The sequence below is a fragment of the Ranitomeya imitator genome, chromosome 2 (genome assembly GCF_032444005.1).
Source record: "Ranitomeya imitator isolate aRanImi1 chromosome 2, aRanImi1.pri, whole genome shotgun sequence".
NCBI classification, from domain to species: domain Eukaryota; kingdom Metazoa; phylum Chordata; class Amphibia; order Anura; family Dendrobatidae; genus Ranitomeya; species Ranitomeya imitator.
This window is the reverse complement of record NC_091283.1, coordinates 267,612,019-267,900,376: the sequence shown is the minus strand read 5'-3', so window position 1 is coordinate 267,900,376 and position 288,358 is coordinate 267,612,019. Positions and strand designations below refer to the sequence as shown.

At 45.1% G+C, this 288,358-nt stretch overlaps 4 protein-coding genes and 1 long non-coding RNA gene across 5 annotated transcripts; 2 read left to right on the top strand and 3 right to left on the bottom strand.

Annotated features, from left to right (window-relative positions):
• Positions 1 to 3,986: 3,986 nt before the first annotated feature.
• LOC138666384 (calphotin-like) lies at positions 3,987 to 12,726 on the bottom strand. Its single transcript, XM_069754611.1, has 3 exons — positions 12,694 to 12,726; positions 4,667 to 5,518; positions 3,987 to 4,607 (listed from the first exon to the last, which is right to left on the bottom strand). The coding sequence occupies exons 1-3, from the start codon at positions 12,724 to 12,726 to the stop codon at positions 3,987 to 3,989; spliced, it is 1,506 nt and encodes a 501-aa protein (XP_069610712.1).
• A 20,225-nt stretch (positions 12,727 to 32,951) lies between these two features.
• LOC138667379 (uncharacterized) lies at positions 32,952 to 42,584 on the top strand. The gene is made up of 2 exons (XR_011318731.1): positions 32,952 to 33,034; positions 42,376 to 42,584. It is a non-coding gene; the product is annotated as an uncharacterized lncRNA (long non-coding RNA).
• Positions 36,094 to 40,506, bottom strand: RCVRN (recoverin). The gene is made up of 3 exons (XM_069749130.1): positions 39,855 to 40,506; positions 38,543 to 38,654; positions 36,094 to 36,553 (listed from the first exon to the last, which is right to left on the bottom strand). The coding sequence occupies exons 1-3, from the start codon at positions 40,233 to 40,235 to the stop codon at positions 36,450 to 36,452; spliced, it is 597 nt and encodes a 198-aa protein (XP_069605231.1). The 5' UTR covers positions 40,236 to 40,506; the 3' UTR covers positions 36,094 to 36,449.
• Positions 42,585 to 59,673: 17,089 nt separating the features above from the next.
• GLP2R (glucagon like peptide 2 receptor) lies at positions 59,674 to 187,252 on the bottom strand. The gene is made up of 13 exons (XM_069749132.1): positions 186,962 to 187,252; positions 143,835 to 143,931; positions 98,609 to 98,713; positions 93,636 to 93,757; positions 91,167 to 91,273; positions 82,816 to 82,972; positions 82,552 to 82,711; positions 82,418 to 82,478; positions 78,530 to 78,599; positions 78,205 to 78,293; positions 75,331 to 75,469; positions 73,761 to 73,802; positions 59,674 to 64,836 (listed from the first exon to the last, which is right to left on the bottom strand). The coding sequence occupies exons 1-13, from the start codon at positions 187,049 to 187,051 to the stop codon at positions 64,504 to 64,506; spliced, it is 1,572 nt and encodes a 523-aa protein (XP_069605233.1). The 5' UTR covers positions 187,052 to 187,252; the 3' UTR covers positions 59,674 to 64,503.
• Positions 187,253 to 251,450: 64,198 nt separating this feature from the next.
• GSG1L2 (GSG1 like 2) lies at positions 251,451 to 281,404 on the top strand. The gene is made up of 5 exons (XM_069749129.1): positions 251,451 to 251,768; positions 266,612 to 266,659; positions 267,596 to 267,748; positions 269,088 to 269,199; positions 281,055 to 281,404. Exons 1-5 carry the CDS (start codon positions 251,477 to 251,479, stop codon positions 281,344 to 281,346), a joined length of 897 nt encoding a protein of 298 aa, XP_069605230.1. The 5' UTR covers positions 251,451 to 251,476; the 3' UTR covers positions 281,347 to 281,404.
• Positions 281,405 to 288,358: the final 6,954 nt, after the last annotated feature.

Genomic DNA, 288,358 nt, shown 5'->3' with positions numbered 1-288,358 from the left:
AATGACTCACGTGGAGGCTTCTCATTAGTGGCCAGTAATGACTCACGTGGAGGCTTCTCATTAGCGGCCAGTAATCACTCACGCGGAGGCTTCTCATTAGCGGCCAGTAATCACTCACGCGGAGGCTTCTCATTAGCGGCCAGTAATGACTCACGCGGAGGCTTCTCATTAGTGGCCAGTAATGACTCATGCGAAGGCTTCTCATTAGCGGCCAGTAATCACTCACGCGGAGGTTTCTCATTAGCGGCCAGTAATGACTCACGCGGAGGCTTCTCATTAGCGGCCAGTAATGACTCACGCGGAGGCTTCTCATTAGTGGCCAGTAATGACTCACGCGGAGGCTTCTCATTAGTGGCCAGTGATGACTCACGTGGAGGCTTCTCATTAGCGGCCAGTAATGACTCACGTGGAGGCTTCTCATTAGTGGCCAGTAATGACTCACGCGAAGGCTTCTCATTAGCGGCCAGTAATCACTCACGCGGAGGCTTCTCATTAGCGGCCAGTAATGACTCACGCGGAGGCTTCTCATTAGCGGCCAGCAATGACTCACGCGGAGGCTTCTCATTAGTGGCCAGTAGGGTTGAGCGAAACGGATCGTTCATTTTCAAAAGTCGCCGACTTTTGGCAAAGTCGGGTTTCATGAAACCCGACCCGATCCCTGTGTGGGGTCGGCCATGCGGTACGCGACTTTCGCGCCAAAGTCGCGTTTCGTATGACGCGCTTGGCGCCATTTTTTCAGCCAATGAAGGAGCGTGGGCAGAGTGATGACATAGGTCTTAGGGGCGTGGACGCCTATCGTCATCTTGTCGCTTGTGCGCAGAGAGAGAGAGAAAAGAAAAAAAATTCCCATTGACTTTGCATTGGGTTTCGTGTTTCGGTCGATCCCCGACTTTTCGCCATAATCGGCCGATTTCACTCGACTCGACTTTTGAGATAGTCGGGTTTCGCGAAACCCGACTCGACCCTAAAAAAGTAAAAGTCGCTCAACCCTAGTGGCCAGTAGTGACTCACCCGGAGGCTTCTCATTAGTGGCCAGTAATGACTCACGCGGAGGCTTCTCATTAGTGGCCAGTAATGACTCACATGGAGGCTTCTCATTAGTGGCCAGTAATGATTCACATGGAGGCTTCTCATTAGCGGCCAAACGATTTTTCATTGTCAGGAAGAAGAAAATTAATTAAATTATCCGGAAACTTCTGGAGATTTTTTTTCCGAGTGCAGTGACCCTTCTGTCCTCTAGATGTCACTGTTTACAGCTGAATCCTGCTGGAAACATTGATACATTGTTTTGTGCCACAGGGGAGGAGCTTGACAAAGGGCGTTACTCCCATCCCTATCCTGTTCTACCAATAAACCTTCGAAAAAAACCAAGATATGCAAATGGCATCACAAGCTAGCCCCACCCACTGTAACATCCAGTTTGGTAAAAAGTTTTGCTGAAATCAGAACTGCTAGAAAAGGGTTAAAAGGTGATGTTAAATCCTGGAAGATCCCTTTAATGTCACCTTATGTGACATGTCTGCATCCTCGCTGCAAAAATGGGGAGAATTTCCCTATATGGGGAGGGGTTAAGTAATATCCCAGAATTCCATACAGCATTCTACGCATTTGATAGGCTGTGGCACTTAAGCAGAGGCGGGACTCTCATATCCTGTCTAATCAAGTAACCAATATAAATAGATCATCTATGCAGACACTGAACAAGCAGTGCCAGAAGGAAATACACTGTTAAGTGCAGCTTTGGAGGTGATTGGAGTATAAATATATACGACCTGCCCACAGTAGGCTGGAGTGCTCCTTTAAATGAACTATTCCTCTAGTTACATACAAAGCAATTCTCAGAAGACAATGTCGCCTGCAAATATCAATGTCTACAAGGCAGGTGTCATCGAGCAGCGGTCACCGGAGCAGCGGTCACCGGAGCAGTGATCACCAGAGCAGCGATGACTGGAGCAGTGATCACCGGAGCAGCGATGACCGGAGCAGCGATCACCGGAGCAGTGATCACCGGAGCAGCGATCACCGGAGCAGCGATGACCGGAGCAGTGATGATCGGAGCAGCAATCACCAGAACAGTGATCACCGGAGCAGCGATCACCGGAGCAGCGATGACCGGGGCAGCGATCACCGGAGCAGTGATCACCGGAGCAGCGATCACCGGAGCAGTGATGACCGGAGCAGCGATCACCGGAGCAGCGATGACCGGAGCAGCGATCACCTGAGCAGCGATTACCGTAGCAGCAGTCACTGGAGCAGCGGTCACCAGAGCAGTGATCACCGAAGCAGCAGTTACTGGAGCAGCGATCACTGGAGCAGCGATCAGCTGAGCAGTGATCACCAGAGCAGCGATCACCGGAGCAGCGATCATGGGAGCAGCATTTACCGGAGCAGCGATCAGCGGAGCAGCAGTCACCGGAGCAGTGATCACCGGAGGAGTGATCACCGGAGCAGCGGTCGCCGGTCACCAGAGCAGTGATCACCGGAGCAGCGATGACCGGAGCAGCGATGACCGGAGCAGCGATCACCTGAGCAGCGGTCACCGGAGCAGTGATCACCGGAGCAGTGATCACCAGAGCAGCAATGACCGGAGCAGCGATCACCGGAGCAGCGATCACCGGAGCAGCGATCACCGGAGCAGCGGTCGCCGGTCACCAGAGCAGTGATCACTGGAGCAGCGGTCACCAGAGCAGTGATGACCGGAGCAGCAGTTACTGGAGCAGCGATCAGCTAAGCAGTGATCACCAGAGCAGCAATCACCGGAGCAGCGATCATGGGAGCAGCATTTACCGGAGCAGCGATCAGCAGAGCAGCGGTCACCAGAGCAGTAATCACCGGAGCAGCGATCACCGGAGCAGCAGTCACCAGAGTAGTTGCAGCGCCCCAGAGTCCTAGTTCGTTGCAGTAATGTTATTCTTCCACCAGGGGGAGTGATGTTACGTCTGAGGGCAATGAAGGAGATCTCCTGTCCAGGTATCATAGCCACACACACACTTCACACGCCGGCCACCAGGGGGAGCTAAGGGTTCTATCTATTAGGCCACTCCTCACATTAGGGTAAAACTGGGGGATTGGTGAGGAAGTTAGTTAGAGAGCCAGAACGATAAGTCTGAGGAGAGTTCCTGTCTGTGGACCGACGAGGAAAGGTCTCCCGGTCGAGCTGGCTAGGGTGATCTCTAGTCACATCCAGACTGAAGTCTGAGAACGGAGAAGGACACGGAGCTGCGCCTGCAACCCATGCGGCAGCACCCTAAGAAAGGACAAAAAAGGAAGTGTGCCATAGTGAGTGAGAAAAGAAGTCATAGCAACAGGAGTAAAACATCAGTGGGAGACCAGCTAGAAGCAGGCTGCCTCCATTTGAGCGCAGATCCGGTGGCCAGAATACCGAGGGAGTAAAGAGCTCTATGCCGTTACTTCAGAGACTAGCAGGGCAGTTGATTCCAAGTTGGCTGTCCGACCTTTATACCTAAGAAGACACGGTGGCAACTTGTGGGGGTCAGGGCGTCTCTAGGGTCCCTATAAACAAGCCTCAGGCCATCAGTCATATGTGTTTTGTCCTATCCGTACCATCTGGGGGACAGAGAGGAGTAACAACAGTGAGGACTTTGTGGTAGCTTATGCAAGTAGGGACATACTGAGTTACTGTGCGCTAGGGGAAGGCTATTGAATTCCTCCTGGATAAGGGGACTCTGGATATTGCCTTCAGACTGGCCGTACTCTGCCTGCCCTGTGATCCCTACCCTGGACTGTGGATGCTGAAGCCTCCAGTAAAGAGACTGCAACCTTGTGTCCTCGTTATTCACTGCGCTTTGCACCATCCACCATCTACACTACTGGGAAGCCCTGGGGACATACTTCACCTGTGGGAAGATATACCATCTAGCTGCCATAACATCACCCCAGCGGACCCCTAAGCAGCGTCGGTTACCCTGACCGAATACCACAGGTGGCGTCACGAACACTATCCATTTAAAGACCTTCCCCCCATTTCACCAACGGACCTCCGGAGGGCCACGGACTGGGTCAGCCACCGTGACATCCCTACTGAGAACAGAAGAGGGCCCGGTACCGAGTTCCCCACTGCGATCCACAGTGATCACCGGAGCAGCGATCACCAGAGCAGCGGTCACCGGAGCAGTGATCACTGGAGCAGTGATCACCGGAGCAGCAGTCACCGGAGCAGTGATCACCGGAGCAGCGATCACCAGAGCAGCGGTCACCGGAGCAGTGATCACTGGAGCAGTGATCACCAGAGCAGCAGTCACCGGAGCAGTGATCACCGGAGCAGCGGTCACCGGAGCAGTGATCACCGGAGCAGCGATCACCGGAGCAGCGGTCACCAGAGCAGTGATCACCGGAGCAGCAGTCACCGGAGCAGTGATCACCGGAGCAGTGTTCACCGGAGCAGCGGTCACCAGAGCATCGATCACCGGAGCAGCGGTCACCAGAGCAGTGATCACCGGAGCAGCAGTCACCGGAGCAGTGATCACCGGAGCAGCGATCACCGGAGCAGCGGTCACCGGAGCAGCGGTCACAAGAGCAGCGATCACCGGAGCAGCGATCACCGGAGCAGCGGTCACCAGAGCAGTGATCACCGGAGCAGCGATCACCTGAGCAGTGATCACCGGAGCAGCGGTCACCAGAGCAGTGATCACGGAGCAGCATTTACCGGGGCAGCGATCAGCGAAGCAGCAATCACCGGAGCAGCGATCAGCAGAGCAGCGATCACCGGAGCAGCAGTCACCGAAGCAGCGATCAACGGAGCAGCGATCACCGGAGCAGCAGTCACCGGAGCAGCAGTCACCGGAGCAGCATTTACCAGAGCAGCGATCACCGGAGCGGCGGTAACCAGAGCAGCATTTACTGGAGCAGCGATCACAGGAGCAGCGATCACCGCAGCAGCAGTCACCGGAGCAGCGATCACCGGAGCAGCAGTCACCAAAGCAGCATTTACCAGAGCAGCGATCACCGGAGCGGCGGTCACCAGAGCAGCATTTACTGGAGCAGCGATCACAGGGGCAGCGATCACCGGAGCAGCAGTCACCGGAGCAGCGATCACCGGAGCAGCAGTCACCGGAGCAGCGGTAACCGAAGCAGCATTTACGGGAGCAGCTATCACAAGAGCAGCAATCACGGGAGCAGCGATCACCGGAGCAGCGATCATCGGAGCAGCGGTCACTGGAGCAGCGATCACCAGAGCAGTGATCACTGGAGCAGCGGTCACCGGAGCAGCAGTCACCGGAGCAGTGATCACCGGAGCAGCGATAACCGGAGCAGCGATGACCGGAACAGCAGTCACCGGAGCAGCAGTCACCGGAGCAGTGATCACCGGAGCAGCGATGACCGGAACAGCAGTCACCGGAGTAGCGACCACTGGAGCAGCGGTCACAGGAGCAGCATTTACCGGAGCAGCGATCACGGGAGCAGTGATCACAGGCGCAGTGGTCACAGGGGCAGCGATCAACACAACAGCGGTCACAGGAGCAGTGGTCACCAGAGCTGCAGTCACAGGAGCAGGGATCTAAGGAGCAGCGATCACCAGAGCAGTGCACACATAACTGTACCATAGAGCTCTAATAATACCGCCATACAGTGCACACATGACTGTGCCAAACACTGCTCTAATAATGCTGCCATACAGTGCTCTAATAATACTGCCATACAGTGCTCTAATAATACCGCCATACAGTGCACACATACTGTAACTGTTCCATATAGTGCTCTAATAATTCTGCCATATAGTGTTCTAATAATACTACCACGTGTGCTCTGATTATACTGTCATAAAGTTCTCTAATAATACTGCCATACGGTACCCATATAACTATTCCATACAGAGCTCTAATAATACCGCCATACAGTGCACACATAACTGTACCACACAGAGCTCGAATAATACTGCCATACAGTGCATACATAAATAAACCATACAGGGCTCTAATAATACTGTCATAAAGTGCACACATAACTGTACCGTACAGTGCTTTAATAATACTGCCATACATTGCTCTAATAATACTGCCATACAGTGCACACACAACTGTACCATACAGTGCTCTAATAATACTGCTATACAGTACTCTAGTAATACTGCCATACAGTGCACATAACTGTGCCATACAGTGCTCTAATAATACTGCCATACATTGCTCTAATAATTCTGCCATACAGTGCACACATAAATAAACCATACAAAGGGCTCTAATAATACTGCCATAAAGTGCACATATAACTGTACCACACAGAGCTCTAATAATACTGCCATACGGTGCCCACATAACTATTCCATACAGTGCTGTAAAAATACCGCCATACAGTGCACACATTACTGTACTATAGAGCTTTAGTAATACTGCCATACAGTGCACACATTACTGTACTATAGAGCTTTAATAATACTGCCATACAGTGCTCTAATACCGCCATACAGTGCACACATTACTGTACTATAGAGCTATAATAATACTGCCATACAGTGCTATAATAATACCGCCATACAGTGCACACATAACTGTACCAGACACAAAGACAAAACGGGGATAACAGAAAACCGCGATTATACAAAAACACTAACCAACAATAGTGAGGAGGATAGGGACAGGGAGGAGGATAGAGACTGGAAGGAGAATAGGGACTAGATAGAGGGTAGGGACAGGGAAGATGATAGGGACAGAAATGAGCATAGAAATAGGGAGGAGCATAGGGACTGGGAGGAGGATAAGGACAGGGTGGAGGATAGGGAGGAGGATAAAGATAGGGAGGAGGATAGGGACTAGATAGAGGGTAGGGACAGGAAAGATGATAGGGACAGAAATGAGCATATAAATAGGGAGGATCATAGGGACTGGGAGGAGGATAGGGATAGGGAGGAGGATAATGACTGGGGGAGGATAGGGACAGGGAGGAAGATAGGGATAGGGAGGAGGATAGGGACTGGGAGGAGGATAGGGACTGGGAGGAGGATAATGACTGGGAGGAGGATAGGGACAGGGAGGAGGATAGGGACTGGGGGAGGATAGGGACAGGGAGGAGGATAGCGACTGGGAGGAATGGGAAGGATGATAGAGACAGGGTTGAGGATAAGGACACAGGGGAGGAAAGGGACAGGAGGAGGATAGGGACAGGAAGGATAATAAGGACAGGGAGGAGGATGGGAACAGGTAGGAGGATAGGGACAGGGAGCAGCATAGGTACAGGAAGGAGGATAGCGACTGGGAGGATTATAGGAACAGGGAGGAGGATAGGGACAGCGAGGAGGATTGGTGAAAGGGAGGAGGATACAGGAACAGGGAGGAGGAAAGGGACAGGAAGGAGGATAGGTACTGGGAGGAGGATAAGGACTGGGAGGAGAATAGGAACAGGGAAGATGATAGGGAGGAGGATGTGGACAAGGAGGATATTAGGGACAGGGAAGATGATAAGGACAGAGAGGAGGATAGGAAATGGAGGATGATAGGGACAGTGAGGGGGACATGGAGGAAAATAGAGACAGAGCAGAATAGGGACATGGCGGATGATGGGGGAAGGGAGAAGGACAGGGAGGAGGATATGGACAGGGTAGATGATAGAGACTGGGAGGAGGATTCGGACACGGATGAGGTTAGGGGCAGGGAGGAAGATAGGAACAGGAAGGAGGATAGGGACCGAGGGATGATATGGACTGGGAGGAGGATAGGAACAGGGAGGAAGATAGGGAGAAGGATAGGGACAGGGAAAAGGATATGGACTGGGGGGAGGATACCGACAGGGTGGATGATAGGGACAGGAAGAAGGATAGGGACGGGGAATTATAGGGAGTGTTCTGCCCATCTTAATGTGCAGAGAGTTAATTATCATGTTATTCAAGTTGTGGCCACTGGAGGTCATCAGTTGCCTACTTTTCATGTTGTTTACCAACCTTTCCCTCCTAAGAGCAATGTCTTATGGGTTAGTTCCGCCCACATTCTTCTTGTGAAGACAAGCTTCAGTAGCCATTTTTCCTCAGATCTGCAGAGAGGCACACGTGCTCCTATCTCGCTTACTTTCTTACCCCTGTCCTAACGGATCTCGGTACGTTTATAAAGGTTTAATGCATCTTATGTTTGTGTTAGTATTTAAGCCTTATGCAGCTCCTATAGTCAGATATAGTTAGGCAGATGTGCTTTGCAGCTTGCAGTTAGGTTCAGGTGTACTCTGCATGTAGATAGATGCATTCTTGTATAGAATAGGGCAGTGCTGTTAGAATTACTGTGTAATGCACTCTGTATAATTCTTGCTGTTATGTCCCAGTTATTTATGTGATTGCACCCTGTATGTGCATATACTGAAATGCTGTTATTCTTTACAGTTTTTCACCAGTCATCCACTATGATCAGTCATCCACTATGATTATTCACTGAACATCCACCTTGTACATCAACATCATTCACTATTCGATCATCTACTATGAATACTGTCCACCATTGTTGTTCAACGTTATAGTTTTGGTTATCATCACCCTAATAAATAAGACTTAAGCATCAACACAGTCTGTTTACTGGGATGTGGATGAAGGTTTAGCCGTATGTTGGAATCCACACAGCATCCTACGTGGAGGAAGACAGAACAGTGAAAAACGAGACCGCCAGTCGCAGGCGGTGATTGTAAAGTAAGAACAGATTAGCTGCCTTCAGTGAAACTGATAGCCGGTCGCAGGCTGTAGTTGTTCAGACTGTACGGAACCGCTAACACCCACACTGCTCCGCATTCGGGTATCACAGCAGCCGCCATACAGCCGCAGGACTATACTGCAGCCCGCCAAGAGGAGCTACATCATTCCCGCCACGCGGAAGCTCACCGCACCTAGACTCAGTTTCCCGCCAAAACACTCAGCAGTACGCAGCTAAGCGCACAATGTCTCGAAACAGCACATCCTCACTCAAGACGAGGTCACGAGCAAGCTCTAACAGGTCATCATTAGCAGAGCTAGCTGCTGTCGCTCGTGCTGAAGCTGAAGCAGCCAAAGCGAGGTCCTCCTTTGCCGAGAAAGAAATGCATCTAAAGCTGAGACAAGCAGAGCATGAAGCAGAAAATGCACGTTTGCAGGCTGAAACCGCACGTTTGCGGGCAGAGCAAGAAGCAGAAGGTGCGCGCCTGCAAGTGTCTCTAGAAAGACTTATGGTAGACAAAGAGGCAGCAGCTGCAATAGCTAAGGCAGAGTACTTGGAAGCCATGAAGGATCCTGATTATGAGGGACGCAACAACGTTCTTGGAACAGATCTAGAGCAGCAAGATCCAGCTCAGCGCGTCGCAGAGTACGTTCATCGACACTCCAGCATGGACAACACCCTCGACAGACTACAACGATCAGCCTACGCCGATTATCATCGATCTAACCCCGAACTTCGCTACTACAAACAAGAAGACGTCCAACACAGAGGAGTCGGCCACAGCTATCGTTCCACTGAGAAGAAGGTACAGCTCCCACCTCACCTTAAAGAGACATCTTCTTCACCAGAAAGGTACTATGCAGACTGTCCGAAGCCAAGAGCGTCTCACAGGTATGGTGATGCACCACACACTAGACATGGCTATAACATACCGGCTCGTACCAACACTGATCAAGCCACCATAGACTTGGCAAAGTTCTTTGCCCGCCGAGAACTGGTAACAAAAGGACTTGTAAAGTTCACTGACAAAGCCGAAAACTACAGGTCATGGCGAGCTTCGTTCCAGAACGCCATTCAGGGACTGGACCTTTCTAGTAGTGAGGAGTTAGATCTCCTGGTAAAGTGGCTTGGAACTGAATCGGTCGAGCATGCTAAAAGACTAAGAGACATTAACATAGACTACCCACACATAGGTTTACGTAAAGTGTGGGAAAGACTTGACGAATGCTATGGGTCCGTAGAAGTAATAGAGAATGCTTTATTCAAAAGAATTGATGATTTCCCTAAGATAGGGCCCAAGGGTTATCAAAGACTTAGAGAATTGAGTGATTTATTGATAGAGTTACAGGTCGCCCAGAAGGAAGGTCACTTGGCTGGATTGGCATTCTTAGACACTGCTAGGGGTGTCAATCCAATAGTACAAAAACTTCCTTACAATCTTCAAGAAAGGTGGATTATACATGGTTCACGGTATAAACAAATTCATAATGTACCATTCCCTCCTTTTACTGTATTTGTTGAGTTTGTCACCCAGCAAGCCAAGATCAGAAATGACCCTAGTTTTGATTTCACTCTGTCATGTTCCACTACCCCTGGTGTCAAACCCAGTAAGACACCCGTGGCAGTCCATAAAACTGATATTGATTCCACAGGTCCTCCACACAAGACAACTAAGCCCCCTACGGAAGAGAGCAAACCTCAGGATGTCAGTAAGCAGTGTCCTCTACACAGGAAGCCACATCCTCTACTAAAGTGCAGAGCCTTCAGGGAGAAGACTTTAGAGGATCGCAAAGGTTTCCTCAAGGAAAACAACATCTGCTTCAAATGCTGTGCTACGACCTCTCACTTCGCCAGGAACTGTGGAGCTAGCGTGAAATGTGCAGAATGCAGCAGCACGGATCACAATACAGCCTTGCATCCTGGACCACCTCCAGGAGTGTTGTCACAAGCAGAGGAGCACGATGAGAAACAGAAGAACACCGTCGAAGACACCCCTGCGGTCACCTCTCAATGTACGGAGATCTGTAAGGGACTCAAGGGAGGAAGATCCTGCTCAAAAATCTGCCTTGTCCGAGTCTATCCAACAGGCCACAGAGACAAAGCGCTCAAGATATATGCAATCCTAGATGACTAAAGTAATAGGTCTTTAGCCAGGTCCATCTTCTTTGACAACTTCAGCATTGTAGGCCCCAGTTCTCCCTACTCCCTTAGGACATGTTCAGGTACCGTCGAGACGGCGGGGAGGAAAGCAACCGGATACAAAGTGGAGTCCATGGATGGCCAGACCTGTCTGTCACTACCGACCATCCTGGAGTGCAACCAGATTCCTGACAACAGGTCTGAGATACCTTCACCAGAGGTGGCAACGTATCACCCCCACCTGAAGCGTATAGCCCACCTGATACCTAAGTTGGAACCAGAAGCGCCAATAGCTTTACTTCTGGGAAGAGATATACTACGAGTCCACAAGACTAGAGAATATATCAACGGCTCACTGAATGCTCCATACGCGCAGAGGCAAGACCTTGGATGGGTCATTGTAGGAGATGTCTGTCTAGGAGGAGCACACAAGCCGGTCTCAGTCAACAGTATGCTTACCAACACACTAGAAAATGGACGTCCATCTCTCTTCCAGCCGTGTCACAATAGTCTGCTGGTAAAGGAACTACCGAGCAGCACTCCCCTACCTTGCCCTTTCTCAGTTCCTATCAACGAAGACCACGCCTGTGAAGGTGAACAAGACCACATAGGATGTACAGTCTTCCACAGGACGAAGGAAGACAACAAGGTAGCGATGTCTATAGAAGACAAGATATTCCTGGACATCATGGACGAACAAATAGTCAAGGATACGGCGAATAGTTGGGTCGCACCTCTACCATTTTGACCTCAGAGGAGACGCCTACCCAACAACAAGGAATTGGTCTACAGCAGATTCATCTCCCTAAGACACAAGCTTCAGAAGTCACCTGAGACGAAGGAACATTTCTTAACCTTCATGGGAAAGATATTCCAGAACAACCACGCAGAGATTGCACCTGCACTTCGACACGGAGAGGAGTGTTGGTACCTGCCCATCTTCGGAGTGTACCATCCTAAGAAGCCAGGTCAAATTAGAGTGGTATTCGACTCAAGTGCCAAATGCGAAGACGTGTCATTGAATGATGTCTTACTGTCGGGCCCAGACCTCAACAACAGACTTCTGGAAGTATTACTCTGTTTCCGTAGAGATTCAGTGGCATTTATGGCCGACATACAACAGATGTTCCACTGTTTTCTCGTCAAAGAGGAACACAGAAACTACCTGAGGTTCTTCTGGTACCGTGACAACGACCCGGACGAAGACATCGCAGAGTACCGGATGAGGGTACACATCTTTGGGAACAGTCCATCCCCAGCGGTCGCAATCTACGGCCTCCGACATTCTGCCAAAAAGGGTGAAGAAGAGTATGGCTCGGACGTCAGGTCCTTTGTGGAAAAGGATTTTTACGTGGATGACTGTTTGAAGTCCACACCGACAAGTGAGGCCGCAATCAGTCTACTAAAGAGGACTTGTGACATGCTCGCTCAGTCTAACCTAAGGTTACACAAGATTTCTTCCAACAGCCGAGAGTTGATGGAAGCCTTTCCCTCTGAAGACTATTCCAGCGATCTAAAGGATTTAGACCTCAGCATCGACCCCCTTCCAATGCAGCGGAGCCTTGGATTGCTGTGGGACCTGAAGACAGATACCTTCACCTTTCAGATCAGCAAGGATGAGAAACCCTTCTCGCGCAGAGGAGTTCTTTCCTTCGTGAATAGTTTATACGACCCCTTGGGGTTCGTAGCTCCAGTAACCATCCAAGGAAAGCTGATGCTCAGGGACTTCACCCAAGACACTACTGATTGGGATGATCCACTTCCAGCGGGAAAGGCTGACCTGTGGGCAGAGTGGAGGAAGTCTCTTGAAGCCCTGACCAACCCTCGTGTGAAACGACCGTATGCTCCTGTGCCATCCACAGAGGTCAAAATGCAAACACTTTGTATTTTCTGTGATGCATCAGTCAAAGCGATTGCAGCAGTAGCGTACCTCAAATCCACAGACGTAAGCGGACAATGCCATATCGGGTTCGTTATGAGCCAGACAAAATTAGCGCCACTTCGTGAACACACGATACCCAGACTGGAACTCTGTGCTGCTGTCCTCGCAGTTGAGTTGGCCGAGCTGGTCTCGGATGCGATGGGCCTGAAGATCGGGGATGCAGAGTTCTACACCGATAGCAAGGTGGTACTGGGGTACATCTGTAACGAGACACGACGCTTCTACGTCTACGTCAGCAACCGGGTACTTCGGGTAAGAAGATCCACCGACCCTAATCAGTGGAACTACGTACCTACTCACCACAATCCTGCGGACCACGCGACTAGATCCGTTGCACCCAGTCATCTGAAGGACACTTCATGGTTCACAGGTCCTACCTCTTTGTACCGTTCGATGTCCCACATCAGCAGGCCTGAAACTTTCGAACTAGTGGGTCCAGACACAGATGAAGAGATCCGACCTCAAGTGTCTGCTCTACATACAGAGATTTCAAGCTGCCACCTTGAATCTCACCGGTTCAGCAGGTTCTCCACATGGAAGTCACTTGTTCGAGCTATAGCTTGTCTATTTCATGTAACCCAGTCCTACAAGACAGCACTTTCTAGTGATTCTGGAGATCCATCCATCCTTACTCCTGCAATGTTACTTACACAGAAAACCTGTGTCCCGAAAGCTCCACTCGGAGTATTCAATGACAAAGACCTCTACAGACGACAATGGAGGCAAGTACAAAGCGTGTCCAACGTCTTCTGGAATAGATGGAGGACACAGTATCTCTCCACTCTGCAAAGCAGGACAAAGTGGCAGAAAGACCGCACAAACATTCAATCTGGCGATGTTGTACTCGTCAAAGACAGTCAGTCACATCGGAACGAGTGGCCACTCGGCCTAGTCATTAAGACCCTGCCCAGTAAAGATGGGAAAGTGCGGAAAGTAGAGGTCAGAGTGTGCAAGCTTGGAGAAAACAAACTGTTCCTCAGACCCGTTACCGAGCTTGTATTATTATTTTCCCCAAAAGAACCTAATTGTGGCATCTGTTGACGCCAAGCGGGGAGTGTTCTGCCCATCTTAATGTGCAGAGAGTTAATTATCATGTTATTCAAGTTGTGGCCACTGGAGGTCATCAGTTGCCTACTTTTCATGTTGTTTACCAACCTTTCCCTCCTAAGAGCAATGCCTTATGGGTTAGTTCCGCCCACATTCTTCTTGTGAAGACAAGCTTCAGTAGCCATTTTTCCTGAGATCTGCAGAGAGGCACACGTGCTCCTATCTCGCTTACTTTCTTACCCCTGTCCTAACGGATCTCGGTACGTTTATAAAGGTTTAATGCATCTTATGTTTGTGTTAGTATTTAAGCCTTATGCAGCTCCTATAGTCAGATATAGTTAGGCAGATGTGCTTTGCAGCTTGCAGTTAGGTTCAGGTGTACTCTGCATGTAGATAGATGCATTCTTGTATAGAATAGGGCAGTGCTGTTAGAATTACTGTGTAATGCACTCTGTATAATTCTTGCTGTAATGTCCCAGTTATTTATGTGATTGCACCCTGTATGTGCATATACTGAAATGCTGTTATTCTTTACAGTTTTTCACCAGTCATCCACTATGATCAGTCATCCACTATGATTATTCACTGAACATCCACTTTGTACATCAACATCATTCACTATTCGATCATCTACTATGAATACTGTCCACCATTGTTGTTCAACGTTATAGTTTTGGTTATCATCACCCTAATAAATAAGACTTAAGCATCAACACAGTCTGTTTACTGGGATGTGGATGAAGGTTTAGCCGTATGTTGGAATCCACACAGCATCCTACGTGGAGGAAGACAGAACAGGGAGTGGAAGGAGAATAGTAACTAGGAGGATAATAGGGACTGGGGAGAGGACAGGGAGGAGGATTGGGACTGGGAGACAGATAGGGACAGGGACTGGAAGGATGATAGAGACAGAGAGGAGGATATGGACAAGGATGAGGATAGGGACAGGATAGTGGATATGGACAGGTTGGATGATAGGGACTGGGAGGAGGATAAGGCAGGGAGGATGATAGGGACAGGAAGGAGGACAGTGACAAGGATGATGATAGGGACAGGGATGAGGATAGAGGATAGGGACAGGGAGGAGGATAGGGACAGGGGGATGATAGGGAAAGGGAGGAGGATAGGATAGAGGATAGGGACAGGGAGGAGGATAGGGACAGGGGGATGATAGGGAAAGGGAGGAGGATAGGGACTGGGAGAAGGATAAGGGCAGGGAAGATGATAGGATTAGGGACAATGTTATGATAAGGTAATTCAGTACCACAATGGACATAGAGGTCAGAGCACATACAGTGACCTGACAATAACCCAAAAACAGAACGAGCTCTGAGACGTGGGAACTCTGCTGACCGCAATCCCTAATCCTCTCCAACAACACTAGAGGCAGCCGTGGATTGCGCCTAACGCTCCCTATGCAACTCGGCACAGCCTGAGAAACTAGCTAGCCTGAAGATAGAAAATAAGCCTACCTTGCCTCAGAGAAATACCCCAAAGGAAAAGGCAGCCCCCACATATAATGACTGTGAGTTAAGATGAAAAGACAAACGTAGAGATGAAATAGATTTAGCAAAGTGAGGCCCGACTTTCTGAACAGAGCGAGGATAGGAAAGGTAACTTTGCGGTCAACACAAAACCCTACAAAAACCACGCAAAGGGGGCAAAAAAACCCTCCGTACCGAACTAACGGCACGGAGGTACACCTTCTGCGTCCCAGAGCTTCCAGCAAACAAATAGACAAGCTGGACAGAAAAAACAGCAAACAAAATAGCAAAGCAGAACTTAGCTATGCAGAGCAGCAGGCCACAGGAACGATCCAGGAGGAAACAGGTCCAATACTAGAACATTGACTGGAGGCCAGGATCAAAGCACTAGGTGGAGTTAAATAGAGCAGCACCTAACGACTTCACCACATCACCTGAGGAAGGAAACTCAGAAGCCGCAGTACCACTCTCCTCCTCCAACGGAAGCTCACAGAGAGAATCAGCCGAAGTACCACTTGTGACCACAGGAGGGAGCTCTGCCACAGAATTCACAACTGGACAAGGATAGGGACAGGGAGGATTATAGGGACAGGAAGGAGGACAGGGACAGGGAGGATGATAGGGACAGGGAGGATGAAAGTGACAGGGAGGAGGATAGGATAAAGGATAGGGACAGGGGGATGATAGGGACAGGAAGGAGGATAGGGACTGGGAGAAGGATAAGGGCAGGGACGATGATAGGGTCAGGGACAATGATAGGGACAGGGAGGATTGTAGGGACAGGAAAGAGGCTAGAGACAGGTAGGAAGATAAGGACAGGGAGGAGGATAGGGACAGGGAGGAGGATAGAAACAGGGAGGAAGATAATGACTGGGAGGAAAATAGGGACAGGGAGAATGAGAGGGAGAGTGATGAGGATACGGACAGAGAGGAGGATAGGAACAGGGAGGAGGATAGGGACAGGAAGGAAGATAAGGACAATGAGGAGGATAGGGACTGGGAGGAGGATAGGTACAGGGAGGAGGTCAGGAACAGGGAGGATGATAGGGACAGGGATTAGATAGGGACAGGGAGGAGGTCAGGGACAGGGATTAGATAGGGACAGGGAGGAGGAAACGGACTAGAAGAAGGATAGGGTCAGAGAGGATGATTGGGACAGGGAGGAGGATAGGGACAGGGAGGAGGATAGGGACAGGGGAGATGATAGGGACAGGTGGATGGTGAGGATAGGGACTGGGAGGAGGATAGAGACAGGGAGGATGACAGGAACAAGGAGGAGGACAGGATAGAGGATAGGGATAGGGAAGAGGAAACGGACTGGGAGGAGGATAGGGTCAGAGAGGATGATAGGAACAGGGAGGAGGATAGGGACTGGGAGCAGGAGACAGGGAGGATGATAGGAACAGGGAGGAGGACAGGATAGAGGATAGGAAGGAGGATAGGGGCAGGGGGTGATAGGGACAAGGAGGAGGATAGGGTCAGGGAGGAGGAAACGGACTGGGAGGAGGATAGTGTCAGAGAGGATGATAGAAACATGGAGCAGGATAGGGACAGCTAGGAGGATAGGGACAGGTAGGAGGATAGGGACTGGGAGGAGGATAGAGACAGGGAGGATGATAGGAACAATGAGGAGGACAGGATAGAGGATATGGACAGGGATGAGGATACGGTGTGGGATTACGATAGGGACTGGGAGGCGGATAGGACAGAGAGGATGATAAGGACAGGGAGAAGAACAGGGTGGAGGATAGGGACTGGGGGATAGGGACTGGGAGGAGAATACAGACAGGGAGGATGATAGTTATATGGAGGAGGATAGGGACAGGGAGGAGGATAGGGACAAGGAGGATAGGGTGTGGGTACAGGATACTGGCACTGACACTCGGGGTAAAGGATAATGACACTGGCACTGGGGTACAGGGTAATGACACTGACACTCAGGGTAAAGGATAATGACACTGACACTGGGGTACAGGATAATGACACTGACACTCGGGGTACGGGATAATGACACTAACACTCGGGGTACAGGATAATGGCACTGACACTCGGGGTACAGGATAATGACACTGACACTGGGGTACAGGATAATGACGCTGACACTTGGGGTACAGGATAATGACACTGACACTGGGGTACAGGATAATGATGCTGACATTTGGGGTACAGGATATTGACGCTGACACTCGGGGTACAGGATAATGACGCTGACACTCGGGGTACAGGATAATGACGCTGACACTCGGGGTACATGATAATGACACTGACACTTGGGTGTCACGATATGGTATGAAATATCATATAAGTAGTTTCTCTTGCTAGCAGGCTGTGGGCCAAAAAAGCCCCCCTTCCCTTTCACTCAGCCAAGAACTACCTTGCCAATGTACTGGGGGGAGTTTTATTGAAGAAAAGAATTTACGATCGCTTTGGAAGGCTCCAACTCTTCTCCAGCTATAACTGGATTAGAAATTTCCAGAATCCATGAAAGTTCTTTGTTCTGTTTTTGTAAGATATTAGGCAAACCATTTAAGATAAGAACACAAAAATATATATTCTTAATCTCCCTCGGTGGATCTACCCATCACTCTAAACACGGGCTTCTACCTTCATCTGGTAAATAAGTAGGGATTTCTCTGTAAATATGTATCACAGATAGGACATATTTGATCTCATTAGAATGCCCACGTTAATCCGAGATGAATGCTGGGTTTGTTATAACTATGACATGTTTTGTAGCGGAGTTATAGAAATTAGATAAAAGTTAGGGTAAAATTAGTTAACTGAAGAGGTAGGAGGGACGAGGTGATCCAACCCCTTTCTGGGATGTCACAGGCTGCAGCTATAACTGTCTGCCCAGATCCCAGCAGTTTTTTCTTGTCTTTCCTGGAGAGCCCTGAGCACGTCCAATGAACTGGGACGTATGGAAACTTCACTAGCCTGGTTGCCTGCAATGCTTTGAAAACATGTGAGTGTTATCTTTTCTCCTGTAATCCCTTTATGTTATAATTACCTTGTACATATTTGCAATTGTCTCATTTGTAACATCTTTGTAAAATATTTTGAAAAAGCACTGCCTAAATTTTGAGGGGTATATTATTTAATACTAGTTCTTTCTCCATGCTCTAAAACGTACCCTAAGTCTCCTGAAGGGAATAACGCTACTGTGTTGGGTTAGCTTTGGACCCGTTTAATCGAAGCTGGTGGCAGCTTACCGTGTGCAGGCTTTTGGGTGTTGTTGTAGTGACTGCGGCATTAATAATTATTGTTCCTGCCTGAGTGGGAGTAGTTTATCGTGTTGCTGCAGCATGCCCAATAGCCAGTACATAGCAGGCAGCCTTTCTGGCGACTAATTGCCCCAGGTGTAATACCCAATCTGACCTGAGAATAAGGGGGGGCGCCAGAGAGCTGCAAGTTTTAAGTGGAACTGTAAGCGGGATATACATAAATCCCTGCAGTTCGTGGTATATTGAAGAGCCTTATGGGTATATTTATATTCAGTGTGGATAAATACAATATAACCTCCCTGGGGGGGCTGCTGCCCTTACAGGCATTTTACATGCCATATTGAGTTCGCATTGGTGGCAGTGCGCATTGCGCTGTGGACATCTGGCTCGGGTATGTGGGCGGGCGTCTCTGCAGCTAGGTTCGGTGGTTCCTGGATGTTTTCCCGGCACCTGTGCACTTGGTCTGACGCCCTGCCTCCATTCCCTGACCTGGCTGTCACAGTGCGCATGTGCCGTGTGCACCACCGCTATTGGCTTACTCTTCACATGTGACCGGGTTCACAGGGGATTATCTAGAGGTCCTGGTTGTGCCATACTCACACTCCCTTGAGAAAGCGGCGTTGTAGTGCCGCGAAACGTGCGTCGGGAGTCTCTCTTTCCGGCTGTGTCTCTCCTCTGCACCCCTCTGCACTGTCTGGTGAGTGTACACTGGTATTGCGCTATTATTTGACCATATGCATCTGCAGCCCACATGGGTGTTGCTTTTGAATAGCTAGATTGACTTTACTGCTCTACCTGATACTTACCTGTCTTGTATAGTGCTCCTGGTAAGCATATTGTGTGCTTTATCCATTATATGCGGGACTTTCCCTGTCATATGTTTAGGGGTATTTTGGAGGGACTGTCCTCTTTTGGCCCTTCATTGGAACTTATACGCTGTGACTTATTACTGATCGTGTTTTACGGCAAATAAGCCTCCTTACCTTGACAAGCCAGAGATGGTATGTCACTCTCCATAAGGAGAAACGATACCCCTTAGACCCCAGTCCAGAGCCTCTCACCTAGCCAAATTAGTTCTCATGCTTCGCACTGACGAGGGCCAACAGCCCGAAACACCGTGTCTGCGAATTGAGATACTAATTTGGCTTTTATCCTAAGTCATATTGCACGACTCGTTAAAGAGTTGATTGTGACTTGTAGGATCGCTACTTCCAAAAGGTGGCGCTATAGAGTTTAAGTCCTCTTTTTCTCAGAAGAGGCAATTTGCATATGATCGTGTTTTAATCATTTTTATGTATTAATAAAGATTTAATTATATATTGTCCATGATATGCTCCTTATTCTCCTCCTTTGATATGTATTGTGTGGAGCGGACTTGTTTGTCGGGGGGTGTACTATTCTAGTACTCCCATACCCAGACTGTCACAATGGTTTTGGGATTTTGCATAATATATATTGAAGAGCAGTGGGATACCTAGAAAAAGCCCCTGCTGTAAACTAAGAGGTCAATAGCCTTGTGTGTGTTTTTTCATCACATTGTGGAGTGGAGGGATAACTAAGATAAGCCCCCCTGCACATGTGATAGCCGTCTGTTGGCCTAAAGTCACCCAGATCCGTGACGTAGGGGTGACGGTCACGGTGTGAATCGTGACAAATTGGTGGCAGCGGTGGGATATTAGAGCATTAGTAATTTGGTTTGAGCAATCATTCCCCTCACTAAAAACTTTGCAGAACGTTCGTGCGAGGACTCTGCGCAAATAAGTTTGGAGAACGAACTCAGTGTTTATTAGTCTTGAGACAATTGTGTACTGGCAATTATCCCCTCCCTTTCTCCTCGTTTTTCTATCCTATCTTTTATTTGGCAACCATGGCTGCGAAAGGAGAAGCCTGGTAAATCCAGCAGAAGAGGGACGCTCTTGCTGGGATATGCACGTACCATGGCCTGAACTCCCAGGGCAAGACCAAGGTTCAAATGGTCGCTGAACTGGTGCAATTTGAAGCAGACCAAGCCAGGGCACAAAGCCCAGAGGCCGCAGAAGCCAGCACAAGTGAACATGGTGCTGCAGCAGAGGTCCAACCACTGAATGCCGGCCCGATTAGCAACCAGGGCGAATTGGACCCCCACCTGCAGGCGGCCTTGAAAGAATTCCCCACTGACGACCATGAGGGACGTCGGCAGCTGATCCAGCAAAACCAGGAGCGAGCCGAGCGAGAGGCCCAGGCCCAGCAAGCCGAACGAGAGGCCCAAGCAGAGCGGGAGTACCAGCTGCAGATGGCCCGACTGCAAATGCAGGGGTTGTCCCAGTCCAGCCGTGAGCCCAGCAGCGCTCAGATGCCGAAGCCCCGGCCCGATCACTTTCCTGTTATGGAGAAGCACGGGGACTTGGACACGTTTCTGCGGGCCTTAGAGAAAGCCTGCAGACAGTACCGGCTGCCTACAGATGAATGGGCACGATACCTGACACCAGGGCTGAGAGGCAAAGCTCTGGAGGCGTTTGCTGCCCTCCCTCAAGAACAAGATGGAGACTATGAGGCCATCAAGCAGGCCCTGATAGCCAAGTACCAGCTTACACCCGAGGTGTACCGTAGAAAGTTCCGGACCCTCCAACGTGGCCCACACGACAGTTACAGTGATGTGGTGCATGGACTGGGGACCCACTTTGACCAGTGGACCCAAGGACTGTCAGTGACCACCTTTGCACAGCTGCGAGACCTGATGATCAAAGACCAGTTCTTTCATCTTTGCCCAGCTGAGGTGCGACAGTTCGTGATGGACAGAGAACCCAAAGACGTGACGAAAGCAGCGCAGTTTGCCGATGCCTATGAGGCCAACCGTAGATCGGAAGCGCGGAAGCCAGTCACCATCAGCTGAAGAGGGGGTAAGCCTGCATCCAACGCCAGTACCCCTGCCAGCCAACACACCAGAGGTCCTTGCCCTGTGGCCAACAACACCAGACCTACCACCGAACCCCGCAAGTGTTACTTCTGCACTCGGCCCGGTCATATCAGTCCCAACTGTCCAGACAAGCAGAAGAACCCCTCATCCAAGGCCCCAGGGCATAATGCGGCAGTTCTTTTGGTGGGTGGTGTGGTTGGGAGGGTGTGTGACAACGTACAGCACGTCACTGTGGGAGGCCATGTTGCTACAGGCCTCAAGGACACCGGGGCTGAACGAACCCTCATCCGACCCGAACTGGCGGCCCCTGAAGAAATCATTCCGGGGAAAACCCTAACTGTCACTGGGATTGGGAGCATCAGCTGTCCCTTACCGATGGCCCGGGTTTATATTGATTGGGGTGCCGGGAGCGGGGTGAAGGAAGTGGGGCTGTCTGATAATTTGCCCACTGATGTTTTGTTGGGGACTGATTTGGGGAGGATGGTTGCATACTACGTCCCTGACACCCCTCCCCAATCTGCTAATAAGGGTAATGTTAACCCTGATGATGATGATGATGATGATGATGATGATGATGATGGGAAATCGCATGTGTTACCTGACCATGCTTTATCTTGTAATGATGCATCTAATAACCATTTTTTTTCCTAGGATTGATGGTGAAAATGTTGTACCTGTGCCAACTGAACCTGATAATGATTTTTCTGTGAAGGTTAATGTGTCCATAGGTACAGGCGTGCCCAGTCACATCGCTCTGTGGAGTGAGATGGCTGAGGAACCCCTAACAGGGGCAAGTGTCAGTGCTACAGGAAATGGGGAGATGCATGGGAACCGTGAGGAAGATGATGCCATGAAAGTGACCAGTGCCACCGAGGAAGGTAACTGGCCCATAAGTAGCACTGCCCCTTGAGTGTTGGGGGTGGATGGGGAGGTAGAGCCCATAGCAGCGCCGGCTGATGGGTCTGTAGAAACCCCCGGGGAGACAGCCTACGTAGCTGCTGTCACCCGCAGTCAGAGTGCCCGGAACGCAGATAACTGTCTGCCTTCCGGACCCTCCTCAGTCATCAGTGTGACTGAACCAGAGGTGGACCCAGAGCAGGTCCAAGAGGGTTCCCGTGGGGAAGGGACCCTGACGTCGCTTCTGGCTTCCCCTAGCCAGGAGTTTCAGGCCGCTCTGCACACAGATGCGAGCCTAGAGAGTTTGAGACAACTTGTCGGGACGCTCTTCTCCGAGACTGATAAGGAGAAGGTGTTCTGGGAACGAGGAAGGTTGTACCGGGAGACAGTACCCGGAGAATCACAAAAGGAGTGGTTGAGGGAAAAACAGCTGGTCGTCCCACAGCAATTCCGGGGTGAGTTGTTACGGATTGCCCATGAGATCCCGCTAGCTGGACACTTGGGGATCAGCAAAATTAAGGCCCGGCTGTCTCAACACTTCTATTGGCCTAAGATGGGGACAGATGTGTCAAACTACTGCCGCTCCTGTGTCACCTGTCAAAGAGTGGGGAAGGCGGGGCCTGCTCTTAAGGCTCCCCTGATCCCGTTGCCAGTGATAGAGGAGCCTTTCCAGAGAATCGCGGTGGACATTGTGGGCCCGCTGGCCGTCCCCAGCAGCTCTGGAAAGCGATATATTCTTACTGTGGTAGACTACGCTACCCGGTACCCAGAGGCAGTAGCTCTGTCGTCAACTAGGGCAGATAAGGTGGCGGATGCCCTGTTGGTTATCTTTGCACGGGTAGGATTTCCCAGAGAAATGCTTACTGATCAAGGGACCCAATTTATGTCTCGCCTAATGGAGGCTCTCTGTAAGAGAATGCAGGTGAAGCACCTGGTATCGAGTGCGTATCACCCACAGACCAATGGCTTGTGTGAACGCTTCAATGGTACCCTCAAACAGATGCTACACATGCTGGTTGAGACTCAAGGGCGCGACTGGGAGCGGTACCTCCCACACCTGCTATTCGCTTACCGAGAGGTCTCGCAGGCCTCGACGGGGTTCTCCCCCTTCGAGCTCCTGTACGGTAGGCGAGTCCGGGGACCCCTTGGGTTGGTAAGAGAATCCTGGGAAGAGGAGCCGAACCCTTCTGAAGTGTCCATAGTGGAGTATGTCATGCGCTTCCGTGACAAGATGCACCCTATCAAATCTCTGACCAGGTGCAGCAGATTATGCGCCAAGAGATCGATGAGATGTTACAGCTGGCGGTGATTTGACGGTCTGTCACGATATGGTATGAAATATCATAAGTAGTTCTCTTGCTAGCCTGCGTGGGCTAAGCCCCCCTTCTTGGAGTAACAGTTTGTAGCTGCCAATTCCTGGCTTTCCTTCTCAGAGAGTGTGGGGAGTTTTATGGCCGAACGGTATTTACGACCAGGTTAGAATCTTCCACTAGCTGGACAATGGAAAAGTGGCTCCAAAAATTCATGAAAGATTCTTTGTTTAGTTTTTGTTAAATATTAGGCAAACGATTTAAGCTAGAAATACGAAAATATATATTCTCATTCTCACTCGGTGTATCTACCCATCCCTTGAAACTCGGGCTTCTAACTCCATCTGGTAAAGAAGTAGGGATTTCTCTGTAAATATGTATCCCAGATAGGACATATTTGATCTCATTAGAATGCTCACGTTAATCCAAGATGAATTATGAGTTTGTTAGGACTCTGACATGTTTTGTAGTGAAGTTATAGAAATCAGAGAAAATAGTTTAAAGTTTACTCAGAAGGTAGAGAGAGGAGGGTCTGGATAAGCCAGCCCTTCTGTGATGTCAAAGCCTTAAGGTATTAAGTTGTGGCAGGCTCCCCAGCTCAGTCTCTCTGCTTGATTTCTTCTTCTGGACTTCTTGTCTTCTCCTGGAAGAGCCCTGCACACGTCCAAATGAGCTGGGACATATGGAAAACTCCACTAGCCTGGTTGCCTGCAATGTTTTGAACATGTGAGTGTTATCTTTTCTCATTTATTCCCTTTATGTTATAATTACCCTTGTACATATTTGCAATTGTCTCATTTGCAACATCTTTATAAAATATTTTTGATAAAGCACTGCCTAATTTTTTTAATGGGATATACTATTATGTTAGTTCATTCTCCATGCTCTAAAAACCGTACCCTGTCTCTTGAAGAGAATTACGCTACTGTGTTGGGTTAGCTTCGGACCCGTTTAATCGAAGCTGGTGGCAGCGAGAGTGCGCTGACTTTTGGGTTACGCTGAAGCGACTGCGGCATTGATAATTATTGATCCTGCCTAAGTGGGAGTAGTTATCGTGTCGCTGCAGCGTGCCCAATAGCCAGTACATAGCAGGCAGCCTTTCTGGCGACTAATTACCCAGGGTGCAGTACCTAATCTGACCTGAGAGTAAGGGGGGCGCCAGAGAGCTGCAAGTGTTAAGTGGAACTGTAAGCGGGATATGCATAAATCCCTGCAGTTCGTGGTATATAGAAAAGCAGTGGGATACCTAGAATAAGCCCCTGCTGTAAACTAAGAGGTCAATAGCCTTGTGTGTGGTTTTTCATCACATCGTGGAGTGGAGGGATAACTAAGATAAGCCCCCCTGCACATGTGATAGCCGTCTGTTGGCCTAAAGTCACCTCAATCCGTGACGTAGGGGTGACGGTCACGGTGGGAATCCTGACCAATTGGTGACAGCGGTCAGGGGAATCGTGACAATTGGTGGCAAGGCGGTGGGATATCTTAGAGCATTAGTGATTTGGTTTGAGTAATCATTCCTCTCACTAAAAACTTGCAGAAAGTTCTTGCAAGGACTCTGCGCAAATAAGTTTGGAGAACGAACTCAGTGTTTTATTAGTCTTGAGACAATTGCGTACTGGTAATTATCCCTTCCCTTTCTCTTCGTTTTTCTATCCTATCTTTTATTTGGCAACCATGGCTGCGAAAGGGGAAGCCTGGTACAACCAGCAGAAGAAGGACATTCTTGCTGGGATATGCACGTACCATGGCCTGAACCCCCAGGGTAAGACCAAGACTCAAATGGTCGCTGAACTGGTGCAATTTGAAGCGGACCAAGCCAGGTCACAGAGCCCAGAGGCCGCAGAAGCCAGCACAAGTGAATATGGTGCTGCAGCAGAGGTCCAACCCCTGAATACGGGCCCTACTGGCAACCAGGGGGGCGCAGACCTCCTCCTGCAGCTGGCTCTGCAGCAATGCTCCGCAGATGACCTAGAGAGACGTCTGCAGCTGATCCAGCAATACCAGGAGCAAGCCGAGAGAGAGGCCCGAGCTGAGAGAGAGGCCCAGGCCCAGCGAACCGAGCGGGAGGCTGAGAGAGCCGAGCGCCAAGCCCAGCGAGCACATGAACTGGAGATGCTCCGGCAGGGGGGGATGCCCTCCACCGCCCAGAGACGTGAGCCCAGCAGTGCTCAGATACCTAAGCCCCGGCCCGATCACTTTCCTGTTATGGAGAAGGACGGGGACTTGGACACTTTTCTGCGGGCCTTTGAGAAAGCCTGCAGACAGTACCGGCTGCCTACAGATGAATGGGCACGATACCTGACACCAGGGCTGAGAGGCAAAGCTCTGGAGGCGTTTGCTGCCCTCCCTCAAGAACAAGATGGTGACTATGAGGCCATCAAGCAGGCTCTGATAGCCAAGTACCAGCTTACACCTGAGGTGTACCGTAGAAAGTTCCGGACCCTCCAACGTGGCCCACACGACAGTTACAGTGATGTGGTGCATGGACTGGGGACCCACTTTGACCAGTGGACCCAAGGACTGTCAGTGACCACCTTTGTACAGCTGCGAGACCTGATGATCAAAGACCAGTTCTTTCATCTTTGCCCAGCTGAGGTGCGGCAGTTCGTGATGGACAGAGAACCCAAAGAGGTGACGAAAGCAGCGCAGATTGCCGATGCCTATGAGGCCAACCGTAGATCGGAAGTGCGGAAGCCAGTCACCACCAGCTGGAGAGGGGGTAAGCCTGCAACCAACGCCAGTACCCCTGCCAGCCAGCACACCAGAGGTCCTGTCCCCGTCGCCAACAGCACCAGACCTACCACCGAACCTCGCAAGTGTTTCACCTGCAATCAGACTGGTCATATCAGTCCCTCCTGTCCAGCCAAGCAGAAGAACACCCCAGCCAAGGCCCCAGGGCCTAATGCAGCAGTTCTTTTGGTGGGTGGTGTGGTTGGGAGGGGGTGTGACAACGTACAGCACGTCACTGTGGGAGGCCATGTTGCTACAGGCCTCAAGGACACCGGGGCTGAACGAACCCTCATCCGACCCGAACTGGCGGCCCCTGAAGAAATCATTCCGGGGAAAATCCTAACTGTCACTGGGATTGGGGGCATCAGCTGTCCCTTACAGATGGCCCGGGTTTTTATTGATTGGGGTGCCGGGAGCGGGGTGAAGGAAGTGGGGCTGTCTGGTAATTTGCCCACTGATGTTTTGTTGGGGACTGATTTGGGGAGGATGGTTGCATACTACGTCCCTGACACCCCTCCCCAATCTACTAATAAGGGTAACGTTAACCCTGATGATGATGATGATGATGGGAGATCGCATGTGTTACCTGACCATGCTTTATCTTGTAATGATGCATCTATTAACCATTTTTTTCCTAGGATTGATGGTGAAAATGTTGTACCTGTGCCAGCTGAACCTGATAATGATTTTTCTGTGAAGGTTAATGTGTCCATAGGTACAGGCGTGCCCAGCCACGTCGCTCTGCGGAGTGAGACGTCTGAGGAACCCCTAACAGGGGCAAGTGTCGGTGCTACAGGAAATGGGGAGATGCATGGGAACCGTGAGGAAGGTGATGTCATGAAAGTGACCAGTGCCACCGAGGAAGGTAACTGGCCCATAAGTAGCACTTCCCCTGGAGTGTTGGGGGTGGATGGGGAGGTCGAGCCCATAGCAGCATCGGCTGATGGGCCTGTAGAAACCCCCGGGGAGACAGCCTACGTAGCTGCTGTCACCCGCAGTCAGAGTGCCCGGAACGCAGATAACTGTCAGCCTTCCGGACCCTCCTCAGTCACCACTGTGACTGAACCAGAGGTGGACCCAGAGCAGGTCCAAGAGGGTTCCCGTGGGGAAGGGACCCTGACGTCGCTTTTGGCTTCCCCTAGCCAGGAGTTTCAGGCCGCTCTGCACACAGATGCGAGCCTAGAGAGTCTGAGACAACTCGCCGGGACGCGCTTCTCCGAGACTGATAAGGAGAAGGTGTTCTGGGAACAAGGAAGGTTGTACCGGGAGACAGTACCCGGAGAATCACAAAAGGAGTGGTTGAGGGAAAGACAGCTGGTCGTCCCACAGCAATTCCGGGGTGAGTTGTTGCGGATTGACCATGAGATCCCGCTAGCTGGACACTTGGGGATCAGCAAAACTAAGGCCCGGCTGTCTCAACACTTCTATTGGCCTAAGATGGGGACAGATGTGTCAAACTCCTGCCGCTCCTGTGTCACCTGTCAAAGGGTGGGGAAAGCGGGGCCTGCTATTAAGGCTCCCCTGATCCCTTTGCCAGTGATAGAGGAGCCTTTCCAGAGGATCGCGGTGGACATTGTGGGCCCGCTGGCCGTCCCCAGCAGCTCTGGAAAGCAATACATCCTTACTGTGGTAGACTATGCTACCCGGTACCCAGAGGCAGTAGCTCTGTCATCAACTAGGGCAGATAAGGTGGCGGATGCCCTGTTGGCCATCTTTTCACGTGTAGGGTTTCCCAGGGAAATGCTTACTGATCAAGGGACCCAATTTATGTCTCGCCTAATGGAGGCTCTCTGTAAGAGAATACAGGTGAAGCACCTGGTATCGAGTGCGTATCACCCACAGACCAATGGCTTGTGTGAACGCTTCAATGGTACCCTCAAACAGATGCTACGCATGCTGGTTGAGACTCAAGGGCGCGACTGGGAGCGGTACCTCCCACACCTGCTGTTCGCTTACCGAGAGGTTCCGTAGGCCTCGACGGGGTTCTCCCCCTTCGAGCTCCTGTACGGTAGGCGAGTCCGGGGACCCCTTGGGTTGGTAAGAGAATCTTGGGAAGAGAAGCCGAACCCTTCTGAAGTGTCCATAGTGGAGTATGTCATGCGCTTCCGTGACAAGATGCAGACCTTGACGCAGTTGGTGCATGACAACATGACGCAGGCTCAGGCTGATCAGAAGCACTGGTACGACCAGAACGCCCGGGAGCGGATCTACCACGTGGGTCAAAAGGTGTGGGTGCTGGTCCCCGTACCAACGGATAAGCTTCAGGCAGCCTGGGAGGGCCCGTACGTCGTCCACCAAAAGCTCAACCCGGTCACTTACGTGGTCACGCTTGACCACGCTCGGGGTAGGTGAAAGGCCTTTCACGTCAACATGATGAAGGCTCATCACGAACGTGAACCTTTCGTCCTACCGGTCTGCAGCTTGCCCGAAGACGGTGAGGAAGACACCCTCCTGGACTTGCTGGCCCAAGCCAAGGCCAATGGGTCCATCGAGGATATGGAGGTAAGCGCCTCGTTAACTGAACCCCAGCGGTTGCAGTTGCAAACCACACTGGAACCCTTCCGGGTCGTGTTCTCCAACCGACCTGGGAGGACTGAGTTAGCCGTCCACGAGGTGGACACCGGGAATCACGCCCCACTACGGCGAACACCCTATCTAATCTCTGACTAGGTGCAGCAGATTATGCGCCAAGAGATCAATGAGATGTTACAGCTGGGGGTGATTCGACGGTCAAAGAGTGCGTGGGCATCACCTGTAGTTCTCGCGCCAAAGAAGGACCGGACCACCCGGTTCTGCATGGACTACAGGGGGCTCAACGCCATCACAGCCTCGGATGCGCACCCAATGCCACGCATCGAGGAGCTGCTTGAGAAGTTAGCTGGCGCAAATTACCTAACAATAATGGATCTGAGTCGAGGATACTGGCAGATTCCCCTGAGCCCCGAGGCGCAGAAGTCTGCCTTTATCACAACCTTTGGACTGTATGAGTCCACGGTCATGCCCTTCGGCATGAAGAATGCCCCTGCCACTTTCCAGCGGATGGTCAACCTCCTGCTTCAGGGACTGGAGAAGTACGCCGTGGCGTACTTGGATGACATTGCCATCTTCAGTTCCTCCTGGGAGGAACACCTGCAGCATCTCGAGGAGGTGCTCAGGCGAATTCACCAAGCAGGCCTGACTATCAAGCCGGGAAGGTGCCAGATGGGCATGAGTGAGGTTCACTACCTGGGAAACCGGGTAGGCGAAGGCACCATGGAGCCAGAGCATGGCAATGGTGATGGGTTGGCCCACCAGGGTGAACCTGCTGAGGTGCGCATGGAGGAGAACCATCAGGTCCTGCCTCCCTAGCGCACACCAATAGGGGGAGGTGTCACGATATGGTATGAAATATCATAAGTAGTTCTCTTGCTAGCCTGCGTGGGCTAAGCCCCCCTTCTTGGAGTAACAGTTTGTAGCTGCCAAATCCTGGCTTTCCTTCTCAGAGAGTGTGGGGAGTTTTATGGCCCAACAGTATTTATGACCAGGTTAGAATCTTCCACTAGCTGGACAATGGAAAAGTGGCTCCAAAAATTCATGAAAGATTCTTTGTTTAGTTTTTGTTAGATATTAGGCAAACGATTTAAGCTAGAAATACGAAAATATATATTCTCATTCTCACTCGGTGTATCTACCCATCCCTTGAAACTCGGGCTTCTAACTCCATCTGGTAAAGAAGTAGGGATTTCTCTGTAAATATGTATCCCAGATAGGACATATTTGATCTCATTAGAATGCTCACGTTAATCCGAGATGAATTATGAGTTTGTTAGGACTCTGACATGTTTTGTAGTGAAGTTATATAAATCAGAGAAAATAGTTTAAAGTTTACTCAGAAGGTAGAGAGAGGAGGGTCTGGATAAGCCAGCCCTTCTGTGATGTCAAAGCCTTAAGGTATTAAGTTGTGGCAGGCTCCCCAGCTCAGTCTCTCTGCTTGATTTCTTCTTCTGGACTTCTTGTCTTCTCCTGGAAGAGCCCTGCACATGTCCAAATGAGCTGGGACATATGGAAAACTCCACTAGCCTGGTTGCCTGCAATGTTTTGAACATGTGAGTGTTATCTTTTCTCATTTATTCCCTTTATGTTATAATTACCCTTGTACATATTTGCAATTGTCTCATTTATAACATCTTTATAAAATATTTTTGATAAAGCACTGCCTAATTTTTTTAATGGGATATACTATTATGTTAGTTCATTCTCCATGCTCTAAAAACCGTACCCTGGCTCTTGAAGAGAATTACGCTACTGTGTTGGGTTAGCTTCGGACCCGTTTAATCGAAGCTGGTGGCAGCGGGAGTGCGCTGACTTTTGGGTTACGCTGAAGCAACTGCGGCATTGATAATTATTGATCCTGCCTAAGTGGGAGTAGTTATCGCGTCGCTGCAGCGTGCCCAATAGCCAGTACATAGCAGGCAGCCTTTCTGGCGACTAATTACCCAGGGTGCAGTACCTAATCTGACCTGAGAGTAAGGGGGGCGCCAGAGAGCTGCAAGTGTTAAGTGGAACTGTAAGCGGGATATGCATAAATCCCTGCAGTTCGTGGTATATAGAAAAGCAGTGGGATACCTAGAATAAGCCCCTGCTGTAAACTAAGAGGTCAATAGCATTGTGTGTGGTTTTTCATCACATCGTGGAGTGGAGGGATAACTAAGATAAGCCCCCCTGCACATGTGATAGCCGTCTGTTGGCCTAAAGTCACCTCAATCCGTGACGTAGGGGTGACGGTCACGGTGGGAATCCTGACCAATTGGTGACAGCGGTCAGGGGAATCGTGACACGGTCAAAGAGCGTGTGGGCCTCACCTGTAGTTCTCGTGCCAAAGAAAGACCGGACCACCCGGTTTTGCGTGGACTACAGGGGGCTCAACGCCATCACAGCCTCTGACGCGCACCCAATGCCGCGCATCGAGGAGCTGCTGGATAGGTTAGCTGGCGCAGATTACCTAACAATAATGGATCTGAGTAGAGGATACTGGCAGATTCCCCTGAGCCCCGAGGCGCAGGAGAAGTCCGCCTTTATCACGCCCTTTGGACTGTATGAGTCCACGGTCATGCCCTTCGGTATGAAGAATGCCCCTGCCACTTTCCAGCAGATGGTCAACCTCCTGCTTCAGGGACTGGAGAAGTATTCCGTGGCGTACTTGGATGAAATTGCCATCTTCAGTTCCTCCTGGGAGGAACACCTGCAGCATCTAGAGGAGGTGCTCAGGCGAATTCACCAAGCAGGACTGACTATCAAGCCGGGAAAGTGCCAGATGGGCATGAGGGTGGTCCACTACCTGGGGCACTGGGTAGGCGGAAACACCCTAAAGCCAGAGCCTGAGAAAGTGGGCGCGATCGTGAACTGGCCCACTCCCGTGACCAAGAAACAGGTGATGTCCTTCTTGGGCACTGCAGGGTACTATAGGCGCTTCGTACAGCACTATAGTAGCCTGGCAAAACCTTTGACGGACCTCACCAGGAAGAAGCTACCCCACATTGTCAACTGGACAGATGGCTGTGAGGGGGCCTTCCAGGCGTTGAAAACCGCACTGTGCAACACCCCTGTGTTGAAAGCAGTCAACAGCAGTCGACCGTTCTTGGTACAGACTGACGCCAGCGAGTTTGGTCTCGGTGCTGTGCTCAGCCAGGTTGACTCAGAGGACCAAGAGCACCCCGTGTTATATCTGAGCCGGAAACTTTTGCCAAGGGAAGTGGCCTACTCCACCATTGAGAAGGAGTGCCTGGCCATAGTCTGGGCTCTGCAGCGCTTGCAGCCCTACTTGTACGGTCGCACCTTCACTGTGGTGACTGACCACGACACTCTGCGCTGGCTAAACACCATGTGTGGAACCAACGGCAGGTTGCTACGCTGGAGCCTTGCCCTTCAGCAGTTTGACTTCACCATTGAACACAAAACGGGCAGGGAGCATGGGAATGCAGATGGACTGTCCTGCCAGGGTGAACCTACTGAGGTGCTCATTGAGGCATACCGTGGGGTTCTACCTCCCTAGCGCACACCAAAAGGGGGAGGTGTCACGATATGGTATGAAATATCATATAAGTAGTTTCTCTTGCTAGCAGGCTGTGGGCTAAAAAAGCCCCCCTTCCCTTTCACTCAGCCAAGAGCTGCCTTGCCAATGTACTGGGGGGAGTTTTATTGAAGAAAGGAATTTACGATCGCTTTGGAAGGCTCCAACTCTTCTCCAGCTATAACTGGATTAGAAATTTCCAGAATCCATGAAAGTTCTTTGTTCTGTTTTTGTAAGATATTAGGCAAACCATTTAAGATAAGAACACGAAAATATATATTCTTAATCTCCCTCGGTGGATCTACCCATCACTCTAAACACAGGCTTCTACCTCCATCTGGTAAAGAAGTGGGGATTTCTCTGTAAATATGTATCACAGATAGGACATATTTGATCTCATTAGAATGCCCACGTTAATCCGAGATGAATGCTGGGTTTGTTATGACTATGACATGTTTTGTAGCAGAGTTATAGAAATTAGATAAAAGTTAGGGTAAAATTAGTTAACTGAAGAGGTAGGAGGGATGAGGTGATCCAACCCCTTTCTGGGATGTCACAGGCTGCAGCTATAACTGTCTGCCCAGATCCCGGCAGTTTTTTCTTGTCTTTCCTGGAGAGCCCTGAGCACGTCCAATGAACTGGGACGTATGGAAACTTCACTAGCCTGGTTGCCTGCAATGCTTTGAAAACATGTGAGTGTTATCTTTTCTCCTGTAATCCCTTTATGTTATTATTACCTTGTACATATTTGCAATTGTCTCATTTGTAACATCTCTGTAAAATATTTTGATAAAGCACTGTCTAAATTTTGTGGGGTATATTATTTAATACTATTTCTTTCTCCATGCTCTAAAAACGTACTCTAAGTCTCCTGAAGGGAATTACGCTACTGTGTTGGGTTAGCTTCGGACCCGTTTAATCGAAGCTGGTGGCAGCTTACCGTGTGCAGGCTTTTGGGTGATGTTGTAGCGACTGCGGCTTTAATAATTATTGTTCCTGTCTGAGTGGGAGTAGTTTATCGCGTCGCTGCAGTGTGCCCAATAGCCAGTACATAGCAGGTAGCCTTTCTGGCGACTAATTGCCCCAGGTGCAATACCCAATCTGACCTGAGAATAAGGGGGGCGCCAGAGAGCTGCAAGTTTTAAGTGGAACTGTAAGCGGGATATACATAAATCCCTGCAGTTCGTGGTATATTGAAGAGCAGTGGGATACCTAGAATAAGCCCCTGCTGTAAACTAAGAGGTCAATAGCCTTGTGTGTGTTTTTTCATCACATTGTGGAGTGGAGGGATAACTAAGATAAGCCCCCCTGCACATGTGATAGCCGTCTGTTGGCCTAAAGTCACCCCGATCCGTGACGTAGGGGTGATGTCACGGTGTGAATCGTGACATTGGGGTACAGGATAATTACACTGACACTCGGGGTACAGGATAATGACACTGATACTCGGGGTACAGGATAATGACACTGACACTAGGGGTACAGGATAATGACGCTGACACTCGGGGTACAGGATAATGACGCTGACACTCGGGGTACAGGATAATGACGCTGACACTAGGGGTACAGGATAATGACGCTGACACTAGGGGTACAGGATAATGACGCTGATACTTGGGGTACAGGATAATGACGCTGACACTCGGGGTACAGGATAATGACGCTGACACTCGGGGTACAGGATAATGACACTGACTCTCGGGGTACAGGATAATGACACTGACACTCGGGGTACAGGATAATGACACTGACACTCAGGGTACAGGATAATGGCACTGACACTCGGGGTACAGGATAATGACACTGACACTCGGGGTACAGGATAATGACGCTGACACTCGGGGTACTGGATACTGGCATTGACCTTGCAGGTGACACATTGTATCATATTCTTGTAGCTTTTTCTATATTTGCAGTGTTCTAGAACGTTCTCCCCATGTGTCGGATATTGATGGGGCATCTTACATCGGGGGAGGAGATGATTAATGTTCTTTATCAATTGTCCCCAATCTGTCGGGAAACATCACACCATGATCCTGAGACGTCACATCGAATCTGCTTCTGTAACATTCAATACAGAAAAGCTACAAAGTCTATAGAGATTCTAAAGAAAGGGGTGAAGACTTAAATAGTGGGGTTGGTGCACGCACAGAGTATAATTATGGTGGGGGGCCGAGGTCATGGTGCAATACAAATACCATATAGTCAGTGTGTCATGTAGTGATATAATGTGTCCACAGGGTTCAGTTTTCTTCTGTCTTCTGGTCTGGTTCTTGTGGAGGCTCTGAGCTCAGCGAGCTGCAAGCGACTTTTTCACCCCCTTCTTATAAAATGATGATCATGGATCACGTGAGCCAACTGCAATTGAAAAAATGGTCATCATGGGTGTCCATTGTTGGGAAAAGCCAGAAGAGGCGTCCAAACCAGGCAAATCCAATTCAGAGTAATATATTAATACAGTATATGAGTTCTAAAAAGTCATGAGCCAAAGACAGGCAAAAAAACACAATGATTCACGGGGATGGAGACGTTCACGAGTTCCCAAATGTTTTCATTTTATCTGTATTCCTTAATGAGGAAATCTGTCAGGAAGTGGGACATGAAAACATAACTTGTCTAAGTTAGGAGATTGTATAGATGTTTGTTAAGAAAAAAAAGTAAGGAAAGCTATATGGTCTATTGGCATACACCCACAGGTTCAAAGGGAGCTTAGAGCAATAAATTTGAGGATTGCTCTAGAACAAGCAAAAATTATTGCTAAGTAAAGGCTGGGATTCTACAGGTTTGTTAGAAAGGGACAGGAAACAGTTACTGTAATAATACACCTGAAATAACGATCTCAGATCATGGGTGGAGCTTTTTCATTACATGTTTTAAAAGGTTACACCCCCAGGCTCTAAGGGAATTTAGAGCAGTAAATTTGAGGATTCCTCTATAACAAGCACAAATTAGTGATACATAAAAGCTTGAATTCCACGGTTTTGTTAGAAAGGGACAGGAAACAGTCACTGTAATAAAACACCTGAAATAACTCTCAGATCATGGATGGTGCTTTTTTTTAGCATTTTAAAAGCTTACACTCACAAGCTCTAAGGGGGTTTAGAGCAGCAACTTTGAGGATTCTTCTGTAACAAGAACAAATTAGTTCTAAGTAAAGGCTGGGATTCCACAGTTTTGTTAGAAAGGGACAAAAAACTGTAATAAGACACCTGAAATAAAGATCTCAGATCATGGGTGGTGGTTTTTTTTTTACATGTTTTAAAAGCTTACACCCACAGGCTCTAAGGGATTTTTGAGCAGTAACTTTGAGGATTCCTCTAGAACAAGCACAAATTAGTGATAACTAAAAGCTTGAATTCCACAGTTTTGTTAGAAAGGGACAGTAAACAGTCACTGTAATAATACACCTGAGATAACGATCTCAGATCATGGGTGGCAATTTTTTAAAAACATTTTAAAGGCTTACACCCACAGGCTCTAAGGGAGTTATGAGTAGAGCAGTAAAATACCATACTTCTTACATTTGGGGAAGCAAAATTTATTAGAGCTAAGAAAAGGCTGAAATTGATTATGACTTGGATAATATAGGTTTTTATATTAGAAATGGACATAAAATAATTAATGTTACAGGGTTAATTTTTAAAATTATTTTTATTCATTATATACCATAAAAATAAAATAATAATAATCTACAGCCCATGTGTTTTCATTTCTAAGCAGAAAAGAAAAAGACTTCAACAAAACAAAAAAGTATATTCCAAAAAATTATTTTAATTAGAGTAAAATGTTTTTGGAAATGTTTGAATTTGTATTTTTGCTCATGTCTCCAGTATCTTCCTTCTGTCCTGTTCCACATACAATAAGCTTATAGCGTGACCTTCAGAAAATAAGAAGACTACCGATACAATCCATGGATTATTCCTTGACCTAATTACATTCCAGTGATCTCAATGTCGTGGGACACACGTGGTATGGGAAGTTTAAGGAGGACCAGTGTGTCAGATGAGTCTGTGTCTTCTCGGGTTCAGTGGTGGTCATGATGACATGGTCATGATGGTGTAGACAGTCTTTGATATATGTAGAGGGACTCAGGGGTTACTATTTCTTTTATTTTCTTTTGTCCTTGACTTTTTGAGGTTCAAATTGGATCAGGCGCAGGATTTCTTTATTATTCATGATTCCCTGAATAAATTCTCCTTCTGTCAGTCTATCTGAAAATAGAAAATCCATAGGTGATCTGAATGGGTCATCTACAAAGTCGATAGAAGAACCAATGGTCAAACAACTGGTCTGGTAGTCTAAACTGTAAATTTACTTTAAATGGATGAAGAATGTAGATGAGCAAATTTTTCGTAGGTCCAGCAGCCTTGTCAATATTCTGTGGTCATCGGACGGCAGTGCTGCAAACTGTCAACATTCTTGGTGCCATTTCTGATTTGTAGGCCGGGCACACTTTTATGTTGGATCACTCTGTAACGATGAAGTCTCATCAGGCCTACAAATTAGAAGAGGCGTTGGGACTACATTAGGTAGGAAGTGATTTGTAGGCTCCTGTCCGGTGGCCACAGAATACTGATGGCTCCTGCGAATTTATTAGCTCATCTCTATTGTACAAACCATCATTGGAGACCACTAAAAGGGACAATTTCTTACACAGGAAGATGCAATTGGTGGACCTTGGGATTTCCAATAGAGAAGATATGGAAAGATAAGATCAGAATATAGGGAGGACACATGAGACAGGTCCTTGTAGCCTCCACCATCTTTGGTAAGTTTATCCATGCTTTTGGTGTCTATTCTGTGATCCTATGCGGCTGGCAAGACATGAAGGAACATGTATATCGCTGTCTCTTTTAACATTCAATGGGGTCACAGGATCTTCATAACTCCAGTAGACTTCAACAGAGGGGGCAACTACATGTATGCCCTCCTAAAGCCAAAATAAATGGGTCAGGTAGGATCCAGATCCCAGAGATGGCATGAGAACTTCCAACAATTTTTCTTACTGCATGGTAACCACAAACTGTAATATTACCGGTGAGATGAGATTGTCAATAACTGCTGCACTCTGCATAGGCAGCAACAGAAATGATAAAGGTAACTTAATTATACTAAAAGATTTGTCATCTTGCCAAACACTCACTGCGCTGCTCCACTAAGAATTGACCAAGTGCAGTTGAGTCCGAGCTCACTTGACAATGGGGGCAGATAAGGAGGTGGACATTTTGTACTACTGTTAAATTTGGCACCCTGGGCAACTGACCAGTGGCTTTCTCACCCACACTATGCTCCTGCCTCATGGGCTCTGTTAACCTTAGATTGGGTTCACATTGTCTACTGTCAGTAGCTCCTTCAAACGTTCCATGTGAAAGCCTGGAAAACTTTATTCAAATGTTTGAGCTGATCAGACCATTGACTGAATGATGCCAACAGTCACCATCTGCTCTGTCGGAAATCATTTTTGGCCACATCTACCTACTTGAGGTGGACTCCAAGACTCAATCATCTATGTATTGGAGCCCACCCCAATACCACAAATGTCCGAATCCTAGATTTTCATATATAAGCCCCAACAGAGCCACTGACCATAGACTAAAGCACAATGTGAACCACATTGTACAGAAGATCATCCACCAACACGTTAAGGCCCAATGTTCAAGGTTGAAATTCTTTGGATGATGCACAAAAGGTACCATTTTAGAGAAATATCCACTGTGTTAAGTCATCTCTTAGGGTAGCAGTACCAATGGTGGACATCACATTTTCTTGCCACAACTATTGATAATTCTTGTGGTCAACTATACTTCAGGAAGACCCAGCTAATCAGCCAATCAAGGAAAACAAAGATGTGATCTAATGGAAGTCTACTTTTCCATGGACCATTGACCTCTACAGTTGATGGTCAAGCCCAGGAAGCTTTGATGGCTCATACATTAAAGATGCCCATGGTTATGGGATGTTGTGGTTGTGTCTACCATCAGGAAACCCACCAGGCAGCCTCGTTCATTCATGACTGACCTCCTTAATGTAGGATGGGATGTTCTGAACATTTTGTGGACAACTGAAAACTTCTATTGACTCTATGGATTGTATCATAGATAAGTCAAGTGACTACAAGCTTAAAACAATGTTAGTTGTGTCCAGAGACTTCAAAAGTGAAACACTTCTACGGGATGTGACTACACATAGGTAAAAATTACCAGCATCTTTTTTGCCAAAGTAGTCCCATATTTTATTGGTCCTCCTGTCCGGAGTGTTTTCATCGTCCGGTAGATGTTTTTGGTCTTCACCAGTAATCATTTTGAATATTGCCTGAGAAGAAAAGTGAATTTTTTTTTATTTTCTCAAAACACGGCAATTCCAAAGTGTTTTCAAAAAGTTTGTGCTAAACTCTAAGATCTCTTCCAATCAAGAACTTGTTTGGTTATTTTTTAGAAGATAATTACGTGAAAAACAAAATGGAAATGTAATTTTTATTTTTAAAAAATAGCCTAAAATAAAAAATAGGATATGGAATAGAAATTATGTTTAACGTGAAACTAAAGAAGAAAAATATAATAAAAGGAAGAAATCAAAAACAAAAAATAACATAAGCAACATCAATAATATAAAAAAATGGCACAAAGCCGATAAACAAGCTCGGGCTATGTTACATTGATCGTCAATGTAATAGATATATTTGAACTTCAGAACAAAGTAACGAACATTTAATAAAACCTCAGAGTTGATTAATAATGCAAGAATTTTGTAATTTCTATACCATTTTAATTTCTAGAAATTGGATTTTTTTTTTAATTTCTATAAGTATTCATTAATATTTTATCTATTTTAATTAAGTCTGTCACACTGAGCAATGAACTTAAGGAACAATTAATGAGTGATAAATCTCTGCCGTCCAATCATTTTAAGAAAAAATAACCTCATAAAAAAGAAAAAGAAAATTCACCAAATTTACTGTATGTAAATAAAAATTCATTTTGAGTGTTTTTTTATTATCGATTAACCTTTAAAAAAATTAAAATTAACTGGTTTATATAAATTTATATTGAGTATTTTAAGAGTTTTTCATAAACAAATCTAAGTTAAAAAATGATGTAGAACTGTCAGAAAGAAAAAATATTTCCCGACATTTCTGCTTCCCCGTAATAGATTATGTAACTTGGCCCCTTAATAATTTCGTAACATTAACATTTATAAAAATTACATTTTTGTCATAAATTTGTGGTTAAATTTTTATTTTGCGATTTTGAAGATCTATTAATTTTTCAAAAATCTATTTACAATTCTAAAAATATTTTTTTTATCAAAATATTCGATTTGACCAAATTAGACAGAAATGCATTTTGGCTACTTTAACGCTAAACACATAAGATCTTAAAATACTATGAACACCAAATAGTGAGCAATTCTCATTCCAGGCCCTTTGTTTTCTTAATTTGACATTTTTGGGTCATAAGGGTCTACCGGACTGGTAGTGTTCTTATGGTACCAAGAGATGAATAAATACTGTACCGTGATGATTTCAAGAACTTCTTGCTTATTGATGGTCCCATTTCCGTCCACGTCATATAAAGAAAAAGCCCACTCTAATTTTTGGTTAGTCTTCCCAGAAGAGGTCATATGAAGAGCGATCATATATTCCTTAAAGTCCAAGGTGCCGTCGTTGTTGGCATCGAAGCTTCTGAAGACGTGTTGGGCATACGCTTTTGGATCAGCGTCCGGAAAGAACTTTGAGTAGATAGTTTCGAACTGAGTTTTGGAGATCCTTCCACTCGGACACTCCTTCAAGAAGGACTGATACCAAGTACACAACTCCTCCTCTGTAAATTTGGTGTTCAACTGAAGTTCCTCCAGAATCTCTTTTGATAGGGCACCACTTTTGCTATTCCCCATGATGAAGGAAGAAGGTTCTTGAACTTTACTAATGTCCTACAATGCTAAAACTCAAGGAGGTAATAAGTAGAAGATTTGCCTCCCGGTAAATCCAGATAAGACTTGTTAGGATTACTGCGGTTTAAGCGTCATGCAGACAATGGTGTGGCTTCAGAACTACAATTAATTTAATTGAAAAAGCGGGCTAACCTCATGATACGCGTCTTACCCACTAATGATACTATGAAGTCAATAAGGGAGATGCCTTGGCTGCAATGGTTTACAGAGTCTGAAGCCATTAAGAGGGAATCTGACTTTATGACAGGCTTTTCTTCCCTGGGAGAGGAGTAGTGCAATATTAACTGCTATAAACAACCTGTCTGGTGCCATATATTAAATAGGATGGATTAGGCGCCAACGGCAATGGCGGAGTGAACGCCACCAACTTCAACATTAAATGTATAGTTGTACGGTAGAGAAGCTGGTCACAGTTCGGTGGTATCAGCATCTTGTGAAGTCCATGAATTCATGACACAGTGGTTGTTGCCCTTGGTGGTCATTGATGTAATTAATTTAGGCAAAAATGTTCATGACATTTGTAACTGGCAGAGATGATTGAATCTAATCAAAGCAAATTGAATTAGCTATGAAGCACAGCTGTGAGGCCCGGAAAGCTTAAGGGAGCCTTTAAGGTTACTGGTTTTCATAGCTGCGTGAATACCTGGAGGCCATGAATTAAGGTACCCAGAGTACACAACCTCCAGATTTTCCAGCAGTTGAGAACTCTAGTAACCTTAAATTCTCCCTTAAAGGCTCCCTTAGGGTTATCTGGCTTCACAGTTGCTGCGTCATGCAGAGCACAGTCCGCATGACCCGGCGCAATCGCTGTAGTACTTCGGACAGCCAGTCTACACTCTGCGGCAGTCCGATTTACTACAGCGATTCCGCCAGGTCACGCGGACTGCAGGTCATGGTGCTCCATGAGACCCAGGCGTTGCGAACTGATGTAACCTTATTAACATCACTGAGGTTACATCAGTTCATAACTGGACGGTCTCGCGGACTAGCGTACCCGGCAGTGGCGGCTGCGAAAGCCTATGGAGTGTTATTATGACTCTTCAGACGATACATTGTGGACTATCGTGGAACACTTAAGAACTGCATAACATTAGATTTTTTTTAATAAATGGAAGAACAAGAGTATTTGTCTGGGAGTGTTTTTGTGACTAAATGATTTTTGTGTGTTTTTTTTTCCTTTTTCTTACTGGGCTAGTAATGGAGGTGTCTGACAGACACCGCTCAATTGCAAACACTAGAGGTTGTTGCAAGCTGTGATTTTTGAAAAATCACAGCTGTCACGCTGTGATGGTCTTCGGTAAAGAAGGGGGACTTCAACTGTCCCGGAGGTATTCTTGAAGATAGAGAGGCCAGAGTCTCTGACCTTACCATGCTCCTGTAAAACCATGATCTGTCTCCTCCCCCATGTCTGGGGTGGCTGCAGGCTGTTTTTTTTTATGGTGGGAAGGGGCCAATAACCATGGACCTTACCAGCCTGATAATATCAGCCCGCAGCTGTCTGCTTTTCCTTAGCTGGTTATTAAAAATAGGGGTGACGCCATATCATTTTTTTAAATTATTTATTTTTTGCTAAAACCTACAGGGAAATATGATTAGAGATGGCATTTTTTGTTTTGAAGTCAATGCTCAAGTTTCCCATTTACTTTCATTATTCTCGCTACTTGAAACGAGCACCCATGTATTACAATTTGCTTGATTCGAGTAACTAGGTCCTGAGAATTTTAGTGCTCGTCCATCATTAGTTATGATGTGTCCACCCCACATTCATGATGTTGAGGGGAGTCATATGTCATGATGTTGTGTGAGACCTAGTCAGCACCAAAGGTGCCAAAGACTGAAGACAGAAAGACCAGAATCAGAGCCAAAGCCAGCAGAGTACCGGACTGGTAGCTGTGGTGGCCAAACAAGTGAAAGGCCCGGATGAGTATACTATTTTTTATTTTTTAACCCTCCATTTATGACTAGGTGTCTATAGCGCCTTCTGAGCGTGATAAATGTTATTTTTACTCTTATTTGGGGCACATTTGATTTAATGATCTGTTGTAATTATATTCTACTTACAAATTTTTGTTTTACATTGTAGGATGACGAAAAAGTACCAGAAGAATTTATGAAAAGCTTGCCCAACTCATCATTGCTCCGGTAAGACCTCAGCAGAAGAGGAGATTGCTGGCCCGGATTCAAGAGCTTGCCCAATTTAAATTGCTGTGAGGCACAGCTGCGCTCCTCACCACAGCTGTGCTCCTCACCACTAAGCTGCCAGCCTAAAAATAAATCTGTATGAATAATAAATCCACTTACGTGTCCTTACCTTGACAGCCTCACTGGGTGCAGAGCTCAAGCATGAAGCTGATAAGCCTCATGTAGAAGATACGAGGTGATAGGTTCTATTCTCCACCATTGGACTCAAGATGAGTGTTTGGATGGCCTGAACTTGAGGATGAGAAGACCCATCCTCATATCCCCTAGGCTTTTTACGACCAGGAGGGAAAAATCTAGCAGTTCTTAAGCCCCTATTACTCCAGGTTCTTTAGTAGGCTTCATTAAGATGGTGGTCAGATAGACTAGTCAAGTGTAGACGATCATAGCCATAACATGTAAAGTTCTCTCCATTTGATTTTCCCCAGGATATTTATATGGGATGGTTTGGTAATTCTTTTAGGGTCTAGACCATGTTGACATCAACCCTAATGGTCTTAGAAAAGATCTTCGAAGATAATGAGTAGACATGAACAGATAGATTCAAGGTGGCTCAAACTTGCCTCGAATTTTATAAAAAATGTCAAGAAAAATATTTAGAATTGAGAGTCCTCACTGGTTGATACCTTTTAATGGCTAACTGAAAGATGGTAACAAATTACAAGCTTTTGAGACTACTCAGGTCTCTTCATCCGGCATAGACTAATAGAAATTCTGAAGAATCACATATTTATGCACAACACAGTACAGAAAAATGCCTTAGATAAGACAGGTGACGTGAAGCAGAATTACCATTATGTGAGTAATAAACAGTTATGTCCATAAATATTAGACCAGTTCTTAGATAAGGAATGTTTATTGTCCTCTGATCGGGGTCTGGTTCTGTTGTGATGACCCCACATGGTCTGAGGGGCAAATTCCTTAGTTCCTTAGATGATGTAGAAAGACTTAAATCCATGCGACACATTCATTCCTGCACTGAGAATGTCAAAGGTCGTCATCAGTTTATATTCCCAAATTCTTCTGTCTCTTTGAGATTTGAAGTTACCTTTTAACAAGTAATTTCATGTCCATAATGTTATGATTGGGGAGACAAAAGTGTATTGCCACAGGTAGATCCATTCTTTTTTCTCTTATCGTATGGCGATGGGAGTTAATTTTTGTTCTCAGTTTCTGCCCTGTCTCCCCCACATACAGACCCCCAGTTGGACATTTAGTACAAATAATTAGGTACACCACATTAGATGTGATGCAGCTGAAAGTACCTGGTATCTTGTAGTCCTGATGTGAATTGGGGATCTTTATCTTGTCCGTGGTCATTATAAATGGACAGGTTTTACATTTTTCTGGTTGTAAGGAAAGGTACCTGCAGCTGTTGGAGAGGACAGGGAGCTTCTGACAATTATGCTTCTTGCATTTGGGGGCTGCCTAAAACACAGTAGTGGGGGGTCTGGAAAAATGGATTGTAAGCTGCATCTTTTTGTAGTAAAGGTTGTAATTTCCATGCAGCTACCCTTAGCACCTCCAGATTTGGATTGTAGGTGACCACTAGAGGCTGTTTTCTTCTTTAGCTTTGTAATGTAGCAGGTGATTCCTTGATATTCTGGTGGCTCTTGTAATCTGGTTTTCAATTGTTCTTGGATGGTAGCCCTGATTCAAAAAGGTCTTTCTGAGGCAACCAAGGTGTTCATCTCTATCCATTGGGTTGGAACATATGCGATTGTATCTGATGGCTTGGCTGTAGACAATAGAGTTTTTTATGTATTTGAATGGAAACTGTCCCATTTAAGGTATGTTGGATGGTCGATTGGCTTCTGATACAGGGATGTCTCTATTTTATTATTCTGCAGCTTAATGATGGTGTCCAAAAAGTTAATTTCAGTACAGGAGTACTTGAGTGTTAAGTTGATGGTGGGATCAAATTGATTGAACTGTTCATGGAACGTCTTTAGCTGTGGCTCAGACTCCGTCCAAATGATTAAAATATCATCAATGTAGCGGCTGTAGGCCTGATGGGACATGAGGACAAAAAGTCACTTTCAAGCTTGACCGTGAAAAGATTTGCATACTGTGGGGCCATTTTACTTCCCATTGCTGTGCCAGTCTCCTGTAGATGTATCTTGTTGTCAAGTGGCTAACACGGTACCAAGATATATATATAAAAAATGTATAAAAATGTCAGGGTTTTTTGCAAGTCTATTAGAACAACTCTAAAAGGTGGCAAATCCTGAGCCCAACTCTCCTCGATCTCCTCAATTCTGCCCTTTTCCTCTGTTCACTATGAGACTGCATGAGCTACAATGGATGTCATTAACGTCAACACTTGGTCAAAAGTGGCCAAAAGAGAGAAGTAGGATATCAACCACTGAGGACTCTCAAATCCTAATATTTTTCCAAAAGATAGAAGACAGAAAAGCCAATTTGAGGACAGATACACAGAGGGGCGAGGAGAGTTTAAAAAGATTTTTTTTAAAACTCCTTTAAGGACAGATTCAACTGACATTGAATTTATTAGATGCAAAATGAATTGTCCACGTAAATTGAGCAAAAGTGCCAAAATTGAATATTGGATTTGCTCGACCTAATAATAAGGCTTCAAAAAAAATTCTAAGCCTAGGCATTGAAGAGAAAGGAAAATAACTGAATTACTTGAACCTTTGATATCAACAAAGGTGGCTTTACCTTGGACTTCAAACTTGAACTCCTTACTAGACATGTCCGGTGCTGGACTCCAAAACACGGACTTCTCCCGGAAGTCTATTTTAGTAATCGGAGAGAGAGATATTTCTGCAGCCCCAAAGCCCTTACTATGACCATTTTATAGCCTTCTATGGGGTTCGGGTTCAAGTTAGCTCGAACCCGAATATCAATGTGTCTGCTCATCCCTACTCCTTATCAAAATAGCCATTAAAAAATCTGATATCTCCTGTAGATTTTGGCACAAAAAAATGCAAATATTCCCCAATAATTCTTTCTGGAATGTTTCTCTTCTCCTTTGTGCTGAAATTCTTACAGCAGAACATGAACTAAAATGTCATCTGGACTTTCATAGAAGATCTTACTCCTTGCAGTAGAAAATTGGGCTCAGAGAGGTGGAGAAGCTTGATATTCCTCGATACCCAAGGACCTAAGATGTCTTCTTTCACTGAACGTGGAAAGACCAAGCTCGTTGGAGGAGGCTTATGTCTCAAGATCAGTTGGAACTCGATGGGTGAAGGCACCAAAATCATAAACATAAAATGACACGCCTGAAGAACAAGTGATGTGGTAACCCAAGAAAAAATGGTGGCCCTACTGACCGCAGAAGCTGCCTTACATACAGGAGATGGAGTCAATCTAGTCTGGTCTACCTCAAGTTTTGGTCATGAAGGAGTGAACATTGAAATGAAAATAAAGGACTAAGTGCGTCTCGCGAATAATGAATGGAGATTTCTGAGTAACGGAAAAGAAATAAAATTGTAACAATCATCGTCGCTCCGAAGCAAATCAAACCCTCTCCGGGAACGTTTGTTACCACGTCTGGAAACAATTGACTTGTTGATTGGTGCATACAAAGTCTCCATTAGAGCTATCCAAAATGGCGAGGCTACGGTAAGATCTCATTTTTTCTGTGATTGTCGCTCATCACAAAAACAAAAAGGACCACGAAAATGGAAACGGTAAAAATATCGAAACTTGTCAAAAGAGGATTCATGTGTATTCCGAGAACCTTGCAATTCAATGCTTCTTTCTCACAAAGGTTCCTCGAAGTGAGCAGCAGTTTGTGCTCCAGAGCAACTCTTCTTACAGAAAGTTACAGCCAAAGTAGACTAAATACCGTATAGCGAGGCTTTCAAAGAACGATGGGAATGGAAATTATTGCCTTAAAGGGATATTCTACAAAAAATACCATAAATGTCCCAGAAATGGGACCAACAGCTATCAAGAGAAGGTCATAAATGGTCAATGTCATAAACATTTACTAAAGCAAAACTTGTAATTAGTGATGAGCGAATATACTCGTTACTCGAGATTTCTCGAGCATGCTCGGGGTCCTCCGAGTATTTTTTAGTGCTCGGAGATTTACTTTTTCTTGCCGCAGCTGAATGATTTACATCTGTTAGCCAGCATAAGTACATGTGGGGATTCCCTAGCAACCAGGCAACCCCCACATGTACTTATGCTGGCTAACAGATGTAAATCATTCAGCTGCGGCAAGAAAAACTAAATCTCCGAGCACTAAAAAATACTCGGAGGACCCCCGAGCGTGCTCGAGAAATCTCGAGTAACGAGTATATTCGCTCATCACTACTGGTAATGTGTGTAATTAAGCTTTTCTCCACTAGGGGCAGACCAGTAAACACTGGCTCCAGTGTGTTACATTGTCTGTTGCAGTCTATGGTTGTCTGAATCCATCGGATTCTCAGCTTTCTGTCCCTCTCTTTGGAGATTGGCGTCTTCAGATTGGCTGTGGAGTAGAAGCACAAGCCCAGCAAGAGATAAGGACAAAGCAATAATTTACTTCTACACGGCCAATGCAATGCCAATATGGCCTACAGTGCCATTATTTATTCACCAGTATATGTGTGCATTGTAGTTTTTGTGTCTATGGAGGATGCTGATGAGGATATTACACAGAGATCCTCCGCCATCATCACCAAATGCAAAATGATGATCAGAATCACACACAAGAACCTGGAACATAATCAGATTACAACATCTTCCAGCGCACAAGTGATAAGCCGCAGGCTGGGAGGATTAACGTGCCATCTGCGCACCAGGTTTATTCGCTCAGACAAAGCTGAGGTGTCAAATGACCCATTTACCAATTGGTTCTGCCAAGAAGAAGCGGCAAATTATCGGATATCACTGCGATACCTGTATGAGGATGGGAGGAATATGTAAAAGGGAGTGACAATCAACACAAGTTCAGAAAGCTGAAACCTGCAACATGGTGCAAGTAAAATAATATAACTACTATAATACTGCCCCCTATGTATAAGAATATAACTACTATAATACTGCCCCTTATGTACAAGAATATAACTACTATAATACTGCCCCTATGTACAAGAATATAACTACTATATTACTGCCCCTATGTACAAGAATATAACTACTATAATACTGCCCCCTATGTACAAGAATATAACTACTATAATACTGCTCCTATATACAAGAATATAACTACTATAATACTGCCCCTATATACAAGAATATAACTACTATAATACTGCTCCTATGTACAAGAATATAACTACTATATTACTGTCCCTATGTACAAGAATATAACTACTATAATACTGCCCCTATGTATAAGAATATAACTACTATAATACTGCTCCTATGTACAAGAATATAACTACTATAATACTGCCCCTATGTACAAGAATATAACTACTATATTACTGCCCCTTATGTACAAGAATATAACTACTATAATACTGCCCCTATGTACAAGAATATAACTACTATATTACTGCCCCTTATGTACAAGAATATAACTACTATAATACTGCCCCTATGTACAAGAATATAACTACTATATTACTGCCCCTATGTACAAGAATATAACTACTATAATACTGCCCCCTATGTATAAGAATATAACTACTATAATACTGCCCCTATGTACAAGAATATAACTACTATAATACTGCCCCTATGTACAAGAATATAACTACTATAATACTGCCCCTATGTACAAGAATATAGCTACTATAATACTGCCCCATGTACAAGAATATAACTACTATATTACTGCCCCTATGTACAAGAATATAACTACTATAATACTGCCCCTATGTATAAGAATATAACTACTATAATACTGCTCCTATGTACAAGAATATAACTACTATAATACTGCCCCTATGTACGAGAATATAACTACTATAATACTGCTCCTATGTACAAGAATATAACTAATATAATACTGCCCCATGTACAAGAATATAACTACTATAATACTGCTCCTATGTAGAAGAATATAACTACAGTCATGGCCAGAAGTTTTGAGAATGACACCAAAATTATATTTTCACATGATCTGCTGCCCTCTGGTTTTTATTAGTGTTTGTCTGATGTTTATATCACATGCAGAAATATAATTGCAATCATACTATGAGTAATAATAGGTTATCTTGACAGTTAGAATGAGTTAATGCAGTCAATATTTGCAGTGTTGACCCTTCTTCTTCAAGACCTCTGCAAGTCTCCCTGGCATGCTCTCAATCAACTTCTGGACCAAATCCTGACTGAGAGCAGTCCATTCTTGCATAATCAATGCTTGCATTTTGCCAGAATTTGTTGGTTTTTGTTTGTCCACCCGTCTCTTGATGATTGACCACAAGTTCTCAATGGGATTAAAATCTGGGGAGTTTCCAGGCCATGGACCCAAAATCTCTATGTTTTGTTCCATGAGCCATTTAGTTATCACCTTTGCTTTATGGCAAGGTGCTCCATCATGCTGGAAAAGGCATTGTTAGGCGCCAAACTGCTCTTGGACGGTTGGGAGAAGTTGCTCTTGGAGGACATTCTGGTACCATTCTTTATTCATGGCTGTGTTTTTAGGCAAGACTGTGAGTGAGCCGATTCCCTTGGTCAGAAGCAACCCCACACATGAATGGTTTCAGGATGCTTTACAGTTGACATGAGACAAGACTGGTGGTAGCGCTCACCTCTTCTTCTCCGAATAAGCGGTTTTCCAGATGTCCCAAACAATCGAAAAGGGGATTCATCAGAGAAAATGACTTTGCCCCAGTCCTCAGCAGTCCACTCCCTGTACCTTTTGCAGAATATCAGTCGGTCCCTGATGTTTTTTCTGGAGAGACGTGGCTTCTTTGCTGCCCTCCTTGAAACCAGGCCTTGCTCAAAGAGTCTCCGCCTCACAGTGCATGCAGAAGCGCTCACACCAGCCTGCTGCCATTCCTGAGCAAGCTCGGCACTGCTGGTAGTCCGATCCCGCAGCTGAAACAGTTTTAAGATACGGTCCTGGCGCTTGCTGGTCTTTCTTCGGCGCCCTGGAGCCATTTTGACAACAATGGAAGCTCTCTCCTTGAAGTTCTTGATGATGCAATAGATTGTTGACTGAGGTGCAATCTTTGTAGCTGCGATAGTCTTCCCTGTTAGGCCATTTTTGTGCAGTGCAATGATGGCTGCACGTGTTTCTTTAGAGATAACCATGGTTAACTGAAGAGAAACAATGATACCAAGCACCAGCCTCCTTTTAAAGTGTCCAGTGATGTCATTCTTACTTAATCATGACTGATTGATCGCCAGCCCTGTCCTCATCAACACCCACACCTGTGTTAATGGATCAATCACTAAAACGATGTCAGCTGCTCCTTTTCAGGCAGGACTGCAATGATGTTGAAATGTGTTTTGGGAATAAAGTTCATTTTCTGGGCAAATATTGACTTTGCAAGTACAGTAATTGCTGTTAAGCTGATCACTCTGACATGCAGGAGTATATGCAAATTGCCATAAGAAAAAATGAAGCAGTAGACTTTGGAAAAATTAATATTTGTCTCATTCTCAAAACTTTTGGCCATGACTGTACTATAATACTGCTCCTATGTACAAGAATATAACTACTATATTACTGCCCCTATGTACAAGAATATAAATACTATAATACTGCCCCTATGTACAAGAATATAACTACTATATTACTGCCCCTATGTATAAGAATATAACTACTATAATACTGCTTCTATGTACAAGAATATAACTACTATAATACTGCTCCTATGTACAAGAATATAACTATAATACTGCCCCTATGTACAAGATTATAAATACTATAATACTGCCCCTATGTACAAGAATATAACTACTATAATACTGCCCCTATGTACAAGAATATAAATACTATAATACTGACCCTATGTACAAGAATATAACTACTATAATACTGCTCCTATGTACAAGAATATAACTACTGTAATACTGCTCCTATGTACAAGAATATAACTATAATACTGCCCCTATGTACAAGAATATAAATACTATAATACTGCTCCTATGTAGAAGAATATAACTACTATAATACTGCTCCTATGTACAAGAATATAACTATAATACTGCCTCTATGTACAAGAATATAAATACTTTAATACTGCCCCTATGTACAAGAATATAACTACTATATTACTGCCCCTATGTATAAGAATATAACTACTATAATACTGCTCCTATGTACAAGAATATAACTACTATAATACTGCCCCTATGTACAAGAATATAACTACTATAATACTGCTCCTATGTACAAGAATATAACTACTATAATACTGCTCCTATGTGCAAGAATATAACTACTATAATATACTACAATGCGGATGATGCTGCCACTCTATATAACACCACAATAGCTGCAGCTTTGGAATCTCTTGCCCCTCTCACACATACCAAAGCTCGCAAAATCAACAGACAACCCTGGCACACCAGCATGACAAAAGAACTGAGGCGAGCTTCCAGAGCTGCTGAGCGCAGATGGAAAAGATCCCACTCCATCGAGCACTTCATCGCATTCAAACAGTCCCTCACTGCTTTCAAAACCATGCTCGCCACAGCAAAACAAACCTACTTCTCATCTCTCATATCCTCCCTGTCTCACAACCCCAAACAGTTATTCAACACCTTCAACTCTCTCCTCCGTCCCCCAGCACCTCCTCCCTCCCCACTCATCTCAGCTGAAGACTTCGCCTCATTTTTCAAGCAGAAAATTGAGAACATCAGAGACAATTTTAGTAAACAACCCCCAGAACCCTTCCTCCCAACTACCCAGCCCTCCACCTCCAAAACCAACTTCTCCACCATTACAGAAGACGGACTCTCCACTCTACTCTCAAGATCGCATCTCACCACCTGTGCACTTGACCCACTCCCATCCCACTTCATCCCAAACCTCACCACAGTCTTCATCCCAACCCTAACCCATCTCTTTAACCTATCACTAACAACTGGCATTTTCCCCTCAAGCTTTAAACATGCCACAATCACACCTATCCTCAAAAAGCCCTCTCTTGACCCATCCTCTGTATCTAGCTATCGCCCTATATCACTTCTCCCCTTTGCCTCAAAACTACTGGAACAACATGTCCATATTGAACTGTCCTCCCATCTATCTTCCTGCTCCTTCTTCGACCGCTTTCAATCAGGCTTCCGGTCACACCACTCCACTGAAACTGCCCTAACTAAGGTCACCAATGACCTATTAACCGCCAAGAGCAAGCGACACTACTCTGTCCTCCTCCTCCTGGACCTGTCCTCTGCCTTTGACACAGTGGACCATTCCCTGCTGCTGCAGACCCTCTCATCCCTTGGCATCACAGAATTGGCCCTATCCTGGATCTCATCATAACTAACTGACCGTACATTCAGCGTCTCCCACTCACACACCACCTCCTCACCTCGCCCCCTATCTGTCGGAGTCCCGCAAGGTTCAGTTCTAGGACCCCTGCTCTTCTCCATCTACACCTTTGGCCTGGGACAGCTCATAGAATCTCACGGCTTTCAGTATCATCTCTATGCTGACGACACACAGATCTACATCTCTGGACCAGATATCACCTCCCTACTAACCAGAATCCCTCAATGTCTGTCTGCTATTTCATCCTTCTTCTCCACTAGATTTCTAAAACTTAACATGGACAAAACAGAATTCATCATCTTTCCCCCATCTCACGCGATCTCCCCAACGAACCTATCCATTACAGTAAACGGCTGCCCACTCTCCCCAGTCCCACAAGCCCGCTGTCTTGGGGTAATCCTTGACACTGATCTCTCCTTTAAACCACATATCCAAACCCTTTCCACTTCCTGCCGCCTCCAACTCAAAAATATTTCACGGATCCGCACATTCCTAAACCAAGAATCTGCAAAAACCCTAGTCCATGCCCTCATCATCTCTCGCCTTGACTACTGTAACCTCCTGCTCTGTGGCCTCCCCTCTAACACTCTTGCACCCCTTCAATCTATTCTAAACTCTGCTGCCCGACTAATCCACCTGTCCCCCCGCTATTCCCCGGCCTCTCCCCTCTGTCAATCCCTGCACTGGCTCCCCATCACCCAGAGACTCCAGTACAAAAGCCTAACCATGACATATAAAGCCATCCACAACCTGTCTCCTCCATACATCTGTGACCTCGTCTCCCGGTACTTTCCTGCACGCAACCTCCGATCCTCACAAGATCTCCTTCTCTACTCCCCTATTATCTCCTCTTCCCACAATCGCATACAAGATTTCTCTCGTGCATCCCCCCTACTCTGGAATGCTCTACCACAACATATCAGACTCTCGCCTACCATCGAAACCTTCAAAAAGAACCTGAAGACCCACCTCTTCCGACAAGCCTACAACCTGCAGTAACCACCGATTGACCAAACCGCTGCACGGCCAGCTCTACCCTCACCTACTGTATCCTCACCCATCCCTTGTAGATTGTGAGCCCTCGCGGGCAGGGTCCTCTCTCCTCCTGTACCAGTTGTGACTTGTATTTTTCAAGATTATTGTACTTGTTTTATTATGTATACCCCTCCTCACATGTAAAGCGCCATGGAATAAATGGCGCTATAATAATAAATAATAATAATAATAATAATACTGCTCCTATGTACAAGAATATAACTATAATACTGCCCCTATGTACAAGAATATAAATACTATAATACTGCTCCTATGTACAAGAATATAACTACTATAATACTGCCCCTATATACAAGAATATAACTACTATAATACTGCTCCTATGTACAAGAATATAACTATAATACTGCCCCTATGTACAAGAATATAAATACTATAATACTGCCCCTATGTACAAGAATATAACTACTATATTACTGCCCCTATGTATAAGAACATAACTACTATAATACTGCTCCTATGTACAAGAATATAACTACTATAATACTGCCCCTATGTACAAGAATATAACTACTATAATACTGCTCCTATGTACAAGAATATAACTACTATAATACTGCTCCTTTGTACAAGAATATAACTATAATACTGCCCCTATGTACAAGAATATAAATACTATAATACTGCTCCTATGTACAAGAATATAACTACTATAATACTGCCCCTGTGTACAAGAATATAACTACTATAATACTGCCCCTATGTACAAGAATATAAATATTATAATACTGCCCCTATGTACAAGAATATAAATACTATAATACTGCTCCTATGTACAAGAATATAACTACTATAATACTGCCCCTATGTACAAGAATTTAAATACTATAATACTGACCCTATGTACAAGAATATAACTACTATAATACTGCTCCTATGTACAAGAATATAACTACTATAATACTGCTCCTATGTACAAGAATATAACTATAATACTGCCCCTATGTACAAGAATATAAATACTATAATACTGCTCCTATGTAGAAGAATATAACTACTATAATACTGCTCCTATGTACAAGAATATAACTATAATACTGCCCCTATGTACAAGAATATAAATACTATAATACTGCCCCTATGTACAAGAATATAACTACTATATTACTGCCCCTATGTATAAGAATATAACTACTATAATACTGCTCCTATGTACAAGAATATAACTATAATACTGCCCCTATGTACAAGAATATAACTACTATATTACTGCCCCTATGTATAAGAATATAACTACTATAATACTGCTGCTATGTACAAGAATATAACTACTATAATACTGCTCCTATGTACAAGAATATAACTATAATACTGCCCCTATGTACAAGATTATAAATACTATAATACTGCTCCTATGTACAAGAATATAACTACTATAATACTGCCCCTATGTACAAGAATATAAATACTATAATACTGACCCTATGTACAAGAATATAACTACTATAATACTGCTCCTATGTACAAGAATATAACTACTGTAATACTGCTCCTATGTACAAGAATATAACTATAATACTGCCCCTATGTACAAGAATATAAATACTATAATACTGCTCCTATGTAGAAGAATATAACTACTATAATACTGCTCCTATGTACAAGAATATAACTATAATACTGCCTCTATGTACAAGAATATAAATACTTTAATACTGCCCCTATGTACAAGAATATAACTACTATATTACTGCCCCTATGTATAAGAATATAACTACTATAATACTGCTCCTATGTACAAGAATATAACTACTATAATACTGCCCCTATGTACAAGAATATAACTACTATAATACTGCTCCTATGTACAAGAATATAACTACTATAATACTGCTCCTATGTGCAAGAATATAACTACTATAATACTGCTCCTATGTACAAGAATATAACTATAATACTGCCCCTATGTACAAGAATATAAATACTATAATACTGCTCCTATGTACAAGAATATAACTACTATAATACTGCCCCTATATACAAGAATATAACTACTATAATACTGCTCCTATGTACAAGAATATAACTATAATACTGCCCCTATGTACAAGAATATAAATACTATAATACTGCCCCTATGTACAAGAATATAACTACTATATTACTGCCCCTATGTATAAGAACATAACTACTATAATACTGCTCCTATGTACAAGAATATAACTACTATAATACTGCCCCTATGTACAAGAATATAACTACTATAATACTGCTCCTATGTACAAGAATATAACTACTATAATACTGCTCCTTTGTACAAGAATATAACTATAATACTGCCCCTATGTACAAGAATATAAATACTATAATACTGCTCCTATGTACAAGAATATAACTACTATAATACTGCCCCTGTGTACAAGAATATAACTACTATAATACTGCCCCTATGTACAAGAATATAAATATTATAATACTGCCCCTATGTACAAGAATATAAATACTATAATACTGCTCCTATGTACAAGAATATAACTACTATAATACTGCCCCTATGTACAAGAATATAAATACTATAATACTGACCCTATGTACAAGAATATAACTACTATAATACTGCTCCTATGTACAAGAATATAACTACTATAATACTGCTCCTATGTACAAGAATATAACTATAATACTGCCCCTATGTACAAGAATATAAATACTATAATACTGCTCCTATGTAGAAGAATATAACTACTATAATACTGCTCCTATGTACAAGAATATAACTATAATACTGCCCCTATGTACAAGAATATAAATACTATAATACTGCCCCTATGTACAAGAATATAACTACTATATTACTGCCCCTATGTATAAGAATATAACTACTATAATACTGCTCCTATGTACAAGAATATAACTACTATAATACTGCCCCTATGTACAAGAATATAACTACTATAATACTGCTCCTATGTACAAGAATATAACTACTATAATACTGCTCCTATGTGCAAGAATATAACTACTATGATACTGCTCCTATGTACAAGAATATAACTACTATAATACTGCCCCTATATACAAGAATATAACTACTATAATACTGCTCCTATGTACAAGAATATAACTATAATACTGCCCCTATGTACAAGAATATAAATACTATAATACTTCCCCTATGTACAAGAATATAACTACTATATTACTGCCCCTATGTATAAGAACATAACTACTATAATACTGCTCCTATGTACAAGAATATAACTACTATAATGCTGCCCCTATGTACAAGAATATAACTACTATAATACTGCTATGTACAAGAATATAACTACTATAATACTGCTCCTATGTACAAGAATATAACTATAATACTGCCCCTATGTACAAGAATATAAATAATATAATACTGCCCCTATGTACAAGAATATAACTACTATATTACTGCCCCTATGTATAAGAACATAACTACTATAATACTGCTCCTATGTACAAGAATATAACTACTATAATACTGCTCCTATGTACAAGAATATAACTACTATAATACTGCTCCTATGTACAAGAATATAACTACTATAATACTGCTCCTATGTACAAGAATATAACTACTATAATACTGCTCCTATGTACAAGAATATAACTATAATACTGCCCCTATGTACAAGAATATAAATACTATAATACTGACCCTATGTACAAGAATATAACTACTATAATACTGCCCCTATGTACAACAACATAACTACTATAATACTGCCCCTATGTATAAGAATATAACTACTATAATACTGCTCCTATGTACAAGAATATAACTACTATAATACTGCTCCTATGTACAAGAATATAACTATAATACTGCTCCTATGTACAAGAATATAACTACTATAATACTGCTCCTATGTACAAGAATGTAAATACTAAAATACTGCCCCTATGTACAAGAATATAACTACTATATTACTGCCCCTATGTACAAGAATATAAATACTATAATACTGACCCTATGCACAAGAATATAACTACTATAATACTGACCCTATGTACAACAACATAACTACTATAATACTGCCCCTATGTACAAGAATATAAATACTATAATACTGCCCCTATGTACAAGAATATAACTACTATAATACTGCTCCTATGTACAAGAATATAACTACTATAATACTGCTCCTATGTACAAGAATATAACTATAATACTGCCCCTATGTACAAGAATATAAATACTATAATACTGCTCCTATGTACAAGAATATAACTACTATAATACTGACCCTATTATGTACAACAACATAACTGCTATAATACTGCCCCTATGTATAAGAATATAACTACTATAATAATGCTCCTATGTACAAGAATATAACTACTATAATACTGCCCCTATGTACAAGAATATAACTACTATATTACTGCCCCTATGTACAAGAATATAAATACTATAATACTGCCCCCTATGTACAAGAATATAACTACTATAATACTGCCCCTATGTACATGAATATAACTACTATAATACTGCTCCTATGTACAAGAATATAACTACTATAATACTGCCCCTATGTATAAGAATATAACTACTATAATACTGGAAAAGAAAAAGCAACGAAGATCAGCTCACCTCCTCTCAGGCCCAGCGCACGGATCATGCAGTGCAGCAAGTAGTTTGAAGAAAAAGCAGAAGTCCAGCGCGGGTGATGTCCATAAAAAATACCTTTTATTCCATATTCGTTAAAAGCACATAAATCCAAAGTCCATCTTCATATCCATAGACACAAAAACGGGTGATTCATACCAGTGACAGTCACAGGCTTAAAGTGCATTAAAATCATACGCGTTTCAACGGTCGTGCCGCCTTACTCATTGTGTAAGGCGGCACGACCGTTGAAACGCGTATGATTTTAATGCACTTTAAGCATGTGACTGATATGGAATAAAAGGTATTTTTTATGGACATCACCCGCGCTGGACTTCTGCTTTTTCTACTATAATACTGCTCCTATGTACAAGAATATAACTACTATAATACTGCCCCTATATACAAGAATATAACTACTTTAATACTGCACCTACGTATAAGAATATAACTACTATAATACTGACCCTATGTACAAGAATATAAATACTATAATACTGCCCCCTATTTACAAGATTATAACTAATATAATACTGCCCCTATGTACAAGAATATAACTACTATAATACTGCTCCTATGTACAAGAATATAACTACTATAATACTGCCCCTATGTATAAGAATATAACTACTATAATACTGCTCCTATGTACAAGAATATAACTACTATAATACTGCTCCTATATACAAGAATATAACTACTATAATACTGCCCCTATATACAAGAATATAACTACTATAATACTGCTCCTATATACAAGAATATAACTACTATAATACTGCCCCTATATACAAGAATATAACTACTATAATACTGCTCCTATGTACAAGAATATAACTACTATAATACTGCCCCTATGTATAAGAATATAACTACTATAATACTGCTCCTATGTACAAGAATATAACTACTATAATACTGCCCCTATATACAAGAATATAACTACTATAATACTGCCCCTATGTATAAGAATATAACTACTATAATACTGCCCCCTATGTACAAGAATATAACTACTATAATACTGCTCCTATGTACAAGAATATAACTACTATAATACTGCTCCTATGTACAAAATATAAATACTATAATACTGCTCCTATGTGCAATACTATAACTACTATAATACTGCTCCTATGTACAAGAATATAACTACTATAATACTGCTCCTATATACAAGAATATAACTACTATAATACTGCCCCTATATACAAGAATATAACTACTATAATACTGCTCCTATATACAAGAATATAACTACTATAATACTGCCCCTATATACAAGAATATAACTACTATAATACTGCTCCTATGTACAAGAATATAACTACTATAATACTGCTCCTATGTACAATAATATAACTACTATAATACTGCTCCTATGTACAAGAATATAACTACTATAATACTGCTCCTATGTACAATAATATAACTAGTATAATACTGCCCCCATGTACAAGAATATAACTACTATAATACTGCTCCTATGTACAAGTATATAACTACTATAATACTGCCCCCTATGTACAAGAATATAACTACTATAATAATGCCCCTATGTACAAGAATATAACTACTATAATACTGCTCCTATGTACAAGAATATAACTACTATAATACTGCCCCTTATGTACAAGAATATAACTACTATAATAACCGCTCCTATGTACAAGAATATAACCACTATAATACTGCTCCTATGTACAAGAATATAACTACTATAATAACCGCTCCTATGTACAAGAATATAACTACTATAATACTGCTCCCTATGTACAAGAATATAACTACTATAATACTGCCCCTATGTATAAGAATATAACTACTATAATACTGCCCCTATGTACAAGAATATAACTACTATAATACTGCCCCCTATGTACAAGAATATAACTACTATAATACTGCCCCTATGTACAAGTATGAAAGTAGTATGTTGGATGGACACAGTAGTAATTCTCTCCTGACGCCTTTCAGCTGGAGGCCACTGTTGGACCTGTGGTTGCTGTTGTCTTTTCTAACATTGGCTTCTGTGGGACAGACTGCTGGGGTCAGAGCTATTTCTATTAGTTACAGGAAGAACTCATCTATCCATTAATGTCGCCTCATTATTCCGCCAGGATGCCCCCATTATCTGCTGCTGCCGTCTGAAGGAACAGTGACAGGTGAAGTTTTCCAGTCGTGCTGTTATTTTGTAGAATTTACTTTTTATTTTTTTATGACAATAAAATCATTTTGTGGAATATTTACAAGCAACGTAGAAAAATAAAGCAAAATTATAACCAGATATTTATATATTAATGACATGAAGTCACACGGCGCTGAACCTGTACAGATATCGCTCCTGGGTGCCAAACTACAGCTGTCTAATATGTATAATACCGTAGTGTACCCACATCATACTGCCAGGTGCCTGCATAACAGTACCATACAGTATCCTCATTATATTGGGGTCTACATGCCAGTACCATACCGTGTCCTCAGTCTGCAATAGGCAAGCAGCTTGGTGTGACGAAATCAACTGTGGGGGCAATAATAAGAAAGTGGAAGACATACAAGACCACTGATAATCTCCCTCGATCTGGGGCTCAAAGCAAGATCTCACCCCGTGGGGTCAAAATGATCACAAGAACGGTGAGAAAAAATCCCAGAACCACATGGGGGACCTAGTGTATGACCTGCATAGAGCTGGGACCACTGTAAGAAAGGCTACCATCGGTAACACACTATGCCACCAGGGACTCAGATCCTGCAGTGCCAGACGTGTCCCCCTGATTAAGCCAGTACATGTCTGGGCCCATCTGTAGTTTGTTAGAGAACATTTGGATAATCCAGAAGAGTATTGGGAGAATGTCCTATGGTCTGATGAAACCAAAGTAGAACTGTTTGGTAGAAACAAAACTCGTCGTGTTTGGAGGAGACGGAATGCTGAGTTGCATCCAAAGAATCACCATACCTACTGTGAAGCATGGGGGTGGCAACATCATGCTTTGGGGTTGTTTCTCTGCAAAAGGACTAGGAAGACTGAGCCATGTACATGAAAGAATGAATGGGGCCATGTATCGTGAGACTGTGAGTGCAAACCTCCTTCCATCAACAAGGGCACTGAAGATGAAACATGGATGGGTCTTACAGCATGATAATGATCCCAAGCACACCGCCAGGGCAACAAAGGGGTGGCTTCGTAAGACGCATATGAGGGTCCAGGAGTGGCCCAGCCAGTCTCCAGATCTCAACCCCACAGAAGACCATTGGAGGGAGTTGAAAGTCGGTGTTGCCCAGCGACAGGCCCAAAACATCACTGCTCTAGAGGAGATCTGCATGGAGAAATGGGCCGACACACCACCAACAGTGTGTGCCAACCTTGTGAAGACTTACAGAAAACGTCTGACCTCTGTCATTGCCAACAAAGGAAATATTACAAAATATTGAGATGAACTTCTGTTAATGACCAAATACTTATTTTCCACCATAATTTGCAAAATAAATCTTGTCAATCAGACGAGGTGATTTTCTGGATTTGTTTTCTCTCTCATCTTTTTAAGTGACAGAACTTGCACAATTGGTGGCTGACTAGATACTTTTTTTCCCCACTGTAACAGTACCATACCGTTCCCTCATTACACTGATAGATGACGTCTATATAACAGTACCATACTGTATACTCATTACACTGATAGATGACGTCTATATAACAGTACCATACCGTACCCTCATTACACTGATAGATGACGTCTTTATAACAGTACCATATCGTATACTCATTACACTGATAGATGACGCCTATATAACAGTACCATACCGTACCCTCATTACACTGATAGATGACGTCTATATAACAGTACCATACTGTATACTCATTACACTGATAGATGACGTCTATATAACAGTACCATACCGTATCCTCATTACACTGATAGATGACGCCTATATAACAGTACCATACCGTATCCTCATAACACTGATAGATGACGTCTATATAACAGGACCATACATGCCCACATTACACTGATAGATGATGCCTATATAACAGTACCATACCGTATCCTCATTACACTGATAGATGACATCTATATAACAGTACCATACAGTACCCTCATTACACTGATAGATGACGTCTATAAAACAGTACCATACCATATCCTCATTACACTGATAGATGACGTCTATATAACAGTACCATACAGTACCCTCATTACACTGATAGATGACGTCTATATAACAGTACCATACCGTACCCTCATTACACTGATAGATGACGTCTATATAACAGTACCATACCGTATCCTCATTACACTGATAGATGACGTCTATTTAACAGTACCATACCGTATCCCCATTACACTGATAGATGACGTCTATATAAAAGTACCATACCGTACCCTCATTACACAGATAGATGACGTCTATATAACAGTACCATACCGTATCCTCATTACACTGATAGATGACGCCTATATAACAGTACCATACCGTACCCTCATTACACTTATAGATGACGCCTATATAACAGTACCATACCGTATCCTCATTACACTGATAGATGACGTCTATATAACAGTACCATACAGTACCCTCATTACACTGATAGATGACGTCTATATAACAGTACCATACTGTACCCTCATTACACTGATAGATGACGTCTATATAACAGTACCATACCGTACCCTCATTACACTGATAGATGATGTCTATATAACAGTACCATACCGTATCCTCATTACACTGATAGATGACATCTATATAACAGTACCATACCGTATCCTCATTACACTGATAGATGACGTCTATATAACAGTACCATACCGTATCCTCATTACACTGATAGATGACGTCTATATAAAAGTACCATACCGTACCCTCATTACACAGATAGATGACGTCTATATAACAGTACCATACCGTATCCTCATTACACTGATAGATGACGTCTATATAACAGTACCATACCGTATCCTCATTACCCTGATAGATGACGTCTATATAACAGTACCATACCGTATCCTCATTATCCTGATAGATGACGTCTATATAACAGTACCATACCGTATCCTCATTATACTGATAGATGATGCCTATATAACAGTACCATACAGTACCCTCATTACACTGATAGATGACGTCTATATAACAGTACCATACCATACCCTCATTACACTGATAGATGACGTCTATATAACAGTACCATACCGTATCCTCATTACACTGATAGATGACGTCTAAATAACAGTACCATACTGTATCCTCATTACCGTGATAGATGACATCTATATAACAGTACCATACAGTACCCTCATTACACTGATAGATGATGTCTATATAACAGTACCATACCATACCCTCATTACACTGATAGATGACGTCTATATAACAGTACCATACAGTATCCTCATTACACTGATAGATGACGTCTATATAACAGTACCATACAGTACCCTCATTACACTGATAGATGATGTCTATATAACAGTACCATACGTATCCTCATTACACTGATAGATGACGTCTATATAGCAGTACCATACCGTATTCTCATTACACTGATAGATGGCACCTATATAACAGTACCATACCGTATCCTCATTACACTGATAGATGACATCTATATAACAGTACCATACCGTACCCTCATTACCCTGATAGATGACACCTATATAACAGTACCATACCATAGCCTCATTACACTGATAGATGATGTCTATATAACAGTACCATACCGTATCCTCATTATACTGATATATGATGTCTATATAACAGTACCATACCGTATCCTCATTACACTGATAGATGATGTTTATATAACAGTACCATACCGTATCCTCATTACACTGATAGATGATGCCTATATAACAGTACCATACCGTATCCTCATTACACTGATAGATGACATCTATATAACAGTACCATACCGTATCCTCATTACACTGATATATGATGTCTATATAACAGTACCATCCATACCGTATCCTCATTACACTGATAGATGACATCTATATAACAGTACCATACCGTATCCTCATTACACTGATATATGATGTCTATATAACAGTACCATCCATACCGTATCCTCATTATACTGATATATGATGTCTATATAACAGTACCATACGTATCCTCATTACACTGACATATTATGTCTTGACCGTACTATACAGTATCGCACATGAGGTCATAGTTCTTCTGTGAAGAACAGTAGGGCTTTTTGTAGAACAAACAACTCTGAAAGTCCTGACTCTTCAAATATGGCGAAACAGACATATACAGTATCTATACACATTCTGCAAGTCAACCTTCACATTGATGGCAGAAATGATTCAATGCTGAACCCTAAAATATCTAAGCTCACAAATCTTGACCAGAAGGCAACAAGGAAGTCGCATGGTTTGGGAAAATTGACCCCCGACTGAATGGGTCATGTCTCCGTAGCCTCTTGTGGGACATGTTGTCTCATTTCTACCAATACATGGAGGCATCTCGGACATGTTACACGGTCATCATGTTGTAAAGGAGATCAAAAAGGCTCACTAAAAGTCTACATAAATGTAGGATCCTCCATAATTGAGAATTAGAAAAAACTTGATTTTCTGTAGACCTCAAAAGCGAACCCCTTGATGCTCTTGACGACGTGATGGCAGGATAGAGTGGTGGACCTCTCCATTATCGGGATATAATCATATATTTTACAGTACATTCATGACGTCACATGGCGAGATATCTGTCCATAAATATCAGGGACGGTCATTCTCCTGGTTGGTGGTCTTCTCCAGTAGAATGGAAGATGTTCTCCTCATTCTTCTCAGTAATGGTTCCTCACTCACATCTTTTATGTTTTCTCTTATTCTTTTTATTTTTCCTGGTGAAATGTTGTAAACTCTTTGAAAACATCCATGTGAAGATTGTCCTTGAAACGACCCGAGTGCAGATGACATTTCCAGGTCTTGAACCTGGTCATCCACTGATGGGTGAATAAGTGAATCCCAATCATTTCCATGATGAGTTTTTGACCTACAATAACAATCTTAGATTTCACTGTCTTCCACAGTCTCCTCTATTGTCTCCCCCAAGGTCAGTCCTCCATCGCTACTTTCCGAAACGCTCCTCCGGGCAAAATACTGCAGTGGGGCATTGTTATTGGGGCCGAGGTCAGAGGAGATGTTGACCGTGGCTTGTAGGAGCTGCACTCCACCATTCTTCTTCCCATTCTGGTAATTTTCACTTTCCAAGAACAATTGACCCTTCGGCTTTTTACCTCTTTGAGTTTTATATTTCACTTTATTACCAAGGATACAACTTTTACATGGAAAATACTGGAGAAGAAAGAGGTTCCATTGTTTCCGGAGTTCTGCTTTCACCTATCAATAGAAAATGAGGATGATCAATCTTCTGAGAACACACACACAGGACACACATAGCATAGGGGCAGTATTATAGTAGTTATATTCCTGTACATATGGGCAGTATTATAGTAGTTATATTCTTGTACATAGGAGCAGTATTATAATAGTTATATTTTTGTACATAGGGGCAGTATTATAGTAGATATATTCTTGTACATAGGAGCAGTATTATAGTAGTTATATTCTTGTACATAGGAGCAGTATTATAGTAGATATATTCTTGTACATAGGGGCAGTATTATAGTAGTTATATTCTTGTACATAGGGGCAGTATTATAGTAGTTATATTCCTGTACATAGGAGCAGTAATATAGTAGTTATATTCTTGTACATAGGCGCAGTATTATAGTAGTTATATTCATGTACATAGGGGCAGTATTATAGTAGTTATATTCCTGTACATAGGGGCAGTATTATAGTAGTTATATTATTGTACATAGGAGCAGTATTATAGTAGTTATATTCTTGTACATAGGGGCAGTATTATAGTAGTTATATTCTTGTACATAGGAGCAGTATTATAGTAGTTATATTCTTGTACATAGGAGCAGTATTATAGTAGATATATTCTTGTACATAGGGGCAGTATTATAGTAGTTATATTCTTGTACATAGGGGCAGTATTATAGTAGTTATATTCCTGTACATAGGAGCAGTAATATAGTAGTTATATTCTTGTACATAGGGGCAGTATTATAGTAGTTATATTCTTGTACATAGGGGCAGTATTATAGTAGTTATATTCCTGTACATAGGGGCAGTATTATAGTAGTTATATTCTTGTACATAGGAGCAGTATTATAGTAGTTATATTCTTGTACTTAGGGGCAGTATTATAGTAGTTATATTCTTGTACATAGGAGCAGTATTATAGTAGTTATATTCTTGTACATAGGAGCAGTATTATAGTAGTTATATTCTTGTACATAGGGGCAGTATTATAGTAGTTATATTCCTGTACATAGGAGCAGTATTATAGTAGTTATATTCTTGTACATAAAAATAAATACAAAAAATAAATACAAAAAATTAAATAAATTCTGTAAAAAGCAAATCAAGGCAGCAAAGATTGAGACAGAGAGACTCATTGCCAGAGAGAGTAAAAATAATCCTAAAATATTCTTTAACTACATAAATAGTAAGAAACTAAAAAATGATAGTGTTGGCCCCCTTAAAAATAGTCTGGGTGAGATGGTGGATGAGGATGAGGAAAAAGCCAATATGCTAAATGACTTTTTTTCATCAGTATTTACACAAGAAAATCCCATGGCAGACAAAATGACTAGTGATAAAAATTCCCAATTAAATGTCACCGGCTTAACCCAGCAGGAAGTGCGGCGGCGTCTGAAAATCACTAAAATTGACAAATCTCCGGGCCCGGATGGGATACACCCTCGAGTACTGCAGGAATTAAGTACAGTCATTGATAGACCATTATTTTTAATCTTTAAAGACTCCATAATAACAGGGTCTGTACCACAGGACTGGCGTATAGCAAATGTGGTGCCAATATTCAAAAAGGGGACAAAAACTGAACTCGGAAATTATAGGCCAGTAAGCTTAACCTCTACTGTGGGTAAAATCCTGGAGGGCATTCTAAAGGGATGCTATACTGGAGTATCTGAAGAGGAATAACCTCATGACCCAGTATCAGCACGGGTTTACTAGGGACCGTTCACGTCAGACTAATTTGATCAGCTTCTATGAAGAGGTAAGTTCCGGACTGGACCAAGGGAACCCAGTGGATGTAGTGTATATGGACTTTTCAAAAGCTTTTGATACGGTGCCACACAAAAGGTTGATACATAAAATGAGAATAATGGGGATAGGGGAAAATATGTGTAAGTGGGTTAAGAGCTGGCTCAGGGATAGGAAACAAAGGGCGGTTATTAATGGAGCACACTCGGACTGGGTAGCGGTTAGCAGTGGGGTACCACAGGGGTCAGTATTGGGCCCTCTTCTTTTTAACATATTTATTAATGACCTTGTAGGGGGCATTCAGAGCAGAATTTCAATACTTGCAGATGACACTAAACTCTGCAGGGTAATCAATACAGGGGAGGACAATTTTATATTACAGGATGATTTATGTAAAATAGAAGCTTGGGCTGATAAATGGCAAATGAGCTTTAATGGGGATAAATGTAAGGTCATGCACTTGGGTAGAAGTAATAAGATGTATAATTATGTGCTTAATTCTAAAACTCTGGGCAAAACCGTCAATGAAAAAGACCTGGGTGTATGGGTGGATAACAAACTCATATTCAGTGGCCAGTGTCAGGCAGCGGCTACAAAGGCAAATAAAATAATGGGATGCATTAAAAGAGGCATAGATGCACATGAGGAGAACATAATTTTACCTCTATACAAGTCACTAGTTCGACCACACTTAGAATACTGTGCACAGTTCTGGTCTCCGATGTATAAGAAAGACATAGCTGAACTAGAGCAGGTGCAGAGAAGAGCGACCAAGGTTATTAGAGGACTGGGGGGTCTGCAATACCAAGATAGGTTATTACACTTGGGGCTATTTAGTTTGGAAAAACGAAGACTAAGGGGTGATCTTATTTTAATGTATAAATATCTGAGGGGCCAGTACAAAGACCTTTCTGATGATCTTTTTAATCATAGACCTGAAACAGGGACAAGGGGGCATCCTCTGCGTTTGGAGGAAAAAAGGTTTAAGCATAATAACCGACGCGGATTCTTTACTGTAAGAGCAGTGAGACTATGGAACTCTCTGCCGTATGATGTTGTAATGAGTGATTCATTACTTAAATTTAAGAGGGGACTGGATACCTTTCTGGAAAAGTATAATGTTACAGGTTATATATACCAGATTCCTTGATAGGGCGTTGATCCAGGGAACTAGTCTGATTGCCGTATGTGGAGTTGGGAAGGAATTTTTTTCCCCAATGTGGAGCTTACTGTTTGCCACATGGTTTTCTTTTGCCTTCCTCTGGATCAACAGGTTAGGGCATGTTAGGTTAGGCTATGGGTTGAACTAGATGGACTTATAGTCTTCCTTCAACCTTAATAACTATGTACATAGGAGGCAATATTATAGTAATTATATTCATGTACATAGGAGGCAGTATTATAGTAGTTATATTCTTGTACATAGGGGGGCAGTATGATAGTAGTTATATTCTTGTACATAGGAGCAGTATTATAGTAGTTATATTCTTGTACATAAGGGCAGTATTATAGCAGTTATATTCTTGTACATAGGAGCAGTATTATAGTAGTTATATTCTTGTACATAGGAGCAGTATTATAGTAGTTATATTCTTGCACATAGGGGGCAGTATTATAGTAGTTATAGTAGTTATATTCCTGTACATAGGGGCAGTATTATAGTAGTTATATTCTTCTACATAGGGGCAGTATTATAGTAGTTATATTCTTGTACATAGGAACAGTATTATAGTAGTTATATTCTTGTACATAGGAGCAGTATTATAGTAGTTATATTTTTGTACATAGGGGCAGTATTATAGTAGTTATATTCTTGTACATAGGAACAGTATTATAGTAGTTATATTGTACATAGGAGCAGTATTATAGTAGTTATATTCTTGTACATAGGAGCAGTATTATAGTAGTTATATTCTTGTACATAGGGAGCATTATTATAGTAGTTATATTCTTGTACATAGGGGGCAGTATTATAGTAGTTATATTCTTGTGCATAGGGGCAGTATTATAGTAGTTATATTCCTGTACATAGGGGCAGTATTATAGTAGTTATATTCCTGTACATAGGGGCAGTATTATAGTAGTTATATTCTTGTACATAGGAGCAGTATTATAGTAGTTATATTCTTGTACATAGGGGCAGTATTATAGTAGTTATATTCCTGTACATAGGGGCAGTATTATAGTAGTTATATTCTTGTACATAGGGGCAGTATTATAGTAGTTATATTCTTGTACATAGGGAGCAGTATTATAGTAGTTATATTCTTGTACATAGTTGGCAGTATTATAGTAGTTATATTCTTGTACATAGGGGCAGTATTATAGTAGTTATATTCCTGTACATAGGGGCAGTATTATAGTAGTTATATTCTTGTACATACGAGCAGTATGTCACGGGTGTACTGGGTAGACTAAGGCTGGTTACCCGGGCCCCTGTGATATCCCTCAGGCTAGGAAAACCCTGTCTGACCCTCTCCCAGAAGTTACACTAAAGGTGTGCTTGTCTGGGCCGCCAGGCCTGACCCTGTCTCCTGTTTCAGCCCTATGCTGAAACCACCTCCCGCCACCCAGTGAAGAGACCACACACCAATCCCCACAGAAAGAACAGACAGGGAAAACTGAAAAACGCACCACGCCGCAGTCACACAGGAAAATACGAAAATGTGCACAGGGCAAAACAAATACAAATATAGGAAGGAGAAATATGACAAAGGATAATACATCACCAGATACGATATTACTTCTCCAAGACCACCACTCCAGACCGAGATCACCAGGCACAAGACACAAGCTATAATCGGCGACGCCCAAAGTTCAGCAGAACTATTTAAAGGCAGAGGGCATGACCCAGCCTCCAATCCGAGTACCAGCTAGATTAACCCCGGACAACCTAGATAAAATCTAGCCGGCGCCACTGAGCGCATAGTGGACGAATGCGGAATTACCGCTGTCTGTCGGATGCCCTAGTTTGAATAGCGTCCGACATGACACAGTATTATAGTACTTATATTCTTGTACATAGGAGCAGTATTATAGTAGATATATTCTTGTACATAGGGGCAGTATTATAGTAGTTATATTCTTGTACATAGGTGGCAGTATTATAGTAGTTATATTCTTGTACATAGGGAGCAGTATTATAGTAGTTATATTCTTGTACATAGGTGGCAGTATTATAGTAGTTATATTCTTGTATATAGGGGCAGTATTATAGTAGCTATATTCTTGTACATAGGAGCAGTATTATAGTAGTTATATTCTTGTACATAGGGGCAGTATTATAGTAGTTATATTCTTGTATATAGGGGCAGTATTATCTATATATATAATTGTCTAAAGGTACCGTCACACTTAGCGACGCTGCAGCGATACCGACAACGATCCGGATCGCTGCAGCGTCGCTGTTTGGTCGCTGGAGAGCTGTCACACAGACCGCTCTCCAGCGACCAACGATCCCGAGGTCCCCGGTAACCAGGGTAAACATCGGGTAACTAAGCGCAGGGCCGCGCTTAGTAACCCGATGTTTACCCTGGTTACCATCGTAAAAAAACAAACAGTACATACTTACATTCAGCTGTCTGTCCCTTGCCGTCTGTTTCCTGCACTGACTGCTGGCCGTAAAGTGAAAGCAGAGCACAGCCACAGCGGTGAGTCACCGCTGTGTGACTCACCGCTGTGCTGTGCTTTCACTTTCACTTTGCGGCCAGCAGTCAGTGCAGGAACCAGACGGTAAGGGACAGACAGCTGAATGTAAGTATGTACTGTTTGTTTTTTTATGATGGTAACCAGGGTAAACATCGGGTTACTAAGCGCGGCCCTGCGCTTAGTTACCCGATGTTTACCCTGGTTACCAGTGAAGACATCGCTGAATCGGTGTCACACACACCGATTCAGCGATGTCTGCGGGGAGTCCAGCGACGAAATAAAGTTCTGGACTTTCTTCCCCGACCAGCGACAGCACAGCAGGGGCCTGATCGCTGCTGCCTGTCACACTGGACGATATCGCTAGCGAGGACGCTGCAACGTCACGGATCGCTAGCGATATCGTCTAGTGTGACGGTACCTTAAGGGTTTTTCCGTCTGTCTCTCTGTCTGTCTGTCTGTCTGTCTGTCCTGGAAATCCCGCGTCTCTGATTGGTCGAGGCCACCAGGCCTCGACCAATCAGAGACCGGCACAGCATCGACGTAGAAATCCCGCGTCTCTAATTGGTCGAGGCCGCCAGGCCTCGACCAATCAGCAACGGGCACAGCGACGATGATGTCATAAAGGACGTAGACATCTCACGTTTCTGATTCAGCGATGGGCACAGTATCGACGTAGATGTCATAATGGTTGCCATGGCGACGATGATGTCATAAAGGTTGCCTCGACCAATCAGCGACGGGCACAGTCTGCCGCGAATTCTGGAATCATCATTGTCCATATACTACGGGAACATGCATATTCTAGAATACCCGATGCGTTAGAATCGGGCCACAATCTAGTAGTACTTATATTCTTGTACATAGGAGCAGTATTATAGTAGTTATATTCTTGTACATAGGAGCAGTATTATAGTAGATATATTCTTGTACATAGGGGCAGTATTATAGTAGTTATATTCTTGTACATAGGAGCAGTATTATAGTAGATATATTCTTGTACATAGGGGCTTTATTATAGTAGTTATATTCTTGTACATAGGAGCAGTATTATAGTAGATATATTCTTGTACATAGGGGCAGTATTATAGTAGTTATATTCTTGTATATAGGGGCAGTATTATAGTACTTATATTCTTGTACATAGGAGCAGTATTATAGTAGTTATATTCTTGTACATAGGGGCAGTATTATAGTAGTTATATTCTTGTACATAGGAGCAGTATTATAGTAGTTATAGTCTTGTACATAGGAGCAGTATTATAGTAGTTATATTCTTGTACATAGAAGCAGTATTAAAGTAGTTATATTCTTGTACATAGGGGCATTATTATAGTAGTTATATTCTTGTACATAGGGGCAGTATTATAGTAGTTATATTCTTGTATATAGGAGCAGTATTATAGTAGTTATATTCTTGTACATATGAGCAGTATTATAGTAGTTATATTCTTGTACATAGGAGCAGTATTATAGTAGTTATATTCTTGTACAGAGGATCAGTATTATAGTAGTTATATTCTTGTACATAGGGGCAGTATTATAGTAGTTATATTCCTGTACATAGGGGCAGTATTATAGTAGTTATATTCCTGTACATAGGAGCAGTATTATAGTAGATATATTCTTGTACATAGGGGCAGTATTATAGTAGTCATAAAATTTTGTACATAGGAGCAGTATTATAGTAGTTATATTCCTGTACATAGGAGCAGTATTATAGTAGTTATAGTCTTGTACATATGAGCAGTATTATAGTAGTTATATTCTTGTACATAGGAGCAGTATTTTAGTAGTTATATTCTTGTACAGAGGAGCAGTATTATAGTAGTTATATTCTTGTACATAGGGGCAGTATTATAGCAGTTATATTCCTGTACATAGGGGCAGTATTATAGTAGTTATATTCCTGTACATAGGAGCAGTATTATAGTAGATATATTCTTGTACATAGGGGCAGTATTATAGTAGTCATAAAATTTTGTACATAGGAGCAGTATTATAGTAGTTATATTCCTGTACATAGGAGCAGTATTATAGTAGTTATAGTCTTGTACATAGGGGCAGTATTATAGTAGTTATATTCCTGTACATAGAAGCAGTATTATAGTAGATATATTCTTGTACATAGGGGCAGTATTATAGTAGTTATATTCTTGTACATAGGAGCAGTATTATAGTAGTTATATTCTTGTACATAGGGGCAGTATTATAGTAGTTATATTCTTGTACATAGGGAGCAGTATTATAGTAGTTATATTCTTGTACATAGGAGCAGTATTATGGTAGTTATATTCTTGCACATAGGGGCAGTATTATAGTAGTTACATTCTTGTACATAGGGAGCAGTATTATAGTAGTTATATTCTTCTACATAGGAGCAGTATTATAGTAGTTATATTCTTGTACATAGGGGCAGTATTATAGTAGTTATAATCTTGTACATAGGGGCAGTATTATAGTAGTTACATTCTTGTACATAGGGGGCAGTATTATAGTAGTTATATTCTTGTATATAGGGGCAGTATTATATTACTTATATTCGTGTACAGAGGAACAGTATTATAGTAGTTATATTCTTGTACATAGGAGCAGTATTATAGTAGATATATTCTTGTACATAGGGGCAGTATTATAGTAGTTATAATCTTGTACATAAGGGCAGTATTATAGTAGTTATATTCTTGTACATAGGAGCAGTATTATAGTAGTTATATTCTTGTACATAGGGGCAGTATTATAGTAGTTATATTCTTGTACATAGGAGCAGTATTATAGTAGTTATATTCTTGTACATAGGGGCAGTATTATAGTAGTTATATTCTTGTACATAGGGGCAGTATTATAGTAGTTATATTCTTGTACATAGGGGCAGTATTATAGTAGTTATATTCTTGTACATAGGGAGCAGTATTATAGTAGTTATATTCTTGTACATAGGAGCAGTATTATAGCAGTTATATTCTTGTACATAGGGAGCAGTATTATAGTAGTTATAGTCTTGTACATAGGGGCAGTATTATAGTAGTTATATTCTTGTACACAGCAGTACATTAACCCCTCCATCACCATGTTGCGGTGCAGCAGTGATGTAACGGTTCAGTGTCTATTTGTCCTTGTGCCTCTCGGTGCAGGGATCAGACGTCCTTGAGTCTCCATTAGATTATACTCTACAGGACGCCATAATTAACATTTTTTCTGCTCCGTGAAGTAGACGACTAATTGACCTTTTCACTGATGGAGAATAAATCTACAGGCTATTTGCAGGAAGATATTTTCTCCTCCTGGTTTGTGCGTATGAAACCTTAAAAAGATCATATTTGAGATGATCATTCTTTGCGTTTCCAGACCTCACATATGTCATGAAGGTAGCAGGTGCAGGGACGGCGGTCACAACAGAGGTCTGGTGTGAGATGAGGCCTAAAATAACTGCTCCCAGATTTGAAGACACAAAAACGCTCCCACAATGCAATGTATGATGGTAAATAAAAATTTTGGATGCAAATACGGTACAAATAAGTGATATTCAGACTCACCTCCCCATTAGTGAAACAGTATAGATAAGCAACCACAAAACCCTGAAAAGAAAAGAGAATGCATGTTTAATGGAGATGTCCATACATTAATATAGTGAATGTCTCATTTCAAAAGAGTCTAGGGGTGGTGCTTCATGAGGGGTGGAGCTTCTAAAGAGTCCAGGGGTGGTGCTTTATGAGGGGTGGAACTTCTAAAGAGTCTCAGGTGGGTTTTTATGAGGGATGGAGCTTTTAAAGAGTCCAGGGGTGGTGCTTTATGTGGAGTAGAGCTTCTAAAGAGTCCAGGGGAGGTGCTTTATGAGAAGTGGAGCTTCTAAAGAGTCTAGGAGTGGTGCTTCATGAGGGGTGGAGCTTCTAAAGAGTCCAGGGGTGGTGCTTTATGAGGGGTGGAGCTTCTAAAGAGTCTCAAGTGGGGTTTTATGAGGGGAGAAGCTTCTAAAGAGTCCAGGGGTGGTGCTTTATGAGGAATTGAGCTTCTAAAGAGTCCAGGGGTGGTGCTTTATGAGGGGTGGAACTTCTAAAGAGTCTCAGGTGGGTTTTTATGAGGGATGAAGCTTTTAAAGAGTCCAGGGGTGGTGCTTTATGAGGAGTGGAGCTTCTAAAGAGTCCAGGGGAGGTGCTTTATGAGAAGTGGAGCTTCTAAAGAGTCTAGGGGTGGTGCTTTATGAGGGGTGGAGCTTCTAAAGAGTCAAGGCGTGGTGCTTTATGAGGGATGGAGCTTCTAAAGAGTTCAGAGGTGGTGCTTTATGAGGGGTGGAGCTTCTAAAGAGTTTAGTGGTGGTACTTTATGAGGGGTGGAGTTTTTAAAGAGTCCATGGATGGTGCTTTATGAAGGGTTGTAGTTCTAAAGAGTTTCAGGCTTTATAAGGGGCAAAGTTTCTAAAGAGTTCAGGGGTGGTGCTTTATGAAGGGTTGAGGTTCTAAAGAGTCTCAGGAGGGTTTTTTGAGGGATAGAGCTTACAAAACATCCAGGGGTGTTGCTTCATGAGGGCTGGCTTATAAATAGAGAAGTGGAGCATCTAAAGAGTCTGGGGTGGGGGTTTATGATGGTTGGAGCTTCTAAAGAGTCTATGGGTGGCGTTTTATGATGGGTGGAGCTCATAAGGAGTCTAGGTTGGGACTTTTTGAGGGGTGAAGCTAATAATGAGTCTATGGGTGGTATTATAGATGTGCAGAGTACTTAAAAAGTCATTGGGTTAAACTCTTTAATAGCTTCACTTGGGCCAATAGGTAAAGGGGAAAAACATCAAGATTTTTCTTTTTCAATTTTCTTGAAGCAGTTTAGTTTTCCAGATCTCCTGCAGCTTTTAACATCAGCAAACTTTTCCCAGCTAGAGATTCATTTAGGATCTTAAGAACTTGGGGTACAGAGGCAAAAGATCCCCCTGCCCCATATGAAGGCACTAAAATGGATGACTCCTAGGGCGCATGCTGAATGTAGAGTAAAATGTTTTTCACTCCTCCCACTTATTGGCTTATGTCATGGGATAGAAAAGTAGGCAGCACTAGTTATTTTCAGCATCGATTGGGGTTTTGTAGAATATTTTGATCCCTTTGCAGACTATGTCACCTGGAAGGAGCTCATGGTCAGTTGGATGAAGAGCAGGATGTGCTTGGTGAGACCCTTGATGTGCTCATCACTGACGAACGTGAACAGGACCTCGTGAGTCCCCAGGAGCGGGATGAGGATGAGCGTCGCTTTTGCAAACCTTATAAAACAAAAATATGAAGTTGCAGATGGGTGGAGAGGCCAAAATAGGGAACACAAAGTCTTCATAATGATAGAAGTCAACTTTTACAATATCCTACTATATATAGGAAGGAATATTGTGGCCCTATAGTGACCCATGGGGCCTCCCATTCAGACGTCTACAGATACTAGGGTCCATCAGTGGAAGATGCCAATAGGATGTAATTTTTTAGGCAAATTGATGCAGTGTCGAGCGTAGTGACATCACTAGAGTCCACCCAGGAGCAGACATAGGTCCCGTCCTGCTTAGCTGTACAGTTAAAAGATAGGCCCACATATCTATGTACATGTCATAGGTCCTTCGGCAAATTGGTACTTGATTTTGGGCTAATCTTACTCCAATATTTTGTTGGTGGTCGAGACTAAAATAGAAGATTTCCCATAAAGGTAGTATCTGTGTGGTATACTCTGATTTCACATTAGTGGAGGGGCTGATTGAGGAAGACCACAATGCACCCATTCATTTCCATGGGCCATGCTGTGTTTCAGTGGGAATCTGTTGGTGCCTGATTGGTCCTGTTGGGATCTTTTGAGTCTGGTGGGTCTCTGTTTGTGTCTAGCAATACAATGTTGGGTCTAGTGGGACTCTGTTGGTTCTAATGAGACTCTTGGTGGATGTCTGCTGCTTTCAGTGGCACTCTGGTGTATGCTTATTGAGCCCTGCTTGGGATCTGTGGGTCCAGTTGGAGATTATTGCTTCCAGGAGGGTTTAGTAGGACTCTTAGTGGGACTCTGTTAGCTTTAGTTGCTACCTATAAGATAGTGGGTCCCAGTTGGTTCTGATGCGACTCTCTTGGGTCTCGTTATAAACTATTGGTTCTAATGGGAGTCTATGGGTTATTGGATCCAGTTGGACTCTTAAGTCTAGTAAGCCCCTGTAGTGGGCTGCCAATGGTTCTAGTGTGCCTTGGATAATTCTGGTGAGATATTGATTGTTGGGTCCATTAATACTCTGCTTGATCTATTGGGACTCTATTTCGCCTAATAAGCCTGTCTTGCTTAAAGTTGGCCTCTGTTGCTTCTACTGAAACTCTACATTTCACGGGTCTCTGGTAGTTCTATGGTGTCTCAGTTAGTTCTGGTGGGAGACTGTTTAGTCTGTTAGTACTATGCTGGGTCTAGTAGGAGTCTGTTGGGTTTAGAAGATCTGGTCTTCTGGTCTTAGTCAGACACAGTTTCTGCCCGTTGAAGTCTGGGTCCAATTTCAGTTGGGTCTAGAAGATGGTCTGCTCATCGTAGTTGCATACAATTGCTTTCAGCCGGTGTCTTGGTCCAGTCCTAGTTGAGTCTAGAAGATGAAGGCCAGCTGGTCTTAGTCAGACACAGTTGATTCCAGTTGGAGTCTGAGTCCAGTATTAGTTGGGTCTAAAAGATGAAGGTCTGCTGGTCTTAGTCGGACATAGTTGCTTCCAGTTGGAGTCTGGGTCCAGTCTTGGTTGGCTCTAGAAAATGAAGGTCTGCTTGTCTTAGTCAAACACAGTTACTTCCAGTTGGAGTCTGGGTGCAGTCTTAGTTGGGTCTAGAAGATGAAGGTCTGCTGGTCTTAGTCAGACATAGTTGTTTCCAGTTGGAGTCTGGGTCCAGTCTTAGTTGGGTCTAGAAAATGAAGGTCTGCTTGTCTTAGTCAGACATAGTTGTTTCCAGTTGGAGTCTGGGTCCAGTCTTAGTTGGGTCTAGAAGATGAAGGTCTGCTGGTTTTAGTCGGACATAGTTGTTTCCAGTTGGAGTCTGGGTCCAGTCTTGGTTGGGTCTAGAAAATGAAGGTCTGCTTGTCTTAGTCAAACACAGTTACTTCCAGTTGGAGTCTGGATCCAGTCTTAGTTGGGTCTAGAAAATGAAGGTCTGTTTGTCTTAGTCAGACATAGTTGTTTCCAGTTGGAGTCTGGGTCCAGTCTTAGTTGGGTCTAGAAGATGAAGATCTGCTGGTTTTAGTCGGACATAGTTGTTTCCAGTTGTAGTCTGGGTCCAGTCTTAGTTGGGTCTAAAAGATGAAGGTGTGATGGACTTAGTCGGACACAGTTACTCCAAGCGGGGTCTGGGTTCAGACTTAGTTGGGTCTAGAAAATAAAGGTCTGATGCTCTTTGTCTGGCACAGTTGCTTCCAGTCGGAGTCTGGGCCCAGTCTTAGTTGGGTTTCAGAGATGAAGGTCTGCTGGCCTTGGCAAATTCAGTTTCTTCCAGCTGAACTCTGGGTCCAGTCCTAGCTGGGCCTATTAAATGCAGGTCTGCTGATCTTAGTCGGACTCAGTTGCTTTCAGTCGGAATCTGGGTCCAGTCTTAGTTGGGTCTCCGAGATGAAGGTCTGCTGGCTTTAAAAGGGCACACTTGCTTCTAGTCGGAGTCTGTTGGGTCAGTTGGGCCACAAGCAACTTTCATCTCCCTAATAAGACATAGGATGGACTATCTCCCTTATTGGGGTTCTCCATCATGTGGATCTGTTTAGGACCCGGTCTATTCATTTTCACTTCAAATGGCCACTTTCTTCCTAACCCAGCAGCACATCTGTCCACTGGTTATGTCCGGTAAATTGACTTTCTAAATGCATGACCAGCATGCAAGGATTAGATTACAAGCTCCTCGGGGGCGGGGACTAATGTGAATAACAATAGTAGTACTCTCCCATTCCACTAGATGGCGCTCAGCATGACATCACAGTCCCGATATTATGCTCTCTGGGGTCACTCTTTTCTTTACCTGTACTTGTAGTCTGTAAACTTCAGCTGCTGGGCCTTCAGCTTCAGATGGAGAAGGTTCAGGATCCTGATGTGTATGATGAAGTTTATCTACAGAAGTGATACAGACCATCTCATGTAAAAGACAGAAATGTGGCTCCTAATTAAAGGGTTTATGGACACTTTACTTTAGCCACATCCAAAGCAAAAGTCAAATCCTATTGGTTGATAATAGCCACACCCCTCTTAGCTTACTGGAGCTCCCATCATGCACTGCTCTCAGTAGATTTGTATTCTGGGAGCGTGGAGTAGTAATTTCCTGTATAAGGGAGGGTTTGGATACTTACAAATATGCAGATGAGCATCGGCCCCTTAATAATATACCAGATTGCCGTATTTTGATTTACTGCCCAGCACCTAAAAGAACAAACGGTAAAATATACAATCGGCCGCACTGAAAACTTTATTTAAATGTCCTTCATTAGCAAAAATCTGTATCGTGGGGAGAACTCCACCCAGATGTTACACTGATAACAGCGAGCAAAGGATCGGGGAGAGGAAGGGAGACAGCACTACATATCCCAGAATGCACCACATCGGAGCGAGACCACTGCTGATAACAAGTCAGCAAGAGGGGAGATCCTGAGAGCTAACAGGAAATCAGCAGCAGGGGTGCAGTGACTGACTGTTATGGGGGTGCAGTGACTGTTATGGGGGTGCAGTGACTGTGTTATGGGGGTGCGGTGACTGTCTATTATGGGGGTGCGGTGACTGTCTGTTATGGGGGTGCGGAGACTGTCTGTTATGGGGGTGCGGAGACTGTCTATTATGGGGGTGCGGTGACTGTCTGTTATGGGGGTGCGGTGACTGTCTGTTATGGGGGTGCGGAGACTGTCTGTTATGGGGGTGCGGAGACTGTCTATTATGGGGGTGCGGTGACTGTTATGGGGGTGCGGTGACTGTCTGTTATGGGGGTGCGGTGACTGTCTGTTATGGGGGTGCGGTGGCTGTCTGTTATGGGGGTGCTGTGACTGTTATGGGGGTGCGGTGGCTGTCTGTTATGGGGGTGCGGAGACTGTCTATTATGGGGGTGCGGTGACTGTTATGGGGGTGCGGTGACTGTCTGTTATGGGGGTGCGGTGGCTGTGTGTTATGGGGGTGCTGTGACTGTTATGGGGGTGCGGTGGCTGTCTGTTATGGGGGTGCGGAGACTGTCTGTTATGGGGGTGCGGTGGCTGTGTGTTATGGGGGTGCTGTGACTGTTATGGGGGTGCGGTGGCTGTTATGGGGGTGCGGTGGCTGTCTGTTATGGGGGTGCGGTGACTGTTATGGGGGTGCGGTGGCTGTTAGGGGGGTGCGGTGACTGTTATGGGGGTGTGCGGTGACAGTCTGTTATGGGGGTGCGGTGACTTATGGGAGTGCGGTGACTGTCTGTTATGGGGGTGCGGTGACTTATGGGAGTGCGGTGACTGTCTGTTATGGGGTGCGGTGGCTGTCTGTTATGGGGTGTGGTGACTGTTATGGGGTGCGGTGACTGTCTGTTATGGGTGTGCGGAGACTGGCTGTTATGGGGGGGCAGTGACTGTTATGGGGGTGCGGTGACTGTTATGGGGGTGCGGTGACTGTTATGGGTGTACAGAGACTGGCTGTTATTGGGGTGCAGTGACTGTTATGGGTTGCGGTGACTGTTATGGGGGTGCGGAGACTGTTATGGTGTTTCGGTGGCTGTGTGTTATGGGGGTGCGGTGACTGTTATGGGGGTGTGGTGGCTGTTATGGGGGTGCGGTGTCTGTTATTGGGGTGCGATGACTTATGGGGTGCGGTGACTGTTATGGGGATGCGGAGACTGTCTGTTATGGGGGTGCGGTGACTTATGGGAGTGCGGTGACTGTCTGTTATGGGGTGCGGTGGCTGTCTGTTATGGGGTGTGGTGACTGTTATGGGGTGCGGTGACTGTCTGTTATGGGTGTGCGGAGACTGGCTGTTATGGGGGGGCAGTGACTGTTATGGGGGTGCGGTGACTGTTATGGGGGTGCGGTGACTGTTATGGGGGTGCGGTGACTGTTATGGGTGTACAGAGACTGGCTGTTATTGGGGTGCAGTGACTGTTATGGGGTGCGGTGACTGTTATGGGGGTGCGGAGACTGTTATGGTGTTGCGGTGGCTGTGTGTTATGGGGGTGCGGTGACTGTTATGGGGGTGTGGTGGCTGTTATGGGGGTGCGGTGTCTGTTATTGGGGTGCGATGACTTATGGGGTGCGGTGACTGTTATGGGGATGCGGAGACTGTCTGTTATGGGGGTGCGGTGGCTGTTATGGGGGTGCGCTGACTGTTATGGGGTGCGGTGACTGCCATGGGGGTGCGGTGGCTGTCTTATTGGGGTGCGATGACTGTTATGGGGTGCGATGACTTATGGGAGTATGGTGACTGTTATGGGGTGTGGTGACTGTTATGGGGGTGCGGTGACTGTTATGGGTGTGCGGAGACTGGCTGTTATGGGGGGGCAGTGACTGTTATGGGGGTGCGGTGACTGTTATGGGGGTGCGGTGACTGTTATGGGTGTGCAGAGACTGGCTGTTATTGGGGTGCTGTGACTGTTATGGGGTGCGGTGACTGTTATGGGGGTGCGGAGACTGTCTTTTATGGGGGTGTGGTGGCTGTTATGGGGGTGCGGTGTCTGTTATTGGGGTGCGATGACTTATGGGGTGCGGTGACTGTTATGGGGATGCGGAGACTGTCTGTTATGGGGGTGCGGTGGCTGTTATGGGGGTGCGCTGACTGTTATGGGGTGCGGTGACTGCCATGGGGGTGCGGTGGCTGTCTGTTATTGGGGTGCGATGACTGTTATGGGGTGCGATGACTTATGGGAGTATGGTGACTGTCTGTTATGGGGTGTGGTGACTGTTATGGGGGTGCGGTGACTGTCTGTTATGGGTGTGCGGAGACTGGCTGTTATGGGGGGGCAGTGACTGTTATGGGGGTGCGGTGACTGTTATGGGGGTGCGGTGACTGTTATGGGTGTGCAGAGACTGGCTGTTATTGGGGTGCTGTGACTGTTATGGGGTGCGGTGACTGTTATGGGGGTGCGGAGACTGTCTGTTATGGGGGTGCGGTGGCTGTGTGTTATGGGGGTGCGGTGGCTGTTATGGGGGTGCAGTGGCTATCTGTTATTGGGGTGCGATGACTTATGGGGTGCGGTGACTGTTATGGGGATGCAGAGACTGTCTGTTATGGGGGTGCGGTGGCTGTTATGGGGTGCGGTGACTGCTATGGGGGTGCGGTATCTGTTATTGGGGTGCGATGACTGTTATGGGGTGCGGTGACTGTTATGGGGATGCGGAGACTGTCTGTTATGGGGGTGCGGTGACTGGTATGGGGGTGCGGTGACTGTCTTTTATGGGGGTGTGGTGACTGTCTGTTATGGGAGTGTGGTGACTGTCTGTTATGGGAGTGCGGTGACTGTCTGTTATGGGGATGCGGTGACTGTTATGGGGGTGCGGTGGCTGTGTGTTATGGGGGTGCGGTGGCTGTTATGGGGGTGCGGTGGCTGTTATTGGGGTGCGGTGACTGTTATGGGGATGCGGTGACTGTTATGGGGGTGCGGTGGCTGTCTGTTATTGGGGTGCGGTGACTGTTATGGGGATGCGGAGACTGTCTGTTATGGGGGTGCGGTGTCTGTTATGGGGGTGCGGTGTCTGTTATGGGAGGCGGTGGCTGTTATGGGGGTGCGGTGACTTATGGGGGTGCGGTGACTGGTATGGGGGTGTGGTGGCTGTTATGGGGGTGTGGTGGCTGTTATGGGGGTGTGGAGTCTGTTATGGAGGTTGGGTGGCGATGACTATTACGGGGTGCAGGGACAATGACAGTGACCCCGATGTCCTGTACTTTCCACCTTGATCCTTGAACTGTCTCTTCCCTGGAGCCGCCAGCACCGCTCCTCTCCACGTTTCCGCAGTTTCGTGCCTCGGGTGATTGATGCGCGCAGTCACCGGATCTATATCTACATGGCGTAGATGCTGTTTGGAGATCACACCGTGAATCTCGCTGCCGTTAGCGCAGTCAGACACATGACTGATCATCCCGCCACCTCAGGGTCCTCCCGTAATTAATGCCTGCCGGCGAGTGCTGCTCTCGAGGCTGAAACGCTGCTTAACTACTGGTGACACCTCCCTGACAGTAGTGTAGACTTGCTGAAATGCTCTGTGCTGCTGCACCGAACCGATGCCAGAACTCACCCCTCGTTCTCCAGGTAGGTTCTCGCGATCACCCAGGGTATGATGAACAGTAGGGGGCAAACTGCAAAACAAACAGGAGCCGGTGAAATAAAGCCCCCCAGGACCACAGCTGGACCCCAGGGGTGGCCACTTACACCAGCCGATGGCCACGTATCGCAGCAGCATCCGCCGCTCGCACAGGATCAGGGAGACGATGGTGGTGTGCAGGTAGATCCCCTCCACAAGCAGCCAGAAATAATTGGCGCCCACGAAGAAATGCAGCGAGATGTGAACGATGCGACAGGAGGTAGGAATCTGCAAAGAGAGGGGCAAATGTCACAGCCCCCCCTGGTGGCCACATTAGTCATCGCATGAAGACCTGTAGACCCCCATCCATATGACCGGGGGTGATGCGTTACCTGCGGCGTCAGTACAGACAGCCAGTCGTCCTCGTTGTTTGCCATTTTCGGGGCCAGGTCTGTTCTCTGCAGGTCCTTTATCAACACGGCCAAAGCCCTCAGAATGAACGAGCCAAAGAGATTCATGTGGATGTAATTCCGGGTGCAGTGAAGCTTCCTAAAAAGTGGGAGAAAGGTACAAGAATGAGCCTCAAAATACTGGTCGCGGTGTGCAGATCCACCACCGGGGGCAGCAGAGAGGAGATGACTATAGATGAGCCCCTAAGTACTGGCTGCAGTGTGCAGATCCACCACCAGGGGCAGCAGAGAGGAGATGACTATAGATGAGCGCCTAAGTGCTGTCTGCAGTGTGCAGATCCACCACCGGGGGGCGACAGAGAGGTCACAAGAATTAACCCCAAAATACTGGCTGCAGTGTACAAGATCCACCACCGGGGGGGGGGGGGGGGGCGACAGAGAGGTCACAAGAATGAATCCCAAAATACTGGCTGCAGTGTGCAGATCCACCACCGGGGGGCGACAGAGAGCTCACAAATATTAACCCCAAAATACTGGCTGCAGTGTACAGATCCACCACCGGGGGGCGACAGAGAGGTCACAAGAATTAACCCCAAAATACTGGCTGCAGTGTGCAGATCCACCACCGGGGGAGCGACAGAGAGGTCACAAGAATGAATCCCAAAATACTGGCTGCAGTGTGCAGATCCACCACCGGGGGGGGGGGGCGGGACAGAGAGCTCACAAGTATTAACCCCAAAATACTGGCTGCAGTGTACAGATCCACCACCGGGGGGCGACAGAGAGGTCCAAAGAAGTAACCCCAAAATACTGGCTGCAGTGTGCAGATCCACCACCGCGGGGGCGACAGAGAGGTCACAAGAATTAACCCCAAAATACTGGCTGCAGTGTGCAGATCCACTACCGGGGGCAGCAGAGAGGAGATGATTATAGATGAGCCCCTAGGCACTGGGTGCAGTGTGCAGATCCACCACCGGGGGCAGCAGAGAGGAGATGACTATATAGATGGGCCCCTAAGTACTGGCTGCAGTGTGCAGATCCACCACCGGGGAGCAGCAGAGAGGAGATGACTATAGATGAGCCCCCAAGTACTGGCCGCAGTGTGCAGATCCACCACCGGGGGGCAGCAGAGAGATGACTATAGATGAGCCCCTAAGTACTGGCTGCAGTGTGCAGATCCACCACCGGGGGGCAGCAGAGAGGAGGTGACTATAGATGAGCCCCTAAGTACTGGCTGGAGTGTGCAGATCAACCACCGGGGGGCAGCAGAGAGAAGATGACCATAGATGAGCCCCTACTGTATGCAGTGTGCAGATCCACCACCGGGGGGGCAGCAGAGAGAAGATGACTATAGATGAGCCCCTAAGTACTGGCCGCAGTGTGCAGATCCACCACCGGGGGACAGCAGAGAGAAGATGACTATAGATGAGCCCCTAAGTACTGGCCGCAGTGTGCAGATCCACCACCGGGGGGCAGCAGAGAGGAGATGACTCTAGATGAGCCCCTAAGTACCGGCCGCAGTGTGCAGATCCACCACCGGGGGACAGCAGAGAGATGACTATAGATGAGCCCCTAAGTACTGTCCGCAGTATGCAGATCCACCACCGGGTGGCAGCAGAGAGGAGATGACTATATAGATGAGCCCCTAAGTACTGTCCGCAGTGTGCAGATCCACCACCGGGAGACAGCAGAGAGGAGATGACTATAGATGAGCCCCTAAGTACTGGCTGCAGTGTACAGATCCACCACCGGGGGCAGCAGAGAGGAGATGACTATAGATGAGCCCCTAAGGCTACGTTCACATTTGCGTTGTGCGCCGCGTCGGCGACGCAACGCACAACGCAAATAAAAACGCACCAAAACGCACGCAAAAACGCTGCATTTTGCGACGCATGCGTCGTTTTTTGCCGAAATTTCGACGCAAAAAAATGCAACTTGTTGCATTTTCTTTGCCCGACGCTTGCGGCAAAAAAAACGCATGCATCGCACAACACAGCACAACGCATGTCCATGCGTCCCCCATGTTAAATATAGGGGCGCATGACGCATGCGTCGCCGCTGCGTTTCCCGACGCTGTGTCGGGAAACGCTAATGTGAACGTAGCCTAAGTACTGTCTGCAGTGTGCAGATCCACCACCGGGGGCAACAGAGAGGAGATGACTATAGATGAGCCCCTAAGTACTGTCTGCAGTGTGCAGATCCACCGCTGGGGGGCAGCAGAAAGGAGATGACTATAGATGAGCCCCTAAGTACTGGCCGCAGTGTGCAGATCCACCACCGGGGGCAGCAAAGGGGAGATGACTATAGATGAGCCCCTAAGTACTGGCCGCAGTGCACCGATCCACCACCGGGGGGCAGCAGAGAGGAGATGACTATAGATGAGCCCCTAAGTACTGTCTGCAGTGTGCAGATCCACCACCGGGAGGCAGCAGAGAGGAGATGACTATAGATGAGCCCCTAAGTACTGGCTGCAGTGTGCAGATCCACCACCGGGGGACAGCAGAGAGGAGATGATTATAGATGAGCCCCTAAGTACTAGCCGCAGTGTGCAGTTCCACCACCAGGGGCAGCAGAGAGGAGATGACTATAGATGAGCCCCTAAGTACTGGCCGCAGTGTGCAGATCCACCACTGGGGGGCAGCAGAGAGGAGATGACTATATAGATGAGTCCCTAAGTACTGGCTGCAGTGCACAGATCCACCAGCGGGGGCAGCAGAGAGATGACTATAGATGAGCCCCTAAGTACTGGCTGCAGTGTGCAGATCCACGACCAGGGGCAGCAGAGAGGAGATGACTATATAGATGGGCCCCTAAGTACTGTCTGCAGTGTGCAGATCCACCACCGGGGGCAGCAGAGAGGAGATGACTATAGATGAGCCCCTAAGTACTGGCCCCAGTGTGCAGATCCACCACCGGGAGGCAGCAGAGAGGAGATGACTATAGATGAGCCCCTAAGTACTGGCCGCAGTGTGCAGATCCACCACCGGGGGGCAGCAGAGGGGAGATGACTATAGCTGAGCCCCTAAGTACTGGCTGCAGTGTGCTGATCCACCACCGGGGGCAGCAGAGAGGAGATGACTATAGATGAGCCCCTAAGTACTGGCCGCAGTGTGCAGATCCATCATCGGGGGGCAGCAGAGGGGAGATGACTATAGCTGAGCCCCTAAGTACTATCTGCAGTGTGCAGATCCACCACCGGGAGGCAGCAGAGAGGAGATGACTATAGCTGAGCCCCTAAGTACTATCTGCAGTGTGCAGATCCACCACCGGGGGCAGCAGAGAGGAGATGACTATAGATGAGCCCCTAAGTACTGGCTGCAGTGTGCAGATCCACCACCGGGGGCAGCAGAGAAGAGATGACTATAGATGAGCCCCTAAGTACTGTCTGCAGTGTGCAGATCCACCACCGGGGACAGCAGAGAGGAGATGACTATAGATGAGCCCCTAAGTACTGTCCGCAGTGTGCAGATCCACCACCGGGGGCAGCAGAGAGGAGATGACTATATAGATGAGCCCCTAAGTACTGTCTGCAGTGTGCAGATCCACCACCGGGGGACAGCAGAGAGGAGATGATTATATAGATGAGCCCCTAAGTACTGTCTGTAGTGTGCAGATAAACCATCGGGGGCAGTAGAGAGGAGATGACTATATAGATGAGCCCCTAAGTACTGTCTGCAGTGTGCAGATCCACCACCGGGGGCAGCAGAGAGGAGATGACTATATAGATGAGCCCCTAAGTACTGGCCGCAGTGTGCAGATCCACCACCGGGGGACAGCAGAGAGGAGATGATTATAGATGAGCCCCTAAGTACTGGCCGCAGTGTGCAGATCCACCACCGGGGGCAGCAGAGGGGAGATGACTATAGATGAGCCCCTAAGTACTGGCCGCAGTGTGCAGATCCACCATCGGGGACAGCAGAGAGGAGATGACTATAGATGAGCCCCTAAGTACTGGCCGCAGCGTGCAGATCCACCATCGGGGACAGCAGAGAGGAGATGACTATAGATGAGCCCCTAAGTACTGTCTGTAGTGTGCAGATAAACCACCGGGGGCAGTAGAGAGATGACTATATAGATGAGCCCCTAAGTACTGGCCGCAGTGTGCAGATCCACCACCGGGGGACAGCAGAGAGGAGATGATTATAGATGAGCCCCTAAGTACTGGCCGCAGTGTGCAGATCCACCACAGGGGGCAGCAGAGGGGAGATGACTATAGATGAGCCCCTAAGTACTGGCCGCAGTGTGCAGATCCACCACTGGGGGGCAGCAGAGAGGAGATGACTATATAGATGAGCCCCTAAGGACTGTCTGCAGTGTGCAGATCCACCACCGGGGGCAGCAGAGAGGAGATGACTATAGATGAGCCCTCTAAGTACTGGCTGCAGTGTGCAGATCCACCACCGGGGGCAGCAGAGAGGAGATGACTATATAGATGAGCCCCTAAGTACTGTCTGCAGTGTGCAGATCCACCACCGGGGACAGCAGAGAGGAGATGACTATAGATGAGCCCCTAAATACTGGCTGCAGTGTGCAGATCCACCACCGGGGGCAGCAGAGAGGAGATGACTATAGATGAGCCCCTAAGTACTGGCCGCAGTGTGCAGATCCACCACCGTGGGCAGCAGAGAGGAGATGACTATAGATGAGCCCCTAAGTACTGGCCGCAGTGTGCAGATCCACCACTGGGGGGCAGCAGAGAGGAGATGACTATATAGATGAGTCCCTAAGTACTGGCTGCAGTGCACGGATCCACCAGTGGGGCCAGCAGAGAGGAGATGACTATAGATGAGCCCCTAAGTACTGGCCCCAGTGTGCAGATCCACCACCGGGAGGCAGCAGAGAGATGACTATAGATGAGCCCCTAAGTACTGGCCGCAGTGTGCAGATCCACCACCGGGGGGCAGCAGAGGGGAGATGACTATAGCTGAGCCCCTAAGTACTGGCTGCAGTGTGCAGATCCACCACCGGGGGCAGCAGAGAGGAGATGACTATATAGATGAGTCCCTAAGTACTGGCTGCAGTGCACGGATCCACCAGTGGGGGCAGCAGAGAGGAGATGACTATAGATGAGCCCCTAAGTACTGGCCCCAGTGTGCAGATCCACCACCGGGAGGCAGCAGAGAGATGACTATAGATGAGCCCCTAAGTACTGTCCGCAGTGTGCAGATCCACCACCAGGGGCAGCAGAGAGGAGATGACTATATAGATGAGCCCCTAAGTACTGGCCGCAGTGTGCAGATCCACCATCGGGGACAGCAGAGAGGAGATGACTATAGATGAGCCCCTAAGTACTGTCTGTAGTGTGCAGATAAACCACCGGGGGCAGTAGAGAGGAGATGACTATATAGATGAGCCCCTAAGTACTGGCCGCAGTGTGCAGATCCACCATCGGGGGCAGCAGAGAGGAGATGACTATATAGATGAGCCCCTAAGTACTGTCTGCAGTGTGCAGATCCACCACCGGGGGCAGCAGAGAGGAGATGACTATAGATGAGCCCTCTAAGTACTGTCTGCAGTGTGCAGATCCACCACCGGGGGCAGCAGAGAGGAGATGACTATATAGATGAGCCCCTAAGTACTGTCTGCAGTGTGCAGATCCACCACCGGGTGGCAGCAGAGAGGAGATGACTATATAGATGAGCCCCTAAGTACTGTCTGCAGTGTGCAGATCCACCTCCGGGGGCAGCAGAGAGGAGATGACTATATAGATGAGCCCCTAAGTACTGGCTGCAGTGTGCAGATCCACCACCGGGGGCAGCAGAGAGGAGATGACTATATAGATGAGCCCCTAAGTACTGTCCGCAGTGTGCAGATCCACCACCGGGGGCAGCAGAGAGGAGATGACTATAGATGAGCCCCTAAGTACTGGCTGCAGTGTGCAGATCCACCACCGGGGGGCAGCAGAGGGGAGATGACTATATAGATAAGCCCCTAAGTACTGTCTGCAGTGTGCAGATCCACCACCGGGGGCAGCAGAGAGGAGATGACTATATAGATGAGCCCCTAAGTACCGGCTGCAGTGTGCAGATCCACCACCGGGGGCAGCAGAGAGGAGATGACTATATAGATGAGCCCCTAAGTACTGTCTGCAGTGTGCAGATCCACCACCGGGGGCAGCAGAGAGGAGATGACTATAGATGAGCCCCTAAGTACTGTCTGCAGTGTGCAGATCCACCACCGGGGGGCAGCAGAGAGGAGATGGCTATATAGATGAGCCCCTAAGTACTGGCTGCAGTGTGCAGATCCACCACCGGGGGCAGCAGAGAGGAGATGACTATAGATGAGCCCCTAAGTACTGTCCGCAGTGTGCAGATCCACCACCGGGGGCAGCAGAGAGGAGATGACTATATAGATGAGCCCCTAAGTACTGGCTGCAGTGTGCAGATCCACCACCGGGGGACAGCAGAGAGGAGATGACTAAATAGATGAGCCCCTAAGTACTGGCTGCAGTGTGCAGATCCACCACCGGGGGCAGCAGAGGAGAGATGACTATAGATGAGCCCCTAAGTACTGGCTGCAGTGAGCAGATCCACCACCGGGGGCAGCAGAGAGGAGATGACTATATAGATGAGCCCCTAAGTACTGTCTGCAGTGTGGAGATCCACCACCGGGGGCAGCAGAGAGGAGATGACTATATAGATGGGCCCCTAAGTACTGGCTGCAGTGTGCAGATCCACCAGCGGGGGCAGCAGAGAGGAGATGACTATAGATGAGCCCCTAAGTACTGGCTGCAGTGTGCAGATCCACCACCGGGGGCAGCAGAGAGGAGATGACCATATAGATGAGCCCCTAAGTACTGTCTGCAGTGTGCAGATCCACCACCGGGGGGCAGCAGAGAGGAGATGGCTATATAGATGAGCCCCTAAGTACTGGCTGCAGTGTGCAGATCCACCACCGTGGGCAGCAGAGAGGAGATGACTATAGATGAGCCCCTAAGTACTGTCCGCAGTGTGCAGATCCACCACCGGGGGCAGCAGAGAGGAAATGACTATATAGATGAGCCCCTAAGTACTGGCTGCAGTGTGCAGATCCACCACCGGGGGACAGCAGAGAGGAGATGACTAAATAGATGAGCCCCTAAGTATTGGCTGCAGTGTGGTGCAGATCCACCACCGGGGGCAGCAGAGGAGAGATGACAATAGATGAGCCCCTAAGTACTGGCTGCAGTGAGCAGATCCACCACCGGGGGCAGCAGAGAGGAGATGACTATATAGATGAGCCCCTAAGTACTGTCTGCAGTGTGGAGATCCACCACCGGGGGCAGCAGAGAGGAGATGACTATATAGATGGGCCCCTAAGTACTGGCTGCAGTGTGCAGATCCACCAGCGGGGGCAGCAGAGAGGAGATGACTATAGATGAGCCCCTAAGTACTGGCTGCAGTGTGCAGATCCACCACCGGGGGCAGCAGAGAGGAGATGACTATATAGATGAGCCCCTAAGTACTGTCTGCAGTGTGCTGATCCACCACCGGGGGGCAGCAGAGAGGAGATAACTATAGATGAGCCCCTAAGTACTGTCCGCAGTGTGCAGATCCACCACCGGGGGCAGCAGAGAGGAGATGACTATAGATGAGCCCCTAAGTACTGTCCGCAGTGTGCAGATCCACCACCGGGGGCAGCAGAGAGGAGATGACTATATAGATGAGCCCCTAAGTACTGGCTGCAGTGTGCAGATCCACCACCGGGGGCAGCAGAGAGCAGATGACTATATAGATGAGCCCCTAAGTACTGTCTGCAGTGTACAGATCCACCACCGGGGGCAGCAGAGAGGAGATGACTATATAGATGAGCCCATAAGTACTGTCTGCAGTGTGCAGATCCACCACCGGGGGGCAGCAGAGAGGAGATAACTATAGATGAGCCCCTAAGTACTGTCCGCAGTGTGCAGATCCACCACCGGGGGCAGCAGAGAGGAGATGACTATAGATGAGCCCCTAAGTACTGTCCGCAGTGTGCAGATCCACCACCGGGGGCAGCAGAGAGGAGATGACTATATAGATGAGCCCCTAAGTACTGGCTGCAGTGTGCAGATCCACCACCGGGGGCAGCAGAGAGGAGATGACTATATAGATGAGCCCCTAAGTACTGTCTGCAGTGTACATATCCACCACCGGGGGCAGCAGAGAGGAGATGACTATATAGATGAGCCCCTAAGTACTGTCTGCAGTGTGCAGATCCACCACCGGGGGGCAGCAGAGAGGAGATGACTATATAGATGAGCCCCTAAGTACTGTCTACAGTGTGCAGATCCACCACTGGGGGGCAGCAGAGAGGAGGTGGCAATAGCTGAGCAGACAGTGTCAGATATGACAGGCTGAGATGCACGGACTCACCTGAATGTGAGGAGGATGCCCAGAGCGAGGACGAGGGTCCCGAGTGACACGGAGTAGCCCACGGTGTAGCAGATTTGCAGCAGTAGCTGCAGTGCGTGCTCCTCGTTCTGTAACACAGGGGGTTAATCCCGGCACCGCAGGGTTAATACAGGCAGAACCTTCCTACATGACATCCATTATCTTCCGATACAAGAATATATCCAATGTTTAGACACTGACGGGCGAGACGCCCAAAGCCAACAATTCACAGCAGCAGTTTCCATAGGTTTGTTTTTACGGAGCATTCCTGGGAGGCATTTGTCTGATGTAACACAAACAGCCGGGGGCCCTATGACAGCTCTGCTGGGGTCCGACCAATGTAGCTGAAGGTGGAGGTCAGCACATCACAGGGTGGGGATGTCTGTGTAGTCTCCTGCCCTCGCACTGTCTGGATAAAGATGGCTAGGCATCAAGGATGTGCTGTACGTTTTGTTATTGATGTAACCCTGCCTATCTAGTCTCCAGCAGCACAATTGGACCATCAATCTGTCATCGGCACCCAGGCTAAGGTGACCATGGAGGACACTTCTGATACATGATGAGCTCTGGGGTGTGAGATGTGTAATCCTGTCTATCTAGTCTCCAGCAGTGCCACATACAGTATAAATCTGTCAGAAGAACGGTGCATATATGAGATCTTCTCTGGTATTGTGAGTCTTGTCTTACTAGTCTCCAGCAGTGTAATAGGCATATCATTCAGTCTTTAATGACAGTGTAGATACATGCGCAGCTTTGAGTGTTCTAATCTTGCCTATCTTGTCCCCAGTAGACGAATAGGTTGGTCATTCGGCTGGTATGATGAGTGGTGTAAACCTGTCTATCTAGATTCCAGCAGTACAACCGGTCTGTGACTCAGTAAGCAGAACTCAGGCCTCAAGAGGTAATTAATAACAATTCTGATAACAATGAGTTATGCTATGGTATTGTGAGTTGTGTAATCCTGCGTATCTAGATTCCAGCAATGCAATAACAAGAGAACAAAGGCTTTTAGTTATAATAATCAATTACATTTTTGACATCTTTCTTTCATTAAAATACTTTATTCTTAATGTGTGTTTTTTTTAACCCATTATTAATATAGGATTAATAAGGGATAGGTATCTTATTGACACCTCTCCATTATTAACCAGGCTTACTGTCACCTTACAATAGCAAGGTGACATTAACCCTTCATTACCCCATATCCCACCCCTACACGGGAATGGGAAGAGAGTGGCCAAGTGCCAGAATAGGCGCATCTTCCAGATGTGCCTTTTCTGGGGTGGCTGGGGGCAGATGTTTTTAGCCAGGGGGGGGCAATAACCATGGACCCTCTCCAGGCTATTAATATCTGCCCTCAGTCACTGGCTTTACCATTCTGGAGGAGAAAATTACGTGGGAGCCATTTTTTTCCCGTGATTTAACCCTTTAGTTTAACACCTAGAGCTCCCAAATTTTACACACAAACTACTAACATTAGTGAGGAATATGTAAAAAAATAAGGGATATGAGATGGTTTACTGTATGTAAACCATGTCTCATATCCTGTTGTTTTTGATAAGGAGATAGGAAAAGACGGCAATTGAATTACCGGCTTTTCTGCTATCTAGCGCTGTATTAAATATAAATATATATATATGTATGTGTCTCACTGACATATATATATATATATATATATATATATATATATATACTGTATATATGTTTTCACAAATATTTGAGCCCATGGATCCATTCTATGTTCATTTTGCAAGCCATACGGATGACACGTGGATATTTTTGGGAGAAAAAAATCGCATCTTCGCATAGAATGCGGATCACTGTGTATACTTGGTTACGCTTTTATAAGTGATCATGCCTGTCTTGTCTCCAGCAGTAGAGTAGGTTGGTCTGTTAGTCAGTATAAGCTCAGCTTTTTGTGATAATTGGGCGAAACCTCTGATAACAATGTGTATACTTGGTTACGTTTTTATAAGTGATCATGCTTGTCTTGTCTCCAGCAGTAGAGTAGGTAGGTCTATTAGTCAGTTTAAGCTCAGCTTTTAGTGATAATTGGGTGAAACCACTGATAACAATGTGTATACGTGATTACTTTTGATATCGTGAGTGGTATGATCGTGCCTATCTTGTCTCCAGCAGTAGAGTAGGTTGGTCTATTAGTTAGTCACTATATGCCCAGTTTTTAGTGATAATTGGGTGATATCTCTGATAACAATGTGTATACATGATTACTTTTTGATATATAATCTTGCCTATCTTGTCTCCAGCAGTACCAGGCCCTCATCAATCAGTCAGTATAACATAATAACATTTCCATACTGGATTTTCACTGTCAGATTATTCCAGATGTCACTGCATTGTGTTCTGAATAAATCTGGTCCCATAAAAGCGGCAAATGGATGTAATCCGGGGGATTAGCAGCAAAACGTGGAATAAACAAGGCAGACTCACATTTTGTTTGAAGTGATTACTGGTGGAGCATTCTGTGTCGTCCCGCCAAATATCCGTAGAGTTCTCCTTGGTCTGCCAGACGCCGTCCTCAGTGCAGTACCTGTACGAAAAGCCGGTGCTGGCTGCAACGACACAGCCCATGAGCTCAGAACAGCGCCAGGCCCGAGACCCCTCTACTGGAATGGCCCCCATAGGTCCCACTAATTGTCATGTTCATCTCCGGCCAGGATCCTGATCCATTTCTGCAATTTTTAGAGCTCCTGTCCCCATTACATTGGCTATGATCAGATGCCATACAGTAGCATTAACTTAAAGGGACGGTTTCTTTAAATAAAGGAATCTGTTTCCTGACATTATTAGATAAAATCGAGGGTCCCGCACAGCCCCCAACATCTACATTTACACGGCACTTCGTGGGGGAGATTTGTCACATGTTCAAAAGTGACATTTATTCACTTTTACGTTGCACAGCCTGATAACCACCGCCATATAGTGTTGATAACCACCGCCACACAATGCATGATAACCAGTGCCATATAGTGCCTGATAACCACTGCCACACAGTGCATGATAACCACCGCCATACAACCACCGCCATACAGTGCCTGATAGCCAAAGCCACACAGTGCATGATAACCACCGCCATATAGTGCCTGATAACCACTGCCACAGAGTACATGATAACCACCGCCATCCCATTCAAGGACACCGTTCTCTCCTGGTTCTCCTCCTATCTCTCTGACCGATCCTTCACTGTATGTTTCGCTGGTTCCTCCTCCTCTCACCTTCCCCTTACTGTTGGGGTTCCTCAAGGATCAGTCCTAGGCCCCCTCCTCTTCTCTTTGTATACTGCCCCTATTGGACAAACAATCAGTAGATTTGGTTTCCAGTACCATCTCTATGCTGACGACACCCAACTATACACTTCTTCTCCTGATCTCACGCCTGCCTTATTAGAAAACACCAGTGATTGTCTTACCGCTGTCTCTAGCATCATGTCCTCCCTCTATCTGAAACTAAACCTGTCAAAAACTGAACTCCTCGTGTTTTCTCCCTCTACTAACCTACCTTTGCCTGACATTGCCATCTCCGTTTGCGGTTCCACCATTACTCCAAAGCAACATGCCCGCTGCCTTGGGGTCATCCTTGATTCTGACCTTTCATTCACCCCCCACATCCGATCACTGGCTCGCTCTTCTTACCTGCATCTCAAAAACATTTCTAGAATTCGCCCTTTTCTTACTTTCGACTCTGCAAAAACTCTTACTGTTTCACTTATTCATTCTCGTCTGGACTATTGTAACTCTCTACTAATCGGCCTCCCTCTTACCAAACTCTCCCCGCTCCAATCTGTCCTGAATGCTGCTGCCAGGATCATATTCCTCACCAACCGTTACACCGATGCCTCTACCCTGTGCCAGTCATTACACTGGCTACCCATCCACTCCAGAATCCAGTACAAAACTACTACCCTCATCCACAAAGCACTCCATGGCTCAGCACCACCCTACATCTCCTCTCTGGTCTCGGTCTACCACCCTACCCGTGCCCTCCGCTCCGCTGATGACCTCAGGTTAGCATCCTCAATAATCAGAACCTCCCACTCCCGTCTCCAAGACTTTACACGTGCTGCGCCGATTCTTTGGAATGCACTACCTAGGATAATACGATTAATCCCCAATCCCCACAGTTTTAAGCGTGCCCTAAAAACTCATTTGTTCAGACTGGCCTACCGCCTCAATGCATTAACCTAACGATCCCTGTGTGGCCTATATTAAAAAAAAAAAAAAATTAATTAACTGGTTCATGCAGCTTTACATGAACACCCAAGCCTTACACTATGGCTGGTCCGAATAACTATAGCAATTGTTACCATCCACCTCTCGTGTCTCCCCTTTTCCTCATAGTTTGTAAGCTTACGAGCAGGGCCCTCACTCCTCTTGGTATCTGTTTTGAACTGTATTTTTGTTATGCTGTAATGTCTATTGTATGTACAAGTCCCCTCTATAATTTGTAAAGCGCTGCGGAATATGTTGGCGCTATATAAATAAAAATTATTATTATTATTATTATTATCCCCCATACAGTGCCTGATAACCACCGCCACACAGTGCATGATAACCACCGCCATACAGCGCATGATAACCACCGCCATACAGTGCTTGATAACCCATGCCACACAGTGCCTGATAAACACCGCCATACCGTGCCTGATAACCCTCGCCATATAGTGCCTGATAACCTACGTCATACAGTGCCTGATAACCACCGCCATACAGTGCGTGATAACAACTCCCATACAGTGCTTGATAACCACCGCCATACAGTGCATGATAACCACAGCAATATAGTGCCTGATAACCACCGCCATATAGTGCCTGATAACACACATCATTCAGTGCCTGATAACCACCGCCATACAGTGCATGATACCACCGCCATACAGTGCCTGATAACCACCGCCACACAATGCCTGATAACCACCGCCATAAAGTGCCTGATAACCACCGTCATACAGTGGATGATACCACCGCCATACAGTGCATGATACCACCGCCATACAGTGCATGATAACCACCGCCACACAATGCCTGATAACCACCGCCACACTGTCTGATAAACACCGGCATACAGTGCATGATAACTACGCCATACAGTGCCTGATAACCACCGCCATACAGTGCATGATAACCACCACCACACAATGCCTGATAACCACCTCCACACAGTGTCTGATAAACACCGGCATACAGTGCATGATAACCACCGCCATACAGTGTCTGATAAACACCGGCATACAGTGCATGATAACCACAGCCACACAGTGCATGATAACCACCGCCATATAGTGCCTCATAACCACTGCCACAGAGTACATGATAACCACCGCCATCCGCCATACAGTGCCTGATAACCACTGCCACACATTACATGATAAGCACCGCCATACAGTGCATAATAACCAATGCCATACAGTGCATGATAACCACCGTCATACAGTGCATGATAACCACCGCCATACAGTGCCTGATAACCACCGCCATACAGTGCCTGATAACTAACACCACACAGTGCCTGATCAACACTGCCATATAGTGCCTGATAACCACTGCCATACAGTGCTTGATAACCACCGCCATACAGTGCCTGATAACCACCGCCATACAGTGCCTGATAACTAACGCCACACAGTGCCTGATAAACACCGCCATACAGTGCGTGATAACAACTCCCATACAGTGCATGATAACCACCGCCATATAGTGCCTGATAACACACGTCATACAGTGCCTGATAACCACCATCATACAGTGCCTGATAACCACCGCCATACAGTGCATGATACCACCGACATACAGTGCCTGATAACCCTCGCCATATAGTGCCTGATAACCACCGTCATAGAGTGCCTGATAACCATTGCCATAGAGTGCGTGATAACTCCCATACAGTGCTTGATAACCACCGCCATACAGTGCATGATAACCACAGCAATATAGTGCCTGATAATCACGCCATATAGTGCCTGATAACACACATCATACAGTGCCTGATAACCACCGCCATACAGTGCATAATACCACCGCCATACAGTGCCTGATAACTAACGCCACACAGTGCCTGATAAACACCGCCATACAGTGCGTGATAACAACTCCCATACAGTGCATGATAACCACCGCCATATAGTGCCTGATAACACACGTCATACAGTGCCTGATAACCACCATCATACAGTGCCTGATAACCACCGCCATACAGTGCATGATACCACCGACATACAGTGCCTGATAACCCTCGCCATATAGTGCCTGATAACCACCGTCATAGAGTGCCTGATAACCATTGCCATAGAGTGCGTGATAACTCCCATACAGTGCTTGATAACCACCGCCATACAGTGCATGATAACCACAGCAATATAGTGCCTGATAATCACGCCATATAGTGCCTGATAACACACATCATACAGTGCCTGATAACCACCGCCATACAGTGCATAATACCACCGCCATGCAGTGCTTGATAACTCACGCCACACAGTGCCTGACAAACACCGCCATACAGTGCGTGATAACAACTCCCATACAGTGCATGATAACCACCGCAATATAGTGCCTGATAACCACCGCCATATAGTGCCTGATAACACACGTCATACAGTGCCTGATAACCACCATCATACAGTGCCTGATAACCACCGCCATACAGTGCATGATACCACCACCATACAGTGCCTGATAACCCTCGCCATATAGTGCCTGATAACCACCGTCATACAGTGCCTGATAACCACCGCCATAGAGTGCGTGATAACTCCCATACAGTGCTTGATAACCACCGCCATACAGTGCATGATAACCACCGCAATATAGTGCCTGATAACCACCGCCATATAGTGCCTGATAACACACATCATACAGTGCCTGATAACCACCGCCATACAGTGCATGATACCACCGCCATACAGTGCCTGATAACCACCGCCACACAATGCCTGATAACCACCGCCATACAGTGCCTGATAACCACCACCATATAGTGCAAGATAACCATGCCATATAGTGAGTGATAAACACCGCCATACAGTGCTGATAACCACCGCCATATAGTGGATGATAACCACTGCCATTCAGTGCCTGTAACCACTGCCATATAGTGCCTGATAACCACTGCCATATAGTGCCTGATAAGCACCGCCACGCAGTGCCTGATAACCACCGTCATATAGTGCCTGATAATCACCATCACACCGTCATATATTGCTGATAACCACTGCTATAAAGTGCCTGATAACCACCGCCATATAGTGGATGATAACCACCGCCATTCAGTGCCTGTAACCACTGCCATATAGTGCCTGATAACCACTGTCATACAGTGCCTGAACCTTGTCTGTCTCTACAGCCTGTGAACCTGTCTGATTGCTGTTACCATACACATAACAGGAGCGGCTGCTTCCTCCTCGTTACCTTCTGGTGTCATCGGCAGGTACCACGGACACGGCACAGACACGTTCCCCGGGGAAGACGATGGCCAACAAGCGAACTTATCGAACGTCCCATTACAGTAAACTCCTGGAAGAGAAGAGAACATGAAGCATCAGCAACAATGATGTCATCACGTGCTGTAAACCAAGATGCTGCAAAAGGAAGGACACTAGTGATGTCATAATACAGAAGGGTCTAATCAACTGTGAGGACTTGTGTAATGAAGGAGAGAAGAGAAGGAGCAGGAAAGAGGAGGAAGAGAAGGAAGGGAAAGGAAGAGAAGGAAAGAAGAGGAAAAGAGAAAAGACAAGGAGAAGGAAAGAAAAGGAAGAGCCAGAAAGAGGAGGAAGAGAAGGAAAGAGGAAGAGACATAAAGAAGATGAAGAAAAGGAAAAAAAAAGAGGAAGAAAAGAAAGAAGAGGAAAGGAGGAAGAAGAGAAAGAGAAAGAAAAGCAAGAGGAGAAGGAAAGAGGAAGAAAAGGAAAAAGGGGAAAAAGGTAGAAGAGGAGTAAGAGAAGAGGAAGAAGATAATGAAAGAGGGGAAGAGAAGGAAAGAAAAGGAAGAGAAGGAAAAAAGAGAAGGAAAGAGGTGGAAGAGAGGGAAAGAAGAGGAAGAGAATGAAGAAGAGAAGGAAAGGTAAAGAAGAGGAAAGGAGGAAGAAAACAGGATGAGAATGAAAAAGGAGGAAGAGAGGATAAGAAAAGGAAGAGAAGGGATAAGATACAGAAGAGGAAAAAGAAGAAGAGAAGAAAGAAGAGGAGAAGGAAAGAAGAGGAGGAGAGGGGAAAACGAGGAAGGGAGGAAGAGGAAAGGAGGAAAAAGGGAAAGAAAAAAGGAAGAGAATGAAAGAAGAGAATGAGAAGGAAGAAAATAAAGACAAGGAAAAAAGAGGATGAGAAGAAAGATGAGAAGAGGGAAAGAAGAGGAAGAGAGGGAAAGAAGAGGAAGAGAATGAAGAAGAGAAGGAAAGGAAAAGAAGAGGAAAGGAAGAAGAAAAAGGAAAGAGGAGAAAGAACAGGATGAGAAGGAAAGAGGAGGAAGAGAAGAAAAGAAGAGGAAGAGAAGGAAGAAGAGATGGAGAAGGAAAGAGGAAGAAGAGAGGAAGAGAAGTGATAAGATAAAGAGAAGGTAAAGGAAGATGAGAAGAAAGACGAGAAGGAAAGAAGAGGAAGAGAGGGAAAGAAGAGGAAGAGAAAGAAAAAAAGAAAGGAGGAAGAGAAGAAAAGAAAGAGAAGGATAAAGGAGGCAGAGAAGGAAAGAAGGGAAAGGAAAGAATGAAGAAGAGAAAAAGGGAAAGTGGAGGAAGAGAAAGAAAAACAGGAGGAGAAGTAAAGAAAAAAAAGAGAAGGAACAGGAGAAAGAAGGAAAGAGGAGAAAGAGAAAGAAGAGGAGGAATAAGATAATAATAATCTTTATTTTTATATAGTGCTAACATATTCCACAGTGCTTTACACACATTATCATCGCTGTCCCCGTTGGGGCTCACAATCTAAATTCCCTATCTGTATGTCTTTGGAATATGGGAGGAAACCGGAGAACCCAGAAGAAACCCATGCAAACATGGAGAGAACATACAAACTCTTTGCAGATGTTGTCCTTGGTGGGGTTTGAATCCAGGCTCCAGCGCTGCAAGGCTGTAGTGCTAACCACTGCGCCACCGTATACAGAGAAGGAAAAAGAAGAGAAGAAAGATGAGGAGAAGGCGAGAAAAGGAAGAGAGGGAAAGAAGAGGAAAGGAGAAAGAAGAGAAAGAGAAAGAAAAACTGGAGGAGGAAATTGTTGTGAATTCTGTGGCTGAATTCACTCCTGTGGTCACAAGTGGTACTGCAGCTTCTGAGCTTCCTCCCTCAGGTGTTCTGGTGAGCTCGTTAACTGCTTCATTACTTAACTCCGCCTGATGCTGCTATCCTTGCTCCTTGTCAATGTTTCAGTGTTGGATCTGAGCTTCTCCTGATTGTTCCTGTGACCTGCTGCTCTGTATAGCTAAGTGCTTTTTGCTTTTTTGTTGCTTTTTTTCTGTCCAGCTTGTCTTTTGTTTTGCTGGAAGCTCTGAGACGCAAAGGGTGTACCGCCGTGCCGTTAGTTCAGCGCGGTGGGTTTTTTTTTTGCCCCCTTTGCGTGGTTTTGCTTTAGGGTTTTTTGTAGACTGCAAAGTTCGCTTTACTGTCCTCGCTCTGTCCTAGAATATCGGGCCCCACTTTGCTGAATCTATTTCATCCCTACGTTTTGTCTTTTCATCTTACTCACAGTCATTATATGTGGGGGGCTGCCTTTTCCTTTGGGGAATTTCTCTGGGGCAAGTCAGGCCTATTTTTCTATCTTCAGGCTAGCTAGTTTCTTAGGCTGTGCCGAGTTGCCTAGGTAGTTGTTAGGCGCAATCCACAGCCGCTTTTAGTTGTGTTTAGGATAGGATCAGGTGTGCAGTCTACAGAGTTTCCACGCCTCAGAGCTCGTTCTTGTATTTTTGGGTATTTGTCAGATCACTGTGTGCGCTCTGATCGCTAAGCACACTGTGTTTCTGGATTGCCTTCATAACACCTGTCATTAGCAAACATAACAGTACAAGGAGCCAAACTAATGATTCTCAATAGAGGGAAAGAAAAAGTTCTGACATCATTTTTTTTTTTTTTTCTGCTCTGTGTTCACTTTTTTTTTTTCCCCTAGACATCTGGGTGATTCTGGACACAGGTGTGGACATGGATATTCAGGGTCTGTGCTCTTCAATGGATAATCTCGTTATAAATGTACAAAAAATTCAAGATACTATTGATCAGAAATCTATGTTAGAACCAAGAATTCCTATTCCTGATTTGTTTTTTGGAGATAGAACTAAGTTTCTAAGTTTCAAAAATAATTGTAAGCTATTTCTGGCCTTGAAACCTCATTCTTCTGGTAATCCTATTCAACAGGTTTTGATTATTATTTCTTTTTTGCGCGGCGACCCTCAAGACTGGGCATTTTCTCTTGCGCCAGGAGACCCTGCATTGAGTAGTGTCGATGCGTTTTTCCTGGCGCTCGGATTGCTGTACGATGAGCCTAATTCAGTGGATCAGGCTGAGAAAAATTTGCTGGCTTTGTGCCAGGGTCAGGATGATATAGAAGTATATTGTCAGAAATTTAGGAAATGGTCAGTACTCACTCAGTGGAATGAATCTGCGCTGGCAGCTTTGTTCAGAAAGGGTCTCTCTGAGGCTCTTAAGGATGTCATGGTGGGATTTCCTATGCCTGCTGGTTTGAATGAGTCTTTGTCTTTGGCCATTCAGATCGGTCGACGCTTGCGCGAGCGTAAATCTGTGCACCATTTGGCGGTACTGCCTGAGGTTAAACCTGAGCCTATGCAGTGCGATAGGACTATGACTAGAGTTGAACGGCAGGAATACAGACGTCTGAATGGTCTGTGTTTCTACTGTGGTGATTCCACTCATGCTATTTCTGATTGTCCTAAGCGCACTAAGCGGTCCGCTAGGTCTGCCGTCATTGGTACTGTACAGTCCAAATTCCTTCTGTCCATTACCTTGATATGCTCTTTGTCGTCGTTTTCTGTCATGGCGTTTGTGGATTCGGGCGCTGCCCTGAATCTGATGGATTTGGATTATGCTAAACGTTGTGGGTTTTTCTTGGAGCCTTTGCGGTGTCCTATTCCATTGAGAGGAATTGATGCTACACCTTTGGCCAAGAATAAACCTCAATACTGGGCCCAGCTGACCATGTGCATGGCTCCTGCACATCAGGAAGTTATTCGCTTTCTGGTGTTGCATAATCTGCATGATGTGGTCGTGTTGGGGTTGCCATGGCTACAAACCCATAATCCAGTATTGGATTGGAATTCCATGTCGGTATCCAGCTGGGGTTGTCAGGGGGTACATGGTGATGTTCCATTTTTGTCGATTTCGTCATCCACCCCTTCTGAGGTCCCAGAGTTCTTGTCTGATTATCAGGATGTATTTGAAGAGCCCAAGTCCGATGCTCTACCTCCGCATAGGGATTGTGATTGTGCTATCAATTTGATTCCTGGTAGTAAATTCCCTAAAGGTCGATTATTTAATTTATCCGTGCCCGAACACGCCGCTATGCGCAGTTATGTGAAGGAATCCCTGGAGAAGGGACATATTCGCCCATCGTCATCACCACTGGGAGCAGGGTTCTTCTTTGTAGCCAAGAAGGATGGTTCGCTGAGACCGTGTATTGATTACCGCCTTCTTAATAAGATCACTGTTAAATTTCAGTATCTCTTGCCATTGTTATCTGACTTGTTTGCTCGGATTAAGGGGGCTAGTTGGTTCACTAAGATAGATCTTCGTGGTGCGTATAATCTGGTGAGAATCAGGCAAGGAGATGAATGGAAAACTGCATTCAATACGCCCGAGGGTCATTTTGAGTATCTAGTGATGCCGTTCGGACTTGCCAATGCTCCATCTGTGTTTCAGTCTTTTATGCATGACATCTTCCGTGAGTATCTGGATAAATTCCTGATTGTTTACTTGGATGACATTTTGATCTTCTCAGATGATTGGGAGGCTCATGTGAAGCAGGTCAGAATGGTTTTTCAGGTCCTGCGTGCTAACTCTTTGTTTGTGAAGGGATCAAAGTGTCTCTTCGGTGTGCAGAAAGTTTCATTTTTGGGGTTCATCTTTACCCCTTCTACTATCGAGATGGATCCAGTTAAGGTCCAAGCCATCCAGGATTGGATTCAGCCGACATCTCTGAAAAGTCTGCAAAAGTTCCTGGGCTTTGCTAATTTTTATCGTCGCTTCATCTGTAATTTTTCTAGCATTGCCAAACCATTGACCGATTTGACCAAGAAGGGTGCTGATTTGGTTAATTGGTCTTCTGCTGCTGTGGAAGCTTTTCAGGAGTTGAAGCGTCGTTTTTGTTCTGCCCCTGTGTTGTGTCAGCCAGATGTTTCTCTTCCGTTCCAGGTCGAGGTTGATGCTTCTGAGATTGGAGCAGGGGCGGTTTTGTCACAGAGAGGTTCTGATTGCTCAGTGATGAAACCATGTGCTTCCTTTTCCAGGAAGTTTTCGCCCGCTGAGCGTAATTATGATGTGGGCAATCGAGAGTTGCTGGCCATGAAGTGGGCATTCGAGGAGTGGTGTCATTGGCTTGAAGGAGCTAAGCATCGCATGGTGGTATTGACTGATCATAAGAACTTGACTTATCTCGAGTCTGCCAAGCGCTTGAATCCTAGACAGGCCCGTTGGTCGTTATTTTTTGCCCGCTTCGACTTTGTGATTTCGTACCTTCCGGGCTCTAAAAATGTGAAGGCGGATGCTCTGTCTAGGAGTTTTGTGCCCGACTCTCCGGGTTTATCTGAGCCAGCGGGTATCCTCAAGGAAGGAGTCATTGTGTCTGCCATCTCCCCTGATTTGCGGCGGGTGCTGCAAAAATTTCAGGCGAATAAACCTGATCATTGTCCAGCAGAGAAACTGTTCGTCCCTGATAGGTGGACTAATAAACTTATCTCTGAACTTCATTGTTCGGTGTTGGCTGGTCATCCTGGAATCTTTGGTACCAGAGAGTTAGTGGCTAGATCCTTCTGGTGGCCATCTCTGTCACGGGATGTACGTACTTTTGTGCAGTCCTGTGGGATTTGTGCTAGGGCTAAGCCCTGCTGTTCTCGTGCCAGTGGGTTGCTTTTGCCCTTGCCGGTCCCAAAGAGGCCTTGGACACATATTTCGATGGATTTCATTTCTGACCTTCCCATTTCTCAAAAGATGTCAGTCATTTGGGTGGTCTGTGATCGCTTTTCTAAAATGGTCCATCTGGTGCCCTTGGCTAAATTGCCTTCCTCCTCTGATTTGGTACCTTTGTTCTTTCAGCATGTGGTTCGGTTGCATGGCATTCCTGAGAATATTGTTTCTGACAGAGGTTCCCAGTTTGTTTCAAGGTTTTGGCGAGCCTTTTGTGGTAGGATGGGCATTGACCTATCCTTTTCCTCGGCTTTCCATCCTCAGACTAATGGCCAGACCGAACGAACCAATCAGACCTTGGAAACATATCTGAGATGTTTTGTTTCTGCAGACCAGGATGATTGGGTGTCCTTTTTGCCGTTGGCTGAGTTCGCCCTTAATAATCGGGCCAGCTCGGCTACCTTGGTTTCTCCATTTTTTTGCAATTCTGGGTTCCATCCTCGTTTCTCTTCAGGACAGGTTGAGTCTTCGGACTGTCCTGGTGTGGATTCTGTGGTGGATAGGTTGCAGCAGATCTGGACTCAGGTAGTGGACAATTTGATCTTGTCCCAGGAGAAAGCTCAACTTTTCGCTAATCGCAGACGCCGTGTGGGTCCCCGACTTCGTGTTGGGGATCTGGTTTGGTTATCTTCTCGTCATATTCCTATGAAGGTTTCCTCTCCTAAATTTAAACCTCGTTTTATTGGTCCGTATAGGATTTCTGAGGTTCTCAATCCTGTGTCTTTTCGTTTGACCCTCCCAGACTCCTTTTCCATACATAATGTATTCCATAGGTCGTTGTTGCGGAGATACGTGGCACCTATGGTTCCATCTGTTGAGCCTCCTGCCCCGGTTTTGGTGGAGGGGGAATTGGAGTATATTGTGGAGAAGATTTTGGATTCTCGTGTTTCTAGACGGAAACTCCAGTATCTGGTTAAATGGAAGGGTTATGCTCAGGAAGATAATTCCTGGGTTTCTGCCTCTGATGTTCATGCTTCCGATCTTGTTCGTGCCTTTCATGCGGCTCATCCTGGTCGGCCTGGGGGCTCTGGTGAGGGTTCGGTGACCCCTCCTCAAGGGGGGGGTACTGTTGTGAATTCTGTGGCTGAATTCACTCCTGTGGTCACAAGTGGTACTGCAGCTTCTGAGCTTCCTCCCTCAGATGTTCTGGTGAGCTCGTTAACTGCTTCATTACTTAACTCCGCCTGATGCTGCTATCCTTGCTCCTTGTCAATGTTTCAGTGTTGGATCTGAGCTTCTCCTGATTGTTCCTGTGACCTGCTGCTCTGTATAGCTAAGTGCTTTTTGCTTTTTTGTTGCTTTTTTTCTGTCCAGCTTGTCTTTTGTTTTGCTGGAAGCTCTGAGACGCAAAGGGTGTACCGCCGTGCCGTTAGTTCGGCACGGTGGGGTTTTTTTTGCCCCCTTTGCGTGGTTTTGCTTTAGGGTTTTTTGTAGACTGCAAAGTTCGCTTTACTGTCCTCGCTCTGTCCTAGAATATCGGGCCCCACTTTGCTGAATCTATTTCATCCCTACGTTTTGTCTTTTCATCTTACTCACAGTCATTATATGTGGGGGGCTGCCTTTTCCTTTGGGGAATTTCTCTGGGGCAAGTCAGGCCTATTTTTCTATCTTCAGGCTAGCTAGTTTCTTAGGCTGTGCCGAGTTGCCTAGGTAGTTGTTAGGCGCAATCCACAGCCGCTTTTAGTTGTGTTTAGGATAGGATCAGGTGTGCAGTCTACAGAGTTTCCACGTCTCAGAGCTCGTTCTTGTATTTTTGGGTATTTGTCAGATCACTGTGTGCGCTCTGATCGCTAAGCACACTGTGTTTCTGGATTGCCTTCATAACACCTGTCATTAGCAAACATAACAGGAAATAAGATGAAGAGAAGGAAGAATAGAAAAAGAAGTAAAGAAAACAAAGATGAACAGGAGGAAGCAAGGGAAAGAGGAGGTAGAGAAGGAAGACGATACAGAGAAGGAGAAAAGAGGAAGAGAAGAAAGAAGATAGAGACATAAAGAAGAGGAAGAGAAGGAAAGAAAAGAAGAGGACAAGAAGGAAAGAAGAGGAAGACAAGGAAGAAGAGAAAGAGAAGCAAAGAAGAATAGAAGAAGAAAAGAAGGAAAGAATGAAGAAGAGAAAGAAAGAAAGAAAAAGAGAGAAAGAAAGAAAGAAATAAAGAAAAAAATAAGGAAAGAAAGAAAGAAAGAAAGAAAGAAAGAAAAAATAAGGAAAAAAAGAGAAGGAAAAAAGAGGACGAGAAGGAAGAAAAAAGAGAAGAAAAAAGAAAAAGAGAAGGAAAGATGAAAAGAAAAAAGAGAAAGAAGAAGAAGAGGAAGAGTGGGAAAGGAGAAAAGAAGGAAGACAAGAATGAGAAAGACAGAAGAGGAAAAGATAAAAGAGAAGAAGGGAAGAAGTGGAAGAGAAGAAAAGAAAGAAAGTAGAAAAGGAGAAGGAAAGAAGAGGAATGTAGGAGAATGAAGAAGAGAAGAAGATATGAAGAGGAAGAGAAAGGAAAAGAGATGAAGAGAAGTTAAGAAGAGGAAAAAAGGAAGAAGATGAAGAGAAGGAAAAGAAGAGAAAGAAAAGGAAGAAGAGAAGGAACAAAGGGAGGGGAAGTGAAAGAAGATGAAGTGAAGGAATAAGAGGAACAGAAAAGAAAGAAGATGAGAAAGAAGAGAAGGAAAGAAGAGGAGGAGGAGAATGAAGAAGAGAAGGAGAAGAAAAGAAGAGGCAGAGAAGGTAGAACAGGAAGAGAAGAGAAAGAAGTGGAAGAGGAAAAAAAAGAGAAAGAAGGAAAAAGAGACGGTGAAGGAAAGAAGAGAAGGAAGAAGAATGAGAGAAGTGAAAGAAGAGGAAAAGAAGGAAGAAGAGGAGGAGGAAGAGGAGAAAGAGAAGGAAAAAAGAAGGAAAAGGAAGAAGAGGAAAAGAAGTGAAAGAAAAGCAAGATAAAGGAAAGAAGAGGAAGAAAAGGAAGAGGAAGAGAAAGGAAAGAAGATGAAGATAAGAAAGAAGATAAAGAAGTAAAAACAGAAGGAGAAAGAAGAGGAAGAAAATGAAGAAGAGGAAGAGAAGGTAAAGAAGAGGAATAAAGGAAAGAAGAGAATGGAAAGAAGAGGAAGAAGAGAATGAAGATGAGGAAGAGAAGGGAAAGAAGAGGAAGAGAAAGGAAAGAAGAAGTGAAGTAAGACGTGGAGGAGAAGGAAGAGAAAGGAGGAAAGAAAAATAAAAAAAGAAAGTAGAGAAAGAAAAAGAAAAGAAAAAAGAGGAAGAAGAGAAAGAGAAGGAAGGAGAGAAATCGAAGGGAAAGAAGGAGGAAAAGGATACATGAAAAGAAGGGGAAGATAATAAGGAAAAGGAGGAAAGCAGAGGAAGAGAAAGAAGAAGAGGAGGAGAAGGGAAGAATATTAAAAAGTGGAGGAGGATAAGGGAAGACAAGGAAGAAGAAAAAATTGGATGGGAAAGGGAAAGAGGAAGAAGGTTAAAGAAGAGGAAAAAAGAGGAGGAGGAGGTGTGGAAGGGAAAAAATAAAAATCGGGAGAGAGAGCAGAGAGCAAAGAATAAAAAGAAAGAAAAGATGTATGAGATGTAAGAGAAGGGTAGAAAAAGAAAAGCAGGGAAAAGAATAAGGGAATAAGTAGAAAAGAAGAGGAGCGAGGGAAGGAAGAAGAAAAATAAGAAAATGGAATAAGAAAGAAGATCATGAGAAATGGTCTGAAGAGAAGAGGAAGAATTAGAAGAGAAGTGGAAGGAATGAAGAAAGAAGACGATGAGGAACATAAGAAAAGGTAGACTAAAAAGAGAAGGAAGAAGAAAAGGTGAAGGAAAATAATAGGAAGAAGAGGAAGAAAAAATGGAGATGAACTGACAAAAAGAATAGAAGGCAATGTCGAAGGTGACAATAGAAATGGAAAGGAAAGGTGTAAGAAGATGAGGAGACACAACAAGAAGGAAAACAGAAAGGCAAAAAATAGTAGAAAGATAAGAATCTGAAGAAGAAAGACAAGACAAGCTAAATGAGAAAAAATGCTAAGGAATTCATGTAAAGACTATACTGGAAGAAAACAAGGAAAGGATAAGAGTAGAGGGAGAAGAGGAAGTGAAGGAAGAAGCGGAAGATGACAAAAGATGAAAAGAAGGAAAATGTATAGAAAATGAGTGCGAAGAAGAAAAAGCATAAATTATACAATGAGATGAAAAGGGTAAAAAAAAAAAGAAAAGGAAGATGATGTGTATAAATACGAAGAAAGGAAGAAGAACTGAATGTCAGAAGGAAGGGAAGTAAAAGTGAAGGAGGAAGTACAGAAGAAAGGATGCAGAAGAAAAAGAAGAAAGCTTAGTCAAAAGAGAAAGAGAAAAAATGAAGAAGAAGAGAAGGAAGTAGAGGAGAAAAAAGAAGGAAAAAATAGTAGGAAGAAAAAAAGAAGGAAAAGAAGAAGAATTGAAGGGGTAATACAAATCAGAAATAGGTGGAAGATGAGAAATGGGTGGAAACAGAAATAGAGGATGTAGAAGATAAGAAAAAAAGGAAAGAAAAGACAAGAATGGATAAATGAGAATAAAAAAAGAGAAGAACGGAATAAGAGAAAGATTAAGAAGAATTTGCAGAGAAAGAAGAAAGTAAAAAGAAGACAGTTTGCTGTAGAGGAGGAGGAAGAGGATGAAGAAAATACAGAGGAAAGAGAAGTGATAACGCGACTGCTTCTAAGGGTTTGTTCTGTTTCTCGGTGTAATCTTCCCAGAGTCTCCGGTGTCTCCAGTTATTATAATTTCTGGATACTGAGGGGCCGTAAAGCTCTGGTAATATCATCCTCCTTATCACTGACTCCTCACAGTCTCCTCTCCGCTTGTGCTGATGGGTAATTATTATATGGACCCATAAATCCCCTTAATCATCACTGCGTGGGGACTTCAGGCAATAACACAAGATAAGAACTCCGGATCCTGAGCTGCGGAATCTGAAGGAAACTCCACCACACGGAATCTCTGGAGCACCGGGAACCTTAGATGGACAAATTGAGAAGACGTGTCCATTACTGGATATCCATAGCAATGCCTGGAGGTCTACAGTAGGCTTCTGGCCATCTCATTATCATTAGAGAGCGGGGTCAGCACTCATCTAATTATCATTAGAGGGTGAGGTCAGCTATCATCTCATTATCATTACAGGCAGGAGTCAGCAGTCATCTCATTATCATTAGAGGGAGGGGTCAGCAGTCATCTCATTGTCATTAAAGGGTGGGGTCAGCAGAGTCATCTCATTATCACAGGAGGGCGGATTCAGCAGGGTCATCTCATTATTATTAGAGGGAGGGGTCAGTAGGATCATCTCATTGTCATTAGAGGGTGGGGCTAGCAGGGTTGTGTCGCCCCAGGGTCCTGGTTGTCATGGTGGCATTGCTTTCCTCACGGGGAGAGTGTTGTCATGCTTGGAATCGATGGAGGATTCCTTTTTGACAGGTAATTAGCACATACAACACTGTTCTTACTCCAGGCCAGAAGTTGGAGCTCTACACCGACTTCAGGGGAGCTGCTCTCTCTGGTCAGGAGGAGGAGTTAGTTGCTAGGCAGTTGCTAGTGCAGCGCTCCAGAGTCCTGGTCGTTGCAGTAATGTCGTTCTTCCACCAGGTGGAGCGATGTTACATCTGATGGCACCAAAGGAGTTCACCCTGCCAGGTATCACAGTCACACACACACTTCACACGCCGGCCACCAGGGTGAGCAAAAGGTTTTATTTATTTGGCCACTCCTCACACTGGTAAAACTAGGGGTTGGATAGGAAGTTAGAGAGAAGCTGACTGGAGGGAGAAGGAGATAGTCAGTCGGAGTTGGAGCCAGGAGGAGGAGAGGGAGAGAAGCAGACTGGGCTCGGCCCAGGGAATTCCTGTCAGGCAGACAGAGGAACAAGAAAGAACATCAGCGGCTCAGTAGGAAGGACATGGAGCTGCGCCTGCAACCCATGCGGAAGCCTCCTAAGAACGGACAGGAAAGGAAGTGTGCTGTAGTGAGTGAGCACAGAAGTCATAGCAACAGGAGTGATACAACAGTGGGAGACCAGCTAGAAGCAGGCTGCCTCCATCTGAGCGCAGATCCGGTGGCCGGAACACCGAGGGAGTAATAGACTCTACGCTTTACTTCAGAGACCGGCAGGGTAGTCGATTCCAAGTTGGCTGTCCGACCTAAACACCTAAGCAGACAAGGTGGCGACGCGGAGGAGGGGCATCTCTAGGGTCCCTATAAAATAGCCTCAGGCCACCACCGTCATACGGGTTATGTCCTATCCATCTGGGAGACAGAGAGAGAGAAGTAACAAGAGTGAGGACCTTATGGTAGCTAATGCAAGTAGGGACCTACTACGTTACTGTGCGCAAGGGGAAAGCTACTGATTTCCACCTGTATAAGGGGTCTCTGGAATTGCCATCAGACCGGCCAGACTCTGCCTACCATGTCATCCGGCACCCTGGACTGTGGATGCTGAAGACTTCAGTAAAGGTAAAGAGACTGCACCCAGTGTATCCTCGTTATTCACGGCGCCTTGCACCATCCACCATCACCATCTACACTTCTGGGAAGCCCTGGGGATATACTTCACCTGTGGGAAGGTATACCATCTAGCTGCCATTCCATCACCCCAGCGGACCCCTAAGCAGCGTCGGTCACCCTGACCGAATACCACAGGTGGGGTCACGAACACTACAGTTATCTATGAACTCTGCCTTTTATTGGGCGCCCCTCATAGGGCCACGGTCCGGGTCGGGCCACCATGACATCCCCGCTGAGGGAACTGAAGGACCCGGTACCGAGTATCCCATTGCCCTTATGTGGGGGCGATCCACTAGACAGTTGGGAAGATTCAGACAGTTGGTGCCGGACAGCAGACTGGAGCAGTCTGAGGCAGAAGGATGAGTGAGGGGCCGTACAGCCTGAAGTGGTGTAGCTCCTGGATAGAGAGATACAGAAAGAAGAACGGCCCTTAGCTAACGTGCCGGAGAGAGAAGCACAGGCGAGGACACCAGGGGGAGGACAGCAGCAAACAGACTGTCTCCCTGGCAAAGCTTAGCCGGAAGACTGAGGCTTTTGAGGGACTTTAAGATACATAGCAGAGACCGGCAGGACAGCTGGATTATACATCACCTGTTCGCCCTAACACCCAGGAGACACAGTGAAACATAGAGCTTGGGTCGTGATAGAGACCCTGTAAAAAGGCTCGAGTCACCTGTCATAAGGGTTTGTGTCCCAGTTCAAAAAAGGACAGAGATAACTGAGAGGACCTTGCTACAAAGCCATAGGCAGTAAGGGTCTATAACAACACAGGGCTAGAAGGAAGGCTTTTAACTCCACCTGATAAAGCTGGACTCTGATCTGGTGCCCCGGACTGTGGCTGCCTGCTACCATCAGTAAACCAGGTAAAAAGACTGCACAACTGTGTCCTTCATTCTTTACTGCACCATTCACCATCCTCCATCTATTCACCGGGAGCCCTGGAGACCTACTTCACCTGTAAGAAGTTATATCATCTGGCTGCCATAACATCACCCCAGAGGACCCCTTTAAGCAGCGTTGGTCATCCATGACCGAATACCACAGGTGGCGTCACGAACATTTATTATTTTTATAAATCTCTTTAAAGACTATCCCTTTAACATGGGCGCCCAGGGCCATGGACCGTGTCACCGCCGCCATGACACGTACCTTTGTGCATTAGGTGAGCGTTGTTAACCCCCCCCCTTCCCCCCTCCTTTATGTGGATCACTCCCAGTTTATTATACTTATATTATTTCTGTTATATAGGTCACCGCTACTCCTATTCTATACTCTGTGGCCCAGACCACTTTACTCCAAGGTTAGAATCATAACATTCTTTTAGTATTCCTCATTCCTAGGGCCACTCTATAGTATTTTTTATTTTTTATCTTATTCTTTTTCCATTTTATAGTTAACCTATTGGATTCCGTCCTAATATCTTATGTACCAGAATTATCCTAGTGTTCCTTTCTCTAGGCATCTATCATAGGTGAGAGTCCTTTTTCCTAATCTTTCTGGGCTCCAGTTCCACTATCTTACTATCCATATCCTTTTGTATATTTTCAGCCAGTTCCTCTACATACCTAATGTGGATGAGAATATATACTTCTATCTCATCTGTTCGGTTAGTATATAAGTATGTTCCTCTTCTTTTACATACATGGCACATCCTTCTAATATCCTTTTCGCTATTTTAGGATATTGGCTTTTCCCTAGAGGTCCTAAATAAAAAATTTTCGTCATAGGAGCCTCTCCACATATATCAGTGCCTTATAGACACCTACACACCAGCAGTCGGGTATGTAAAAATGTTACCTCTTTCCCACCTCTCTTCCCTTCCTTCCCATCCATCACATATCCACATTATGAGATTTACTTTTTTTAATATTTTCGACATTATAATTGTCATGTTCTGTTATATTATTATATATTTATGCAGTTTTACTGAAGAAGGTCTGAATGTTTGACCGAAACGTTTATTTTGCTGGACTGCTACTCAAGTAATAAAAATTGTTTTCTTTATTATCACTATCCACCAAGTTGAGTGCCAAGTTATTTACTTATTATATGACGTCCCTTTAAGTAACAGACCCAGTACCGAGTACCCCACTGCCCTGGTGGGCATTTCAGGATCATCTCATTATCATTAGAGGGCGGGGTCAGCATTGTCATCTATTATCATTATAGGTGGGGTCAGCAGGGTCATCTCATTATAATTAGTGGGCGGGTCAGCAGGGTAATCTCATTATCATTAGGCGTGAGGTCAGCAGGGTCATCTCATTATACTTAGTGGGCGGCATCAGGAATCATCTCATTATCATTAGAGGGCGGGGTCAGCAGGGTCATCTCATTATCACTAGGGTTGAGGTCAGCAGTAGATACAGGACCCATCAGCTTAGCATTACCAGCCGTAGGGCAGGATCGCCAAGAACAATGGGCAGGCTTAGCCTCTACTACATCGATGTCACCATATGATCCATAAAGCGCTGATTATTAATAATGTCTTAGATCAATTTTTTAACTATTTATTAGAAAAGAAAGAACAAATCTCATCTCTTCATTGAAAAGATGTGTGATAGGACAGGAGCGTCCTGACATGGGTGAATAAACCACATTTACATCACACCCCGGTGGAGAGCTGCGACTGTTCATTCTTCTCTGGGGGATTTTAATGGTTTCCACCAAGAGACCGGTTATTGGCTGACAGTGGTAGCTTAGAATGGTTACTTTTCATTTTTGCCCTCTTTATTAGCTCCTCGGGATCAGAGTTGGATTTGGTAGAGTTTTCTTTGGAGGCAATTAGAGTGCTTGTTGTATACTGCCTTAAATTATATTTCTGAGAGGAGCTATGGGGTCCATCCAACACCATGAAAATTGATGGACCCTTAGTGAGGAATCCAGGCTTACCGAACTAAGAAGTCCCCACCCTTCCGAACACACGAGAGGAGTCAAATAGGAGCAAGATGTTTAACTTATGGAAATTATGTGACTAGAGAAAACCACTGGAAAATGTCCCATAAATGGCAGGTATCCTCCATCTCCATTACTTACAGGCTGGATTTCAAGAGAAACTAGGACCTGGTACTATCAGAGAACAAATCTTAGCCCTGACTGTTGGCTTTGTAATATGTTGTTTCGATGATAAAAAGTTTTCTACTGGCTAGTCAAAAACGTTGACAGGTTTGGATCAATGTTTCCTCAAAGCTGGATTGACCACTGGTTTAGAGAAAATTTTATGAACATCCTTCCGAGCCTCATCAAGAAGCAGATTTGTTCTTCTTGGAGAATAAGTTCTCTTTAGTAGCAATTGCCTCATCTGAAAGGGAAAGTGAGCTACAAACGTACAAATGTTGAAGGCCAAAGAACTCTACTTTTCTATTTACGGATAAGATAATGTTGAGGATGTTACCCAGCTTCAGACCCAACGTCAATGGTGAGATGGTTCTTCTGTAAAACGGACCATCAGTGACCCAAATAGGTGGAATAAAGCCTCTATACCTGTGCTAGTGAGCTTGTAGAGTGATGCCACCAACTCAAGAAGAATGATGGTAGAGCTTCCCCTGAAAGTCCTCATTCTTCAAGGACCAGACGATGATCTTGAGCAGAGCAGGCTCATGTTTTGGCAGGAAAAATTTTCCTAGTGGTGGCTTGAAGCAAGCCAATTTTTTTTTGGCATTTCAGACTGTATTTCTCGGCTAGAGAAGATGCCAGTTTTTAATTTCTGGCATTTTACACCCTTAGGGATCATGCTAGATTCCCAGATGCATGTGCTATCCGTTACCTGATGTATGTGCTCTACATTCCCAGATGTATGTGCTCTACATTCCCAGATCTATGTGCTCTATATTCCCAGATATATGTACTCTACATTCCCAGATGTATGTGCTCTACACATTCCCAGATGTATGTGTTCTACATTCCCAGATGTTTGTGCTCTACATTCCCAGATGTATGTGCTCTACATTCCCAGATGTATGTGCTCTACATTCCCAGATGTATGTGCTCTACACATTCCCAGATGTATGTGCTCTACATTCCCAGATGTTTGTGCTCTACATTCCCAGATGTATGTGCTCTACATTCCCAGATGTATGTGCTCTACACATTCCCAGATGTATGTGCTCTACATTCCCAGATGTATGTGCTCTACATTCCCAGATGTATGTGCTCTACATTCCCAGATGTATGTGCTCTACACATTCCCAGATGTATGTGCTCTACATTCCCAGATGTTTGTGCTCTACATTCCCAGATGTATGTGCTCTACACATTCCCAGATGTATGTGCTCTACATTCCCAGATGTTTGTGCTCTACATTCCCAGATGTATGTGCTCTACATTCCCAGATGTATGTGCTCTACACATTCCCAGATGTATGTGCTCTACATTCCCAGATGTTTGTGCTCTACATTCCCAGATGTATGTGCTCTACATTCCCAGATGTTTGTGCTCTACATTCCCAGATGTATGTGCTCTATATTCCCAGATGTATGTGCTCTACACATTACCAGATGCATGTGCTCTACATTCCCAGATGTATGTGCTCTACACATTCCCAGATGTATGTGCTCTACATTCCCAGATGTATGTGGTCTACATTCCCAGATGTATGTGCTCTATATTCCCAGATGTATGTGCTCTACATTCCCAGATGTATGTGCTCTGCATTCCCAGGTTTGTGCTCTATATTCCCAGATGTATGTGCTCTACATTCCCAGATGTATGTGCTCTACATTCCCAGATGTATGTGCTCTACACATTCCCAGATGTATGTGCTCTACATTCCCAGATGTTTGTGCTCTATATTCCCAGATGTATGTGCTCTACATTCCCAGATGTATGTGCTCTACACATTCTCAGATGTTTGTGCTCTATATTCCCAGATGTATGTGCTCTACATTCCCAGATGTATGTGCTCTACATTCCCAGATGTTTGTGCTCTATATTCCCAGATGTTTGTGCTCTATATTCCCAGATGTATTTGCTCTACATTCCTAAATGTTTGTGTTCTATATTCCCAGATGTATGTGCTCTACATTCCCAGATGTTTGTGCTCTACATTCCCAGATGTATGTGCTCTACATTCCCAGAACTATGTGCTCTATATTCCCAGATATATGTGCTCTACATTCCCAGATGTATGTGCTCTACACATTCCCAGATGTATGTGTTCTACATTCCCAGATGTTTGTGCTCTACATTCCCAGATGTATGTGCTCTACATTCCCAGATGTATGTGCTCTACAATCCCAGATGTATGTGCTCTACACATTACCAGATGTATGTTCTCTACATTCCCAGATGTATGTGCTCTACATTCCCAGATGTATGTGCTCTGCATTCCCAAGTTTGTGCTCTATATTCCCAGATGTATGTGCTCTACATTCCCAGATGTATGTGCTCTACATTCCCAGATGTATGTGCTCTACACATTCCCAGATGTATGTGCTCTACATTCCCAGATGTTTGTGCTCTATATTCCCAGATGTATGTGCTCTACATTCCCAGATGTATGTGCTCTACACATTCTCAGATGTTTGTGCTCTATATTCCCAGATGTATGTGCTCTACATTCCCAGATGTATGTGCTCTACATTCCCAGATGCTTGTGTTCTATATTCCCAGATGTATGTGCTCTACATTCCCAGATGTTTGTGCTCTATATTCCCAGATGTTTGTGCTCTATATTCCCAGATGTATTTGCTCTACATTCCTAAATGTTTGTGTTCTATATTCCCAGATGTATGTGCTCTACATTCCCAGATGTTTGTGCTCTACATTCCCAGATGTATGTGCTCTACATTCCCAGAACTATGTGCTCTATATTCCCAGATATATGTGCTCTACATTCCCAGATGTATGTGCTCTACACATTCCCAGATGTATGTGTTCTACATTCCCAGATGTTTGTGCTCTACATTCCCAGATGTATGTGCTCTACATTCCCAGATGTATGTGCTCTACAATCCTAGATGTATGTGCTCTACACATTACCAGATGTATGTTCTCTACATTCCCAGGTTTGTGCTCTACATTCCCAGATATATGTGCTCTACATTCCCAGATGTATGTGCTCTACACATTCCCAGATGTATGTGCTCTACACATTCCCAGATGTATGTGCTCTACATTCCCAGATGTATGTGCTCTACATTCCCAGATGTATGTGCTCTACATTCCCAGATGTATGTGCTCTACACATTCCCAGATGTATGTGCTCTACATTCCCAGATGTTTGTGCTCTACATTCCCAGATGTATGTGCTCTACACATTTCCAGATGTATGTGCTCTACATTCCCAGATGTTTGTGCTCTACATTCCCAGATGTATGTGCTCTACATTCCCAGATGTATGTGCTCTACACATTCCCACATGTATGTGCTCTACATTCCCAGATCTTTGTGCTCTACATTCCCAGATGTATGTGCTCTACATTCCCAGATGTTTGTGCTCTACATTCCCAGATGTATGTGCTCTATATTCCCAGATGTATGTGCTCTACACATTCCCAGATGCATGTGCGCTACATTCCCAGATGTATGTGCTCTACACATTCCCAGATGTATGTGCTCTACATTCCCAGATGTATGTGGTCTACATTCCCAGATGTATGTGCTCTATATTCCCAGATGTATGTGCTCTACATTCCCAGATGTATGTGCTCTGCATTCCCAGGTTTGTGTTCTATATTCCCAGATGTATGTGCTCTATATTCCCAGATGTATGTGCTCTACATTCCCAGATGTATGTGCTCTACATTCCCAGATGTATGCGCTCTACATTCCCAGATGTATGTGCTCTACACATTACCAGATGTATGTTCTCTACATTCCCAGGTTTGTGCTCTACATTCCCAGATGTATGTGCTCTACATTCCCAGATGTATGTGTTCTACATTCCCAGATGTATGTGCTCTACACATTCCCAGATGTATGTGCTCTACATTCCCAGATGTATGTGCTCTACATTCCCAGATGTATGTGCTCTACATTCCCAGATGTATGTGCTCTACACATTCCCAGATGTATGTGCTCTACATTCCCAGATGTTTGTGCTCTACATTCCCAGAGGTATGTGCTCTACATTCCCAGATGTTTGTGCTCTACATTCCCAGATGTATGTGCTCTATATTCCCAGATGTATGTGCTCTACACATTACCAGATGCATGTGCTCTACATTCCCAGATGTATGTGCTCTGCATTCCCAGGTTTGTGCTCTATATTCCCAGATGTATGTGCTCTACATTCCCAGATGTATGTGCTCTACATTCCCAGATGTATGTGGTCTACATTCCCAGATGTATGTGCTCTATATTCCCAGATGTATGTGCTCTACATTCCCAGATGTATGTGCTCTGCATTCCCAGGTTTGTGCTCTATATTCCCAGATGTATGTGCTCTACATTCCCAGATGTATGTGCTCTACACATTCCCAGATGTATGTGCTCTACATTCCCAGATGTTTGTGCTCTATATTCCCAGATGTATGTGCTCTACATTCCCAGATGTATGTGCTCTACACATTCTCAGATGTTTGTGCTCTATATTCCCAGATGTATGTGCGCTACATTCCTAGATGTATGTGCTCTACATTCCCAGATGTTTGTGCTCTATATTCCCAGATGTATTTGCTCTACATTCCTAAATGTTTGTGTTCTATATTCCCAGATGTATGTGCTCTACATTCCCAGATGTTTGTGCTCTACATTCCCAGATGTATGTGCTCTACATTCCCAGATCTATGTGCTCTATATTCCCAGATATATGTGCTCTACATTCCCAGATGTATGTGCTCTACACATTCCCAGATGTATGTGTTCTACATTCCCAGATGTTTGTGCTCTACATTCCCAGATGTATGTGCTCTACATTCCCAGATGTATGTGCTCTACACATTACCAGATGTATGTTCTCTACATTCCCAGGTTTGTGCTCTACATTCCCAGATACATGTGCTCTACATTCCCAGATGTATGTGCTCTACATTCCCAGATGTATGTGCTCTACACATTCCCAGATGTATGTGCTCTACATTCCCAGGTTTGTGCTCTACATTCCCAGATATATGTGCTCTACACATTCCCAGATGTATGTGCTCTACACATTCCCAGATGTATGTGCTCTACATTCCCAGATGTATGTGCTCTACATTCCCAGATGTATGTGCTCTACATTCCCAGATGTATGTGCTCTACACATTCCCAGATGTATGTGCCCTACATTCCCAGATGTTTGTGCTCTACATTCCCAGATGTATGTGCTCTACACATTCCCAGATGTATGTGCTCTACATTCCCAGATGTTTGTGCTCTACATTCCCAGATGTATGTGCTCTACATTCCCAGATGTATGTGCTCTACACATTCCCACATGTATGTGCTCTACATTCCCAGATCTTTGTGCTCTACATTCCCAGATGTATGTGCTCTACATTCCCAGATGTTTGTGCTCTACATTCCCAGATGTATGTGCTCTATATTCCCAGATGTATGTGCTCTACACATTCCCAGATGCATGTGCGCTACATTCCCAGATGTATGTGCTCTACACATTCCCAGATGTATGTGCTCTACATTCCCAGATGTATGTGGTCTACATTCCCAGATGTATGTGCTCTATATTCCCAGATGTATGTGCTCTACATTCCCAGATGTATGTGCTCTGCATTCCCAGGTTTGTGTTCTATATTCCCAGATGTATGTGCTCTATATTCCCAGATGTATGTGCTCTACATTCCCAGATGTATGTGCTCTACATTCCCAGATGTATGCGCTCTACATTCCCAGATGTATGTGCTCTACACATTACCAGATGTATGTTCTCTACATTCCCAGGTTTGTGCTCTACATTCCCAGATGTATGTGCTCTACATTCCCAGATGTATGTGCTCTACATTCCCAGATGTATGTGCTCTACACATTCCCAGATGTATGTGCTCTACATTCCCAGATGTATGTGCTCTACATTCCCAGATGTATGTGCTCTACATTCCCAGATGTATGTGCTCTACACATTCCCAGATGTATGTGCTCTACATTCCCAGATGTTTGTGCTCTACATTCCCAGAGGTATGTGCTCTACATTCCCAGATGTTTGTGCTCTACATTCCCAGATGTATGTGCTCTATATTCCCAGATGTATGTGCTCTACACATTACCAGATGCATGTGCTCTACATTCCCAGATGTATGTGCTCTGCATTCCCAGGTTTGTGCTCTATATTCCCAGATGTATGTGCTCTACATTCCCAGATGTATGTGCTCTACATTCCCAGATGTATGTGGTCTACATTCCCAGATGTATGTGCTCTATATTCCCAGATGTATGTGCTCTACATTCCCAGATGTATGTGCTCTGCATTCCCAGGTTTGTGCTCTATATTCCCAGATGTATGTGCTCTACATTCCCAGATGTATGTGCTCTACATTCCCAGATGTATGTGCTCTACACATTCCCAGATGTATGTGCTCTACATTCCCAGATGTTTGTGCTCTATATTCCCAGATGTATGTGCTCTACATTCCCAGATGTATGTGCTCTACACATTCTCAGATGTTTGTGCTCTATATTCCCAGATGTATGTGCGCTACATTCCTAGATGTATGTGCTCTACATTCCCAGATGTTTGTGCTCTATATTCCCAGATGTTTGTGCTCTATATTCCCAGATGTATTTGCTCTACATTCCTAAATGTTTGTGTTCTATATTCCCAGATGTATGTGCTCTACATTCCCAGATGTTTGTGCTCTACATTCCCAGATGTATGTGCTCTACATTCCCAGATCTATGTGCTCTATATTCCCAGATATATGTGCTCTACATTCCCAGATGTATGTGCTCTACACATTCCCAGATGTATGTGTTCTACATTCCCAGATGTTTGTGCTCTACATTCCCAGATGTATGTGCTCTACATTCCCAGATGTATGTGCTCTACACATTACCAGATGTATGTTCTCTACATTCCCAGGTTTGTGCTCTACATTCCCAGATACATGTGCTCTACATTCCCAGATGTATGTGCTCTACATTCCCAGATGTATGTGCTCTACACATTCCCAGATGTATGTGCTCTACATTCCCAGATGTATGTGCTCTACATTCCCAGATGTATGTTCTCTACATTCCCAGATGTATGTGCTCTACACATTCCCAGATGTATGTGATCTACATTCCCAGATGTTTGTGCTCTACATTCCCAGATGTATGTGCTCTACACATTCCCAGATGTATGTGCTCTACATTCCCAGATGTTTGTGCTCTACATTCCTAGATGTATGTGCTCTACATTCCCAGATGTATGTGCTCTACACATTCCCAGATGTATGTGCTCTACATTCCCAGATGTTTGTGCTCTACATTCCCAGATGTATGTGCTCTACATTCCCAGATGTTTGTGCTCTACATTCCCAGATGTATGTGCTCTATATTCCCAGATGTATGTGCTCTACACATTACCAGATGCATGTGCTCTACATTCCCAGATGTATGTGCTCTACACATTCCCAGATGTATGTGCTCTACATTCCCAGATGTATGTGGTCTACATTCCCAGATGTATGTGCTCTATATTCCCAGATGTATGTGCTCTACATTCCCAGATGTATGTGCTCTGCATTCCCAGGTTTGTGCTCTATATTCCCAGATGTATGTGCTCTACATTCCCAGATGTATGTGCTCTACACATTCTCAGATGTTTGTGCTCTATATTCCCAGATGTATGTGCTCTACATTCCCAGATGTATGTGCTCTACATTCCCAGATGCTTGTGTTCTATATTCCCAGATGTATGTGCTCTACATTCCCAGATGTCTGTGCTCTATATTCCCAGATGTTTGTGCTCTACACATTCCCAGATGTATTTGCTCTACATTTCTAAATGTTTGTGTTCTATATTCCCAGATGTATGTGCTCTACATTCCCAGATGTTTGTGCTCTACATTCCCAGATGTATGTGCTCTACATTCCCAGATGTTTGTGCTCTATATTCCCAGATGTATGTGCTCTACACATTCCCAGATGTATGTGCTCTACATTCCCAGATGTTTGTGCTCTATATTCCCAGATGTATGTGCTCTACATTCCCAGATGTATGTGCTCTACACATTCCCAGATGTATGTGCTCTACATTCCCAGATGTTTGTGCTCTATATTCCCAGATGTATGTGCTCTACACATTTCCAGATGTACGTGCTCTACATTCCCAGATGTATGTGCTCTACATTCCCAGATGTATGTGCTCTACATTCCCAGATGTATGTGCTCTACATTCCCAGATGTATGTGCTCTACATTCCCAGATGTATGTGCTCTACACATTCCCAGATGTATGTGCTCTACACATTCTCAGATGTATGTGCTCTACATTCCCAGATGTATGAGCTCTACATTCCCAGATGTTTGTGCTCTACACATTCCCAGATGTATGTGCTCTACATTCCCAGATGTATGTGCTCTACAGTCCCAGATGTATGAGCTCTACATTCCCAGATGTTTGTGCTCTACACATTCCCAGATGTATGTGCTCTACATTCCAAGATGTTTGTGCTCTACACATTCCCAGATGTATGTGCTGTTGTGCAGGACGACGATGTCCAGGAACGATACAATGTAGCTTTACTTTTCTGTAGTCTAAACAGAATCACATAATAAATAATATAATAAATAATAGTAACATCTAATAAAATAATAAATAATATATAACAAATAAAATATAATACCGGTATACCGGTATAATAAAAATATATTACTTACTAAAAAATATAATGTAATAAATAATATAATAAATAACGTCTAATCTAATCTAATCTAATATAATACTGGTATATGAAAAATACATTATTTAATAATAAATATAATAAATAATATAATAAATCATGTTAACACCTAATAAAAGTATATAATATACAGGTGTATCTCACAAAATTAGAATATAATCAAAAAGTGAATTTATTTCAGTTCTTCAATACAGAAAAAGTGAAACTCCTATATTATATAGAGTCATTACACACAGAGTGATCTATTTCACGTGTTTATTTCTGTTAATGTTGATGATTATTATGGCTCACAGCTAATGAAAACCCAAAAGTCATTATCTCAGTAAATTAGAATACTTTATAACACCAACATGAAAAAAAGAGATTTTAAAATATGAAATGTTGACGTACTGAAATGTATATTTAGTAAATGCACTCAGTACTTGGTCGAGGCTCCTTTTGCATCAATTACTGCATCAATGCGGCGTGGCATGGAGGCGATCAGTCTGTGGCACTACTGAGGGGCTATGGAAGCCCAGGTTGCTTTGATAGCAGCATTCAGCTCCTCTGCACTGTTGGGTCTGGTGTCTCTCATCTTCATCTTGACAATACCCCATAGACCTTGGAAATGAGGGTCTCAGAGTCCGGAGGAAGAGTGGAGAGGCCACAATCTAAGCTGCTGGAGGTCTAGTGTGAAGTGTCCACCATCAGTGATGGTTTGGGGAGCCATGTCATCTGCTGGTGTAGGTCCACTGTGTTTTATCAAGACCAAAGTCAGCGCAGCCGTCTACCAGGACGTTTTAGAGCACTTCATGCTTCCTTCTGCAAACAAGCTTTTTGGAGATGGAAATGTCATTCTCCAGCAGGACTTGGCCCCTGTCCACACTGACAAAAATACCAATACCTGGTGTACAAACAACAGTATCACTGGGCTTGATTGGCAGCAAACTCGCCTGACCTTAACCCCATAGAGAATCTATGGAGTATTGTCAGGAGGAAGATGAGACATCAGACCCAACAATGCAGATGAGCTGAAGGCTGCTATCAAAGCAACCTGGGCTTCCATAACCCCGCAGCAGCGCCACAGGCTGATCGCCTCCATGCCACGCCGCATTGATGCAGTAACTGATGCAAAAGGAGCCCTGACCAAGTAATGAGTGCATTTACTGAACATACATTTCAGATTTTACAATCATTTTTCAAGCTGGTGTTATAAAGTATTGTAATTTACTGAGATAATGACTTTTGGGTTTTCATTGAATATTATATAATATATTTCTTTATAATAAATATAATAGTATAAATAATATAATAAATAACATCTAATAAAATTATATAATAAATCATATATAATATAATACATTACCGGTATATTCAAAATATCTTACCTAGTAAAAAATATAATATGATAAATAATAAGTAATATAATAAATAACGTCTAATAGAATTAAATAATAAATAATATATAATGAATATAATATGATACCGGTATAGTAAATAATACAATAGATAATAGTAATATATAATAGAGTAAATAATATATTCTTACAACATATGGTACATATATTTTAATAATAAAGTATAATACAATAAGATATAATTAATAATATATACAGTACAGACCAAAAGTTTGGACACACCTTCTCATTTAAATTTTTTTCTGCATTTTCATGACTATGAAAATTGTAAATTCACACCGAAGGCATCAAAACTATGAATTAATACATGTGGAATTATATACTTAACAAAAAAGTGTGAAACATCTGAAATTATGTCTTATATTCTAGGTTCTTCAAAGTAGCCACCTTTTGCTTTGATGACTGCTTTGCACACTCTTGGCATTCTCTTGATGAGCTTCAAGAGGTAGTCACCGGGAATGGTCTTCCAACAATCTTGAAGGAGTTCCCAGAGATGCTTAGCAGTTGTTGGCCCTTTTGCCTTCACTCTGCGGTCCAGCTCACCCCAAACCATCTTGATTGGGTTCAGGTCTGGTGACTGTGGAGGTCAGGTCATCTGGCGTAGCACCCCATCACTTTCTTTCTTGGTCAAATAGTCCTTACACGGCCTGGAGGTGTGTTTGGGGTCATTGTGCTGTTGAAAAATAAATGATGGTCCAACTAAACGCAAACCGAATGGAATAACATGCCGCTGCAAGATGCTGTGGTAGCCATGCTGGTTCAGTATGCCTTCAATTTTTAATAAATCCCCAACATTGTCACAGCAAAGCACCCCCGCACCATCACACCTCCTCCTCCATGTGTCACGGTGGGAACCAGGCATGTAGAGTCCATCCGTTAACCTTTTCTGCGTCGCACAAAGACATGGTGGTTGGAACTAAAGATCTCAAATTTGGACTCATCAGACCAAACCACAGATTTCCACTGGTCTAATGTCCATTCCTTGTGTTCTTTAGCCCAAACAAGTCTCTTCTGCTTGTTGCCTGTCCTTAGCAGTGGTTTCCTAGCAGCTATTTTACCATGAAGGCCTGCTGCACAAAGTCTCCTCTTAACAGTTGTTGTACAGATGTGTCTGCTGCTAGAACTCTGTGTGGCAATGACCTGGTCTCTAATCTGAGCTGCTGTTAACCTGCAATTTCTGAGGCTGGTGACTCGGATAAACTTATCCTCAGAAGCAGAGGTGACTCTTGGTCTTCCTTTCCTGGGGCGGTCCTCATGTGAGCCAGTTTCTTTGTGGCGCTTGATGGTTTTTGCCACTGCACTTGGGGACACTTTCAAAGTTTTCCCAATTTTTCGGACTGACTAACCTTCATTTCATAAAGTAATGATGGCTACTCATTTTTCTTTACTTAGCTGCTTTTTTCTTGCCATAATACAAATTCTAACAGTCTATTCAGCTGTGTATCCACCAGACTTCTGTACAACATAACTGATGGTCCCAACCCCATTTATAAGGCAAGAAATCCCACTTATTAAACCTGACAGGGCACACCTGTGAAGTAAAAACCATTCCCGGTGACTACCTCTTGAAGCTCATCAAGAGAATGCCAAGAGTGTGCAAAACAGTCATCAAAGCAAAAGGTGGCTACTTTGAAGAACCTAAAATATAAGACATAATTTCAGTAGTTTCACACTTTTTTGTTAAGTATATAATTCCACATGTGTTAATTCATAGTTTTGATGCCTTCAGTGTGAATGTACAATTTTGATAGTCCTGAAAATACAGAAAAATCTTTAAATGAGAAGGGGTGTCCAAACTTTTGGTCTGTACTGTATATTATATAACATAATAAATATTACAATACATTTTAATACTGTATAATAAAATAATATATAATAAATGTAAAAAAAACAATAATAATGGTTTAAAAAATAGAATATATTTGATCTTCTATATGACAATAACTTCAGGCAAGTAGCATTTATATTACGAGGGTTACATGCTCGCTGGATGCTGGAGCCAGTGAGGCATAGTCACTAAATGGAGAAACTCAGCGAGTCAGCAACTCCACATTATTAAACTAATTTTTTCTCCTGAACACACACAAAAAAAGAAAGATAAGTTGAAAAAAATAACATAAGATAAAAATAATAACAAAAAATTAATGAAAAACATTTTGACAAAAAATAATTACCGGTAATTACAATTTGGACTAAAAACACATTATAACTTATGAATAAACTATGTTATATTAAAAGATAAAAGATAAACCATAGGAAGGATAAGAAATCAATGATGAATGATAAAAAGGATAAAAATAAATAAATTAAAAAAACGATAAATTGTAATAAAGGCTAAGAATAAAAATAAAAATCTAAACCTTACAATGTAATTGTATTAACCCATAAAGATAAGTGGTAAAATAGACAAAAATAAAAAAATATGAATTATAAAAATGGGTATAAAATATTATATAATATATTTGTATTTTTTTCGATTTAATATATTTCTATATACATTTTACTGGAGGCTTAAAAAATATATTGTAATAGTTTATTTAGTGTCGTTTTTGTTGCTACTATAGACGTGCCGCCCCTTTAAAACATAAAAGATAGAACAATATTGGGGACCATTAAATCAGAATGATCGAGTGTCAATAATTTCCATAAAATGATGGTGAAGTGCGAGCTGCTGGCGTTGTGTCGCGCAGTCACGGCGGTGTGTAGTCGGCCATGATAATGTGTTTCGCGGTGTCTTCATACATTACAGAAATCAATTTATTCATGAAGTATAGTTGCGGTGGATGGGCGCATACACCATTTGACTTTCTATTATAGGAAACCTAGAACATCAGCATTTCCACCAATGACCCCCCAAAAGCTCAAAAAGTAAGAAGAAAAAACATTAAAAACACTGTGTAGAACAAAGAACCACTGGGGCTCCATCTATCTTGCTGAGGCTGGCGTCTCCGCAAGATAAATAGGCATGCTGCGGTCTGGAGAGACGCACCGCATGTCCGTCCCTGCGGGTGAGCCGAATGGTGTCTGTGCACACATATTGGGCATGGCATTTCTTGAAATCCCATCCACTACGCTGTAACATCTGGATGCTGCACAAGTATGCAGCGTCCAATCTTCATCATTCACTGGCCGTGTGCCCCTGCCCTTAATCCGGCTGAGGAAGAATTATTGGTACAGAGAGTACTCGATACAGTAGAATGCAGGTCCCATATAGTACATATAGTATATACAGTATGATGTAGCCCCCTACACACAGTATAGTGCAGGCCCCCCACACAGTATAGTGCAGCCCCCACGCACAGTGTACTGCACCCCCCCACACAGTATGATGCAGCCCTCCTACACACAGTATAATGCAGCCCACACACAGTATAGTGCAGTCTCCTCGCACAGTATAGTGCAGCCCCCACACACAGTGTAGTGCAGCCCCCCTACACACACAGTATAGTGCAGCCCCCCACACATAGTATGGTGCAGCAGACACACACACAACACAGTATAGTGCAGTCCCCCCACACACAGTACAGTGGAGCCCAGTGCAGCCCCCACACACTCACAGTATCGTGCAGCAGATAAACACACACAGTATAGTACAGTCATCCCACACACAGTATCGTGCAGCACACACACACACAATACTTACCTCTCCTCCTCGTTCACCTGCCGCTCTAGCTTCTGCAGTGCCCAGCGTCTCAGCATATCATCAGCTCCCCTGCTGGCACACGCTGACTCAGAGGCAGAGGGAGAGTGATGGGAGAGGGAGTGTCACATGATGCTCTATCCTCCATAACTGCTTTCAACTTTTAAGTTAAATGCGCGATGCGGAGGGGGTGCGGCACCGGGTCCCTCTTACTCAGTGGCCCCATAGCAGCCACGTGATGTGCCACTATTAGCGGCATGTTACAGGCTGGGAGCCCCAGGAGGAGCAGGGGCCCTAGGTGGCTGCCTGGTCTGCCTGCCCCTAATGCCAGCCCTGACCAGCCCCACACTGGATGGTATTATCACCGGCCCCACACTGGAGGATATTATCACCACCCCATGTACAGGCCCCACACTGGAGGATATTATCACTGCCCCTGTACCTGCCCTGTATTGGAGGATATTATCACTGCCCCCTGTACCTGCTCCACACTGGAGGATATTATCACTGCCCCTGTACCTGCCCTGTATTGGAGGATATTATCACCGCCCCCTGTACCTGCCCCACACTGGAGGTTATTATCACCACTCCCTGTACCTTCCCCGCACTGGAGGATATTATCACCGCCCCCTGTACCTGCCCCACACTGGAGGTTATTATCACCACTCCCTGTACCTTCCCCGCACTGAAGGATATTATCACCGCCCCCTGTACCTGCCCCACACTGGAGGATATTATCACCGCCCCCTGTACCTTCCCCGCACTGGAGGATATTATCACCGCCCCCTGTACCTGCCCCGCACTGGAGGATATTATCACCGCCCCCTGTACCTGCCCCGCACTGGAGGATATTATCACCGCCCCCTGTACTTGCCCCACACTGGAGGTTATTATCACCGCCCCCTGTACCTGCCCCACACTGGAGGTTATTATCACCGCCCTCTGTACCTGCCCCACACTGGAGGATATTATCACCGCCCCCTGTACCTGCCCCGCACTGGAGGATATTATCACCGCCCCCTGTACCTGCCCCGCACTGGAGGATATTATCACCGCCCCTGTACCTGCCCCGCACTGAAGGATATTATCACTGCCCCTGTACCTGCCCCGCACTGGAGGATATTATCACCGCCCCCTGTACCTGCCCCGCACTGGAGGATATTATCACCGCCCCTGTACCTGCCCCGCACTGAAGGATATTATCACTGCCCCTGTACCTGCCCTACACTGGAGGTTATTGTCACCGCCCCCTGTACCTGCCCCGCACTGGAGGATATTATCACCGCCCCCTGTACCTGCCCCACACTGGAGGATATTATCACTGCCCCTGTACCTGCCCTACACTGGAGGTTATTGTCACCGCCCCCTGTACCTGCCCCGCACTGGAGGTTATTATCACCGCCCCTGTACCTGCCCCACACTGGAGGATATTATCACTGCCCCTGTACCTGCCCCACACTGGAGGATATTATCACTGCCCCTGTACCTGCCCCACACTGGAGGATATTATCACCGCACCCTGTACCTGCCCCGCACTGGAGGATATTATCACCGTCCCCTGTACCTGCCACGCACTGGAGGATATTATCACTGCCCCTGTACTTGCCCCACACTGGAGGTTATTATCACCGCCACCTGTACCTGCCCCACACTGGAGGTTATTATCACCGCCCTCTGTACCTGCCCCACACTGGAGGATATTATCACCGCCCCCTGTACCTGCCCTGCACTGGAGGATATTATCACCGCCCCCTGTACCTGCCCCGCACTGGAGGATATTATCACCGCCCCTGTACCTGCCCCGCACTGGAGGATATTATCACTGCCCCGCACTGGAGGATATTATCACCGCCCCCTGTACCTGCCCCGCACTGGAGGATATTATCACCGCCCCTGTACCTGCCCCGCACTGAAGGATATTATCACTGCCCCTGTACCTGCCCTACACTGGAGGTTATTGTCACCGCCCCCTGTACCTGCCCCGCACTGGAGGATATTATCACCGCCCCCTGTACCTGCCCCACACTGGAGGATATTATCACTGCCCCTGTACCTGCCCTACACTGGAGGTTATTGTCACCGCCCCCTGTACCTGCCCCGCACTGGAGGTTATTATCACCGCCCCTGTACCTGCCCCACACTGGAGGATATTATCACTTCCCCTGTACCTGCCCCACACTGGAGGATATTATCACTGCCCCTGTACCTGCCCCACACTGGAGGATATTATCACCGCCCCCTGTACCTGCCCCGCACTGGAGGATATTATCACCGTCCCCTGTACCTGCCACGCACTGGAGGATATTATCACTGCCCCTGTACCTGCCCCGCACTGGAGGATATTATCACTGCCCCTGTACCTGCCCCGCACTGAAGGATATTATCACTGCCCCTGTACCTGCCCCACACTGGAGGATATTATCACTGCCCCACACTGGAGGATATTATCACCGCCCCCTGTACTTGCCCCACACTGAAGGATATTATCACTGCCCCTGTACCTTCCCCGCACTGGAGGATATTATCACTGCCCCTGTACCTGCCCCACACTGGAGGATATTATCACTGCCCCTGTACCTGCCCCGCACTGGAGGATATTATCACTGCCCCTGTACCTGCCCCACACTGGAGGATATTATCACCGCCCCTGTACCTGCCCCACACTGGAGGATATTATCACTGCCCCTGTACCTGCCCCACACTGGAGGATATTATCACTGCCCCTGTACCTGCCCCACACTGGAGGATATTATCACTGCCCCTGTACCTGCCCCACACTGGAGGATATTATCACTGCCCCTGTACCTGCCCCACACTGGAGGTTATTATCACTGCCCCTGTACCTGCCCCACACTGAAGGTTATTATCACTGCCCCTGTACCTGCCCCACACTGGAGGATATTATCACTGCCCCTGTACCTGCCCCACACTGGAGGATATTATCACTGCCCCTGTACCTGCCCCACACTGGAGGATATTATCACTGCCCCTGTACCTGCCCCGCACTGGAGGATATTATCACTGCCCCTGTACCTGCCCCGCACTGGAGGATATTATCACTGCCCCTGTACCTGCCCCACACTGAAGGTTATTATCACTGCCCCTGTACCTGCCCCGCACTGGAGGTTATTATCACTGCCCCTGTACCTGCCCCGCACTGGAGGATATTATCACTGCCCCTGTACCTGCCCCGCACTGAAGGATATTATCACTGCCCCTGTACCTGCCCCACACTGGAGGATATTATCACTGCCCCTGTACCTGCCCCACACTGGAGGATATTATCACTGCCCCTGTACCTGCCCCACACTGGAGGATATTATCACTGCCCCACACTGGAGGATATTATCACCGCCCCCTGTACTTGCCCCACACTGGAGGTTATTATCACCGCCCCTGTACCTGCCCCGCACTGGAGGATATTATCGCTGCCCCTGTACCTGCCCCACACTGGAGGATATTATCACCGTCTTCTGATACAATCTCTGCTGATTCACAGATACACGTGGGAGGAATCAGGAAAACAGGAAAAAACACTGATCTTGGCAAATCTCCCAGAGGAACAACTTGTTTTTCCTACTTCAACAAATTCTCTGATTATAATATTAAAAATAATAACAATTAAAACAAAGAACTATTCAATTAAGAGCTACTAAAAATTCAATATACTGTTGAGTAGCCATAGGAAGCATTATGGTATAACCTGGGCATCTCCTATATATATAATTATATATATAATGCTAGTATAACCTGGGCATCTCCTGTATATACTTATATATGTACAGCTGGAATAACCTGGGCATCTCCTGTATATACTTATATATGTACAGCCGGTATAACCTGGGCATCTCCTGTATATACTTATATATGTACAGCTGGTATAACCTGGGCATCTCCTGTATATACTTATATATGTACAGCCGGTATAACCTGCGCATCTCCTGTATATAATTATATATGTACAGCCGGTATAACCTGGGTATCTCCTGTATATAATTATATATGTATAGCCAATATAACCTGGGCATCTCCTGTATATAATTATATAAATACTGCTGATATAACCTGGGCATCTCCTGAACATAATTATATATGTATAACTGGTATAACCTGGGCATCTTCTGTATATAATTATACATACTGCCGGTATAACCTGAGTATCTCCTGTATATAACTCTATATGTACAGCTGGTATAACCTGGGCATCTCCTGTATATAATTATAAATGTACAGCTGGTATAACCTGGGTATCTCCTGTATATAAATATATATGTACAGCAGGCATAACCTGAGCATCTCCTGTATATAATTACTGTATATATGTACAGCTGGTATAACCTGGGTATCTCCTGTATATAGTTATTATGTACAGCTGGTATAACCTGGGAATATTCTAAATATAATTATATATGTACAGCCGGTATAACCTGGGTATCTCCTGTATATAATTATATATGTACAGCCGGTATAACCTGGGTATCTCCTGTATATAATTATATATGTACAGCCGGTATAACCTGGGTATCTCCTGTATATAATTATATATGTACAGCTGGTATAACTTAGGTATATTCTATATATAATTATATATGTACAGCTGGTATAACCTGGGTATCTCTTGTATATAATTAGATATGTACAGCTGGTATAACCTGAGCATCTCCTGTATATAATTGCTGTATATATGTACAGCTGGTATAACCTGGGTATCTCCTGTATATAGTTATTATGTACAGCCGGTATAACCTGGGAATATTCTATATATAATTATATATGTACAGCCGGTATAACCTGGGTATCTCCTGTATATAATTATATATGTACAGCCGGTATAACCTGGTATCTCCTGTACATAATTATATATGTACAGCTGGTATAACCTGGGTATCGCCTGTATATAATTATATATATACAGCTGGTATAACCTGGGAATATTCTGTATATAATTATATATGTACAGCTGGTATAACCTGGAAATCTCATGTACATAATTATATAAATACTGCTGATATAACTTGGGTATCTCCTGAACATAATTATATATGCATAACTGGTATAATCTGGGCATCTTCTGTATATAATTATACATACTGCCGGTATAACCTGGGCATCTCCTGTACAGTCATGGCCAAAAGTATTGACACCTTCCTGAAAATGATTGCAAACACAAATTCTTTGGTATTATTATCTTCATTTAATTTGTCCTAAATGAAAAAAACACAAAAGAGAATGAAGCAAAAAGCAAAACATTGCTCATTTCACACAAAACTCCAAAAATGGGCCAGACAAAAGTATTGGCACCCTCAGCTTAATACTTGGTTGCACAACCTTTAGCCAAAATAACTGCGACCAACCGCTTCCGGTAACCATCAATGAGTTTCTTACAATGCTCTGCTGGAATTTTAGACCATTCTTCTTTGGCAAACTGCTCCAGATCCCTGATATTTGAAGGCTGCCTTCTCCAAACTGCCATTTTTAGATCTCTCCACAGGTGTTCTATGGGATTCAGGTCTGGACTCATTGCTGGCCACCTGAGAAGTCTCCAGTGCTTTCTCTCAAACCATTTTCTAGTGCTTTTTGAAGTGTGTTTTGGGTCATTGTCCTGCTGGAAGACCCATGACCTCTGAGGGAGACCCAGCTTATCACACTGGGCCCTACATTATGCTGCAAAATTTGTTGGTAGTCTTCAGACTTCATAATGCCATGAACACGGTCAAGCAGTCCAGTGCCAGAGGCAGCAAAGCAACCCCAAAACATCAGGGAACCTCTGCCATGTTTGATTGTAGGGACAGTGTTCTTTTCGTTGAATGCCTCTTTTTTCTCCTGTAAACTGTATGTTGATGCCTTTGCCCAAAAAGCTCTACTTTTGTCTCATCTGACCAGAAAACATTCTTCCAAAACTTTTTAGGCTTTTTCAGGTAAGTTTTGGCAAACTCCAGCCTGGCATTTTTATGTCTCGGGGTAAGAAGTGGGGTCTTCCTGGGTCTCCTACCATACAGTCCCTTTTCATTCAGACGCTGACGGATAGTACGGGTTGACACTGTTGTACCCTCGGACTGCAGGGCAGCTTGAACTTGTTTGGATGTTAGTCGAGGTTCTTTATCCAACATCCGCACAATCTTGCATTGAAATCTCTTGTCAATTTTTCTTTTCCGTCCACATCTAGGGAGGTTAGCCACAGTGCCATGGGCTTTAAACTTCTTGATGACAATGCGCACGGTAGACACAGGAACATTCAGGTCTTTGGAGATGGACTTGTAGCCTTGAGATTGCTCATGCTTCCTCACAATTTGGTTTCTCAAGTCCTCAGACAGTTCTTTGGTCTTCTTTCTTTTCTCCATGCTCAGTGTGGTACACACAAGGACACAGGACAGAGGTTGAGTCAACTTTAATCCATGTCAACTGGCTGCAAGTGTGATTTAGTTATTGCCAACACCTGTTAGGTGCCACAGGTAAGTTACAGGAGCTGTTAATTACACAAATTAGGGAAGCATCACATGATTTTTCGAACAGTGCCAATACTTTTGTCCACTCCCTTTTTTATGTTTGGTGTGGAATTATATCCAATTTGGCTTTAGAACAATTCTTTTTGTGTTTTTTCATTTAAGACAAATTAAATGAAGATAATAATACCAAATAATTTGTGTTTGCAATCATTTTCAGGGAGAAATTGAGTATTATCTGACAGAATTGCAGGGGTGTCAATACTTTTGGCCATGACTGTATATAGTTATTATGTACAGCTGGTATAACCTGGGAATATTCTATATATAATTATATATGTACAGCCGGTATAACCTGGGTATCTCCTGTATATACAGTACAGACCAAAAGTTTGGACACACCTTCTCATTTAAAGATTTTTCTGTATTTTCATGACTATGAAAATTGTAAATTCACACTGAAGGCATCAAAACTATGAATTAACATATGTGGAATTATAATACTTAACAAAAAAGTGTGAAACAATTGAAATTATGTCTTATATTCTAGGTTCTTCAAAGTAGCCACCTTTTGCTTTGATGACTGCTTTGCACACTCTTGGCATTCTCTTGATGAGCTTCAAGAGGTAGTCACTGGGAATGGTCTTCACTTCACAGGTGTGCCCTGTCAGGTTTAATAAGTGGGATTTCTTGCCTTATAAATGGGGTTGGGACCATCAGTTGTGTTGTGCAGAAGTCTGGTGGATACACAGCTGATAGTCCTTACTGAATAGACTGTTAGAATTTGTATTATGGCAAGAAAAAAGCAGCTAAGTAAAGAAAAACGAGTGGCCATCATTACTTTAAGAAATGAAGGTCAGTCCGAAAAATTGGGAAAATTATGAAAGTGTCCTCAAGTGCAGTTGCAAAAACCATCAAGTGCTACAAAGAAACTGGCTCACATGAGGACCGCCCCGGGAAAGGAAGACCAAGAGTCACCTCTGCTTCTGAGGATAAGTTTATCCGAGTCACCAGCCTCAGAAATCGCAGGTTAACAGCAGCTCAGATTAGAGACCAGGTCATTGCCACACAGAGTTCTAGCAGCAGACACATCTGTACAACAACTGTTAAGAGGAGACTTTGAGCAGCAGGCCTTCATGGTAAAATAGCTGCTAGGAAACCACTGCTAAGGACAGGCAACAAACAGAGAGGACTTGTTTGGGCTAAAGAACACAAGGAATGGACATTAGACCAGTGGAAATCTGTGGTTTGGTCTGATGAGTCCAAATTTGAGATCTTTAGTTCCAACCACCGTGTCTTTGTGCGACACAGAAAAGGTGAAGGGATGGACTCTACATGCCTGGTTCCCACCATGAAGCATGGAGGAGGAGGTGTGATGGTGTGGGGGGGCTTTGCTGGTGACACTGTTGGGGATTTATTCAAAATTGAAGGCATACTGAACCAGCATGGCTACCACAGCATCTTGCAGGGGCATGCTATTCCATCCGGTTTGCATTTAGTTGGACCATCATTTATTTTTCAACCTGACAATGACCCCAATCACACCTCCAGGCTGTGTAAGGGCTATTTGACCAAGAAGGAGAGTGATGGGGTGCTACGCCAGATGACCTGGCCTCCACAGTCACCAGACCTGAACCCAATCAAGAAGGTTTGGGGTGAGCTGGACCGCAGAGTGAAGGCAAAAGGGCCAACAAGTGCTAAGCATCTTTGGGAACTCCTTCAAGATTGTTGGAAGACCATTCCCGGTGACTACCTCTTGAAGCTCATCAAGAGAATGCCAAGAGTGTGCAAAGCAGTCATCAAAGCAAAAGGTGGCTACTTTGAACAACCTAGAATATAAGACATATTTTCAGTTGTTTCACACTTTTTTGTTAAGTATATAATTCCACATATGTTAATTCATAGTTTTGATGCCGTCAGTGTGAATGTACAATTTTTATAGTCATGAAAATACAGAAAAATCTTTAAATGAGAAGGTGTGTCCAAACTTTTGGTCTGTACTGTAATTATATATGTACAGCTGGTATAACCTGGGCATCTCCTGTATATAATTATATATGTACAGCTGGTATACTCTGAGCATATCCTGTATATAATTACTGTATATATGTACAGCTGGTATAACCTGGGTATCTTCTGTATATAGTTATTATGTACAGCCGGTATAACCTGGATATCTCCTGTATATAATTATATATGTACAGCCGGTATAACCTGGTATCTCCTGTATAAAATTATATATGCAAAGCTGGTATAACCTGGGTATCTCCTGTATATAATTATATACAGTTAGGTCCATATATATTTGGACAGAGGCAACATTTTTCTAATTTTGGTTATAGACATTACCACAATGAATTTTAAACAAAACAATTCAGATGCAGTTGAAGTTCAGACTTTCAGCTTTCATTTGAGGGTATCCACATTAAAATTAGATGAAGGGTTTAGGAGTTTCAGCTCCTTAACATGTGCCACCCTGTTTTTAAAGGGACCAAAAGTAATTGGACAATTGACTCCAAGGCTATTTCATGGACAGGTGTGGGCAATCCCTTCGTTATATCATTCTCAATTAAGCAGATAAAAGGCCTGGAGTTGATTTGAGGTGTGGTGCTTGCATTTGGAAGGTTTTGCTATGAAGTAAACATGCGGTCAAAGGAGCTCTCCATGCAGGTGAAACAAGCCATCCTTAAGCTGCAAAAACAGAAAAAATCCATCCGAGAATTTGCTGCAATATTAGGAGTGGCAAAATCTACAGTTTGGTACATCCTGAGAAAGAAAGCACTGGTGAACTCATCAATGCAAAAAGACCTGGGCACCCACGGAAGACAACAGTGGTGGATGATCGCAGAATATTCTCCATGGTGAAGAGAAACCCCTTCACATCAGCCAACCAAGTGACCAACACTCTCCAGGAGGTCGGTGATCAATATCCAAATCTACCATAAAGAGAAGACTGCATGAAAGTAAATACAGAGGGTTCACTGCATGGTGCAAGCCACTCATAAGCATCAAGAATAAAAAGGCTAAACTGGACTTTGCTAAAAAAACTGTAAAAAAGCCAGCACAGTCCTGGAAGAACATTCTTTGGACAGATGAAACCAAGACCAACCTCTACCAGAATGATGGAAAGAGAAAAGTATGGCGAAGGCGTGGTACAGCTCATGATCCAAAGCGTACCACATCATCTGTAAAACACGGCGGAGGCAGTGTGATGGCTTGGACATGCATGGCTGCCAGTGGTACTGGGTCACTAGTGGTTATTGATGATGTGACACAGGACAGAAGCAGCCGAATGAATTCTGAGGTATTCAGAGCCATACTGTGTGCTCAGATCCAGCCAAATGCAGCCAAACTGATTGGTCGTCGTTTCATACTACAGATGGACAATGACCAAAACATAAAGCCAAAGCAACCCAGGAGTTTATTAAAGCAAAGAAGTGGAATATTCCTGAATGGTCAAGTCAGTCACCTGATCTCAACCATATTGAGCAGCATTTCACTTGTTAAAGACTAAACTTCAGACAGAAAGGCCCAGAAACAAACAGCAACTGAAAACCACCGCAGTGAAGGCCTGGCAGAGCATCAAAAAGGAGGAAACACTGTGTCTGGTGATGCCCATGAGTTCAAGACTTCAGGCAGTCATTGCCAACAAAGGGTTTTCAGCCAAGTACTAGAAATGAACATTTTATTTAAAATTATTGAATCTGTCCAATTACTTTTGGTCCCTTTAAAAACAGGGTGGCACATGTTAAAGAACTGAAACTCCTAAACCCTTCATCCAATTTTAATGTGGATACCCTCAAATGAAAGCTGAAAGTCTGAACTTCAACTGCATCTGAATTGTTTTGTTTAAAATTCATTGTGGTAATGTCTATAACCAAAATTAGAAAAATGTTGTCTCTGTCCAAATATATATGGACCTAACCTGGGCATCTCCTGTATATAATTATATATGTACAGCCGGTATAACCTGGGCATCTCCTCTATATAATTATATATGTACAGCTGGTATAACCTGGGTATCTCCTCTATATAATTATATATGTACAGCTGGTATAACCTGGGTATCTCCTCTATATAATTATATATGTACAGCTGGTATAACCTGGGTATCTCCTCTATATAATTATATATGTACAGCTGGTATAACCTGGGCATCTCCTGTATATAATTATATATGTACAGCTGGTATAACCTGGGAATCTCCTCTATATAATTATATATGTACAGCTGGTATAACCTGGGTATCTCCTCTATATAATTATATATGTACAGCTGGTATAACCTGGGAATATTCTGTATATAATTATATATTTACAGCCAGTATAACCTGAACATCTCCTGTATATAATTATATATGTACAGCTGGCATAACCTGGGCGTCCCCTGTATATAATTATATATGTACAGCTGGTATAACCTGGGTATCTCCTGTATATAATTATATATGTACAGATGGTATAACCTGGGCATCTCCTGTATATAATTATATATGTACAGCCAATATAACCTGGGCGTCTCCTGTATATAATTATATATGTATAGCTTGTATAACCTGGGCATCTCCTGTATATAATTATATATGTACAGCCGGTATAACCTGGGTATCTCCTGTATATAATTATATATATACAGCCGGCATAACCTGGTAATCTTCTGTATATAATTATATATGTACGGCTGGTATAACCTGGGCATCTCCTGTATATAATTATATATGTATAGCTTGAATAACCTGGGCATCTCCTGTATATAATTATATATGTACAGCCGCTATAACATGGTCATCTCCTGTATATAATTATATATGTACAGCTGGTATAACCTGAGCATCTCTAGTATATAATTATATATGTACAGCCAATATAACCTGGGCGTCTCCTGTATATAATTATATATGTATAGCTTGTATAACCTGGGCATCTCCTGTATATAATTATATATGTACAGATGGTATAACCTGGGCATCTCCTGTATATACCTATATATGTACAGCCAATATAACCTGGGCATCTCCTGTATATAATTATATATGTACAGCTTGTATAACCTGGGCATCTCCTGTATATAATTATATATGTACAGCCGGTATAACCTGGGTATCGCCTGTATATAATTATATAAATACAGCCGGTATAACCTGGTCATCTTCTGTATATAATTATATATGTACAGCTGGTATAACCTGGGCATCTCCTGTATATAATTATATATGTACAGCTGGTATAACCTGGGCATCTCCTGTATATAATTATATATGTATAGCTTGTATAACCTGGGCATCTCCTGTATAAAATTATATATGTACAACCGCTATAACATGGTCATCTCCTGTATATAATTATATATGTACAGCTGGTATAACCTGAGCATCTCCTGTATATAATTATATATGTACAGCCGGTATAACCTGGGCATCTCCTGTATATAATTATATATGTGCAGCCGCTATAACATGGTCATCTCCTGTATATAATTATATATGTACAGCTGGTATAACCTGAGCATCTCCTGTATATAATTATATATGTACAGCCAATATAACCTGGGCGTCTCCTGTATATAATTATATATGTATAGCTTGTATAACCTGGGCATCTCCTGTATATAATTATATATATACAGCTGGTATAACCTGGGAATATTCTGTATATAATTATATATTTACAGCCAGTATAACCTGAACATCTCCTGTATATAATTATATATGTACAGCTGGTATAACCTGGGCGTCCCCTGTATATAATTATATATGTACAGCTGGTATAACCTGGGTATCTCCTGTATATAATTATATATGTACAGATGGTATAACCTGGGCATCTCCTGTATATACCTATATATGTACAGCTGGTATAACCTGAGCATCTCCTGTATATAATTATATATGTACAGCCAATATAACCTGGGCGTCTCCTGTATATAATTATATATGTATAGCTTGTATAACCTGGGCATCTCCTGTATATAATTATATATGTACAGCCGGTATAACCTGGGTATCTCCTGTATATAATTATATATATACAGCCGGCATAACCTGGTCATCTTCTGTATATAATTATATATGTACGGCTGGTATAACCTGGGCATCTCCTGTATATAATTATATATGTATAGCTTGAATAACCTGGGCATCTCCTGTATATAATTATATATGTACAGCCGCTATAACATGGTCATCTCCTGTATATAATTATATATGTACAGCTGGTATAACCTGAGCATCTCCAGTATATAATTATATATGTACAGCCAATATAACCTGGGCGTCTCCTGTATATAATTATATATGTATAGCTTGTATAACCTGGGCATCTCCTGTATATAATTATATATGCACAGATGGTATAACCTGGGCATCTCCTGTATATACCTATATATGTACAGCCAATATAACCTGGGCATCTCCTGTATATAATTATATATGTACAGCTTGTATAACCTGGGCATCTCCTGTATATAATTATATATGTACAGCCGGTATAACCTGGGTATCTCCTGTATATAATTATATAAATACAGCCAGTATAACCTGGTCATCTTCTGTATATAATTATATATGTACAGCTGGTATAACCTGGGCATCTCCTGTATATAATTATATATGTATAGCTTGTATAACCTGAGCATCTCCTGTATATAATTATATATGTACAACCGCTATAACATGGTCATCTCCTGTATATAATTATAGATGTACAGCTGGTATAACCTGAGCATCTCCTGTATATAATTATATATGTACAGCCAATATAACCTGGGCGTCTCCTGTATATAATTATATATGTATAGCTTGTATAACCTGGGCATCTCCTGTATATAATTATATATGTACAGCCGGTATAACCTGGGTATCTCCTGTATATAATTATATATGTATAGCCAATATAACCTGGGCATCTCCTGTATATAATTATATATGTATAGCTTGTATAACCTGTGCATCTCCTGTATATAATTATATATGTACAGCCGCTATAACATGGTCATCTCCTGTATATAATTATATATGTACAGCTGGTATAACCTGGGCATCTCCTGTATATAATTATATATGTACAGCCGGTATAACCTGGGCATCTCCTGTATATAATTATATATGTACAGCCGCTATAACATGGTCATCTCCTGTATATAATTATATATGATAATGTGTGCAAAATGTAAAGCGCTGCGGAATATGTTAGCGCTATATAAAATAATATTATTATTATTATTATATATGTACAGCTGGTATAACCTGAGCATCTCCTGTATATAATTATATATGTACAGCCAATATAACCTGGGCATCTCCTGTATATAATTATATATGTATAGCTTGTATAACCTGGGCATCTCCTGTATATAATTATATATGTACAGCCGGTATAACCTGGGTATCTCCTGTATATAATTATATATATACAGCCGGTATAACCTGGGCATCTCCTGTATATAATTATATATGTGCAGCCGCTATAACATGGTCATCTCCTGTATATAATTATATATGTACAGCTGGTATAACCTGAGCATCTCCTGTATATAATTATATATGTACAGCTGGTATAACCTGAGCATCTCCTGTATATAATTATATATGTACAGCCAATATAACCTGGGCGTCTCCTGTATATAATTATATATGTATAGCTTGTATAACCTGGGCATCTCCTGTATATAATTATATATGTACAGCCGGTATAACCTGGGTATCTCCTGTATATAATTATATATATACAGCCGGTATAACCTGGTCATCTCCTGTATATAATTATATATGCACAGCCAATATAACCTGGGCATCTCCTGTATATAATTATATATGTACAGCCGCTATAACATGGTCATCTCCTGTATATAATTATATATGTACAGCTGGTATAACCTGGGCATCTCCTGTATATAATTATATATGTACAGCTGGTATAACCTGGGCATCTCCTGTATATATCTATATATGTATAGCTGGTATAACCTGGGTATATTCTATATATAATTATATACAGTGGGGCAAAAAAGTATTTAGTCAGTCAGCAATAGTGCAATTTCCACCACTTAAAAAGATAAGAAGCGTCTGTAATTTACATCATAGGTAGACCTCAACTATGGGAGACAAACTGAGAAAAAAAAATCCAGAAAATCACATTGTCTGTTTTTTTAACATTTTATTTGCATATTATGGTGGAAAATAAGTATTTGGTCAGAAACAAAATTTCATCTCAATACTTTGTAATATATCCTTTGTTGGCAATGACAGAGGTCAAACGTTTTCTGTAAGTCTTCACAAGGTTGCCACACACTGTTGTTGGTATGTTGGCCCATTCCTCCATGCAGATCTCCTCTAGAGCAGTGATGTTTTTGGCTTTTCGCTTGGCAACACGGACTTTCAACTCCCTCCAAAGGTTTTCTATAGGGTTGAGATGTGGAGACTGGCTAGGCCACTCCAGGACCTTGAAATGCTTCTTACGAAGCCACTCCTTCGTTGCCCTGGTGGTGTGCTTTGGATCATTGTCATGTTGAAAGACCCAGCCACGTTTCATCTTCAATGCCCTTGCTGATGGAAGGAGGTTTGCACTCAAAATCTCACTACATGGCCCCATTCATTCTTTCATGTACTCGGATCAGTCGTCCTGGCCCCTTTGCAGAGAAACAGCCCCAAAGCATGATGTTTCCACCACCATGCTTTACAGTAGGTATGGTGTTTGATGGATGCAACTCAGTATTCTTTTTCCTCCAAACACGACAAGTTGTGTTTCTACCAAACAGTTCCAGTTTGGTTTCATCAGACCATAGGACATTCTCCCAAAACTCCTCTGGATCATCCAAATGCTCTCTAGCAAACTTCAGACGGGCCCGGACATGTACTGGCTTAAGCAGTGGGACACGTCTGGCACTGCAGGATCTGAGTCCATGGTGGCGTAGTGTGCTACTTATGGTAGGCCTTGTTACATTGGTCCCAGCTCTCTGCAGTTCATTTACTAGGTCCCCCCGCGTGGTTCTGGGATTTTTGCTCACCGTTCTTGTGATCATTCTGACCCCACGGGGTGGGATTTTGTGTGGAGCCCCAGATCGAGGGAGATTATCAGTGGTCTTGTATGTCTTCCATTTTCTAATTATTGCTGCCACTGTTGATTTCTTCACTCCAAGCTGGTTGGCTATTGCAGATTCAGTCTTCCCAGCCTGGTGCAGGGCTACAATTTTGTTTCTGGTGTCCTTTGACAGCTCTTTGGTCTTCACCATAGTGGAGTTTGGAGTCAGACTGTTTGAGGGTGTGCACAGGTGTCTTTTTATACTGATAACAAATTTAAACAGGTGCCATTACTACAGGTAATGAGTGGAGGAAAGAGGAGACTCTTAAAGAAGAAGTTACAGGTCTGTGAGAGCCAGTAATCTTGATTGTTTGTTTCTGACCAAATACTTATTTTCCACCATAATATGCAAATAAAATGTTAAAAAAACAGACAATGTGATTTTCTGGATTTTTTTTTCTCAGTTTGTCTCCCATAGTTGAGGTCTACCTATGATGTAAATTACAGACGCCTCTCATCTTTTTAAGTGGTGGAACTTGCACTATTGCTGATTGACTAAATACTTTTTTGCCCCACTGTATGTACAGCCGGTATAACCTGGGTATCCCCTGTATACATATATATGTAGTACAATGAATGGTGGTACTCGTGTCTACACTGGTGTTACTATCCTGTGTATATTGTGTGTTCTCCTTGGCGTCAGTGGACGGGACCCTCGTTTCCCCATGTGTCGGGGTCTCACCGGTCAGCAGGGTCCTCTCTTCCTCCAGCCTGGTCAGGCATTCTTGCTTGTACTGCTGCCACTTCTTCAGGATGTCCTCCAGCACGGCTCCGCTGACCTAGAGGAGGACAGTTGTGTTTAGTGACATTGTGCTCATGGAGGCAGCGTCGTCTCGGAGCCAGGACATGATGGAGCTGCTACATTTGTGGGAGATTTTATCGGTTTCATATATCCCTGTAATGAGTCCGGCTCCACGTCCCAGGCATATACAGGTCCTTCTCAAAAAATTAGCATATAGTGTTAAATTTCATTATTTACCATAATGTAATGATTACAATTAAACTTTCATATATTATAGATTCATTATCCACCAACTGAAATTTGTCAGGTCTTTTATTGTTTTAATACTGATGATTTTGGCATACAACTCCTGATAACCCAAAAAACCTGTCTCAATAAATTAGCATATTTCACCCATCCAATCAAATAAAAGTGTTTTTTAATAACAAACAAAAAAACCATCAAATAATAATGTTCAGTTATGCACTCAATACTTGGTCGGGAATCCTTTGGCAGAAATGACTGCTTCAATGCGGCGTGGCATGGAGGCAATCAGCCTGTGACACTGCTGAGATGTTATGGAGGCCCAGGATGCTTCAATAGCGGCCTTAAGCTCATCCAGAGTGTTGGGTCTTGCGTCTCTCAACTTTCTCTTCACAATATCCCACAGATTCTCTATGGGGTTCAGGTCAGGAGAGTTGGCAGGCCAATTGAGCACAGTAATACCATGGTCAGTAAACCATTTACCAGTGGTTTTGGCACTGTGAGCAGGTGCCAGGTCGTGCTGAAAAATGAAATCTTCATCTCCATAAAGCATTTCAGCCGATGGAAGCATGAAGTGCTCCAAAATCTCCTGATAGCTAGCTGCATTGACCCTGCCCTTGATGAAACACAGTGGACCAACACCAGCAGCTGACATGGCACCCCACACCATCACTGACTGTGGGCACTTGACACTGGACTTCAGGCATTTTGGCATTTCCTTCTCCCCAGTCTTCCTCCAGACTCTGGCACCTTGATTTCCGAATGACATGCAAAATTTGCTTTCATCAGAAAAAAGTACTTGGGACCACTTAGCAACAGTCCAGTGCTGCTTCTCTGTAGCCCAGGTCAGGCGCCTCTGCCGCTGTTTATGGTTCAAAAGTGGCTTTACCTGGGGAATGCGGCACCTGTAGCCCATTTCCTGCACACGCCTGTGCACGGTGGCTCTGGATGTTTCCACACCAGACTCAGTCCACTGCTTCCTCAGGTTCCCCAAGGTCTGGAATCGGTCCTTCTCCACAATCTTCCTCAGGGTCCGGTCTCCTCTTCTCGTTGTACAGCGTTTTCTGCCACATTGTTTCCTTCCAACAGACTTACCATTGAGGTGCCTTGATACAGCACTCTGGGAACAGCCTATTTGTTGAGAAATTTCTTTCTGGGCCTTACCCTCTTGCTTGAGGGTGTCAATGATGGCCTTCTTGACATCTGTCAGGTCGCTAGTCTTACCCATGATGGGGGTTTTGAGTAATGAACCAGGCAGGGAGTTTATAAAAGCCTCAGGTATCTTTTGCATGTGTTTAGAGTTAATTAGTTGATTCAGAAGATTAGGGTAATAGGTCGTTTAGAGAACCTTTTCTTGATATGCTAATTTATTGAGACAGGTTTTTTGGGTTATCAGGAGTTGTATGCCAAAATCATCAGTATTAAAACAATAAAAGACCTGACAAATTTCAGTTGGTGGATAATGAATCTATAATATATGAAAGTTTAATTGTAATCATTACATTATGGTAAATAATGAAATTTAACACTATATGCTAATTTTTTGAGAAGGACCTGTATAGTCTGGTGCCACATTAGCCCTGTCTACGGAGATCCGGGCGGCTAGTAAGGTGGCCACTGCAGCTCCCAGAGAAAATATGTCACCACAATCGCTGCCCCTCAGGGGCAGGACCTAATGTGTCTTCTGACAAATCTACTTCTGCTACATCACCAGGCTCTGCTACAACACCACAAGTGCATCCTCAGATAAATCCAGCTCTGCTACATCACTGGGCTCTGCTACAACACCACAAGTGCATCCTCAGATAATTCCAGCTCTGCTACATCGCTGGGCTCTGCTACAACACCACAAGTGCGTCCTGAGATGAATCCAGCTCTAGTATGACCCTACCTGCCAGTGGGGGTTGGCACCCTAGAATCCTGCGCAGATGGCGCCCCCATTCCACGTAGTCTGCCCCTAGTAACACCCTAGGCTACTTGCAAGGGGATAACAAAAAATACCATACAACATATATAGGTCGGGGCAAAAAAATAACACTACTATCAAAAATAGAGATAATACACAATAAAGCCCAAAACAACAAACCAAACAGTGTAAATAAGTAGAAAAAATCTAAATGTTTAACTTTCTCTTTAAAGTATGAAAATCTCGATGCGTTTCCCTGAGATCAGTTCATCAGGAGACATGAAAATTAAGAGAACTTATCTGAGTGACGATGAGGGCTGAGGGCTGATTTAGACATGTGGTACCGGATGGACATTGTTCCCCACCGCACAGTAATGACTTAGAGTGTGATGTTTATCCTCCTGAATCGTCACTCAGATAAGTTCTCTTAATTTTCATAAGTATGTCTCCTGATGAACTGATCTCAGGGAAACGCATCGAGATTTTCATACTTTAAAGAGAAAGTTAAACATTTAGATTTTTTCTACTTATTTACACTGTTTGGTGTGTTGTTTTGGGCTTTATTGTGTATTATCTCTATTTTTGATAGTAGTGTTATTTTTTTGCCCCTACCTATATATGTTGTATGGTATTTTTTGTTATCCCCTTGCAAGTAGCCTAGGGTGTTACAAGGGGCAGACTACGTGGAGTGGGGGCGCCATCTGCGCAGGATTCTAGGGTGCCAACCCCCACTGGCAGGTAGGGTCATACTAGGGATCTGGTGCAGGTTTCCCTAGTTTGTTGCTAATTCCTATTGCAACAATCAAACGTATGTTATGTTATGCACTTTTGTATCTGGGCAAGTGCAATAAGCTCATTTATTAGTTCTTGAGTGTATGCTCTGCTGTTTGACTTTTTTCTATTTTTCTTGCACGTAAGGGCCTATTAGGGCGATTTAGGGATAGCCTACGTTGAGCGGGGGCGCCAATGCGCAGGATATATAGGGTGCCAACCTCCGCAGCAAGGTAGGGGACAGATAGTTGGGACCCTAGGGATCGAGAGCACCCTGTATCTTGGTCTTATATCTTTGTGTCAAACGGCTGATACTGGTTTTAGGTTGTATGTGGTATGTGTTTTTATTATAAAGAATATTATTAAATGTTAAGTTTTATTGGGTATATTATTCTATTCATATATGGTGTTTTCTTGCTGTGAATTTCTGTTTTTTTTGTAGGCACCTTCATTATATGTTCTGTGATATAATAAATCCAGCTCTGCTACATCACTGGATTCTGCTACAACACCACAAGTGAGTCTTCAGATAAATCCAGCTCTGCTACATCACTGGGTTCTGCTTCAACACCACAAGTGCATCCTCAGATAAATCCAGCTCTGCTACATCACTTGGCTCTGCTACAACACCACAAGTGCATCCTCAGATAAATCCAGCTCTGCTACATCACTGGGCTCTGCTACAACACCACAAGTGCATTCTCAGATAAATCCAGCTCTGCTACATCACTGGGCTCTGCTACAACACCACAAGTGCATCCTCAGATCAATCCAGCTCTGCTACATCACTGGGCTCTGCTACAACACCACAAGTACAACCTCAGATAAATCCAGCTCTACTGCATCACTGGGCTCTGCTACAACTCCAAAAGTGCATCCTCAGATAAACACAGCTCTGCTACAACACTGGGCTCTGCTACAACACCAAAAGTGCATCCTCAGATAAATCCAGCTCTGCTGCATCACTGGGCTCTGCTACAACACCACAAGTGTATCTTCAGATAAATCCAGCTCTGCTACATCACCGGGCTCTGCTACAACACCACAAGTGCATCCTCAGATAAATCCAACTCTTCTACAACACTGGGCTCTGCTACAACACCACAAGTGCACCCTCAAATAAATCCAGCTCTGCTACATCACTGGGCTCTGCTACAACACCACAAATGCATCCTCAGATAAATCCAGCTCTACTACATCACTGGGCTCTGCTACAACACCACAAGTGCATCCTCAGATAAATCCAGCTCTGCTACATCACTGGGCTCTGCTACAACACCACAAATGCAACGGCAGATAAATCCAGCTCTGCTGCATCACTGGGCTCTGCTACAACACCACAAGTGCATCCTCAGATAAATCCAGCTCTACTACATCACTGGGCTCTGCTACAACACCACAAGTGCATCCTCAGATAAATCCAGCTCTGCTACATCACTGGGCTCTGCTACAACACCAAAAGTGCATCCTCAGATAAACACAGCTCTGCTACAACACTGGGCTCTGCTACAACACCAAAAGTGCATCTTCAGACAAATCCAGCTCTGCTGCATCACTGGGCTCTGCTACAACACCACAAGTGTATCCTCAGATAAATCCAGCACTGCTGCATCACTGGGCTCTGCTACAACACCAAAAGAGCATCCTCAGATAAACACAGCTCTGCTACAACACTGGGCTCTGCTACAACACCAAAAGTGTATCCTCTGGTAAATCCAGCTCTGCTACATCACCGGGCTCTGCTACAACACCACAAGTGCATCCTCAGATAAATCCAACTCTGCTACAACACTGGGCTCTGCTACAACACCACAAGTGCACCCTCAAATAAATCCAGCTCTGCTACATCACTGGGTTCTGCTACAACACCACAAATGCATCCTCAGATAAATCCAGCTCTACTACATCACTGGGCTCTGTTACAACACCACAAGTGCATCCTCAGATAAATCCAGCTCTACTACATCACTGGGCTCTGCTATAACACCACAAGTGCATCGGCAGATAAATCCAGCTCTGCTGCATCACTGGGCTCTGCTACAACACCAAAAGTGCATCCTCAGATAAACACAGCTCTGCTACAACACTGGGCTCTACTACAACACCAAAAGTGCATCCTCAGATAAATCCAGCTCTGCTACCTAACTGGGCTCTGCTACAACATCAAAGGTGCATCCTCAAATAAATCAAGCTCTGCTACATCACTGGGCTCTGCTACAACACCACAAGTGCATCCTCAGATAAATCCAGCCCTGCTGCATCACTGAGCTCAACTACACCACAAGTGCATCCTCAGATAAATCCAGCTGTGCTACATCACTGGGCTCTGCTACAACACCACAAGTGCATCCTCAGATAAATCCAGTTCTGCTACATCACTGGTCTCTGCTACAACACCACAGGTGCATCCTCAGATAAATCCAACTCTGCTGCATCACTGGGCTCTGCTACAACACCAAAAGTGCATCCTCAGATAAATCCAGCTCTACTACATCACTGGACTATGCTACAACACCACAAGAGCATCCCCACATAAATCCTGCTCTGCTGCATCACTGGGCTCTGCTACAACTCCACAAGTGCATCCTCAGATAAATCCAGCTCTGCTACATCACTGGGCTCTTTTATAACACCAGAAGTGCATCCTCAGATAAATCCAGCTCTGCTAAATCACTGGGCTCTGCTACAACACCACAAATGAGTTTCCAGACATAACAAGCTCTGACTTATTACTGAACTCTGCTTTAACATCACAAGTGTGTCCTCCAACTAACCTAGCTCTGCTACATTGCTGGGCTCTGCAAGATTACCAAAAGTGTGACATACCCATTTCTGACTGACCACAGAACTCTGCTACATCATCACAAGTGTGTCACCTGGCATAACCATCTCTGCTACAACCCCATGACTGTGTTACATTACCACAATTGTGCCCCCTGGTATACGTAGCACTGACTTACAATTGAATTCTACTACATTATCAGAAGCGTATCTTCTAACAATCCCAGCTCTGCTACATCACTGGGCTCTGCTCCATTACCACAAGTATGTCTGCTGATGTACCCAGCTCTGTCTTACCAATGAACTATGCTACAACATTACTATTGTGTATTCTAACAAATACAGCTCTGCCTTACTGCTGAATTCTGCAACAGCACAAATGTGTCTTCTGAAAAACTTAGCTCTGCTACATCATTGGGCTCTACTACATTACCACAAGTATGTGTCTCTTGATATACCCAGTTCCAATTTACCACATAATTCTATATAATCACAAGTGCACATAAGCCCAGCTCAGCTATATCACTGTTCTCCGCTACATAATTACAAGTGCATCCGCATCATCAGATAAACCCAGCTCTGCTACATCACTGGCCTCTGCTACAGTACCTCAAGCGTGTCTACCAAAATGCACTTCATTCTTACCATTGAACTCAGCTTCAAAACCAGTAGTGTGTCATCTGCAAAACTGAGCTCTGCTTCATCACTGGCCTCTGCTACATTACCAAAAGTGTGTCTCCTCACATACACCTAGTTCTGACTTACTATTGAACTCTGCTCCAAAACCACAGGTGTGTCATCTAACAAAATTAGCTCTTCTGATTGCTGAGTTCTGCAACAACATCACGAGTGTGTCTTCTGACAAACCCAACTCGTCTACCACGCTGGGTTCTGCTACAACACCACAAATGTGTCTTCTGACAAACCCAACTCTGATACCATGCTGGGTTATGCTACAAAATCACAAGTGTGTCTTCTGACAAACAAAACTCTGCTACATCTCTGGGTTCTGCTGCAACACCACAACTGTGTCTTCTGACAAATCTACCTCTACTACATCGCTGGGCTCTGCTTCAATACCAGAAGTGTGTCTTCTGACAAACCTAACTCTGCTACATCACTGGGTTCTGCTACAACATCACAAGTGTGTCACATGACAGTCCCAACTTTGCTACATTGCTAGGTTCTGCTACAACACAAGTGTGTCTCCTGACAAATCAAACTCTCCTACATCGCTGGGTCCTGCTACAACACCACAAGTGTGTCACATGACAGTCCCAAATCTGCTACATCGCTGGGTTCTGCTACAATACAACAAGTGTGTCTCCTGACAAACCTATCTCTGCTACATAACTGGGTTCTGCTACAATACCACAAGTGTGTTACACGACAGTCTCAACTCTGCTACATCGCTGGGTTCTGCTACAACACAACAAGTGTGTCTTCTGACAAACCTATCTCTGCTACCTCACTGGGTTCTGCTACAACACCACAAGTGTGTCACACGACTGTCTCAACTCTGTTACATCGCTGGGTTCTGCAACAGTGCAGCGCCCCAAAGTCCTGGTCGTTGCAGTAATGCCGCTCTGCCACTAAGGGGAGTGATGTTATGTCTGATTGCACTAAAGGAGTTCACCTGACCAGGTATCACAAGCACACATTACACTTCACACTCCGGCCTCCAGGGGGAGCAAAAGGCACTATGTATTAGGCCACTCCTCACACTGGTAAAACTGGGGGTCGGATAGGAAGTTAGAACAGAACGCAGCCTGGGAGAGCTCCAGGGACTCGGGAGGACCTGTCAGGGGTGGGTTCCTGACAGGGGCCTAGCAGAAAGGATAGAGAGTGATGGAACCGCGCCTGCACTACCTTGCGGCGGTATCCCAAGGAAGGACATGAAGAGAAGGATATTGTGGAAAAGTGAGAAACGAGATCAAGCACAAAGGAGAGCCAGTAGGAGTCGTGCCTCGAGAACGGCAACATCCTACTGAGGCGCGTAGCCGGTGGCCGGAACACCGAGGGAGTAACTGACTTCAAGCATTACTTCAAATACCGCAGGACAGTTGATTATAGGTTGGCTGTCTACCTTACATCACCTAAGCAGACATAGGGGGCAAGCGTGGAGAGGGGCGTCTCTAGGGTCCCAGAATAGCTCCGAGCCTTCCCGTCAAACGGGTGTGTCCTATCCAGATAGACTTGAGGGACGGAGAGAGAGAGAGAGAGAAAGAACGAGAACAAAAGTTGTGAGGACTATCCCGAATGCTCAGCAGGGAAGAACTACAACACACAGGCGCTAGTTGGTAGGCACTGATTTCCACCTGCAAAAGGAACTCTGGATGTGCCTTCGGACCGGCCGGTCTCAGACAGCCTTGTTAACAGTGCTCTGGATTGAGGATCCTGAAGTCTTCAGTAAAAAGGTAAAGAGACTGCAACCCTGTGTCCTCGTTATTAACTGCGCCTCACATCATCGCCACCTACACTACTGGGAAGCCCTGGGGATACACTTCACCTTTGGGAAGGTATACCATCTAGCTGCCATTCCATCACCCCAGCGGACCCCTAAGCAGCGTTGGTCGCCCTGACCGAATACCACAGGTGGCATCACGAACCCTTGACAAACTATCATCACCCCTTTCATTGGACGCCCCTTAGCAGGGTCACGGACTGGGTCCAGCCACCGTGACAACCCCAGCACCGAGACAGGACCGGTACTGAGTACCCCGCGGCCCTGCATCTGGGGGCGCTCCAACAACATCACAAGTGTGTCTCCTGACAGTCCCAACTCTGCTACATCGCTGGGTTCTGCTACAACACCACAAGCCTCCAGTTATAACCAGCTCCGCTGTTCCAACACTGAGCTTCTTTGCTAAGTCTCCAGCTCCCTCTGACACAATTCCACCTCCGCATCTCCAGGTGCCATGGAGCCTCCATTGCTGAGGCCGTTCTGTCACTGCTACATCAATGTCCTCAGTCCGTGCTGTCATCCACCTCCCCCGCCCAGGATCCACCTCACCAGGGGGTCTTTGTATTGCCCCTCATTTACTCTGTGATTGACAGGTCCTCTGTAGATAGGACCATCTCATCTGATGAACTGATGAATTGTTGTATTGAATCTGAATCCGAGGATAAATAGGTGACGCGTTCAAGGAAAAAATCATTAATAAAATTTCCTCTTGGTCACAAGTCTTGGGAATGAAATCGTTTTATACTGTCTCAAAAGCTAAACAGTCAGTGACAGCCGGTGACCAGACCCTGAATGGAGGCCAAGTCTGCTTCACTGGAGAAGATTAATGACCACTGGGGGAGGGGTGGTCCTCTGGACTAGGAGCTGTATTCAGCAGAAGGTATAAGCTATTAGTGGTTTCCAGCAGAAACATCTCTGGGCTTATCGGGACAAGCATGAAAAATACAATATAAAAGTAAAGAAAAAAATCATACAGAGATGTGAGCGCAAATAGTAAAAAAAAGATAACCCCAAACCCAATATCTCATCGACATAATTATTACAAAGGTTGTCCATCTACTAGAAATCCATCCGAGGTCCATTAATGTGTACTATCAAAGTGGTCCAATTGCTCAACCTAGTACATACAGGCCTTTTAGCTACACAAATTGATACATGCTCCACTAGCTGTCTACCAGTCATAATAGCCGGACATGATCATAAACTCCAAAGAACATATACAGAATCATTAGTGTGGCATATCTATCATAAGTCCATCATTGGGCCCACTAAAGTCTACAATGAATTTGGTGTAATTATTCAACCTAGTACCTTCGGGCGTCTGAGCTGTAAGACTTGAAGGCTTGAATGTCCAAACAGAGAAGCTTAGGCTTTGGTCTACCATTTAGCTTGTCCATGGCCACAAACTCAATACCACATGGACCAAATTATTTGAGATGATCCATCTACCAGACGTGCATCATTAGGTCCATTAGAGCCTTCAATGAATTTGATGTAATTGTGCAACCTAGTACCTTCAGGCATCTGAGCTGTAAGCATTGAAGACTTGAGTGTTCAAACAGAGATGCTGTCCATGGTAATCAACGCAACACCACATAGACCAAATCACTGAAATGCTAAATCAACCTGAAGTCCATCAGAGCCTACAATGAAATTGGTGTAATTGTGCGACCTAGTACCTTCAGGCCTCTGAGCTGGAAAAATTAAAAGCTCGTCTGCTACTAGCCATAATGGTGAACCATAGCACTTTTAAGAAGCCTGTCTTGTCTAAGTCTACAAACAATGCTTTGGTGAGGGATTTTTTTAAAACTCCATGACAAGATCTTGGGATATTGTGTATGGAAGACACTGGGGTTATTCTGACCATTGGACAACCGAATGACAGTCATGGTTGGATTGGTTCCAATTTTTTTTTACCAACTTCTGGACTTTTCTGAGATGTGATCATGAAGGAGTTTGGTAGTCTAAGTTCAGTTCATATGATCAGTGGGAGGACTGGGTTTTGTGGTCATAATTTGGATGTTAAAATGTAGTTAGAGGAGAGATTCTGAGTGGGCGACACTCATGAAAGAACATTCTTCAGTACTGGATGCCCATTTTGATTCCCCACCCTGGAGAAACCCATACGCACTATGAACAAACAAGGAGTGAGAGGAGGGTTATAGAAGTTGGTAGTAGAGCTGATACCTGACAATATAGTTTACCTATAGGAGAACAAGGATTCTCTTTGGATGGGGACATGTATTAGACTAAGGTAGTGACCATATATTTGGGTATGCAGTGCAGATCTACACTGTGTACCAACATTTTGAACTTTCCACCAACTTTCCACCATTGCAAAATTGATCAAATCTGTATAGAAGTCTTTATAGAAGTCTTTAACCCATTAGTCATAACCAAACTTTCATGGGTCTACAGGACTACAAGTCGGAATGATGGGTTTACATAACATGAACTTTCCAATATCTTTCTTCATGTGACCTAGACTGGATGGAATAGAATCAAGGCAACCAGGGGCTTGACAATCTCTGTTGGTGCCAAAGGCAGGGATTGTACCCACCTTCAATAACTTTTGGAGATGCTGGATGGATAATCTCCAACTTGCCCACCTCCAAACCAATTCCTTTAGTTTGGTTTCTTTTTAAATCCAATTTTCATACTCCTTCTACCCCTTGCCCTGCCCTTGAAGGCCATGACCAATTTCCACTATTGCGGACCTCAATGGCAGCAGAACTATTATTACTAAATAGTTAATTCTCGCTTCAAGGAACCATTATTAGCTTCATATCTTCTCATACTCTCCACCCTCATGAAGTTGTTTACAACATATTAGACTGCCAGAGTTCTTCTGAAGTGCTTGGGATGATGTTCTCATAGTACGCCAGACCTCAGATCACATCCTAACCACAGTAATGAATCGGAGCCGTCAAGACTTTTGATGTAGGTTCTCAGCTGGTGATTATCTTCAGCTTGTTAATACTCTTCCACCTTGTTATGTTAAGACTTGTCATGGTTACATTGGACACCAGCCACTGACCAACGCAATGTAAACAGTTCCCTAAACGTATAAACTTCTCATTGCATCTGTTTTTTATCAACTGGAAGAATATGTTTATAAAAAGCAAAGTCATCCATAATACAACCAAACGAGGGACTGTGAAAGACTGAGAATTGAAGGGCATTGAAAGGAATGGTCGTGATGTGGTAAAAAAAAGGCAACATTTATGGCCATGGGGTAAGATTGGATGGAGATAGAGAAGAGGTTACTCAGGGAAGTGGAAACATGTTGGCTGGCAGAGATTAGTAGATTGTCATGAAAGGTTTCCAATGATAAAAAGTATCAGCCTCTCCACAGACGTACAGACAACGTACAGAGATGGTGGTCCATGAAGTGTAGGAGATGCCCCACAGAGAGTAATCGTCAGCTCATTCAGAATAGGAGTTGTTCCAAAGAGCGTAGGTGTATGTCACTAGAGTTGCCACATGGAGACTAAAAGGTGGTACATAATGTGTAAGAGATCGTTCATTGAGAGTAGAAGTTGGGCTACAGAGAGCAGGATTCAGTCCATCGAGACAAGGAGTCAGTTCAAAGAGACTAAGAGTCCATTCCGAGAGTGTAAGAGTTAGTCCAAAGAGTGTACAAATTAGTCCATAAAGAGTTGGAGGTAGTCTACAGAGAGCTGGAGCCAGTCCATAGAGTGTAGGTGTTGTTTTGTAAATTGGAGAATGTGACTCAAGAAGAAGAGGAATCGGTCCATAGAGTATCGGTGTCCATATATTACTAGAGTCAAGTAACGGAGAGCTGGAGTTTGTCCGTAGAGACTAGGGATTGGATCCAAAAAGAGCAAGGGTGTCCATAGGGTCCATCAACAGACAGCTGGAGTCAGTGAGTAGAGAGTTTGATTTGGCCTGTTGAGTATAGGAATGTCTGTAGAGAGCTGGAGTGGGTCTATAGAGAGCAAGACCCCCTAGACATAAGTCAGATGAAATGGCTGATTATGTCCGTAATGAACGATTGTCACCTGTTTCAATGGTGTCCAGGGATAAAAGTCCCTCAGCCTCTCCATATATATATATACAAAGCTTGGACCATAGAGTGTAAGAGTTGCCTCACGAGAGTAAGAAATGGCCCATAGATTGTAGGATTCTGTCATTAGGGAGCTAGAGTCGGTACATCAATAGTAAGAGTTGGTTCACTGAGAGTAGGAGTCAAAACCTTGAGAGCAGGATTCAGTCCATGGAGACTAAGAGTGAGTTTTTGGAAAGTATGAGCCAATCTATAGAGTGCAGAAATCCGTCCATAAAAAGTTGGAGCCAGTCCTCAAAAAGTTAGGGTCCATTCAGAGTGTTCATAGAGTGGAGTGTAGGAGTCGGTCCATGGAGAGCATGTGTGTCCATAGAGTGCCAGAGTTGGTCAATACAATGCTGTAGTTGGTCCATGAATAGTAAGAGTGTGTGGCACCCCAGGAGTTCGGGTACCACAGTAGTGCTGTCTTCCTCATGGGGAGGATAGTGCTATGTCTGGAGACAAGTGAGGTTTCCTTTGGTAGGTTTATACACATACAACACCTTCCACTTCCAGTCCAGGAGGGGGAACTCCAAGCCCTGTTTTAGGGCAGCTTCTCTCAATAAAGATCCTGGTTTGGAGGCGGAGACGGCTCAGTTGGTAGTAGAAGTCTGTGTGCGAGGACAGACAGTAGTGGAGCACAGAGGAAAGAGCGAGCTCCAGGAGGCCATGAGCAGGCCTCTGAAGAGTATCAGCGCAAGAATCCGGGTACCGGGAGCCCGAGGCTTTTGTGGATTATAAAACACAAAGCAGAACCGGAGGGTATTGTTCTACAAGGACTTCGCCCATAATTGCCTGTGGCACAGCAGCACCTAGGAGCCTGAAGTCACCAAAAACAGACCCCAGTTCACACGGCCCGAGCTGCCTGCCATACAGGTTCCTGTCCTAGGACAGCAGAACGATTAAAGACCTTGTTGAGACACTTAGTGGCAGCAGGGACTTAGAGACAGAAAGCGCAGAGTGGTAGGTTCCCACCTGACTTACCCAGGGGAACTTGCTTGTCTCTGGACTGCCCGGACTTCTCTGCCTGCCCTGTGGTCTGGTGCCCTGGACTGTGGATGCTGAAGTCTTCAGTAAAAGGTAAAGAGACTGCAACCTTGTGTCCTCGTTCTTCTCTGCGACTCTCACCATACCACCATCTACACACTGGTAAGCCCTGGGGATATACTTCACTTGTGGGAAGGTATACCATCTAGCTGCCATAACATCACCCCAGCGGACCCCTTAGCCCCTTTACCCCCAAGGGTGGTTTGCACGTCAATGACCAGGCCAATTTTTACAATTCTGACCACTGTCCCTTTATGAGGTTATAACTCTGGAACGCTTCAACGGATCCTGGTGATTCTGACACTGTTTTCTCGTGACATATTGTACTTCATGATAGTGGTAAAATTTATTTGATAGTACCTGCGTTTATTTGTGAAAAAAACGGAAATTTGGCGACAATTTTGAAAATTTCGCAATTTTCAAACTTTGAATTTTTATGCAATTAAATCACAGAGATATGTCACACAAAATACTTAATAAGTAACATTTCCCACATGTCTACTTTACATCGGCATAATTTTGGAACCAAAATTTTTTTTTTTAGGGAGTTATAAGGGTTAAAAGTTGACCAGCAATTTCTCATTTTTACAACACCATTTTTTTTTAGGGACCACATCTCATTTGAAGTCATTTTGAGAGGTCTATATGATAGAAAATACCCAAGTGTGACACCATTCTAAAAGCTGCACCCCTCAAGGTGCTCAAAACCACATTCAAGAAGTATATTAACCCTTCAGGTGTTTCATAGGAATTTTTGGAATGTTTAAATAAAAATTTTCACAAAAAATTTACTTCAGCTCCAATTTGTTTTATTTTACCAAAGGTAACAGGAGAAAATGGACCCCAAAAGTTGTTGTACAATTTGTCCTGAGTACGCTGATACCCCATATGTGGGGGTAAACCACTGTTTGGGTGCATGACAGAGCTTGGAAGCGAAGGAGGGCAATTTGACTTTTCAATGCAAAATTGACAGGAATTGAGATGGGACGCCATGTTGCGTTTGGAGAGCCACTGATGTGCCTAAACATTGAAACCCCCCACAAATTACACCATTTTGGAAAGTATACCCCCTAAGGAACTTATCTAGAGGTGTGGTGAGCACTTTGACCCACCAAGTGCTTCACAGAAGTTTATAATGCAGAACCGTAAAAATAAAAAATCATATTTTTTCACAAAAATTATCTTTTCGCCCCCAATTTTTTATTTTCCGAAGGGTAAGAGAAGAAATTGGACCCCATAAGTTGTTGTCCAATTTGTCCTGAGTAAGCTGATACCCCATATGTGGCGGTAAACCACTGTTTGGGCGCATGGGAGGGCTCGGAAGGGAAGGAGCGCCGTTTGACTTTTCAATGCAAAATTGACAGGAATTGAGATGGGACGCCATGTTGCGTTTGGAGAGCCACTGATGTGCCTAAACATTGAAACCCCCCACAAGTGACACCATTTTGGAAAGTAGACCCCCTAAGGAACTTATCTAGAGGTGTGGTGACCACTTTGACCCACCAAGTGCTTCACAGAAGTTTATAATGCAGAACCGTAAAAATAAATAATCATATTTTTTCACAAAAATTATATTTTTGCCCCCAATTTTTTATTTTTCCAAGGGTAAGAGAAGAAATTGGACCCCAAAAGTTGTTGTCCAATTTGTCCTGAGTGCGCTGATACCCCATATGTGGGGGGGGAACCACCGTTTGGGCGCATGGGAGGGCTCGGAAGGGAAGGAGCGCCATTTGGAATGCAGACTTAGATGGAATGGTCTGCAGGCGTCACATTGCGTTTGCAGAGCCCCTAATGTACCTAAACAGTAGAAACCCCCCACAAGTGACACCATTTTGGAAAGTAGAACCCCTAAGGAACTCATCTAGATGTGTTCTGAGAGCTTTGAACCCCCAAGTATTTCACTACAGTTTATAACGCAGAGCCGTGCAAATAAAAAATATTTTTTTTCCACAAAAATTATATTTTAGCCCCCAGTTTTGTATTTTCCCGAGGGTAGCAGGAGAAATTGGACCCTAAATGTTGTTGTCCAATTTGTCCTGAGTACGCTGATACCCGATGTGTGGGGGGAACCACCGTTTGGGCGCATGGGAGGGCTCGGAAGGGAAGGAGCATCATTTGGAATGCAGACTTAGATGGATTGGTCTGCAGGCGTCACATTGCGTTTGCAGAGCCCCTAATGTACCTAAACAGTAGAAACCCCCCACAAGTGACCCCATATTGGAAACTAGACCCCTCAATGAACTTATCTAGATGTGTTGTGAGAACTTTGAACCCCCAAGTGTATCACTACAGTTTATAACGCAGAGCCGTGAAAATAAAAAATCTTTTTGTTTTCCCACAAAAATTATTTTTTAGCCCCCAGTTTTGTATTTTCCCAAGGGTAACAGGAGAAATTGGACCCCAAACGTTGTTGTCCTATTTGTCCTGAGTACGCTGATACCCCATATGTTGGGGTAAACCCCTGTTTGGGCACACGGGAGAGCTCGGAAGGGAAGGAGCACTGTTTTACTTTTTCAACGCAGAATTGGCTGGAATTGAGATCGGACGCCATGTCGTGTTTGGAGAGCCCCTGATGTGCCTAAACAGTGGAAACCCCCCAATTATAACTGAAACCCTAATCCAAACACACCCCTAACCCTAATTCCAACGGTAACCCTAACCACACCTCTAACCCTGACACACCCCTAACCCTAATCCCAACCCTATTCCCAACTGTAAATTTAATCTAAACCCTAACCCTAACTTTAGCCCCAACCCTAACTGTAGCCCCAACCCTAGCCCTAACCCTAACCCTAGCCCTAACCCTAGCCCTAACCCTAGCCCTAACCCTAACCCTAGCCCTAACCCTAGCCCTAATCCTAGCCCTAGCCCTAACTCTAGCCCTAACTCTAGCCCTAACTCTAGCCCTAACCCTATCCCTAACCCTAACCCTAGCCCTAATCCTAACCCTAGCCCTAACCCTAGCCCTAACCCTAGCCCTAATGGGAAAATGGAAATAAATATATTTTTTTTATTTTTCCCTAACTAAGGGGGTGATGAAGGGGGGTTTGATTTACTTTTATAGTGGGTTTTTTAGCGGATTTTTATGATTGGCAGCCGTCACACACTGAAAGACACTTTTTATTGCAAAAAATATTTTTTGCGTTACCACATTTTGACAGCTATAATTTTTCCAGATTTTGGTCCACAGAGTCATGTGAGGTCTTGTTTTTTGCGGGACGAGTTGACGTTTTTATTGGTAACATTTTCGGGCACGTGACATATTTTGATCGCTTTTTATTCCGATTTTTGTGAGGAAGAATGACCAAAAACCAGCTATTCATGAATTTCTTTTGGGGGAGGCGTTTATACCGTTCCGCGTTTGGTAAAATTGATAAAGAAGTTTTATTCTTCGGTTCAGTACGATTACAGCGACACCTCATTTATATCATTTTTTTATGTTTTGACGCTTTTATACGATAAAAACTATTTTACAGAAAAAATAATTATTTTTGCATCGCTTTATTCTCAGGACTATAACTTTTTTATTTTTTTGCTGATGTTGCTGTATTGTGGCTCGTTTTTTGCGGGACAAGATGACGTTTTCAGCGGTACCATGGTTATTTATATCTGTCTTTTTGATCGCGTGTTATTCCACTTTTTGTTCGGCGGTATGATAATAAAGCGTTGTTTTTTGCCTTGTTTTTTTTTTTTTTTCTTACGGTGTTTACTGAAGGGGTTAACTAGCAGGCCAGTTTTATAGGTCGGGTCGTTACGGACGCGGCGATACTAAATATGTGTACTTTTATTGGTTTTTTTTTTATTTAGATTAAGAAATGTATTTATGGGAATAATATATATATTTTTTTTCATTATTTTGGAATATTTTTTTAAATTTTTTTTTACACATTTTGAAAATCTTTTTTTTAACTTTTTTACTTTGTCCCAGGGGGGGACATCACAGATCGGTGATCTGACAGTGTGCACAGCACTCTGTCAGATCACTGATCTCACTTAGAGCAGTACAGCCTTCACAGAGCCTGCTATGAGCAGGCTCTGTGAAGCCACCTCCCTCCCTGCAGGACCCGGATGCCGCGGCCATCTTGGATCCGGGCCTGGAGCAGGGAGGGAGGGAGGTAAGACCCTCGCAGCAACGCGATCACATCGCGTTGCTGCGGGGGGCTCAGGGAAGCCCGCAGGGAGCCCCCTCCCTGCGGGAAGCTTCCCTGTACCGCCGGCACATCGCGATCATCTTTGATCGCGGTGTGCCAGGGGTTAATGTGCCGGGGGCGGTCCGTGACCGCTCCTGGCACATAGTGCCGGATGTCGGCTGCGATAAGCAGCTGACACCCGGCCGCGATCGGCGGCGCTCCCCCCGTGAGCGCTGCCGATCGCTATGACGTACTATCCCGTCCAGGGTCAGATAGGCCCAGGGCACCTGGAGGGGATAGTAGGTCTAAGGTCACAGAGGGGTTAAAGCAGCGTCGGTCACCCTGACAGAATACCACAGGTGACATCACGAACATAAACCTTATCCCTTTAAATACCTTTCCCCTTTTATATGGGTGCCCAGGGCCACGGACCGGGTCACAGCCACCGTGACATCCCCCTGTGAACAGCGGACCCGGTACCAAGTACCCCTAGCCCGCGGGGCGACTCAAGTGCATCCACAGAGAGTAGGAGGCCCCCATCTATTGAACAGCATGCACAAGACATAGTAACATAGTAACATAGTTAGTAAGGCCGAAAAAAGACATTTGTCCATCCAGTTCAGCCTATATTCCATCATAATAAATACCCAGATCTACGTCCTTCTACAGAACCTAATAATTGTATGATACAATATTGTTCTGCTCCAGGAAGACATCCAGGCCTCTCTTGAACCCCTCAACTGAGTTCGCCATCACCACCTCCTCAGGCAAAAGACAAAGAAGGAAACCAAGACCAAGAAGGAAAAGTCACAGAAATATAGAGATCACAGGATGGATATGCAGCACCCCAGGTTACCGGTTGCTGCAGTGATGCTGCTTTTCCTTCGGGGAAGGTGATGTCATGCTCAGAGGCAAAGGAGTTCTCTTCACCAGGTAAGGCACTTACATGCAACACATTCTGAATCCAGGCCATGAGGGAGAGCTCAAGACTCGGATTCAGGGGAGCTTCTCTATGCTTTATGTTTCCTGACCTGGAGGAGGAGTTAGATCAGTTGTAGAGAGACAGAGAAGAAGAAGGATGTCTGGAGCAGACGTGAGAGGTCTGGCAGCCAAGTGGAGCTGCAGCCTCTGGGAAGGAGAAACCTGTTGGGTTGCATGTGGAGCAGCCGGAAGGGAAGGAGCACAGGAGAGAAGCAGAACTCTGAGGGGAAGTGTGGCAGGACACCCTCAGAGCTAAAGCGCAGTAATCCGGGTACCGGGAGCCCGAGGCTTTCGTGGACTCTTGGACACGGAGCAGAACCGGAGGGCATTACACTATACGTCACCTGCCCGCACCACACCTGAGACGCAGCAGCACCAGAGGAACCCCGGGCACCTGAAAGTCCTTGTAAAAAGGCTCAAGCTGCCCGTCATGCAGATACCTGTCCCAGGACGGGGGAAACTGGATTACCTTTTAGGAGGCTTAAAGCAGCAAGAACCTCACTTAGAAAGGCGCTAGTAGGAAAGGCTCATGGACCTCTACTGGGAAAAGAGAACTCTAACTTGCCTCTGAGCCGGCCGGACCACCATCAAACAGTGCCTGGTACCCTGGACTGTGGCCTGTCACCCACAAGTAAACCAGGTAAAGACTTAGCACTAGTCTCCTCCATTTATTCACCGGCTACACCATCTACGCCACACACCATAGGACCCCTGGGGACCCCGCTTCACCTGTGGGAAGTGTAACATCTGGGCTGCTGCAACATCCCCCAGGGGACCCCTTTAATGCAGCGTCGGTCTCCCTATTGACCGAACTCCACAGGTGGCGTCACGACAAAGTTTGACCATTAACCCCTTTAATGTTGATGCCCAGGGCATTGGACTGGGTCGCAGCCATCGTGACATCCCCCTTTTGTGACCGGACCCGGTACCGAGTCCCCCACTGCCCTGTGGGCACATCAGATAGACATAGAAATCATCTGCAAGTGATGGAATATGGAATTAAAACTTTCAAAATTCATGGATTTATTCGGTATCGAAAAATCCCAGCATTTCCAGCCTCAGCTGCCATCACTGAGGTTATTAATGGTTGTTTGTGGAAGTAAATCATCAAAATCCGCTGCCAGCAGCTCAAGTGTAAGTATTGAATAATGACATCACCGATGTGCTCAATGGAGACAAGTCCAAAGATGCTGCCAGCAGCTCCTGGGTTATCACCGACCAATGACGTCACCAATATGCTCGATGGAGAGAAGCCTGGAAACACTGCAGACAGCTCCTGTGTAATCACCTACCAATGACGTCCCCGATGTGCTCGATGGAGACAAGCCTGGAGACGCTAACGGCAGATCCTGTGTAATCATCGACCAATGATTTCCCCGATTTGCTCAATGGAGACAAGTCCAGAGATGCTGACGGAAGCTCCTGTGTAATCATTGACCAATGACATCCCTGATGTGCACGATGGAGACAAGTCCGGAGACGCTGCAGCCATGCAGACAGCACAGTGGCTTAGTGGTTTGCACTGTTACTTTCAAGGATGACATCTACAAGGAATTTGTATGTCCTCCCTGTGTTTGCGTGGGTCTCCTAACACTGCCCCCAGAGGTAAGAGCAGTAACTACATTCCTTACCACATACTCCTACAGTAGCCATGCTCCGTCACGCGCAGCCGATCCCGGGGCGCATCTCCATTCCTAAATATTTACACAACGCCACCCGAGCATTTATACAGAAAGAGAGAAAATGTCTGTGCTTTATCTGCATTCTCCAGCAGATTCTCTACACTGCCGAGAGATAAATGAGCTGGACAATGTCCAGCAGTCACCTCACAGGGGGTCCTTATAAAAATAGGATAGGGCCCTTTAAATGAAGCCCCTATTTTTTTTTTTAATTCAAGCAAATTATCCAGGTTTAGTCCCAGGTGAGTAAAAACCAGTGATGTCACCAGACCTGAAATGTAATGTCATAAAACTCACTGCTCACAGCCAATCAAAAGTCAAAAGATTCAATTGGAAACTGAGGAAGCTCCTGTTGCTTAAAGGGATTGTCCAGAGTTAGAAAACATGGCTGCTGCCTACCAAAGAAAGCACACTCTTCAGGCTAAATGGAGAATAGCAGCTCATTCATGTAGATGGAGCTGAGCTGCAATACCAGATACATCCTATTCGCAAGTGTGACGCTGTTTCTAGGAAAACAACCATGTTTTTCTTATCTGGTCAAACCGTAAGGTCAGAGTCCACCATGGGCCCTTCTTTGTAAAGGGTGCACCTCATCCATTCGCACTCATCTCAAGCCCAGACCCTCTGCAGACCATGATGACTACTTCTCCTGTTGTGAGGCCTATGACGTGGCTTTCTGTCCTCAACCCTCATTTATGTTTCATTTATTAGATTTATTGACCCTCCTCATCCTGCACACTGCGCATACCAGACATTGTGCTTAGCAGAGGAAGCATCAGTATGAATCACGGAGATGTCAGCAGCTCCAATATTAGCTGTTCCACTTCACCGCTGCCCGACACCACTATGCCTTGTACTCGAAACATGGTGGCTACCAAGCCCAGGTTATACCAGCTGTACATATAGAATTATATACAAGAGATTCCAAATTTATACCAGCTGTACATATCGTGGAGAGTCAGTATCTTTGGAAGCCATTGTGGATACACAGGTACATACCCAGGACATTTGGTTGCTACACAGTGATTACCTGTGTTCCTTGAGATTCACTGCCCGCATTCTCCAGCAACTGTGGAGAATAAGTCTCTTTGGAAACCATTATGGGTACATAACCAGGACATACGGTTTCTATACAGCGATCACTTGTGTTTTTTGGGATTCACTGCCCGCATTCTCCACCAACTGTGGAGAATAAGTCTCTTTGGTAGCCATAGCAGATATACAGGTAATCGGATCAGGTCCCACCAGGTGAATTTTATTGTTTTAATAAACCTCCACAGGACTCCAAACACAACACAGCCTTGACTTGGCACAAAGGAGCAAGAGCAAATAAACAGTTCAAATTTTAGTACTCCAAAGTTAGTCAGGCTCCCCGGGAGAGGTTGACAAATCCACAGACAGGTGTTTTCACCTTCACCCACAGAGACCATTATGGGTCAGCTCATCTGCCCTTTTATATAAGATGGATCTCCTGGATTGGAGGATGGGATTGACCAGTCCCGCCAAGCTTTTATAGTCACTCCTAAAACCTGGACCCAAAATCCATGCTCAAAAAAACCTCTTAGCACTATCCGAACCTTCTCTCTGGATTTCACATCACAAAGACTTGGCACCTTGGTGACTCGTACACTCCAAGATCTGTCCAGCTGCTTTCTTACATACCTCTCTCACCCTTTGCCTAAAGTCAGGTGGCTGGGCACCTTCTGCCATCATACAGTGTACCCATGCCAGGGCATCTGCATTCCTGGGCCTATGCTCCACCAAAAAATGAAAGTCCTACAGAGCCAGAAACCACAGGGTTATCTGGGTAGTATTCCCCTATTTCTCCTTCATCAATCTTAGCGGAGCATGGACAAATACTAGCTTAAACTTACAGCCCAGCAGGCAATATCTTAAGGCCTCCAGTGCCCACTTCTTCGACAAGCCTTCCTTTTCCAAAATAGAGTTCTTCTTACTGGGGGGGAAACGTCGTACTTAGATAGAAGACTAGGTGCTCTAACCCTCTTACCTCCTGTGATATGACCGTGCCCAGCTTGACATCTGATGCATCTGTCTGGACTATGAACTTTTTGTGGAGTCTGCCGCTACCAATACTGGCTGCCTACAGAAGGCTAGTTTTAGTGCCTGAAATGCCCCTCCAGTGACCACTTAGCCATGGCTGACTGTACACTTCAGGATCTCCGTCAGAGGGTCTGCTTTCAGGGTGAAATTGGGGACAAACCCACAATGACTGGGAACGCAATCACCTGCTGCTTCGAGAGGAGTTGTAGCCAGCTCTGTATGGCCTCTATCTTATTAATCTGAAGCTTGAACATGCCGCTACCTACACCATGGCCCAAATAATTAGCTTCTTACATCAACATGGCAACCCTTCAGATTGCCTTCCTTAGGGCATCAATTATTGCCGGAATTTGTTCAACTGACTTCCCGAATCCTGGCTGAATATGATGATGTCACCCAAGTAAGCAGTGGGATGCTTCTTGTTAGGGGCTAGGAACTGATCCACAGCTCTCTGAAATGTGGCTGGAGCCCACTGTAACCCAAAAGGCATTCTGGCATACTTGATAACATCTATCTGGCGTCAAGAATGCAGTCTTCTCCTTGGACGCCTTGGACAGGGGAATCTTATAATAACTCTTTGTAAGGTCAAGGGTGGTCAAGGGGCATTGGGTAGGCATCAGGCTTACAGACCTCATAGAGCTTCATGTAGTCTTTTCAGAACCGCCATTTCCTATCTGGCTTTGGCACCAACACTATAGGACTCAACCATCCCCTCTTGGACTCTTCAAAAATCCCCAGATCCAGCTTCTGCTTTTAGCTCTTTCAAGATTACCTCTTGGTGTGCTTCTGAAATCCAATAGGGCTTCAAGTTGACACAAACATGAGGCTCCGTGAGGACGTCCTGCTCTATGACCTGGGTCAGTCCTGGTAACTCCAAGAACATGTGTCTATTTTGGTGCAACAACTTCCAGCACAGCTGCTTCTGGGTGCACGACAAGGTTTCTGCCACCTTGACATCCTCTATGTTGGCATTAGAGCTTCATGAGGTTCCCTATCCTGTCAAGGTTTAAATCAGATTGACATGGTAAATATACTAGGGCTTCCTCTTTTATGGTTGGTGAACTTTAGAATTGACTTTGTAAGGGGGTGAGAAGAAGAAGAGTCAAGAAGAAGTTGAATTTGATAGTAATGTTTTATTGTTATGTGTTTTATATAAATCTGCATTTTTCAAGGCCATCCCTGGGGATTGTGGAGGACTGTCCATAGGGGTAGCAGTGGAAGGCATAGGGATATAGTTTTGCAGAACTTGTGGTAGGACATAATTAAAAGCTTGGGAACAGCCCACATGTGGGGAGGGGACAGATCAGATAAGGGGAAGAAGGAGAAGAGAGGAAGTCTTACACATTGACAGTGAGGGAGAGGTTTAAGTTCAGTGGATGCATAAGCGGTGAAGGGTCCTGTCAGTTTCAAGTCTCCAAAACAGTATGAGGACTTTGCGCAGATCTTGGGGCAGTCTTGGGCCTAGGATTACAGAAGAGGCATTGGATTCATGAGAGGAAGAGGCCAGTTGGATCACAGCGTGAGGGAAAGATGGTGGGCCTCAGAGAAGCTGTAATACCGGAAAGAGAGTCCCAGCTCAGGCAGAACAGATGCAAGGACCAATCATGGACTGGGCAAAGGGAATTTCATGGTTTGCCTGGGTCGGTTCTTCTAGGGATAATTCCTGTAGCCTCACTCTGATCCTGGGTGGACTTCATATAGCCTCCATCTGGGAATTTCCCCTTGTCAGTGATACTTTCGCCCTTGGCTGAGTGTGTTGACCCATGAGTGTGTTTTGTGAAGTGTGCTGGTTTGCCTGATACCTTGGTTTTTGACTCGGTCTGTTCTCTGAATACTGCTTGTTGGATTCTGTCTCTGTACCTTCTCTATCTGCTTGGTATTGACCTCTGCTTGGCCCCTACTATCCGTTTTGCCTAATCCTTTGGTACCGTCGTGCTATCCCATGCTCTGACCCCGGCCTGGTCTGGTTTACGTCCCTGTCTGTGCCCCTTTTTAGCTCTGTCCTATAGTTACCTTTCTAGCAGTCTTTCTTGAGCTCCTAACTCCCCAGAGCTTAGGCCACGCCCCCCAGCAGACAGGTAACTCAGGTCCTGTCAGGCCTGAAGCAATCTCTCTTCAGTCTTGTTTGCCCCGTGTTCCTGGGAGCCTGAGGCTCTCCCTCTGACTTTTCTTCCAGGGAGATTGCATCGGTGAGTGTCACTTGCAACTCTTCCCGTGATAGGGAACACCATTTGAAAGGGACTCTGTCTCATTCTGTATGCTGCAGCCATATGTATCAGAATTGCACACTAAAGCTGAACCTGTTGAACTGGACCAAATGTCTCCTGATATGTGCGTGGCTGTATTCAACCCGAAGGATGGGGAGGTAACAATGACTTCCGAACGAAAAGTGAATACAGAATGCAACCTACAGCACAACAAACACAAGTCAGAATCCTGTTTAGAAGAGAGGTCCTGAGCTGCGCAATGTGTAGGACTTTGCACAACTCTCTCATGACCTTTGACATGAGACCCTTGATCCGTTAGGATCTCCTTAGGCAGACCAATTCAAGAGAAGATATCGACCAACTACCGAGCTATACACCTGCATGCAGGGTAAGCAAAGTAGAAGCAGAGCCAGTCTATGCTTCAGTCTATCGGGGTCATGGGACACTAGGCAGCTATAAGGTCGGGGGCATGACACCTCCAGCAAACCCCAGTATGGGACTGGTCTCTAGGAAGCACCTCCTGACCTTTGGACATCACACAGGTGAGGGTTTAGTCCCCTTCTATAGAGTGTCAACCCTCCTTTGGGAACACCAGTAAGGTGACGTTAAACCCCCTTGACATCCAAGGGAACTCTTGACCTTCTGGAATCTCTCCCCCGGGCTCACAAGGTTTTCAGTGTTTTGGGGTTCTCCCTGAGCAACCCACCATTAAACTGGCCTCAGTAGAGAGTGTATGTACCGTTTTATCAATAATCTCTCTACCATCTGCGCTGGGGAAGAAGTTTGCAACAGCAACCATTTATTTTTGCACCAGGTGCAAGAGATTAAACCTCTGGGACAGAGGGTTTTGTTCTGTCAGTTAAATATGCCCTGTGGCAATCTCTTCTGTAACGCCCCTGTAATGCCCTTCTCACAGTTTTCTTCACATGAAACTCGTTACTTCGGCTTGGGAGCAGGGCGATTTCCCGGACAACCTCAGCTATGAGAGCCATATGTTGATGAATCTGTTGTTGCTGTTGTTGCATCTGTTGCTGTTGCTACTGCTGTTGTTGGATATTTTGGATTAGGAGTCTGTTGGTCTCCTGCTGGGTCTGCTGCTGCAGGACCAGTTGCTTGACAATCTCATCCATTTCATCCGACCGTGTTTTTACTGCTGCAGCTGCCTATACCCAGGACATACGGTTTGTAACGGTCACCTGTGTTCCTTGAGATTCACTGCCGCATTCTGCCCCAATTGTTGAGAATAAGTCTTTTTGGTAGCCATAGCACGTATACAGTTAATCAGATCGGGTCTAAGCAGGTGAAGTTTATTGTTCTCATAAACCTCCACAGGACTACAAACAAAACACAGCCTTGACTTGGCATAAAGGAGCAACAGAAAATAAACTGTTCGTACAGTATGGAGCCATTTTATATCAGCTGTATTGGATTGGAGGATGGGATCGACCAGTCCCACCCCGATCTTCCAGTCATTCCTAAAACCCAGACCCAAAATCAAGGCAAAAAAAAGCACCTTGCAGCACAATCTGTGCTCAAGTCTTCTCTCTGGGTTTCATATCATCGAGAATGGGCACCTTGGTGACACATACTCTCTATCTAGGATCTGTCCAGCTGCTTCTTACAATATATATATACATGTAGGAGATACCCAGGTTATACCAGCTGTACATATATAATTATATACAGGACATCCCCAGGTTATACCAGCTGTACATAAATAATTATACAAATATATAGGAGATACCCGGGTTGCATCAGTCCATGAAATAACGATGGGCACAGGAAGACTTCCTTGTGAGTAAATATATATACTTGCCGTCTGGATCTTTCTATTATAATTTGGATTTGTGGAATGTAAATATTCGAAGCGATGAAAGGTCAGGATTTTCTTGCGCTACGTTATATCCGTCTTTTCCGTAGATACATAAATCTCTGGCATTCTCTTAAGGAGATGTTGCTCAGATGATACAGATATTGCTTAGGTAGATAATACAATATCTGTATCATCTTAAGGTTAGGGAATGTTATTATCTATTGATCGGCCTCCTGAGGAACCAAATTCTGGGGAAACGCGTTGAGACAATCTTTTAGGTTTACTATTCCTTGTAACATTATCTGTATCTATTGGGGATCCAGCAATGGCGTAACTTTTGGGTTTAGCTTGATTGTCACATGATTAAGCTATTATTGTTACAGACTATAAATGCAGAAGTGTCCCCCTTTACATTTTAGCTTTGGAGATCTTTTAGTAGACTGATGAGCAGAATCGTTCCCTGTCTCCAGTCGATCATTTCTCGGCCGAACGTGCGCAGCTGGCGCCTGTTTATATACTGTCTAATATTTATTACATACAAATATAAAATAACGATGGAGCGCAGGGAAGAGCTGTGTACACAGAACAAAGCCCCCTCTCAGATCTGGAGCATCGCGGGATATCAGGAGCGTGTTGTGTGGTCTACAAGAGGTTTTTGGACCATAATGTTTGGGTTTTCTTAAATGTTCAAACGCCACCCCATTGACTATTTGGACAAGTTTTGGTTACTGTTTGGGTGACCACCAATGGAGTATGTGAAGCACCATGTACAGCTGTCCGTGATTTTCTCGTTTTCTGTCTATCATAGGGGAGCAACGTGTGCTCCAGAACAGTTCTTCATACTGACATCGGGGATCCAGAAATTCCCAACTGCCTTCCATAATTTTGGAGCTAAACTGTTTGATCACTTAGTCATCCACCTGAATACAAACATACACAAACTGTTATCCCTTGTCAAGAATCATCAGCCAAATCTCTTGTTACATCATCTCAGGGTCCTAAGGGACATGTTCTCGAAGATCTCAACCTTTAATTTACGTCTTTGGCCACCAGTCACTACTCGTAGCCAAGAGTAGAACTGGAGAGTCATTTTCTGAAAACATGAAACATTAGAAGCCGTGATGTTGTACAGTGACGTACTTCTCAAGAAGCTGGATCACAATCCAAGTAAACAGCGCACATCCTGTAGTCCTCAATTTAATTACTAGAAGAAGTCATGACATCACTGGACCATAATACTGTCCTTCAAGGCTGGAGTGGAAACAGAACGGCTCAGCTTACCTAAAGAAGACCTGCTTGGCTGGCAACAATGACAGTAAATCTTGATGAACATGGATAAGAAAAGAGATGATTCAACATAGTTAGGGCCAACCATAAGAACAAAGCAGACAGGAATGGCTGACACATTTCATGACTCAAGTTCTTCCTCATAGTCATTGTTTGATGGTATGGAGACCTGAGATTTATCAGTTGAACTGCTAGGTCATAAAGGAATGGGCATACATAGATGTGATGGCTACTAAGATTAAAATGGGACCTCTCCATGTGCTGGTTACCACCAAATCGCTACTCATTGGCAACTGGAAGATCTTCACAATCCTTGGATTGACAGGAGGATCAGAACAACTGGTCCCACCACCCAAAAAGAAGACATAGTCAGGCTTAAGATGTACAATAAGTTGACCATATAAGTATTTTAGTTTTAACAGTCTCAGTTATCAAAAACCTAAGATTTTATCCGGCCATGACTGGAACTGTACATCTGGTATTTTCAGATTCTTGACTCCAGAGGATAAAAATGTTCACCATATACTTCCTTTACATCATAAAGATCTCAGGAGTGCACCTTTAAAGATAGAATAATGTCCCACCTGACCCTTCCCATTGTCTGCTGTCCCTATCTAGTCACTTAGAGATATAAATGTTGTGCAAAGGACAAGAGGAAGGTCATACGGCTGTTATGTGGGCCCCATCATAGCTGGAGATACTACAGTAGAGCTGTGTTTGGTCAACAAGGAAGGAGACAACACTAGCCAATGTACTGGGGCCTCATTAATCAGCTGATCGGTTTGGAGTGCTGGCAGTTAGACATTGCCTATCCTAATGATAGCTCTGAATACCCCTCACTGGATAGAGATTGGCCCAAGATGGACATAAACACCAGGTTTATTTTATCTAGATGAATTCTCTTTTTGCCAAGTCTCAACAGTCCCACAAACGTGGCCGTGAAAGACCACGGCTTAGCAAAAAAGCAACTTCTAAAAGTGTGCTCTTGAGGGGCATTTCTGGATGTTTTGGGAGAATTCCAGGGTGTGATTCTTAACGCCCGGATTTTTGAGGATCAAGCAAATTGAAATCAAGAATGCTTAATCTTGTCTTTTCTCGCTTCCAAAACATCTCCTATTGATGGACTATTGAGAGGTCGGTGCCAAAGCTTCTTCAAGATGGGACCTCCAGGCATTTGTATGGATGATTCGGTCAAGTGACTAAACCTTTTGACTGGCCCAGACTCAAGATTATCATGGATACAGATATGAAAGGTTACTATGATTAGTAACTAAATTATATCCGTAACCACAGGAGAAAAAAACATTTATATCCGAGACATAAAAATATATTACTGTAAAAGAAGCTGAGAGTAGACTGGCAGAGAAGACGCGCTCCAATCCTCTGCAGTACCACTTAGTGCCTCCTCTAAGTGTCTCCAGTGGAAGTTCCCGGGTGATTAAGATGGTTATTATCTCTGCCGTGTGTTTATAATCTGGACATACTCGGTTCTTTGGTGCCTGGTGTAGCAGCGAACGCAGAAATTCAATCTGACCTTTTATTAGTAAATAATGTCTCCGCGTCTGATCATGGCTGCCGTCTTACCACCCGCAAGGGAAACATTTTGTTTTGGAAAGGTTGTCAAAAATCACAAAGCATCACATCTCTCAGCAAATCCGCTCTTTTTGTTTCACTGTATGAACCATTGCAGAAAATTTGACCCATCTTCTATCTCCAAAGACCCCACATCTTCGAAAATTTCAGCAAAAGTCTCACCGTCACCACTGTTAATTCTTCTAGGATTCATCCATCATAGGTTCGAAAACAGATGTTCATCAAGCTCAACTGCAAATCTGATGGTTAACATAACTCAACCAATGATGATATCACAGATTCAGCTAGAAGACAATCAGGTTACCCCAAAGACCAAGATCATTGGAGACCATACTAAGTTGGACAAACACCTTCAATAGTTGATGGCCAAATGATGGCTCATTTCCATGAGAGGATCAGGGACAGTCATTCTTCTTCCCAAACTCCTAACAAATCTTAGATGATCAGATAATCCTGAGGAACCAATGTCAAACAATCTTTAAGGGAACCATAAAATGAAAGAGCTGACTGGCAGCAAGATGGATGGAGACTATGGTAAAGACAGTGAACCATAGAGAAGGTGGACCATCCATCTAGAAAAGCTTGTACTTCAGGAAGTCCAACGTCATAGTATTCAATGAAAGGTCCATATGTCAAGGGCCAAAAACGAAACCCCCAAATATTTTTTCCAGACATCAATTCCTGATCTGTTGATTGTGCCTCACTCATAACTTTCGACTTGACTTGCAGTTACCAAAGCAAAGATCACTATGGTCATATCCATTGGTAGGGTGATGATTAGTGGTGTGATTGGTTTGTATGCCCTCTTCAGGGCAAATATCCAACTGTCTGACTTAAATATCATGATATAAAATTGGGTAATTGAAACTTCATTTCAATCAACAATGAGGACATATCTCTCTCATATGCACTACTATAAAGGCATATTAGGCTACATTGTGGTTTACAGACTTGGTGGGCAACCATATTACCAAGAATAAAGATTGTTCCATTTAGTAAATAGAAGAGAGGGGAAAGCTGGTCAGAAGAGAGAAGATGAAGATCTTACCAAAGTAGACTAAGATTAAGGGAATATTCATTTGTAAGAATTACAGCTCCGCCTGTGTGTCCATGTTCTTTTCCCATGATGGAACTTCCACTGACCCATGTCCCAGAGAAATCCATTGGAATCATTCACAACAAATGGTGTTTGACCCAAACCCAACAAAGAATTCAGGAATTTTCATCTCATCAGAGACTCAATGTCTACACCCAGGATTCTCATGGAAATTACCAACACAAGCATTGTGTACGTGCCGACCCCAGCCTGCGGCAGATAAGTGATGAGATGACACCAGACAGTTCAGAGCACAGAGGTCAGGTTTTCACGGTATTATGAATACTATCGAGGCACCTCAGATATAGTCCTACTAACAGGGCTCATCTACTCATCTAGTACATAGAAGCAGTATGGGGCAGTATTATGGTAGTTATATTCTTGTACATAGGGGCAGTAATATAGTAGTTATATTCTTGTACATAGGGAGCAGTATTATAGTAGTTATATTCTTGTACATGGAGCAGTATTATAGTAGTTATATTCTTGTACATAGGGGCAGTATTATAGTAGTTATATTCTTGTACATAGGGGGCAGTATTATAGTAGTTATATTCTTGTACATAGGAGCAGTATTATAGTAGTTATATTCTTGTACATAGGGGGCAGTATTATAGTAGTTATATTCTTGTACATAGGAGCAGTATTATAGTAGTTATATTCTTGTATATAGGAGCAGTATTATAGTAGTTATATTCTTGTACATGGGGGCAGTATTATAGTAGTTATATTCTTGTACATAGGAGCAGTATTATAGTAGTTATATTCTTGCACATAGGGGCAGTATTGTAGTAGTTATATTCTTGTACATAGGGGCAGTATTATAGTAGTTATATTCTTGTACATAGAAGCAGTATTATAGTAGTTATATTCTTGTACATAGGAGCAGTATTATAGTAGTTATATTCTTGTACATAGGGGCAGCATTATAGCAGTTATATTCTTGTACATAGAAGCAGTATTATAGTAGTTATATTCTTGTATATAGGAGCAGTATTATAGTAGTTATATTCTTGTACATAGGGGCAGCATTATAGCAGTTATATTCTTGTACATAGGAGCAGTATTATAGTAGTCATACTCTTGTACATAGGAGCAGTATTATTGTAGTTATATTCTTGTATATAGGGGCAGTATTATAGTAGTTATATTCTTGTACATAGGAGCAGTATTATAGTAGTTATATTCTTGTACATAGAGGAAGTATTATAGTAATTATATTCTTGTACATAGGAGGCAGTATTATAGTAGTTATATTCTTGTACATAGGGGCAGTATTATAGTAGTTATATTCTTGTACATAGGAGCAGTATTATAGTAGGTATACTCTTGTGCATAGGGCAGTATTATAGTAGTTATATTCTTGTACATAGGGGCAGTATTATAGTAGTTATATTCTTGTACATAGGGGCAGTATTATAGTAGTTCTATTCTTGTGCATAAGGGCAGTATTATAGTAATTATATTCTTGTACATATGGGCAGTATTTTAGTAGCTATATTCTTATACATAGGAAGCAGTATTATACTAGTTATATTCCTGTACATAGGGGCAGTATTATAGTAGTTCTATTCTTGTACATAGGAGGCAGTATTATAGTAGTTATATTCTTGTACATAGGGGCAGTATTATAGTAGTTGTATTCTTGTGCATAGAGGCAGCATTATAGTAGTTATATTTTTGTACATAGGGGCAGTTTTATAGTAGTTCTATTCTTGTACATAGGAGCAGTATTATAGTAGTTATATTCTTGTACATAGGGGGCAGTTTTATAGTAGTTCTATTCTTGTACATAGGGGCAGTATTATAGTAGTGATATTCTTGTACATAGGGAGCAGTATTATAGTAGTTATATTCTTGTACATAGGGACATATGGGCAGTATTATACTAATTATATTCTTGTACATAGGGGCAGTATTTTAGTAGTTATATTCTTGTACATAGGAAGCAGTATTATACTAGTTATATTCCTGTACATAGGGGCAGTATTATAGAAGTTCTATTCTTGTACATAGGAGCAGTATTATAGTAGTTATATTCTTGTATATAGGGGCAGTATTATAGTAGTTATATTCTTGTATATAGGGGCAGTATTATAGTAGTCATATTCTTGTACATAGGAGCAGTATTATAGTAGTTATATTTTTGTACATAGGGGCAGTATTATAGTAGTTACATTCTTGTACATAGGGGCAGTATTATAGTAGTTGTATTCTTGTACATAGGAGCAGTATTATAGTAGTTATATTCTTGTACATAGAGGCAGCATTATTGTAGTTATATTTTTGTACATAGGGGCAGTTTTATAGTAGTTCTATTCTTGTACATAGGGGCAGTATTATAGTAGTTATATTCTTGTACATAGGAGCAGTATTATAGTAGTTATATTCTTGTACATAGGGGCAGTATCAGTGGCGGATTAAAATGAGGTCAATCTGGGTGGTAGCCCAGGGTCCAGTGGTGTGGGGGGCCCTGGGCAACAGCTCAGATTGACCACCGCCATCAGGGCATTACTGCCCTGACTGGCGTATGGGCCCGGTGGGCAGAGGGGGCCCGCATCGTGCCCCATCTCATCTGTTCACCGGGCCCCTACCGGCACTGCGGCAGTTTAAAGCTATTGGCATGTGGGCGCGTGCCCACACGTCAATAGTTAACAGCTGCCAGCCAATTGGAGGCTGGCAGCTGACATCAGCCATAGCGCGCACCTCCCCGGCGTCTGATGTCATTGTCAGTCGCCGGCGAGTGCACGCTGCTGGAGGGAGCTTCGCTGAAGGAGTGCGGACAGGTGAGGAGAACTCACTTTTTTTATTGTGAACGGCAATCCGGGGGGCCTGGGCCAGAATGCTGGACACACTGGGGGCAGAGATGCTGGACACACTGGGGGCAATATGCTGGACACACTGGGGGCAATATGCTGGACATACTGGGGGCAATATGCTGGACACACTGGGGGCAGGGACATATTGGGGGCAGAGATGCTGGACACATTGGGGGCAGAGATGCTGGACACTGGGGGCAGAGATGCTGGACACTGGGGGCAGAGATGCTGGACACTGGGGGTAGAGATGCTGGACACATTGGGGGCAGAGATGCTGGACACATTGGGGGGCAGAGATGCTGGACATATTGGGGGCAGAGATGCTGGACATTGTGGGCAAAGATGCTGAACACATTGGGGGCAGGATGCTGGACACATTGGGTGCAGAGATGCTGGACACATTGGGGCAGAGATGCTGGACACTGAGGGAAGAGATGCTGGACACTGGGGGCAGAGATGCTGGACACTGGGGGCAGAGATGCTGGACATTGGGGCAGAGATGCTGTACACTGGGGGCTGAGATGCTGGACACAATGGGGGCAGGACTGGAGACAAATGGGGCAGGATTGGAGACATGGTGTTGTGAATTCTGTTGTCGAACTCCCTCCTGTGGTCGTGAATGGTACTTCGGCGAGTTCTGTCCATGGACTCCCTCTGGTGGCTGTGAGTGGAGCTGCTGCTACTGAGGTTCCTTCCACAGGTGACGTGATTTATCCTTTGGTTGGCTGCTCTATTTAACTCCACTCAGATCGTTACTCCTTGCCAGCTGTCAATGTTCCTGCATTTGTTCAGTTCGCTCTTGGATCTTTCTGGTGATCTGTCTACTCCAGCAGAAGCTAAGTTCCTGCCAGTTATTATTTGTTCATTGTTGCCTTGTCCAGCTGGATATCATGATTTTGCCTTACTAGCTGGAAGCTCTGGGATGCAGAGTGGCATCTCCGCACCGTTAGTCGGTGCGGAGGTCTTTTTGCAGACTCTGCGTGGTCTTTTGTAGTTTTTTGTGCTGACCGCAAAGTTACCTTTCCTATCCTCTGTCTGTTTAGTAAGTCTGGCCTCCCTTTGCTGAAACCTGTTTCATTTCTGCGTTTGTGACTTTCATCTTTATTCACATTCAATATATGTGGGGGGCTGCCTTTTCCTTTGGGGAATTTCTCTGAGGCAAGGTAGGCTTTATTTTCTATCTCTAGGGCTAGCTAGCTCTTAGGCTGTGAAGAGGCGTCTAGGGAGAGTCAGGAACGCTCCACGGCTATTTCTAGTTGTTGTGATAGGATTAGGGGTTGCGGTCAGCAGAGCTCCCACTTCCCAGAGCTTGTCCTGTGTCAGTTTACTATCAGGTCGTGCCGGGTGCTCCTAACCACCAGGTCCATAACAGTACAGCTGGCCAAAAGTATTAATGCATCTCAATAGAGGGATAAGGGAAGTTCTGAGACCATTTTTTTTTCTTTGCACTGTGTTTTGTCTTTCTTTTCCCCTAAACCTTTGGGTGGTTCAGGACACAGGTGTAGATATGGACATTCAAGGTCTGTCCTCTTGTGTGGATCATCTCACTGCAAGGGTACAAAACATTCAAGATTTTGTGGTTCAGAATCCGATGTTAGAGCCTAGAATTCCTATTCCTGATTTATTTTCTGGGGATAGATCTAAGTTCTTGAATTTCAAAAATAATTGTAAACTGTTTCTAGCTTTGAAAACCCGCTCCTCTGGTGACCCCGTTCAACAAGTAAAAATCATTATTTCTTTGTTGCGTGGTGACCCTCAAGACTGGGCATTTTCCCTTGCGCCAGGAGATCCTGCATTGCATGTTGTTGATGCGTTTTTTCTGGCGCTTGGATTGCTTTATGATGAACCAAATTCAGTGGATCAGGCAGAGAAAATCTTGCTGGCTTTGTGTCAGGGTCAGGATGAAGCGGAGGTGTACTGTCAGAAGTTTAGAAAGTGGTCTGTGCTTACTCAGTGGAATGAGTGTGCCCTGGCGGCAATTTTCAGAAAGGGTCTTTCTGAAGCCCTTAAGGATGTCATGGTGGGATTTCCCACGCCTGCTGGTCTGAATGAGTCTATGTCCTTGGCCATTCAGATCGATCGGCGCTTGCATGAGCGCAAAGCTGTGCACCATTTGGCGGTATTCTCTGAGCATAGGCCTGAGCCTATGCAGTGTGATAGGACTTTGACCAGAGCTGAACGGCAAGAACACAGACGTCGGAATGGGCTGTGTTTTTGCTGTGGTGAATCCACTCATGCTATCTCCGATTGTCCTAAGCGCACTAAGCGGTTCGCTAGGTCTGCCACCATTGGTACAGTACAGTCTAAATTTCTTTTGTCCGTTACTCTGATTTGCTCTCTGTCGTCCTATTCTGTTATGGCATTTGTGGATTCAGGCGCTGCCCTGAATTTGATGGACTTGGAGTATGCTAGGCGCTGTGGTTTTTTCTTGGAGCCCTTGCAGTATCCTATTCCATTGAGAGGAATTGATGCTATGCCTTTGGCCAAGAATAAGCCTCAGTACTGGACTCAATTGAGCATGTGCATGGCTCCTGCACATCAGGAGGATATTCGCTTTTTGGTGTTGCATAATCTGCATGATGTGGTCGTTTTGGGGTTGCCATGGCTACAGGTCCATAATCCAGTGTTGGATTGGAGATCTATGTCTGTGTCCGGCTGGGGTTGTAAGGGGGTACATGGTGATGTTCCATTGTTGTCAATTTCGCCTTCCACTCCTTCTGAGATCCCTGAGTTTTTATCAGATTACCGGGATGTATTTGAAGAGCCCAAATCCGGTGCCCTACCTCCTCATAGGGATTGCGATTGTGCTATTAATTTGATTCCTGGTAGTAAGTTTCCAAAGGGCCGACTGTTTAATTTATCTGTGCCAGAGCACGCCGCTATGCGGAGTTATATAAAGGAATCCTTGGAGAAGGGTCATATTCGCCCGTCGTCGTCACCATTGGGAGCAGGGTTCTTTTTTGTGGCCAAGAAGGATGGCTCTTTGAGACCTTGTATTGATTACCGCCTTCTCAATAAGATCACAGTCAAATTTCAGTATCCTTTGCCGCTGCTGTCTGATTTGTTTGCTCGGATTAAGGGGGCTAGTTGGTTCACCAAGATAGATCTTCGAGGGGCTTATAATCTTGTGCGAATTAAACAGGGCAATGAATGGAAAACAGCATTTAATATGCCCGAGGGCCATTTTGAGTACCTGGTTATTCCATTCGGGCTTTCTAATGCTACATCTGTGTTTCATTCCTTTATGCATGACATCTTCCGAGAGTACCTGGATTGATTCATGATTGTATATTTGGATGACATTTTGGTATTTTCGGATGATTGGGAGTCTCATGTGAAGCAGGTCAGAATGGTGTTCCAGGTCCTTCGTGCGAATTCCTTGTTTGTGAAGGGGTCAAAGTGTCTCTTTGGAGTTCAGAAGGTTTCATTTTTGGGTTTAATTTTTTCCCCTTCTACTATCGAGATGGACCCTGTTAAAGTTCAGGCCATTTATGATTGGACTCAGCCGACATCTGTGAAGAGGCTGCAGAAGTTCCTGGGCTTTGCTAATTTTTACCGTCGCTTCATCGCTAATTTTTCTAGTATTGCTAAACCGTTGACTGATTTGACCAAGAAAGGTGCTGATGTGGTCAATTGGTCCTCTGCGGCTGTAGAGGCTTTTCAGGAGTTGAAGCGTCATTTTTCTTCTGCCCCTGTGTTGTGCCAGCCAGATGTTTCGCTCCTGTTTCAGGTCGAGGTTGATGCTTCTGAGATTGGAGCAGGGGCTGTTTTGTCGCAAAGAAGTTCTGATGGCTCGGTGATGAAACCATGTGCCTTCTTTTCTAGAAAATTCTCGCCTGCTGAGCGCGATTATGATGTTGGCAATCGAGAGTTGTTGGCCATGAAGTGGGCATTCGAGGAGTGGCGACATTGGCTTGAAGGAGCTAAACATCGCGTGGTGGTCTTGACGGATCACAAGAATTTGACTTATCTCGAGTCTGCCAAACGGTTGAATCCTAGACAGGCTCGATGGTCGCTCTTTTTCTCCCGTTTTGATTTTGTGGTTTCATACCTTCCGGGATCTAAGAATGTGAAGGCTGATGCCCTGTCAAGGAGTTTTGTGCCTGACTCTCCTGGTGTTCCGGAGCCGGCGGGTATTATTAAAGAGGGGGTAATTTTGTCTGCCATCTCCCCTGATTTGCGGCGCGTGCTGCAGAAGTTTCAGGCTGATAGACCTGACCGTTGTCCAACGGAGAAACTGTTGTCCCTGATAGATGGACTAGTAGAGTTATCTCTGAGGTTCATTGTTCGGTGTTGGCTGGTCATCCTGGAATCTTTGGTACCAGAGATTTGGTGGCTAGATCCTTTTGGTGGCCTTCTTTGTCACGGGATGTGTGTTCTTTTGTGCAGTCCTGTGGGACTTGTGCTCGGGCTAAGCCCTGCTGTTCTCGTGCCAGTGGGTTGCTTTTGCCCTTGCCGGTCCTGAAGAGGCCCTGGACGCATATTTCCATGGATTTTATTTCTGATCTCTCTGTTTCTCAAAGGATGTTGGTAATTTGGGTGGTTTGTGATCGCTTCTCTAAGATGGTCCATTTGGTACCCTTGTCTAAATTGCCTTCCTCCTCTGATTTGGTGCCATTGTTTTTCCAGCATGTGGTTCGTTTGCATGGCATTCCGGAGAACATCGTCTCGGACAGAGGTTCCCAGTTTGTTTCGAGGTTTTGGCGGTCCTTTTGTGCTAAGATGGGCATTGATTTGTCTTTTTCTTCGGCTTTCCATCCTCAGACTAATGGCCAAACCGAACGAACTAATCAGACTTTGGAAACATATCTGAGATGCTTTGTTTCTGCTGATCAGGATGATTGGGTGTCCTTCTTGCCTTTGGCTGAGTTTGCCCTTAATAATCGGGCCAGCTCGGCTACTTTGGTTTCTCCTTTTTTCTGTAATTCTGGTTTCCATCCTCGTTTCTCTTCAGGGCAGGTTGAGCCTTCGGACTGTCCTGGTGTGGATACTGTGGTGGACAGGTTGCAGCAGATTTGGACTCATGTGGTGGACAATTTGACATTGTCCCAGGAGAAGGCTCAACGTTTCGCTAACCGCCGGCGCTGTGTTGGTCCTCGACTTCGTGTTGGGGATTTGGTTTGGTTGTCATCTCGTCATGTTCCTATGAAGGTTTCCTCTCCTAAGTTTAAGCCTCGTTTCATTGGGCCATATAAGATTTCTGAAGTTCTTAATCCTGTGTCATTTCGTTTGGACCTTCCAGCTTCTTTTGCCATCCATAATGTATTCCATAGGTCGTTGTTGCGGAGATACGTGGCGCCTATGGTTCCCTCCGTTGATCCTCCTGCCCCGGTGTTGGTCGAGGGGAAGTTGGAGTATGTGGTGGAGAAGATTTTGGATTCTCGTGTTTCGAGACGGAAACTCCAGTACCTGGTCAAGTGGAAGGGTTATGGTCAGGGAGATAATTCCTGGGTTTTTGCCTCTGATGTTCATGCTGCCGATCTAGTTCGTACCTTTCATTTGGCTCATCCTGATCGGCCTGGGGGCTCTGGGGAGGGTTCGGTGACCCCTCCTCAAGGGGGGGGTACTGTTGTGAATTCTGTTGTCAAACTCCCTCCTGTGGTCGTGAATGGTACTTCGGCGAGTTCTGTCCATGGACTCCCTCTGGTGGCTGTGAGTGGAGCTGCTGCTTCTGAGGTTCCTTCCACAGGTGACGTGATTTATCTTTTGGTTGGCTGCTCTATTTAACTCCACTCAGATCGTTACTCCTTGCCAGCTGTCAATGTTCCTGCATTTGTTCAGTTTCTGGTGATCTGTCTACTCCAGCAGAAGCTAAGTTCCTGCCAGTTATTATTTGTTCATTGTTGCCTTGTCCAGCTGGATATCATCATTTTGCCTTACTAGCTGGAAGCTCTGGGATGCAGAGTGGCATCTCCGCACCGATAGTCGGTGCGGAGGTCTTTTTGCACACTCTGCGTGGTCTTTTGTAGTTTTTTGTGCTGACCGCAAAGTTACCTTTCCTATCCTCTGTCTGTTTAGTAAGTCTGGCCTCCCTTTGCTGAAACCTGTTTCATTTCTGCGTTTGTGACTTTCATCTTTACTCACAGTCAATATATGTGGGGGGCTGCCTTTTCCTTTGGGGAATTTCTCTGAGGCAAGGTAGGCTTTATTTTCTATCTCTAGGGCTAGCTAGCTCTTAGGCTGTGAAGAGGCGTCTAGGGAGAGTCAGGAACGCTCCACGGCTATTTCTAGTTGTTGTGATAGGATTAGGGGTTGCGGGCAGAAGAGCTCCCACATCCCAGAGCTTGTCCTGTGTCAGTTTACTATCAGGTCGTGCCGGGTGCTCCTAACCACCAGGTCCATAACAACATGGGCAGAATGTAGATACGGGGCATGATTGGAGACAGATCGTGCAGGATCATGGGGCAGGATGGATATGATGGAGAGTGATGGGGCAGGATGGGGTGATCATATGGGGCAGAATGGATACTCATGAGGGCAGGATGGGAGAACATATGGCTGGAGCCAGGAATGAGATACCCGGGGCCAGGATGGGGGATATTATTATTACCTTAGGGGCTAATTAAGGGATATTATTACTGCAGTGATGTATTTATTTTATTTTTTGAGGACACTGTTTTAAATGGGGGGGGTGGTCCTGTTACTGTGTAGAGTGACACTATGTTGCCTCTTTTTCTTCATGTGGTGTAATGTAGAAGTTGGGAAAAATGTAGTAATGTGTTCTGCAAGCGGAGCTCGAGATAACTGTGTTATTTCCTGCAGAGACGAGTCCTGGCTGGATGAAGTGATGGTGGTCTGTGCTGGATGAAAGATGAAGGACTTCACCTAGAGACGTCACTGGTGAGTCAGTGTTACCTGTACACTGACACTATACACTGTATACTATACACAGAGCTCCTGTGTATAATACCACCAGTGATTTCTGTATTACCTCTACACAGACACTGCATACTAAGTACAGATCGCCTGTAAATACTGGCACTTATGGTGATAGTATTGTGTTTTTTTTTCTTTCTAACTGAAGGGTAAATTGACTAGATCAATGGATGTTTGACAGGTTATAGTTTCACACGGCAACTATTTTTCTGGCATAATCTGGTTCAGGTATATGATGACCCCGTCGCATGACCCCGTCACATGACCCCATCACATGACTGGGGGGCCCACAGTGTCTGAACAGCCCGGGGCCCTGGCTACCCTTAATCCACCCCCGGGCAGTATTATAGTAGTTATACTCTTGAACACAGAGGGCAGCATTATAGTAGTTACATTCTTGTCCATAAAAGCAGGGCCGTATTTTCCACTAGGCACGTGCCTAGGGCGGGAGGATGCGGGGGGCAGCACCTAAGCATGTTTTTTTGTTTTTTTTAGTCCGGCGGCAGCGGTGAATCCCTGAAGACAGGGAGCGGCAGAGCGGCAGTCAGTAAATGTGGTGCTGGTGCCGACTCTCCCTACTTCCTGCTGACACACAGTGACATGATTGTGCATGCGCCCCTGCTCACAGGCACAGCAGTATTATAGTAGCTATATTCTTGCACATAGGAGGCAGTATTATAGTAGTTATATTCCAGTACATAGGGGACAGTATTATAATGTTCATAGATGCAGTATTATAGTAGTCATATTTATGGTTTATGTTCCAATAAACTGAAGATTTATAGTTTTTCAAACTATTTGCAGTGGGTTAATCTTTTTCTTCAGGGGCAGGTGCCGTATTTTCTATGAAATCTGTTTCTAATGTTTGCTGTAGCCGGCTAAGCCAATGATGTAAAGGAAGATTCATTGATTCTTGCCATGATGCATTTTTCATATTTCCGGGAGGGGGGTTCAGGCTCGGAATGATAGAAAGATTGTAATATATCATACTTAAGAATGCAGACGGCAAAGAAGCTGCTCTGTTCTATAAGACTCGCGCCATCCAAAACCAGATATCTTTATAAGGTAACACCCAGCGCAGCCGGTCGGCCTGAAATCATATCAATGCTCATACTTTATCACAATTACGCTGAAATATTTAACCTTCTGACCAGCCTTAAAACTGAAGTTGTCACATGCCCAGTAGTGTGAGAATTACATATATTATATTACTTTATTAATTGTCCGTGCTAATCCTTCTAATTACCTGGACAAGTCTTACGAGGCTTTCCCTGGTGTTCACCGTTGCCAAGAAATTCCAGGGAAGCCTTTCTTCTGAGTAGGTGAAAGACGTCATGTTCTCCATTGTCTAGACCTACATTTTTCACTGAAATTACTCATTAAAAATCTTTATTCTTATTAATGGTAGTTTTTTTTTAAAGTATTGGGGAAAAAACACTCAAAAAATACCCCCAGGGTCATGTGTTACAATTAATTACACATGAGTAAAATGTACATGGTTCTACCATAGAATCCTTCTAATCGACTATTTACATATTTAAAGTTAAAAAAAGTATAAAATGTAAAAAAAAATAGATTTTTAATTTTAAGGGTAATTAGGTGTAATGAAAATGCCTTAACAAAAAGTCAACAGTGCCCAAAACGTTTCTTCATTGATTATCCTGCTTTATTTTCTAAAAACATTTTGCTTTTTCTCTTTTTAATATTTTAAGTTTATAAATGTACGCTTATTCTCAATTCAAACTTAATGTAGAAAAATAATGCTTTTTTTAATTTTGTTTTCTCATTTTATTAACTTTTTAGAATTTACTTTTTCTTAGAAGCGAATTCTTTTTTGGATTCATGCTTTTGAAAACTTTTTTTTTTTCAGTAGGACATAAAAGTACTTGGCGCATTAGAGACAACATCTGCAGGATTTACCTACGTCTGAAAGAAAAAAAAACACTTTACAGACTCGGAGTAACATTTGAAAAGAGAACAGTAAAAATCTTCCATATGGCAAATGTCAGCAGCTCATTATTCATCTCCTAACACAAAAGCAAAACAACTCCCGACATTCAGACAAGGATGATTCTTCAATGCGGCAAGACACAGGAAGCAAAAATGTCAGTGTTCTAACAACTAGAAGGATGTCAAAACCTTTAAAGTAGAAGTTATTTTTTTTATATTGTTATATTTTTTACTATTTTATTGTAGAATTTTCTACCTTTTTTATGTTGTTATACTTTTGAATTTTTCATTTTATTGTAGAATTTTCTACTTTTTTGATATTGTTATATTTTTGATTTTTTTATTGTAGAATTCTCTGCTTTTTTATATTGTTATATTTTTGAATGTTTTATTATTTTATTGCAGAAATTTCTACATTTTCTACAATTTTTCGATTGTTATATTTTTGAATGCTTTATTATTTTATTATAGAATTTTTTCCATTTTCTACGTTTTTTACATTGTTATATTTTTGAATTTTTATTATTTTATTGTAGAACTTTCTCTTTTTTATATTATTATACTTTAAATTTTTTTATTTTACTGTAGAATTTTCTACGATTTTTTATGTTGTTAGATTTTTGAATGTTTTATTATTTTATTGTGCAATTTTCTCCATTTTCTACCTATTTTATATTCTTATATTTTTTAACCTTTTATTATTTTATTGTAGAATTTTCCACATTTTCTTATTTAAAAAGGTGAAAATTTTAGAAAATTCGACGATTATTTTATCATTGAATTTTCTACATTTTACCTTTTTTAATTCTAGGAAAATGTGGAAAATTCTACATTAAAATAATATGAATTCAAACAGCATAATAGTATAATTACAGAAATGTATGAATAAATGCATACAATTTACAGATTTTTCATGATTTAACTGTAAATGTCTGTGTGGATGATAAAAAAATTCAGATTTGATGTAGTCATGATAATAAAATATGCAAAAAAATTGAACACTGTGTATGCAATTTTTTTTAATGACTTACATTTTTCAGACTAAATTTCAAAATGCAAAAAAACACAGAAAAAGTCATAATTAATTAGACTTTTACTGAAGTCAGGAACCTTATCTCTTTTACTTGTACTGGTTTATGTTAAGCATGTAAAGAATGTATCTTATCATTTTTTGGCCTCGCTATTAACCCTAACCCTAACTCATTTTATTAAAACAAATTTAAAATTAAATTTTTTTTTTTAAAAAGTTGAAATTTGTAAATTGAATTTAAAAAAAAATAAAACATTATTCTCTTACCTGTTCTATAGGCAGTAGTATTATCAGCAGCAGTGCAGTCCTGGTTACACGAAGGTTACCGCCATCTGAGCAGCTTCGAAATTCTCCCATGGTTCCAGAATAAAAAATTTCCAATATTCCCGTCTGTTCTAATTATTTAATAGCCTGGTTCCACCTTGTATAAATAAAAAAGTAATAAAAACATCTGACACTTTTACAAGAATCCGGAAGGTTCTCACAATAACAGGACAGCGTGAACACATTCCTGGAGCGGACACAAGTTTAGGAAAGTTTTTAGAACTTGTGCGCGTGGAGAAGCCGCCCCCGTGCACTGGCAGCACAGTCTGAGCCTCCAGACACTCGCTCTCTCTGGTCTCCACATTTTTTTTTGTTATCCGCATATCCAATAGGAGTCTAGTTTTGCGATTTCCCGTAAGGGGGGTTTCTACTTTCCTCAATGACGTAACCGGAGGGGCCGGAGGTAAAGATCATCAATATTATCCTATGACATCAAATGTATCCATAGGCTGAGAGCTACATATTGAAAGGAGGAAGGTCCGCAGCAGCACAGAGTATTTCAGGAGAGGAGAGTGCTGATCTTGTGGAAGGAGCAGGGTACACCAGCAGCGCAGAGTATTTCAGGTGCCGACAGTACTAACCTTACTTTCCGGTGACACATTTGACGTTTACAGTTTTGCCGTTTCGCTTTAGATTGACGCATCCGCCGTCCATGCTACAGATGTAAAATCTATCAGAGAGGTAATATCCTCCACTGATTTACTGTCGGAGACATTTCTGAGCAGGAAAATTGCAGACAAAATACGACTCAGAGCCCGGGACAGAACTTTCCGCATAAATCACTGGTGGATACATTCCGGGTGGAGACAGCGCAGGCTGAACTTTAATAGATGACAGGAGGGGGATCATTGCTACCCCAAAAAGTTCATTGTACAGAAATCAAAGTTGATGGATGACGTCTAGAAATGGCCCCTATTACCGTATTTTTCAATGGTCACCCAGCACTGACCCAGAAGCCAAGTCTGCATTCTTCTATAGACATTTACAGGATTTCTGGAGGCTCTCCCATCTAATGTTGCTTTATAGCTCATAAATCTGTATAATCGGCCTTCGTCCTTATCTGTCCCCAAGAACGTTCTACTCATGTCCCGGTTACAGCGCCGAACTCTGCATCCTCCTCCCGTGCCGGCTTTCTCAGGTTACCATCACACATCTGTTCTCACATTTGTAGGCCTTATTTAGGCCAGCTCAGGTGTCAGCATGCTGCCTGAGTATTCAGGTGCTTGGCATCCTTGCTGCTACTATATAACTGAGCTTTGCTACAGTTGTCCACCTGATCCTCCTGACCAGTGCTGCTCTGCTTTACAGCTGCGCTCTGCTGCATTTACTCCAATGTTAGTCTCCAAACAAGCCTAGATCTTCCCACATGGCTCTGCTGATCCAAGGTGCAGTGGTGTAACTAGAGCTTGATGGGCCCTGATGCAAGATTTGGACTGGGGGTCCCCATCTTGAAAAAAAAAAAAAAAAAAAAAAAAAAATATATATATATATATATATATATATATATATATACACACACATATATACCCTCCATCCTGGTAGATATGTCCCTCAGCCTGGCCCCATCCTGGTATATATATCCCTTCTGCTATATGTCCCTTATCCTGGTTCTCCATCCTGGTGTATATATCCACCATCTGAAGAACAACTGATTGAGGTTTTAGAGGAAGCTAGCCTTCAAGATGGCACTGCAGAGGGATTCCCAGGACAATTGGAGGAAAGACAGGACCTGGAGGTAAATACTCGGAGAGGTCAAAAGGTTGTGTTTTATGATGAAGAGATGGCATTTTTGGGGGATGAAGCCACCATAGAAGACAAATAGGAGGCCATTCAGAGAGCCCATGAAAGGCAGCTCGCTGTGGAAGCAGTTAGAGTCCCCAAACAGACATTAATCACATCACCCACCATGAGGGAAAACCCTAAGATTATCCAGCAAGGACTTTAAGCCGTTTAATGAGGCTTCCGATGACATTCAGGGATTCCTCCAAGATTTTGAACACCAATGTCAGTAAATGAAAATTCCAGAAATCGAGCTATGGACCCTCGGTGGAACTGTGAGTATCAGGATATTAAAGAAACCATCCTAGAACTTTATGTGGTAACTCCAGATGCATACAGGACTCAGTTCTGTTCCTTAGGGCTCCTTCTCACTTGCGTGAAATACGGCCGAGTCTCGCAGCTTAAAACCCAACTCTGCCACAGGCACTCCAGAGCGGAGCGTGCGGCCGCACAGCAATACATGCAGCCGCATGCTCTGCTCCCAAGTGCCGGTGGCAGAGAAGGAGCCCTTAGCCTGTAACAGGGAAGGTTCCTTTAAAATGTATGCACATTGGATCAAAGAGGTGTGTAATCGCTGGCTGGATGAAGAGTGGGCCTTAACTCGGGAGACCTTCATCCAGGTCATCTTAAGGCTATGTGCACATGTTCAGGAATGTCTGCAGAATTTTCCTGCGCAAAACTGGACTCCCTGCGCAGGAAATCCGCTCACGTTTCTTGCTTGTTTTTTTGGAGCTTCCCAATGCAATAATATAGCGGCAAAACCGCAAAAAATCTGCAAAATTAATGAACATGCTGCATTTTTTTCCAAGACGCATTTTTTTTGCGGAAAAAATGCAGCATAGGCACAAAAAATGCGGAATGCATTAAAAATGATGGGATGCTTAATGTAAGCATTTTTTAAGCGTTTTTGCAGTGGAAAACCGCCGGAAAAATGGGAAAAAAACATGAAAAATCCTGAACGTGTGCACATAGCCTTAAAGAACAGTTCTTTGCTAAATGCCCCTCTGAGACCAGGTAATGGGTGTATGAGAGAAAACCAGCGACAGTAGAACAAGCTGCTGCTTTAGCTGATGAGGTTCTCACCAACAAACCTTGGTGGAAAAACTGGTGGATGGAGAAAAAAACTTCCTGTACCCTACCACCAGTGGTGCCTTGTACTTGAGTCCACAAGGTTTGCTGTCCCACTAGACCACCACCTCATGTTGATACCCATGTGAACCACCTTCCAGCTAGTCCTGCCTCATCCACTGGAATGCAACAAGGAGAGAAAGTAGTAGAACGCAGGTGTTATGGATGTAGGCATCCTGGGCATCTGAAGGCCAAATACCCAGCTATCCAATGGAGAAATCTTTCTCAACCCCAACAAACACCTCCTGCACCTTCACATGGATATCAGCCTCTAGGTTCCCTTACCTCCGTCCCCAGAGTGCAAATGGGAAGGAGTGCGGCACAATGCAGATGGTACCGATGTGGACAGCCTGGGCATCTGCAAGACTCCTGCCCTCAGGGTCAAATGAGGAATGATCCTGCACCAAATTGGGCTATCAAATATTTACAGTCAAATACAATGGAGGAAGAGGTGCCACCCCTCCAAATTGACTTGCCTAATGGCTCAGGCACCCATGTTCCACCATTAGGGGTTTATGGGGTGCGGGCCACAGCCACGAGTCTCTCTAATCATTAAAGAAAGCACTTACAGGAGGTCGTGCTGGACGGTCAGAGATTTCTTGGCTTCTGTGACTCTGGGGCATTTCTCACCATAGCTGATCCCAGAGTGGTTCGGCCAGAGGCAATACAGTATGGACCTGGGATCACCATTGAATTAGCTGGAGGCCAATGGAGGAATATCCCAAAAGCAAGTGTAGAACTGGACTTTGGCTTTGGGGTCAAGCAATGCATGGTTGGGGTGATGAGGGGCCTGACTGCAGATATTGTCCTAGGAAATGATGTGGGAGATCTACAATGTCGATTTGTGGGTGCAGGAAGCAGAGTTTAGGTCAAAGAAGAAGTAAAATGGAGCCCGGCCTTCAAACCTACAACTTCCCCATGCAATAAAGATGAGGCAGTCAACACAAATGGTGATGGATTGTCCAGACGTGAGCCATGAGGTATGTGGGCCATTTCTACGTGTACTTGACAAGTGACCTGTCGAGGTCACTAATCTGTACACAACTTGAGGGGGGAAGGGGTTGTGATAGAATGTCACTCCCAGCCTGTTTGCATGGACCATACTGTAATTAGACCTAGATTAACATTCATTGTCCTGCATCTGGTGGGGGCATGCTTGTCTTTATTCTTTTCTGAAGGGGGCATCTCCAATACACAAACCTGCAAACAGGCTGAGACAACTTCTGGAACATGCTTCAACTTTTGAGCTGTTTAAGGCAGTAGGTGTTAAGGTACCGTTACACTAAACGATTTACCAACGATCACGACCAGCGATACGACCTGGCCGTGATTGTTGGTAAGTCGTTGTGTGGTCGCTGGGGAGCTGTCACACAGACAGCTCTCTCCAGCGACCAACGATCAGGGGAAAGACTTCGGCATCGTTGAAACTGTCTTCAATGATGCCGAAGTCCCCGGGTAACCAGGGTAAACATCGGGAATGTGAGTATGTACTGTTTTTTTTTTTTTACTTTTACAATGGTAACCAGGGTAAATATCGAGTTACTAAGCGCAGCCCTGCGCTTAATAACCCGATATTTACCCTGGTTACAAGTGAACACATCGCTGGATCGGCGTCACACATGCTGATTCAGCGATGACAGCGGGTGATCAGCAACCAAAAAAGGTCCTGATCATTCCCAGCGACCAACGATCTCCCAGCAGGGGCCTGATTGTTGGTCGCTGTCACACATAACGAGATCGTTAGCGGGATCGTTGCTACGTCACAAAAAGTGTGACGTTGCAACGATATCCTTAACGATATCGTTATGTGTGAAGGTACCTTTAGTATTCCTACCCAAGAGATCCCAAGAGAGGTAGGACAATAAGCCCCATGTTAGGTGAGTTGAGGGTTTGTCTTTGGAACGGCGAGGATCTGCTGCTGCGGCCATGTCTTGTGCTTTCTATGGAGACTAGAGATCATTTGCCACATGGGATTGTGATGTCTCACCAATCTGCTGGATTTGAGGACTGAATCTAAAGACTGTTGTTAGATATTCCTTGGAGTTGGATGACCAATTGACGCCCCCAGATTTGTCCCTTTTTGTGTGGCCACCTTGCAGACTCTAAGGAACCATATCTACATTTGGTGTTATATTTTCCCTGTCTCAATAAAAGTTATTAGATTGTTCATCGGACTGCTGCCCATGCCTGCTCTGACACACACCCCATCACATAATGCATGCCCATAGTCCTCCATACAGTATAATGCATCCCCCATAGTCCTACATATACCATAATGCATCCCATAGTTCATATATTATAATGCACCCCATAGTCCTCCATATAATATAATGCACTCCTCATAGTTCTACATATAGTATAATGTGCCCCGATAGTCCTCCATATGGTATAATGCATCCCATAGTCCTCGATATAGCATATTATACCCCATCGTCCTCCATATAGTATAATGCACCCACTATAGCCCTTCATATAATATAATGCACCCTCCAAAATGTGAATATAATGCACAGCCCATAACCCTTTTTTGCAAAAAAACGTATCAACTAAATACCCTGTTTTTTTCCATCTTTTGACTAGCACTTGCTTATTACTGTGATTTTTTTTTACAACAGAGTATGTTTGACCTCACTGTGCTCTTTTGTATCTTCAAGTTTCTTGGTGGTGTGTGAACAGGTTCCTACAGACTTGTTCATTGTGCAAGTAGCCCATGTGTTTCTGCTCCTGTAATAGTTCTACATATAGTATAATGTGCCCCGATAGTCCTCCATATGGTATAATGCATCCCATAGTACTTGATATAGCATATTATACCCCATAATCCTCCATATAGTATAATGCACCAACTATAGCCCTTCATATAATATAATGCACCCTCCAAAATGTGAATATAATGCACAGCCCATAGCCCTCCATATAGTATAATACACAGCCCATAGTCCTCCATACATTATAATGTGTTCCTCATAGTTCTCCATATTCCTCCATATTGTATAATGCACCCCATAGTCTGCCATATAATATAATGCACTCTCCATAGTCCTCCATAAATAATGCACAGCCCATAGTCCTCCATGTAGAATAATGCACTGCCACTAGTCCTCCATATAGTATAATGCACCACGTAGTCCTCCATATATTATAATGTACTTTAAATACCGTATATACTCGAGTATAAGCCGACCCCCCCCTAATTTTGCCACAAAAAACTGGGAAAACTTAATGACTCGAGTATAAGCCTAGGGTGGGAAATGCAGCAGCTACCGGTAAATTTCAAAAGTAAAAATAGATACCAATAAAAGTAAAATTAATTGAGACATCAGTAGGTTAAGTGTTTTTGAATATCCATATTGAATCAGGAGCCCCGTATAATGCTCCATACAGTTTATGATGGCCCCATAAGATGCTCCATATTAAAATATGCCCCATATAATCCTGCATAAAGGTTTATAATGGCCCCATAAGATGCTCCATAGACATATTTGCCCAATATAATGCTGCACAAATGCTGATTATGGCCCCATAAGATGCTCCATAAAGATATTTGCCCCATATAGTGCTGCACAAACATTTATTATGGCCCCATACAGACACTTGCCCCATATAGTGCTGCACAAACGTTATGGCCCCATATAGTGCTGCACAAACGTTATGGCCCCATATAGTGCTGCACAAACGTTATGGCCCCATATAGTGCTGCACAAACGTTATGGCCCCATATAGTGCTGCACAAACGTTATGGCCCCATATAGTGCTGCACAAACGTTATGGCCCTATATAATGCTGCACAAACGTTATGGCCCCATATAGTGCTGCACAAACGTTATGGCCCCATATAATTCTGCAGAAACGTTATGGCCCCATATAGTTCTGCACAAACGTTATGGCCCCATATAATGCTGCACAAACGTTATGGCCCCATATAGTGCTGCACAAACGTTATGGTCCCATAGATGCTCCATACAGACACTTGCCCCATTTGCTGTGATAAAAAAAAAATCACATACTCACCTCTCTGTCGCTCAGGTCCCCGGCGCTTTCACTATTCACGTGCTGATCGTTCCGGCGCCGCTCCATCTTCAGCACTGGCGTTCAGGCTGAGGGCGCGCACTAACCACGTCACCGCGCCCTCTGACCTGAGCGTCACTGCTGAAGATGGAGCGGCGCCAGCACGAGGAGCAGGTGAGTATCACACAGCGTTCCCCCTCCCCGTTATACTTACCTGCTCCTGGCGCGATGCAGTCCCTGCTTCCCCGGCGCTGCAGCTTCTTCCTCTATCAGCGGTCACCATTACACAGCCCCCGCTCCCCCTCCCCTGCCGACCCCTGGGTATGACTCGAGTATAAGCCGAGAGGGGGGCTTTCAGCCCAAAAAAGTGGGCTGAAAATCTCGGCTTATACTTGAGTATATACGGTAGTTCTCCAAGTATAATGCACCTCACATAGTCCTACATATAGTATAATGCACCTCCATATATCATGCACAGCCCATAGTCCTTCATATTAGTATAAGCCATAGTTCATAGTCCTCCATACAGTATAAACAAAAGCCCACAGTCCTCCATATAGTATAATACAAGCCCATAGTCCTCTATATAGTATAATGCACCCCATAGTCCTCTATATCAGGGGTCCCCAACTCCAGTCCTCAAGGCCCACCAACATGTCATGTTTTCAGGATTTCCTTAGTCTTGCCCAGGTAATAATTGCATCACCTGTGCAATGCAAAGGAAATCCTGAAAACATGACCTGTTGGTGGGCCTTGAGGACTGGAGTTGGGGACCCCTGCTCTATATAGTGTAATGCACTTCCATATTAGTATAATACACAGCCCATAGTCCTCCATATAGTATGAAACGCAGCAAATATACTTCATATAATATGATGCACGGCCCATAGTCCTCCATATTAGAACAATACACAGCCCATAGTCATCCATGCAGTATAATGCTCAGCCCATAGTCATCCAAGTAGTAGTTTAATTCACAGCCCTTAGTCATCCATGTAGTATAATGCACAGCCCATAGTCATCCATGTAGTATAATGCACAGCCCATAGACATCCATGTAGTAAAATGCACCCCATAGTTCTCCATACAGTATATGGCATCTCCCATAGTCACCCATAGAGTATAATGCACAGCCCATAGACATCCATGTAGTATAATACACAGCCCATAGTCATTAATGTATTATAATGAACAGCCCATAGTCATCCATGTAGTATAATTCACAGCCCATAGTCATACATGTAGTATAATGCACAGCTCATAGTCATTCATGTAGTATACTGCACAGCTCATAGTCATCCATGTAGTATAATGCACAGCCCATAGTCATTAATGTATTATAATGAACAGCCCATAGTCATCCATGTAGTATAATTCACAGCCCAAAGTCATACATGTAACATAATGCACAGCCCATAGTCATCCATATAGTATAATGAACAGCCCATAGTCTTCCATGTAGTATAATACACAGCCCATAGTCATCCATGTAGTATAATGCACAGCATGTAGTATAATGCACAGCCAGTACTCTTCCATGTAGTATAATGCACAGCTCATAGTCATCGATGTAATATAATGCACACCCCAGTCTTTCATGTAGTATAATGCACAGCCCATAGTCATCCATGTAGTATAATGCACAGCCCATAGTCATCCATGTAGTATAATGCACAGCCCATAGTCATCCATGTAGTATAATACACAGCCCATAGTCATACATGTAGTATAATACACAGCACATAGTCATCCATGTAGTGTAACGCACAGCCTATATTCATACATGTAGAATAATGCACAGCCCATAGCCCTCCATATAGTATAATACACAGCCCATAGTCCTCCATACATTATAATGTGTTCCTCATAGTTCTCCATATTCCTCCATATTGTATAATGCACCCCATAGTCTGCCATATAATATAATGCACTCTCCATAGTCCTCCATAAATAATGCACAGCCCATAGTCCTCCATGTAGAATAATGCACTGCCACTAGTCCTCCATATAGTATAATGCACCACGTAGTCCTCCATATATTATAATGTACTTTAAATACCGTATATACTCGAGTATAAGCCGACCCCCCCCTAATTTTGCCACAAAAAACTGGGAAAACTTAATGACTCGAGTATAAGCCTAGGGTGGGAAATGCAGCAGCTACCGGTAAATTTCAAAAGTAAAAATAGATACCAATAAAAGTAAAATTAATTGAGACATCAGTAGGTTAAGTGTTTTTGAATATCCATATTGAATCAGGAGCCCCGTATAATGCTCCATACAGTTTATGATGGCCCCATAAGATGCTCCATATTAAAATATGCCCCATATAATCCTGCATAAAGGTTTATAATGGCCCCATAAGATGCTCCATAGACATATTTGCCCAATATAATGCTGCACAAATGCTGATTATGGCCCCATAAGATGCTCCATAAAGATATTTGCCCCATATAGTGCTGCACAAACATTTATTATGGCCCCATACAGACACTTGCCCCATATAGTGCTGCACAAACGTTATGGCCCCATATAGTGCTGCACAAACGTTATGGCCCCATATAGTGCTGCACAAACGTTATGGCCCCATATAGTGCTGCACAAACGTTATGGCCCCATATAGTGCTGCACAAACGTTATGGCCCCATATAGTGCTGCACAAACGTTATGGCCCTATATAATGCTGCACAAACGTTATGGCCCCATATAGTGCTGCACAAACGTTATGGCCCCATATAATTCTGCAGAAACGTTATGGCCCCATATAGTTCTGCACAAACGTTATGGCCCCATATAATGCTGCACAAACGTTATGGCCCCATATAGTGCTGCACAAACGTTATGGTCCCATAGATGCTCCATACAGACACTTGCCCCATTTGCTGTGATAAAAAAAAAATCACATACTCACCTCTCTGTCGCTCAGGTCCCCGGCGCTTTCACTATTCACGTGCTGATCGTTCCGGCGCCGCTCCATCTTCAGCACTGACGTTCAGGCTGAGGGCGCGCACTAACCACGTCACCGCGCCCTCTGACCTGAGCGTCACTGCTGAAGATGGAGCGGCGCCAGCACGAGGAGCAGGTGAGTATCGCACAGCGTTCCCCCTCCCCGTTATACTTACCTGCTCCTGGCGCGATGCAGTCCCTGCTTCCCCGGCGCTGCAGCTTCTTCCTCTATCAGCGGTCACCATTACCGCTTATTACAGTAATGAATATGCGGCTCCACCTCTATGGGAGGTGGAGCCGCATATTCTTTACTGTAATGAGCGGTACCATATGACCGCTCAGTACAGGAGGAAGCTGCCGGCGTCGGGAAGCCAGGGATCTGGAGGGACCGCGCCAGGAGCAGGTAAGTATAATTACACAGCCCCCGCTCCCCCTCCCCTGCCGACCCCTGGGTATGACTCGAGTATAAGCCGAGAGGGGGGCTTTCAGCCCAAAAAAGTGGGCTGAAAATCTCGGCTTATACTTGAGTATATACGGTAGTTCTCCAAGTATAATGCACCTCACATAGTCCTACATATAGTATAATGCACCTCCATATATCATGCACAGCCCATAGTCCTTCATATTAGTATAAGCCATAGTTCATAGTCCTCCATACAGTATAAACAAAAGCCCACAGTCCTCCATATAGTATAATACAAGCCCATAGTCCTCTATATAGTATAATGCACCCCATAGTCCTCTATATCAGGGGTCCCCAACTCCAGTCCTCAAGGCCCACCAACATGTCATGTTTTCAGGATTTCCTTAGTATTGCCCAGGTAATAATTGCATCACCTGTGCAATGCAAAGGAAATCCTGAAAACATGACCTGCTGGTGGGCCTTGAGGACTGGAGTTGGGGACCCCTGCTCTATATAGTGTAATGCACTTCCATATTAGTATAATACACAGCCCATAGTCCTCCATATAGTATGAAACGCAGCAAATATACTTCATATAATATGATGCACGGCCCATAGTCCTCCATATTAGAACAATACACAGCCCATAGTCATCCATGCAGTATAATGCTCAGCCCATAGTCATCCAAGTAGTAGTTTAATTCACAGCCCTTAGTCATCCATGTAGTATAATGCACAGCCCATAGTCATCCATGTAGTATAATGCACAGCCCATAGACATCCATGTAGTAAAATGCACCCCATAGTTCTCCATACAGTATATGGCATCTCCCATAGTCACCCATAGAGTATAATGCACAGCCCATAGACATCCATGTAGTATAATGCACAGCCCATAGTCAATCATGTAGTATAATGCACAGCTCATAGTCATTCATGTAGTATAATGCACAGCTCATAGTCATTCATGTAGTATAATGCACAGCTCATAGTCATTCATGTAGTATAATGCACCCCATAGCCATCCATACAGTATAATGCGCAGCCCATAGTCATACATGTAGTATAATGCACAGCCCATAGTCATCCATGTAGTATAATACACAGCCCATAGTCATTAATGTATTATAATGAACAGCCCATAGTCATCCATGTAGTATAATTCACAGCCCATAGTCATACATGTAGTATAATGCACAGCTCATAGTTATTCATGTAGTATACTGCACAGCTCATAGTCATCCATGTAGTATAATGCACAGCCCATAGTCATTAATGTATTATAATGAACAGCCCATAGTCATCCATGTAGTATAATTCACAGCCCAAAGTCATACATGTAACATAATGCACAGCCCATAGTCATCCATATAGTATAATGAACAGCCCATAGTCTTCCATGTAGTATAATACACAGCCCATAGTCATCCATGTAGTATAATGCACAGCACATAGTCATCCATGTAGTGTAACGCACAGCCTATATTCATCCATGTAGTATAATGAACAGCCCACAGTCATCCATGTAGTATAATGCACAGCGCATAGTCAACCATACAGTATAATGCACAGCCCATAGTCATCCATGTAGTATAATGCACAGCCCATAGTCATCCATGTAGTATAATGTACAGCCCATAGTCATCCATGTAGTGTAATGCACAGCCCATAGTCATCCATGTAGTATAATGCACAGCCCATAGTCATCCATGTATTAGAATAAACAGCTCACAGTCATCCATGTAGTATAATGCACAGCGCATAGTCAACCATACAGTATAATGAACAGCCCATAGTCATCCATGTAGTATAATGCACAGCCCATAGTCATCCATGTAGTATAATGCACAGCCCATAATCATCCATGTAGTATAATGCACAGCCCATAGTCATCCATGTAGTATAATGTACAGCCCATAGTCATCCAGGTAAAAAATAGTCTCCTTCCCACTTCTTACCCACCATACGACGTCCACTTCCAAAGCAAGCAGCCGACTTCAGCATGCAAGCAACGGAAGTGCATGATGTCACTGCCATGCGCTCACAGTCGCGTGCACACTGACATGCTGCCCTCTGATTGGCCAGAAGCGTATATTGCCATGCATGGACCTGATGGGTCTGTGCACTGCAATACATTTCAACTGGATGTGTGTCCCAGGACAGTTGAAGTTTCTTCTGATGTCAGCATGCCCCTCAACTGTTCCTCTCTGTACCAATGCATCTGGTCCATGTTGTACATCCAGACCTATGACTCTGCGGAGGAGTATTCCACAAAAGTACAAGAGAAGGCAGGCCTAGGTCGCTCAGAGGCGTAAATCTGGAAGGATTTCCATTTCTAATTTACTGTTCAGACCCTACTATCTCAGTATATGCCTCAGACAAGTATTACTTCTTGCAGATTTTACTAATTTTAACGGGTTGGGGACATTATGTTTTACTTTTATTCTCCTAAAACTATAGAAATGAGGCACAGAGCCGGCGGCTCTCATGACATACGATCTGATGCTGGACTGCAGAGGAGATGTATGAGAGGTGGATCCTATAAGACCTTCCATAAATTCATTTTATGAGAACCTTCAGCAGAAAAAGAGCAGAAATTATGACGGTCTTAAGGTGATCATCCGGTGAACGTCAGAATGAGGGAAGGAGTGTCACGGAGGTGAAGAGAGTAAGTAGTATATAATCATGTGATAGAAACCACAAGAATGCTGCTCGCTCGAGGAACAAATGAACTATAGGACGGTTGAGGGGAATGGTCCATCAGTTCTTCATCAGAGTGCAAACATTTTTGGACTATTGTAAGTTCAAGTCTGTCCTTACTGATGACACCTATGCCACATGACCACAATATATATTTGTTGACCAAGCCTGGATACAAAAAAAGAAGGGTTTTGTCCCAGATTAGACCAAGCCATAAACCTTGAAGAGCTAATGTGGTCACCTGGACCTTGACCAAGAGTAAAACAGGGACAGCACCAAAAGCAATGGCTGTAGAAGAGAATGGAATGTTTAAAGACCAACAATATGGAAGAGGTGGCACTTCTAGAGAAGGAAAAGCTCCAAACCTGAGAAAGCCTACCGAACCCTCTACCACAGAACAGGGGCCAAGGAGCAGCAAGCCTTTGAAGAAATCTAAAAATCCATTTGAACAAAAAGTCCACTAAAGCCCCTGTGTTTCTGGACAAATTTCATATTTGACTTCACCCACCATAGCCCTCTCTTGACCCATCCTCTGTATCTAGCTATCACCCTATATCACTTCTCCACTATGCCTCAAAACTACTGGAACAACACGTCCATCTTGAACTGTCCTCCCATCTATCTTCCTGCTCCCTCTTCGACCGCTTACAATCAGGCTTCCGGTCACACCACTCCACTGAAACTGCCCAAACTAAGGTCACCAATGACCTATTAACCGCCAAGAGCAAGTGACACTATTCTGTCCTCCTCCTCCTCATCCTGTCGGCTGCCTCTGACACAGTGGACCATTCCCTATCACTACAGACCCTCTCATCCCTTTGCATCACAGACTTGGCCCTATCCTGGATCTCGTCATACCTAACAGACCGGACATTCAGAGTCTCCCACTCACACATCACCTCCTCACCTCGCCCCCTATCTCTTGGAGCCCCGCAAGGTTCAGTTCTAGGGCCCCTGCTCTTCTCCATTTACACCTTTGGTCTCGGACAGCTCATAGAATCTCATGGCTTTCAGTATCATCTCTATGCTGATGACACACAGATCTACATCTCTGGACCAGATATCACCTCCCTACTAACCAGAATCCCTCAATGTCTGTCTGCTATTTCATCCTTCTTTGCTAGATTTCTAAAACTTAGCATGGACAAAACAGAATTAATCATATTTCCCCCACCTCACGCGACCCCCCCAACGAACCTATCCATTACAGTAAATGGCTGCCCACTCTCCCCAGTCCCACAAGCTCGCTGCCTCGGGGTAATCCTTGACACTGATCTCTCCTTCAAACCACATATCCAAGCCCTTTCCACTTTCTGCCGCCTTCAACTCAAAAATATTTCACAGATCCGTACATTCCTAAACCAAGAATCTGCAAAAACTCTAGTCCATGCCCTCATCATCTCCCGCCTCAAGTACTGCAACCTCCTGCTCTGTGGCCCCCCTCGAACACTCTCGCACCCCTCCAATCTATTCTAAACCCTGCTGCCCGACTAATCCACCTGTCCCCCCCGCTATTCCCCGGCCTCTCCCCTCTGTCAATCCCTTCACTGGCTCCCCATTACCCAGAGACTCCAGTACAAAAGCCTAACTATGACATACAAAGCCATCCACAACCTGTCTCCTCCATACATCGTCTCCTGGTATTTACCTGCACGCAACCTCTGATCCTCACAAGATCTCCTTCTCTACTCCCCTCTTATCTCCTCTTCCCACAATCGCATACAAGATTTCTCTCGTGTATCACCCCTACTCTGGAACTCTCTACCACAACATATCAGACTCTCGCCTACCATCGAAACCTTCAAAAAGAACCTGAAGACGTAGCTCTTCCGACAAGCCTACAACTTGCAGTAACCACTCATCGACCAAACCACTGCATGACCAGCTTTACTCTCACCTATTGTGTCCTCACCCATCCCTTGTAGATTGTGAGCCTTCGCAGGCAGGGTCATCTCTCCTCCTGTACCAGTTGTGACTTGTATTGTTTAAGATTATTGTACTTGTTTTTATTGTGTATACCCCTCCTCACATGTAAAGCGCCATGGAATAAATGGCGCTATAATAATAATAATATTGCACCATATGGCCTCAGCAACTCAAGCATGAGCTCGACCCTACAATGTCCAGGCAATATCATGTTCAACCATCATGATTGACCACATTTGGTTCCACTAGATTCTACGTCAAGAAGACTTCCAATACTGGGATGACTGAGTTGTTCATGAAAGATAAAATCTTGTGTGACAATGATGGGTCTCCATGCTCTTGTGAAGATCTCGTGGTGGCACTCACATCTAGTAGACAGGCGAGTAGTGGTTTCTACATAGAGGTATCTCCAGAACTTCTGAAGGAAGATTGGATCTAACAGTGGATTTTGGATCGCCTTGCACTGTAAGAATAACCAGTAGCCAAATTATGATCTTTTAATCTGATTATTTAATGACTGCTGACCTTCCCTTCCGTGTTACTCATGTTCTACATCTTTAATAATGAACTGAGAGAAGAGAAACAGAAAAAACCGAGGCCTACAGGAGGATTGCAGGGCGGCATGTAGAGCAGACGGCACGAGAACGTCCTTTATCCCGTTATGTAATCAACTGTCGCCACACTGTAAATATTTATCATAAGGAACTTGTTCTTCACATCTCCAACCGCAGTGTGACATCACAGAGTGGAGGACAGGAGGATTACAGTGATAATACCCAGTGAGGGTGACAAACAAAAGAACAACAGTATAATGTACCGTACACCTCCAAATATATGTGTACGTGACACAACGCAACAACCAACAACCATCTGAAACTACAATGCCCTCCAAACATATGGCAACTCTGAAAATGATTAAATATTACAAAAATATACCTACAATGCTGCCCTTATGTACAAGAAAACAACTAATATAATACTGCTCCTATGTACAAGAATATAACTACTATAATACTGTCATGATTCAGACCGGGTTTTACCTCTTGTCCATCCTTTCCTGGTCTGGTCATGTGAGAGGTTAACTTTATCTGCCTCGTTCTGGTGTCGGGTCTGCTATTTCTCTGTGCTGCATCCTGCAGGCAGTGCCTTTTATATTTCCTGCCTGCGACATGTGTAGCTGGCTCTGGTGAAGCCCTGATTTGTCCTGCTGCGTTTAGCTGTCTTTGCCCGTGTCCATTTATTCCTCTCTCCCCACCCCGACTATGTGAGTCCCTGTGTGCTTGGATTCCCTGGTACTCGACCCTGCTTTGGCTCTGACCTGATTCTGTCTCTTCCCTTTGGTATTTCTGCTGTGGACCGCTACTGACCTTTTGGCCCTCCTCTTACTCTGTGTTTGGGATTTCCCAAACATTATCTAAGTTGTATAGTGAGCATGTTGTGCGGTTGCATGACATGCCTCTGGATTTGGTGTCTGACAGAGGGGTGCAATTCGTGTCCAAATTTTAGAGGGCGTTTTGTAAGAGATTGGGTATTAGCCTGACCTTCTCCTCTGCCTACTATCCTGAGATCAATGGTCAGACGGAGAGGTCCAATCAGTCACTAGAACAGATTTTGCGGTGTCTTGCCACGTCCCGGCAGGATGATTGGTGTTTCTCACTGCCAGTGGCTGAGCTCGCATTTAATAATCGGGTTAATCAGTCCACTGGCACTTCTCCATTTTTCTGTAACTATGATTTTCACCCCAATTTTGGTGAATTTTCCAGGCTGGATTCGGGGTGTTCAGGGGCTGATTCAGCAGTTCAACAGTTGGGGGAGGTATGGAGGGAGGTCTAGAAGAACATTGGGGTGGCTCACGGCAAACAGAAACATTTTTCTGATAAGCGACGATCTGTAGGACCTAAGTTTCTGGTAGGAGATAAAATGTGGTTGTCTACCAAGAACATACGTCTGAAACTTCCTTCCATTAAGCTGGGTCCCAAGTTTATTGGTCCTTACGAGATCATTGAGGTTGTCAATCCAGTTGCCTTTCGTTTACACATACCTCCATCGCTTAGGATCCCCAATGTGTTCCATAAGTCTCTTCTTAAGTCATTTGTGCCTTCCTCTGCTAGGTCTCCACCCCCTCCACCTCCTGTTTCTGTGCATGGACAAATTGAGTAAGGAGTTGAATGGATTGTTGATTCTCTTATGGTTCGCAGTTCGCTTCAGTACTTGGTACATTGGAGGGGTTACGGTCCTAAGGATTGATCTTGGGTCCCGGCACGATCAGTCCATGCTGGTCTGTTGGTTTGGGCTTTTCATGCACGTTATCCAGGGAAACCTCGGGGTCCGGTGCCCCCCCCTTGAGAGAAGACCGGATTTTGGGTCTTGTCCCTCCTTTCCCGGTCTGGTCATGTCAGGGGTTAATTTTCTCTGCCCTGTTATGATGTTGGGTCTGCTATTTCTCTGTGCTGCATCCTGCAGGCAGTGCCAGTTATATTTTCTGCCTTCGGAGTGTGTAGCTGGCTTTGATGAAACCCTGATTTGTTCTGCTGCATTTAGCTGTCTTTGCCCGTGTCTGTTCATTCATCTCTTCCTGCCCCAACTCTGTGTGTCCCTGTGTGTTGGATTCCCCAGTACTTGACTCTGCTTTGGCTCTGACCTGATTCTGTCTCTTCCCCTTGGTACTTCTGCTACAGATCGGTACTGACCTTTTGACACTCCCCTGACTCTGTGTTTGGGATTTCCCTTGGTACTACGCTACTCTCTGGTATCAACCCAGCTTGTCTGACTATTCCGCTACCACCTGGTGGTAGCCTTGCTGCAGTTCTGCTGGTCTACTCTGAGCAGGATTTCTGTCCTCTCTCCACTCTGATGCCATCTAGTGGAGCTTGCATTCACCTGCAGTGCTGCAGCATGACACATACTACGCCTATGCACAAGAATATAACTACTACAATACTGCTCCCTATGAACAAGAATATAACTGCTATAATACTGCCCCTATGTACAAGAATATAACTACTATAATACTGACCCTATGTACAAGAATATAACTACTATAATACTGCTCCTATGTACAAGAATATAACTACTATAATACTGCCCCTATGTGCAAGAATATAACTACTATAATACTGCTCCTATGTACAAGAATATAACTACTATAATATTGCTCCTATGTACAAGAATATAACTAGTATAATACTGACACTATGTACAAGAATATAACTACTATTATACTGCTCCCATGTACAAGAATATAACCACTATAATACTGCCCCTATGTACAAGAATATAACTACTATAATACTGACCCTATGTATAAGAATATAACTACTATAATACTGACCATATGTACAAGAATATAACAACTATAATACTGCTCCTATGTACAAGAATATAATCACTATAATACTGCCCCTATGAACAAGAATATAACTACTTTAATACTGCTCCTATGTACAAGAATATAACTAGTATAATACTGACACTATGTACAAGAATATAACTACTATTATACTGCTCCTATGTACAAGAATATAACCACTATAATACTGCCCCTATGTACAAGAATATAACTACTATAATACTGACCCTATGTACAAGAATATAACTACTATAATACTGACCATATGTACAAGAATATAACAAATATAATACTGCTCCTATGTACAAGAATATAACCACTATAATACTGCCCCTATGTACAAGAATATAACTGCTATAATACTGCCCCTATGTACAAGAATATAACTGCTATAATACTGCCCCTATGTACAAGAATATAACTACTATAGTATTGCTCCTATGCACAAGAATATAACTACTATAATACTGCCCCTACGTACAAGAATATAACTACTATAAACTGCTCCTATGTACAAGAATATAACTACTATAATACTGCCCCTATGTACAAGAATATAACTACTATAATACTGCCCCTATGTACAAGAATATAACTACTATAATACTGCCCCCTATGTACAAGAATATAACTACTATAATATTGCCCCTATGTACAAGAATATAACTACTATAATACTGCCCTTATGAACAAGAATATAACTACTATAATACTGCTCCTATGTACAAGAATAAAACTACTATAATACTGCCCCTATGTACAAGAATATAACTACTATAACACTGCTCCCTATGTACAAGAATATAACTACTATAATACTGCTCCTATGTACAAGAATATAACTACTATAATACTACCCCTATGTACAAGAATATAACTACTATAATACTGCCCCATGTACAAGAATATAACTACTATAATACTGCCCTTATGCACAAGAATATAACTACTATAATACTGCCTCCTATGTACAAGAATATAACTACTATAATACTGCCCCTATATACAAGAATATAACTACTATAATACTGCTCCTATGTACAAGAATATAACTACTATAATACTGCTCACATGTGCAAGAATATAACTACTATAATACTGCTCCTATGTACAAGAATATAACTACTATAATACTACCCCTATGTACAAGAATATAACTACTATAATACTGCCCCATGTACAAGAATATCACTACTATAATACTGCCCCTATGTACAAGAATATAACTACTATAATACTGCCTCCTATGTACAAGAATATAACTACTATAATACTGCCCCTATATACAAGAATATAACTACTATAATACTGCTCCTAGGTACAAGAATATATCTACTATAATGCTGCTCCTATGTACAAGAATATAATTTCTATAATACTGCCCCTATGTACAAGAATATAACTACTATAATACTGCCTCCTATGTACAAGAATATAACTACTATAATACTGCCCCTATATACAAGAATATAACTACTATAATACTACCCCTATGTACAAGAATATAACTACTATAATACTGCCCCTATGTACAAGAATATAACTACTATAATATTGCCCCATATGTGCAAGAATATAACTACTATAATAATGCCCCATGTACAAGAATATAACTACTATAATACTGCTCCTATGTACAAGAATATAACTACTATAATACTGCCCCTATGTACAAGAATATAACTACTATAATACTGCCCCTATGTACAAGAATATAACTACTATAATACTGCCCCTATGTACAAGAATATAACTACTATAATAGTGCCCCATATGTACAAGAATATAACTACTATAATACTGCCCCATGTACAAGAATATAACTATTATAATACTGCTCCTATGTACAAGAATATAACTACTATAATACTGCTCCTATGTACAAGAATATAACTACTATAATACTGCCCCTATGTACAAGAATATAACTAGGAGTGTAGAACAGGGAGAGTAAAACGTTCAGCCTCGGTCTTCTCCTCCCTGTTGATCTGTGAAGTCTCCTCGGCAGATGATGTGATCACACATGGAAACGAGCAGAACATGGACGAATCCACCATCGGGGCAACACAAGAAATCTCCGGAGATCAAGGTCTCGTCCTAGAAATGTTCTGCGCTTAGATAAATGGTGGGGCTGCTGCCTGGGATATGAGCCAGTCATGGGGGCCATTAATGCCGAAAGAGGCGCTGGTGGGCCGTCCTTGTCTCATAGGGTCCCAGCACCGTAAGACTACAAGGCTCATCATTCACATCCAAGTCCCACTTATATATACCAGTAATGTTCTAGAGGGACGCGGAGTGGAGGGATAGAACTGACCTGGATACAATGTATCGCTGATGCTCTAGAACCCACCACTGAGACAGGATCTTAGATGATTCCATCCTCATTGGGGTCACGCCAGCAGCGGGTTCAAAGGGGCAAAACGAGTATGGGGCTCCTGGGGGGCATACGATTGAGCAGTACCGAGGACCCCTCATAAAACGCCCCATTCTTGGCTGCCTTCCCAGTGGCTAAAATATCACATTAGTAATCGGGAACCCTACGTTCTGCCTCAAGTGCAATTTAATCTTCATATCTGCTCCCCAGGGGCACTTAATGGCAGCAGATCAGCCGAGCAGTTCAGGACGTCGAGAGGTTCTAGAGGAGATCCTTCAGGTTCTAGATTCACCAGTGCCTCACGCAGGGAATGCTGGGTAATGTAACCCGATTACTGTCTTGTGGAGTGATACGCAATGGTCGTCCAGAAAGGGTGTCACAGCTCTTCTCACATATTCCTCTGTGTGTGTCAGTCTACACTGCAGTGCTGGCATTCTATTCCTGAACCAGGAGCCTCAGGATGAGCACAGCTGATGATGTCCCCAGAGACAGATGAGGTAGAGTCAACATATGACAAGAGCACAACTCCAAAGGTTTTCTGGTTCCTACCTTTCCCCCACTTTCATCACTCTGCCACCACTGATCTCCTCCATTCTTCACTCTGCCACCACTGATCTCCTCCATTCTTCACTCTGCCACCACTGATCTCCTCCATTCTTTACTCTGCCACCACTGATCTCCTCCATTCTTTACTCTGCCACCACTGATCTCCTTATTCTGCTACCACTGATCTCCTCCATTCTTTACTCTGCCACCACTGATCTCCTCCATTCTTTACTCTGCCACCACTGATCTCCTCCATTCTTTACTCTGCCACCACTGATCTCCTTATTCTGCTACCACTGATCTCCTCCATTCTTTACTCTGCCACCACTGATCTCCTCCATTCTTCACTCTGCCACCACTGATCTCCTCCATTCTTTACTCTGCCATCACTGATCTCCTCCATTCTTTACTCTGCCACCACTGATCTCCTTACTCTGCTACCACTGATCCCCTCCATTCTTCACTCTGCCACTGTTGATCTCTATTCTTCACTCGGCCACTGCTGATCTCCTCCATTCTTCTCTTTGCTACCACTGATCTCCTCCATTCTTCACTCTGCCACCACTGATCTCCTCCATTCTTTACTCTGCCACCACTGATCTCCTCCATTCTTTACTCTGCCACCACTGATCTCCTTATTCTGCTACCACTGATCTCCTCCATTCTTTACTCTGCCACCACTGATCTCCTCCATTCTTTACTCTGCCACCACTGATCTCCTCCATTCTTTACTCTGCCACCACTGATCTCCTTACTCTGCTACCACTGATCTCCTCCATTCTTTACTCTGCCACCACTGATCTCCTCCATTCTTTACTCTGCCACCACTGATCTCCTCCATTCTTTACTCTGCCATCACTGATCTCCTCCATTCTTTACTCTGCCACCACTGATCTCCTTACTCTGCTACCACTGATCCCCTCCATTCTTCACTCTGCCACTGTTGATCTCTATTCTTCACTCGGCCACTGCTGATCTCCTCCATTCTTCTCTCTGCTACCACTGATCTCCTCCATTCTTCACTCTGCCACTACTGGTCTCCTCCATTCTTCACTCTGCCAGCACTGATCTCCTCCATTCTTTACTCTGCCACCACTGATCTCCTCCATTCTTTACTCTGCCAATGCTGTTCTCCTCCATTATTTACTCTGCCACCACTGATCCCCTCCATTCTTCACTCTACTAACACTGATCTCCTCCATTCTTTACTCTGCCACTGCTGATCTCTATTTTTCACTCTGCCACCACGGATCTCCTCCATTCTTCACTCTGCCACCACTGATCTCCTTTTTTCTTTACTCTGCCTCCACTGGTCCCCTCCATTCTTCACTCTTCCACTGTTGATCTCTATTCTTCACTTGGCTACTGTTGATCTCCTCCATTCTTCACTCTGCGACCACTGATCTCCTCCATTCTTTACTCTGCCACGGCTGATCTCCATTATTTACTCTGCCACCACTGATCCCCTCCATTCTTCACTCTGCCACTGTTGATCTCTATTCTTCACTTGGCCACTGCTGATCTCTATTTTTCACTCTGCCACCACTGATCTCCTCCATTCTTCACCCTACCACTACTGATCTCCTCCATTCTTCACCCTGCCACTAATGTTCTCCTCCATTCTTCACCCTGTCAATACTGATCCCCTCCATTCTTCACTCTGCCACCACTGATCTCCTCCATTCTTTACTCTACCACCACTGATCTCCTCCATTCTTAACTCTGCCATCACTGATCTCCTCCATTCTTTACTCTGCCACCACTGATCTCCTTACTCTGCTACCACTGATCCCCTCCATTCTTCACTCTGCCACCACTGATCTCCTCCATTCTTCACCCTGCCACTACTGATCTCCTCCATTCTTCACCCTGCCACTAATGATCTCCTCCATTCTTCACCCTGCCACCAATGATCTCCTCCATTCTTTACTCTGCCACCACTGATCTCCTCCATTCTTTACTTTGCAACCTCTATCTTTCACTCTGCCACCACTGATCTCCTCCATTCTTCACTCTGCCACTGTTGATCTCTATTATTCACTCGGCCACTGCTGATCTCATCCATTCTTCTCTCTGCTACCACTGATCTCCTCCATTCTTTACTCTGCAACCACTGATCTCCTTAATTCTTAACTCTGCCACTGCTGATCTCCATTCTTCACTCGGCCACCATTGATCTCCTCCATTCTTAACTATGCCACTACTGATCTCCATTTTTCACTTGGCCACCACTGATCTCCTCCATTCTTTTCTTTGCCACCACTGATCTCCTCCATTCTTCACTCTCCCACCACTGTCCTCCATTCTTCACTCTGCCACTACTGATCTTCTTCACTTATCACTCTGCCACCACTGATCTCCCCCATTCTTTAATCTGCTACCACAGATCTCCATTCTTTACTGTGCCACCACTGATCTCCTCCATTCTTTACTTTGCCACTGCTGATCTCCTCCAATCTTTATTTTGCCATAGCTGATCTCCTCCATTCCTCTCTCTGCCACTACTGATTTCCTCCATTCTTTACCCTGCCACCACTGATCTCCTCCATTCTTTATTCTGCTACTGTTGATCTCTATTCCTCAATCGGCCACTGATGATCTCCTCCATTCTTCACTCTGCCACTACTGATCTCCTCCATTCTTTACTCTGCCAATGCTGATCTCCTCCATTATTTACTCTGCCACCACTGATCCCCTCCATTCTTCACTCTGTCAATGTTGATCTCTATTCTTCACTCGGCCACTGCTGATCTCCTCCATTCTTCTCTCTGCTACCACTGATCTCCTCCATTCTTCACTGTGCCACCACTGGTCTCCTCCATTCTTCACTCTGCCACCACTGATCTCCTCCATTCTTTACTCTGCCACCACTGATCTCCTCCATTCTTTACTCTGCCACTGCTGTTCTCCTCCATTATTTACTCTGCCACCACTGATCCCCTCCATTCTTCACTCTACTACCACTGATCTCCTCCATTCTTTACTCTGCCACTGCTGATCTCTATTTTTCACTCTGCCACCACGGATCTCCTCCATTCTTCACTCTGCCACCACTGATCTCCTTTTTTCTTTACTCTGCCACCACTGGTCCCCTCCATTCTTCACTCTTCCACTGTTGATCTCTATTCTTCACTTGGCTACTGCTGATCTCCTCCATTCTTCACTCTGCGACCACTGATCTCCTCCATTCTTTACTCTGCCACGGCTGATCTCCATTATTTACTCTGCCACCACTGATCCCCTCCATTCTTCACTCTGCCACTGTTGATATCTATTCTTCACTTGGCCACTGCTGATCTCTATTTTTCACTCTGCCACCACTGATCTCCTGCATTCTTCACTCTGCCACCACTGATCTCCTCCATTCTTCACCCTACCACTACTGATCTCCTCCATTCTTCACCCTGCCACTAATGATCTCCTCCATTCTTCACCCTGTCAATACTGATCCCCTCCATTCTTCACTCTGCCACCACTGATCTCCTCCATTCTTTACTCTGCCATCACTGATCTCCTCCATTCTTTACTCTGCCACCACTGATCTCCTTACTCTGCTACCACTGATCCCCTCCATTCTTCACTCTGCCACTGTGGAGCTCTATTCTTCACTTGGCCACTGCTGATCTCCTCCATTCTTCTCTCTGCTACCACTGATCTCCTCCATTCTTCACTCTGCCACTACTGATCTCCTCCATTCTTCACTCTGCCACCATTGATCTCCTCAATTCTTTACTCTGCCACCACTGATCTCCTCCATTCTTTAATCTGCAACTGCTGATCTCCTCCATTATTTACTCTGCCACCACTGATCCCCTCCATTCTTCACTCTGCCACTGTTGATCTCTATTCTTCACTTGGCCACTGCTGATCTCCTCCATTCTTCACTCTGCTACCACTGATCTCCTCCATTCTTCACCCTGCCACTACTGATCTCCTCCATTCTTCACCCTGCCACTAATGATCTCCTCCATTCTTCACCCTGCCACCAATGATCTCCTCCATTCTTTACTCTGCCACCACTGATCTCCTCCATTCTTTACTTTGCAACCTCTATCTTTCACTCTGCCACCACTGATCTCCTCCATTCTTCACTCTGCCACTGTTGATCTCTATTCTTCACTTGGCCACTGCTGATCTCCTCCATTCTTCACTCTGCTACCACTGATCTCCTCCATTCTTCACCCTGCCACTACTGATCTCCTCCATTCTTCACCCTGCCACTAATGATCTCCTCCATTCTTCACCCTGCCACCAATGATCTCCTCCATTCTTTACTCTGCCACCACTGATCTCCTCCATTCTTTACTTTGCAACCTCTATCTTTCACTCTGCCACCACTGATCTCCTCCATTCTTCACTCTGCCACTGTTGATCTCCATTCTTCACTCGGCCACCATAGATCTCCTCCATTCTTATCTATGCCACTACTGATCTCCATTTTTCACTTGGCCACCGCTGATCTCCTCCATTCTTTTCTTTGCCACCACTGATCTCCTCCATTCTTCACTCTCCCACTACTGATCTCTATTTTTCACTCTGACACCACTGAACTTCTCTATTCTTCACTTGGCCACAGCTGATCTCCTCCATTCTTCTCTCTGCCACTACTGATCTTCTTCACTCATCACTCTGCCACCACTGATCTCCCCCATTCTTTAATCTGCTACCACAGATCTCCATTCTTTACTGTGCCACCACTGATCTCCTCCATTCTTTACTTTGCCACTGCTGATCTCCTCCAATCTTTATTTTACCATAGCTGATCTCCTCCATTCCTCTCTCTGCCACTACTGATCTCCTCCATTCTTTACCCTGCCACCACTGATCTCCTCCATTCTTTATTCTGCTACTGTTGATCTCTATTCCTCAATCGGCCACTGATGATCTCCTCCATTCTTCACTCTGCCACTACTGATCTCCTCCATTCTTTACTCTGCCAATGCTGATCTCCTCCATTATTTACTCTGCCACCACTGATCCCCTCCATTCTTCACTCTGTCAATGTTGATCTCTATTCTTCACTCGGCCACTGCTGATCTCCTCCATTCTTCTCTCTGCTACCACTGACCTCCTCCATTCTTCACTGTGCCACCACTGGTCTCCTCCATTCTTCACTCTGCCACCACTGATCTCCTCCATTCTTTACTCTGCCACCACTGATCCCCTCCATTCTTCACTCTGTCAATGTTGATCTCTATTCTTCACTCGCCACTGCTGATCTCCACCATTCTTCTCTCTGCTACCACAACTGATCTCCTCTATTCTTTACTCTGCCACCGCTGATCTCCTCTATCTTTCACTCTGCCACCACTGATCTCCTCCATTCTTCACCCTGCCACTACTGATCTCCTCCATTCTTCACCCTGACACTACTGATCTCCTCCATTCTTTACTCTGCCACCACTAATCTCCTCCATTCTTCACCCTGTCACTAATGATCTCCTCCATTCTTTACTCTGCCACTGCTAATCTCCTCTATTTTTCACTCTGCCACCACTGATCTCTTCCATTCTTCACTCTGCCACCACCGATCTCCTCCATTCTTCACCCTACCACTACTGATCTCCTCCATTCTTCACCCTGCCACTAATGATCTCCTCCATTCTTCACCCTGCCACTACTGATCTCCTCCATTCTTCCCTCTGCCACCACTGATCGCCTCCATTCTTTACTCTGCCACCACTGATCCTCTTCATTCTTCACTCTGCCACTGTTGATCTCTATTATTCACTCGGCCACTGCTGATCTCATCCATTCTTCTCTCTGCTACCACTGATCTCCTCCATTCTTTACTTTGTGACCTCTATCTTTCACTCTGCCACCACTGATCTCCTCCATTCTTCACTCTGCCACTGTTGATCTCTATTATTCACTCGGCCACTGCTGATCTCATCCATTCTTCTCTCTGCTACCACTGATCTCCTCCATTCTTTACTTTGTGACCTCTATCTTTCACTCTGCCACCACTGATCTCCTCCATTCTTCACTCTGCCACTGTTGATCTCTATTATTCACTCGGCCACTGCTGATCTCATCCATTCTTCTCTCTGCTACCACTGATCTCCTCCATTCTTTACTCTGCAACCACTGATCTCCTTAATTCTTAACTCTGCCACTGCTGATCTCCATTCCTCACTCAGCCACCACTGGTCTCCTCTATTCTTAACTCTGCCACTGCTGATCTCCATTTTTCACTTGGCCACCGCTGATCTCCTCCATTCTTTTCTTTGCCACCACTGATCTCCTCCATTCTTCACTCTCCCACCGCTGATCTCTATTTTTCACTCTGACACCACTGATCTCTATTCTTCTCTCGGCCACAGCTGATCTCCTCCATTCTTCTCTCTGCCACTACTGATCTTCTCCACTCATCACTCTGCCACCATTGATCTCCCCCATTCTTTACCCTGCTACCACAGATCTTCTCCATATTTTACTGTGCCACCACTGATCTCCTCCATTCTTTACCCTTCTACCACAGATCTCCTCCATTCTTTACTGTGCCACCACTGATCTCCTCCATTCTTTACTTTGCCACTGCTGATCTCCTCCAGTCTTTATTTTGCCATCGCTGATCTCCTCCATTCCTCTCTCTGCCACTACTGATCTCCTCCATTCTTTACCCTGCCACCACTGATCTCTTCCATTCTTTATTCTGCTACTGTTGATCTCTATTCTTCAATCGGCCACTGATGATCTCCTCCATTCTTCACTCTGTCAATGTTGATCTCTATTCTTCACTCGGCCACTGCTGATCTCCACCATTCTTCTCTCTGCTACCACAACTGATCTCCTCCATTCTTTACTCTGCCACCGCTGATCTCCTCTATCTTTCACTCTGCCACCACTGATCTCCTCCATTCTTCACCCTGCCACTACTGATCTCCTACATTCTTCACCCTGACACTACTGATCTCCTCCATTCTTCACCCTGCCCATACTGGTCTCCTCCATTCTTCACTCTGCCACCACTGATCTCCTCCATTCATTGCTCTGCAACCACTGATCTCCTCCATTCTTAACTCGGCCACTGCTGATCTCCATTCTTCACTCGGCCACAGCTGATCTCCTCCATTCTTGTCTCTGCCACTACTGATCTTCTCCATTCTTAACTCTGCCACTGCTGATCTTCATTCTTCACTCGGCCACAGCTGATCTCCTCCATTCTTGTCTCTGCCACTACTGATCTTCTCCACTCATCACTCTTCCACCGCTGATCTCCCCCATTCTTTACCCTGCTACCACAGATCTCCTCCATTCTTTACCCTGCTACCACAGATCTCCTCCATTCTTTACTGTGCCACCACTGATCTCCACCATTCTTCACCAGATCTCCTCCACTCTTTACTGTGCCACCACTGATCTCCTCCATTCATTACCCTGCTACCACAGATCTCCTCCATTCTTTACTGTGCCACCACTGATCTCCTCCATTCTTTACTTTGCCACTGCTGATCTACTCCATTCTTTACTCTGCCACCACTTATCCTCTCCATTCTTCACTCTGTCAATGTTGATCTCTATTCTTCACTCGGCCACTGCTGATCTCCACCATTCTTCTCTCTGCTACCACAACTGATCTCTTCCATTCTTTACTCTGCCACTGCTGATCTCCTCTATCTTTCACTCTGCCACCACTGATCTCCTCCATTCTTCACCCTGCCACTACTGATCTCCTCCATTCTTCACCCTGACACTACTGATCTCCTCCATTCCTCACCCTGGCACTACTGATCTCCTCCATTCTTCACCCTGCCACTACTGGTCTCCTCCATTCTTCACTCTGCCACCACTGATCTCCTCCATTCTTTGCTCTGCAACCACTGATCTCCTCCATTCTTAACTCTGCCACTGCTGATCTCCATTCTTCACTCGGCCACCACTGATCTCCTCCATTCTTAACTCTGCCACTACTGATCTCCATTCTTCAATCGGCCACAGCTGATCTCCTCCATTCTTGTCTCTGCCACTACTGATCTTCTCCACTCATCACTCTGCCACCGCTGATCTCCCCCATTCTTTACCCTGCTACCACAGATCTCCTCCATTCTTTTTTTTGCCGCTGCTGATCTACTCCATTCTTTACTTTGCCACCGCTGATCTCCTCCAATCTTTATTTTGCCATCGCTGATCTCCTCCATTCCTCTCTCTGCCACTACTGATCTCCACCATTCTTCACTCTGCCACCACTGATCTCCTCCATTCTTTACTCTGTCACGACTGATCTCCTCCATTCTTTACCCTGCCACCACTGATTTCCTCCATTCTTTATTCTGCCACTGTTGATCTCTATTCTTTACTCGGCCACTGCTGATCTCCTCCATTCTTCTCTCTGCCACCACTTATCTCCTCCATTTTTTAGTCTGCCACCACTGATCTCCTCCATTCTTCACTCTGCCACCACGAATTTCCTCCATTCTTCATTCTGCCACTGCTGATCTCCTCCATTCCTCTCTCTGCCACTACTGATCTCCTCCATTCTTCACTCTGCCACCACTGATCTCCTCCATACTTTTCTCTGCCACCACTGATCTCCTCCATTCTTTACTCTGCCACCACTGATCTCCTCCATTCTTTACCCTGTTGCTGCTGATCCCCTCCATTCCTCTCTGCCACCACTGATCTCCTCCATTCTTCACTCTGTCAACACTGATCTCCTCCATTGTTTACCCTGCTGTCACGATAATGCCAAAATTGTCATATTGTGAGTTTAATTCTAGAGAGTACCATGTGACTGGCACAAATGCAGCTGCAACCTTGGCAGAAGATTCCGGCTCAGGTACAACACGGGGTGCTCTTGGTCCTCCGAGTCAACTTGGCTGAGCACAGCACCGAGGCCAAACTCGCTGGCGTCGGTCTGCACCAAGAACGGTCGATTGCTGTTGACTGTTTTCAACACTGGGGCGTTGCACAGCGCTGTTTTCAATGCCTGGAAGGCCCCCTCACAGCCATCTGTCCAGTTGACGATGTGGGGTAGCTTCTTCCTGGTGAGATCCGTCAAGGGTTTTGCCAGGCTACTATAGTGCCGTACAAAGCGCCTATAGTACCCTGCCGTGCCCAGGAAGGACATCACCTGTTTCTTGGTCCTGGGGGTGGGCCAGTTCATGATCGCTCCCACTTTCTCAGGCTCTGGCTTTAGGGTGCCCCCGCCTACCCGGTACCCCAGGCAGTGGACCTCACTCATGCCCATCTGGCACTTTCCGGGCTTGATAGTCAGTCCAACTTGGTGAATTCGCCTTAGCACCTCCTCGAGATGCTGCAGGTGTCCATCCCAGGAGGAACTAAAGATGGCAATGTCATCCAAGTACGCCACCGCGTACTCCTCTAGTCCCTGATGCAGGAGGTTGACCATCCACTGGAAAGTGGCAGGGGCATTCTTCATGCCGAAGGGCATGACTCTGGACTCGTACAGTCCGAAGGGTGTGATAAAGGTGGACTTCTCCTGCGCCTCGGGGCTCAGAGGAATCTGCCAGTATCCTCGACTCAGATGCATTATGGTCAGGTAGTTTGTACCAGCTAACCTCTCAAGCAGCTCCTCGATGCGCAGCATTGGGTGCGCATCAGAGGCTGTGAGGGCATTGAGCCCCCTGTACTCCACACAGAACCGGGTGGTCCGATCCTTCTTTGGCACGAGAACTACAGGTGAGGCCCACGCACTCTTTGACCATCGAATCACCCCCAGCTGTAACATCTCATCGATCTCCTGGTGCATAATCTGCTCCATCTGGTCAGAGATTCGATAGGGTGTTCGCCGTAGTGTCGCATGATTCCCAGTGTGCACCTCGTGGACTGCTAATTCAGTCCTTCCAGGTCGGTGGCAGAAGGGTTTCAGCTTGGTCCGCAACTGCGACCGCTGGGGTTGGTTAGTGAGGCGCTTACCTCCACGTCCTCGATGGACCCACCGGCCTTGGCTTGGGCCAGCATGTCCAAGAGGGTGTCTTCCTCCCCGTCTTCGGGCAGGCTGCAGACTGGTAGGACGAAAGGTTCACGTTCGTGATGAGCCTTCATCATGTTGACGTGAAAGGCCTTTCGCCTACCCCGAGCGTGCTGAAGCGTGACCACGTAGGTGACCGGGTTGAGCTGTTGGTGTACGACGTACGGGCCTTCCCAGGCTGCCTGAAGCTTATCCTTTGGTATGGGGACCAGCACCCACATCTTTTGACCCACGAGGTAGGTCCGCTCCCGGGCGTTCTGGTCCTACCAGAAATTTTGGTCAGCCTGAGCGTGCATCATGTTGTTATGCACCAACTGCATCAAGGTTTGAATCTTGTCACGGAAGCGTATGACATAATCCACTATGGACACTTCAGAAAAGTTCGGCTCCTCTTACCAGGATTCCCTTACCAACCCTAGGGGTCCAAGAACTCGCCTGCCATACAGGATCTCGAAGGGAGAAACCCCGTCGAGGCCTGCGGTAGGCGAATAGCAGGTGTGGGCGGTACCGATCCCAGTTGAGTCGTTGGGTCTCAACCAGCATGTGTAGCATCTGTTTGAGGGTACCAATGAAGCGTTCACACAAGCCATTGGTCTGTGGGTGATACTCACTCGATACCAGGTGCTTCACCTGCATTCTCTTACAGAGAGCCTCCATTAGGAGAGACATGAATTGGGTCCCTTGATCAGTAAGCATCTCCCTGGGAAATCCTACACATGTGAAAAGATGGCCAACAGGGCATCTGCCACTTTATCTGCCCTGATTGACGACAGAGCTACTGCCTCTGGGTACCGGGTAACGTAGTCTACCACAGTAAGGATGTATTGCTTTCCAGAGCTGCTGGGGACGGCCAGCAGGCCCACAATGTCCACCGTGATTCTCTGGAAAGGCTCCTCTATCACTGGCAAAGGGATCAGGGGAGCCTTAAAGGGAAGGGTTTTCGGTCATATGGGCGGAGTTTTCGGGAATTTGATTCACCCTTTCCTTACCCACTGGCTGCATGCTGGCCGCAATATTGGATTGAAGTTCTTGCCTTGCGCAGGCGTGTACTACGGAGGACATAGAATGAACTTCAATGCAATATTGCAGCCAGCATGCAGCCAGCGGGTAAGGAAAGGGTGAATCAAACACCCGAAAACTCCGCCCATATGACCGAAAACCGGTCCCGCCAAATTCAGGTGATAGGTTCACTTTAAGAGCACGCCCCGCCTTCCCCACTCTTTGACAGGTGACACAGGAGCGGCAGTAGTTTGACACATCTGTCCCCATCTTAAGCCAATAGAAGTGTTGAGACAGCAGGGCCTTAGTTTTGCTGATCCCCAAGTGTCCAGCGAGCGGGATCTCATGGGCAATCCGTAACAACTCACTCCAGAATTGCTGCGGGACGACCAGCTGTCTTTCCCTCAACCACTCCTTTTGTGATTCTCCGGGTACTGTCTCCCGGTACAACCTCCCTCGTTCCAAGAACACCCTCTCCTTATCAGTCACGGAGGTGGGCGTCTCGGCGAGGTACCTCAAATTCTCCAGGCTTGCATCTGTGTGCAGAGCCGCCCAAAACTCCTGGCTAGGGGAAGCCAGAAGTGATGTCATGGTCTCTTCCCCACGGGAACCCTCTGGGACCTGCTCTGGGTCCATCTCTGGTTCAGTCACAACGATGACTGAGGAGGGTCCGGAAGGCAGTTGTCTGCGTTCCGGGAAATCTGACTGCGGGTGACAGCAGCTACGTAGGCTGTCTCCCCAGGGATTTCCGCAGACCCATCAGCCGGCACTGCTATGTGCTCTACCTCCCCATCCACCTCCATTTCCTCAGGGGCAGTGCTACTTATGGGCCAGTTACCTTCCTCTGTGGTCAATTTCATGGCATCACCTTCCTCACGGTTCCCATGCATCTCCCCATTTCCTGTAGCACCGACACTTACCCCTGCTAGGGGTTCCTCAGCCATCTCACTCCGCAGAGCGACGGGGCTGAGCATTCCTGTTCCTATGGACACATCAACTTTCACAGAAAAATCATTATCAGGTTCAGTTGGCACATTTACATCATTTTCATCACCAATCCTAGGGAAAAAATTGTTATCAGATGCATCATTACTGGATAAAGCATGGTCAGGTAACAGATGCGATTTCCCATCATCATCAGGGTTAACGTTACCCTTATTAGCAGATTGGGGAGGGGTGCCAGGAAAGTAGTATGCAACCATCCTCCCCAAATCAGACCCCAACAAACATCAGTGGACAAATTATCAGACATCCCAACTTCCTTCACCCCGCTCCCGGCACCCCAATCGATATAAACCCGGGCCATTGGCAAGGGACAGCTGATGCCCCCAATCCCGGTGACAGTCAGGGTTTTCCCCCGGATGATCTCTTCAGGGGCCGTCAGTTCCGGTTGGATGAGGGTCCGTTCAGCCCCGGTGTCCTTGAGGCCTGTAGCGACATGGCCTCCCACGGTGACTCGCTGTACGTTGTCACACACCCTCCCAGCCACCCCACCCACCAAAAAAACTGCTGCATTAGGCCCTGGAGCCTTGGCTGGGGGGTTCTTCTGCTTGTCTGGACAGTGGGGACTGATATGAACAGTCCACTTGCAGAAGAAACACTGGCGAGAGTTGGTGGTAGGTCTGGTGCTGTTGGCCACGGGGACAGGACCTCTGGTGTGTTGGCTGGCAGGGGTACTGGCGTTGGTTGCAGGCTTACCCCCTCTCCAGCTGGCGGTGACTGGCTTCCACACTTCCGATCTACGTTTGGCCTCATAGGCATCGGCAATCTGCGCTGCTTTCGTCACGTCTTTGGGTTCTCTGTCCATCATGAACTGTCGCACCTCAGCTGGGCAAAGATGTAATAACTGGTCTTTGATCATCAGGTCTCCCAGTTGCTCAAAGGTGGTCACTGACAGTCCTTAGATCCACTGGTTAAAGTGGGTCCTGAGTCCATGCACCACATCGCCGTAGCTGTCGTGTGGGCCAAGTTGGAGGTTCCAGAACTTCCTACGGTGAACCTCAGGTGTAAGCTGGTACTTTGTTACCAGGGCCTGCTTGATGGCCTCATAGTCACCATCTTGTTCTTGAGGGAGGGCAGCAAATGCCTCCAGTGCTTTGCCTCTCCGCCCTGGGGTCAGGTATCGTGGCCATTGGTCCCCAGGCAGCCCGTACTGTCTGCAGGCTTTCTGAAATGCCCACAGAAAAGTATCCAAGTCCCCATCCTTTTCCATCACAGGAAAGTGCTCAGGCCAGGGCTTTGGTATCTGAGCGCTGCTGGGCTCATGGCTCCAGGCAGTGGAGGGCATCCCCCTCTGCCGGAGCATCTCCAGTTCATGTTCTCGCTGGGCTTGGCGCTCTGCTCTCTCAGCCTCCCGCTCGGCTCGCTGGGCATCTCGCTCGGCTCGGACCTCCCGCTCGGTTCGGGCCTCCTGCCGGTATTGCTGAATCAGCTGCAGATGTCCATCATGGTCGTCAGTGGGGAGTTCTTCCAAGGCCGCCAGCAGGTGGGGGTCCAATTCACCCTGATTGCTAGTGAGGCTGGCATTCAGTGGTTGGACCTCTGCTGCAGCACCCCCTCTGCTTGGGCCAGGTTCTGCACCCACTGGGCTCTGGCCGGTTTCCTGTTGCACCAGAGCCACGACCAGTTGACCTTTATTATTATTTATTGTTATAGCGCCATTTATTCCATGGCGCTTTACATGTAAGGTGGGGTATACATAATAAAAACAAATACAATAATCTTAAACAATACAAGTCATAACTGGTACAGGAGGAGAGAGGAGAGGACCCTGCCCGCGAAGGCTCACAATCTACAAGGGATGGGTGAGAATACAGTAGGCGAGGGTAGAGCTGTTCATGCAGCGGTTTGGTTGATCGGTGGTTACTGCAGGTTATAGGATTGTCGGAAGAGGTGGGTCTTCAGGCTCTTTTTGAAGGTTTCGATGGTAGGCGAGAGTCTGATGTGTTGTGGTAGAGGGTTCCAGGGTAGGGGTGATACGCGAGAGAAATCTTGTATATGATTGTGGAAAGAGCAGATAAGAGGGGAGTAGAGAAGGAGGTCTTGTGGAGGTTGCGTGTAGGTAAGTACCGGGAGACGAGGTCACAGATGTATGGAGGAGACAGGTTGTGGATGGCTTTGTACGTCATGGTTAGGGTTTTGTACTGCAGTCTCTGGGCAATGGGGAGCCAGTGAAGGGATTGACAGAGGGGAGAAGCTGGGGAATAGCGGGGGGGACAGGTGGATTAGTCGGGCAGCAGAGTTTATAATAGATTGGAGGGGTGCGAGAGTGTTCGAGAGGAGGCCACAGAGCAGGAGGTTGCAGTAGTCAAGGCGAGAGATGATGAGGGCATGGACTAGGGTTTTTGCAGATTCATTGGTTGAGGAATGAATAGATTCGTGAAATATTTTTGAGTTCAAGTCGGCAGGAAGTCGAAAGGGCTTGGATGTGTGGTTTGAAGGAGAAATCAGCATCAAGGATTACCCCAAGGCAGAGAGCTTGTGGGACTGGGGAGAGTGGGCAGCCAATTACTGTAATGGTAAGGTTTGTTGGGGGATCATGTGAGATGGGGGAAAGATGATGAATTCTGCTTTGTCCATGTTAAGTTTCAGAAATCTAGCGGAGAAGAAGGATGAAATAGTGGACAGACATTGAGGGATTCTGGTCCAGAGATGTAGATCTGTGTGTCATCAGCATAGAGATGATACTTTGTTTTTGTTCATGGCGTCGAACCGCCACACCCCGCACAGGGCAATAAGAGCGTCTTTCTTAAGCTGCTGATACCACTCTTCTCCCATTGCAGCCATGGTTGCCAAATAAAAGATAGGATAGAAAAACCAAGAGAAAGGAAGAGAAGAGAAAAGGAAGAGAAAGGAAGAGAAAGGAAGGGGATAATTACCAGTACACACAATTGTCTCAAGACTAATAAACACTGAGTTCGTTCTCCAAACTTATTTGCGCAGAGTCCTCGCAAGAACTTTGCAAGTTTTTAGTGAGAGGAATGATAGCTCAAACCAAATCATAAATGTTCTAAGATCCCACCTCTGACACCAATATGTTACGATTTGCACCGTGACTGTCACCAAGATGCCACGATCGGGTTGACCTTTTGCCAACACACGGCTATCCCATGTGCAGGGGGCTTATCTTAGTTATCCCTCCACTGCTACACTGTGATGAGAACACACAAAAGGCTATTGACTTCTTAGTTTACCGCAGGGGCTTATTTTAGTTACCCCACTGCTCTGCAATATAACACGACTATATGGATTTACAGTTCCGCTTGAAAAAGTTGCAGCTCTCTGGTGCCCCCCTTACCCTTAGGTCAGATTAGGTACTGCACCTAGGGTAATAAGTCGCCAGAAAGGCTGCCTGCTATGTACTGTCTATTGGGCACGCTGCAGCGAGGCGATATAACTACTCCCACTCAGGCAGGAACAATAATTATCACGCCGCCGTCGCTACAACGACTCCCAAAGGCACAGAAAACGGTATGCTGCCACCAGCTTCGATTAACAGGTCCGAAGCTAGCCCAAAACAGTAGCGTAATTCCCCTCCAGAGACTTAGGGTACGTTTTAGAGCAGGAGAACGAAACTAGTAATTTAAATATTTTATTCCGAAAGATTAGGCAGTGTTTATAAAAATATTACAAGGATGTTACAATAAGAGACAACTGAAAGTATGTACAAAGGAATTATAAAATAACAGGGATTAAATGAGAAAGTAACACTTACATGTGCTCAGATCATTTCAGGCAAAAACCATGTTGGTAGGCGGAGCCCCAAATGTCCCAGTGCATCAGGATGTTTGGATAGGAACAGCTCCTCAGGCAAAACTGAAGGCTGTGTGAAGAATAGAGACTTATACCTGGTCGGCTGTGACATCACTAAAAAGGCTGGTTTTCCTTGGACCGTCCCCTTTCCTCAGACTACAACATTTAACAGCAATTCTTATAATTCTCGTATCTTCGCTCCAGAACATGTCAGAATCACAGCACACCCCTCATTCATCTTCTTTTTAGAATTGGCTTTCTATTGGCACCAAATTCGGGATAGTTGGGACACACAGTTCCAGAGAAATCCATACTTTGTACCTGTTGGGATTAGAGGCTCGCGCTTACAGTGTTTGGCAGATCTACCGATGGAAGTTAACAATTTGTACTTATTATTTTCCTAGCCCAAATCGGTGGCCCAGTATCTTACAATATTAGAACAAAGAACTTCCTGTCTTAAGAGAGAGATCAGACCAGTTTCAGCTGGAGGGAGATTTGTGCATACACAAGCTCCATATAAATTCTTGTGGGGGGCCATGAGGGATTTGGGATCCACATACTCACACCTCAGCAAGCAGAAACACAGAGAGAAGGGGGTCGGAAGCCCACAGTGTGCTGACAGGGAAAACTAATAATCATATTACGTTTTATACATTATCGTGACACAGGGGTCATCCCAGTCCAGCTGTGAGCTCAGTGGTGCTCAGATCCCAAAACCCCAGCCAGAGCACTTTCCTGTGATGGTAACCGAACGGGGACTTGGACACTTTCTTGTGGGCCTTTGAGAAAGCCTGCAGACAGTACCGGCTGTCTGGGGACCAATGGGCCCGATACCTGACCCCAGGGTGAAGAGGCAAAGTTCTGGAGGCATTTGCTGCCCTCTCTCAAGAACAAGATGATGACTATGAGGCCATCAAGCAGGCCCTGATAACCAAGTACCAGCTTACACCAGAGGTTTTACCGTAGGAAGTTCCGGAACCTCCAACGTGGCCCACACGACAGTTACAGCGATGCAGCGCATGGACTCGGGACCTACTTTGACCAGTGGACCCAAGGACTGTCAGTGACCACCTTTGCACAGCTGCGAGACTTGATGATCAAAGACCAGTTCTTACATCTTTGCCCAGCTGAGGTGCGACAGTTCATGATGGACAGAGCACAAAGACGTGACGAAAGCAGCACAGATTGCCAATGCCTATGAGGCCAACCATAAATCGGAAGTGCGGAAACCAGTCACCACCAGCTGGAGAGGGGGTAAGCCTGCAACCAACGCCAGTACACGTGCCAGTCAACTCACTAGAGGGCCTGTCCTCGTTGCCAACAGCACCAGACCTACCATCAACCTCACAATTGTATTTCCTGCAAACGGACTGGTCATATCAGCGCCAACTGTCCAGAGAAGCAGAAGAACCCCCCAGCCAAGGCCCCAGGGCATAATGCAGCAGTTCTTTTGGTGGGTGGGGCGGTTGGGAAGGTGTGTGACAACATGCAGCATGTCACCATGGGGGGGCCATGTCGCTACAGGTCTCAAGGACACCGGGGCTGAACGGACCCTCATCCGACCCAAATTGGCGGCCCCTGAAGAGATCATTCTGAGGAAAACCCTGTCACCAGGATTGGGGGCATCAGCTGTCCCTTGCCAATGGCCAGGGTTTGTATAGATTGGTGTGACGGGAGCGGGGTGAAGGAAGTGGGGCTGTCCGATAACTTGCCCACTGATGTTTTATTGGGGACTGATTTGGGGAGAGTGCTTATCACCCACAGACCAATGGCTTGTGTGAGCGCTTCAATGGTACCCTCAAACAGATGCTACGTATGCTAGTTGAGACCCAAGGACGCGACTGGGAGAGGTACCTCCCAGACCTGCTGTTCGCTTACCGAGAGGTTCCGCAGGCCTCAACGGGGTTCTCCCCCTTCGAGCTCCTGCACGGCAGGCGAGTCCAGGGACCCCTTGGATTGGTAAGGGAATCCTGGGAAGAGGAGAGCCGAACCCTTCTGAAGTGTCCATAGTGGAGTATGTTATGCGCTTCCGTGACAAGATGCAGACCTTGACGCAGTTGGTGCATGACAACATGACGAAGGCTCAGGCTGATCAGAAACATTGGTACGACCAGAACGCCTCGGAGCGGACCTACCACGTGGGTCAAAAGGTGTGGGTGCTGGTCCCCACACCAAAGGATAGGCTTCAGCCAGCCTGGGAAGGCCCGTATGTCATCCACCAACAGCTCAACCCGGTCACCTACTTGGTCACGCTTGACCATGCACGGGGTAGGCGAAAGGCCTTTCACGTCAACATGATGAAGGCTCATCACGAACGTAAACCTTTTGTCCTCTCGGTCTGCACCCAGCCCGAAGATGGGAAGACCCCTCCTGGACATGCTGGCCCAAGCCAAGGCCGGTGGGTCCATTGAGGATGTGGAGGTAAGCGCCTCGCTAACCGAACCCCAGCGGCAGCAGTTGTGGACCAAGCTGGAACCCTTCTGGGCCGTGTTCTCCAATCGACCTGGGAGGACTGAGTTAGCGGTCTATGAGGTGGACACCCTATCGGATCTCTGACGAGGTGCAGCAGGATATGCGCCAGGAAATCGATGAGATGTTACAGCTGGGGGTGATTCAATGGTCAAAGAGCGTGTGGGCCTCACCTGTAGTTCTCCTGCCAAAGAAGGATCGGACCACCCGATTCTGCGTGGACTACAAGGGGCTCAATGCCATCACAGCCTCTGATGCGCACCCAATGCCGCGCATCGAGGAGCTGCTTGAGAAGTTAACTGGTGCAAAATACCTGACCATAAAGAATCTGAGTCGAATATACTGGCAGATTCCCCTGAGCCCCAAAACACAGGAGAAGTCCGCCTTCATCACATCCTTCGGACTGTACGAGTCCACGGTCATGCCCTTCGCGGTTGCTTACCTGGATGACATTGCCATCTTCAGTTCCTCCTGGTACAAACACCGGCAGCATCTAGAGGAGGTGCTCAGGCGACTTCACCAAGCCGGTCTGACCATCAAGCCAGAAAAGTGCCAGATGGGCATGAGAGGTCCACTACCTGGGGCACCGGGTAGGTGGGAAGTCCATAAAGCCAGAACCTAGGAAAGTGGGCGCGATTGTGAACTGGCCCACCCCCAGGACCAAGAAACAGGTGATGTCCTTCCTGGGCACTGCAGGGTACTATAGGCGCTTCGTACAGAACTAAAGTAGTCTGGCAAAACCTTTGACAGACCTCACGAGGAAGAAGCTACCTCACATCGTTAACTGGACCGATGGCTGTGAGGGGGCCTTCCAGGCATTGAAAACAGCACTGTGCAACGCCCCTGTGTTGAAAGCAGTCGACAGCAGTCAACCGTTCTCGGTGCAGACTGACGCCAGCGAATTTGGCCTCGGTGCTGTGCTCAGCCAGGTTGACTCGGAGGACCCCGTGTTGTACCTGAGCAGGAAGCTTCTGCCGAGGGAAGTGGCCTACTCAAATGTCGAGAAGAAGTGCCTGGCCATAGTCTGGGCCCTGCGATGATTGCAGCCCTACTTGTATGATCGCATCTTCACTGTGTTCACTGACCACAACCCTCTACGCTGGCTAAACGTCATGTGTGGAACCAATGGAAGGTTGCTACGCTGGAGCCTTGCCCTCCGGCAGTATGACTTCACCATTGAGCACAAAAGGGGCAGGGAGCATGGCAATGCGGATGGGTTGTCTCGCCAGGGTGAACCGGCTGAGGTGTGCATGGAGGGGTGTCGAGAGGTTCTACCTCCGTAGCGCAGTCCAAAAGGGGCAGGTGTCACCATAGTGCCAAAAATGTCATATTGTGAGTTTAGTTCTACAGAGTACCATGTCACAGGAACAAATGCAGCTGCAACCCCCCTGCTTTGTCCCCCCTGCTTCACTCCTACCCGAAACACAGCCTATGACAGAGACTGGGCAACCGGATACTAAGGGTGAGCAGGGTGTGGCTTTAAACTGCAGGTGACCAATCCTGTAAAACCACCCATTATCCCTCCCTTCTCACTTAGGAATTCTTTTGTCTGAGACCTTGGAATAACATAAAGAACTATCCGATCATTGCATATAATTAACCAGCCCTTTAGTGATGTCACAAGCTCAGAGGTATAGGTTCCTGCACTTAGCCAGGCTTTAATTCTTGCCTGGGACATTTAAAGAAGTTGTCCACTACTATAAAGTTTTTTTTTTTTTTTCATAAATCTTGCTATTATGTGCCACTGAAAACATCTACTGTGTGTATTTTAGCAATATTAGCTGTTATCATGCTGTAGCAGCACATCTTCAGTGCTGGATTCAGCTCTCATGGGGTTAATCGACAACTTCCTTTCTCCTGAGTTATTGTGCTCTAATACTACAAGTTCCATGATGCTTTGCACTGCCATTAAGCCCGAACCTAGCACACCCACTCCAAAAACACACCCAAACCCCTCCCTCCCCTCCCTCCTCTCCCTCCTCTCTCTTCAAAAAGATTTGTGATGTCATTTCTGTCCAACTCCTCTTTTACATTTGTCCAACCCACACTCAGATAGATAGATAGATAGATAGATAGATATTGGATAGATGGATAGATAGATATATATTAGATAGATATTAGATAGATATTAGATAGATAGATAGATAGATAGATATTAGATAGATAGATAGATATTAGATAGATATTAGATAGAAAGATATTAGATAGATATTAGATAGATAGATATTAGATAGATATTAGATATATATATATATATTAGATAGATATTAGATAGATAGATATTAGATAGATAGATATTAGATAGATAGATAGATATTAGATAGATATTAGATAGATAGATATTAGATAGATAGATATTAGATAGATAGATATTAGATAGATAGATATTAGATAGGTAGATAGATATTAGATAGATATTAGATAGATATTAGATAGATAGATAGATATTAGATAGATAGATATTAGATAGATAGATATTAGATAGATAGATATTAGATAGATAGATATTAGATAGATATTAGATAGATAGATAGATATTAGATAGATAGATATTAGATAGATAGATATTAGATAGATAAATAGATAGATATTAGATAGATAGATAATAGATAGATAAATAGATAGATAGATATTGGATAGATAGATAGATATTAGATAGATAGATAGATAGATATTAGATAGATAGAAATTAGATAAATAGATAGATAGATATTAGATAGATAAAAAGATAGATATGGGATAGATGGATCGATAGATAGATAGATAGATAGATAGATAGATAGATAGATAGATATGGGATAGATAGATATGGGATAGATAGATATATACAGCTATATCTATACTAGCTATTGAACCCGTTCTACACCCGGGTGGCGAGCATTTATATTGGTATATGGTCTCAATCCTGGTATGTGCTGCTCCATCCTGCGTCCCCATCCTGTCATGTGCTGCACCCATCCTGCGTCCCCATCCTGTCATGTGCTGCACCCATCCTGCGTCCCCATCCTGTCATGTGCTGCTCCATCCTGCGTCCCCATCCTGTCATGTGCTGCACCCATCCTGTGTCCCCATCCTGTCATGTGCTGCACCCATCCTGCGTCCCCATCCTGTCATGTGCTGCACCCATCCTGCGCCCCCATCCTGTCATGTGCTGCACCCATCCTGCGTCCCCATCCTGGTATGTACTGCACCCATCCTGTGTCCCCATCCTGCGTCCCCATCCTGTCATGTGCTGCACCCATCCTGTGTCCCCATCCTGGTATGTGCTGCACTCATCCTGCGTCCCCATCCTGTCATGTGCTGCACCCATCCTGCGCCCCCATCCTGTCATGTGCTGCACCCATCCTGCGTCCCCATCCTGTCATGTGCTGCACCCATCCTGTGTCCCCATCCTGCGTCCCCATCCTGTCATGTGCTGCACCCATCCTGCGTCCCCATCCTGGTATGTGCTGCACCCATCCTGTGTCCCCATCCTGCGTCCCCATCCTGTCATGTGCTGCACCCATCCTGCGTCCCCATCCTGGTATGTGCTACACCCATCCTGCGTCCCCATCCTGTCATGTGCTGCACCCATCCTGCGTCCCCATCCTGTCATGTGCTGCACCCATCCTGTGTCCCCATCCTGGTATGTGCTGCACCCATCCTGCGTCCCCATCCTGGTATGTGCTGCACCCATCCTGTGTCCCCATCCTGCGTCCCCATCCTGTCATGTGCTGCACCCATCCTGTGTCCCCATCCTGGTATGTGCTGCACTCATCCTGCGTCCCCATCCTGTCATGTGCTGCACCCATCCTGCGCCCCCATCCTGTCATGTGCTGCACCCATCCTGCGTCCCCATCCTGTCATGTGCTGCACCCATCCTGCGTCCCCATCCTGGTATGTGCTGCACCCATCCTGTGTCCCCATCCTGCGTCCCCATCCTGTCATGTGCTGCACCCATCCTGCGTCCCCATCCTGGTATGTGCTACACCCATCCTGCGTCCCCATCCTGTCATGTGCTGCACCCATCCTGCGTCCCCATCCTGTCATGTGCTGCACCCATCCTGTGTCCCCATCCTGGTATGTGCTGCACCCATCCTGCGTCCCCATCCTGGTATGTGCTGCACCCATCCTGTGTCCCCATCCTGCGTCCCCATCCTGTCATGTGCTGCACCCATCCTGTGTCCCCATCCTGGTATGTGCTGCACTCATCCTGCGTCCCCATCCTGTCATGTGCTGCACCCATCCTGCGCCCCCATCCTGTCATGTGCTGCACCCATCCTGCGTCCCCATCCTGTCATGTGCTGCACCCATCCTGTGTCCCCATCCTGGTATGTGCTGCACCCATCCTGCGTCCCCATCCTGGTATGTGCTGCACCCATCCTGTGTCCCCATCCTGCGTCCCCATCCTGTCATGTCCTGCACCCATCCTGTGTCCCCATCCTGGTATGTGCTGCACTCATCCTGCGTCCCCATCCTGTCATGTGCTGCACCCATCCTGCGCCCCCATCCTGTCATGTGCTGCACCCATCCTGCGTCCCCATCCTGTCATGTGCTGCACCCATCCTGTGTCCCCATCCTGCGTCCCCATCCTGTCATGTGCTGCACCCATCCTGCGTCCCCATCCTGGTATGTGCTGCACCCATCCTGTGTCCCCATCCTGCGTCCCCATCCTGTCATGTGCTGCACCCATCCTGCATCCCCATCCTGGTATGTGCTGCACCCATCCTGCGTCCCCATCCTGTCATGTGCTGCACCCATCCTGCGTCCCCATCCTGTCATGTGCTGCACCCATCCTGTGTCCCCATCCTGGTATGTGCTGCACCCATCCTGTGTCCCCATCCTGCATCCCCATCCTGTCATGTGCTGCACCCATCCTGCACCCCCATTCTGTCATGTGCTGCACCCATCCTGCGTCCCCATCCTGTCATGTGCTGCACCCATCCGGGGGCCTGAGCAGGCGGGGACACCGGCGCGCTGTGGGGGTCAGGTGCCGGTATCGCCGCCAGCTCAGGCCCCCCAGCACTTACTATATTCACCTGTCCTCCGTTCCACCGCTGGGCGCCGCCATCTTCCCGGTCTCCTGGCTGTGACTGTTCAGTCAGAGGGCGGCGCCGGCGCGCATTAAGCGCGTCATGGCGCCCTCTGAACTGAAGGTCACAGGCTGAAGACCGGGAAGATGGCGGCGCTGAGCGTTGGAACGGAGGACAGGTGAATATAGCCGATACTCACCCTCCTGGTGGTCTCTGCTTCTCTGTTAGAGATCGCGGTGTGCGTTCAGTGTGAACGCATACCGCTATCTCCCGGGAGCGTAACTCTGTGAGGCCCAGACTGCGCCGGCGCTTGCGCCTGCGCAGTCTATAAAGGCTTCGGACAGAGTGACGCTCCCAGCGTTATATTATAGATATCTATTTCCATAGATATGTCCATATCCATGTTTCTAAACCCCTTCACCCCTGGAGCTTTTTTCGTTTATCGCTCCCCTTCTTTCCAGGGCCATAATGTTTCCATCATTATGGCCATGTGAGGGCTTATCTTTTGCGGGACAAGTTCTACTTTTGAACGACACCATTGGTTTTACCATGTCGTGTAACAGAAAATGTGAAAAAAATTCAAAGTGCGATGAAATTGCTAAACAGTGCAATCCCACACTTGTTTTTTGCTTGGCTTTTTGCTAGGTTCACTAAATGCTAAGGCTGTGTGCACACGTTGCGGATTTGATTGCAGATCCGCAGCGTTTTTTGCCGTACGGAATTGCATCAAATCCGCAGTGTAGTGCACAACCAATGTAAGTCTATGGGAGCCACAGACTTGTTGTGCACATGCTGCGGAAAAGGCCGCACCGAAACGCAGCCTTTTATTTTCTCCGCAGGATATCACTTCTTTTGTGTCGAACTGCAGTGTTTCTGCACCCTTTAGCCGGGATCACACACAGCGAGATACGGCCGAGTCTCGCAGGTTAAAACCAAGCTCTGGCACCGGCACTCCGGAGCGGAGCGTGCGGCCGCGTAGCAATACACAGAGCCACAAGCTCCGCTCCGGAGTGCCGGTGCCAGAGCTTGTATTTAACCTGCGAGACTCGGCCGTATCTCGCTGTAGTGTGACTCCGGCCTAGACTTTCATTGAGATGTAACAAATATCTGCAGTTTTGCTGCGTTTGTGGGTCCGAGAAACGCTGCAGTGCAGGAGGAGGGAAGTGTGTGGACGGTGACCAGGGCCAGACTGGCCATCGGGCACTTCTGGCAAATGCCAGAAGGGCCGGTGCCAGTAGTGGGCCGCTGCACTCTTTCCCCCCTCCTCCCGCCAGTGCCGCAGCCGCATTCAACTATACCGGCGTCTATGACGCCGGTATTGTTCAATGCAATGATGGAGGAGAGATCCGCTGACGCTCCCTCTCCCATCATTCCCCGCTCTGCCTCTGACACTGCGGGTGCGCGATGACGTCATATCATCGCACACCTGCTGTGTCCCGGGAAGACTGCCGCCGAGACAGGAGACAGGAGCAGCGCGGGCAAGAGGAAAGGTGAGGAGAGTGTGGAGCCATTATCGGGGGGATGAGATGTGGGTTGCGCTGTATATACCACTGTGTGGGCTGTGCTGTGTATATACCACTGTGTGGGCTGTGTATATACCACTGTGTGGGCTGTGCTGTGTATATACCACTGTGTGGGCTGTGCTGTGTATATACCACTGTGTGGGCTGTGCTGTGTATATACCACTGTGTGGGCTGTGCTGTGTATATACCACTGTGTGGGCTGTGCTGTGTATACTACTACGCGGGCTGTGCTGTATATACTACTACGCGGGCTGTGCTGTATATACTACGACCCGGGCTGTGCTGTATACTACTACACGGGCTGTGCTGTATACTACTACGTGGGATGTGCTATATTATGCAGGCTGTGCTATATACTATGCAAGTTGTGCTATATTATATGCGGGCTTTGATATATACTATGGGAGGTATATTATATTCTATGGGGGAGGCCGTGTTATATACTATGTGGCTGTGTTATATACTATTGCGGGGGTATATTCTATTCTATGGAGGAGGCTGTCTTATATACTATGGGGGTATATTATATTCTATTGGGGAGGCTGTCTTATATACTATGGGGGGCTGCATTATATTCTATGGGGGCTACATTATATTCAATGGGGGCTACATTATATATTATGGGGAGGTGGGCTGCATTATATTCTATGGGGGGCTGTATTAGATTTTATGAGGGATGATTGCATCATACTCTTTGATGGGGCTGCATTATATTCTATGGGGAGGTGGGCTGCATTCTATTCTATTCGGGGCTACATGGTATTCTATGGGGGGCTGTATTATATTTATATTCTACTACATTGTGGCCCGATTCTAACGCATCGGGTATTCTAGAATATGCATGTCCCCGTAGTATATGGACAATGATGATGCCAGTCGCTGATTGGTCGAGGCAACCTTTATGACATCATCGTCGCCACGGCAACCATTATGACATCTACGTCGATACTGTGCCCGTCGCTGAATCAGACGCGGGATTTCTACGTCCTTTATGACATCATCGTCGCTGTGCCCGTTGCTGATTGGTTGAGGCCTGGCGGGATTTCTACGTCGATGCTGTGCCGATCTCTGATTGGTCGAGGCCTGGCGGCCTCGACCAATCAGAGAGCCGGGATTTCCAGGACAGACAGACAGACAGACAGACAGACGGAAAAACCCTTAGACAATTATATATATAGATGAGGGGTGATTGCATCATACTCTATGGGGGGGCTGCATTATATTCTTTGGGGGGTTACATTATACTCTGGGGTGGCTGCATTATACTCAGCAAATTCAGATGTAAGGCTACTTTCACATTTGCGTCGGTACGGGGCCATCGCAAACCTTCGGCCAGACGTACCGACGGACGTTATGCTAAATTTAGCACAACGTGGGCAGCAGATGCAGTTTTACAACGCATCCGCTGCCCATTGTGATGAGCGTGGAGGAGGGGGCAGAGTTCCAGCCACGCATGCGCGGTCGGAAATGGCAGACACGTCGCACAAAAAAAGTTACATTGAACTTTTTTTGTGCGTCGCGTCCGCCAAAACACGACGGATTCGTTGCTAATACAAGTCTATGGGTACAAAACGCATCCTGCGAGCAAATTTGCAGGATCCGTTTTTTTCGCCGGATCTTTTTTTTTACACCGTATCCGTTTTTTTCCACCTGATCGTTTTTTCCGCCAGATCCGTTTTTTTCTCATAGAGTTGTATTAGCGCCAGAGTGCGTCTGATGGCCACACGTTTCATCCGTTTTTTGCTAGATCCGTCGCTGTGCATTTTTTCGACGTACCGAAAAACCGTTCCTCTTTATGTGTTTTCCGTCCGGCGGAAACAGCTTTTTTGACGGATCCTGCAAAAACGGATTAAACGTGTGGCCATCAGGCGCAATCCGGCGCTAGTACAACTCTATGAAAAAACATATCTGGCGGAATAAAAAACATCCGGTGGAAAAAAATGGATCAGGCGGAAAAAAACGGATCCGGTTGAAAAAAAAGGATCTGGCGGAAAAAAACGATCCAGTGCAAAAAAACGGATCCTGCAAATGTGCTCACATGATGCGTTTTACCCATAGACTTGTATTAGCGACTGATCATGACGGATGGCCAGACATCGCCTCCGTCGTGCTACGGATCCGTCGTGTTTTGGCGGACCGTCGGCACGAAAAAACATTCAAGTGAAAGTTTTTTTGGCCGTCGCACCCGCCATTTTCTACCGCGCATGCGCGGCAGAAACTCCGCCCCCTCCTCCCCGCACTTCACAATGGGCAGCGGATGCGTTGAAAAACTGCATCCGCTGCCCACGTCGTGCACAAATTTCACAACGTGCGTCGGTACGTTGGCCCGATCCATAGCGATGGACCCGTACCGACGCAAGAGTGAAAGAGACCTTAATGAGCGTTGAATTTAAAAGGAAAAAAAAAGCGGGAAAAAACGGCGTGGGCTCCAGCGCAATTTTCTGAGCCAGAGGGAGAAAGCCGACGGCCGGGGCCAATATCTGTAGCCTGCGATGAATATCAGCCCGGAGCTGTCTGCGTAGCCTTTACTGGCTATTAAAATAGGGGGACCCCCCAAAAAATGACGTGGGGTCCCCCTATATTTTATAGCCAGAAAGGCTACGCAGACAGCTGCGGGCTGATATTCATAGCCTAGAGAGGGGCCATGGATATTGCCCCCCCCCCCCGGCTACAAATACCAGTCCGCAGCCGCCCCAGAAATGGCGCATCTGTAAGATGCGCCAATTCCGGCACTTAGCCCCTCTCTTCCCACTCCCGAGTAGCGGTGGGATATGGGGTAATAAGGGGTTAATGTCACCTTGCTATTGTAAGGTGACATTAAGCCGGGTTAATAAAGCAGAGGCGTCAATAAGACGCCTATCCATTATTAATCCAATAGTAAGAAAGGGTTAATAAAACACGCACACATTAGGAAAAAAGTATTTTAATATTCTTCATTTCACCATACTTACCATACTTCAGCGCCTGCAAAAAAAGTAAAATAAACCATATACTACCTTTCCGCCGTAGTCCAATTAATAACGATTGTCCCACGACGATCTCCCCTATAGAACAGTGACATCGGGTGATGTCACTGCTCTATAGGACCCACAGTGACACACTGACAGGAGACAATGGCTCCTGCAGTGCATCACTGAGGTTACTCTAGTTCACTGGTCTCAATTTATGGCAATGCTGCGTGGGAAAATGTCTCACCCAGCAATGCCAATAGTGAGACTAGGGACAATTTTCTCACAGGGGCGTAGGAATACCTTGTGAGGAATACATGATGGAAGGATACCTTCCATCATTGTGTTCCTGGAGCCCCTGGAGAGCGGTCGCATCAGCTGATGCTCCTGCTCTCCACGGGAGATCGTCGTGGGACACTCGTTTTGATTGGATTTCTGCGGACAGGGAGTATATTGTTTGTTTATTATTTTAATATTTTTTACAGGTGACACTGGCTTCGGGGAACAAAGTGACAAGTGATGGTGAGTATGTACTCTATGTTATATGTACTGTATGTCTGTAGTATGTATGTACTGTATGTCGCATGTTGTCGCATGGTGCATGTCGTCGCATGGTGCATGTCGCATGTCATCGCATGGTGCATGTCGCCGCATGGTGCATGTCGTCGCATGATGCATGTCGTCGCATGGTGCATGTCGTCACATGTAGCGTGTCGTCGCATGGTGCATGTCGTCGCATGGTGCATGTCGTCACATGGTGCATGTCGGCGCATGGTGCATGTCATCACATGGTGCATGTCGTCACATGGTGCATGTTGCATGTCGTCGCATGGTGCATGTCGTCGCATGGTGCATGTCACCGCATGGTGCATGTCGTCGCATGGTGCATGTCACATGTCGTCACATGGTGCATGTCGTCGCATATCGCATGGTGCATGTCGTCACATGTAGCATTTCGCATGGTGCATGTCGTCGCATGGTGCATGTCGTCGCATGATGCATGTTGTCGCATGGTGCATGTAGTCGCATGGTGCATGTCGTCGCATGGTGCATTCGCTGCATGGTGCATGTCGTTGCATGGTGCATGTCGTCGCATGCTGCATGTCGTCGCATGGTGCATGTCGCATGGTGCATGTTGTCGCATGGTGCATGTCGGCGCATGGTGCATGTCGCCGCATGGTGCATGTCGTCGCATGGTGCATGTCATCGCATGGTGCATGTGTTGCATGATGTCACATGGTGTGTGTTGTATGTATGTATGTACTGTGTATGTTTTTTTTTTTTTTACATTCAACACATTAGCCGGATGATGAGACTACTACTGTCCCATCATTAGCTAATGTGTCACTCACTGTCAGTGTAGCAAGCAGAGCCCGATGGGACTTGTAGTCCCATCGGACGATGCCTGCACACACACACATGACCACACACACACATGACCACACACACACATGACCACACACATGACAACCCCCCGCAGCAGACCCTGGCGCCGAGCGGCACATGCCGTCACGCAGACCCCGGCGACGAGCGGCACATGCCGGTGTTAGGTTGAACAAATAATAATAATAAAATGTTCACTTCACTTAAGTTGCCTACTCCTGGCCTAATGGATATTGATCAGGTGCGCACCAAAGAAATAAACATATAACAACACACAGTCATATGCGGCTACAAATACCAGTCCGCAGCCGCCCCAGAAATGGCGCATCTGTAAGATGCGCCAATTCCGGCACTTAGCCCCTCTCTTCCCACTCCCGAGTAGCGGTGGGATATGGGGTAATAAGGGGTTAATGTCACCTTGCTATTGTAAGGTGACATTAAGCCGGGTTAATAAAGCAGAGGCGTCAATAAGACGCCTATCCATTATTAATCCAATAGTAAGAAAGGGTTAATAAAACACGCACACATTAGGAAAAAAGTATTTTAATATTCTTCATTTCACCATACTTACCATACTTCAGCGCCTGCAAAAAAAGTAAAATAAACCGTATACTACCATGTCGTCGCATGGTGCATGTTGTCGCATGGTGCATGTTGTCGCATGGTGCATGTCGCCGCATGGTGTATGTCGTCGCATGGTGCATGTCGCATGTCGTCACATGGTGCATGTCGTCGCATATCGCATGGTGCATGTCGTCGCATGGTGCATGTCGTCACATGTAGCATGTCGCATGGTGCATGTCGTCGCATGGTGCATGTCGTCGCATGATGCATGTTGTCGCATGGTGCATGTAGCATGTCGTTGCATGGTGCATGTCGTCGCATGGTGCATGTCGCTGCATGGTGCATGTCGTTGCATGGTGCATGTCGTTGCATGGTGCATGTCGTCACATGGTGCATGTCGTCGCATATCGCATGGTGCATGTCGTCGCATGGTGCATGTCGTCGCATGTAGCATGTCGCATGGTGCATGTCGTCGCATGGTGCATGTCGTCGCATGATGCATGTCGTCGCATGGTGCATGTCGTCGCATGGTGCATGTCGCTGCATAGCGCATGTCGTTGCATGGTGCATGTTGTCGCATGGTGCATGTTGTCGCATGGTGCATGTCGTCGCATGGTGCATGTCGCATGTCATCGCATGGTGCATGTGTTGCATGATGTCACATGGTGTGTGTTGTATGTATGTACTGTGTATGTTTTTTTTTTTTTTACATTCAACACATTAGCCGGATGATGAGACTACTACTGTCCCATCATTGGCTAATGTGTCACTCACTGTCAGTGTAGCAAGCAGAGCCCGATGGGACTTGTAGTCCCATCGGACGATGCCTGCACACACACACATGACCACACACACACATGACCACACACACACATGACAACCCCCCGCAGCAGACCCTGGCGCCGAGCGGCACATGCCGTCACGCAGACCCCGGCGACGAGCGGCACATGCCGGTGTTAATGGATATTGATCAGGTGCGCACCAAAGAAATAAACATATAACAACACACAGTCATATGTAAACTCTCCATGATCAATCTATGGTCCAGCTCCAAGGGAAAAAGAGACTTTATTCAGGCAAGACACAGATTTATATATCCCCTGTAAGGGGGCTCGGTTAGCTCTAAAATGGGAGTGATCGGATGCATTCCATTGGTTAGTGGGTTGGGCAATGAGCAAGTCCATGGGTGGATGGCACATTTGCCATCCACAAAATGGCTACCGTCAGAATTACATTTGTTATCCACAAAATGGCCACCATTAGAATTAACACTTTTGCCTTCCACAAAATGGCCGCCGTCAGAATTACATTTGCCATCCACAAAATGGCCACCTTTAGAATTAACACTTTTGCCATCCACAAAATGGCCGCCGTCAGAATTACATTTGCCATCCACAAAATGGCCACCGTCAGAATTACATTTGCCATCCACAAAATGGCCGCCGTCAGAATTACATTTGCCATCCACAAAATGGCCGCCATCAGAATTACATTTGCCATCCACAAAATGGCCACCGTCAGAATTACATTTGCCATCCACAAAATGGCCGCCATTAGAATTAACACTTTTGCCATCCACAAAATGGCCGCCGTCAGAATTACATTTGCCATCTACAAAATGGCCGCCGTCAGAATTACATTTGCCATAAACAAAATGGCCACCATTAGAATTAACACTTTTGCCATCCACAAAATGGCTGCCGTCAGAATTACATTTGCCATCCACAAAATGGCCACCATTAGAATTAACTCTTTTGCTATCCACAAAATGGCCACAATTAGAATTACACTTTTGTCATCCACAAAATAGCTACCACCAGCATTAACAAATTTTACCATCCACAAAATGGCTGCTACCAGCATTAACAAATTTTACCATCCACAAAATGGCTGCTACCAGCATTAACAAATTTACCATCCACAAAATGGCTGCTACCAGCATTAACAAATTTACCATCCACAAAATGGCTGCTACCAGCATTAACAAATTTACCATCCACAAAATGGCTGCTACCAGCATTAACAAATTTACCATCCACAAAATGGCTGCTACCAGCATTAACAAACTTTACTATCCACAAAATGGCTGCTACCAGCATTAACAAATTTACCATCCGCAAAATGGCTGCTATTAGAGTAAGCACATGGCTCTGGGCCACCATTATAATGTGGTGGCCGCTCACAGGATATATTTTTGCAATACACATAACTCAAAACTCTGCCCTTTTTATTCCTTTCCTCTTCTACCCAATTTTCTCTATACAGACTTTCAGAGACTTTTCCCTGCCCTAGCAATAGACAACAATCCATTATCTTCTAGGATACCTTTTCTTTCATTCAAGACAATCTTCCACTCCAGGGGCTGTAACCTTCTGGCATTCCACACAACTTCATAAGCTTTTTACATTGTTTAACATGACTCTTCCCTTCACAAATCGCCACTAATGTACACGAGTCTAACTTGCCATCTGAATTTGGCTTAGTGCCAATACGGCAGAACTGCATACATTTCTCCATCTTTCTATAGATATACCGTATATCTATCTATCAAGATAACAAACACCAAACAAACAATAAGACGGGGGAGATGACTCAAACCTGAGATTCTAAAGGGAACCGAGTCTGCAGTACTCAGTTCCTATTCCTTCTTGTCACGTGGTCCCTGTCTGACTTCCGTGTTCCGTACTTTACAAACCAATTATTCCCTACTTAGTCAAATTGCTCCCTAACTTACCAGTCCCCGTGCAGAGTCAACTCACTCGATGTCACGGGGCAAAACTAAAAATGTATTTATTTGGCTCGAACTGAGTCATCTCACTCCAAGTTTTACCGGGCCCCCTCTAGGCCGAGTCAATTCACTCAAGGTCCTAGTCTCTCTTATACAGAACTGAAAATCTTATCACAGGCGACAACCATGTACTGTACCACAGACAAAAATATATATATTTTTTTTCACTTGCTTTTCTTTTCCAAAAACCTGCTTTTCCTGTTCTAACACTTGCTTCTCCTTCTCTAAAACTTGCTTCTCCTTCTTTAAAACTTGCTTTTCCTGTTTTAACACTTGCTTCTCCTTCTCTAAAACTTGCTTTTCCTGTTTTAACACTTGCTTCTCTTAACTACCAGTCATCTCCCCTCTTCACAACATGTAACAGGCAGTAGGCAACTAAAACATGTGACGGTTCTTGCAATTAAATGACCAGCAGCGGAGAGACCCTTCTGCCGTCTTACAGATACCAAGAAAACCGGACACGGTCAGGCAATCTGCACAGGATACCCCGAAGGACACAGGTAAAGACTACAGATTATAAAAATCAGCAGACTTACCGTGTTCTGATAAGGAGGTGATCAGTCTCCAGGTTCGGGGTATTCAGCACTTCCTGCTGTTCCAGTCGCCGGTCCTCAGGGTTCAGGGCTCTTCCTCTGCTGGCCCCAGGTTGGGCAGCCAAATTTGTTAGGTTGAACAAATAATAATAATAAAATGTTCACTTCACTTAAGTTGCCTACTCCTGGCCTAATGGATAGTGATCAGGTGCGCACCAAAGAAATAAACATATAACAACACACAGTCATATGTAAACTCTCCATGATCAATCTATGGCCCAGCTGCAAGGGAAAAAGAGACTTTATTCAGGCAAGACACAGATTTATATATCCCCTATAAGGGGGCTCGGTTAGCTCTAAAATGGGAGTGATCGGATTCATTCCATTGGTTAGTGGGTTGGGCAATGAGCAAGTCCATGGGTGGATCTATGAGGTCATCAGGGTGGGTTGGTCCATGAGGTCATCAAGGTGGGCGTCACTGTGGGTGGATCCATGAGGTCATCAGGGTGGGCGTCATCTTGGATACCTGCCAGGCAGCCACATGGCTCTCTGATACAGGAAATGGCAGCCATCTTTAGTGTCTTACTTTCATCTAAAAAAACTTATGTAAGATCAAACAATACACGTTATGGGTCGCTTCTCTCAACCTCTTATGTCTTGAGGTTAATTAAGTATTTGATCTTATGGCTCTCCTCAACACCGGCACGCAGACCCCGGCACCGAGCGTCCACACAATCATCCCAGCAGAGCCAGAACAGCCCCGCCCGCCCCCAGCACAGCCCCGCCCACCCCCCAGCCCCGCCCACAGCCCAGTCACTCTTGATGAGTGACTGATGACTGTGGGGGCTGGTCATGCCTGCTCCTGACGTCACGTCAATTTCCAGAGTCTGGAAATTGACGTGACGTCAGCGGAAATAAGCGGAATAGCGCCGCTCACAGGTGAAAACGGCAACGGAAGGTATTTACACAATTCATTAGGGGCCCCGGGGGGATACATTGGGGGGTTAATTGAAAGTAGTGGACAACCCCTTTAATGCTTGAATAGTCTTTGTCATGCATTGTGATGTCTGGATCCTCAACTAGCATTGTTAGCCCGCAATGACTTAAGCAAAATGTGAGTGTAATCTTCTATTTTAATCCTTATTTTATTTTGTAATCTGTAATGTATATATGAATCGTCTCCTTTCTAATATCTTTTTATACTTTGTAAACACTGCCTAATTTTTAATGGGGTATAATATTTAATTACTAGCTTGTCTCTTCTGCTCTATACGACTGTGCGCCCTCTGAAGTGAATTACGCTACTGATTTGGGTTGGCTCCGGACCCGTTAACCTTTGGTTCAATCGGAGCTGGTGGCAGCATACTTTGTTCTGTGCAATTGCGAATCTTTGCAGAGACGGCAGCGTTGATAATTATTGTTTCCACCTGAGTGGGAGTAGTTAATCGCCCTCGCTGCAGGGTGCCCAACAGCCAGTACATATCAGGCAGCCTTTCTGGCGACTAATTACCCTAGGTACAGTACCTAGTCTGACCTGAGGGTAAGGGGGGCACCAGAGAGCTGCAACTTCCAAACCGGAACTGGGAAGTGGAATATAGATAAATCCCCTTCAGAAGGAATCAGAGGCAACCGAAAACCCGGGTTCATGACAAATTGGTGTGAGTAGTGGCGACGATAAAGATATCCTCCCCGGGATCCCTGACAGTATGTGACCGTGACATAGTGTTGGCAACACGGTGTGAACAGTGACACCTGCCACCACTGATCTCCTCCATTCTTTACCCTGCCGCTGCTGATCTCCAATCTGTACTCTGTCACCACTGATCTCCTCCATTCTTTACTCTGCACCGCTGATCTCCTTCATTCTTTACACTGCCATCAGAAATCTCTATTTTTTACTCTGGGGGAGGTGACTATAGGACAGGAGACTACAATCTATTACTCCCTGTTATCGGCCATTACTGGGGAAAAACAGATATAATAGTGATAATATAATTGCACTCTGTCCCTTTGGTCTAAGCACATAGTGCATGTTCACACCAGGTTCTGGCGCTTGGAGCACGCACATTTGGCACGGTCAGACATATAACTGAACCTTCCCACCTCAATCTGTCTCCACTTCTCTCTTTGATTGACAGCTCTGATTTTACAGAGCAAAGATAGGTGGGATGCTGCGCTCACGTTTGGCCTTTGGTCACTGAGCGCATGTCCTTGGTTGCAGTAGTCATTCTGGGCCGTCTCCAATTATTCCTGTTCTCTCTGCAGCCAATGATTGCGGTTTGGTGACGGGCGATGGAGGAGGGGTCGCAGATTTGTTTCTTTCTCTTGAATCCTAACACTATCTCTCTAACTTCTCAGCCTCACTCCTCACCCATCAGTCGCCGGCCATCTCTTTTCTTCCAATGTGGCGCTTGGCACATGGGGTCTCGTGACTATTTCGGGGGTCCATCCACGATGACTGATCCCCTTATAGTAACCTCTGCTGCTCCTCTCTGAAATTGTCCCAGGTGTCTCCTACGTCTTTATCCTGTTGACACTACAGGTGCTTTCAGATGGCTTTGGGGGGAGTCCACTTTTAGCACCTCTTTGTTTTTACTGGTGGAGGGACTTATCATTTGTCAGTAAATCTGCCCCTGTATGGAGCAGAATCATGTAAATCCCTCACACGGGGTAAGGATAACTCCTCCGGGTATCAATAATGGATGGAAATGTGAAATGTCCACTTTAAACACAAAATTAAATGGAAAGAAAGGGATTTCTCACTGCTCCCTCTCGTGGCGGAGTGCGGTATAACACCACTGAACATTTGACCGCTAGCTTAAAGGGGTTGTACATCATTGGTGGACAATTCTATTTTCTTACTTAAATGCAAAGATTTGGGGCTAAAAATAATCTTTGCACCAAGGATTCCTGAAACATTCTGCACAATTTGTCTCCTTTAGTCGGCGTATTACAGTATTATACAGGAGTGGCATAGTATTGTACAGGGGTGACACAGTATTAAACTGGGGTGATACAGCATTGTACAGGGGTGAAACAGTATTATACAGTGGCGATACAGCATTGTACAGGGGTGACACATTATTGTACAGGGGTGACACAGTATTGTACAGGGGTGACACAGTATTATACAGGAGTGACACAGTATTGTACAGGGGTGACACAGTATTGTACAGGGGTGACACAGTATTATACAGGAGTGACACAGTATTACACAGGGGTGACACAGTATTATACAGGGGTGACACAGTATTGTACAGGGGTGACACAGTATTGTACAGGGGTGACAGTATTATACAGGAGTGACACAGTATTGTACAGGGGTGACACAGTATTGTACAGGGGTGACACAGTATTATACAGGAGTGACACAGTATTATACAGGGGTGACACAGTATTGTACAGGGGTGACACAATATTATACAGGAGTGACACAGTATTGTGCAGGGGTGTCACAGAATTATACAGGGGTGACACAGTATTATACAGGAGTGACACAGTATTGTACAGGAGTGACACAGTATTGTACAGGGGTGACACGGTAGTGTACAGGGGTGGCACAGTATTCTACAGGAGTGACACAGTATTATACAGGAGTGACACAGTAGTGTACAGGGCTGACACAGTATTATACAGGGGTGACACACAGTAGTGTACAGGGGTGACACAGTAGTGTACAGGGGTAGCACAGTATTCTACAGGAGTGACACAGTATTATACAGGACTGACACAGTAGTGTACAGAGGTGACACAGTATTATACAGGGGTGACACACAGTAGTGTACAGGGGTGACACAGAATTATACAAGGGTGACACAGTCTTATACAGGGGTGAGACAGTATTATACAGGGGTGACACAGTATTATACAGGGGTGACACAGTATTCTACAGGAGTGACGCAGTATTCTACAGGGGTGACAGTAGTGTACAGGGGTGACACAGTATTATACAGGGGTGACACAGTATTATACAGGAGTGACACAGTATTATACAGGGGTGACACAGTATTATACAGGAGTGACACAGTATTATACAGGGGTGACACAGTATTATACAGGAGTGACACAGTATTATACAGGGGTGACACAGTATTATACAGGGGTGACACAGTATTATACAGGAGTGACACAGTATTATACAGGAGTGACACAGTATTATACTGGGGTGACACAGCATTGTACAGGGGTGATACAGCATTGTACAGGGATGACACAGTATTATACAGGAGTGACACAGTATTATACAGGAGTGACACAGTATTGTACAGGGTGACAGTATTGTACAGGGGTGACACAGTATTATACAGGAGTGACACAGTATTATACAGGGGTGACACAGTATTATACAGGGGTGACACAGTATTATACAGGAGTGACACAGTATTATACAGGGGTGACACAGTATTGTACAAGAGTGACACAGTATTATACAGGGGTGACACAGTATTGTACAGGGGTGACACAGTATTATACAGGGGTGACATAGTATTATACAGGAGTGACACAGTATTGTGCAGGGGTGTCACAGTATTATACAGGGGTGACACAGTATTATACAGGAGTGACACACTATTGTACAGGAGTGACACAGTATTATACAGGGGTGACACAGTATTATACAGGGGTGACACAGTATTGTACAGTGGTGACACAGTATTCTACAGGAGTGACACAGTATTCTACAGGGGTGACACAGTAGTGTACAGGGGTGACACAGTATTATACAGGAGTGACACAGAATTATACAGGGGTGACACGGTATTATACAGGAGTGACACGGTATTATACAGGGGTGACACAGTATTATACAGGGGTGACACAGTATTATACAGGAGTGACACAGTATTATACAGGAGTGACACAGTATTATACAGGGGTGACACAGTATTATACAGGGGTGACACAGTATTATACAGGAGTGACACAGTATTATACAGGAGTGACACAGTATTGTACAGGGGTGACACAGTATTGTACAGGGGTGACACAGTATTATACAGGAGTGACACAGTATTATACAGGGGTGACACAGTATTATACAGGAGTGACACAGTATTGAACAGGGGTGACACAGTATTATACAGGAGTGACACAGTATTGTACAGGGGTGACACAGTATTATACAGGGGTGACACAGTATTATACAGGAGTGACACAGTATTATACAGGGGTGACACAGTATTGTACAGGGGTGACACAGTATTATACAGGAGTGACACAGTATTATACAGGAGTGACACAGTATTATACAGGAGTAACACAGTATTATACAGGGATGACACAGTATTATACAGGAGTGACACAGTATTAAACAGGGGTGACACAGTATTATACAGGAGTGACACAGTATTATACAGGGGTGACACAGTATTGTACAGGGGTGACACAGTATTGTACAGGGGTGACACAGTATTGTACAGGGGTGACACAGTATTATACAGGGGTGACACAGTATTATACAGGGGTGGCACAATATTATACAGGAGTGACACAGTATTATACAGGGGTGACACAGTATTGTACAGGGGTGACACAGTATTGTACAGGGGTGACACAGTATTGTACAGGGGTGACACAGTATTACACAGGAGTGACACAGTATTATACAGGAGTGAAACAGTATTATACAGGGGTGACACAGTATTATACAGGAGTGACACAGTATTGTACAGGAGTGACACAGTATTGTACAGGGGTGACACAGTATTGTACAGGGGTGACACAGTATTATACAGGAGTGACACAGTATTATACAGGGGTGACACCGTATTATACAGGCGTGACACAGTATTATACAGGAGTGACACAGTATTGAACAGGGGTGACACAGTATTATACAGGGGTGACACAGTATTATACAGGAGTGACACAGTATTATACAGGGGTGACACAGTATTATACAGGGGTGACACAGTATTATACAGGAGTGACACAGTATTATACAGGGGTGACACAGTATTGTACAGGGGTGACACAGTATTATATAGGAGTGACACAGTATTATACAGGAGTGACACAGTATTATACAGGAGTGACACAGTATTATACAGGGGTGACACAGTATTATACAGGAGTGACACAGTATTAAACAGGGGTAACACAGTATTATACAGGAGTGACACAGTATTATACAGGGGTGACACAGTATTGTACAGGGGTGACACAGTATTGTACAGGGGTGACACAGTATTGTACAGGGGTGACACAGTATTATACAGGGGTGACACAATATTATACAGGAGTGACACAGTATTATACAGGGGTGACACAGTATTGTACAGGGGTGACACAGTATTGTACAAGGGTGACACAGTATTGTACAGGGGTGACACAGTATTACACAGGAGTGACACAGTATTATACAGGAGTGAAACAGTATTATACAGGGGTGACACAGTATTATACAGGAGTGACACAGTATTGTACAGGGGTGACACAGTATTGTACAGGGGTGACACAGTATTATACAGGAGTGACACAGTATTATACAGGGGTGACACCGTATTATACAGGGGTGACACAGTATTATACAGGAGTGACACAGTATTGAACAGGGGTGACACAGTATTATACAGGGGTGACACAGTATTATACAGGAGTGACACAGTATTATACAGGGGTGACACAGTATTGTACAGGGGTGACACAGTATTATATAGGAGTGACACAGTATTATACAGGAGTGACACAGTATTATACAGGAGTGACACAGTATTATACAGGGGTGACACAGTATTATACAGGAGTGACACAGTATTAAACAGGGGTAACACAGTATTATACAGGAGTGACACAGTATTATACAGGGGTGACACAGTATTGTACAGGGGTGACACAGTATTGTACAGGGGTGACACAGTATTGTACAGGGGTGACACAGTATTATACAGGGGTGACACAATATTATACAGGAGTGACACAGTATTATACAGGGGTGACACAGTATTGTACAGGGGTGACACAGTATTGTACAAGGGTGACACAGTATTGTACAGGGGTGACACAGTATTACACAGGAGTGACACAGTATTGTACAGGGGTGACACAGTATTGTACAGGGGTGACACAGTATTATACAGGAGTGACACAGTATTATACAGGAGTGAAACAGTATTATACAGGGGTGACACAGTATTATACAGGAGTGACACAGTATTGTACAGGGGTGACACAGTATTGTATAGGGGTGACACAGTATTATACAGGTGTGAAAAAATATTATACAGGAGTGACACAGTATTATACAAGGGTGACACAATATTGTACAGGAGTGACACAGTATTATACAGGAGTGACACAGTATTATACAGGAGTGACACAGTATTATACAGGGGTGACACAGTATTATACAGGGGGGACACAGTATTATACAGGGGTGACACAGTATTGTACAGGGGTTACACAATATTGTACAGGGTTTGACACAGTATACTAGCTGTCACCTCCCCTGCCTCCTCCAGTCCCCTAGCCCCGGTGGGCTTCACCTCCCCTAGCTCCCCCGGTCCCATAGCCCCAGTGGGCTGTCACCTCTCCTGCCTCCTCCAGTCCCCTAGCCCCGGTGGGCTGTCACCTCCCCGGCCTCCCTGGCCCCCTAGTGCCGGTGGGTTCTCACCTCCCCTACCTCCCCCGGTCCCATAGCCCCGGCGGGCTGTCACCTCTCCTGCCTCCTCCAGTCCCCTAGCCCCGGTGGGCTGTCACCTCTCCTGCCTCCTCCAGTCCCCATAGCCCCGGTGGGCTGTCACCTCCCCTACCTCCCACGGTCCCATAGCCCCGGTGGGCTGTCACCTCCCCTGCCTCCTCCAGTCCCCTAGCCCCGGTGGGCTGTCACCTCTCCTGCCTCCTCCAGTCCCCATAGCCCCGGTGGGCTGTCACCTCCCCTACCTCCCACGGTCCCATAGCCCTGGTAGGCTGTCACCTCTCCTGCCTCATCCAGTCCCCTAGCCCCGTGGGTTGTCACGGTCCCATAGCCCCGGCAGGCTGTCATCTCCCCCGGTCCCCTAGCCCAGGCGGGCTGTCACCTCTGCTGCCTCCTCCAGTCCCCTAGCCCCGTGGGCTGTCACTTCTCCTACCTCCTCCAGGTCCCTAGCCCCGGTGGGCTGTTACCTCCCCAGCCCCGGTGGACTGTCACCTCTCCTGACTCCTCCAGTCCCCTAGCCCTGTGGGCTGTCACCTCTCCTACCTCCCCTGGTCCCATAGCCCCGACGGGCTGTCACCTCTCCTGCCTCCTCCAGTCCCCTAGCCCCGGTGGGCTGTTACCTCCCTTACCTCCCCCGATCCTCTAGCCCCGGTGGACTGTCACCTCTCCTGACTCCTCCAGTCCCCTAGCCCCGTGGGCTGTCACCTCCCCTACCTCCCCCGGTCCCATAGCCCCGGCGGGCTGTCACCTCTCCTGCCTCCTTCAGTCCCCTAGCCCCGTGGGCTGTCACCTCCCCTACCTCCCCCGGTCCCATAGCCCTGGCGGGCTGTCACCTCCCCTGCCTCCTCCAGTCCCCTAGCCCCGGTGGGCTGTCACCTCTCCTGCCTCATCCAGTCCCCTAGCCTCGGTGGGCTGTCACCTCCCCTACCTCCCCCGGTCCCATAGCCCCGGTGGGCTGTCACCTCCCCTGCCTCCTCCAGTCCCCTAGCCCCGTGGGCTGTCACCTCCCCTACCTCCCCCAGTCCCATAGCCCCGGCGGGCTGTCACTTCTCCTACCTCCTCCAGGTCCCTAGCCCCGGTGGGCTGTTACCTCCCCTACCTCCCCCGGTCCCCTAGCCCCGGTGGACTGTCACCTCTCCTGACTCCTCCAGTCCCGTAGCCCCGTGGGCTGTCACCTCCCCTACCTCCCCCGGTCCCATAGCCCCGGCGGGCTGTCACCTCTCCTGCCTCCTCCAGTCCCCTAGCCCCGGTGGGCTGTCAACTCCCCGGCCTCCCCCGGTCCCCTAGCCACGGCGGGCTGTCACCTCTCCTGACTACTCCAGTCCCCTAGCCCCGGTGGGCTGTCACCTCTCCTGCCTCCCCCGGTCCCATAGCTCCGGTGGACTGTCACCTCTCCTGCCCCCCCCAGTCCCATAGCCCCGGCGGGCTGTCACCTCTCCTACCTCCTCCAGTCCCATAGCCCCGGTGGGCTGTCACCTCTCCTGCCTCCCCCGGTCCCATAGCTCCGGTGGACTGTCACCTCCCCTACCTCCCCCGGTCCCATAGCCCCGACGGGCTGTCACCTCTCCTGACTCCTCCAGTCCCCTAGCCCCGGTGGGCTGTTACCTCCCTTACCTCCCCCGGTCCCCTAGCCCCGGTGTACTGTCACCTCTCCTGACTCCTCCAGTCCCCTAGCCCCGTGGGCTGTCACCTCCCCCGGTCCCATAGCCCCGGCGGGCTGTCACCTCTCCTGCCTCCTTCAGTCCCCTAGCCGCGGTGGGCTTTCACCTCCCCGGCCTCCCCCGGTCCCCTAGCCCCGGCGGGCTGTCACCTCTCCTGACTCCTCCAGTCCCCTAGCCCCGTGGGCTGTCACCTCCCCGGCCTCTCCCGGTCCCCTAGCCCCGGCAGGCTGTCACCTCTCCTGACTCCTCCAGTCCCCTAGCCTCGTGGGCTGTCACCTCCCCTACCTCCCCCGGTCCCAAAGCCCCGGCGGGCTGTCACCTCTCCTGCCTCGTCCAGTCCCATAGCCCCGGTGGCCTGTCACCTCCCCGGCCTCCCCCGGTCCCCTAGCCCCGGTGGACTGTCACGTCTCCTGCCTCCCACGGTCCCCTAGCCCCGGTGGGCTGTCACCTCCCCTACCTCCCCCGGTCCCCTAGCCCCGGTGGGCTGTCACCTCTCCTGCCTCTCCCGGTCCCCTAGCCCCGGTGGGCTGTCACCTCCCCTACCTCCCGCGGTCCCCTAGCCCCGGCGGGCTGTCACCTCCCCTGCCTCCCGCGGTCCCCTAGCCCCGGTGGGCTGTCACCTCCCCTACCTCCCGCGGTCCCCTAGCCCCGGTGGGCTGTCACCTCCCCTACCTCCCGCGGTCCCCTAGCCCCGGTGGGCTGTCACCTCCCCTACCTCCCGCGGTCCCCTAGCCCCGGTGGGCTGTCACCTCCCCTACCTCCCGCGGTCCCCTAGCCCCGGTGGGCTGTCACCTCCCCTGCCTCCCGCGGTCCCCTAGCCCCGGTGGGCTGTCACCTCCCCTACCTCCCGCGGTCCCCTAGCCCCGGTGGGCTGTCACCTCCCCTACCTCCCGCGGTCCCCTAGCCCCGGTGGGCTGTCACCTCCCCTACCTCCCGCGGTCCCCTAGCCCCGGTGGGCTGTCACCTCCCCTACCTCCCGCGGTCCCCTAGCCCCGGTGGGCTGTCACCTCCCCTGCCTCCCGCGGTCCCCTAGCCCCGGTGGGCGGGCTGCTCTCCCCGCCCCCTCCTCCGCACAGTCGGCGCCGGCAGTGTCGGGGATGGAGCGGCGGCGCAGAGCCGGCATCGCCCTCACCCTCACCGCGTTGTCCCTGCTCTTCTCGGTCACCGCGTTCTGCAGCAGTTACTGGTGTCAGGGCGTCCGCAAGGCGCAGAAACCCTTCTGTAGCGGCGGCGCCCGGGACAACTGCATCCGCTACAACAACTCCGACTCCAACAGCAGCAGCAGCGCCGCCGGGCACTACAGCTGGGAGACCGGCGACGACAAGTTCACCGAGAGGCGCTTCCACGCCGGCATCTGGTACAGCTGCGAGGAGAACGTCAGCGGGGACGGTACGGACAGCACGCTCAGCCCTGCTACATCACATACTCAGCTCTGCTACATCACACCCTCAGCTCTGTTACATCACACGCTCAGCTCTGCTACATCACACGCTCAGCTCTGCTACATCACACGCTCAGCCCTGCTACATCACACACTCAGCTCTGCTACATCACCGACACAGGATACACACTCAGCCCTAATACATCACCCGCACAGGATTCACTCAGCTCTGCTACATCATCGACACAGGATACACACTCAGCTCTGCTACATCACATACTCAGCTCTGCTACATCATCGACACAGGATACACACTCAGCTCTGCTACATCACATACTCAGCTCTCCTACATCACCGACACAGGATACACACTCAGCACTGCTACATCACACGCTCAGCCCTGGTACCTCACCGATACAGGATTCACTCAGCTCTGCTACATCACACGCTCAGCTCTGCTACATCACACGCTCAGCTCTGCTACATCACACACTCAGCTCTGCTACATCACACGCTCAGCTCTGCTACATCACACACTCAGCTCTGCTACATCACCGACACAGGATACACACTCAGCCCTAATACATCACCCGCACAGGATTCACTCAGCTTTGCTACATCACATACTCAGCTCTGCTACATCACCGACACAGGATACACACTCAGCACTGCTACATCACACGCTCAGCTCTGCTACATCACCGATACAGGATTCACTCAGCTCTGCTACATCACCCGCACAGGATTCACTCAGCTCTGCTACATCACATACTCAGCTCTGCAACATCACCGACACAGGATACACACTCAGCACTGCTACATCACACGCTCAGCCCTGCTACATCACCGATACAGGATTCACTCAGCTCTGCTACATCACCCGCACAGGATTCACTCATCCCTGCTACATCACATGCTCAGCTCTGCTACATCACACACTCAGCTCTGCTACATCACCGACACAGGATACACACTCAGCCCTGCTACATCACCCGCACAGGATTCACTCAGCCCTGCTACATCACACGCTCAGCTCTGCTAATCACACACTCAGCTCTGCTACATCACCAACACAGGATATTCACTCAGCCCTGCTACATCACCCGCACAGGATTCACTCAGCTCTGCTACATCACACGCTCAGCTCTTCTACATCACCGACACAGGATACACACTCAGCCCTGCTACATCACCCGCACAGGATTCACTTAGCTCTGCTACATCACACGCTCAGCTCTGCTACATCACACGCACATGATTCACACTCAGCCCTGTTACATCACCCGCACATGATTCTCTCAGCTCTGCTACCACACACGCTCAGCCCTGCTACATCACATACTCAGCTCTGCTACATCACCGACACAGAATACACACTCAGCCCTGCTACATCACCCGCACATGATTCTCTCAGCTCTGCTACATCACATACTCAGCTCTACTTCATCACCGATACAGGATACACACTCAGCACTGCTACATCACACGCTCAGCACTGCTACTTCACACGCTCAGCTCTGCTACATCACACACTCAGCTCTCCTACATCACAGGCACAGGATTCACTCAGTCTGCTACATCACACACTCAGCTCTGCTACATCACACACTCAGCTCTGCTATATCATACACTCAGCTCTGCTACATCACCGATACAGGATTCACTCAGCTCTGCTACATGACCTGCAGAGGATTCACTCAGCTCTGCTACATCACATACTCAGCTCTGCTACATCACCGACACAGGATACACACTCAGCACTGCTACATCACACGCTCAGCCCTGCTACATCACTGATACAGGATTCACTCAGCTCTGCTACATCACCCGCACAGGATTCACTCATCCCTGCTACATCACATGCTCAGCTCTGCTACATCACACACTCAGCTCTGCTACATCACCGACACAGGATACACACTTAGCCCTGCTACATCACCCGCACAGGAATCACTCAGCACTGCTACATCACACGCTCAGCTCTGCTACATCACCCGCACAGGATTCACTCAGCCCTGCTACATCACACGCTCAGCTCTGCTAATCACACACTCAGCTCTGCTACATCACCAACACAGGATATTCACTCAGCCCTGCTACATCACCCGCACAGGATTCACTCAGCTCTGCTACATCACACGCTCAGCTCTTCTACATCACCGACACAGGATACACACTCAGCCCTGCTACATCACCCGCACAGGATTCACTCAGCTCTGCTACATCACACGCTCAGCTCTGCTACATCACACGCACAGGATTCACACTCAGCCCTGTTACATCACCCGCACATGATTCGCTCAGCTCTGCTACCACACACGCTCAGCTCTGCTACATCACATACTCAGCTCTGCTACATCACCGACACAGAATACACACTCAGCCCTGCTACATCACCCGCACATGATTCTCTCAGCTCTGCTACCACACACGCTCAGCTCTGCTACATCACATACTCAGCTCTGCTACATCACCGACACAGGATACACACTCAGCACTGCCACATCACCCGCACAGGATTCACTGAGCTCTGCTACATCACCCGCACAGGATTCACTCAGCTCTGCTACATCACCCGCCCATGATTCACTCAGCCCTGCTACATCACACGCTCAGCTCTGCTACATCGCACACTCAGCTCTGCTACATCACCGACACAGGATACACACTCAGCCCTGCTACATCACCCGCACAGGATTCACTTAGCACTGCTACATCACACGCTCAGCTCTGCTACATCACCTGCACAGGATTCACTCAGCCCTGCTACATCACATGCTCAGCTCTGCTACATCACCTGCACAAGATTCACTCAGCTCTGCTACATCACACGCTCAGCTCTGCTATATCACCCGCACACGATTCACTCAGCTCTGCTACATCACATACTCAGCTCTACTTCATCACCGATACAGGATACACACTCAGCACTGCTACATCACACGCTCAGCACTGCTACATCACACGCTCAGCTCTGCTACATCACACACTCAGCTCTCCTACATCACAGGCACAGGATTCACTCAATCTGCTACATCACACACTCAGCTCTGCTACATCACACACTCAGCTCTGCTACATCACACACTCAGCTCTGCTATATCACACACTCAGCTCTGCTACATCACCGGCACAGGATTCACTCAGCTCTGCTACATCACACGCTCAGCTCTGCTACATCACCCGCACAGGATTCACTCAGCTCTGCTACATCACCCGCCCATGATTCACTCAGCCCTGCTACATCACACGCTCAGCTCTGCTACATCGCACACTCAGCTCTGCTACATCACCGACACAGGATACACACTCAGCCCTGCTACATCACCCGCACAGGATTCACTTAGCACTGCTACATCACACGCTCAGCTCTGCTACATCACCTGCACAGGATTCACTCAGCCCTGCTACATCACATGCTCAGCTCTGCTACATCACCTGCACAAGATTCACTCAGCTCTGCTACATCACACGCTCAGCTCTGCTATATCACCCGCACACGATTCACTCAGCTCTGCTACATCACATACTCAGCTCTACTTCATCACCGATACAGGATACACACTCAGCACTGCTACATCACACGCTCAGCACTGCTACATCACACGCTCAGCTCTGCTACATCACACACTCAGCTCTCCTACATCACAGGCACAGGATTCACTCAATCTGCTACATCACACACTCAGCTCTGCTACATCACACACTCAGCTCTGCTACATCACACACTCAGCTCTGCTATATCACACACTCAGCTCTGCTACATCACCGGCACAGGATTCACTCAGCTCTGCTACATCACACGCTCAGCTCTGCTACATCACCCGCACAGGATTCACTCAGCTCTGCTACATCACACACTCAGCACTGCTACATCACCCACACAGGATTCACTCAGCTCTACTACATCACATACTCAGCTCTGCTACATCACCAATACAGGATACACACTCAGCACTGCTACATCACCCACACAGGATTCACTCAGCTCTGCTGCATCACATACTCAGCTCTGCTACATCACCAATACAGGATACAAACTCAGCACTGCTACATCACCCGCACAGGTTTCACTCAGCTCTGCTACATCACACGCTCAGCCTTCTACATCACACGCTCAGCACTGCTACATGACACGCTCAGCTTTGTTGCATCACACACTCAGCTCTGCTGCATCACACACTCAGCTCTCCCACATCACAGGCATAGGATTCACTCAGTCTGCTACATCACACACTCAGCTCTGCTACATCACCGGCACAGGATTCACTCAACTCTGCTACATCACTGACACAGGATACAGTCAGCTCTGCTACATCACACACTCAGCTCTGCTGCATCACACACTCAGCTCTGCTACATCACCACCACAGGATTCACTCAGCTCTGATACATCACACGCTCAGCTCTGCTACATCACCCGCAGAGGATTTACTCAGCTCTGCTACATCACACGCTCAACCCTACTACATCACCAATACAGGATACACACTCATCACTACTACATCACCCGCACAGGATTCTCTCAGCTCTGCTACATCACATACTCAGCTTTGCTACATCACCGATACAGGATACACACTCAGAACTACTACATCACCCGCACAGGTTTCACTCAGCTCTGCTACATCACACGCTCAGCCTGCTACATCTCACGCTCAGCACTGCTGCATCACACGCTCAGCTCTGCTACATCACACGCTCAGCTCTGCTGAATCACACACTCAGCTCTGCTGCATCACACACTCAGCTCTCCTACATCACAGGCACAGGATTCACTCAGTCTGCTCCATCACACACTCAGCTCTGCTACATCACACACTCAGCGCTGCTACATCACACACTCAGCTCTGCTACATCACCGACACAGGATTCACTCAACTCTGCTACATCACCGACACAGGATACAGTCAGCTCTGCTACATCACACACTCAGCTCTGCTACATCACACACTCAGCTGCTACATCACCAACACAGGATACACACTCAGCTTTGGTACATCACACACTCAGCACTGCTACATCACACACTCAGCTCTGCTACATCACACACTCAGCTCTGCTGCATTACCGACACAGGATACACACTCAGCTTTGCTACATCACTGCCACAGGATACACTCAGCTCTGCTACATCACACCCTCAGCTCTGCTACATAACCGACACAGGATACACACTCAGCTTTGCTAATTCACTGCCACAGCATACACTCAGTTCTGCTACATCACTGCCACAGGATACACACTCAGCTTAGCTACATCACCGCCACAAGATACACTCAGCTCTGCTACATCACACACTCAGCTCTACTACATCACCGACACAGGATACAAACTCAGCTCTGCTACATCACAGTCAGCCTGCCACAGGACATAATCACCTCTTGTATTCTTGTACATAGGGGCAGTATTATAGTAGTTATATTCTTGTACATAAGAGCAGTATTATAGTAGTTATATTCTTGTATATAGGGGGCAGTATTGTAGTAGTTATATTCTTGTACACAGGGGCAGTATTATAGTAGTTATATTCTTGTACATAGGATCAGTATTATAGTAGTTATATTCTTGTACATAGGGAGCAGTATTATAGTAGTTATATTCTTGTACATAGGGGCAGTATTATAGTAGTTATATATTCTTGTACATAGGGGGCAGTATTATAGTAGTTTTATTCTTGTACATAGGAGCAGTATTATAGTAGTTATATATTCTTGTACATAGGGGCAGTATTATAGTAGTTATATTCTTGTACATAGGGGCAGTATTACAGTAGTTATATTCCTGTACATAGGGGGCAGTATTATAGTAGTTATATTCTTGTACATAAGAGCAGTATTATAGTAGTTATATTCTTGTACATAGGGGCAGTATTATAGTAGTTATATTCTTGTACATAGGGGGCAGTATTATAGTAGTTATATTCTTGTACATAGGAGCAGTATTATAGTAGTTATATTCTTGTACATAGGGGCAGTATTATAGTAGTTATATTCTTGTACATAAGAGCAGTATTATAGTAGTTATATTCTTGTACATAGGGGGCAGTATTATAGTAGTTATATTCCTGTACATAGGAGCAGTATTATAATAGTTATATTCTTGTATATAGGAGCAGTATTATAGTAGTTATATTCTTGTATATAAGAGCAGTATTATAGTAGTTATATTCCTGTACATAGGGGCAGTATTATAGTAGTTATATTCTTGTACATAGGGGGCAGTATTATAGTAGATATATTCTTGTAGATAGGGGCAGTATTATAGTAGTTATATTCTTGTACATAAGAGCAGCATTATAGTAGTTATATTCTTGTATATAGGAGCAGTATTATAATAGTTATATTCTTGTACATAGGAGCAGTATTATAGTAGTTATATTCTTGTACATAAGAGCAGTATTATAGTAGTTATATTCCTGTACATAGGGGCATTATTATAGTAGTTATATTCTTGTACATAAGAGCAGTATTATAGTAGTTATATTCTTGTATATAGGAGCAGTATTATAGTAGTTTTATTCTTGTACATAGGAGCAGTATTATAGTAGTTATATTCCTGTATATAGGAGCAGTATTATAGTAGTTATATTCTTGTATATAAGAGCAGTATTATAGTAGTTATATTCCTGTACATAGTAGCAGTATTATAGTAGTTATATTCCTGTACATAGGAGCAGTATTATAGTAGATATATTCCTGTACATAGGAGCAGTATTATAGTAGTTATATTCCTGTACATAGGAGCAGTATTATAGTAGTTATATTCCTGTACATAGGGGCAGTATTATAGTAGTTATATTCTTGTACATAGGGGCAGTATTATAGTAGTTATATTCCTGTACATAGGGGCAGTATTATAGTAGTTATAGTCTTGTACATAGGAGCAGTAATATAGTAGTTATATTCTTGTACATAGAGGCAGTATTATAGTAGTTATATTCTTGTACATAGGGGGCAGTATTATAGTAGTTATATTCTTGTACATAGGGGCAGTATTATAGTAGTTATATTCCTGTACATAGGGGCAGTATTATAGTAGCTATATTCTTGTACATAGGAGCAGTATTATAGTAGTTATATTCCTGTACATAGGGGCAGTATTATAGTAGTTATATTCCTGTACATAGGGGCAGTATTATAGTAGCTATATTCTTGTACATAGGAGCAGTATTATAGTAGTTATATTCCTGTACATAGGGGCAGTATTATAGTAGTTATATTCTTGTACATAGGAGCAGTATTATAGTAGTTATATTCTTGTACATAGGGGCAGTATTATAGTAGTTATATTCTTGCACATAGGGGCAGTATTATAGTAGTTATATTCTTGTACATAGGGGCAGTATTATAGTAGTTATATTCCTGTACATAGGGGCAGTATTATAGTAGTTATAGTCTTGTACATAGGAGCAGTAATATAGTAGTTATATTCTTGTACATAGAGGCAGTATTATAGTAGTTATATTCTTGTACATAGGGGGCAGTATTATAGTAGTTATATTCTTGTACATAGAGAGCAGTATTATAGTAGATATATTCCTGTACATAGGAGCAGTATTATAGTAGTTATATTCTTGTACATAGGGGCAGTATTATAGTAGTTATATTCTTGTACATAGGGGCAGTATTATAGTAGTTATATTCTTGTACATAGGGGCAGTATTATAGTAGTTATATTCTTGTACATAGGGGCAGTATTATAGTAGTTATATTCTTGTACATAGGGGCAGTATTATAGTAGTTATATTCTTGTACATAGGAGCAGTATTATAGTAGTTATATTCTTGTACATAGGGGCAGTATTATAGCAGTTATATTCTTGTACGTAGGGGCAGTGTTATAGCAGTTATATTCTTGTACATAGGGGCAGTATTATAGTAGTTATATTCTTATACATAGGGGCAGTATTATAGTAGTTATATTCTTGTACATAGGGGCAATATTATAGTAGTTATATTCTTGTACATAGGGGCAGTATTATAGTAGTTATATTCTTGTACGTAGGGGCAGTATTATAGTAGTTATATTCTTGTACATAGGAGCAGTATTATAGTAGTTATATTCCTTTACATAGGGGCATTATTATAGTAGTTATATTCTTGTACATAGGAGCAGTATTATAGTAGTTATATTCTTGTACATAGGAGCAGTATTATAGTAGTTATATTCTTGTACATAGGAGCAGTATTATAGTTGTTATATTCTTGTACATAGGAGCAGTATTATAGTAATTATTTTCTCGTATATAGGGGCAATATTATAGTAGTTATATTCTTGTACATAGGGGCAGTATTATAGTAGTTATATTCCTGTACATAGCAGCAGTATTATAGTAGTTATATTCTTGTACATAGGGGGCAGTATTATAGTAGTTATATTCTTGTACATAGGAGCAATATTATAGTAGTTATATTCTTGTACATAGGAGCAGTATTATAGTAGTTATATTCTTGTACATATGGGGCAGTATTATAGTAGTTATATTCCTGTACATAGGGGCAGTATTATAGTAGTTATATTCCTGTACATAGGAGCAGTATTATAATAGTTATATTCTTGTATATAGGAGCAGTATTATAGTAGTTATATTCTTGTATATAAGAGCAGTATTATAGTAGTTATATTCCTGTACATAGGGGCAGTATTATAGTAGTTATATTCTTGTACATAGGGGGCAGTATTATAGTAGATATATTCTTGTAGATAGGGGCAGTATTATAGTAGTTATATTCTTGTACATAAGAGCAGCATTATAGTAGTTATATTCTTGTATATAGGAGCAGTATTATAATAGTTATATTCTTGTACATAGGAGCAGTATTATAGTAGTTATATTCTTGTACATAAGAGCAGTATTATAGTAGTTATATTCCTGTACATAGGGGCATTATTATAGTAGTTATATTCTTGTACATAAGAGCAGTATTATAGTAGTTATATTCTTGTATATAGGAGCAGTATTATAGTAGTTTTATTCTTGTACATAGGAGCAGTATTATAGTAGTTATATTCCTGTACATAGGAGCAGTATTATAGTAGATATATTCCTGTACATAGGAGCAGTATTATAGTAGTTATATTCCTGTACATAGGAGCAGTATTATAGTAGTTATATTCCTGTACATAGGGGCAGTATTATAGTAGTTATATTCTTGTACATAGGGGCAGTATTATAGTAGTTATATTCCTGTACATAGGGGCAGTATTATAGTAGTTATAGTCTTGTACATAGGAGCAGTAATATAGTAGTTATATTCTTGTACATAGAGGCAGTATTATAGTAGTTATATTCTTGTACATAGGGGGCAGTATTATAGTAGTTATATTCTTGTACATAGGGGCAGTATTATAGTAGTTATATTCCTGTACATAGGGGCAGTATTATAGTAGCTATATTCTTGTACATAGGAGCAGTATTATAGTAGTTATATTCCTGTACATAGGGGCAGTATTATAGTAGTTATATTCCTGTACATAGGGGCAGTATTATAGTAGCTATATTCTTGTACATAGGAGCAGTATTATAGTAGTTATATTCCTGTACATAGGGGCAGTATTATAGTAGTTATATTCTTGTACATAGGAGCAGTATTATAGTAGTTATATTCTTGTACATAGGGGCAGTATTATAGTAGTTATATTCTTGCACATAGGGGCAGTATTATAGTAGTTATATTCTTGTACATAGGGGCAGTATTATAGTAGTTATATTCCTGTACATAGGGGCAGTATTATAGTAGTTATAGTCTTGTACATAGGAGCAGTAATATAGTAGTTATATTCTTGTACATAGAGGCAGTATTATAGTAGTTATATTCTTGTACATAGGGGGCAGTATTATAGTAGTTATATTCTTGTACATAGAGAGCAGTATTATAGTAGATATATTCCTGTACATAGGAGCAGTATTATAGTAGTTATATTCTTGTACATAGGGGCAGTATTATAGTAGTTATATTCTTGTACATAGGGGCAGTATTATAGTAGTTATATTCTTGTACATAGGGGCAGTATTATAGTAGTTATATTCTTGTACATAGGGGCAGTATTATAGTAGTTATATTCTTGTACATAGGGGCAGTATTATAGTAGTTATATTCTTGTACATAGGAGCAGTATTATAGTAGTTATATTCTTGTACATAGGGGCAGTATTATAGCAGTTATATTCTTGTACGTAGGGGCAGTATTATAGCAGTTATATTCTTGTACATAGGGGCAGTATTATAGTAGTTATATTCTTGTACATAGGGACAGTATTATAGTAGTTATATTCTTGTACGTAGGGGCAGTATTATAGTAGTTATATTCTTGTACATAGGAGCAGTATTATAGTAGTTATATTCCTTTACATAGGAGCATTATTATAGTAGTTATATTCTTGTACATAGGAGCAGTATTATAGCAGTTATATTCTTGTACATAGGAGCAGTATTATAGTAGCTATATTCTTGTACATAGGAGCAGTATTATAGTTGTTATATTCTTGTACATAGGAGCAGTATTATAGTAATTATTTTCTCGTATATAGGGGCAATATTATAGTAGTTATATTCTTGTACATAGGGGCAGTATTATAGTAGTTATATTCCTGTACATAGCAGCAGTATTATAGTAGTTATATTCTTGTACATAGGGGGCAGTATTATAGTAGTTATATTCTTGTACATAGGAGCAATATTATAGTAGTTATATTCTTGTACATAGGAGCAGTATTATAGTAGTTATATTCTTGTACATATGGGGCAGTATTATAGTAGTTATATTCCTGTACATAGGGGCAGTATTATAGTAGTTATATTCTTGTACATAGGAGCAATATTATAGTAGTTATATTCTTGTACATAGGAGCAGTATTATAGTAGTTATATTCTTGTACATAGGAGCAGTATTATAGTAGTTATATTCTTGTACATAGGAGCAGTATTATAGTAGTTATATTCTTGTACATAGGAGCAGTATTATAGTAGTTATATTCTTGTACATAGGAGCACTATTACAGTAGTTATATTCTTGTACATAGGAGCAGTATTATAGTAGTTATATTCTTGTACATATGGGGCAGTATTATAGTAGTTATATTCCTGTACATAGGGACAGTATTATAGTAGTTATATTCTTGTACATAGGAGCAATATTATAGTAGTTATATTCTTGTACATAGGGGGACAGTATTATAGTAGTTATATTCTTGTACATAGGTGCAGTATTATAGTAGTTATATTCTTGTACATAGGAGCAGTATTATAGTAGTTATATTCTTGTACATAGGGGCAGTATTATAGTAGTTATATTCTGTACATAGGAGCAGTATTATAGTAGTTATATTCTTGTACATAGGAACAGTATTATAGTAGTTATATTCTTGTACATAGGGGCAGTATTATAGTACTTATATTCTTGTACATAGGGAGCAGTATTATAGTAGTTATATTCTTGTACATAGGGGCAGTATTATAGTAGTTATATTCTTGTACATAGGGGCAGTATTATAGTAGTTATATTCTTGTACATAGGGGCAGTATTATAGTAGTTATATTCTTGTACATAGGAGCAATATTATAGTACTTATATTCTTGTACATAGGGGCAGTATTATAGTAGTTATATTCTTGTACATAGGAGCAATATTATAGTAGTTATATTCTTGTACATAGGAGCAGTATTATAGTAGTTATATTCTAATGAGTGGGGGAGGGGGGGCGGCATGTTCTCATCAAGACTGGATGGAGAAGTAATGAATGGAGGGACGGCGTGGACTCGTCGGGATCCTATTCCAGGATCTGTAGGTTTAGTGATCTGATTATGGAAAGTCCTTTATTTCTGAGGCTATAGAGGCAACTACTCATCAGATCTGCGGCGATTGTACCGTGTTTTCCAAACTTTACTATGAAACCACATCAGGATCGCATGGTGTGAACACGACCCTAGTGGTGAAATATGCAGCATCGTCAGAGTGGTCTGGCTCCCTGAGACATTGGGCTGAGTAGCCGCTGGTGCCCCATGTGGACATGATCTCTTTAACTGATCATCAGCCATAATCGAGCCGGATCCTCTGGACATTCCCTGATGCAGGGGGCAGAGTTTGGATGAGCAGCGGAGTCTGGAGCCAAATCCTCCTCCATGTGTAGACGAGAGACATCCAAGATCTGTGCGTCCATGGCAGGCTGCGCCATCATGCTATGCACAACTTTCTCTGTCTCAGGACTTTGTGAATTATCCTGTAATCCTCTTAAATGCACTGGACCCTGCTCCTTCTCTGGTCCCCCTCCTGTGGTCACTTTCAGGCAGCAGGATTGTGCTGGTGTCAGACAGCTGATGGTAAAGGCCTCAGTTTTATCAGTGCTTTGGGCTCTTCTTCCACGGCTCGTTCACTAATGATCCAGGTTTAATATGTGCATTTATTGAGCTCGCAGGCGATAATGTTCTAACATCCATCGTTCATACATTTTCCTTTTCCCAATGCTCATATTAAAACAGCCGTAATAATTGTCTTCTTGATCCCTGAGCCCCTCGAAGACCCTTCTCGCCTCATCACGGCATGCATTATAGATGGAACCATTATTACTAGGGCTGAGGTGGAGCTCCAATTCTCCACATCGTCCTCTGCCTCAACCGTCAATGCTCCCTCAGCAAAATCCAGTGGACTATAGGGCGGGGAACCTTCAGAGGGGGGGGGGGGTCCTACCACACAGTTGGAACTTCCCTGCTGCCTGATAAACGAGACTTGTAGGGTGGAAAGTTTCTACCAGTTCAGTGCAATGATGTTGTGGACGCCTCTCTTGGCCAAACGTTTCCTCCTGTTTTTCGGATAACTCTGTAGATTAGACCTACATGAGGCACATGACCTAGTGGGGGTGATTATGGTAACCTGGAGGTCACTAGAAAGAGAGGAGCAGAATGAGTCCTGGTGGTGTTGGTGGTCCTCTTGTTTACAGTGGGAATAAACTTATTTGCGTTACTTTGTCATCCTGTTTGTGCTGCTATTTGTCCTTCAGGCTGTTGTAATGGTTGTTGTCCTTCTCTTTGTTCCTCTTCATGGTGGTGTTGTCACCTGGTTGTAGTGGTGGTTGTCCTCCTGGTTCTGGTGGTGGTTGTGCGTGATGGCGATTAGTTCTATTTTGTGCTAGTTGTGCTCTTCATTGTGAAGGCGGTTGTCCTTTTATTTGTTGTGATTTTCCTACTGCTTATGGTGGCAGTTGTCCGTTTGTTTTTGTGGTGGTATTAGTGACTACTTGTTTTGCATGTTGTGCTATTCTTTATGGTTGTGGTGGTCATCCTTCTGTTTCTGGTGGTTGTCCGATTTGTTGTACTGCTGCTTTTACTCTGTCTCTGGTAGTGATTCTCCTCTTGCTTGTGGTGGTGATTGTCCTCTTGTTTTAAGAAAGTTTGCTACTTTTTGTAGGAGAGGTGGTTCTTTTTATTTCTTTCTGTACTTGTCTTTTTAAAGTGGACATTGTCCTGCCTTTTGTCTCAGCGGTACCTATGGTTTTATTTGCGATAGTAGCAGATGCCCTGGTGTTTGTGATTGTACTCTTGTCTGTGGTGGTGGACGTCCTCTTCTTTGTAAATTAAGTTTCTTTCTTTTGGTTGTCTTTGTATTTCTGATGGCTGTCCTTGCGTCTTTCCTCTTTGTTTATGGTGACAGTTATCCTACTGCTTGTGGCACCTCATGGTTGTTGATGGTGGTGGTTGTCCTCCTGTTTGGGGTGTTGATGGTTGTCCTATCCTGTTTGTGATGGCTGTCTTGTCCATAGGGGTGGTTGTCCTCCTGTTTGTGGTGGTGGTTGCTCTGTTTGTGGTGGAGGTGGTTGTCCTGTTTGTGGTGGTGGTTGTCCTGTTTACAGTGATAGTTGTCCTCCTGTTTGTGGTGGTGGTTGTCCTCCTGATAGGGTGGTGGTCGTTGTCCTCTTGTTTGTAGCGGATGTTGTCCTACTTTTTCTGGTAGTGGTGGTTATCCTTATATTTGTGATGGTAGCATATGTCCTTGTGTTTTTGTTGCAGGTTGTTTTCTTGTTTTTGTTGGTGGTTGTCCTTTTTTATGGTAGTGATTGTCCTATTTGTGGCAATGGTCATTGCCCTACTGTCTATGGAATTTGGTGTGGTGGTTTGTTGTTCTGTTTGTGTCCCACTAGTGTATTCATTTTTCTTTGGATTAAATTATTCAGTAGGATTCATCAGTGATTCAAATCTCGATCAATGAATGTCCCAGTGTCAGGAAGGAGACTGCAAGTCCCATGTTCAGTCATGAATAAGGTCAGGGGGGGGCGGAGGGATTGGTGTAGAACAGATCTCTTCTGGGATGGAAGTGTCACTAACGGTCTCCATGATGGATTGGAAGAGGAGAGGGAGACTTATTTGCAAACCATATTTATGCTAATGCTCAGCAGCCATTGGTGTCAAGGTCGCACTGCGCCCTGATGTATAAGGTCAGGTAGCTGCATCCGCCAATGAATGTTCTCCATCCACCCTTGAATGTTCTCCATCCAGGACTGAATATTCTCCATCAAAGACTGAATTTCTCCATCTGGCCCTGAAAGTTCTCCATCCAGGACTGAATGTTCTCCGTCCGCCCCTGAATGTTCTCCGTCTGCCCCCGAATTTCGCCGTCTGCCCCTGAATGTTCTCCGTCCGGCCCTGAATGTTCTCCGTCCACCATCAAATGTTGTCCATCCACCACTAAATGATCTCCATCCACCAATGTTCTCCATCTGTCAGTGACCTGTAGGACTCAAGCCTCTCGGGGAGGCTGCCTGTGTAACTTCTTTTCTTCCTCTTCTTTATATTATCCCTTATCTATGTATTGATCTCATATCTAATATCTGTCTTTCATTTTCCTCTTGTTTTCCAGGTGAGAAATGTCGCAGTTTCATTGCGCTCACACCCCCTGCAGACAGAGGTTAGCTACTGAGCTTTCTGACATTTTTGTAAAATATTTCATTTTTATATATATTTGAAACTAAGTTTTGGAAATAAATAAGGAGCAGGTCTGAGACCTTGGTATAATGTGGGGGGTCTGGTATAATATAGGTGTCTTGTATAACATGGGTTTCTGGTATAATATAGGGGTCTCTGTGATACAGTCTTCATCATTTCTTTGTGTGTCACATGCTGCCATCTAGTGGGTGGTCATTCCTCAGTTTGATGTGTACGCTACTAAATTAATGGGAATCTCACGAACCGGTTCTACATTCATCTCTTCGCATATAATATTCCAGCCAGGACCCAGATTACTGCACCGAGAACTGCAGACATTGGCGCAGCTTCATGTGCAGGATAGTAGTGGTGAACGTTACGCCGACTGCCCCTGTCCTTTATCTAAATACTCTGGTGAAGGCAAAGTGGTTTGTTAGCACCCGAGGCGCGTGCCCCTCTGCCCTAAGGCGCACCCCTTTTTCGGCTCTCCGGCTCTGCTTTGGCCACTGCCCAGTATTTGTGTTGCAGCCCTGGTTTCTCCGCTGTATCAGTAATTAGATCTGTTCTGCTGATCGCTATTGACCACAAATTCCCATAACTGCAATAATGATAATCGCCGGGAAAATAAAAAAAAATGCTGCGCAAGCAAAGAACCCGGCCCAGTGTGACATCAGGATTACCATTTATATTGAGAAATGGTGGAAAGATGCGATAATCTGCGGTAGCGAACAAAAAATAATAAAGCCTCACTCCTGGGACCGGTTCTTGCTACTTGTATTGGTGATTAACTCTAGTCACAGCCAAAGCTGCATCTATACCCATGTGATGTCCTTACCAGGGGGTAGGGCTGTGACAGCCTCCCAGGCATGACATAGAGGCTGGTTGTCAGTGGTATAATAGTGCTTGTGTCTTGGTGCAGGTGTCTTGTGGCTCTCCATCGTTGCGGAGGTCTTGTACATCACGTTACTCCTCACAGGGGTAAGCCTCATGTCGGTAGAAGTTTGTTACTATACCTCAGTTATTGATGGCCTCAAGCTCAACGCCTTTGCCGCCATTTTTACTGTTTTATCAGGTGAGTCCGTCTTGGGTTCTTCACATTTATTAAGTAAATCAGAAGTTTCTCCTTGGTGCCTGGATGAGCGGGGATGTGTGGTGAGATGTCTTCACCTTGGCCTCCTATGTAGATCATATCCGGTATAATTTATTCTTTTCCGAAGCTTTGAGTGGATCTTTAGACACCAAGAGGAGCAAACCATTTCCAAAAATGTCAGCAAGCCACCATAAAATATGAGGAGTCCAACATGTAGAGAAACCATCCAATTTATGTCTCCTGAGCTCCTTCCATGAGATTCGGCTTTCTGTTTTAGAAAATACAAGAGCCGTAGCCTACACACTAAATAACGTCTGACGTGTGACCTACCTACCAAAGTTCATGGGGTGGCTCCACCACACAATCCAACTCTCTCCACGGTGGCCCTTCCTGTTCCTGTTCTTCTTCATGTTTCCAAACAAAAGTCTTCTTGGTCAGGTGCATGATAGTAGAGAGTGAGATTGACCATTTCTAACCTTAGACTATGGATCACTTTTGAGGGAGGTTTTGGGCTGTCCTCCACTCGGCCCATCGTTTAGGACCATCTTCTCACAGTTACTGATCTCATCCTCTTCCAATATTTTCAGATTGCCTTCTGTTTGTGTATTTTCGAAGATCAATTCCGATGGTCAAAATTGGTCAAACGCTTTTCCATTGAAGAGACAGTCAGGAGTAATGTATGAAATGAGGGGCAAAACATTTCCAAATATGGTAAAATATGAGGAGTCTGATTTATAGAGGAACCGTTTGATTTATATCTCCTGAGCTTGAGCTGTTTCCATGAGGTTTGGCTTTTTTTTGGGTGGGTGGTGGAATACAAAAGCCATAGCCTACAAGTCCACGTGATGAACGATGGCAGATGATGATCAATTTATCTACATCGTAGAGTTTACACTGAACAAATCTGCCAAATTTTAGGATGTCTGATGTGATATGTAGAGCCTTCTGCACAAAGCTTTTGAGGTGGCTCCACCACACAACCCAACTCTCAACATGGTGGTCCTCCTAAATGTCTTCTTCGTCTCTCGAAACAAAAGACTTCTGGATAAGCTCTCTTGAAAGACGCTCTTTTTAACCAAAATTATAATAGAGAGTGTTTACCCCAATTGGTACCCTCCTCTATCACCCGGAGCTGTGGGTTTTTGTTGCTATTCATAGATTGAGGACAAAGTCAATGAGGATGGTGTCCTCTCCAGGATTTTGGACCATATTTGCATCCTTAGTTACCCATATTCAATGCAAAGCGAGAGATCTGATTTGGCTGCATGATTCTTTTTGGAAACACATGAGACTTTAATAACAATAACGACCTATTTTACAGGGTTACTCGGGATGGTCGCACACATGATGTACACAACAGTGTTCCAGATGACAGTCAACCTTGGTCCGGAGGATTGGAGACCTCAGAACTGGGACTATGGCTGGTCCTACTGGTAAGACCACGTCAATCAAACTTTTTGAAAAAGTAGCCACAATTGTAGAATTAGTAACATAGTAACATAGTAACATAGTAACATAGTTAGTAAGGCCGAAAAAAGACATTTGTCCATCCAGTTCAGCCTATATTCCATCATAATAAATACCCAGATCTACGTCCTTCTACAGAACCTAATAATTGTATGATACAATATTGTTCTGCTCCAGGAAGACATCCAGGCCTCTCTTGAACCCCTCGACTGAGTTCGCCATCACCACCTCCTCAGGCAAGCAATTCCAGATTCTCACTGCCCTAACAGTAAAGAATCCTCTTCTATGTTGGTGGAAAAACCTTCTCTCCTCCAGACGCAAAGAATGCCCCCTTGTGCCCGTCACCTTCCTTGGTATAAACAGATCCTCAGCGAGATATTTGTATTGTCCCCTTATATACTTATACATGGTTATTAGATCGCCCCTCAGTCGTCTTTTTTCTAGACTAAATAATCCTAATTTCGCTAATCTATCTGGGTATTGTAGTTCTCCCATCCCCTTTATTAATTTTGTTGCCCTCCTTTGTACTCTCTCTAGTTCCATTATATCCTTCCTGAGCACCGGTGCCCAAAACTGGACACAGTACTCCATGTGCGGTCTAACTAGGGATTTGTACAGAGGCAGTATAATGCTCTCATCATGTGTATCCAGACCTCTTTTAATGCACCCCATGATCCTGTTTGCCTTGGCAGCTGCTGCCTGGCACTGGCTGCTCCAGGTAAGTTTATCATTAACTAGGATCCCCAAGTCCTTCTCCCTGTCAGATTTACCCAGTGGTTTCCCGTTCAGTGTGTAATGGTGATATTGATTCCCTCTTCCCATGTGTATAACCTTACATTTATCATTGTTAAACCTCATCTGCCACCTTTCAGCCCAAGTTTCCAACTTATCCAGATCCATCTGTAGCAGAATACTATCTTCTCTTGTATTAACTGCTTTACATAGTTTTGTATCATCTGCAAATATCGATATTTTACTGTGTAAACCTTCTACCAGATCATTAATGAATATGTTGAAGAGAACAGGTCCCAATACTGACCCCTGCGGTACCCCACTGGTCACAGCGACCCAGTTAGAGACTATACCATTTATAACCACCCTCTGCTTTCTATCACTAAGCCAGTTACTAACCCATTTACACACATTTTCCCCCAGACCAAGCATTCTCATTTTGTGTACCAACCTCTTGTGCGGCACGGTATCAAACGCTTTGGAAAAATCGAGATATACCACGTCCAATGACTCACCGTGGTCCAGTCTATAGCTTACCTCTTCATAAAAACTGATTAGATTGGTTTGACAGGAGCGATTTCTCATAAACCCATGCTGATATGGAGTTAAACAGTTATTCTCATTGAGATAATCCAGAATAACATCCCTCAGAAACCCTTCAAATATTTTACCAACAATAGAGGTTAGACTTACTGGCCTATAATTTCCAGGTTCACTTTTAGAGCCCTTTTTGAATATTGGCACCACATTTGCTATGCGCCAGTCCTGCGGAACAGACCCTGTCGCTATAGAGTCACTAAAAATAAGAAATAATGGTTTATCTATTACATTACTTAGTTCTCTTAGTACTCGTGGGTGTATGCCATCCGGACCCGGAGATTTATCTATTTTAATCTTATTTAGCCGGTTTCGCACCTCTTCTTGGGTTAGATTGGTGACCCTTAATATAGGGTTTTCATTGTTTCTTGGGATTTCACCTAGCATTTCATTTTCCACCGTGAATACCGTGGAGAAGAAGGTGTTTAATATGTTAGCTTTTTCCTCGTCATTTACAACCATTCTTTCCTCACTATTTTTTAAGGGGCCTACATTTTCAGTTTTTATTCTTTTACTATTGATATAGTTGAAGAACAGTTTGGGATTAGTTTTACTCTCCTTAGCAATGTGCTTCTCTGTTTCCTTTTTGGCAGCTTTAATTAGTTTTTTAGATAAAGTATTTTTCTCCCTATAGTTTTTTAGAGCTTCAATGGTGCCATCCTGCTTTAGTAGTGCAAATGCTTTCTTTTTACTGTTAATTGCCTGTCTTACTTCTTTGTTTAGCCACATTGGGTTTTTCCTATTTCTAGTCCTTTTATTCCCACAAGGTATAAACCGCTTACACTGCCTATTTAGGATGTTCTTAAACATTTCCCATTTATTATCTGTATTCTTATTTCTGAGGATATTGTCCCAGTCTACCAGATTAAGGGCATCTCTAAGCTGTTCAAACTTTGCCTTCCTAAAGTTCAATGTTTTTGTGACTCCCTGACAAGTCCCCCTAGTGAAAGACAGGTGAAACTGCACAATATTGTGGTCGCTATTTCCTAAATGCCCAACCACCTGCAGATTTGTTATTCTGTCAGGTCTATTAGATAGTATTAGGTCTAAAAGTGCTGCTCCTCTGGTTGGATTCTGCACCAATTGTGAAAGATAATTTTTCTTGGTTATTAGCAGAAACCTGTTGCCTTTATGGGTTTCACAGGTTTCTGTTTCCCAGTTAATATCCGGGTAGTTAAAGTCCCCCATAACCAGGACCTCATTATGGGTTGCAGCTTCATCTATCTGCTCTAGAAGTAGACTTTCCATGCTTTCTGTTATATTTGGGGGTTTGTAACAGACCCCAATGAGAATTTTGTTACCATTTTTCCCTCCATGAATTTCAACCCATATGGACTCGACATCCTCATTCCCTTCGCTAATATCCTCCCTTAAAGTGGACTTTAGACAAGACTTTACATAGAGACAAACCCCTCCTCCTCTCCGATTTTTACGATCCTTTCTAAACAGACTGTAACCCTGTAAGTTAACTGCCCAGTCATAGCTTTCATCTAACCATGTCTCGGTTATTCCCACTATGTCAAAGTTACCTGTAGATATTTCTGCTTCTAGTTCTTCCATCTTGTTTGTCAGGCTTCTGGCGTTTGCGAGCATGCAGTTTAGAGGATTTTGTTTTGTTCCAATCTCCTCACTGTGGATTGTTTTAGAAATGTTCTTACCTCCCTTCTGAGTATGTTTTCCTGGGTCGTCTTTGTTCGAGTCTAATGTTTTTCTTCCCGTCCCCTCTTCTTCTAGTTTAACGCCCTCCTGATGAGTGTAGCGAGTCTTCTGGCGAATGTGTGTTTCCCAGGTTTGTTGAGGTGTAGTCCGTCTCTGGCGAGGAGTCCATCATACCAGTAATTCACACCGTGGTCCAGGAATCCAAATCCTTGTTGTCTGCACCATCGTCTTAGCCAGTTGTTTGCATCAAGGATCCTGTTCCATCTCCTGGTGCCATGCCCGTCTACTGGAAGGATAGAAGAAAAAACTACCTGTGCATCCAGTTCCTTTACTTTCTTCCCCAACTCTTCAAAGTCCTTGCAGATTGTCGGTAGGTCCTTCCTTGCCGTGTCATTGGTGCCAACATGTATCAGAAGAAATGGGTGGACGTCCTTGGAGCTGAAGAGCTTTGGTATCCTATCGGTCACATCCTTGATCATCGCACCTGGAAGGCAGCATACTTCTCTTGCAGTTATGTCCGGTCTGCAGATGGCTGCTTCGGTGCCTCTCAGTAGTGAGTCTCCCACCACCACCACTCTTCGTTGCTTCTTGGCTGTACTTTTTGCTGTCACTTGTTGCTGTGTGCCCTTTTCTTTTTTGCTTGCTGGTATTGCTTCATTCTTAGGTGTGCCATCTTCATCCTCTACAAAGATTTGATATCGGTTCTTCAGTTGTGTGGTTGGTGATTTCTCCATGGTCTTCTTGCTTCTTTTGGTCACATGCTTCCACTCATCTGCTTTTGGAGGTTCTCTGACACTTTTTGCACCTTCTGTGACCAGTAGAGATGCTTCTGTTCTGTCTAGAAAGTCTTCATTCTCTTTGATGAGTTTCAAAGTTGCTATTCTTTCTTCCAGACCCCGCACCTTTTCTTCTAAAAGGGCCACTAGTCTACACTTCTGACAGGTGAAATTGGATTCTTCTTCTGGTCGATCTGTGAACATGTAGCACATGCTGCAGCTCACCATGTAGGTTGTCACATCTGCCATGTTGCTCCTAGATCCTGCTGACTTGCTGTGTGTTTTCCTTCTTGTGTAATCTACTCAGCCAAGCTCTCTTGCAATAATGTCCTACAGGCAAAAATTCGCACGCCGTAAGGCGCGCGGTTTGGTGATGCTTTCGAAGCAGCTGGTCCCGGCTGTACCCAACGATCTTCTAGCTTAGGGAGACTTCGCTTCTCCCAGAAGGCACCTGGAATATGCAAATTAGCCTCCTGAAGCTTGAATCCCTGGTTTGGTGATGCTTTCGAAGCAGCTGGTCCCGGCTGTACCCAACGATCTTCTAGCTTAGGGAGACTTCGCTTCTCCCAGAAGGCACCTGGAATATGCAAATTAGCCTCCTGAAGCTTGAATCCCTGGTTTGGTGATGCTTTCGAAGCAGCTGGTCCCGGCTGTACCCAACGATCTTCTAGCTTAGGGAGACTTCGCTTCTCCCAGAAGGCACCTGGAATATGCAAAGTAGCCTCCTGAAGCTTGAATCCCTGGTTTGGTGATGCTTTCGAAGCAGCTGGTCCCGGCTGTACCCAACGATCTTCTAGCTTAGGGAGACTTCGCTTCTCCCAGAAGGCACCTGGAATATGCAAATTAGCCTCCTGAAGCTTGAATCCCTGGTTTGGTGATGCTTTCGAAGCAGCTGGTCCCGGCTGTACCCAACGATCTTCTAGCTTAGGGAGACTTCGCTTCTCCCAGAAGGCACCTGGAATATGCAAATTAGCCTCCTGAAGCTTGAATCCCTGGTTTGGTGATGCTTTCGAAGCAGCTGGTCCCGGCTGTACCCAACGATCTTCTAGCTTAGGGAGACTTCGCTTCTCCCAGAAGGCACCTGGAATATGCAAATTAGCCTCCTGAAGCTTGAATCCCTGGTTTGGTGATGCTTTCGAAGCAGCTGGTCCCGGCTGTACCCAACGATCTTCTAGCTTAGGGAGACTTCGCTTCTCCCAGAAGGCACCTGGAATATGCAAATTAGCCTCCTGAAGCTTGAATCCCTGGTTTGGTGATGCTTTCGAAGCAGCTGGTCCCGGCTGTACCCAACGATCTTCTAGCTTAGGGAGACTTCGCTTCTCCCAGAAGGCACCTGGAATATGCAAATTAGCCTCCTGAAGCTTGAATCCCTGGTTTGGTGATGCTTTCGAAGCAGCTGGTCCCGGCTGTACCCAACGATCTTCTAGCTTAGGGAGACTTCGCTTCTCCCAGAAGGCACCTGGAATATGCAAATTAGCCTCCTGAAGCTTGAATCCCTGGTTTGGTGATGCTTTCGAAGTAGCTGGTCCCGGCTGTACCCAACGATCTTCTAGCTTAGGGAGACTTCGCTTCTCCCAGAAGGCACCTGGAATATGCAAATTAGCCTCCTGAAGCTTGAATCCCTGGTTTGGTGATGCTTTCGAAGCAGCTGGTCCCGGCTGTACCCAACGATCTTCTAGCTTAGGGAGACTTCGCTTCTCCCAGAAGGCACCTGGAATATGCAAATTAGCCTCCTGAAGCTTGAATCCCTGGTTTGGTGATGCTTTCGAAGCAGCTGGTCCCGGCTGTACCCAACGATCTTCTAGCTTAGGGAGACTTCGCTTCTCCCAGAAGGCACCTGGAATATGCAAATTAGCCTCCTGAAGCTTGAATCCCTGGTTTGGTGATGCTTTCGAAGCAGCTGGTCCCGGCTGAACCCAACGATCTTCTAGCTTAGGGAGACTTCGCTTCTCCCAGAAGGCACCTGGAATATGCAAATTAGCCTCCTGAAGCTTGAATCCCTGGTTTGGTGATGCTTTCGAAGCAGCTGGTCCCGGCTGTACCCAACGATCTTCAAGCTTAGGGAGACTTCGCTTCTCCCAGAAGGCACCTGGAATATGCAAATTAGCCTCCTGAAGCTTGAATCCCTGGTTTGGTGATGCTTTCGAAGCAGCTGGTCCCGGCTGTACCCAACGATCTTCTAGCTTAGGGAGACTTCGCTTCTCCCAGAAGGCACCTGGAATATGCAAATTAGCCTCCTGAAGCTTGAATCCCTGGTTTGGTGATGCTTTCGAAGCAGCTGGTCCCGGCTGTACCCAACGATCTTCTAGCTTAGGGAGACTTCGCTTCTCCCAGAAGGCACCTGGAATATGCAAATTAGCCTCCTGAAGCTTGAATCCCTGGTTTGGTGATGCTTTCGAAGCAGCTGGTCCCGGCTGTACCCAACGATCTTCTAGCTTAGGGAGACTTCGCTTCTCCCAGAAGGCACCTGGAATATGCAAATTAGCCTCCTGAAGCTTGAATCCCTGGTTTGGTGATGCTTTCGAAGCAGCTGGTCCCGGCTGTACCCAACGATCTTCTAGCTTAGGGAGACTTCGCTTCTCCCAGAAGGCACCTGGAATATGCAAATTAGCCTCCTGAAGCTTGAATCCCTGGTTTGGTGATGCTTTCGAAGCAGCTGGTCCCGGCTGTACCCAACGATCTTCTAGCTTAGGGAGACTTCGCTTCTCCCAGAAGGCACCTGGAATATGCAAATTAGCCTCCTGAAGCTTGAATCCCTGGTTTGGTGATGCTTTCGAAGCAGCTGGTCCCGGCTGTACCCAACGATCTTCTAGCTTAGGGAGACTTCGCTTCTCCCAGAAGGCACCTGGAATATGCAAATTAGCCTCCTGAAGCTTGAATCCCTGGTTTGGTGATGCTTTCGAAGCAGCTGGTCCCGGCTGTACCCAACGATCTTCTAGCTTAGGGAGACTTCGCTTCTCCCAGAAGGCACCTGGAATATGCAAATTAGCCTCCTGAAGCTTGAATCCCTGGTTTGGTGATGCTTTCGAAGCAGCTGGTCCCGGCTGTACCCAACGATCTTCAAGCTTAGGGAGACTTCGCTTCTCCCAGAAGGCACCTGGAATATGCAAATTAGCCTCCTGAAGCTTGAATCCCTGGTTTGGTGATGCTTTCGAAGCAGCTGGTCCCGGCTGTACCCAACGATCTTCTAGCTTAGGGAGACTTCGCTTCTCCCAGAAGGCACCTGGAATATGCAAATTAGCCTCCTGAAGCTTGAATCCCTGGTTTGGTGATGCTTTCGAAGCAGCTGGTCCCGGCTGTACCCAACGATCTTCTAGCTTAGGGAGACTTCGCTTCTCCCAGAAGGCACCTGGAATATGCAAATTAGCCTCCTGAAGCTTGAATCCCTGGTTTGGTGATGCTTTCGAAGCAGCTGGTCCCGGCTGTACCCAACGATCTTCAAGCTTAGGGAGACTTCGCTTCTCCCAGAAGGCACCTGGAATATGCAAATTAGCCTCCTGAAGCTTGAATCCCTGGTTTGGTGATGCTTTCGAAGCAGCTGGTCCCGGCTGTACCCAACGATCTTCTAGCTTAGGGAGACTTCGCTTCTCCCAGAAGGCACCTGGAATATGCAAATTAGCCTCCTGAAGCTTGAATCCCTGGTTTGGTGATGCTTTCGAAGCAGCTGGTCCCGGCTGTACCCAACGATCTTCTAGCTTAGGGAGACTTCGCTTCTCCCAGAAGGCACCTGGAATATGCAAATTAGCCTCCTGAAGCTTGAATCCCTGGTTTGGTGATGCTTTCGAAGCAGCTGGTCTTGGCTGTACCCAACGATCTTCTAGCTTAGGGAGACTTCGCTTCTCCCAGAAGGCACCTGGAATATGCAAATTAGCCTCCTGAAGCTTGAATCCCTGGTTTGGTGATGCTTTCGAAGCAGCTGGTCCCGGCTGTACCCAACGATCTTCAAGCTTAGGGAGACTTCGCTTCTCCCAGAAGGCACCTGGAATATGCAAATTAGCCTCCTGAAGCTTGAATCCCTGGTTTGGTGATGCTTTCGAAGCAGCTGGTCCCGGCTGTACCCAACGATCTTCTAGCTTAGGGAGACTTCGCTTCTCCCAGAAGGCACCTGGAATATGCAAATTAGCCTCCTGAAGCTTGAATCCCTGGTTTGTACACTGCCTCGCCTTGTTTTTCCCAAAGTCAACCATCGGAGGTTATGGTCTTCTTCTGACTCCCCAATGCTATAATTCGGGCTCTCTGGGCACCATTCCAGTTGGTTCCATGGATGATGGGACATAGACCTTTCCAATCATCTGTATATAGTTCATCGGTCTAGTAGATGAGTAGCCCAAAGCCTATTAAGACATCCCGACCAGAGGAAAGAACAATCAAGGAGTCCTTACCTGTCCTGATCTCATCTAGTCCCAGGTGGCCCAGGGCAAAACTCAAGGATCAACCCGACTTTAAGAGGAGAACCGGGTGACATGGTCCATTTCGCCCTCCGTCTACAATTAGACATGTATCATGTCCTGACTGAGGAATGACTTGCTCATCAGTAATGAATTATCCGCCGCAGTCTCTCACTGCACAAAAATCAGAAGCTTCCGAATATTATTCCACCGGCAAAAAGTTCTGAGCAGTTCTCATTATTCAGCAGTTCCAAGTCCGGGAAGGATTTCCTTGAAGATGTAAGAACTCATTCCACAATTTATCGACATCTTTTTGAAGTGGTTTCAATGTTGAAATTAGAAATGTCTATTAACGGTGAAAAGATCCAAAATCAGCAGAGAGGAGATATCAACATCTCCAGCGAAAAGCCGAGTCATTACACTGCACACTACTGTGCACGTAAAACCCGCTGTATATATCATTATCATTATGGCTGGTCCGAATAACTAAAGCAATTGTTACCATCCACCTCTCGTGTCTCCCTTTTCCTCATAGTTTGTAGCTTGCGAGCAGCAGGGCCCTCACTCCTCTTGGTATCTATTTTGAACTGTGATTTCTGTTATGCTGTAATGTCTATTGTTTGTACAAGTCCCCTCTATAATTTGTAAAGCGCTGCGGAATATGTTGGCGCTATATAAAATTATTATTATTATATTATTATGTGCTCAGGTTATACCATCGTGCTCCACATCACTGTATACAAGAATCTGTGTAACCTATACTGTCTGTACATATACAGTACAGACCAAAAGTTTGGACACACCTCATTTAAAGATTTTTCTGTATTTTCATGACTGAAAATTGTACATTCACACTGAAGGCTTCAAAACTATGAATTAACACGTGAAATTATATACTTAACCAAAAAGTATGAAACAACTGAAATTATGTTTTATATTCTAGGTTCTTCAAAGTAGCCACCTTTTGCTTTGATGACTGCTTTGCACACTCTTGGCATTCTCTTGATGAGCTTCTAGAGGTAGTCACCGGGAATGGTCTTCCAACAATCTTGAAGGAGTTCCCAGAGATGCTTAGCATTTGTTGGCCCTTTTGCCTTCACTCTACGGTGCAGCTCACCCCAAACCATCTCGATTGGGTTCAGGTCTGGTGACTGTGGAGGCCAGGTCATCTGGCGTAGCACCCCATCACTCTCCTTCTTGGTCAAATAGCCCTTACACAGCCTGGAGGTGTGTTTGGGGTCATTGTCCTGTTGAAAAATAAATGATGGTCCAACTAATCGCAAACCGGTGGAATAGCATGCTACTGCAAGATGCTGTGGTAGCCATGATGGTTCAGTATGCCTTAAATTTTGAATAAATCCCCAACAGTGTCACCAGCAAAGCACCCCCACACCATCACACCTCCTCCTCCATGCTTCACGGTGGGAACCAGGCATGTAGAGTCCATACGTTCACCTTTTCTGAGTCGCACAAAGACACAGTTGTTGGAACCAAAGATCTCAAATTTGGACTCATCAAACCAAAGCACAGATTTCCACTGGTCTAATGTCCATTCCTTGTGTTCTATAGCCCAAACAAGTCTCTTCTGCTTGTTGCCTGTCCTTAGCAGTGGTTTCCTAGCAGCTATTTTACCATGAAGGCCTGCTGCACAAAGACTCCTCTTAACAGTTGTTGTAGAGATGTGTCTGCTGCTAGAACTCTATGGCATTGACCTGGTCTCTAATCTGAGCTGCTGTTAACCTGCGATTTCTGAGGCTGGTGACTCGGATAAACTTATCCTCAGAAGCAGAGGTGACTCTTGGTCTTCCTTTCCTGGGGCGGTCTTCATGTGAGCCAGTTTCTTTGTAGCACTTGATGGTTTTTGCCACTGCACTTGGGGACACTTTCAAAGTGTGCCCAATTTTTCGGACTGACTGACCTTCATTTCTTAAAGTAATGATGGCCCCTCTTTTTTTCCTTTACTTAGCTGCTTTTTTCTTGCCATAATACAAATTCTAAGAGTCTTTTCAGTAGGACTATCAGCTGTGTATCCACCAGACTTCTGCACAACACAACTGATGGTCCCAACCCTATTTATAAGGCAAGAAATCCCACTTATTAATCCTGACAGCGCACACCTGTGAAGTGAAAACCATTCCCGGTGACTACCTCTTAAAGCTCATCCAGAGAATGCCAAGAGTGTGCAAAGCAGTCATCAAAGCAAAAGGTGGCTCCTTTGAAGAACCTAGAATATAAGACATAATTTCAGTGGTTTCACACTTTTTTGTTAAGTATATAATTCCACATGTGTTAATTCATAGTTTTGATGCCTTCAGTGTGAATGTACAATTTTCATAGTCATGAAAATACAGAAAAATCTTTAACCCCTATCTGACATCTGACGTACTATCCCGTCGAGGTGGGGTGGGCCCGTATGACCACCGACGGGATAGTACGTCATAGCGATCGGCCACGTTCACGGGGGGAGCACGGCAGATCGCGGCCGGGTGTCAGCTGCCTATTGCAGCTGACATCCGGCACAATGTGCCAGGAGCGGTCACGGACCGCTCCCGGCACATTAACCCCCAGAACACCACGATCAAACATGATCGCGGTGTGCCGGCAGTACAGGGAAGCATCGCGCAGGGAGAGGGCTCCCTACGTGCTTCCCTGAGACCCCCGGAGCCTCCCGAAGGTCTCTTACCTCCTTCCTCGCTGCAGGCCCCGGATCCAAAATGGCCACGGCATCCGGGTCCTGCAGGGAGGGAGGTGGCTTCACTGTGCCTGGAGCTGCACAGCAAAGTGTCAGATCAGCGATCTTACACTATAGTTACAAGTGTCTCTTAAAGGGGTCACAGCAGGAGGACCTAGGACACTTGTAACTATGGGTGAGTGACGGCATCCTATTGATATGTGTAGGGAGTTTGGGGATCTTATATTGATGGTAGCATCCATAGATGTTCATGCGCAGAGCCTGGATGTTAGACCCACTTTGATTCTATTTTTCCTCCCCCCTCACTTGGCTCAGGATTAGCTGTACGTGCCCTTACACATATTGTATTATTGGTCCATATAGCCTGCTGTACTAGTAGGTTCCCTGTATTCTTCCTCTTTTTTGTATTTTGCCCTTTGATTGGGCTGTTTTTGTACATTTTAAGTGCATCAATAAAATGGTTGTTTTACTTTTTCAATCTGTTGGTGTTCTTTGTACTCCATGTTCTCTAGTTTTCTATATGTTTTAGGAGTAGTACACCTATGATTATTTTGGTTACACTTATGTATTTACGGAGGGAGCAGGGTTTTAGTCCCTCTCAGTCTGGATATTTTGCTATATTTGTTGTGATTTTTGTTCTAAATATATAACTATATACAGGAGATGCCCCCGTTATACCGGCTGTACATATATAATTATATACAGGAGATGCCCAGGTTATATCGGCTGTATATATAAAATTATATACAGGAGATGCCCCCGTTATACCGGCTGAACATATATAATTATATACAGAAGATGCCCAGGTTATACCGGCTGTACATATATAATTATATACAGGAGATGCCCAGGTTATACCGGCTGTACATATATAATTATATACAAGAGATGCTCAGGTTATACCAGTTGTACATACCGTATATGTATATATAACAGCTTTGGATATATAATTATTAATTGCCGTTGTCTCTCCGCAGCTTGGCGTGGGGCTCGTTCACATGCTGCATGGCGGCATCAGTAACAACCATCAACCGATACACAAAGACCATATTGGAGTTCAAGCAGAGGAGACGGAACCTGGAGAGAAGTTTACAAAACACGCAGAAGACCCAGGAGCAGGAGAGCTCTGCACCGGTGTGGGACATCTACATCCACACCCTGCAGGGCCACCGAGAGGGCTTCGTGGATTTATCGGCATCGGCACAGAATCCTTCCAACTACGGGAATCTAAACCACTTCCCTTACACACAGTGTGACGAGTACTGCTAGTGTCCCCTACAGGTGGTGCTAATTATGTACTGTTTTATAATAAAATCTTTGGGTGGGCCTCCTTGCATGTTTGTGGACGACCCCTAGAGCTTCCTGATGATCCGCGACTAGGCAGACCCCAAGATTGTAATACATTTTACGGCGGAACAGAATCTAATAATAAGGTGGGAAATTTCCACATCCAAGCAACCTTCCTAAGTGAGACATTGGGAACTACCATCCTAAACAATCCATCATAGCTCCTCAGGTCTGGTAAAAGTGTTCTGTCCAGTACCACAGTTATGGTCTAAGGTATCACCATCCGTACACGAGGCATCATAGCTCCTCAGATCTGGTAAAAGTGTTCTGTACGGTACCACAGTTATGGTGTAAGGTACCACCATCCTGCGCAAGCCATCATAGCTCCTCAGATCTGGTAAAAGTGTTCTTTTCGGTACCACAGTTAAGGTCTAAGGTACCACCATCCATACATGAGCCATCATAGCTCCCCAAATCTGGTAAAAGTGTTCTGCCTGGTACCACAGCTATGGTCTAAGGTACCACCATCCTTCACAAGCCATCATAGCTCCTCAGATCTGGTAAAAGTGTTCTTTCCGGTACCACAGTTAATGGCTAAGGTACCACCATCCATACACAAGCCATCATAGCTCCTCAAATCTGGTAAAAGTGTTCTGTATGGTAACACAGCTATGGTCTAAGGTACCACCATCCTGCGCAAGCTATCATAGCTCCTCAGATCTGGTAAAAGTGTTCTTTCCGGTACCACAGATAAGGTCTAAGGTACCACCATCCATACACGAGCCATCATAGCTCCTCAAATCTGGTAAAAGTGTGCTGTACGGTAACACAGCAATGGTCTAAGGTACCACCATCCTGCGCAAGCCATCATAGCTCCTCAGATCTGGTAAAAGTGTTCTTTCCGGTACCACAGTTAAGGTCTAAGGTACCACCATCCATACACGAGCCATCATAGCTCCTCAAATCTGGTAAAAGTGTTCTGTCCGGTAACACAGCTATGGTATAAGGTACCACCATCCTGCGCAAGCCATCATAGCTCCTCAGATCTGGTAAAAGTGTTCTTTCCGGTACCACAGTTAAGGTCTAAGGTACCACCATCCATACACAAGCCATCATAGATCCTCAGATCTGGTAAAAGCCTTCTGTCCAGTACCATAACTATGGTCTAGGGTACCACCATCCCACACACGAGCCATCATATCTCCTCAGATTTAGAGGTAGTGGTAAAAGCGTTCTGTCTGGTACCACAGCTATGGTCTAATGTACCACCATCCAAACTAGAGCCATCACAGATCCTCAGATCTAGTAAAAATGTTCTGTCAGGTACCACAGCTATGACCTACGGTACTACCATCCATACAAGAGCCATCATAGCTCCTTAGATCTGGTAAAAGTGTTCTGTCTGGTACCACAGCTATGGTCTAAAGCAGTATTCCCCAAGTCCGGTCCTCTAGAGCCACCAACGGGTCATGTTTTCAGGATTTCCTTAGTATTGCACAGGTGATGGAATTATTGCCTGTGCAGGTGATGAAATTATCTTGGTGGCTCTTGAGGACCTGACTTGGGGAACACTGATCTAAAGTATCACCATCCATACATGAGCCATCATAGCTCCCTTCAGATCTGATAAAAGTGTTCTGCCTGGTACCACAGCTATGGTCTAAGGTACCACCATCCTTCACAAGCCATCATAGCTCCTCAGATCTGGTAAAAGCCTTCTATCCGGTACCACGGCTATGGTCTGGGGTGTCACCATCCCACACACGAGCCATCATAGCTCCTCAGATCTAGAGGTAGTGGTAAAAGTGTTCTGTCTGGTACCACAGCTATGGTCTAAGGTACCACCATCCTATGCAAGCCATCATAGCTCCTCAGATCTGGCAAAAGTGTTGTGTCTGGTACCACAGCTTTAACCTAGGGTACCACCATCCATACAAGAGCCATCATAGCTCCTCAGATGGAGAGGTAGTGGTAATGGCCTTCTGTTCAGTACCATAGCTGTGACCTAAGGTACCACCATCCCACACATGAGCCATCATAGCTCCTCAGATGTAGAGGCAGTGGTAAAAGAATTCTGTCCGGTACCAAGGCTGTGACCTAGGCTACCACCATCCACACACGAGCCATCATAGCTCATCAGATGTAGAGGTAAAAGTTTTCTGTCCGGTACCATGGCTATAACCTAGGGTACTCCCATCCCATACATGAACCATCATCGCTCCTCAGATGTAGACATAGGGTTAAAAGCATTCTACCACAGCTATGGCCTGGAGTACCACCATCCCACACATGAGCCATTATAGCACCTCAGAGGTAGTGGTAAAAGCCTTCTGTCTAGTACCACAGCTATGGTCTAAGGTAGCACCATCCCACACCAGCCATCATAGCTCCTCAGATGTAGAGGGAGTGGTAAAAGTGTCTGGTACCACGGCTATGGCCTAGAGTACGAACATCCCACACACGAGCCATCATAGCTCTTCAGATCTAGAGGTAAAAGCCTTCTGTCTGGTACCACGGCTATGGCCTAAGGTACCACCATCCCACACCAGCCATCATAGCTCCACAGATGTAGAGGGAGTGGTAAAAGTGTATGTCCGGTACCACTGCTATGGCCTATAGTATCACCATCCCACACATGAGCCATCATAGCTCCTCAGAAGTAGTAGTAATAGCCTTCTGTCTGGTACCACGGCTATGGTCTGGGGTACCACCATCCCGCACACAAGCCATCATAGCTCCTCAGATTTAGAGGTAGTGGTAAAAGCTTTCTGTCCGGTACCACAACTATGGGCTAAGGTACCACGATCACACAAAACCATCATGGCTCCACATATCTAGAAGTAGCGTTTTGTCCGGTATCACGGCTATGGTCTAAAATGCCACCATCCCACCCAAACCTTCGTAGTTGTTCACTTGTAAAAGTAGTGGTCAATGTGTTCCATGCCGTCCATATAGTAGTTTTTTTATAGTGTTGAACCTGGGTCTGGTCGTGTAGGTCCTCAGGGCTGTAGACCTCATTGTATTCCATCGAAGTAGAAGTATCCTGTTGGTTTGACGGAATTCCATTCATGAGACCAGATGAACCTTGCGGGTGGGTAATGCATCAACTGGTTTTAGCATAGTGATCGATGGATTGATCTTCATCCAGGACCAACTTCTTCTGTACCGATCAGACTCAAAGGTTCTCTTATGATGTTCTTCAAAGAAAGGAGTAGTTGTCAAGAGGAATGGAAATGTGAGCGATGAGGAGCCTTGAGTCCAGGTTAGAAGGAGCCATTAAGGTTCCAGGATGTTCCTCCTTAGGCAGCTAAACACTATCCCCAGACAGCCAAGGAAGACTTAAAACGCCCACTTTGGGACATACCATAAGCCCCACCCCTCTTATTGTGAGGACTGCACCTTTAAGGTTGGAACTAAACTGAAATTAAAGTATTTTATCCATCATGAAACAGGGATACAATCTACAGTATCACACAGGATAGGATTAGATACACGGCTCAGCAGTCAGTATTACACAGACAGAATTAGATACACAGCTCAGCAGACGGTATCACACACAGTATAGGATTGGATACACGGCTCAGCAGTTTCACACAGGATAAGATTAGAAACACAGCTCGGCAGTCAGTATCACACAGCATAAGATTAGATACACTGCTCACCAGTCAGTTTCACATATGATAGGATTAGATACCCAGCTCAGTAGTCAGTATCACACAGGATAGGATTAGATACACGGCTCAGCAGACAGTATCACACAGGAGAGGATTAGATACACGGCTCAGCAGTCAGTATCACACAGGATAGGATTAGATGCACAGCTCAGCGGTCAGTATCACACAGGAGAGGATTAGATACACGGCTCAGCAGTCAGTATCACACAGGATAGGATTAGATACACGGCTCAGCAGTCTATCACACAGGATAGGATTAGATACACGGCTCAGCAGACAGTATTACACAGATAGAATTAGATACACAGCTCAGCAGACGGTATCACACAGAGTATAGGATTAGATACACGGCTCAGCAGTTTCACACAGGATAAGATTAGAAACACGGCTCAGCAGACAGTATCACACAGGATAGGATTAGATACACAGCTCACCAGACAGTATCACACAGGAGAGGATTAGATACACGGCTCAGCAGACAGTATCACACAGGATAGGATTAGATACACAGCTCACATCAGTCAGTATCACACAGGACAGGATTAGATGCACGGCTCAGCAGTCAGTATCACACAGGAGAGGATTAGATACACAGCTCAGCAGTCAGTATCACACAGGATAGGATTAGATACACGGCTCAGCAGACAGTATCACACAGGATAGGATTAGATACACAGCTCACATCAGTCAGTATCACACAGGACAGGATTAGATGCACGGCTCAGCAGACAGTATCACACAGGAGAGGATTAGATACACGGCTCAGCAGTCAGTATCACACAGGATAGGATTAGATACACGGCTCAGCAGACAGTATCACACAGGAGAGGATTAGATACACGGCTCAGCAGTATCACACAGGATAGGATTAGATACACGGCTCAGCAGACAGTATCACACAGGATAGGATTAGATACACGGCTCAGCAGACAGTATCACACAGGAGAGGATTAGATACACGGCTCAGCAGTCAGTATCACACAGGATAGGATTAGATGCACAGCTCAGCGGTCAGTATCACACAGGAGAGGATTAGATACACGGCTCAGCAGTCAGTATCACACAGGATAGGATTAGATACACGGCTCAGCAGTCTATCACACAGGATAGGATTAGATACACGGCTCAGCAGACAGTATTACACAGATAGAATTAGATACACAGCTCAGCAGACGGTATCACACAGAGTATAGGATTAGATACACGGCTCAGCAGTTTCACACAGGATAAGATTAGAAACACGGCTCAGCAGACAGTATCACACAGGAGAGGATTAGATACACGGCTCAGCAGACAGTATCACACAGGATAGGATTAGATACACAGCTCAGCAGACAGTATCACACAGGAGAGGATTAGATACACGGCTCAGCAGACAGTATCACACAGGATAGGATTAGATACACAGCTCACATCAGTCAGTATCACACTGGACAGGATTAGATGCACGGCTCAGCAGTCAGTATCACACAGGAGAGGATTAGATACACAGCTCAGCAGACAGTATCACACAGGAGAGGATTAGATACACGGCTCAGCAGTCAGTATCACACAGGATAGGATTAGATACACGGCTCAGCAGACAGTATCACACAGGAGAGGATTAGATACACGGCTCAGCAGTATCACACAGGATAGGATTAGATACACGGCTCAGCAGACAGTATCACACAGGATAGGATTAGATACACGGCTCAGCAGACAGTATCACACAGGAGAGGATTAGATACACGGCTCAGCAGTCAGTATCACACAGGATAGGATTAGATGCACAGCTCAGCGGTCAGTATCACACAGGAGAGGATTAGATACACGGCTCAGCAGTCAGTATCACACAGGATAGGACTAGATACACGGCTCAGCAGTCTATCACACAGGATAGGATTAGATACACGGCTCAGCAGACAGTATTACACAGATAGAATTAGATACACAGCTCAGCAGACGGTATCACACACAGTATAGGATTAGATACACGGCTCAGCAGTTTCACACAGGATAAGATTAGAAACACGGCTCAGCAGACAGTATCACACAGGATAGGATTAGATACACAGCTCACCAGACAGTATCACACAGGAGAGGATTAGATACACGGCTCAGCAGACAGTATCAAACGGATAGGATTAGATACACAGCTCACATCAGTCAGTATCACACAGGACAGGATTAGATGCACGGCTCAGCAGTCAGTATCACACAGGAGAGGATTAGATACACAGCTCAGCAGACAGTATCACACAGGAGAGGATTAGATACATGGCTCAGCAGTCAGTATCACACAGGATAGGATTAGATACACGGCTCAGCAGACAGTATCACACAGGAGAGGATTAGATACACGGCTCAGCAGTATCACACAGGATAGGATTAGATACACGGCTCAGCAGACAGTATCACACAGGATAGGATTAGATACACGGCTCAGCAGACAGTATCACACAGGAGAGGATTAGATACACGGCTCAGCAGTCAGTATCACACAGGATAGGATTAGATGCACAGCTCAGCGGTCAGTATCACACAGGAGAGGATTAGATACACGGCTCAGCAGTCAGTATCACACAGGATAGGATTAGATACACGGCTCAGCAGTCTATCACACAGGATAGGATTAGATACACGGCTCAGCAGACAGTATTACACAGATAGAATTAGATACACAGCTCAGCAGACGGTATCACACACAGTATAGGATTAGATACACGGCTCAGCAGTTTCACACAGGATAAGATTAGAAACACGGCTCAGCAGACAGTATCACACAGGATAGGATTAGATACACAGCTCACCAGACAGTATCACACAGGATAGGATTAGATGCACGGCTCAGCAGACAGTATCACACAGGATAGGATTAGATACACAGCTCACATCAGTCAGTATCATACAGGACAGGATTAGATGCACGGCTCAGCAGTCAGTATCACACAGGAGAGGATTAGATACACAGCTCAGCAGACAGTATCACACAGGAGAGGATTAGATACACGGCTCAGCAGTCAGTATCACACAGGAGAGCATTAGATACGCGGCTCAGCAGACAGTATCTCACAGGAGAGGATTAGATACACGGCTCAGCAGTCAGTATCACACAGGATAGGATTAGATGCACAGCTCAGCAGTCAGTATCACACAGGAGAGGATTAGATACACAGCTCTTTACTCAGTATCACACAGGAGAGGATTAGATACATGGCTCAGCAGACAGTATCACACAGGAGAGGATTAATACACGGCTCATCAGTCAGTATCACACAGGAGAGGATTAGATACATGGCTCAGCAGTCAGTATCACACAGGATGGGATTAGATACACG

Bases quoted from the DNA above. Each gene is read 5' to 3' on its own strand.
- LOC138666384 (XM_069754611.1), bottom strand. From the start codon at position 12,726: ATGGCATTGTCCGCTTACGTCTGTGGATTTGAG. The intron at 5,519-12,693 runs GTACGCTACTGC...GCTGCTCCTTAG, and splicing joins CTTACGTCTGTGGATTTGAG to ATCCCTGCTCCTGTGACTGC. The intron at 4,608-4,666 runs GTAAATGCTGCT...ATCACTGCTCAG, and splicing joins CTTCGCTGATCGCTGCCCCG to GTGATCGCTGCTCCGGTGAT.
- RCVRN (XM_069749130.1), bottom strand. From the start codon at position 40,235: ATGGGGAATAGCAAAAGTGGTGCCCTATCAAAAGAGATTCTGGAGGAA. The intron at 38,655-39,854 runs GTACAGTATTTA...TTTTCTTCTCAG, and splicing joins AAGTTCTTGAAATCATCACG to GCAATATTCAAAATGATTAC. The intron at 36,554-38,542 runs GTAATTTTTACC...TTCTATTTTCAG, and splicing joins CTTTGGCAAAAAAGATGCTG to ATAGACTGACAGAAGGAGAA.
- GLP2R (XM_069749132.1), bottom strand. From the start codon at position 187,051: ATGGGAGAATTTCGAAGCTGCTCAGATGGCGGTAACCTTCGTGTAACC. The intron at 143,932-186,961 runs GTAAGAGAATAA...GTCCTCCTCTAG, and splicing joins TACTACTGCCTATAGAACAG to GTCAGCGGAGCCGTGCTGGA. The intron at 98,714-143,834 runs GTGAGACCCCGA...CTTCTCTTCCAG, and splicing joins AGAGAGGACCCTGCTGACCG to GAGTTTACTGTAATGGGACG.
- GSG1L2 (XM_069749129.1), top strand. From the start codon at position 251,477: ATGGAGCGGCGGCGCAGAGCCGGCATCGCCCTCACCCTCACCGCGTTG. The intron at 266,660-267,595 runs GTTAGCTACTGA...GTCTTGGTGCAG, and splicing joins CACACCCCCTGCAGACAGAG to GTGTCTTGTGGCTCTCCATC. The intron at 267,749-269,087 runs GTGAGTCCGTCT...CCTATTTTACAG, and splicing joins CATTTTTACTGTTTTATCAG to GGTTACTCGGGATGGTCGCA.